Below are 269,724 nucleotides of genomic sequence, written 5' to 3' on the forward strand. Positions count from 1 at the left end.
TAATAGATTACAAACCAGCGTTCTGAGAAAACTCCGTTCATTCCCAAAATGAATAAACAGCTGTTTTAATATTTTCCCCGAGGTAAAGTCAGTGACGTGGTATTCGTTCATGTGCGGATGGAGAGATTACGTCTTTTCATAAACCGAAAGCACCAAGAAGGACCGCATCTAAATTCATTGATGTTAAGTTCGCGTGCTAGCGCTGTTGCCTTCATTCGAATAGTAATTGTACTGACACTTCTACTTGCTGCTCTCTGTTCAACAACCAACAATGAAACAGCACGCTTCACGCAGTCATATATCCCAGCATGCACCACGCGCTTCTTCTTCTACGGGGGAAAATGAAGTCGGCGGCTGCTTACCGTAGTTGCGAGACCTGTTGTGGCTCAGTATTGGTCCATATATAAGGCGCACCGGATTATAAGGCGCACTCTCGGCTTTTGAGAAAATTGAAGCGTTTTGGGTGCGCCTTATTGTGGGGAAAATACGGTAATCAGAAAACTGGCAACAAAGTAAACATTTTCAATTTAAAGAAACTTTTTTTGCTGCTAAATTATTGACTAATTTCTGGTTCTGGAGACCTTTCCTCCTCCACCAGAACCAAATCTGGGTTGAAGTCTGAAATCCTGGTTTTGCTTCAGCAGCTTCTCCATTAGTAAATGTTGCAATGCCTGTTCTGCACCAGTAGAGGGCGACGACATTAAAACCCAGCGCAGTTCTGGATCACAGATGATCTGACATCAGTTCCTGTTTCTGAGGCTAACTTCCCTCTACTGTTAGAAATATCAGCCAAACGTTATTAATGCACACAACGCATGTAAAAGCTGCATATTTAACCTTCATATTTTCTAAAAACATGCTTCTGAAAGAACAAACATTTTAACTTAATAAAGATAATTAAACTTTTTTTTTAAACTTCACCCACAAAAACAGTGAACATAAAAACCATATTGGGGATAAAATGAATTGATCATCTGAACGGTTCTTTGAGCGGATCCTGAAGATTCGGTTCCCTTTAGAGAGCCGGAAGTCCCGTCGCTGGTCAGAACCCGGGTTTACAGAAATTCCTCCATGTTTGTCCTGCTGGCTGTGGATTCAGCCTGCAGCGCCACCTGCTGGCTAAACCAGCAGAACCTGCGGTCCGTGTGTGTGAACTGGATCCCGAACTCGTATCTCTGCGCCTTTGACCGAAGGAAGCAGATCCTGTAGTAACTCATTTATTTATATGAAGCTGATTATTGATGATTAACTCGTGTATCGGACCGCGCTAGTGTTTAGGCTGTGTGACTTTAGAGCCGTGTCGATGTGAAGCACCCCTCCGCTCGGAGCCGACAGACTCATCCGGATCCTGCCTTCTTCACCCCGTGACGTCACGCCGACTCCCTGCTTCCGGACGGACTTCCCGGCCGAGTCGGCGGGACGCCCGGCTCTGTCCCACTTCCTGTATTTATTGGTGTTTCTTTCCCGTTTCTCTTATTTAACTGTTGGAAGCCTGTGTGTGTCTGTCAGCGTGTCGAGGAGCACCGGTGCTAGTCAAAAAATAAAAATAAAGTGAAAGCCGTGCAGTGACCGTCAAGTGCTGTAGGAGTCCATGTGATCTAGAACACAGAAATATCCCCATCCGCCGTCTGTCCTCCGACACTTCCTGCCTGCATCTCAGTAGATTAGAGAAGAAGAAAGTTTGGAGCAGCTGTAATCCTCCGTTTGAAGCTCGAACTTTCTGTTTTCATGCGTATATATGATGTAATGCTTACTATACACTTTTATAAACTATGTTTTGATAATTCATTTCTTAACAGAGAACTTGTCCATATACTATAACCCTTACTGCTGAGTACTGAAAATAAATAGCTGAGAAAAAATAATCAGTTTACGAGTCTGATTCCTGGAGAAACAGTCCAGCAACATCCCTGACAATTGTACAGAAGACCAGAAGTGTCACAATTCAATAAAAAAATAAAATAAAACATTTTAAATTTATTATTACATTATATGAATTCTGTCACACAAGTAATTATTTCCTTGTCCCTCATTGCAGCACATTATGGATTTCTCTGTGATGGTCATGGGGCGCAGTCAACTTCAGACGAGTAATGGATTAAACAGGATGTGCTGTCTCACTAAATCCTGTATAAAATATCAGATATTTAATAAATGATTCATACTTTATAGTTACTCCACATATTACATATTTTGTTTTTATGTGTTTTATAAACTAGAAATAGAAATGTTATGTTGGATTGTGGCACTTTTGGGTTTCCATGTTCATGTTTTTCTCAATTTTGTGTGGAGAGTGAAGAGCGCTAAATTATAATGAATACTTATGAAATAATTAAACATTCATTTTTTAAAACTGGAAATAAATGGAAATTTATTAAATCAGTGATTCTCAAGAAGAGGGACAAAACATTAAAGCACAAAATTTGAATAAAATATACACAAAATACATTTTTTTCAAATAACTTACTAAACTAACCTGGGCCATGTGAACAACAATAATGTATGTTTTTCTGGTGTTTGCTGAATATTTTTTATTTTAAACATAGTAGGTGGATGGTGTCTTTAAAATCCCTTGTCCTGGACCAGAACTCAATACATTATAATAGTTTAAAACAATTAAAGGAATAGTAAGATAATATATTATGACAATTAAGTATAAATATTCAAATAAATAACTATAAAAGTATCAATAAATTGAATTACAAATAATTTTTTATATATTTTCCAACTCAATTGTAATTTGTCCCAAGTTTTTGTCAATACCGTCAGACAAAAAGAATGTAAAAAAATCAGGCATTATTGGGGGCATCAGAACTTCTGAGGACCCCATGATCTCTTCCTTCCTCTTCCTTTGCTAACAGGGCTAGGCAGCTCTAATTAGCTTATGTTGTTCTTTAGTTTTTCTTCTGTTTTATTCCTAAGTTGTTCGTCACAATAATGATGTGTCAACACCATAACTGACAATTTACAAAACTTTGATAACATTTTGTGAAATTAATGTTTAATTTTAGTATATTGTAAAGATTTCATGGACCTGATGAGCTACAATATGGCCTCCTTCAGAATAACATCATATAAATTTAGGTAGTTCGTCATTTTGTCAACTCCATCAGAGTTTTTAACTGACATTGTGACTCTTTCAGTGTTAATGTTGACTAATCTTATTTAAATATGCAGTTAATTCATTTTAATGTATTTTACATAAATGGCATTACTTCACATGCATCAAGTTTTTCTTTTTACCCACTAGTTTGTCAAAACCTTCAGTTCTGTGTCAACTCCCTCACATGGACTTTATGTTGTTTTTTGTTTTAAATAATATTTAATATTTATTTAGAAACATTTGTCTGTAAAACTGAGTAAAAATATCACTACTAGGGTCATTAAAAAATAATTTTATTTTTGTCAGATGGTGATGACAAAGTTCTGGGTCAGGTCCATTGAAAATTTAATTTTCAAAAAAATGTTGCAATTGGTAGCCTGCACCTTAGCATTTTTACATTTCCAAAACATTATTTGTCATATTTGTATACATAAGCTTGAGGAATAATTTAAAAACAAAAAGGGAAAATTTAAACCCATTGTCCCACTTCTCAAGAATCACTGAAATATTGAATTAATTATATGTACCTCAATTAACTGTTTTTCATTTTAAGAACTATATTATTTCATCATTTCATAAATAATTCCATAATCCTTTGATGAAGCACAAAATGGTGGGCGGGACAATTGGGAACCCTGACATCTGATTGGCTGCTTCTGCAGAGACCCTGACGTCTCTTGGTTGCCTCAAACATATAGTAAATTAAAATTATTATTTCTTAAATTATTTTAAATTGGCACTCTTCACTCTCCACAGTTTTAGTTTCCACGTGTTTCCATCTCCCACATCAGCAGCTGCAGAGAGGACAATCCCAGGCCAGCCACACGGGGGCGTGCAGGAGTCGCATCAAATGTTGGTGACGTCATTTTAGAGCCGATCTGACGTTTCCAGTCATGTTGGAAAGTTTTACTGCTTTGGGCTGAAATTGGATTCCTTCGGTGTTCCTCACGGTTCTGTCCTGAGTCCGCTCATGATCTCTCTCCATCCATCCATCCATCCATCCATCCAAACACAAAGCAATAATGATCCCATGACGCCACAGAGTACACTGAACAATCCTTTTCTTTATTAATTTTTTGTTTCATTTCAATATGTCTGTCAGGGTTTGTTTTTTTTAGTTTTATTTTAAATTAAAATTTTGACACACTTATAAAAGACAGCATCTGCATAGAGTTGTCATCTTAAAGATCCATGAAGAGAGGAAGGGCGAGGCTGGGGGGGGGGGAGTCAGGGGGGGGGGAGTCAGGGGGGGGGGAAAGAAGGGGGGGGGGGGGGGGGGGGGAAGGGGGAATACTGGCACGTCACATGAACTAAACAGAACAGCCAACAGCAGTACGAGAGAGGGGGCAGGAGGGGCAGCGGGGGAGGAGGGGGGACAGATCGCTTTACATTACGCTACGCACACATACACACACAAAAAAAACGGGACACGAGTTGCATTTCCGGTCAAAGTTGCGTGCAAAGAGCGACGTCACTGTCCTCTTTCTGCGGTTTTTTACTGTGCGGACTTTTTTTTCTGATCTCCGTCTCTTCTCTGCCGTCCCCCCACCTCCTCCCCCAGCACAGCATCAGCATGCAGCCGCCTAAAACTAATAACAAAACAAAAACTGTGGCGTATTTCCCCCCGGATCATGGCGTCTGGACGGCGGGATTCCGCGTCGGGAGTTCCTGCTGGAGAGCGCGGCGCGTCGGCCGGCCTGGTCGCCTCTGCATGATAAGGTCAGCCCTTGTTTCTCTGAATATTGCACGCTTTGTTACGAAAGGCCTGTGTGAGGCTGGAGACCGGGCCTGGAATTGGGTGGCGACTCCGGCCGGACCGCAGACCTCGAAGCCGCCAAACGGCCTGACCGCATAAAGCGAAAAGAACTACAACTGGTTCACTGGGAACGTAGCTAGTTTATGCTGAGTTTAGCTAACTTTGACTAAGTTTAGCTTGCCTTTACTGAACTCAGCTAGCTTTACTTAACTTTAACTTTTGCTTAACTTAGCTAGCTTGTCCTGGACGGTGCTAGCTTGTCCTGGACGGTGCTAGCTTGTCCTGGACTTAGCTTTTGCATCCCTTTGACGACTTCAAGAAACCAGCGCTACGATCTCCTCCAGGAACTCCTCTGGGAATAAAAAATTGGGAAAGTTGGTTAGTAGGAAGACTGTGGTGGAGTTCTGAAGTATGTAACTCGGATTTAAATCTAGTTTTAGTCTACTGGTGTCAGAGGCGGTTTGGTTAGTGAGAGCATGAAGATCAGCAAGAAAGTCCCTTTGCTTTGGTGGATGTGTGCTTTTTCTCTAAAGTTGATGCGTACCACCACCACCGATTCTGTCTCAGAGTTGCTGATCCCAGTCCACCTGACCTGTAGTTTACAGAGTGTCTGGGCACTTTCATTTGGATATGGCTATGAACTGGTTGGACTGAGTCGGTTTTAGAGAACTGGGTGCAGGCTAAGTGGGAACCAGACAGGAAAAGGTCGGATGTTTGGCGGAATGAGGCGGAGAGACGACGTCCGACAGAGAGGTGGTGACCCTGAACAGGACTTCCAGAGGGACCAGGGCGTGGCTTCTAAGGCCCTGGAGGTGGAGTTTAGTTTCCTAATATGGAGGGAAGCACTTTCATCAGAGGAGCCAGTGGGCGGGGCCTCTGGATTTGGGGTTATGGACGGAGGAGCGGCTGTGAGCGGACAATCGTCCGGACTGAGCGAGGCGGAGAACGACGGCGATGGAAGCTACACGGCGCCGTCTCTCTGCCGCCGACGGAGAGCGGAGGGGCGGGGCTTAGGACACGCAACGTCCGGGAAATAAAAGCAGCGAAAAAGGACAGACATCGAAATGCTTGTCAACTTTGACGGGAATAAATATCTCAGTAGATTTATACATAGACATGCAAGTCATTTTTTCTCTCTTTGAAGTTATTTACAATAATTACAGAACACAAAGATTCCAGTTTCAGTTTGACAAAATTGTGAGCATTCAATATTCAATATTACTACTATTATTTATGATAATATAACTCCTTTTGTACTTCTTTAAATCAAGGAATCGTTGTAACCTCCCTTTTTAAAAGTTTTTCTGTTTGATCACTTTGTGTGAAGCCGTTCACTCCTCCTGGGTTTTTGCAAATGTTTTCTGCATTTTATTTGCCTTTTATGGTTAGAATTATAATAACAACAACAACTATAATAATAATAATGTTATTTAAGTGTATTTCTTAATATGGCAGGGACTATGTGGGTGTGGTCTATCTATTTGACCCCTCCCCTAACTCCTCCCACTCAGGAAATAAAAACACTGATAGAAACCAAATACTGTCTCGCTTGATGAAGAGAGCAAAGAGACGTTTGGATCAAGCATAAAAAAATCAGATCAGTTCAAAACAAGTCACAGCTTTTACTGCAACGAAAAAAATCAAAGTTTTCATGTAATCAGAGCAGGAAGCGCAGCAGGCTTTGTTTCCGAAAATCTTCCCATGAAGACAAAAATCATCGCAGAGCGGGTTCTGGTCCGACAAATGAGGAGGTAAAAAGTAGGACTGACTCATGTTTACTTCAAGCAAAATGACGATAGCGGTTTGCCGCGCGTCTGGAGAAACACGGCGGGTTGTTTGGGTAACAGAGAGTCGATCTTTGGAGCCTCTGCGCCGCGACCGAGCCCCTCAGGATGATCCACTTCCTGCTCGCTCGCTTCCTGCTCTGACAGAAAAACGGCACCACGCCCACAGAAGCAGTAATGGCACGCGGCCATGTACACAGTCATACAAATGTTGGTGTAAGATTTACATGAAAATATTCATATATTGTTGTTTATTATTAACGTCACGCCGCGGACAACGCTCGCTGGCGGTTTGTGGAGCTGGAATATCTCAATGTTTTTATTTTAAACTTTCTCCTGGAAAACATCTGAATTATGCAAACATCTGGATTCACATGCACATCTGCAACAAACCGCATGTTTGCAAACAGATTAATTTTAATTAATCCATGTTTCTCCAAGGTGGGACATCAGGTAGAGATGAGAAAGTTTTCTGCAACAATCCGAGGTCCGTTCCTGTCTACGTTCTCTTTTGGTTAAAATCATTTATAAATTCTCTCGAATCGGATCTCGGGTTATTTTTCAGCCTCAAAGCAACAGAAAACTGGCCTTTCTGGTAGATATCCTGGAATTAAGTTGAACTTTGAATTTAATTTCTATATTTTCCCACAAATTTACACATAAATATACATCAGAAATAACAATAATTTATAATTTTAACCTTTTTTTTTTGCTCCTGCCGCAGCAGCGCGTTGATCCGGAGGAGTGAAGACGACTGATTAGCTGTACAGGAAAACAAAATGACACCAAAACAACAAGAACAAGAGCAGTTATTGAATAGAAGAAGCACCACCGTTGTCTCCGGTTATGATTATGTGCCATATTTTCCACTAATCAGACCACAAACTAGCATCTACAGGAGAAGAGGAACTGGAGGCAGACATTGTTCAGATTGGTCGGATCAACTTGTGCAGGGAAAGACCATCATGCAGTGAGGGCTGGTGGTGTGTGGGGGGATCAGGGCAGGCTTTTCACTTTTAGTTTAGCTTTTTTTAAATTGCTGTATCCGTTTGAGTAACGTCTCGGTGTAAACTTCACTTGCTTTGTGCTCTTCGATTCTAGCGGCGGACATTTTGAGAACACGAGTGGGAGGGAGAAGGCTTTGGTTTGAATCAAACAAACAGTGAACATCGCGTACATTTAGGGCTCTGATCCTCTTAGTCGCAATTTTTTAACAACTTGTGAAAACAGCTGCAACCCGGCGGATTGCAGTCTTTGCACGTTGAAACGAACCCGTGCTGCCAACACACGCTCACAAACGCGCCGTCTTCACCGAAGACGCAGGGAAACATGCTGCACACGCACAACGATGGGTGGAGGAGCAACCGGAGAGCAGCCTACAGGCGATTTCTCAGCAAACAAAGGGTGGAGTAAACAAGCCCAGCAGATAAAGGCGGGGTGAAATCCAGCGAGAAGTCCAGATGGACCTGAATGACCGAAGCTGACGGGAGTTTAGCCTTTCACATTTAAATAAAACACTCAATTATGTTCCAACAAAACGCGTCTAACAGAAATACTGAAACGCAGATCAATTAGTAACAGGTAATAAGTTGTGGCTAGTAGCTAATGTGCTAATCAAACAGGCCCGATGAGTGGTAAAGTGCACGGTAAGGAGGGCGGGGTGGGGTACAAAAACACCTTCGTGCAAACTCCACAACGCTTTGCATGCCTTTTTTATTATTAACGTTATAATTATTACACACAGCAGGATGGAGGGGAAGGTCAGACTCCCAATACGCGTCGCCATCTTTTTATACAACCAAACGACTACAACACAAGACAAGAGGACCGGGAGGGCCGGACACTCGGGCAAACCAACCCTCTGAATCATTTTGGTGACGTCGTTGTGGTTCGATGTGTTTTCAGGGGCCTGATGGATGAAACAGGAACTTTACAGAAAATATAGACACAAAACACAACATCATTGTCAACAAACTGGCTGGTGCTTTGACGGCATCCTTACACCGCTGATGTTCATCCACCTCAACCACCACCAGGACAACCATCAACTGTCCAATAGACCATGGCGCTGAGGGAAGGAAAGCGCAGCTAACTTTTAAAAAAATCTGATGCATGAAGTTACAATGAGATTTTGACTCGCTAAGTCATTAAATCCACTTCGGTTTACTTTTATTTACCTGTTGGAAACCACTAAAAACCAACGACAACAGCTGAGAAAGGGTCCAATCATCCTGAATCTACAGATGGTCCGTTTGAGAGATTTGTTGGATTTTGCTGCTGGGAGAAGAGGGTGACACTTTGGTGAACACAGCAGTTTTGGTTTATTGAAGCCAAAGAATAAATTAAATAGACCCCAATCTTCTCCAAACCTGAAACTAGAACATCAAGCGCATCACAGACATCTAAAGCTAACAATGCTAACTTCTACATCTCAAGAAAAAACACGTTTTCCACTAAACAACGACTACGCCCTGGACTCTGTGTACTGAAGCTTATTGCTCTGGCAGAGAGTGCGGAGGGATCTGAAGGTGGTTTTTCCTCCAGCGTAGGCCTCAACAGAAGTACGATAACCTCCGTATCACGGAGCCTGAGCGCATTCCTCCAGAAACCTCAAACCCAACCAGCGTCCTGGCAAATCATGAACACCTCACCAAACATTTCCGAACAGAACAGCAACGTTTCAGACTGGGTATTATAAAAAGCTCAGTCTGAACAGATTCCTAGCGACTCAGTAGAAGCTTTATTAATGGAAGAATCCCTCAGAGTTCGGATAATCTGAGCAAATTTGTCAAATGTGACATTTTTAAAACATATGCAGGTAAAGATTTCCACGAGCTGCCATGAGACTGCATCACTTTGTGAAACAACAATTTGTCCGGCCATTTTCAGCTTTTCGTCCAGTACTGCTACCTTTTCAATAAACCCCAGGTTTCAAACACAGTGAAACGTTCCTACAGCATTTATGTTCTTAGTATTGTAAAACCTGGGAATTTGTCCCAGTGAGTCCAACACTGCTAACTCTAATAGCTAGCTGAAATTGGCTAGTGGTTCCTCATAGTTAGTTTGCATTCTTTGGGCAATGGGTAGGTTGCTACTGCAAACACAGCATAAAATCCTGTTTAAACTCACATTTTTACTGCAGGTATTATTTAATTATTAGCTAAAATTTCTTAACTAGAATTATCCTCCAGGTTAACAAGGATTCACTTCCAAATTAATTTGGCTCACAATTACAGACTAATAAAGTACAAAATACGACACATAAATACTTTTTGTGTGGTAAAATCAAATGTTTTTACCAATATCTTTCCTTTAAGTTAGACTTAGCCAATGATTTGGAAGAATTATCTCTTTTTTTTTAGCTAAAGTCTATGATTAGCTAAAATGATCCTCAAGTTTAACAAGGATTAGCTTCCAAATTAGCATAATGTGGTTCACAGTTGAAGGCTAACGATCAAATAAATACTTTTTATTCCGTATAATTAAATATCTTTACTTCCTCTAAAATTAGAATTAGCTTATAATTAACAATAATTAGCTTCCAGACTGGCTACTTTTGGTACAGCTAGAATTGGCTTATAAAATTTCAAGGATTAGCTTAGCTAGAAATAGTTTTCAATAATTTAAAAAGTAATTTTCTTGCTATGTTGCTACGAGCCACAAACCCTTTGTTGTATTTCTGAAATCTTTTCTGCCATACTGGGCCGGACACCACAAATGCCTTTCACAGATTTTAGAAAAAGTTTCTAGAAAACAGAAGATAAATCTTCAATAAGCTTCTACACAACCTACACAAACACAAGCTAATTCTACACCATGCAAAGCAGCTCAGACTAACTCTAACACTGGCAGTAACACAACATTCATGGGGTCTGTCTATGTCAGAAGTTAAAACATAAATGACATGTTCATGTTGTGAATGAATGTGTGTCACGTTGATCCACCTTCCAGGGAAATGCACCCATAGAGAATGTGAAATGGCCGTAGAAGCTGCCGTACTCCTAGTCCGGGCGGTTGGAGCATCCTGTCTCGGCATGCAGAGAGGAGTGATGCTCCTTTCACATTATCTACAGGAATGCCTTCATGTGTGGCAACCGAAACATCACAGCTTTTCCAACACAAACACACCGGAGACACGTCGGATCGCACAAACTCAACGTTAACACAATGTTAAGCAGATACAGCACAGGATATGTCACGCACACACCGGAACAGCAGCACGACAAAAGCAACAAACGCTCGCCATCGAAACACAAAACGGCCACAGGACCATTGCCACACCCGGGTAACTGGTTTCGCCTGCTTGTTGGTTTTGATGCGTTTCCGTTATTTTTTGTTGACTCCTCGAGAAGAGCAGCTTGAGGATGACGGCCCTGGCTTTTAACAGATTCTCATTGGCTATCTCTGTGTTGGTAGGTGGGACAAGTCGTCTTTCTTGTATCTAAACTGCATAGATTAACTGTCCATCTCCACCCAGCCCTCAGGTATCACTTTGTCGCCTACACTGGCCAATCAGAATAACCAGGACGGTCAGAGGCCCTCCCTCCCCAACTCTTTGGTTGGATTGATGCAACAGTCAGGGGAGTCTGACCTCCCCCTTGTCAACGCGGTGTTTTCCCAACCGCAGCCGGCTGTGAAAACATCTGCTAAGGGTCCAATCGGTCTCTGGTACCAGGCTGGCCGAGGCGAATGACGGGGCAAAGCAGCCAATGAGAGGCGGACTAGCTGACGGCGAGGCACAACATTATCGTCGTTCCCCAACTTCTGCAACCTTCGGGTTTTCTACATCTATGCATTAGCTGTTTGTTTTCTGAAATGAACGTGAGGAACCCGAATGACAGATTTGTCCCGCAGGACTCCCACCCAGCAGCCGTCACTGTCCTCGGAGACTCCCAAAAAAACAAACAAGGAACTTCAAAACATAGGAAAACAGCCAAACAAACAACAAAGTAAAAGTTATATTAGAGGTTATCATTTTTTACAGGTAGCTAACCCACGTGTTGCTTCATATGTTCAATACATTTACATAAATAGGTTTATTTTTCCCTCTCTTGTTGTGTGGATAAGTCACCTATAATGTGGTGTTACTGTGTTTTCTTCTTAGCTTTTTGTACCCCGCCCAAACCCGTGGTGTTTCCTCTTATTTGTGATTGGATTATCTCTTCCTAGCTGATTGGTTGTCGGTCTTGCATTTGTGTTTCAAGTTTTTTGTGTTGTCGTTGCTGTTTCTTTTCTCTGCTGGCTGTCGGTCAGTCGGTCGGCATCAGTCATCATGGCAGCAGGTGGAGGATCGTCTTAGAAGCCCAGCGTGCCGCCGATGGTCGACGCCAGGACCACGCCCAGGATGACGCAGCAGATGATGATCATGATCTTCTTCTGCAGGGTGACAGAAGGAAGCAAACGCATGAATGATGAGGGAATGACATTCAGAACCACTTTTTTATTTGGGTTTTCCTGTTTAAAACGTTTAGCGTTGTCTTTTTGTTAGAAATCTTAGGCTGCATTCCCTCCAGCTCTGTTCACTCCGATTTAACCCGACTCCAGGCCGGTTGCCTAGAAAGAGCGGTTCATTTGAGGAGGTGTGAATTCGTAATCGAACAAAAAATTTAACTGGTCTGCCCACAAACCTTGGTCTGGGTTCAGTTGAAGGGACCGGACAAAAGCAGCACAGGGCATTCTGGGTAAATGCAACTGAAACAAACACGCTAGGCTAGCGCGTTTGAAGAGCCATTCCAACGACCGTGACGTCCTTAAGATTATTGGAAAGGGAAATTTGGACAAAAATTCTATAAAAGTCTTTCTGTGAGTTTGAACCTTCGGTTTCTGTCTTCATGAAGGCGACGTGTCGATGCAGGACGGCGGGTGCTGTTGTTTTGACTGGCTGTGCAAATTTCCATTTTTTAAAATGATTTTCTCACCATATAATGAGAGAACCAGAATAGAGTCTGAAAGTATGCTAGCATAGTTAAATACTGAAATGTTAAAGATTCAAGCAAGAACTGCTAAAAACAGCATTTTAAGTTCAAACTGGAGAGTTAGTCGTCTGATAGGAATGCAATTCATCTGCAGCTAAAACCTCATTCTGGACATTAAGACACTGAAAGACCAACAGGAAGGTTTGAGTTCCTGAAGGGAGGCAGCTGTTCCACTTCCTGGAGTTTGCAGTTGGAGTCCAGTCATTTGTGGGTTGAAGAGGCATCACTGTATTTGGAAGGCAGTGGACATGAAGGAGTCTTCATAGATGTTTACGACTGTGGTCACGCTCCTTGGACATTTTTTAGATTCCGATTGGACAAATTGGTGTCTTTTAGGATTTTAGCTAAAAGACACCAAAGGAGCCGTTTGAAAAGGAGCCTCCTGGATCGACGGTGGGGTCCAGAACAGAGTTTCATCAGGAGGGAAGCCAGAGTCTTACCTTGCGAGCCTGGCTCTGGTATTTTACGGCCTTCTTGGTGTCGGAGACGGCTCGCTCCACGTAGTCGACAGAGTGTTCTACGTTGTACTCAATTCTGTCAATCATTTCTCCCTAAAACAAACATCTGAATTTAAGCGACACCAAGCAACTCCTCTATGGGATCAGGTAGCTTTCTAACACCGGTGGCCTACCTGGCTCTCGACCAGCATGGCCATGTCGACAAACATGTCGTGGAGCTCACGGATGCTGTTTTCCAGCTTGATGATCTCGGTGTGTCGGGTCTCGATCTCGTTCAGGGCCTGTTTGGTCATCTGAGAGTCCATTTTGATCTGCAGGACAAGTTTACAGAAGCATATTCTGTCTTCTCTGCTCCGTCACAGAACGTCAAATAAAAACCCCAAAGTCTACAGAAGTAACTTTAGAAAAGAGGATAAAATCTAAAATTTGGGAAATAAATAGTAAATTATTAGAACATTTTTCTGCAGTTTAAATCTGCTCGTCTCAAAGAAGAGAAAAAGCTATACAGCTACAATATTAATTGACTTAAATTTTATACCATCAACATACAGTTAAAAATGAGTTACTTACTGGCTTCTAAGTTAGCTAGTTGGATAAGTTTATCTGTATGGATAAGTTTAGCTGTACACAAAATACAAAAAAAAAAAAAAAATTTGCTAATTAGCCAAACAAACCGCAAATATAAAAATCCAGATTTGCTGGAACGATTTTGTGATTGGTGACAATAAACATATTTAATTAAATTGTGGGATTAGCTAAAACTAGTTTCTTAAAGAAGTGAAATTAGCATACGGTTAGCTACAATTAGCTTCAAAATAAGTAAATATTGTTTCATGATATAAGCTGAGAAGTCATTTATGGATGTGTTATCTTGGCTTTAGCTGTCAGTTTAGCTGAATCAACTATAATTAGCCTAAATTAGCTTAGAGCTAATTGTGCTAGCTGCAGTTAGCTTTCAGAGTAGCAAGGATTATTTCACTGTTAGCTAGAGTTAACTTCCTGATTGGCCTTGTTTGTTAATTAGCATCAGCATTTTAAATTTAGACAGAGTTAAATTAATCTTATGCTTCCACCTACATTTTTTCGGTCTTTGTGATTTTACTATTAACATAAATTTAAATGTTTATGTTTCTGTATTAATTTTCTTCTTTTTCAGCATATTGTACAACAAGTCATTTAAATGGGATTGTTTCTATTTTCTGGTCATAATATGGTTAGTTGGTAAAGAAACTTTTTGTTTTCTATCTTCACCTGTTAAATGAAAGTCACAGGTTTTAGTTGCTTTCTGAATGATTTATTGTCGGTTCGTTGGCAGTTGGACGAACTTACCTGGTCAGACTAACTCCACACCTGCTGTAAACCTGAACTTTACTGACCTGTGCTGATTGGTCACCACACTGTGACGTCACAATACAAGTGGCTTCAATCAGAGTAGCTCAGCTGTCATTTGCAGCCAGGTGTTTTGTTAAATCCCTGCAGTCACGGCCGCTTTTAATTTGAAGAAGAAAACAATATGAACTCCTTCAGAATAAAAGCAGTGGTGGCTTTTCTTCAGCTTTCCTTCCCATGTCCAGAAGCAAAGGCTGCCTTCACTTGATGTTTCAGCGCACCTTGTGGCCGTTCTGCATCCTGATCACATGATGATGCGTACAGGAAGCAGAAGGCTCCACGTTAAAGTGACCGCAGGTGCGGTGCTTACATCATCGGTGAAGATGGCCAGTTTGCCACTCTCCAACATGTCCTCCAGCTCTTCGTTGGTGGTGGTTCTTCCAGCTGCAGACAGAGCAGAAACAAAGATTATTCAGAGGAGATCGCCATAGCGACCTTCCACAACACTCAGCATCTTTTGATTTGCCGTTTTGATCCGTTAAGGTCCAACCAACAGAAGGAGGATGATTTATGAAGCAGGATTTCACCGAACAGCAAACAGCTTAGAGATGAAATGTCTGTTCTGACAGAGCCTCAGGTCACAGGAGCAAGTTCAGGAGGTGAAGTCGAAATATCACCAGAATAACTCAAAAATAATTAGAGAATAAAATCAAGATATTACCAAAAATAATAATAATATATTTTAAAGAAAAAAAATCCAAATTAAAAAAATAAAGAGATCGTTCAGCCGGATTTAAAGAGTCAGAGAGTCTTTTGAGTGGAGGATTATTCTAAATACTAGATGATTTCTGTCCATAAGGCGCATTCACAAAGCGGGCGGCTCCACTGGAGGACGGCTGCAGCTGGACCGGTACCGGTACCTGCTTTAAGTTCTGCTCAGAGCTCCAGGATGATCAGTCTGGATGAATCTAAACGATCAGAAACCAGCAGATCAATCTGATCTCTGATCAATGGCTCCATGTTCTCCATCAGAGCCAAAGCTCCTCAGGTAGCGGCTCACCTTGATGCAGCTACTGATATACCTGGGATTGTCTCCACACCTGATCACCTGATCAATAATCAAACTGTTTGATCAGCCCTGGTTTCTCTCTAGTGAGAATAAATAGATGCATTCAGACGATGAGTTTCATCTTTATGAGACACAAACTGAGCAACATGATTATTTACATTGAGGTTTTCACATCCTTTATTTCTATTTTCTTTATTCTGTGTGTGTGTGTGTGTGTGTGTGTGTGTGTGTGTGTTAGGTTATTGTCTGAGGATAAATGAGGTTCAGTTTAATCGTTTAAACAATAAAATATTAAAATCACGATAAACACTGTAGTCAGGTTTCAGTGTGTTTAGGTGAGTTTTGACTCATTGTAGTTTCTTATTGTCCACAGATAAAGTTTGTGTTTCTGCAGCACATTTTCACGCCAGAGAAAAAGTCTGTGTATATTTACCAAACTTTGACGAAAAGTAAATTTTTATACATGCCGACTTGTGCGTGAAATATGGCGCCGCACATTTCTCGTGCGTACGCCTCTTTAACGCTGCCCCTGGGTTCCTTCAGCAGCAGTGAGGCAGCGTAAATACATTCAGTTTATTTCTGTAGCGCCATTTCATATCAAGCAGCATCTCAAGGCACTTTGCAAAAAAAATAATTTAAATTCAATCGCACATCCATTCCAACTGATCCTACTTCTCACAGTACAGTTTAATTAATTATTCAGAAGTTTCTATCTCAGCAGAACATCGAGTCATTGACTTGCAGCATTCACTCCTGGACCAGCAGGGGGCGACAGTAGACAGTTGAGTCGTTTTTACAGCAATCCCTTCTACCAAGTATGAATGTAGTGACAGTGGAGAGAAAAAACATTTAAAAACAAGAAATCTCCAGCAGAACTTGTTGCTGCTGGTTTGCTGGTTTTGTTGCTGCTGGTTTGTTATGGTTTGTGTTTACCATCCGCCATGTTGCGTGTTGAACTCACTGATCTCCAGCTGCCTCTGGATGCGGTCCTTGCAGCGGTCGCGGTACTTGGACTGCGTGGTGTTGTACTCGGTCATCACCTCCACGAATTTACGCGACAGCGTCGAGTGCTGTAGAGAGACAAGGAGGAAAACTGGTTGAACGTGGATGAACTGGTTTAACTGGGAAGGACTATAAACCAGAGCTGGAACTCCATGATGTACATCCAGATGCTCAGAACTTATTTTTGTTGAACCGATCATCTGGACATTCCTCAATGGCTCTTAATAACTTTGGTTAAATATGGCAAACAACCAAATAACACAGCATATTAGAGATATTATAGATAGAAAAAAGGCAGAAAATATACTTTTAAAAACTTGAACATTTTATTAAAAACTTGAAGAAATTTCTATATTTTTTTTCTTGAAAATTTCAGAGACTAATCTCAAAGTTGTTGAAATGTATTCATTTTGTCCATCTGCAACGGCTCAACATGCTGATCCTGTTAGTGGCTGCAGGTCCCTTCTTGTCCACTAGGCGGCAGCAGACATGACGGCTGCAGCCAATCACAGACCAGAGAGCATGAGGAAGTGACGTTCAGATGGAACTTTGAGCAGGAATGAATTAAGAAGCTAAAAAACAACGTTTTAGTGATAAAGTGTGTGAGGAGTGAAAGTGTAACATGCGTGTCGGTTTGAACACGTTTGATCAGCAGCAGTCACATGATAAACACAAACTTCTGCTCAGCTCTTCAGATTAAACTTTTATCGTTTGCTGACAGACTTTGTAAGCTTGACCCGTTCTGGAGAGGTCGACCATCTGGTAACTGGTTCTGCTACATGACGGGTTTGAATGTGAGAAGGTGTCGCCACGACCGGGTCTGGACCCGACCCACCTGTGTCTTACGGATCCGGAGGTCCGCTGATGATCTGTTGAGACCTTCCTCCTGCTCGATGCTCTGCTCAATTGCTGCAGGAACACAAACAAGCAAACGATGTTGTAAAGCAAACTGTTTAATTCTGTTTTTCTGCTCCGCAGGGCGGTTCGGTTCTGACCCGTCTTCAGGTCATTTATCATCCACCATCGACCCGTCTTCATGCACGAGCTCCTCAAACCAAGACACGCCGGGTACAACCGAACCATCACAGGTTTCTCTACTACGGTGAGTGAGTTTCCAGTGATTGTAGCGTAAAGTAAAAACCTTTCAGGATAAAAATCACAAGTTGCTTCAACAAAGTAAAGCAAAACAGATTTAAAAAGATGTGCTTTTTCCTTAAACCTTTACTGCTTCATCAGTCTAAGATGACGACCCAAAGAATCCCGCTAAAGCAAAATAGAGATGGATTGAAGACAGCAAGGTGCAGGTTCTGGAGTGGCCTATTCAAAGCCCAGACCTGCTCACAGATGGAGCAGGTTAACATGAAGGCTGGAGGAAAATGCAGCATGTGTAAAAAGATTGTTCAGTTTCAACCTGAAGTGAAGGAACTGAGATGTGCTCCATCCTCAGCGCTTATTTACCCAGGAGAGCTAGCTTAATTACATCTTGTCACTGAGGATCTCTGTGATCACTGCAGCTTCTAAAAAACCATCCAGGAGGAAAAGCCTGAACCACATCTGGCCAGCGAGACTCTCAGGGAGGTTAACAAGAACAGATTTAAATCTATAACAAGGAAATTAATCTGAGCCTTTAAAAGGTTTCCTTCAATATGCTAACGAGGAGAACATTAGAGAGGAAGTTTAACAATGATTGATTATTACTTTACTCCACCAGTGGTGGGCACCGCTAACAAAAAAGTTAGCTGCGCTAGTCCTAAAGCGCTAATCATAAACAGTAGTTCTGCTAATGGCCGTAAAGTGGGCGGCCATTGGCCCTGCTGGTCCCGCCAGACATTCACCCAGGCTGCACACAACTCTGACAATCTGTGACTCACATCTCTGTGTTTGCATGCAGACAGATACAGATAAAACCTGCAGCTCTGAGACCTGGACCAAATCTAATCTAAGGCTCCAGATCAGAACAGTCAAAGATTTTCAGCAGCTTTGGGTCGGGTTGGGATCATGAACCGCTCTGACATCTGAAAAAAGGCTTGGACTCTGATCCGGTCCAGGTCTGAACCAATTCTGCCTAAAAATGAAATGAGATTTCTGTATTTGTCACCATTTATAGAACCGTGACGATGTTTTCTTTCTAATGGCGTTGGGATGAAAAACAGACATTGGGCCCATTTCCGTTACCGGTCCGGACCAAATGCTCACCACACTTTGCCCAGCCAGATCATTTTGGCTCAGGTCGAATAATAATTGTGTGAATTTTATTATTATTTTTTTTCCTCTTTGCTCTTCCAAAAGCCAGTCAGCCATCAGGAGCCATAAATATCGATGGCTGCTGATGGTTTCAGGTCTGTTGGCTGCTGAGATTCATTTCTGTCTGCTAAATAACAAACACATTAAAGTTTATTCATTTTGTTTTTTATGCAAAAATATTGACATCTCTTTCCATACAATTAGTGGAACAAGCAGCAAATATAATCTGCTGCCTTTTGGTTTCAGACCCACAGCATCCAAATAGCAGCAACAGCAGCAGCTGCTGCAGCTGCTGCTGTTGCTGCAGCTGCTGCTGAAGTTGTTGCTGCTGCTGCGCCACAACGTTATGATGCGCTGGAACCATTATATTGTCCTGCTGCTCTAAACTGATATTGCTGGAGGATATTTGACATCTATTTTATTATTTTTATTTAATGTTCCAAATATTTGACAGGTCGTGATTTTTGTCATATCTGTCCATCCTGTAGCTGTGTTGTGCGTATTTCTGTAATTGTATTAAGTAGCAGGGCGCCTGCAGCTGTAGCCACTGTGTGGACCTTCAGATTTTTCTTTAAGTAAAACAGAAAATAATCATTTTTAATATTTTTTATTATCTAACCCTCTTTACTATTAACATTTAGGAGAAAATAAAGATCTTTTGTGTCAAAATGTTTTGTACGTAGCGAGTCTGTGTGAGTCCTGCTGCTCCGCACAAAGCCTGAATCTTATTGGTTAGTTTACTTTTGGAAATTTGGCGGCTCGGCGCTTTTCCTGTAAGCTAAAAATGAACGAGAAGTTTGAATCCTCCCGTAGTTCTAAGATCGGTCGTTTGGATCCTGCCAGAGCTTTTGACCGTGTGCGGTTCTGGTGGGTCGCCGGTTTATGAGCTTTAAAATCGTCCGTCTGTATTCAGCTGTTCTCGGGTCGGCTGCATTTTTCCTCTTTGACATTTTTCCAGAAATGGAATAAAGTCCATTCCTCCATCTAAATGCTCTGAGTAAAGCTGCTTGCTGCTTGTTCCCACTGACAACATTTCCTTCTGATTATTTTCCACCAAATCTCTACCACCATTTAATAGCAAACAATCATTAGATCCAGCCAGACCGCAGCGCATGGTCGACCCGAAACATCGTCCTCCAGGGAACAGATGTTGACTGTTTACTTTGGGACAAATTGCCACAAACCCACAGAACTGATTGACAGGTTCCATATCTCCAGTTTAACTGATTATATTTAAGCAAATCTTCCTAAATAAATTTGGTCTTAACATTTCCACAAATGACCAGATCTTAGCTGGGCTGTGACATTAAATATGCATCGTCCCAATTGGAAAACTACTGTACTGTGTAGCACTACATAATGTAGTTAAGGGACTAGATGGCACAGAACACCAGAAGACTAGATTCATCTACTGGAGCTGCTGTCAGTAATCAATAAAACAATACAAAAGAATAACTGCTTTCAATATTATGTATTTTAAAGAAAAAAAGTAAGTGAACACCACAAGACACAAACATACATGGAAACCAAAAAAATAAATAAATAAATACAATATATATACACAGTACTGCAGTAGATCTTCTATATAGATGTGCACAGAGTCCTAACTTTCCCCGCTGGTCAGCACATCGTCTGACCGACACACATTTAAAAGTCCATGTTTTAATTGTCCAGTTATTTGAGATGGAAAAATGTCCAAGCGCAATTTGTTTCCACCAGAAAAGAGATGAATAATGGATTGTGTGTCTAGGTAGTGAGATGGAGGGGGAACCAGTACAGACCATCAGACTCCTACCAGACCAGTATGGAGTAAATTTCAGCTTCTCCTGGCTCCAGCCAGTTGTCAGAAGCTCGCCACCCTTTAACCCCACAAAGGATCACCTGGCCAATTCCATAAATAGTTCAGTGCATGACAACTTCATGGCTCCAAGCTCACTGGATGTTCAGATCTGTGGCTCCTTTGTCTCCAGCTCTCCCCCTCACACCTGACTGGGAAAGCTGGAGCAGGCCTGATTAACCACTCAAGATGCAGTGATTGGCTGAATGCACTGTGTGACTGACTGTCACTCTAACCAATGGAGCACCAAAGGTGGGATTAAGGGCAGTTTTTACCCTGGGTTACACCTGCATCCTTTTATCCTCAAGAAAATCACGCTATAATTCACCGTGTTATCAGCTTGGTCCAACTGATTAATATGTATATAAATATAGGTGCAGTTGTGAATTATCAGTGCCTAACAAGTGCAGATATGAAAAAAAATTCATTTAAATATCCATAAGTTTTAATTAACTCTCATTAAAATGTGACTATTGTGTTAATATACCTGGAGGGGCGCAAAGAAGTTACTGTCAACACTTTACAGAATATCTGAGTTGATAAATATCTCATAAGTTGTTAGTGTTATATATATATATATATATATATATATATTACCTGCACTATGGGGACAAACGGTGTCAGGAGTCTCCTTAATGAATATCATTACCTGTTTGCAGAAATGCTCAGTGTTCAGCAGAAGGGTTGGTGGGAGTCAATGTCATGTCCTGATATTTACCTCAAAGGATTGTTTGTGTGCGTTTTCTGGCCTGTGGCCTGGCAGCGCCCTGCTGGATCCACCATGACTCAGCAGTATCACACCACCGATGGTGTGTGGGTGTGTGTGTGTGTGTGCACTGTGTTCCTGGGTGTTGTTGTCTTTCTGTATGGCAGTGAGATGAAAACTGGGTGAGTAAGCAGCAGATTGAGTCCTGGTGTATTTTTGAGGACGTTTAGCCCATTTAGCTGAAAGAAACTGATGCATGTTAATTTGTTCTTATGTAAGAGTTTCTCCCAAATTATAAGAACTCAGCAGAGCTGCAATGAAACTATAAAAAAAAAACAACGTACAATTTAGACTGTATTTTTGTGAAGAACTGAAAAATACATCAAAATGCAACCATCACTTCAACATTAGTGATTAATGGTGAAAAAGAAAATTCAGTGTCTCCCATTTGCAGGGTAAAAATTAAATGGATCTAAAAATGTTTACATTTTGTAAGTATACAAAAAGACGACAGACTTTATATGGTCATTATTTAATTAAACAAAGATGAAGCCTAAAGTCTGTCCTTGCTGTTTTCATGGGACTCATTGTGAAAGTAGCAGCCAAGAGCTGCAGATCAAATGCGTTGAATAAGTGATCATGTTCAATGCGATCACCTCTATCAGAGGAAGAGTTCTGGCAGCAAACACAGCGCCGAACTGGGCAGACATCAGCAAGGAGCAAATGTTTCTGCTCATCAATCTGGAAGAGTTATGAGGCCATTTCCAGGCATCTGAAGTCCGTCGTCCAACACAGAAAGATTATTCACAAGCTGAAAGCATTTAAAGTATTTCTCCTCCACTTCTCTCTGACCCAAACGCTTCTTGAAGAATAAGAGACAAAGAAATGGACAAACCAGTGAACTTGCTAAGGGAAATTTTACATTGTTGTGTTAAAAAATATTTTTCTTGTCACACTTAAATATTTCAGATTATGAAGTGGCTTATTTTAATTATGAATTATAATTTTAAAAAGCTTAAGGAAACAGCCTGGCCCTCTGTGAAAAATAATTTTCCTTAAATCTAAAACTTTGTGTTAACTGGAGTCTTTTACATGCCTGAGGTTGAACTTTGACCCACTCTGGTTTACAGGATTGTTTTAATTAGAGGCGGGACTCAAAAACTTTAGTTGTTGCTAAATGTTTATAATTTATATATATTTTAATTAATAATGGACATGTTGGCTCCTTAACAAAGACAGATATTGTTTCTAACTGAACCACAGTACAAAATAAATCTGATTAGTTGAGTTAAACTTTTTAACGAGGTAACGTGTGTGTAATAAATTAATCCGAATTATGACCTTAGTTTTAATTTTGCAGCATTGCAGGTTTTCAGTGTGAAATGTTTAAACTCACAATGTTTCACCAAAATGTATAAAGTTAGACTTTGATCATGTGGTGCATAAAATCATAAATTCATGTAATGATCAAATCTGACATTTTCTAAACAATTTAATTCATGAAACCTTTATTTGCAACTTTAAAAATTAGAATTTTTAGTTTTGTTAAAATTTTCTTAAACGTGTTTGGTTTCTCTCTAATAAATGCAGTATTATAAATCAGGTGTTGCTTAATCAGGAGACTCTGATGTAAATGTGCAGATAGACATAAAAACATAGAATTATGTAATGATGAGGTTTTTCCATCAGTCAATGTTTGGCCTCCCAGTGAGGAAAGTCTCATCGGTCGCTGCAGGTCCCGTCTTTCTAAGGTGACATTATTTTGGGTTTTAGTATTGAGATATATTTTTTTATTAAAAATTATTTATCCATCACTAGTTAAGATGTTTGACCTTGTCTTGAAATCAGATATGGACCTTTGAACGTGAAGGTATAGAATCGCTAGCTTTGTTTCCATTAACCACAAATTTCCCCCAAATTAAAATTACAAAAATAATTTTTTTTAATGGAAAAATATTTTGGAAAAACGTAAGTTTTTAATAAATTTTTTGCTCTATGATGAGGCCGTATTGTAATAGACATATTTCATGAAAATAAAACAGAAATACTTTTTTTTGCATCATACGAGTAACGTGATCAACAACAGGATGTTACCACTGCCGAAAACCACAAAGAAGACGACAGGAAGTAGAAAGATGTGGATGGTTTGTTTTTGGTTTATGTTGCTCCACCAGAACTTTCACAGCATCACACAGTTCATAAAAGTTGTGTGTTATTACAACGTATCTCCTGTAAAATGGCCGACTACAATTTCCCCCAAATGCTGCATAAGTAGCTGCACCTAAGAAGGCGGGGCTTGCTGCGCCAACGCCTGCATGAGGCACCGGCGTCTCCTCTGATTGGCTGATAGATGAGCGTTGAATTATGAATATATGTCGTAACTGTTTACACCCGTTGCTGCCATGATGTTTAATGAACAAGCTTATTCACATGTGATTTTAGTTTTGTTTCTTATTTAATGCAAAACTCTCAATTGCAAAATTGTGTTTGTTCGACATTAGCGGAATATTGACAGAAATTTGCGTACATTTGTAATGGGAATGCAGCTTATGTTTAATTTGTCAGTAAAAAGTTGATTGTGTCTGTTGTAAAGAGCTTGCAGCTTCACAGACAGGCTGATGATCCCTGCAGGCGGAGCAGAGAGCGCTGCGCCGTCCTCTGGGTTCACATCTACAGTAAGAGATCCTGTCTGTGTGGGGACAATAACACTCTGCTGCCTCATGGGGGATCCAATTATAGCTTAACCGCAGCTATTCTCAGTCTGCATATGTACAGTTTGTGGGTGTGTGTGTGTGTGTGTGTGTGTGTGTGTGTGGTGGGCAGTCCATCTTCTGGCTGTGCACATTAAAGCAGGGATGTCCTTGAACCTTCAGCATGAACCGGTGCTGCAGCAGCAGCCGCTCTCTGTGTTTCTGTAGCTTTAAGCTCATTGGCTTGTCTTCCTCTCTGTGTGTTTGTGTTTCTGTCACAGTGATTATAGCTTGATAAATCGCTGCTACAGTTTCTGAATATTCTCATCTTCTGACGCAGCTGAAGGTCGACATGTGTGCTCATCCTCACAGCAGAAATTTTCTATGAACTCACACAAATAATACCTGCATGATGCAGCCGCTATAAAGCAATCATTTCTGTTTTAAAGAGACGTGAGAAATGTATTCTTATTGCAGTCTAAAACATCTTCCACTCCGGCTGCTTTTATTCTTACCAATTATTGTACAAGAAAAGACACACAGGACATGTGTATCACACACAAGGGCGTAGGAACCCTGACCCAATGGGGAAACATATCGGAAACCTGATAGATCCATAAATAGCTTTGATCAGAAATGTGTCATGGTGTTACTTAGTAACCGTTCCTCTAATATACCCCTTTTGTTTCAGTAACCAGTAATCTAACGAGTCACTATTTACAATCCAATAATCATATTAAAGTTCTGCATCCAAGTCACTGTGTGTTACTATATTTGTCGTTGTATTGAGGGAAAATTTATTGTTTTCCTCGTTTTCCTTGGGGAGTGATGTCACAAACGTAAACAATGGAGAGAAAAGAGAGATGCACATTTTCCAGCTGATAGATGAATTTTTCATTTAGTAATCAAGTTACTTTTTCAAAGTAATTATGCCATGAGAACTGATATATATAAATACACACACACACATACACACACACACACAATTGTCTTTGTCCCTCATATAAGTCCTGATCCGTTGGACCAATGGACCTTACCACAGGGCCTCTTTTCATTGGCTGATGCCCATTCTACGTGGCCGTCTCACAAACACACTTAGCTTCCCGTTAGCTAAGTACAGCATAATGGCAGAACTGATACAACTTGTACACCTTGTAGCCTGCCTGCTACACAGTCTGACGTTAGCTAAACAGATCAATATGCAATGTGTCTGTATCTGACATTCACTAAAGGTTTTATTTTAGCAGAAAAGGCTTTGGACTAAACTGTTACTCCTGTTAGCCACGTTAGCACCAAGTACAGCTAGTCAGTCAACCATCGCTGTGTTCAGGGAAGCGCTGATTAATAATCGATAAATAAATATCAAGCCTGGAAACTTGATATCGTAACGAACTGAATGTTATGTTTTTAACGTATCTTTGCTCGTCTTGCGGGGCGCAGGCGGTTGCCACGGTAACAGGTGTGCTTAAACTACAAAGGGAGAGAGAGAGTAAAAAGGTACGAGTGGATTTGAGTTGATCACCTGTTCAGGTTATTTTACCTTTGTTTCCCTTTGCTGTGGCTCATTACAGCCACTGTAGTTTCTAACCGTTGGACTAATTACCTCGTTAGTTTGTGAGTTTACGTCATTCACAACAAACATCAAATAGAACAAATATATTTCATAAAATTTTAACAAACAAATGGCTTCTACCGTGATAATTATGTGAAATTAAATGAATTATATCCCAACTTCAGAAGATTTGCCTTTACCTTTACAGAGCTCTTTGGTTCCTCCTATCAGTCTGTAGCTTCTCATTTTGAGGTCAAAGTTCAGATCTACCATAACTGACTGACACCTGCTGGCCTCAGGTTTGCAACCAGCTTGTGACTGAGAAACCAGTAACCTCCTCCCAGATGATGACATGAACTTGTTAGTTCCTCTGTCCATTTAGCAGCTGATTTATTGTGAAAATCCGGTAGAAATGATTCACTAATCAGTCATGTTTACATAGAAACAACGAGGCTTTGTTTGTGAGACTTGTGGTCACGTGGGTCGGTTGTGGGCGGAGCTTGGTAAGGTCCATGGTAGCAAAGGTACAGGCCGAACCAACAGCTACTGTCAGGTTTCTCTCACCAGAAATTGGTTATTTTGATCTTTAAAATATTTCTGCCGCGTCATTTGACTAAATGTGTTGATTTAAAACTTTTAGACCAAACATCAGCGCGCAGAAGTTTTCATCCATCTGAATGTGAAATTATCTTGGAATTGGTGAGTCTGAATTGTTGGTTTTGTAGCATTAGCCGCTAGCGGTTAGTGTAGTGGGTTGAGAAACGGTAAAAATTAAAAATTAATACCCCCCTATTTTTGAATAAGAATTGGTCTTGTTTTTTGTCTTGGTTTTTTGCTTCTGTATATAGTCGAGTTTGCTGTGTGCATGTATCTTCTCACCAGAGGGGGCGCTCTCGTGCAGCTGTGGGTCTAACAGAGAGAACGAGTTTCCTGGCTCTGCGCATCAACTCGCTTCCTCTGTGATCCACAGATCTTGGTTGCACAGGATTCAGCTGCCTGTGTACCACCTGGTACCGGCTCAGACTCCCCTGGGTCTGGTGCCGCTAACATTAGCATTAGCTGCTAGTGGTTAGCATTATTTATTAGTTTCATTTTGGATTCTTGCTTTAGGTTCACATGTTCAAGCTTCCACTCAAGTCAGTTATTAGCTTGATGCGTAGAACCTTACAAGTCCTGTTTGTTTAATACAGGCCAGGTGGACTCGGATGAACTCGGATGGACTCGGATTTCCTCAAACCAGCTGGAGGTTTGTGGATGGTGAGCTAACGAACGGCCCGGCTCAGAGCTTGTAATCCCGGCCTGCAGCTGAACCCTCCGGCGGTGTGGCAGGAGGCTGAAGCAGCCTGACCTCCATCTCATGAACATAAAACTGCCTCCAACACGCTGCAGGCTGCAGACGACGTGTCTTCATGCTTGAACTGATACAAACTCTACAAACTCTGAAATTACAAGTCGTGTTTGGGTCATTAGTCATTAGTTGCGGCTCATTTAGCGCAGCTGGTGATGGACTCACATTTGAAATAATATCAAAATGAGCTTAACAACAACTGCTGTGGCAACTTGGAAACAACTTATGGTATTTGGTTTAGCTTTATTTATTTCACACATTTTTATTATTGCCTTTGGATTATTATTATAATGCATGCTACCTGAAAAACAATCCAGTCTGTCATGAATTAGAGCTCCAGTAGACGATGGTTATCTGCAGAGGTGTGACCAAGACACTGTGTTGCAAGTCTCAAGTAAGTCTCAGGTCTTTGTCCTCAAGTCCGAGTCAAGTCTCAAGTAAAGACAGGCAAAAGTCGAGTCAAGTCTCAAGTCAGGAACCTTTAATTTCAAGTCATTTCGAGTCGTTTTTATTTTATTTTTTTTAATAATTTGCAATTATACATAAAATTCAAATAATAGGCCATATGTTCGTTTTAAAATATGTATTTATCTCAAATGATAGAACATGTGTAGCTGAACACAAAGTATAAAAAACATTTTTAAATTGGACCACTTTATTGCCCAGTTCTGTTAAACTTGATATTCAATAAGAAAGAGGAAAATGCTGACATTTCCACAGCACAATACAAAGAACCATAACAGCAGTTTTTTCCTCTTTTCTCTGACCTGTCAAAACAATATATTGTCAATATAATTTCCCAACGTAGATGTCTTCAAATACACCAACCATCCTTAGATGATACTAGACCCGGCTCATCATCATGATGGGACAGAGAGACTCTGTTCCCTGTGTTCAGGTCCAGAATCTGCTTTCTGTTCCGGCGCCCCGCTCACTATCCACCGGCTTCCTGAGCTAACACGGTGCACATTATTTGTGGAGGCATTTGAAGGACCGGATTTATGGTAAATAATCACCAATTTAACCCGGAGTACACATGCTAACACGAAGTTAGCTAAAGTCAGCTATCTTACAGCAAAAGAAAAGCGCCACCTACCGATCTTTGTGAAGCTTCAAATGCCGGACAAAGTTGGACGTCGTGGCATCTCCATCCGATATTCTCTTCTTGCATGTTTTACAAGTTGCAGTTCGTTTTTTAGTCGAAAGTTCATAACCTACGTAGCCAAAAGAAATTACTCGCGGAAGCATATTCGAGCGGTTATTTCGTATTTCGTTCCCTGAGCTCTGTAGCTTAGCCGCGTTTTTTTAAACGTCCAAATCCTGTTAATTTGATTGGTTGTGCTGCAGCTACGTACACATACATACATAAGGAGAGAGGAAAACCATAGTGACGGTCTGCGCATATTGATACGGAATGAGTGACATTAATTAATGACGCCACTTTATAAATAATGTGTTTTAAATTTTAAGACTTTGAGTAAAAAATATCAAGTCTTTTCAAGTAAACAGCTTCAAGTCGAGTCAAGTCCCAAGTCAATGGCATGAAAGTCAAAGTCAAGTCCGAGTCTTTGAGCATTTTTTCAAGTCAAGTCTCAAGTCGTGATTTTAACGACTCGAGTCTGACTCGAGTCCAAGTCATGTGACTCGAGTCCCCACCTCTGGTTATCTGTGTTTCAGTATTGCAGTGTAAAAAGCTAACTTGGTGGCACTTGCCTTTAAAGTCTGCAAATGATGCTAAAATTACAAACAGTGATTCTAATATTGGTGCTGGTGTGTTAAGTTACAACCCAACTTCCTGGACTGTAACCACTTTGAAAGAAAGAAAAGTCAGATTCAGAGGAAGATCGTTCAACCAAATTAAGATGGAAACAAACTATCCTGATGAGACGAGCGGCTGATCATTGTTCAGTTCCATCGATTATCAAATGTTTTCTGCTCGTACCTTTTAATTTTGAGCGAACTTTATTGGCTGTCTTCTTGATGTCAGCTGTGAGGTCCTCCAGCTCCTGCTTGGTCTCTGCAGGGAAAAACAGGAAAAACGAGGTGAGGACGTGGCACAAAGTTCTCCAACAATCCGTATTTCATTTGAGAAATGATTTATAGTGAGTAGCTTTTAGACCACTAGGAATCTGTCCTGGCTGATTAAATTCATTTGAAAAGATTTAAAATTGTATTTGATTTCACAGAAACCTCAGATAGTTTAGTGATTAACGAGCAGCAGCGTCTCGTTTTGTGAGCATTTCTTCTGCATTTGGACCTGCAGAATAAAAGTCAGACATGGTTTCTCCCTGAAGCTGTTTGGGGGTTAAAGGTCGAGGAGGAGGAGCGGTAACCTCCCATCGTGTCAGCCATGTTGGAAGGTGGCGCCGGCGAGCGGAGGCTGCAGCAGTGCAGTCAGATTTACGAGCGCTGCAGTGCCTTTCAGCCGCTCTACCTCTGACTCACCTGCTCCTGGGCTGCGGCTCGGAGACCCAGCGGGGCGTAGCTGCAGCGCGGACCGCAGGCTGCCGCTGCGCTCGACCCGCTGACGTCTGCCTGGATAAACGTCCTGCGAGGGCGCCCAGGAATTAATCTGGCATTAAAAATGCAGAGACTGAATCTGATGAGCTGTTTCTGTTTCCGAGCTTCAGATTAATTATTAAACCCGTCAGCATTTTGATGAACATTTCTGTCAGTGACCGTTAAAGAGAAACCAAACTCTGGCAGAAAACCAGCTTTGTAACGCCTCAAACTGCCACCAGAGCGTTTTAATTGGCTGGTCGTTAACCAATTAGCATTAATGGAGCGGATTGATGAGCAAACCTGCTGTCAGACTTTTATTTTCCCATCAATCAGCAGGTGAGTCATCAGAAACGCAGTTAACACACTCATCAATACACTAATGATCAATCAGCAGCGGCTCTCATCAGCAACACCAAACATTCTGTCTCTGCGTCTAGTTTTTATTCAACCTCCAGGTTTTTGTGTAGGGTTTTGTGCAGCGCCCCCAGAGGCCAGGAGGAGAACAGGTCGTGTTGTCTGCGGGTTAAAAATGGCCGCGTTTGCAAACGAAGCCTAAATGTGCTGCTGTTCCTTCAGTTCCAGTTTAATGACAGTTTAATGAACACCAAGTTGATCTTTATAAAATAGACCAAACCAAACAGATTTAAGGTGAGTTTTTAACGCTGATCAATGACAACCGACAGCAACTGATGAATGAAGTCAGACGAGTTTTAAAACGTCATTCAGACAAAATATGTTGCATGAATGAATGAATGAATGAATGAATGAGAACTAGTTTATACTTCAGCTGTGAACTTGGTTCAGAATGTTCAGGTGAACTATGAACATGAAGCGGAGGAAGCGGAGCCTGGGGACTCTGGGTCGAGCTCTCCAATCTCCGGGGACGAGGTCGCCGAGGTGGTTAAAAAGCTCCTCGGTGGCAAGGCCCCGGGGGTGGATGAGATCCGCCCGGAGTTCCTTAAGGCTCTGGATGTTGTAGGGTTGTGTTGGTTGACGCGACTCTGCAATATCGCATGGACATCGGGGGCAGTTCCCCTGGATTGGCAGACTGGGGTGGTGGTCCCCCTGTTCAAAAAGGGGGACCGGAGGGTGTGCTCCAATTATAGAGGGGTCACACTCTTAAGCCTCCCTGGCAAGGTCTATTCAGGGGTCCTGGAGAGGAGGGTCCGTCGGATAGTCGAACCTCGGATTCAGGAAGAGCAGTGTGGTTTCCGTCCTGGTCGTGGAACACTGGACCAGCTCTACACCCTCGGCAGGGTCCTGGAGGGTTCTGGGAGTTCGCCCAACCGGTCTACATGTGTTTTGTGGACCTGGAGAAGGCGTTCGACCGTGTCCCTCGGGGAGCCCTGTGGGGGGTTCTCCGGGAGTATGGGGTACCGGGCCCTTTGATACGGGCTGTCAGGTCCCTGTATGACCGGTGTCAGAGTCTGGTCCGCATTGCCGGCAGTAAGTTGGGCTCGTTTCCGGTGAGAGTTGGACTCCGCCAGGGCTGCCCTTTGTCACCGATTCTGTTCATCACTTTCATGGACAGAATTTCTAGACCAGCCAAGGTGTTGAGGGGATCCGATTTGGTGGCCTTAGGATCTCATCTCTGCTTTTCGCAGACGATGTGGTCCTTTTGGCTTCGTCAGGTCGTGATCTGCAGCTCTCGCTGGATCGGTTCGCAGCCGAGTGTGAAGCGGCCGGGATGGGGATCAGTGCCTCCAAATCCAAGGCCATGGTCTTGAGCCGGAAAAGGGTAGAGTGCCTTCTCCAGGTCAGGGGGGGTGTCCTGCCCCAAGTGGAGGAGTTTAAGTATCTCGGGATCTTGTTCATGAATGGGGGAAGAAGGGAGCGGGAGATCGACAGGCGGATTGGCGCAGCGTCTGCTGTCAAGCGGGCGTTGTACCGGTCCGTCGTGGTGAAGAGAGAGCTGAGCCAAAAAGCGAAGCTCTCGATTTACCGGTCGATCTACGTTCCCACCCTCATCTATGGTCATGAGCTTTGGGTCATGACCGAAAGAACGAGATCGTGGATACAAGCGGCCGAAATGGGTTTTCTCCGTAGGGTGGCTGGGCTCTCCCTTAGAGATAGGGTGAGAAGCTCAGTCATCCGGGAGGGACTCAGAGTAGAGCCGCTGCTCCTTCACATCGAGAGGAGCCAGTTGAGGTGGCTCGGGCATCTGGTCAGGATGCCTCCTGGACGCCTCCCTGGTGAGGTGTTCCGGGCACGTCCCACCGGGAGGAGGCCCCGGGGAAGACCCAGGACACGCTGGAGGGACTATGTCTCTCGGCTGGCCTGGGAACGCCTCGGGATTCCCCCGGGGGAGCTGGAAGAAGTGGCTGGGGAGAGGGAAGTCTGGGCCTCCCTTCTGAAGCTGCTACCCCCGCGACCCGACCTCGGATAAGCGGAAGAAGATGGATGGATGAACATGAATGAATCATTTTAACGCAGCTGAACTGAATTTAGAAATAGTCAAGAATGAACTGATGTTCATATATACATTAAAAATAAGATCCTAAAATTGTATATTTTATTTACACTTTGTTTTAAAATATTCATGAATGTATTCAGAATAATGTTAAAATTGTATTTTTCCATTAAATGAATATTAACATCTTGATTCATTTATTAAAATTCTAAATACAATTTTCAGAAATGTAAATATTTCAATCAGCATTTTTTTTTTTTAACTTACATTGGATTTTAGTGAATGTTTGTTTATTTAAAAAATGAACTGACTAGCTTTTAAATCCAGACTCAAATAACATGAAATAAAAATGTTTGTTTGTTTTATGAAGGTCTTATTGAGGGAGATTTTCCTCTGGACACAAACTGACTGTTTATTCTCTAAAAGGCTGAAACTGAGCCGATAAAATGTTTTAATTTTTTAACTTGAACTCAGATTTAGTTGATGTGATTAATGAGTGAAGCCAGCAGCTGTAATTAAAATGACCGAACAGATAAAGAGAACAGGATGAACTAAAATGAGTTGTTAGGATCCTGAACGGCTGCAGTTTACATCTGTAGTCCTCAGCTCTCACTACAACTCCCATCATGCAATATTCAGGCTGAAACACGACTTGTTGGCAGCTGAGAGCGAGCTGACCCAGAACTGAGCAGGAAGCAGGAGAGGAAAGAGCGAAGAGACGAGTTTTCACCGCGAGGAGGAACGTCCACTGACCTCACTTTGGGTTTTTATCACCCAGATCAAAGTCTGTGCGCCAACGTCAAGAAGCTAATAAAACGCTTCCAGGATGGGAATACCACTGAACAAAACCAGGAATGTTTTTGTTCACGTCATCAGAAATATTGGAGTTGAAATCAAACATTCTGACAAATCTCATGTTTCAGTTTTCTTAAACAGAAAAACATTTTTACAGTCGGGTTTTTCCTCGCCGAATAAATACTGTAAAATATTTCTGTCTGAGATTATTCTGCAGCAGATTTTATTATAGCCAGGCTTTTTACACATTATGGATCTGAGGGATGGTGCAGCGATTCAACTGCTGGCCAGAAAGATTTTCTGCAACTGTCACTGAACTCACCAAGGTTTTTCTAAAATACATCAGGGAAAAAAGTCTCTACATTCATTAAATATTTTTACAGTGACGTAAATTAGGCTAATAGCTGACAGAGGTCAGAGGTCATTTCATTTATACATATGAACATTAAACTGGTGCTGGAGGCTTGAAGTGCGGTTATCGCTTTAGCATTAGCTTCCCCTAAATACCATGTTGGTGCTGTGCTAATGTTTATGATTAGCGGTTTGGGGTTAGTGCAGCTAACGTTAGCTAGCGATGTCTCCTCACATCGTAATTCTTCAGTCGATAACCAAAACCTCGATACAGATTTCAAATATTTTCCAAATTAAAGTTTACAACACAAAAAAACACAAAACAAAAAAGAAAATTAATGCTTCAGAATTTATCAAGAAAAATTCATTTAGAGAAAGCTTAGTGCGCTAAATATTTTTAGGGTTAGCAAAACTGCTAACGTGCCAAGCTAAACGTTAGCTGCATTAGTGTGCCAACCACTGGTTTTGACATTCACTCATCCCACTGTGACTGGGAGACAGATCTAGATGTCATTAGCAGAATTGATTACATGTTTTTCTTTCTTTAAACCTGGTGCTTCAGATCGATGATTCAGTGGATATGAAGCCACTGATGGCCTCCTGGGTTTACAGCCTCACTGGAAACTTTGTTTTCCTCTCCCAACATGAAGGAATGCAGAGCTAATGGACTTTACTCACATGAGGCCAAGCGGGCGTCTCCTCCACCACATAATGTGACGTCATGCAGTTTAAAAGCAGGATCATGCAGACAGAAACACGGAACAGATGGAAACAAACAAAACGTCATTTATCATGCAGAAGAAAGTAAATCACATGGAGAAAACATGCAGGAGGAAAACACCAAACTCATCAGGACAGAGTTATCGGGGTTCTGGTTCTGACCGAACCAGGAAGGTCCAGAACCGGACTCGGTCTGGATATCGACCCGTCCGGTTTTAACCAGGAGGGCGATCTGCTTCCACCCGACCCGTTTGCTGTGGACCGGCTGCAGGTGTCGGTGCTGACCGAGTCAGAGCCGACCGGGTCGGACCGGGTCAGGCTGCAGCATCGGGTTCGCGCCCTCCGGTGCAAACCGCTTCCGTTTCTTCTTCTAGTGTCAGGAGGAGCGGCGGCGTGGATTGGGTCGGACGCGGCGCTGCGGAGCTCATCAGAACCGGGACGAGGTCGAGCCACTGGAGGCTCAATCAGAACCGTCCCTCTGTGTTTACGACCCGAGATGGACAAACCGCAGGGTCTCTGTCTGGTCCCAGAACCAGGCTCCAGGTGTTTAAAGCCTTCTGGAGCCGGATGCCTGTCGGAACCAGAACCAGTCCTGCTTCGGGTCTGAGGATAGCAGCACAGGATGGAGGGATGAAATGTGACAGGAAGCTCACCCAGGAGCCAATCAGGAAGCTGGAAAAGTTCTGAAATCACCAGATCGGGAATGTTTACCTGTGAACCGGACCGATGGATCGGGAAAAGGGAAAGATCGGGAATAACCAACAGGACCCTCCTGACCCGGATGGGATCATTTGGATCTTTGTCATGAAGAAGGAAGTTACCGTCTGGATAAGACGGATCCGTGGCCCAGCAGGAGGATTTACAGCGATTGGTTTCTGCTGATCGGATCGATGGACTCAGGAGAATCCGGGCCACTGAACCCAAACAACAACAGAACCAAGCAGAGATCCATCCGCTCCTCTCACTGAGGGATCGCCGCGTCGGAGCTGAAATCTGGTTCCGACACAGCTGGAGAAACGGGAACGCCGAGTGTCTACGTCTCGGACTTCCTGCTGCGGGAAACATCCAGGAATAAAATCTGCAGCATGTCGGACATTCTGGACCCGAGGCTGAGCTGCAGCCGGCAGCGAAATCGGGTCGGCTTGCTGGTCCGGACTCAAAGCCCGGTCAAACAAGGGTCATCCGGGGGCCACGTGACCCCCCTTTCACACCGTTTGAGCCCGGTTCTGCAGAACCGTCCCCAGCTGTGTTATTCCATGCCGGAGCCGGACCCGACCAGAACTCTGGACGAGCTTTGTTGGTGCAGATGTTAGCAGAGGGAAGAGGCTGAGCGGCGGCTTACTTTCGTCAGGGTTGGGCGCGGCCAGGATGGCGCTGTGCTGCTTCTTCACCTGCTCCACGTCCTCAGACAGCTTCTCTATGCAGCCGCGGATCTCCTCCACCTGGATGGACGGACAGTAACGTTTTATTTAAAAAATAAAATTAAACATGAATCACTTGAAACATAAGAGTCAATTTCTTCTGTTTTAAAGGTATTGTTGGCCTAAAATTATTCCAGCGTCAGCAAAACGTCATTCATGTGTAAAATAGTTTAACATTATTCTGTATCCTAATGTTATCCACAGTTATTGGGATCAAACCGATTTATCTGAATATCAGGATTATTTGATGTTGATGTCATTTTATCTGAAAATGATCCCATTTTTATTCAGAAGCTATGCTAATGTAGGCCTGTCGCGATAAACGATAAATCGATTAATCGTATGATAAATTAAAACTATCGACGTCATTTCAATTATCAGCATTATCGTCTCGTCTCTTCCGGCCTTTTTCTCTTTCTGTTAATGACACCGAATGAAAAAAGGCTCAACTCCGGTGCTCTCCACTGACCTCTGACCTCATTTCCTTAGTGTAAAGTCCAGCGCAGACGACCCGATCTTAGAGCTGTCGGCCGATTGTCGGCCCGTTTTGAAAACCTGACAGACCAAACATTAGCCGACAGAAATCCTAGGTATAACGGTTCGATCGGGTTCGGTCCTGCCGTGTGGTGTCCAACAATGGGCACAAAATAATGGCTACAAGTTCAGTGAACTAATTTTAAAACCAGGCATTAATCAATGCTTTACTACAATCTACCTGCAATGCATGTGGCTAGTGTCAGCGTAAAGTCCTGACTGAATGAAAATCATTAGAACCTGTTTACGTCACGTTAACGAACAGCTGAAAAGTTACCGGGTTTATCAACTGCAGTAGCAATTTAGCTCCAACTCCTCCTCTTGTCATTTCTATAATCTTTGCATGTTGAATAAACATTAATGTTGTTTCCAGTATCATCTCCAATGTCCGCTGGACTTCCGGTTGCGCCGTTTCAGCTGTTTGGGATTCCCCTCTGTAATTTACCCTCAGAAAGCAGGAGGAGAATGTGCGCTTTCTGATTGGCTACCTGTCACATTCAACAGGAAGCATTAAGATCCCAGTCGGGGAAAAAGCCTGATTTGGATCAGAGCAGCAACGACGATCTACCGAAACACACCACACAATCTTAGAAAGACCAACGTTCTAAGATTGTCATAAGGGGAAAAATAGGAGCAAAAAATCATGTAGTGTGAACTATTGCATCAGGTGGTCGATGTGCCCATTTTCTCTATTTAAATCTAATTATTACTGAAGGGCAACATAATATACAGACTTCATGATCTTTTGGTTGAATGCAGTATTTATTTACACTTTGGCTTTATGTTGTTTAGTTTTTATCAAGTACATTTTTGTTAATGGAGACTGAGAATCCATTTTATTTTTGTTTTTGGTTGTTTTGTTTATTTTGTTTATCAGCTCCAGTGTTAAATATTCTTTTGAAAATAAAGTGTATCTATCTTTGGCAGGAAATCACATCATTATTACATCATTTCCATTAAATCAGTGTAAAAAGGTCTTCAAACAATATTATCGTTTATCGCAATAATTTTTTGAGACAATTAATCGCTCAGCAAAATTTGTTATCGTGACAGGCCTATGCTAATGTTTTTGTGGTGTTAGCTTAACATTATATTAGCATTACCCAAACCTGCCCCACCATGACCTCTATATGACCCCAGTTATTGTTACCCGAACCTTTTTTCAGCGTTGGGCTCCAGATGGTTGCCTTGGTGACGCACCTGTCCGTGTTTCTGGGTCTCACCTGTTCAAAGAACTCGTCCATGAAGTGGTCCCTGTCCACCTGCACCACCTCTTCATCATCATCGCTGTCCTTAGCCTGCGGACACACAGGATGAAGATGAGGCTCTGAACAGATCTGATTGGCTCCCTGGTGAAATAAAATCTGTGACATCATGAGTTTAAGCCAATTAAAGCTGCAAACTGGATGGATGGCCAATCAGAGCTTTTCTTTCTCTGCTGCGTCTCTTTGGATCGTTTGTCCTGAACTGACCATCGGTTTAATTTCCATCAGCTGGATCTATTCCTGTCAATATGTCGGCAGCCTCCAGAGAAATCTGTCCTTAAAATCTTTTTCTCTGTCGAGCCTCAAACCTCTGAACTGGATTTAATGGATCCATATTTCAAACGATCCATGAAGTCAATAAGTGAGTCTGGGGAGAAGCTCACTGCTGGAAACGTTGAATAATTAAACATGTGAAAGGACAGAAGGTCAGAGGATCCTGGTGCTTCTAGAAAATCAGTTCAGCAAACTGGCCACTGATCTTTCAGGGTCTTGATGTTCTGGTTCTGACTCAGATTACATTTGTTGACCCGCTGCTGATTTGGAGGCTCAGTTCAAACCTGTTTTATTCTGAATTTGCTCAGAAACGAGCTGGAAACATGGCGGTGACGGGCAAACGGCCTCCGAGGATCAGGCGGCTGCTGGCCGCTGATAAAGTCCAGCCACCCAATCAGCTTCCTCCGTCAGCGACAACCAAACAAACGGTTCTGTGTGTCGGGTCGCCTGGAGATTATCAGCTTTTGTCCCAACGATCAGAAGTAAACCGGGTTGAAAGCAGATGGAGCTGAACTGGGTCAGACCGGGCCACAAGCAGAAGGTTCTGCTGAGGTTTTGGGTTTTACTGGAGCTTTTTTTAATTGGATCTTACAGAATCTAACTGGATCTATATGGTGCTCACTGGTTCTGACAAGATCTAAATGTATCTGTCCTTCAGCAAACATCATCCCCAATCCCAGCCAATCCCATTTAATCCCATTTAATCCCATTCAATCCATTTCATTCCAGCCAGTCAGCTTCAGACTCGGATCATGTCTCATTCAAGCCGTTTCCAAGGATCTCTGTAGATTTCTTCAGAGATCCTTATCTGAAACCCAGATGTTCAGAACCGACCCAAACAGCTGCTGGTGAAACCTGAACAGATTTTTGATCTAAATCTTTTTTTTTCATTGGATCTTTTAGTTTTCTGCTCCGCAACGAGGCGGGTTCAAGGTTCCTGGTTCATGTTGGTGTCCAGCGTTCACTTCAGGTAGAAACAGAAAAAGGAAACCTTCAGCTGTATCATGTTGTGCAGAGCAGAGCGCTAACATGTCCGTTCTGCAGATGGTTTGTGGTTCCTGATCGCTTGGGGCCAAAATGCAGCTCATCTGAAACTGGGTCGTTCTACTTCCTCATTTCACAGCTTTAAAAATAATGACTAACAAGCTGCAGATCCGCAGGCGGCGCCGACTCCATCATCCTGCCACAGGCAGCAGGTTTTAGCGGAAATGACTCAACATGCTGCGCTGACGTCAGACTCCTTAAAACGTCCAGCTTTCTGTCCTCGGACTGTTCAAGCCGTCGGTCCAAAACCTTCTGGGTTCGGATCTGGTTTCAGGGTTCAGTTTGGGTCGGGCTTCAGGGCCAGAAAACGCATCAGCGTGTCATCGAGTGTCTGACTCAGACAGGGTCCCTGAAGGCACCGCGGGCCCCTCCCAGTGGAAATCCTCCGCAGACGATGTGACGGCAGAGGACTCGATAACCTTCAGAGAATCAGCTGATCTGAGAGACTCCAGGAGATAGACCGAGCCCAGACCGATACCGCCTCAGATAAACAGCAGCGCCATCAGGAAAATTAGGTTAGAGGAAAAACTCTAGCCTAAGAAAATATCAGAACTAAATACGCAATAAAAATAAAACCAAAACGGTCAACCAGAAAAATATAAGAATCCCAGAAGCAGAAGGAAAAAATAAATAAACCTAAACATTTAAAATTTAACATCAACAATTTCTTACACAGAAAAAAAAGTTATTATGATAATTTTTAAAAAATACAAATATCAACTGAAATATGAGATTTATCACAAATAAATCTGGATATAAAAAATAGACTGATAAAGTAAAAAACTGTTCACCATAAAACCAATTAAAGCTAAAGCTGAGATTTATTATTAGAATTAAAACATAACTCAATGTAAAAACACTCAGTTAAATAAAAATATTCTGAGATAAAACAGCTGAGTGACATCAACCGAACCGGACCCAGAACCAGAACTGAGCCGCAGCACATAAAGCCACATGTGGCCCGGTTCTGCAGAACCTCAGGACTGTTTCTAAAAACTATGCACCGCCTGATGGGGGCGCTGCTGCAGACTCTACTGACCCTGATGGGCCCAAATCTGGTTCCTCTGGGAGCTTCCAACAACCAGAACAACACAGAGATCCAACAGATCCCGAGCAGAACCGGGGGGAGTGTCCGAGACGAAATCAGATCCAATTGATTCCAGGATTTAGACAGAATTAATATCTGGAGACGATTCCATTGCAGCAGAGAGGGAGGATGAGGATGAAGATGATGGAGGAAGCTCAGACTGGACCTGCTGGTTCTGGTTCTGTCAGTGATTTAAGGGAATAGAGTTTTTCTTCTTTTAATCACTAAATAGAGCCGAACATTAACGCCTTAATTTCAATTAATGAATTTAAAAATGAAATTAATCTCATTTTCTTTTAACACACAAAAGTTCCAGCAGGAACCTTTGTACAGCTGTGTTTCTGGTGGGACCGTAAATCTGACGCCCAAGCGATTCCTGATCAGATGAAGCCTTTTTGGTTCTGGTTCTCTGAATTAAAATGTGGAAAAATCCTCAAAGTTAAACTGGGATTATGAAAAAAACAGGAAAACGGATCAGAGTGATGACCGGGTCGGGTAAAGTCCGGCTTCCTGTGACCCAGTTCTGATGGACCGGAGAAATTATTAAAGTTGTTCTACATTTCCACTGATGTTCTGTTAAAACTTTAAACTTTTTCCACGAAGAGAGAAAATGTTTGAAAATGAATAAAGTGAATTAAAACTGCAGCTTTTCTGCCGTTTTAATAAAAGGATCTTAAATCATCTTCTGCAGCAACAAACATCATAATCAGACGATTTTAACACTTTATTGAGTTCAGATTGAATCAGGAGGAACTGAGCCGCCGTCCCGTCTCTCCTCTTCCTCCTCTTCCTCGCGTCTCGGCTCTGCTCTCACGTCACACACACTCACATCAGGAGGCTGACCTCAGGTGTCACAGCGAGCTCTGATGCCAGCAGAGTGTGTGTTTGCATGCATGGACACACACTCTGCATACGCATGTGTGTGAGCAGCAAAGCACGCCTGCAGCATTTTACCCACAATCCTCTGGGAGCGCTGGCTCTTCCCAGAGTCCATCTGTGCTTCCAGTCTCCCACTTTCACAGCCAACAGGAATCTTTCCTGTTTCCTGCTGATCCGGACGCTCAGAATTCAGAGGCTGTCAGGAGCTCCTGAATGCACCACCAGAACTGCATCAGCAGAGCGCGCGACTTAATGATCGGGTCTTCAGAACCAGAACTAGTGAAAATCCTCATGATTCTGCAGTGAGAACTGAAACCGGACCGAAGGTTTTCGCTTCAGCTGCAGAGACGATCTGAATCTCCAAACAAACTAGAAAATGACAAAGTGACTCCAAAGATGAACCAAAAGTTTCAAAAGGTGCAAAACAGAAAAACAAGGAAAAGCTTCCAGAATAAAATACAACCAAAAAATCCTGCAGAGAAAATAACAGATTGAAAAACAGTATTTTAAAAGTTGAAAAAAGAAGCAGAGCTTCCAAAAACCGTCTGAAAGTGGAAAAGCTCAAGGAGAGGCTGATGGAGTCGTTTCTCCGCTTCTTTGCTGTTTTCAGATCCTGATCCTGAATCCGTTCCAGGGTTCGACTCCTCCCACGTCCTCTGGCGCTTCATCCAGCTGCTTCTGGAAAACGAGCCGACCCCCAATCTGACCGAACCTTTCAGAGAAACTAACGATTCTGAAAACTTTAACAAATATCCATTTATTTAAACTGGGACCAGGATTTTAATGTGTAAATTTTGATTTATTAATTGCACAGAATTTGATTCGTGGAAGTTTTTTGGGTTTTTTCCCCCATATTTTCCATAGAAAAGTCCAGAACCGGAACCTTTATATATTTGCTTGTTTCTGGCGACTGTAAATCTGACGCACAAGCAGCATCCGCTGACAGTGACGGACGATGTCTTTAGTATTTGATGCTCCATAAAAACCCGAGTCCACAATCATCTGAGAAAAAACGAAAAATCATCTGGAGTTTCTGCAAAATGCAAAAACCTTTTCTCCATGTTTGAAAAGTCAGTAAATTGATCACAAATGATCTAAAACTTATTAGGAATCTTCTGAAAACATTAAGAACTTAGCTTACCTGGCGTCAGAGCTAGCCAGTTAGCTTCACTAATACTTCCAAAGCCTAGACCAATCAAAATGCTCGAAAAAAAAAAAGAAAAGTGTTGCAACAGCCAGCCAATCGGTGTCAGCCAATCTTATGTATCATTGAAAAAGTAACAAAAAATCTGCAGTTTATGGTTTTCTTTTATTTTAATGCTAATTTAGTTGTAAGAGGAAGTGCAGGTTGGTGACGATCCGACATGTTTCACCATCTGATTTCTGGTATTTAGCACATTTATTTCTCTCAGGATGAAACATCAGAATATTCTGATCAGAGGGTTTTATTCTTCCTGAAAACTGATTTTTAAAGGTGAATATTTTTTATTTATTTCTTCAGTTTTTTTGTTTGTTGAACAGAAAAAAGATTTCAAACTCCTTCTGACTGATCTGATGGTGTTTAATATTTGCTGCTTAAATCGGACGTCATGGAGGATATTAATAAAGTCTGTCCTGGAAAACAGAATATTCTCCATCAGTCCTGGAATCAACGCGGGGCTGACGGCTGTTCAGACGGGGCTGGGATTTCCTGACGCTCCTGAAGGCAGCATGTCTGGTGGTTTAGAGCAGAACCGCAGAAACCTGGTTCTGATTGTTTCTGCTGAATTATTGAAGCTGTGACCGGGCCGGAGGTTCAGCCTGAGAGTTGAGACGGAGCTGAGCGTCAGCGAGGAGGACAGAGACGCTCGGCTCGTCTTCTGGTCACTTAGAGACTCAGACCTGAAACCACGAACAGGAAGGAAAGTCTTCCTCTGAATGAAGACTTGCTGTTATGTCCTGACTCTGTGAACACTTAAAGGACGGATCCGAGACCCTCTGGATAATCAGTAATGACCTTTTAGCCAAGCGGACGGCGGCCCACAGGAAGTGAGAGTCCAGCTTCCTGTCTCCTGATTTAATAGAATCTGCAGAAATTCAAATTCCTAAAAATTGTATTTATCCCAAAGCAAAATTAACTCATCCAAGAATCTTCAGAGTCCTTGTGGATGGTGATGCTCCAGTAGCAGTCAGTCTTGCAGTGAACCTGAAGAGTCCTCTGACTGAAGCCTTGCTGTGTGACAGTCTCATGACCATCAGGACATGCTAACATGCTAACAGGTCAATATCAAGGCAAGCAGAAACCTTCCAGCTGCAAATCATCCAGAACCAGAAGCAACAAATGTCCAAACGTTCAGTCGACCGAACAAATTTACAGAACCCTTCAAAGCTTAAATGTAAGGAGTGGGCGTGTCTACCTGCACTCTGGGCTCTGATTGGACGGAAAACAGGAAGTCAGACAAACCTACAATCGGAGGAAGAAACTGGACATGAAAGATCAAGTAGGTTCCAGCAGAACCAGGTATTGGTGCTGTGACCCGGTCCATCCTGCACTGAACGGCTCAATAAGGCACTCCTTCCTGTTCTGGTGCTGAAACTTTATGGTTTCAGGATTTAAAGAAATGGTTTCCCAGATTAACTCAACACCATGTAATGTTGTAAAAGATCCAACTGAACCGACCGCAGCAGAACGCTTCGGAAACATTCCCGACCAGAACCAGGCTATTGCGCGATAAGCCAGAGGATGGAGGGTTTCTGCGGTCCGGCCCGGGTCAGACTCAGGTGAAGTCCGATAAGACGACCCCACAAAGGTTGATGCCAGACCTGAAACACCGTATTACTAACGAGGAAGTTTAGAGAGCATCCAGAAGGATTTTAGACTAACGGAGCCGATTACTGAATATTTTACAGTTTTAGCCCATCAGCCCAACTGTCTTACTGGGATTTTCTTCTCTAAATATCTTTCAACAAAAAGGATTTCTTCTTTCTAAAAACATCTGCTAGATTCCAGCAGTTGCACAGCTGAAGCAGGATCAATACCTGACACATCAGGTGTTACAGCTCACCTGAGCATCAACGCTACACCTGGGATTTATTCACAGATGCTGCATCGTTAACCGCCTCCTTAACAAGCCACCAAAGCTCAGAAAGCAACAGAAAACTTCAACAAAGTGGCTTCCTAGCAGATAATTAATTAGGTGAGGCTCTAATTGGATAATTAAGACTCTTTGTACACACACACACACACACACACACATTCTTGTCCTTCTGTCTGTCTGAGGACTTTATATCGACTACCATTTATTTTAGTAACTGCTTTTATGCCTCTAACCATCACCAGTCTAACAGAGCGAAGACTGAAAAAAATTTAAAACTGATGAGAATCACCAAGAAAGTAAATATGAATCTATTATATTTTATATATTTTTGTCTATTTTCTACTTTATTCAATGTTTATTTTTACAATATTTATTTATTACAATTGACTTCATTTTTATTTACATTTATTTGGTTTCCTTTGTTTATTTTTTTCTGTTTGAATGGATTTAATTCTGAGTGAAAAGTTGTGACATAATCACTTCCTCAGACATAAAGAACTTTAAAATAAATGAAATGCAACAGAAACATGTCAAACATTCGTCTGGAGGAAGAAATGTTTGTCCTGAACTGACCTGATGTGACCTCAGCAGGGTTCACTCACAGGTGGGAGGATGAGGCAGCTCAGATGATGAAGGTGAGTGACTCACTTCCTGTCAGTGTGAAGGTGAAGCTGAGGCTGTTTGATTCATTCACCTGCACACCCTGACTGGGTCACCTGCTTTCTGTTTGCTCATTCATTCCCTCCCTCCTTCCTGCCGTCTCTGGGTGAAACGACGATGATGATGATGATGAGGTGGTTTCATGTCCACCACCATCATCATCATCATCATTTATCACAAATTAATTTCATGAACCGTTCAATGTTGCTGACTGCTGTGAAGTTAATTAACATTAATGTGTTTAAATGTTAATTATTTAAACCTTTTCCAACATGTTAATGGTTCCTTCTGCAGGAAGTTCTCTACGACAATCCATTTCCTGTTTCTAAAGCGTCCTGATTCCACTTCCTGTTCCCCAGAGAGCCATGCCGTTAGCATTAGCATGTTACCGTTCAGGCTGCAGCTGGAAACGACCCAAACCTCATTTTTGTCTCACATGTGACACAGATTTTAGACTTTTTTCAGTTTTCTGCTAATTGAACACATTTCTGTTTAAATTAAAGCCCATTGGACTGAAACTATTACCCAGAATCCTCCTCTGGGGCACAGTGTGACCCCAGGAATCAGGGTGGGGTCAGAGGAAGAAATGGGAATTCAAACAGCGATGAATTACAGAGAATTTTTGAATATAGACAAATTTAGGTTTGGAGTTCCACATGGATGTTTCCTCGAGACACTAATAATATTTTATAGAGGTGTTCCGATCGATCGGCCACCGATCATAATCGGCCGATTTCCGTGAAAAAGCGTACGATCGGTGATCGATCAGCGTCTCTTGTTGCCGATCACAAGTATCTGACTTCTCCGCCTGCGTTGCAGCTCGTCTCCTCTTTCCTTCTCGCTGCGCAGCAACAAACGCTGAGCCACGCGGTGAGAAACCTGAACGCCGAGCGAACGGGGACGTTGAATGACCTCGATGGCGAAGCTCGTCACAACGCATCAACACAACCAAGCTAATATGATATTCTCTTTAGAAAAGCTTAAACATTTAATAGCGGTGCTAAATACACAGGTTATTATAATGTGTAGCCATGGAAACAAGGTGTAGTTTTTACAACTGGGAACAGCTGATTAGTATCTCAAAAGCTCAAATAATCCCTGAACTTTGACCCCTAATGCCAGAGGAGTTGAAACGGAGGCTTCATGGTGCACAGAGAGGAGGAGGATGTTATCCCCTACTCCAACATCTCTAACGATACAGAGGATTTAAAAAGGAGCAGCCAAAGTAAAGGATTAGCAACTGATGATGTCATCGGGATGTGGATTTTCGTCTCTGATTCCTGTGTATTGAGCTGTTAGCATGTTAGCATCACACAGCAACAGTCTTCAGTCAGAGGCCTCTTCAGATAAGACTGACTGCTACTGGAGATGATACTTCCGGCCCGCAGCATCACCATCCTGTGACCCATTGAAGGTCTTTGGATAGTTTGAGTTATGGCATGTAGTTTCCTTTTGGGATAAATAGTTACATTAAAACGATGATGAGACTTCGTACGGTGAAGAGAGACGCAGGTCCAACCAACGTCGGCATCAGAACTGTGCGGATATTTTTATGAATTTCTCTTCAAAACACAAACGGGAAGCTGAAACATGAGTTCATTTTCCTTCCAAACCACACGAACTGAAAATGGGAAAATCTAAATTTTTGGTTAAAAATACTCAGAAATTTGTGCAGAGCCACTGCAGCTTGACCAATCAGAGCAGTCCTGCTTCAGCATCACCTGGATAATAACTGAACCCTAAAAGGTGCTGATGCTGCAGTTCTGTGTAACAAACCAGAACCATAATTAGGTTTTGGCAGCTTCATTTATCGGACTGCTGACGGCATCAAAACTCTTCATCAGTCTGACCGTCACTGAAAGACTACTGGAGCTGTAAAACGATCACATCTTCTGTGACATCACCGTGACATCACTATGACATCACCGTCTCTCTGCGTGAAGCCAGAAACCAAAACCTGACAGTAACCTACGATAACGAGCTGCTCTCTGATTGGCTGAGAGAACAAACGAGCGAGCTTTAAAGGATGAGGAAGAGGAGGGTGAGAAGAAGATGCTCGCCGCGCTGCTGAGGGGGGAGGGTTGCATCTATTATGCATGACAGCACACACACACAACACACACATAAAGGAGGCCAGGGACAACAGAGGCCATTGAGCAAAGGCAGCCATGAGTCACATGACCGTCTGACGGACCAATCAGCTTCCACGCTCCAGATTGCCTTCAGTCAGCAGATGCATGGAGGAAAGTCAGAGCATCTTCACTGGCAGCTCGTTTTCAGAGAGGAAGAGGGTTTTCCGGCTCTGCTTTTTAAAAATGAGGACAAAATGTCCTGAAAACGGAAAAATCTGACATGATCTCCAAACTTCCAGATCTTTGTTTGAAAGAAACAACCTGCCAGGCAGGAGGCGGAGAAATCACTCCTAGCAACAATATTTCAATGCAAAAGAAAAATGAAAGTCATAATTTGCAATTTCAGCACTTAAAAGATTTTGAATCCAGTATTTGTGCAGATTGTGAAAAAAAACCTACATGAGACGCCGACAGACAAAATAAAACTATTTTATAGCTTAATTTTTCTGCTTTGGATCAAAAAATATTTACATATTTTTCAATATTTCATCAATCATTATTCATGAGGCGATTTGTATATTTTTACATTTATTATTCAGCGTTTTTGCTCCTTGCATCTGAAGATTTCTGGGATTTAAATCAAAGCTGTTAAAAGCAGCTCAGGAAATTTCAGGAGAAACTTTAAATGTTGTCAAAAAATCCAAAACCCATCAGACAAGATGTTTTACTGCTCTGCAGGTAAATTTAAAAAAAGTGGGAATAATAAAATACAAAAAATAATCCTGAGAGACGACATTTTCAATGAAATTACTCGGGATCATTGGGTGCAGCCATCATGGATTATGATCACAAGAACAACCTCTAACCCTTCTGTCATGTTGAAGAAGAAATGTTCTCATCTTTCCAACAAAGCTTCAGATGGTTTCGGTAACGCTGCTGTTCTTTACTGTCTCCTTCATGAAGCAGAAAATGATGAAGATGAAACTGAAACTTCTGAGCAGACGCACAAGCGCACCACATAAAATAAATCTCACAAGGAAACAGAGACACAAGACGAACAACCATGCAGACGCACCAAAGGGAAATGAGGGAGACCAAAAACCAACCAGTTTCCTAACTGGAGTACCCAGAAAGAACCCACACACTGACAAATGGAACAAAATCATATCCAATAGTTTGCTAAGCGTCTGCAGCCTGAGCGTTCATATCGCATTTCATCCGACTTTTACTTTGTTCATGTGAGACATGCATCATGATTCTGCATCAGAAGAAGACAGATGGTAAATCTGGACGTAAAAAATGTCTGAAAATGATAATAATGACCTGAAATCAGTCTGAGTCAGTGAAGGCATCGCAACCCAACCCCACCACTCCTGGTCCGACTCCACATCCAAACAGAACCGGGTCAGAAGCTGCAGTCAGTGCACCGCTAAAGGGCGCTGCCGTTAGCTTCCTATCAGCTTGGTGGCCATGCTGTCGCTCTCAACAACCTTAAGATCTATCCAGAGTGCTGCGGCGGCCATCTTTACTGCCGTAAACAGAGGGGGGATGGCTATGTTCTTCTTCTGCGCTTCTTTGGGGTCAGAAGCTGTTCACAAAAAATACATTTGGAATTGGACCTGAAGACCTGCTAAGTGAACATGACCGTTCTCCTTCAACCCATCGATGGGGTAAAGTTCCTGCTGAATTTTCCCAACCTGTCTCCTCCTCCAGCCTGAACGTTTGTGCAGCGACCTTGACGTGTCGCTCTGCATCCTTCTGATCAGCTTCCAGTCCTGCTCCCTGATTCCTGCACGCGGAGCGGTGAAAGTGACCTCTGTGCGCCTGCAGAAACGCTGAGTTCGTCCTTGATGTGGCTGCTGTTTGACCACTGAGGCAGGAACACCAACAGGGTTCAAATCCTGCAGATTTTACTGCAGCTCAACACGTCACAGTTACCGCATTGGAATATTGGCGAGTCTGCAGTTCATTTTCACCGCAGACTTTAACTTAGTTTTAGTCAATCCTCTTGTCATTTTAGGTTTAGTCTAGATTTAGTCCAATAAGCCTTCGTACAGATCAGTTGTTTTTCTGCTCTTTTGTTGCCGCAGGGAAAATCATTTCACATATTGATAAAGTGATCAGCATTTCGAAGCACACAGACTAAAAAAAGCCTTATGAAGAAAAGAAAATCTAAATAGTTTTGAAAAATGAAGTCATCAATATGACAAGCTTTATAGATTAAACCCCACTAGTCATGTTTCCGTCAACTGTTTATTTTGTACATTTTGAGGTGTCGCATTGGAAAATGTTGGAAATGGCAAAACTCTAAATAACTTCCTCAATTTTGCAAAAATGTTTTAACTTGAGGTGGCTTTTGGCTAAGAGAGCTAATGCTCTAAAGAAGTGATGGAAACACATTTACTGATGCAGCAAATGTGTTTCCATCCACTGGTGGGTCTGTGCCTTACCAGAGGCACCAAACTCAGAAAATTTCAGTCCACAGCGGCGGTTATGTTAACTGAATATTTTCCATTTTTCTTTAAACGGTGATGGGAAAATTCAACATTTCAACAGAAGACATCTGAACATCGTCTCTGACCTGCAGACTGAACTAAAAGCATCTTGCTAGGCGGGAGCTGGCGAGGCGTTGGAGGCTTTGGAGCATCTGGCAGAGGGAGTGCATCCTCTCAGAGACTCTTCCCTGCTACTCACTGCTTCAATCTGAGAAATGTCCCCTGATTTCAAAACTTTGGCTGAAGTGATGCTTGTAGTTCCAGTTGGAAGGGAGGATTTCTTTCTGAGATTTGTGGTTCATGCTAAGGTGCAACCTGCGTAGCATCAGCATCTGACAAAATCACATTCTGCTTAGCCTCATTCCAAACCAGTGACATTTTAAAAGTTCTCTTAAAATTAGCCTGACAACATAGCTTGTGGTTGTTGTTTAAATTGCTTTACTTCCACATGACTAAAATTAAATCTGACAGTCTTATTTCATCATTTGTTTCTTTTTTGTATACAAAAATGTAAGTTTTTACTTAGTTTTCATCTCAGAAACTGCAATAAACTCTTTTAATCAACCAAGCTCCGCCACGGTGACCAGCAGTTACTCTGGTGTAGATTCGGTCCTCTGGTCAGTTTGACTGGACTTTTTCTCTGGTGGTTTGAAGACGTTTGGCCCGTCGGCGCCTTTCGGCTGTAGACTTGATGGCTTCACAGCTTGGACTAAAGCTGCAGCTGTTTTATCTGCAGAAACTGAGTGAAATGTTAATGATGCATCTCTGTGTTCTGCAGCTGAGCTGAGACTAAAAACATAAACAAACATTGGGCCGGTTTGACTGCGGCCCGTTGGGTCTGAGCCCAGTCGGCCTCTTCATGACTGTTTTAAAGCAACTTCCAGACATCAAACCAACACCAACACACACGCTGAGTCATGATCATCAGAAGAAACTAGTGAGCAATGAATGGACGTCTGATTTGTTTAATATCTTCCATAAAACATAATGAATAGTCAAAAATGTAAAGTACAAACTGAACTGTTTTTAACTTGGTTTTGAATATTTAATTTGTCCTTCAAGGACCTTAAAATGTACAAATAAGCAGATCAGCAGGTAGAGTCTCTACAGCTTTATTTTGAAAGCTTCATACAACAGGAAGTGCAGCAGCTCAATTTGAAAGTCTGATCGGAGCAATCAAAGTGTCCTTGCATGCCTTACCACAGCAGGTGTGTGTGTGAGTGTGTGTGTGTTCTTTAAGTAAATAAAGTCAGACGAACCCAGCCCCACCCGCCCAGAGCCGCCAGAAGGGCAGAACAAACCAGACCACTTATCCAGGACTGAGCACACACGGCTTTGTTTGGTTTCCATCGTCTGAACCAGGAAGTCCATTTGTCTCCATAAAGCAGGAGGAAGCATTTTTATTAGTGGTGGCACTCATTTAACATTTTTAATGGAGTTAATTGCAGGATCTGTAATTAATTGTCAATAATTTTATTCAAAATCATAGACAAAATGAGCAACATTTTCAATTCAGACTCATTTCTGCTGCTGAATTATTGAATAAATAAACATTGGAGCTAAAAAACAAAGATATTTATAGTTTTTATTCTGTTCTTCAGGTTCTTCAACCATCAGATTGGAGCAAACTTTTATTCTGTCCATTCATCGTTCCAGAGTTTCAGAAAGTCCTGATCATTCAAGGAGATTCTTTAGGAAGGCAGACTATGGACGCTCACATTACTGATAGCTGCTACATTTTTAGCATTAAGATGCTATTTTAGGCCAGCAAAGCTTCACTGATAGGCTAACTCCTTTTAGCACAACTTGAACACCTGAGTCTTTTCCACCATCCAGTCAGATTGTTTAGAAGCAGAAATGAACCCCAGTGGGACCAGAGAGAAGCATCTTCGTCGTTCATCACCGTTAGCGGAAGTTGCTTGTGCGCCAGTTTTACAGGCGTACCAGAAACACATGAAGACAAATGTTCTGGCCAGAAACTTTGAATGCATTTTTTTATTTTATTTTATTAGATTTAAAATGTATGCAATTAATGAGTAATTCTATATATTTATCAAAATGTATTGATCTAATTTCTTAAGGGCTTTGTAATTCATCAGCAAGAATCTATTTTTGATCAAATACCCAATATTTGGCACAATTGTCAACATCAATTGATTGTATTTGATGAGTGAATCAATAAATGGAGAAATTTGAATCATACTAAATGATTTGCTGGATTGTTGCCTTCATGCTATGGTTCATCCTGTCGGACGGGTCTAAATGCAATTGTATTCAAAACCATCAGCTTTACTTCTGAGTCGTCCAACTACGTCAGGGAAATTCTGCAGAGGCCTTTTTGTTGAGCGTATTCATTGGATCCACTGCATTTTGATGTAAATGTGTCTTTACAAGATAGAGGAAGTAAAAACCAGAAACTAGAGAAAAACACGTTCTGGGTTGAAAACATGCTGACAGGGTGTGATCACATTTTTAGCCGTTTGTTTCCTCATGTTGTCAGGATGCCTCATGTCACCTCAGATATTCTCCAGCTTTAGGTTTTAATCGTCATCATTAAACGGTGCTGCTCTCATCGCCTCAGGCTGCTTTGCTACCGTCTGAACCCAGCAGGGATCAGGACCCTAACCGATCACTCGCTAGCTCTCCTGATATATAATCGTTCAAACTCTAATTCAGCTTTCAGATGTTTAAAATCTGCACTGTGATTAATTGAACTTTAAATAATTAAAATTATAGAAATATAATCCCTTTTTAATAAGCTCCATGAAACAAACTGAGATGATAACATTTTTAAAATTGTTATTATGGAAACAGAATATAATGGAACTGCACAACAGTAAATGATTAACTGCAAATATTATATAAGTTGGTTTTTCATGTTTTAATTAGAGTGTTTTAAACTAAACTAGAAATTTCTGAAATAATTTGAGCTATGAATGGATTGAATTGGATTGTATATAGATAAACTGAATCATTTAAGAATAGTGCAAAGAGCTAGAATAGTTCATTTTATTGGATTTTGCACTGCAACTGATTATTTTAAGAATCAATTATTCTGATTGATTAATTGGGAAAAATGTGAACATTTTGCATGTTTTTCATTTAACCACCTACATTTTTATACAATATTAGAAATACCCTAAGATAGCATCCATTTGCATTGTACCTTATTTGACCAAAAATGATTAAAATTGGATGAACTGAGTAGTTTAATTTAATTTCACAAAACTAGCTATCATGAAATAAAAGGGAATTGAAAATGAAAGCTTAAATTTTAAGGAATTATTAATTTAATTGTTTAATTTGGACTGACTGCTTCATCATGCTTGATGGTACTTGTATGGATTGGACATGAAACTGAACTGAAACTTTATGAAATATCTATTTACTATACTATGGAAACAACAGCACACATCAGTTGTATTAAACTTACACCTTTGTACTTGTTTATGTGCGGTTCAGGGCCCAGCACACACAGCTAATTTGTGGGGTCTTGTCACGTTGTGGGACCACCAGAAAACTTGTGATATTTCAGTGTGAAAACTCAGTTTATGTCAGGAAATGTCTTCAGAAATAATAATAAAGTCAGCATCCATCCATCACCAGTGAGTTATGTCCCAGCACAGACCGCCCAACCCCGTCCCAACTCCCCCGTTTTAGTCAATGAAAATGAAACAGGATATGCGATCACACACTCTGCTGCAAACAAACACAAACGATCCGTCTGTCGCTCCATGTGCACAGATATGGTTTCCAGCTCTTTAAAATACTGTCGACATGCGGCTGCAGCAACCAGCAGAACCAGCAAATCAATTATTAATAAGACGAGTGTTGATGTTTTAAGAAGCAATGTTTGATATAGCAATCAAGGAAACGTCTCTATTTTACAAACCTCTAATGCATGTTGTAGCGCTTACATTTGCCCTAGCAATCCCATAATTACATCACTTACAAAACCCTTCAACTTGGCATGACACTGTCAGACATAGCGACCAGTTAATCAACATTAATTAAAGTGACATTTTAATTATTTTATCAATATTTAATGATGTCTAACATGTTCTAAAGCCAGACTTTTGGTTTTATTTTCCATTTTTAGCCTTGCTTCTGTAAATTGAAAGTTGTGGGTTTAATTCCAGCTTCCTCCTGCTATATATCTGCCTCTGGGCAAAGAAGCTAACACAGAGTTGTGTACTGAACATATCTGGATGAATGAATGTGGCTCTATAGTAAAGAGCTGTAAACTGTCCATATGACTGGAAAGCTCTAGATATATGCAGTCCATTTAACATTTGTGATTTTATCTGTGAAAAGTGCAACAAAATGCTTCACAAAGACAGTGCATAGAAATTAAAAACACAAATTTACTTCATGAAGAGGAATGACTGGGTGTGAAATGGTGAAAAAGGAAAGAAAAGGAATGAGTAAGTTCGAAGACAAAAAGTGAGGAAGACAAATTGAGAGAATAAATGGAATAGCAGAGAGGGGAATATGTATGAAGGAATAAAAGTGAGTTATTGCAGAGAAATGATGGGATAAGAAAACCCTGAATATGAGGGAGAAACTTAACGAAGATGGAATAAAATCAGGAAAACTGGGATGAGTCGGAGAATCGGATTCACTGTTGGGTTTTGCTGGACGGGAGGAAAAACGTCAGTAAATGGAGTTTCTCTGCCAGACACCAGAAGTGATGACCAGCTCTTTACTTTAATCTGCTAAAAAAAGTTCCGTGTTTAAAATTTTAAAATGAGCTGAAACGATTAATCGATTATAAAATAATCAACTAATTTAATAATTGTTTAATCGTTAACTGGCCGATTAAGAAAGAATTTTATTTGCTGTAGGAATAACTAACTTAGAGCAGTTTACTTGGTTCAGACTCTCTGTATTAAGCTCCTTTATCTGTAAAGTTATCAATCAGTTAATCCGTAAAATAATCCCAAATAATCTCTCCACTGTTCCGATGTTCAGTGGAGGCCCGAGCTCCAGATGTGGATTCTAGGAGGATGTTTTAGTTGCAGATGGAAATCTGTTAATTTATTAATTAATCGTTGGAATTATCAACAGAATAATCTCTTGTTCTGGCAATTGATTAATTGTCATAATTAGTAGATCTAATGATGGATAATAATCAATAAAGTAATTGATGACTAAAATAATTGTCAGTTGAATCCTGGGAGCAGAACACCAAGTAAAGCTAAACTAATCATCACAATAATCAATCAGTTCATGGCCTGATCGATTAAAATGAGCTCCGTCATTTCCACGCTGATCGTCACTTTTTGACTTAAAGAGTTTATAATCTATTTTATTTATGGTTTTGGTTGTTTTTTGCATTTTGTTTCTGAATGTCGTGTTTCATGTTGGATGTTTCAAATGTTTTCCAGAGTTTCCAGAGAGTTTGCGGTGCGTTCTGTCCGTCTCTTCATGCTGCGTGGAGACGTTGCAGGAAAAGACGCTACAAGCTGCAGACTTTGGTTGAGCAGCAAAGTTTGATTGCAATACTGCAGCCTAAGTCAGCATGACCGAGTTGTGAGGAAATCTTGGCCCAATCGTAGCGAAATCCTCCTGATCTCTGTCCCTTTTCTAGGACTCTACCCGACACACATTCCCCAAAGTGAACAAATCACCACATTTTTCACGTCTCCTTTCGGTTCCTGCCGCTTGATTCTCTGCTAATACATTTGGAAACCATAGAATAGACTTATTTTTCAAGCTTAATGTCTTTTGACCCTTGACCTGATTGTTTTCCAAAATCCTCCAGAAAATGTTCCTGTGTGTCTGCAAGTTCTTTACTGAATCAAAGTTTTGTTGGTTTTTGCCAGGACATACTTGCATTTTTGTTTTTGCTATTATTATTACTTGAAAATGGTCTCAAAACAACAATAATGTTTATCGCAGTTATTGCAGTTTATTGTTCAGTAAAGTCTGCCGTGACGGACCAAACAGCCAGATTTTTATTCCCTCTCATGTCAGGCTGTGATGAGGAGGAGGATCTTTCTACTCCGGTCTGTTCAACAGCAACCTGAAGATTTCCAGAACCTGGTTCAACTTTTCCAGGTTCGGTTTGGAAATCCAATCAGGTTTTTTATATCCAGATCAAATATTTCAAGTCAAAGCCGATCATTGGAATGATGAGTAGAGGAATCCACAGAGAAAATTTCCTAACTGGACTTTTAATTTAGAGCTCAGAAAAAGAAGCAAGTCTTGGTAGATGATTACTGGAGGAGGAGAAGAAATGAAATGAAAGATGAGAGAAGCTGCTGAGGGACGGCAGTGCAGTAAACTCTGCTGAGGCCTCGGCTCCACATCCAGCTGCTGATTTACCGATCAGAGGTTATTGATCCCCCTCGCCCTAACCTCATCCCCCACCCTGACGGAGGGACAGGAGATGAAGAAGAAATGCAACAGAATAGGAATTACTGCTGAACTCAGATCATCTCAACCTGGATGAACCCACGGGGGGAGGAGGGACCCGCGTGGAGCTGCAGCAGAATGACTGCTTGACGTGATACCCTCCCACCTCCCCAAATACCCCCCCACCCCCCTCCCCATCAATCCGCCCAAACCGCCAGCATCAGCTGTTCGCTCCAGGCGATCCAGAAACGCCGCATCGCGCCGCCCGCGCGTCAAAGCGCCGCTCTCACCCGGCGCAGAGGCGCACAGTCATAAAATGGGTGAGGCTTTCCTACAAGGAAGGCCTCCCCATCGCCCCCTCCCACCTTCACCCGAGCAGGAGCACGAGGAGAGCCGCATCCATCCATCCATCCATCCATCCAACTGTTCGTCCATCCATCCATCCCTCCTCCTCCACATTCCCGCGGCTCTCCATCAGGGAGGCGGCGGGCTGCCGGATGCGGCCTCCTTCGGTGTAGAAAACAGAAAATCTGCATTTTTTCCTCCCTCGGTCAGATCTCCTCCTCACACGCATGCACGGACACGCACGGCCCGAATTAGAATTAGTTCGGATGGGTGCGTTTCAAGCCACGTTCCCGTGATGCATGCAGCTCTAAAACCCGAGTGGCGCGGCGGAGCGGCGGCGCTGGGCCTCTGCGTCTAGCCGCTCAAATCCGCCGTCAGAGGCGGAAATCCCGCAAATAATCAGAATAAAAAGAGTCTAAACTGCAGCCACGCATCATCCGCTCACACCGCACAGACTCCATTACGGGCTGCAGCACACTCTGTATTCACAGCATGAAAGGCTCCGGGCCGCAGCGCGATCCGAACCTCCACAGAGCCGCCGAGAACCCGCAGCAGCGCGGGTCCAGCGGCTTTCCCTCCCCGCATCCTCCGGCCGCCGCGCTCAGGCAGGCCGAGATGCTGCGGCGGCCCGGGAGGAGGAAGAGGAGGGGAGGGGAGGAAGATGGAGGCCAGCGGGAGGATGGGAGAGGAAAAGCAGCTTACGCTTCGCAGTTCCGCCGTGCGGTCCTTCATGGCGCCGAGCTGGCTGCTAGAGTGCGGGGAATCGGCCCTGGTCCGTGCGGGAGGGGGACTGTCCAACACCGGATCCCAGCGGGTCCCTCCGGGCGTCCTCCTCTTCTTCACGGAGCAGAGATGGAGGGAGGAAGAGCGCGGTGTGACGCGTCTCCGCCTTCTGCTGCTGCTGCTTCGGAGGGGTTTTTATCCGTGCGGTGACGGTGCGTGAATCAGCCCTCCTCCTCAGCTCGGTCTGCCTCTTCCTCAGTGGATCTCTCCCCTCTTTCACTCCGCGCCTTTCTCCTCTTCCTCCTCGGTGCGGTCGCAGTGTGGCCCCGCAGCGCGCAAAGCAGCAGCAGCCCGGCAGGAAAACGGAGCGAGAGGGAGGGGGGGGGGGGGGGGGGGCTGATGGGAAGGGGAGGGGTGATTGGGGGGGGGGGTGGTACTGATGCTGCAGAAAAGGAGAAGGGGAGGGAGGGGGAGATGCGGAGCGGATGGAGAGCAGCGCGCATGCGCTCCCTCCCTTCATCCTCCATCTCTTCCTGCCCCCCGCCCCCCCTCCCTGATGCCCCCCCCGCAACAGACTGTTTGCTTTCAGGTGAGAGAGGATCAGCATCAGAGGGAGGACAATCTGTTCACTCTGCTGCCTTATATAGGCATGTGCGTGCGCGCGTGCGTGGAAGGGGCGGGTTAAGAGTGGGTGGGGGGAACGACACATGCGCACTAGCTACAACTGGGATCACCTGTTCTGAGTCCGGTCCAGTTTATTAGGAACACCTGATCAGGTTTTAATGCAAACTCAGATAATCGATCAGTTAGAATAATGATACTCAGCTCATCATGACGTCACCAAGTGACCTTTGACCCCATCCAATCACTGAACAGATCCTGAGAACAGATCAATGTGTGGATGAGAAAAAACTTTCTCCTGAACACTGAAGTTATTAAGTAGGAATGATCTAGAGTTATAGATCTAGAGTTATACTTCTAGCATTACAGATCTAGAGTTACAGATCTAGAGTTATAGATCTAGAGTTATAGATCTAGAGTTATAGCTCTAGAGTTACAGATCTAGAGTTATAGATCTACAGTTACAGACCTAGAGTTATAGATCTAGAGTCAGCACACACAGCTTCAGGCTGACCTCTGACCTGAACCTTCAGAAACACATAAAGACGGTTACAAAGTCGGCCTTCTGTCAGCTGAAGAACATTTCCAGGATATATTAAAGATCTGCTGCTGTTGTCATAGCAACCTTCCAGACCTCAAGCTTAATGTCTGGGTCTGGTTCTGGTTCTACTCTGCAGAACCAGAACCAAACATGGAGAAGCCGCTTTCAGCTTCAATGCTCCATAAATCTGGAACAAACTTCCAGAAAACTGAAAAACATCCGAAACACCAAGTTCCTGTAAATGGAGACTTTAGCGCTGCCTTTGATAAATAATCCATTCATCCATCTTCTTCCTTCTATCCGGGGTCGGGTCGCGGGGTCAGCAGCTTCAGAAGGGAGGCCCAGTCTTCCCTCTCCAGCCTCTTGTTCCAGATCCTCCAGGGGAATCCCGAGGCGTTCCCAGGCCAGCAGAGGAACATCGTCCCTCCAGCGTGTCCTGGGTTTTCCCCTCCTCCCACTGGGACATGAACTCCTCACCAGGGAGGCGTCCAGGAGGCATCCTGACCAGATGCTCCTCAACTGGCTCCTCTCGATGTGAAGGAGCAGCGGCTCTACTCTGAGTCCCTCCAGGATGACTGAGCTTCTCTCTAAGGGAGAGCCCAGCCACCCTACGGAGAAAACCCATTTCGGCCGCTTGTATCCGCGATCTCGTTCTTTCGGTCATGACCCAAAGCTCATGACCATAGATGAGGGTGGGAACGTAGATCGACCGGTAAATCGAGAGCTTCGCTTTTTGGCTCAGCTCTCTCTTCACCACGACGGACCGGTACAGCGCCCGCTTGACAGCAGACGCTGCGCCAATCCGCCTGTCGATCTCCCGCTCCCTTCTTCCCCCATTCGTGAACAAGATCCCAAGATACTTGAACTTTTCCACTCTGATAAATAATAATCAATAAATCTGATCATTCTGGAAGATTTTGATGGGATCATTTGACAAAATGTAATGTTTATTGTTTGTTTCATAATTACTTGTTTTTGTCATGTTTAATACTTGCTGTTGTTAAAATGCGCAAAACTAACAAACTTGACAAACATTCAAAAACTTTCCAGAAGAAATAAGAGAATTTGATTTAATTTCAGTTTTTTAGCTTTACATCATCTTATCATGTTTTTATTTCCTTGCAGCTGATTTTCAGGTTTCAACATGATTTCATAATAAAAGCATAATTTTATAAATAAATCAATCTGCGGTTATTTCTGCTGTGTTTTCCAAAACAAACAGTGTGAAACATTTTTAAACATTAATATTAATGTTCTTACCTCTCAACAGTACAAATACTTCAGCATATTTGTACTCAAGTAAAAGTAAAAAGTAGCCGTCCAAAAAGTTAAAGGGTAAAAAAGTATTTGGTAAAAGTTTCCTCAACTACTGACAGATGAAATAATCAATAATTTAATATTTATAAATTACATCGATTTAAATTTAAAGTTAAGTGGAAATTTTGGTATTTTAAAGATGAAAATGACAATAATTCAAATAAGTAACCAACAAATAACAAAATCAGGCAAAATAATTTTTTTCCAAATCAGTTTCTTCCAGTGAAAAACTTTTGAACCTTTAACAGAAACTTTAACTGTAGTTGCAGAGATATGGAGAGTTTCTGGTTGAAACATGTTTGATTTTCATTCAGTGGGAAGAAAATCCAGAAATTTTACTCAAGTAAGAATAAAAGTACTTCATAATAAAATTACTCAAGTAAATGTAATGTAGTTGCTATCAACTCTGTTCTGAACCTGCTATTCTTTTACACATTGTCCAATGATTCCTCTGCACTCGACCTGGCAGCTGACCCCAGCTGACCCCAGCTGACCTCACAGCTGACCCCAGCTGACCTCACAGCTGAACCCAGCTGACCCCAGCTGACCCCAGCTGACCCCAGCTGACCCAGAGTTTCCCTGCAGGGACTCCAGGTTTCCGCTGTCCCAGGACAGACTGAGGGGAAAATGCAAACACTTTTAAAACTAAATAATTAAAATAATGCTTTTCACAAAATGAATTAACTTTGTACATCATCACATAACTAAAAAATTATTATTTCAAAAAACACATTTTCTGTATATAGTAAGTTTCACTTTTATGAACATAAAACTTAAAAAAGACCTTGAGAACAAATTAATGTTTTTATTACTCATATTTATATTTACCTGGCCTGGAGAAAATATGTTACTCTGCTCTGCATGCATGTGTGGATTTTCTCAGGGTACTAAAGCTTCTCACTCCACTGAGGCTAACGGTGTCTTTATTATGTGTGTTTTTATTGTGTGTGTGTTTATTGTGAGTGTTTTTATTGTGTGTGTTTGTGTGTGTGACTTTACTGTGAGTGTTTTTATTGTGTGTGTCTTTATTATGTGTGTTTTTATTGTGTGTGTGTTTATTGTGAGTGTTTTTATTGTGTGTGTTTGTGTGTGTGACTTTACTGTGAGTGTTTTTATTGTGTGTGTCTTTATTATGTGTGTTTTTATTGTGTGTGTGTGTGTGACTTTATTGTGAGTGTTTTTATTGTGTGTGTTTTTTATTGTGTGTGTCTTTATTATGTGTGTCTTTATTGTGAGTGTGTTTTTATTGTGTGTGTCTTTATTATGTGTGTTTTTATTGTGTGTGTCTTTATTATGTGTGTTTTTATTGTGTGTGTGTGTGTGTGTTTTTATTGTGTGTGTGTGTGTGTGTTTTTATTGTGTGTGTGTGTGTGACTTTATTGTGAGTGTTTTTATTGTGTGTGTTTTTTTATTGTGTGTGTCTTTATTATGTGTGTTTTTATTGTGTGTGTCTTTATTATGTGTGTTTTTATTGTGTGTGTGTGTGTGACTTTATTGTGAGTGTTTTTATTGTGTGTGTTTTTTTATTGTGTGTGTCTTTATTATGTGTGTCTTTATTGTGAGTGTGTTTTTATTGTGTGTGTCTTTATTATGTGTGTTTTTATTGTGTGTGTCTTTATTATGTGTGTTTTTATTGTGTGTGTGTGTGTGTGTTTTTATTGTGTGTGTGTGTGTGTGTTTTTATTGTGTGTGTGTGTGTGTTTTTATTGTGTGTGTCTTTATTATGTGTGTTTTTATTGTGTGTGTCTTTATTATGTGTGTTTTTATTGTGTGTGTCTTTATTATGTGTGTTTTTATTGTGTGTGTGTTTATTGTGAGTGTTTTTATTGTGTGTGTCTTTATTATGTGTGTTTTTATTGTGTGTGTGTGTGTTTTTATTGTGTGTGTGTGTGTGTGTGTCTTTATTATGTGTGTTTTTATTGTGTGTGTCTTTATTATGTGTGTTTTTATTGTGTGTGTTTTTATTGTGTGTGTTTTTTTATTGTGTGTGTCTTTATTATGTGTGTTTTTATTGTGTGTGTCTTTATTATGTGTGTCTTTATTGTGTGTGTGTCTTTATTGTGAGTGTGTTTTTATTGTGTGTGTTTTTTTATTGTGTGTGTCTTTATTATGTGTGTTTTTATTGTGTGTGTCTTTATTATGTGTGTCTTTATTGTGTGTGTGTCTTTATTGTGTGTGTGTGTGTGTGTGTGTGTGTCTTTATTGTGAGTGTCTTTATTGGGTGTGTCTTTATTGTGTGTGAGTGTGTCTTTATTGTGTGTGTTTTTATTGTGTGTGTGTCTTTATTGTGTGTGTGTGTGTGTGTGTGTGTGTCTTTATTGTGTGAGTGTCTTTATTGTGAGTGTGTTTTTATTGTGTGTGTGTGTTTTATTGTGTGTGTCTTTATTATGTGTGTTTTTATTGTGTGTGTGTGTGTGTGTGTCTTTATTGTGAGTGTCTTTATTGGGTGTGTTTTTATTGTGTGTGTGTTTTTATTGTGTGTGTCTTTATTATGTGTGTTTTTATTGTGTGTGTGTGTGTGTGTGTGTGTGTGTGTGTGTGTGTGTGTCTTTATTGTGAGTGTTTTTATTGTGTGTGTCTTTTTTGTGTGTGTCTTTGTTATGTGTGTGTGTCTTTATTGCGTGTGTCTTTATTGTGTGTGTGTTTTTATTGTGTGTGTTTTTATTGGGAGTGTCTTTATTGGGTGTGTCTTTATTGTGTGAGTGTCTATTGTGAGTGTTTTTATTGTGTGTGTTTTTATTGTGTGTGTGTCTTTATTGTGTGTGTGTCTTTATTGTGAGTGTGTTTTTATTGTGTGTGTCTTTATGGTGAGTGTGTTTTTATTGTGTGTGTGTCTTTATTGTGAGTGTTTTTATTGTGTGTGTGTCTTTATTGTGAGTGTCTTTATTGTGAGTGTGTGTGTGTGTTTTTATTGTGTGTGTGTGTCTTTATTGGGTGTGTTTTTATTGTGTGTGTGTTTTTTTTATTGTGTGTGTGTGTGTGTGTCTTTATTGTGTGTGTGTCTTTATTGTGTGTGTGTGTGTGTGTGTGTGTCTTTATTGTGAGTGTCTTTATTGGGTGTGTTTTTATTGTGTGTGTGTCTTTATTGTGTGTGTTTTTATTGTGTGTGTGTGTGTGTGTCTTTATTGTGAGTGTCTTTATTGGGTGTGTTTTTATTGTGTGTGTGTGTCTTTATTGTGTGTGTGTTTTTATTGTGTGTGTTTTTATTGTGTGTGTGTGTGTGTGTCTTTATTGTGAGTGTCTTTATTGGGTGTGTTTTTATTGTGTGTGTGTGTCTTTATTGTGTGTGTGTCTTTATTGTGTGTGTTTTTATTGTGTGTGTGTGTGTGTCTTTATTGTGAGTGTCTTTATTGGGTGTGTTTTTATTGTGTGTGTGTGTGTCTTTATTGTGTGTGTCTTTATTGTGTGAGTGTCTATTGTGAGTGTTTTTATTGTGTGTGTGTGTCTTTATTGTGAGTGTTTTTAATGTGTGTGTTTTTATTGTGAGTGTGTGTCTTTATTGTGTGTGTCTTTATGGTGAGTGTGTTTTTATTGTGTGTGTTTTTATTGTGTGTGTGTCTTTATTGTGAGTGTTTTTATTGTGTGTGTCTTTATGGTGAGTGTGTCTTTATTGTGTGTGTTTTTATTGTGTGTGTGTCTTTATTGTGAGTGTTTTTATTGTGTGTGTGTGTGTGTGTTTTTATTGTGTGTGTGTCTTTATTGTGTGTGTGTGTGTGTGTCTTTATTGTGAGTGTGTCTTTATTGTGTGTGTGTGTGTGTGTGTGTGTGTGTCTTTATTGTGAGTGTCTTTATTGTGTGTGTGTGTGTGTGTGTGTGTGTGTGTCTTTATTGTGTGTGTGTGTGTGTGTGTGTGTCTTTATTGTGTGTGTGTCTTTATTGTGTGTGTGTGTGTGTGTCTTTATTGTGAGTGTGTCTTTATTGTGTGTGTGTGTGTGTGTCTTTATTGTGAGTGTGTTTTGATTGTGTGTGTGTCTTTATTGTGAGTGTGTCTTTATTGTGTGTGTGTCTTTATTGTGTGTGTGTTTTTATTGTGTGTGTGTGTGTGTCTTTATTGTGTGAGTGTTTTTATTGTGTGTGTGTCTTTATTGTGTGTGTGTTTTTATTGTGTGTGTGTGTGTGTGTCTTTATTGTGTGAGTGTCTATTGTGAGTGTTTTTATTGTGTGTGTCTTTATTGTGTGTGTGTCTTTATTGTGTGTGTGTCTTTATTGTGTGTGTGTTTTTATTGTGTGTGTGTGTCTTTATTGTGTGTGTGTTTTTATTGTGTGTGTGTGTGTGTGTCTTTATTGTGTGAGTGTCTATTGTGAGTGTTTTTATTGTGTGTGTGTCTTTATTGTGTGTGTTTTTATTGTGTGTGTTTTTATTGTGTGTGTGTGTGTGTGTTTTTATTGTGAGTGTTTTTATTGTGTGTGTCTTTTTTGTGTGTGTGTCTTTATTGTGTGTGTGTCTTTATTGTGTGTGTGTTTTTATTGTGTGTGTGTGTGTCTTTATTGTGTGTGTCTTTATTGTGTGTGTTTTTATTGTGTGTGTGTGTGTCTTTATTGTGTGTGTCTTTATTGTGTGTGTTTTTATTGTGTGTGTGTGTGTGTGTCTTTATTGTGTGTGTCTTTATTGTGAGTGTTTTTATTGTGTGTGTGTCTTTATTGTGTGTGTCTTTATTGTGAGTGTTTTTATTGTGAGTGTGTTTTTATTGTGTGTGTGTTTTTATTGTGTGTGTCTTTATTGTGTGTGTGTGTGTGTCTTTATTGTGTGTGTGTCTTTATTGTGTGTGTGTGTGTGTGTGTGTCTTTATTGTGAGTGTCTTTATTGGGTGTGTCTTTATTGTGTGTGTTTTTATTGTGTGTGTGTGTCTTTATTGTGTGTGTGTCTTTATTGTGTGTGTTTTTATTGTGAGTGTGTGTCTTTATTGTGTGTGTGTCTATTGTGAGTGTTTTTATTGTGTGTGTGTCTTTATTGTGTGTGTGTCTTTATTGTGTGTGTCTTTATGGTGAGTGTTTTTATTGTGTGTGTCTTTATTGTGAGTGTGTTTTTATTGTGTGTGTGTCTTTATTGTGCGTGTGTGTGTGTCTTTATTGTGTGTGTCTTTATTGTGTGTGTGTCTTTATTGTGTTTGTCTTTATTGTGTGTGTGTCTTTATTGTGTGTGTGTCTTTATTGTGTGTGTGTCTTTATTGTGTGTGTGTCTTTATTGTGTGTGTCTTTATTGTGTGTGTGTGTGTGTCTTTATTGTGTGTGTGTCTTTATTGTGTGTGTGTGTGTGTGTGTCTTTATTGTGAGTGTCTTTATTGGGTGTGTCTTTATTGTGTGTGTTTTTATTGTGTGTGTGTGTCTTTATTGTGTGTGTGTCTTTATTGTGTGTGTTTTTATTGTGAGTGTGTGTCTTTATTGTGTGTGTGTCTATTGTGAGTGTTTTTATTGTGTGTGTGTCTTTATTGTGTGTGTGTCTTTATTGTGTGTGTCTTTATGGTGAGTGTTTTTATTGTGTGTGTCTTTATTGTGAGTGTGTTTTTATTGTGTGTGTGTCTTTATTGTGCGTGTGTGTGTGTCTTTATTGTGTGTGTCTTTATTGTGTGTGTGTCTTTATTGTGTTTGTCTTTATTGTGTGTGTGTCTTTATTGTGTGTGTGTCTTTATTGTGTGTGTGTCTTTATTGTGTGTGTGTCTTTATTGTGAGTGTGTCTTTATTGTGAGTGTGTCTTTATTCATTACACAATGAAGGATGTTTTTCAAAAAGCCTCTGAATCATTTTAACATCGAAAACTTTCCTGATAAAATGGAAAATAAAATTGTGTCAGATTTTTAAAAAGTATTCCAACAATCCAAGCAGAAACGACATTAATAGAAGAAGAATCAGTTCGGAGCTCTTCCTCCTCTGTTCTGTGACGCCCCCTGCTGGCCAAGGCTCAGACAACAGCCGCTCTAATTTCTCCTTGGACTGAGGTTGAAGGGAACCAGGAAGTGTGTGTGCAGGAAGTTGGCTCTCATCTGAGACACACTCCCTCCTCTGGGTCATCATGGATGTTGGCAGCAACACGTCTCCATGGTAACATGAGGTTGAATGATGCTGCTCCCATCACCTCTCAGGAACTCAGACTGAATGATTTCCAGGTGATTCTGTTTAATGTTTCACCTGAAATCTAGATTTTAATTGATGTTTTCAGCTCAGTTTTGGTTTCTTTGTTCAGTCTCAAAGCTCATTTCCTGTTTCAGCAAAGATAAAGATTTAGTTCATTTAGTTCAGGTAATCTGAACGCAGACTGTAGGAGCCAGTGGCTCAGCTGAAGATCACCTGAGTTGTTCCATTTCTTTGCAGCCGATCCAGCAGAACCAACCCAGTTCAGTGATCCGGAGTTGGGTCTGAACCTTGGTTGGTTAAAACGTTGGTTGGAGGTTCTTGATGTTTCCATCTGCAGGTTGAAGCTCTTCCATGCCGGTGCATCAGTGGGTCGGTTCCGTCTTTTCAAGGTTTCCATCTACATTCCTGCATCCAGAAGCAGGAAAACGAAACGTTTCTCAGTTTCAGCTGCAGCCAGACTGGACGGGTCGAGTGTTTTTAATGCGTCGCCTCATTAATAGTTCATCATCTCTCTTTAAAACAAAACAACGTTTAGGTTTATTGTTAAAATTGACAAAAAGTATTTTATTTATTTTCAGTGTAGATCTTTAAAAATGGTACAATAATTAACACCTTCATTTCCAACAAAATGAACTAATTACTAATTTAGTTAAAGTATTGCAACATATTTTATTGTTGAGTAAGTAAAAAATGTTAGTATTTTGTTTCTTTTGCCCTTTATTTTTGGCCCAAAAAGTCTGATTCAGGCTGAATCAGATGAGCGGACCTGAGCCTGTCACAATAAGCAATAAATAAATTAACTGCATGATAAATGAAAATGAACTCAATTCCTTTTTTAAAGGACAGTTTTGTTTACAGAAACTTCATAATTCATCTTATTTGTGTTTTATTTATTTTGGATGTTTAAAATGTTAAATATTAATTGGAATTTAAAGTTTATTGCCATTTGCATTATATTACATAAACATTGTTTCAAAACAACAATATTATTGTTTATCGCAATAACGTCTGGAACAATTTATCGTCCATCAAATTGTGTCATCATGACAGGCCTTAATGGACCGGTACCGGACCGGTACCGGCCTCAGCGGAGCTGGAGGCTCACCGGAGCAAAGGAAGCAGGACCGAACCTAACTGGACCCTGGATGGGTCGGACAGAACCACAATAAATCAAACATGCGATCCGTGGCTACTTTAATTCAAAGAACCAAATGAATTCACGAACATGACGACTTGATTTATTAAACTCACTGCACCGATTAAATCAGTTTATATTGAATGTTTGAAACCTGAATCTAAAGTGTTTTGGAAATAAACAGGAACTGAAGGTCCGGGGGCTAAATATATTTTAACAGGCATTGAACTGATTATTTCAGCCTCATAAACTGCTGATTTATGAAGCGAAGTCACAGAAGCTGCAGACATGGAAGGAAATGATGAAACCACTTCCCTAGAGCCGCGTTCTGCAGTCACGCAGCCCGGTTCTGCCGCGCTCGGCTCGGCTCGGCTCGGCTCGGCTTCCTCCACCGTCTCACAACAACAACAGCCGCAGACTAGCAGCGTGCAGGCTCCGCCCCCTCCTGCTCAAACTCCGTGATCCCAGCTACCGTAAAACCCAGAGCAGAGGTGCAGCTGTTTTCAGGGGGAGTGTCGCTCCGCTGCGGCATGCGCTCCACCACGGGGGAGGGCGGAGAGGCTGGGGGACGGGTGGGGGGGGTTAGTGATGTAATGCTGGATTAAAGGGCTAGTCCGCCCAAATTTAACCACATCCAGTTGTTTACAGCACATCTGATCAGCACCTAGTGGAGCCACTTTCACCCGCAGGTTGCTTCTACTGAGCCTCATGCAGAACAGACGCCTCTGGGTCCGTCCAGGTCCAGTTTACCACCACGGCCCAGTTTACCACCACGGCCCAGTTTACCACCACGGCCCAGTTTACCACCACGGCCCAGTTTACCACCACGGCCCAGTTTACCACCAAGGCCCAGTTTACCACCAAGGCCCAGTTTACCACCACGGCCCAGTTTACCACCAAAGCCCAGTTTACCACCACGGCCCAGTTTACCACCACGGCCCAGTTTACCACCAAAGCCCAGTTTACCAACCTCAGGCAGAACAAGCATCATCAATCATTTTTAAATTTATCCACAAAATTTAAAAACGCATTTTCTCCATTCAATAAACCAATGAATAAACATTTAAGGCTCATTTTGTGCAGCATGGTGCAACTAAAAGTGTTTTCAAAGATTAAAAGCTGAAAATAAGTTAGAAAAATTAACAGACTCGTTAAAAAACTCATATAGAAATTTAGTTCCATTACTATTAATTCATAAAGAAACATTAAAGAATAAAACGTAAAATTAGATGTAAAGTAAATAAGTAATACATGTTTGGGGGAAAAAAATCATAAAGGTATAAAAATAAAGTAGTAAAATAAGAACAGTAATGCTCGATCTGTACCGGCTGATGTTGGCCATTTTTTATCGCATCACTCTGATACGTAAAACTGGGTCAATATTATTAAGACTTACAGGCAAATTTATTTATCAATTAAGGTTAGTTATTAACCTTAATATGAATATTCAACATTAACAATGGCCCAAATTTTCATGTTTGTGTATTCCTAAGTAAATACGTGTAAGTAAAACCTGCATAAACAGGCAACAGTCTGCTACTTATTAAAAATAGGGGAAAATAAAGTAAATGCATAAATAATCAAATTATTTAATTTAAATGTTAGATTAAACTGTTTTCCAGGTTAAATGTAACAACATTAAACATCAGGTCATCTCTGAGTCCATTTCAGAACCGAGGGTCCAAACAGAGGCCGGGTCGACTGGAACCAGAACCATTTTTCTGGTAAATCTGCAGGAGGCCAAACCTTTAGATGGAAAATCAAATGATGGAGGAAACAGGAACATTTTGTTTGTTTCCATCAGGAAGTTAACAACTCACACTTTACTAAAAACTCATGTTAATAATAAAGCTGAGGCCCAATGTTGCTAAATTTAGCATGAAAACAAGCAAACAGAGAACTTTGGGTTTTCCTGAAGAAACAGGAGTTTCCCCAACGACTGAAGGACCTGAATCAGCAGGTTTGAGACATGAGCTCAACAAATCCAGCCACTCATGAGAGATCATTTAAACTGGTTCATTTGAAATATATATTCTATTTTTCAGAGGGTTTTTTGGGTCATTATCTTTAAGACATAATTATCAAACTGGCAAGAGATTGAGGCTTGAAATATTCCACTCTATGTGTGATAGGTTTTTATTATATCTGAGTTTAAGTGACATTATTTAGATGTTTATAGCTGAACCTGTAGTTAATGTCCGTGTGGTTGTTTTTGTGTGGCCGCTGGAGCTCATTTCCCGGGTGTTTTCTAGTAAATCAGGCAGGAAGTCTGACATTTGGGAATTACTGCTGTTATTCTCTGAAAGCCAAAATGGCGTCACGGCCCAGGCAGCACATGTGGGCGGGAAAATGTCGCTGCGCCTCTACTCGGCTCTTTTCGGCCATCGTCGGAAAACATGCGGAGCAGCAATAGCAGCGAGCGACGTGGAGCGCGCAGCCGCCGGAGGAGCACCGCGACCTGGGAAAGATTTCACCCAGTCTGCGGTCAGGGTGTCGGCGCGGGGAGCGGGCTGGAGGGTCGGAAACAGAAGAATGAGAGAGGCTTCTAAGCGGAGGGGCCGAAAACATGAACGGGGCCGTTTACATTTCGTTTTTCCAGGGCCAGCTGGAGTCCGTGCTGGAGCAGGTCGTTCAGCTCGCCGTCCAGGAAATCAGCAAGTCGGTGGGCTCCAGCCTGAACGCCCTGCTGCTGGAGACGGCCGCGAAGGAGCAGGAAAACCGCCGGCTCCGCCTGCAGCTGCAGACCCGCGAAGGCCGAGGCTCGACCTCCCCGGAGGACGGAGGCTCCGCGGCGGGCGGTAGGAGCGGTAAGGCGGGCGACGAGCGGGGGGACGGCGGCAGGACAAAGCCCGAGCCACGCGGCGCCGGAGCGCGGGGCGGAGAACCCGCAGCGCCCGTGACGGCTGTGGACACCCGCCGCCTGGAGCAGAGAGGACGGGTCGTAGGTGAGCTGCTGGAACCAACACACGCACACATACCCCCCCCCACCCACACACACACACACACACACACGTAAACAAACGGCCGTGGGGGGATCCCTCCGAGCCGGAGAGGCGTTGCGTAAGCGGGGTGAGATGTGTAAACAGGCTGCAGACTCACGGAGGCCTGCGGGGGGTGGGACCTGCATCCCCGGCCTCTCCTGACTCCCGGACCGGGGCGAAGCAGCGCGGAGGGCGGGCAGCGGAGAGCGCCCACCCGCCGCGCCGCTGCACGCAAAGCTGCTTACAGGGAGGATGTGGCCTAGTTTCTAGAAGCTGTGAATTCCCGGGGACGGAACCGGGCGGGTTAAAAATAAACCTCCGACCCCCACACCCACCCAGCCGCCTGCGTGGAGGTCATAGACATGAGCCACAGTCCGGTTTGACAGGTCTCCCTTCAAGGGTGGAGTGTGTGGGGGAGGGGGGGTCACCAGGACAAAGAGGCAACACATTGCGGTTGGGGGGGGGGATCCTACTGCGGGAGCTGCTGGTCCGGGACGGAGGGCCAGAGGTCAGAGCTGGAGGTCACTGCAGCCGGCTGCTACCTGGAGCAGAGGCACAGTGGACAGAGCAGCGGGATGGGCCTCTAGAGGAGGGACCAGCTGCAGGTAAAACAGGAAGGAGCTGCTGTAAACAAACATGGCAGAACCAATCAGATCTCTGGAAAACATAAATAACCGTTTGATGGTTTGGTTGACTTTATTTTCTTAAAACAACAAAAATGTTTGTGTTTCATTTTCACTTTGATGCTATAAATGTTGTTCATTAACAGAACTTACCCAGAACCCAGAACCCATCTTTACTGCCGTAAACGGAGCGCCACGGCGGCCATCTTTACTGCCGTAAACGGAGCGCCGCGGCGGCCATATTTACTGCCGTAAACGGAACGCCGCGGCGGCCATATTTACTGCCGTAAACGGAGCGCCGCGGCGGCCATATTTACTGCCGTAAACGGAGCGCCGCGGCGGCCATATTTACTGCCGTAAACGGAGCGCCGCGGCGGCCATATTTACTGCCGTAAACGGAACGCCGCGGCGGCCATATTTACTGCTGTAAACGGAACGCCGCGGCGGCCATATTTACTGCCGTAAACGGAACGCCGCGGCGGCCATATTTACTGCCGTAAACGGAACGCCGCGGCGGCCATATTTACTGCCGTAAACGGAACGCCGCGGCGGCCATATTTACTGCTGTAAACGGAACGCCGCGGCGGCCATATTTACTGCTGTAAACGGAACGCCGCGGCGGCCATATTTACTGCTGTAAACGGAACGCCGCGGCGGCCATATTTACTGCCGTAAACGGAGCGCTGCTCAGGAACGGCTGGGTTTAATGAATGAAGACGTAAAAAAAAAAAAAAAATTCAGCTTCTAATCGTGAGCATCATTTTATGATGCTGCTGTTTGAACGTGGCGTAGTGACCGAAGATGAAGAGTCTGTTTGAAGTCTTCTTCTTGTGTCTACTTTAGCACGGTGTCCCTCAGGGTCGTGTTCTCGGCCCGCTCTTTATTTAAAAACGATGCTCTACTTAAATCTGGTTTTGTTTCATTCTGACTGATTCCTTCAAATCAAGACGATTTCTTCATTAACCTGAACTGGAATCAGAATCATCGGTGGTGAGGATTAGAGATCTAGCGCCTCCTGCTGGTCGCGTTTGCAGCTTGTTTCCCTCTGGAATAATTCAGAGTGGAACCAGTCAGTGTAAACAGAAAAAAAGAAAGACAGAACCAGAACCGGCTTCATGTAGAATCTGTATCGCTGGTGTCTCTAGTAGGATGTGTTATTACTTTTGCATCTGCAGAGGAGGGTTAGGCCCATTATATGCCTCAGAAGACTAAATGTAAAATAAAGCTTCCTACAGTTAAAATGTTTAATTTTCAGTCTCATTTAACTTGATTTTTTTTGAATATTTAAAGGGATTTATTAGCAAATAAATTTAAGCATTTAAACATTTATGGTGTTCAAAGCTACCGGGTCGATAAGAAGAACCAGGGAAATAGGACCGAACCTCTGGACGGTTCTGGTTTTGGTTCTGTTGTCCAAGTTTCAGACTTTCCTGCTGACAGAACCGAACCCACCCGTCCTGATCAGAGATATTTTTCCAGTTAAAAATTGACCCGGTTTTGTTCAATTTACTCTGAACCGGGCCTGCATCAGAATCCTCTTGTTTTCGTCCGGCTACGGGTCGGAACCGTGTCTCTGTGATGTTTTCCAAGCAGCGACGGATTAACGGCTCAAACAGCAGAAAGCTGCTCTGGGATCAAACAGAACCTCTGGAACCGGACTGGGCCAGTCCGATTGTTTATTAGAATAGAAACAACTTTTATTGTTTCGCAGCGGGGAACCGCAGCAACGACAAAAAGTTCTTAAAACGTTAAAAACAAAATCCAAAAAACAAGATTAACGACAGCAATAATAATAATATTCTGTAGGATTATCGGGTCGTCCGGCTGCTGGGAGCGACGCTGCAGGCGGTTTAGACCCGGGCGCTGATCCCGAGTCAGCAGCTTCCCACTCCTCCCAGTGTTTCCAGAAGGAGACAAACTGGGAAAAGGAAGCCTCTGCTGGACTGGATGAGAGAGAAACCAGACCTTCAGGAAACTGGGAGAACTGGGAGGAACGAGGCTGGGATTAGGACTTTAATCTGAGGAGATGCTGCCATGAAGTTCATTAAGGAGGAAGATATGCAGAGCGTGACATCAGGGCTTTATGATGGACGGATGGATGAAGAACCCGTCTGTGCAGTTCTGTTGGGTCCAGAATCCGATCCGAGGCTCTGATCCGGTAAACTGTCCATTAACAGGTTCGATTCCAGCTTCCTACTGGGCACTGAACCAGAATGTGTGTGTGACTCCAGCGCTAAATAAATTCGGTCCATTTCCCATTTAATCAGCTTCCTGAAGAACCTTAAAGCTTCAGACTTTCAGAATAAAACTCCTGAAGAAACTTCAACCTGTCTGTGTCTCACACACACACACACACACACACACAAACACCCAGAGCGGCCCCTCCATGGAGAACCGGGCCAGCATCATGGCCGCCTCTGCCTGATTGGAGGACGAGCGGCCTCATCGGCCAATCAGGTGCAGCCGGAGGTGTGGGGAGGCGGGGCTTAATGCCAACAAACAGGGTGATGTAATGAGGTCACTGCAGTGACACACTCTGGTCAGATGACACGGTGACCTAAAATCTGTTTGTTGTCATGGAGACGGAGGGCGAAGAGGAGGAGGGGGGTCAGATTAGAAGGCTGGTTCTGGTTCTGGTTCTGAAGGCGGCCGGACTGGAACCTTTAATGTTGCTGGGAAGAAATCAGAAATAGCCTGTTTAAAGCTGCAGAACTGAACACTAACAGAACCGGAACCAGAACTCTCTGTTGGACGGATCAGAACCTGAACGCATTGCAGAACCTCCAGTGAATTCACCCGTCATAGTTCCCACAGAGAACTGGAAACGTTTATGATTCAGTTCAAAGGCCTCATCTGTGAACAGATTCCCAACTCGACTCCGGACTTTGGATCGTTTTTCTTTCCTCCGCCATGATTATTCCTCTTCCATCAGCTGGCTCTGCTTCAGGATGAGCAGCAGCGCCCTCTGCTGGATGGAGGTCAAACTAACAGAAAATCTAAATGGACTTTAATCAAAGGGAACAGATTTAATCTAACACATGGACTATCCTCACACACACACACACATCACGGACTGTTTTCTTCACACACACATACAATCTGTAAATTTTATCTGCCATTATTTATCTATAATCCATTCCCTAACATTCTTGTATATTCTGTATAATCTGTGCATATAGCTCCCATATTTATATTTATACACAATATCTATATCTCTTTGCTATAACCCCTTATAGTCCATACATACATAGTCTTGTACATCTGTAAATAAATATTTATATCTCGTAGATCACTTCTGGATAGATGCAAACTACATCTCGTTGCTTGTACTTGTGACAGTGCAATGACAATAAAGTTGAATTCTATTCTAAACTGTTTTTGACCATTAATTTGTTAGCATCGCTGTTAGCATCACTGTGCTTCAGGGATTGGTCTGAGTCCTGAGGGGCGGGGCTTGTTGCCGGGCTCTGTGTGGTGTGGGGGCTGTTGTTCTGAGGTTCTGACCCGTCTGGTCTCTGTCCTGCAGACCAGCTGAAGTCCGTCATGGAGCAGGTCCTGGCCTTCGCGCTGCGTGAGCTCACCAAGATCGTGGAGGCGTCGTTCGACGACCTGCTGCTGGAGATCACCAAGATGGAGGCGGAGCAGCAGCAGCTGGAGGACAAGCTGGGGCGGAGCTCCGAGCGAGGGGGCGGGGACAAGCCCCGAGGGGGCGGGGGCAGGAGGCGGGGCTCCGTCAACGACTCGGTGTCGCCCAGTGGCTCCGAAGACACCCGGGAGGAACCGGCCAAGGAGTCCAAAGGGACGGCGCCGGCAGACGGTGAGTGATCCGCTCCTATTGGTCCACTGGTTCTGATCTGGTCTGATCGGGTCTGTTAACCCTAACATGAATGCCCCCCACAGACCCGGAGCCCCCCCCGGTCCCTCCTCCCGCCCAGGACTGGGTTCCCATCCTGGACAAGGTGTTCGGTCAGAAGTGGTGCAGCGCCGTCTGGCCCATGAAAGCTCAAGGTGGAGACAGTCGCCGCGGTGATGGGCCGGGTCCCAGCGAGGGCGGGGGTCACCATGGCGACCTCGTCTCCTCCACATCGGTGATCCTGCAGCCCTCGCCCTCGTCCCCCCAGCAGGATCCCCGCTGGACGCCCCTGGAAGACATGGAGGTGTTTTCTCCCGACGACGACGAAGCAGCTGACGGCCAGAGCAACGCCGCCGCCACCGCCGGTGCGCCCACGCCGGGGCCCACATCCACCCCGGGGCCCCCGCTGAGCCCGTCAGGTGAACACTGGACCAACTGGTTACATATATTTCATTCATTAAATGAAAAACATTTACTTAGACTTAGCATTGCTTATTAATTGAGGTTTTCTTTAAAACATTTGGATTTTTTAAGACTTTATAGTTGGTGTTCAGCAGTGATGGTATAGTTACTTTGAAAAAGTAACTTTAATCGGATTACTGATTACTCCTTGAAAAAGTAACTTAGTTAGATTACTGACTACTTGATTTGGAATTAAAAGTAACTTTTTTTAGTTACTTTCAGCAGCTGCTAACAACAACGCTGTGAAAATGACATTGATCTTTGCCAATATTCAATTGTAAGTTATTTTATAATGTAACATCAACAATGTGTCTCCACTGATGACGTTGAACTGAAGAGGAGATTTTTTAATGGTTACAGTACAAAAAAATAAATAAATAAAATACGGTCGCATAGAAACGGCGATCACTCGACAAGACGCATAAAGGAAATCAATTTAAATTCCAAAAGAAAATAGTAACGCAAAATGATTTTGATAAGTAACTGTAGTCTGACTGCTGGATATGAAATAGGAAAACTGGTTACTGAAAAAAGTGACCCGACGTCAGTAACACGTTACTCAGTAACTATCTGGTAATTAATATCTGGTGTTCAGATATTAACACATAATTATCAAGTCATATTTTCACATTTCCTGTCAACTGTAAACATTTTTTAACTCAAAAACACGACGAGCTGCTGGATGAATAACTGCTGAGCTCCCAGCCACCTGGGTTTCCATATTTACACATTTTAAAGTTATTATTTAAATTTTAATGCCATAATTAGAAAGCCATAATTTAGAGAATACGTCATAATGTTGTTTTGTGTTTCTAAGTCATAATTGTGAGATTAAAAGTAAATTCTGAGTTTTGAAGTAAAATTTATTTTAATTGTAAATACAACTGTGCAACTCATATTTATAACTTTTTGTTTTTTTAATTTAATTTCTTTCAAAACCTCGAACAATATTTTACACTCATTAATTTATCAAATATCTAGTGACTTGGAAAATTAGACCCAAAAACTCTGAATATTCTGCTAATTCAATTCATATGTAGTAAATAAAAATGTCAAAAATTAAAATGATAAAAATAACAAAAATATGTAAAAATATTAGAGTAGTTTATAAATTTAAAATGTCATAAATAATTATTTAAATTAAAGCAATTTTGAATCCAACATTTTTCAGTTGAATAAGAAAAGATAATAAAAAAAAATACATTTATAGAAAATATTAATAATAACTTGTGGTTCAAACAGTTTTTTCTTTTTTGAATAATCTTTTAATAAATGACCATAAAAACTTCTTTAATAAAACTGTAAACAAATTAAGCAAAATACTGCAAAATGTCAGGATATTATTTGAAATAAAAACCACTTTATTGATCCAAAGGAAATGAAATGTCGTAACTCATGTTTAGTGTCTGTCGCCCTCTGGTGGCCGATGGATCTTCAACTGTGACCTCTGACCCCTCAGGCCGCTGCTCCTCTGCCTCCATGCTTCATCGCCTCCTCACGCTGCCGTCTCAGCTGCTGGACGAAGACGACGAAGACGCTGCCGCCAAGGAGACGCTCATCGCCCTGGCAACCAACGGCAGCAGCGACCAGCGGGACGACACGGAGCCGACGGTCCGGGGCGAGGAGGACGAGGAGGAGGAAGAGGAAGAGGAGGAGGGGGACAAAGGGAGGAAGGTGAGGAAGAGGAGAAGCGGCTGGTTCTGGTTCTGGTTCTGGTCAGGTGACGCTCTCTCTCTCTCTCTCTTGTTTGGCAGAAGAAGCGGCGGCGTGTTTGGTCGGAGTGCGAGGAGTGCGGCCGGCGGTTCAGCCGCATGTCGCTGCTGAAGGCGCACCGCCAGACGCACGTCGCCGGCGACTCGGCCGCCGCCGACACGTCGTCGTCGTCGTCACCGCCGGCCGGCGCCGCCTCGCCGCTGCGCTGCTCCGAATGCGGCAAGAGGTTCTCGTCCAACACCAGGCTGCACAGCCACGTCCGGACCCAGCACCCCAACCAGTCCTGAGGCTTTTACTTTGAAAGGCAGCAGGAAGTGGGATCAGAGAGGCCCGTTTACCTTGGAACCAGAGCAGAGTTCTGGTCGTGGAAACCGTGTCCGCCTGATTCTGCAGCCAGAAGGAACTTTTCATGAACCTTTTTAGGGTTTAAAGCAGAAGAATTTAACTAAGGGAACCAGAACCAGAACCAGAGGTCCAGATCCGGGGCGTCCGGTACTGAGCTGCAGCTACCGTCAGGACGACAGAACGGTTAGTCTGCGCCCGATTTTACCAGAATTTCTCTTTCTGACGAAGTAAGAAAATAAGACGAGGTTCTGAGAACTTCCCGACCAGAACCAGAGCCACTTGGACTTCGGGTTTTACAGGAAACCAGAGAGGACCTCTGATGTGCAGGACTCAGAACTTTAATTCATTTAGAGATCATCTTGTTGAATTTCTCACAATCGGAACCAACCTGACCCAGAGACCGAGGCCCTCTTCTTCTTCTTCTTCTTCTCCTCCTCGGTGTGTAAATTAGTCCTCCAGGTGGACAGGAAGTGACCTCACGCTCTGAGGCTTCCCGCCGCCTGACACTTTGTTTGGCTCCTCATGACGGATCAGAACCGGGCTTTCTAAGTGCCACCGAACTCTTCCTGGTTACTCTCCTGGCCGGCGTGGTTCCCTGACCCCCGCTCTACTTCCTGTCGGCCATGTTGCTTCAGATGTTTACAGAGAGGAGCCGGTCGGTCCGCGGCGGCATCAGATCGTCACTGCCAGCAAGATTTCAAGTCAAAACGATCTGTTTGCTTTTCCCTCCCTGCTGAGCGGAAAAATCAAACGTCAGAGTATTAAAAGAAATAAAATTATAACAGAAAACTAAACAGTAATGGAAAAATTAATTCAAAGTTTTAGCACTTAAATTAGATGGATGACCAGAAAAGCACTTAGTGTTTTATAAGATATTACTAAGAATTATGCTTAAAATTAAACATTTCATATAAAAAAAATTTATGCAAAAAACTTTTCAACCATTTTAAGATGCAATAAAATAAGAAAATGCAAATTTCATTTAAAACAATTAAATTCAATATTGAACTTTTTTTTTTTAAATACTAAAAAATATTAATGCAAAAATTATTCATTTGATAAATTATGAAAATATTCATACAATTATAGTGAAAGAAACATTTAAAAAAGATATAAAGCAAATTTTAATTATTTAAAAAATAAAGATCAGAAAGAAAAACCCTGAAATTTGCACTTTTAATTTGAAAGCGATTTGGAATAAAATGATTGATTTTAGATCTTTTAAATATTGAAATGACAGACGTTGAGCTTCATATTAATTTATTTCTTTTATTCGAGTTTTTGCTGTGGCACAAAAATCATGAATATTTTACATTTAACTATAATATTTTAAGAAATTTTGATTTTATTTGTGGATGCAGAAAATGTCCTGTTGCTATGAGCGACTCAATTATCCTGGAGTGATTTTCCTGCCTGAAATCAGATTTTTAATTGTTTTTATCTGGGAGGATCAGCTGACAGATTGATCTCACGGTTCTCGGTTCTTCTCGTAAACACCGACTCTGTTTTTATCCTTTCGTTTCTCGCCTCGTGATGAAGCTCCTGGTTTCTAATCGAAGATGAAGGTCAGGATCTGCAGAGCGTTTTCGGTTTGGTCTCCGCCAACCCACCGTGTAAAAAAATAAATAAATAAAAAACCTTGTTGGGGGTCAATTTTACCGTTTATTTTCCCGGTTTTGCTTCGTTGACATCCGAACTTCTGCGAACGCCACGTGTTCAGTTGGACCGACTCGTTTGCACTCTCAGCCTCCACCGTGTTCACATACCTCATTTTTTACAAGTGTTTCTGTGTCCAAACAGACCCGATTACCTCAGATGTACAGCGCTGATATTCGGCTACGTCGAAGTGGATTTTCTTGGAGTTTTTTAAAGCAAATCGTTTGTTGTTTCTGTTTGGGTGCGTGTCAGAAAATCACACGAGAACCTGAAGCTGTTTGGTAAAAAACAAATATTTAAATGTTAGAATATGAGGGAGTACAAATATTTATTAATTTGTTCTTGGTAGATTTATTGACAGGATTCGACCAAATAGATTTTTAAATCTGAAGGAAAATTAGTAGAAATGTACGGAAGCTTTTAACTGCCAGAACTTGGATATAAATGTTGCCGTTTTACTGTCGCAACATTTACTTAGAGGAAAATATTTTGATTTTTATCAGATATAAATCTATAACGAGGTTTTTAAATCATCTTAATGTGCGAAAGTTTTCTCCTTTCAATGTGTTTTGCATGTTGTTAAAACAAACGTTTTATTTAAAATTTATCAAACTTTTAGTCTTGAGGGAAAAAAACATTTAGATTCCAAAAAAATAATAACTATTAATCTAATCTGTATAGTAAAAAAATCTATTTCTAAGGAAAGCAAAGTTTCTGTGATTAATTGTAATTTTTAATTTATAGGCTGATTGATTTTTAAAATATTTTAAATGAAATTATTTTAGTTGCACTCACCTTCCATACTTAATATTTGGTTTATAAATAAACTTAAATATCACAAAGATTTTTCATATAATTTTGGGAATTAAAATAATGAAAGTAAAATGTTAAACACTTTAATTTGAGAAAGAAGAGAATCATGTAAAATGCCCCCAACAATATGAAATAAGTTGATAATTTTCACCATGAAAGGTTTCTTGATGCGTTTCTTTTACCGAACAGCTTCAGTTCAGCGTTCTGATCCGGTTTCAGATCAGGAGAACTGGAACCAGGTGAGCGTTACCTGGAGGTTACCTGGTGTCCTCCAACAGCCGCTGTGATCATGTGACCTCTTGAACCAATCACTGCTCCTCCTGTCATGTTTACAAAGCCATGAGAGAGAAATGCACCCGTGTGGAAATTAAAACATCGGAGCGATCTGTTATCCAGACTGTTTTACTATCAACATATTCCCAATGTAAACCAACATTTAGGAACATTTTAACAAAGTTTGATTGATCTGATGTAATATTTCAGAGATAAAGCAATAATTTAGGTATTGGAACAATTCAGTCAGATTTAAAGTTTGAGATTTCCCCAGTTGAGCTGATTTCCAGCGGGTGCGCGTCTCTCCGTCCGACGTTTCTAAAGGAGGCTGGGCGCCGTGACGTCGGGTTCACGTCGTCCTCTGAGGCGCATCCAGACGCCGTGAACGTGTACATATCAGCTGTTTTTGTTGTTTTATTTGAAGAGAAAACCATGTTACTGTTGAACCTCCGGCAGCGAGCGCCGAGGCGTCTAAAAAGGTCAGCTGAGCAGGAGCGGACAGACGGACGGACTCTGGGGTTCCTCAGGGATTGACTCTCGGTCCTCCTGATGTTCGATGTGGGGGAGAAAGGGACGTTTTTAAATATCTTTAATTTGATTTTTTTTTTTTTTTTTACAGAACTATCTGTTTTTATTAATGCAGCCAAACGTGACTGATGTTCATATTCTTATGGATTTCCTCGTTGTTTTTGTACTTCGGACATCTTGTTTCTACTTCCTGTATGATGTCGATGAACTGTGTTTGACAAAGAAAGTTCATCTCTGTGTTTGTTTGGATTTGATGCAATACTTTTATAAAATATAGCGTGTTTTTTGTAATTCTGATGAATCGATGTAAACGTTTCTTCAGTCTGAACATGAGTGATGAAGAGCATGGAGCCTTCAGCCTTCATCAGAAGAAATGCAGACCAATCATCAGTTTGTTTTAATTCATGCTCTGTGTCTGTTATTTAACTGGTGATGATGATGATGATGATGAAGGCCACGGTGGAGGTGTTTTTGTTTCGTTTCTAATATTTCTGACCTGTTTTAGTCGATGAGACCGGGTACTTTTAATGTAAAAATCTAAATAAATGTTCCCAACCACACATCGCAGCCTGCTGGCTTTTAGTTTCGTCATCAGGGTTTAGCTACTGAAATATCTTGAATATTTGAAATAGTTGGAAGAAATTTAAATATAACTAAATATGGAGCGATCAATCAAAAGAAAATGGTCTGAAATGGAACTTTGTCAAAACTGAATTTCTTCTAAGTGTTCACCAAACTGACTGCAAAATCAAGACCGGAAAGTTCAAATACTTTGACTCCCTACTCATCAATGAGCGGACTCACTCCGCTTTAGTCCAAATCCTGCCCGTTTGTCTAGTCTGCATAGTGAGGTGTGAACGCTATCTGACCTCTGACCTCTGGTTTCCAAACCTCAGTCTGGGTCCGGTTGAAGTGAACTCTTGTTTGGTTTGAAACCATATGTAAACGCCAGAAACCGCTCCAAAAGCAGGAAGTGGACTACAGCGCAGGGCATTCTGGGTAAATATAAACAAAGCTAACATGCTAGCCTAGCGCTAGCAGCAGAAATGCCTCCTGGTCTTTAGCCAAAGACTAAAGAGAAAAATCTGACGCCTCCATCTTGTTTCCATCTGGTGAAGAAGGAAGTTGCTCTCAGTGTCTTCAGAGGTTTTTGTGTCGTTTCCTTCAGTGGTTCTTGGTGCAGCGCCCCCACAGGCCAGAAGGGGAACAGGTTGGTTTGAGTCAGAACCACAGCAGCTGGAGGTGGAGCAGATGGTGGAGTTCTGTTTCCAGTAGAACCGGGTCGACCGGACCATCAGGAGGGAAACAGTCTTAGAGACCAGTGTGAGTTTATGGCCTGCTGTCCAGCAATAAAGAAAGACCAGCAGGCTGCACCATGTAACCTGCTGGATTGTTGCTCGAGCTGAACGAGGAAGAGAGACGAAGACTCTAGTTTCTCCAATCACTGTCAGGATGAGCGAAGTCCGGCTGTGTTGGCCACCATGCTCGTTATGATGAGTCTCTGGTGACAACGGCACTTCGTCTCAAACCCGGAGGAACACGATCAGGTTGGCGCCCAGAGAAACGCTGGCGATGGAGCCACCATGCCGCGGACCCGGATGAACCGGCTCTCTGAGGATCCAGACCCAGAACGAGGCGGTTTGGTGAAGAACAAACACTGAAAAGATCCAGAGTTTTTCCTCCGTGAATCATCAACAGGTTTCCAGTTAACGAACCGGCGCTGGACCTTTGTTTGGATCACTGAGCACGCTCAGGGGCCCTGGGGTCAGAGGGCAATGATGGTAATCTTAGCTTGAAAGACAGATGTAAAAAGAACTGAAACAATCAGAAACTTTTGCTCCTGTAAACCTGAGTTATTGTATAAAAACTGACAAAAGAAATGGGAATAAAGTATTAGCACATAATAATGTCATTATTTAAATTAAAGCTAAGATTGAATTAATAAAACTAATAATTCGATATTAATAAAGAAGTTAATTATTTAAACGCCAATATAACTAAAAACATTCTGAAATGTGTTTGGTTCCCTTAAGAAAACAAACATATCTTTGAGACGTAGTGACGTCAGATAATTGCCTCGCGCCCTGGCTGCCCCGGCTCAGCGGGGCGCGTGCTGCTCCTCATTCATTCACTAATTCAAATTAGCACATCGGCGCGTGCAGTCGGAACAATGAAGATCAAAAGGCAGAGCGCGAGATGACTGCGCGTACCCGCTGTGCGCGCGCCCTCACAGCTGTACCCTCCTACCTACTGGCGCCGTTGTCATGGTGACCCAGATACCCGCCTGAACGGGTATGTGTGTGCACGAGCGGGAGGAAGGAGGGAGGAAAGGAAGGTATGAAGGAAGGAGGGAGGGGAATTAGTCAGTGAAAGAGGAGGAGAAGAAGGAGGAGGAGGAGGAGAGGGTGTTCTGCCGAGGTGGACGTGGCGGGTCCGGAGGACTGAGCTACCGCAGCTGAGGGGAAGCCGAACCGAACCGAGCAGAACCAGGATAGCGGACCATGAAGCGGGCCACCCGCAGGTAAGAGCCTCCCTCTCCGGGGATTTCCCTCTCCCCAGCACCGAGCCGCGGAGTTCCGCTCGGTTCGGAGCCTGTTAACGGTCTGACGGAGGACCGGGCCGCCGCTCGTGTCGCCCCCGGTTCTGTGGCTTCGTGTCGGGGTGTCAGCCGGTCTCTGCTGCTCGCAGCCTGCCTGTGGGACGCATAAAGCGGCCAGGCAGCCTGAAGGAGGCCGCTGTGTCTCCTCCTGCGGCCGCCTCACTCTCACTTTCTGCGGGATGCTAGCTGCAGCTAGCCCCGCTGGTTCGCCGTAAACAAGATGGCCACTGGCTAGCTGCTAGCTGCTAGCGGCTAACAGCTCGGCCCTGCTGGTGCGGCTGCAGAGCGACTCCCTCCGCAAACAGCAGCAGCTTTCTACCGCTGTCTGGAGGCGGAGAAAGAGCCGCCACCGGGAGGAGGTCACGGCAGCGGTGCGTGGGCCGGTGTGCGTGAGCCTGCGTGGCTGTGTGACAGCAGACAGGTAACGGTCAGCGCCTCCGGGTCACTTCCTGATCCTGTAAAACTGGAATTTGATTAGAGTATTTCCAGGGCCGGATAAGTGAGGAAAAAAGAAAAACATTTAAATTCCCAGACGTTTGTTTCTGTTTGTTTAAACAATAAGAAAAACCTGGAGGTTCAGAAATGAGTGAAAAAGAGAAATTCCCTTCAGATTTATGTTGGAACCATCTCAGCCTTCATCAGCTGGTATCAGCTTGACCTTTGACCCTGGTACCAGTTCAGTCCTTCCATCATCACCAGGAAATCTGACCCGGGACTCGATGGACACCTGGAGCTGCTCCATCCCATTTTTTGACCCAAGTTTCCCTCAGACTGAACTGAGGGAGTAAAACAGCAACCAAACGTCCAGAAACAGCGAAGACTTTCTGGACCCACTTTGAGTTTAATATGAATATTATTTCTACCAGTCAGCTTCAGAGGGACTCCGTTGGCCTGAATGGATTTACTTGGCTTCATAATACAACGGCTCAAAATTTCATCCATGCTGTCCTTTGGTGGCCATATTAGACAAATTATTATCCAAATTATCACAGCTTTTGAAAGCACTGATGACGAGGAAAATGTCTGTAGATTGTAATTGTTCTTGATGCATTTGTGGTGAAAGAATGTGAACAGAATTTGGTTTAATTGTGACAATAATCTCTGACAGGTGAAGCCAAACCTGCCAAGATTTTGGAGTTTTCTGATTTTTCTCTTCCTTTCTTCTACATCAGCTTCGATAAGTTTGTGAGGTTTTTACTCACCGTATGGAACCGATAAATATTAGATATTTAGAAATTGCTGTTTATTTCCATCTTGATGTTGTTTGTGTTTGTGGAGGGGTTTGGTCATGTGACAGTGATGCAGCGTTGCATTGTGGGTAGTTTGGAGCAGAGATGCAATATTAGTGATGTGGTCGACTTTTCGTTTGGAAAATATATACGTTCCAGTTTATAGTAGAAATATTAACATTGGCCCAAATAAGAGCTAAATCAATAAGAGCTAAATTAATGCGGCGTAATGCAGTTATCTGTTCCTCTTCCAGATGTGGAACTAAAACTGATAGTTTCCAAAGCGCCTGCAGTCTGAACGTCGCCGTTTATCCAACTTTTACGTAGCTGACGGGAAACAGGCGTCAAAATTCTGCAGCAGAAGAAGACAGATGATAAATCTGGATGTAAACAACGTCTGAAAATGATGGAAGCAGCCTGAGTCAGTGAACGCATCTTATCCCAGCCCGAGTCAGTGAACGCATCTTATCCCAGCCCGAGTCAGTGAACGCATCTTATCCCAGCCCGAGTCAGTGAACGCATCTTATCCCAGCCCGAGTCAGTGAACGCATCTTATCCCAGCCCGAGTCAGTGAACGCATCGCTTCCCAGCCCGAGTCAGTGAACGCATCGCTTCCCAGCCCGAGTCAGTGAACGCATCGCTTCCCAGCCCGAGTCAGTGAACGCATCGCTTCCCAGCCCGAGTCAGTGAACGCATCGCTTCCCAGCCCGAGTCAGTGAACGCATCGCTTCCCAGCCCGAGTCAGTGAACGCATCGCTTCCCAGCCCGAGTCAGTGAACGCATCACATGTCACCCTTACCTCTCCTGGTCCAGTCTGAAACTGCTGGATAATAGATATCCAGATGAATATTAATATTTATCAATATTATTGATATGCATTTCCTTAACATTTTAACATTAAATAATCGACCACTTCGCTGTCATTGGATCTGTTTTCAGTTAAGACGTCACACACTCCTCTGACCAAACACACACTCCCCTCAGAAACACAAACAAGATGGAAACTTTGCATGTTTCCAGGTTTACTGATACGTTACCGATACCGATGCTGATTTATGGCTCTTATAATTAGCAAATCCTTCGCTGCTGGCAGATAAAAGAGGAAACAAAAACTAACCAAGTTAAAGATCGGAGCGGAAACCTGCTGCATTTGCTTTCCACTTTATTCCCAAACAGATGTTGGCTTTGTGTTTCTACCAACATCTGGAGACATGAAGGCCTAAAGCTGCTGGAGTTCAGAGGCAGGAAGGAACCTGACATGACGCTTCCTGCTGCAGGTTGTGCTGCGACACAGTCTGCAGCAGGAGGACTGAAAAAAAATGCAGGAAAAGGTTTGGTCTGTTTTCCTGCAGTCAGTGAACGCCTCACCTGTTAAACTATTTTTGTTGATGCCGGTAAAAGGTTTTAGATGATTAATTACAGTATAATGAATAATTAATGCAGCTAAATATAAAGTACCACTACAAGCAAAAACAATAATAAACTTCATTTGTTAAGTATTGGATACATAATTAATAAAGCTCTTAATTGTGGCTGTCAAACAGATTCAATGTTTAATCTGATTAATGACAGCGCTGTAATTAATTATGACTGGTTAATAGATGGTTTCTAAATGATTTGATTAGGCCTGTCAGTTCATTAAAATAGGATGTAGCAGATCATGGGATCATTTCTCATATTCGTGTTTTTATTTGTTCACAGCAGCTTAATGTTTCTCGCTGCTTGCAGAATGATGCCCTTTTGTTTTGTCTGCAACAGTAAAATAATTTAGCGGTTCGCAGAGCAGCGTCAAGAGGAAATGTTTTCAGAGATTATTTTATTAAAGGGCCAGTTTTATGTGAAACCAACTTTTTGATCTTTCCATCATGTTAATGTTTTTTTATTTCCTCATCAGAAACAAACCTGGAGTGTTGATTTAATTCTTTCATGCATGTTTGAGAAATCCTTTCATCTTCAGCTGCAGAGCTCCTGGGTGGAGCTAGCCCCGCCTGCGAGGCGCAGCTCCTCCTCACAGCTGCAGCTTCCAAGCTCCCATCTCTCTCAACTCCTGCAGACTAGCCAGCAGCAATTAGCAAACACCTGGAGGAACTGCATCGGGTTCTCAGAGCAGCGCTGGTAGAAACATTTCAGGGTTAATGGAGGAGCCATGTTGACATGACTTCCTGGAGGCGGAGCATCAGAAAGAGCAGGCGTTTTTAAAGAGACAGAGCCCCAATTTGTAGACGTTAAATCGGAAAGTAAAATTTCTTTAAGTTACATTTTATATATTATATAACAGCATTTTTACAACATGTGAAGGTAACATAGTTACTGGATTGTTCTATAAAATGGAACAATGTGCCTGGAAAACATACTTTAATCAGGCAGGCCCGGAGAAAACTTAATACTGCTGCTGCTTCTGCAACCACCAATAATAATAATATTACTAATAATAGTAATAATTAATATTAATTTTACCTCCTCTCTGTCTCCCCCTGCAGGCTGGTTCCAGTCAGGTGACGGCGTTGACGTCTCGGACCTTCTCCTCATCGTCTCTGGTTCCTCTCAGGTCGACCCCTCACCCCCCATCAGGGCCGCCCCCCCCCCCAGCAGCCGTGGGGCGAGGAGGAGGAGAGGAAGAGGCGTGGCTTGTTGCCTCGGCGACTCTTGGGGCGTAAATACGGAGAGCGGTGAGGAGGATTGGCTCCGCCCCTCCACATGTCGGACTTGGAGGCAGAGTGTCTGGGCCTCGGCCTGCCGCCAGACTGCGGCTCCCCCCCTCCGCCTCTGGAGGGCGCCGCCCCCTCCACGCCCACTCTGGCGCTGCTGTCGTCGGACTGCCCCACGCCCACGCTCAGCTCGCTGGCGGCGGAGATCGCCGAGCCGCTGGTGATGCTGCCGTGCGTGAAGAGCGAGCCGGAGGACTGCGACCTGGAGCCCATCCAGACCGTGGACCTGTCGGAGATCCAGCCGCTGTCCACCGCCGAGCTGGGCCACGACCAGATCAAGATGGAGATCAGCGGTCTCGACTACATCAAGTCCGAGCACCACGGTCACCATGACAACCACCAGCTGGCGTTCCACCACAGCGACGCGTCGGAGCTGGACTACAAGTCGCACTATGAGCCCTGCTCCGTGTTCGACTACATCTCCCAGGTACCAGAGGCGGTTCTGACGTGGCCCGGTCAGGTCAGAACCGGGTCAGAACCAGAGTCTTGATGGTTCTGGATTTTTTATTACAACTTAGATTTATTTTTATGAGACGTTTTGTCTAATTCAGTTCGATTTAATTAGTTTTTATGAGTTAAAAATGGTTTAGTTTTTTAGTTACATATTTTTTTGTTTTTATTAAATAGTTTAAAATTGTTTAGTTTTTATTAGTCATAATAAAACTAATAAAATAAAAATAATAAACAGTCTGGACCTGTTAACATAAACCTGTAAATCTGACTTTGTGATATTTTATTAGCAGCAACATAAAATATAAAAGAACCAAAAAAATACACAAACAGCTAGCATGCTAGCGCTGAAATGCTAACACATTAGATTCTGAAAACATGGCTGACATCATACATCACAGATTTTTGTTAATTACAACATTTAAAAAAAAAAAAAAGTATTCGCAGAAAACAGTAATAAATGTTTGTGTAAAAAGTCATTTTAATAAGAAAGTTTTTATAGTTATGTGACACGAGCTGCTCCGTCTGTTGCTCCGTCTGTTGCTCAGTTGCCACTAAGTTCTGCTGCTGATAATTTGATGCTGGTGTTTTGATGAAGTATTTTCTTATTTCTAAAAGTAAAACTTCATTAATGCTCAATATGCTGTGTTTTATATTTAAATTTTGATGGAGAAGTTATAAAGTTCTGACTTTGTTCTCCAAATGGAAATGATTTTCTCAGCCGCCCCGCAGTAGACCTGTGGTCTGCAGAACTCGTGGCGGTTCTGGTTGGTTCCAGGTCCGACTCATCGCGTGGTTTTCCTCCTGCAGGTCACCGACACCCTGGAGTACATCAAGTCGGACCACGCCGTGGACCTGCACTGCTACTACAGCGCCGAGCTGGGCGCGCTGAAGTCCGAGTACCCGGAGGCCGGCGCCGTGTCGGCCCACCTGCACCACAACGGCCTGGAGTCCATCCACATGGCCGAGCTGCGCACCGAGCTCAACAAGCTGCGGCCCGACGCCCTGCTGCTGGACGGGCTGGGCAAACCCGACCCCGACTTTGGAGAGGGCACGCTGTACGAACTGCAGCCCGCCGCGGACGGGCCGGGCCGGGCGGGCCAGGCCGGCGCCGGCCTGGGTCTGTTCATCACCACCAAGACCCAGAGTCCCACGGTGAGGAAGCCGCGAAACATGCAGGGGGAGAAACCCTTCTCCTGCACGCAGTGCGGGAAGAACTTCAGCACGCTGGGCAACCTGAAGACGCACCAGCGCATCCACACGGGCGAGCGGCCGTACACCTGCTCGCAGTGCGGCAAGAGCTTCGGCCAGGCCGGAAACCTGAAGCGCCACCAGCTGATCCACACGGGCCAGAAGCCCTACGTCTGCGCCCACTGCCCCAAGGGCTTCACCAAGGCCGACGACCTGCGCTCGCACCAGCGGCTGCACACCGGCGAGCGGCCCTTCATCTGCGCCGCCTGCGGAAAGAGCTTCGGCCAGTCCAAGGAGCTGAAGGCGCACCAGCTGAGCCACACGGGTGAGCGGCCGTTCTGCTGCCAGCACTGCGGCAAGAGCTTCACCAAGGAAACCAGCTACCGCAACCACGTCCAGATCCACACGGGCGAGAAGCCCTTCTCCTGCTCGCAGTGCGGGAAGACTTTCAGCAACTCGGGCGTTCTGAAGACCCACGAGAAGATCCACACGGGGGAGCGGCCGTTCGGCTGCACGCAGTGCGGCAAGAGCTTCGGCCGGCTGGGCCACCTGAAGGCGCACCAGCAGATCCACACGGGCGAGCGGCCGTACGCCTGCCCCCGCTGCGCCAAGACTTTCAGCCAGTCGGGCCACCTGAAGGCACACGAGCAGATCCACAAGCGGGAGCGGGCCGACACGGCCAGCACCAGCAGCGACGGCGGCAGCAGCGCCGGGAGCAGTGACAGCAGCTAAAGCCGACCTTTAACCTCCGGAGAGTCAAAGTATTATTCCTGTTTTTATACAAGCGCTATATAAAGGTTTCTTTATGACTTTTCTTACATTTTCATACCTTTGTGCTCTTTTACATTTTATCTGTGGACGGAGTGAAAGGAGCGACTTATGCAAGGCTGTGTGTGTGTGTGTGTGTGTGTGTGTGTGTGTTTGTTCACCTTATATACTGTGGGGGAAGGGGGAACTGGACCGGCTCTGCAGGACCGGTCCGTATTTTTGGAGTACTTATGAAACACAAGCACAAAAGTTTCATGTTCGTTTGTTTTTTTTTTTTGTTTTTTTAAAAAATATTTCCAGTTTTTTACTGAATCAGACCAGCAGCACCGGACCGACCGGACCGGGCCACTGTCTCATGGTTCTAAAGGAGCCGCATCCAGAGTAACTTCCTGTTTAAAAGCCGGGTCAGGGTTCTGCGGCTCCTTCCGTCCGCTCTGTGATCCGGTTCCGGTGGGTTCTGGTTCTTAACTTCAGGTGTTTTCTGGTTAACGTTGACCTCTGACCTCAGAGGGCTTCCCGCCTGCAGCAGGCGGTCCTCTGAGGCCGGCCGTCCTCGGACCGGGACGCGGCCGGCGTCTCGTTGCTGACGATAATCAGGCGGCGTTCCTTTTCGCTCCGAAGCATTCCAGATTATTTTTCCAGACGAGCTCAGCGGGAACGCCGGGCTTTCGGACCAAACATCCCGACCCCCCCCAGCTCCACGGAGATCGCTCACTGTGTACAAATCTCGAATGGATTATGTTGCTCCAACAAAGTGTAATAAAGAAAAAAGAGGAAGTGATGCAACATCCTGTAATGGAGACGTTATTAAAAACATAATGTTACATCCTGACCTTTGACTCCTTTGCTTTATCTCCACAACAGGAACCTGCAGAGTTCTGAACCCGGGCCTCCAAGAATCTTTCAAATAAAAAAAAATTAAACACATTCTCATTTTAAAAAAGAAACTGTTTTGACTAAAATGTAATAAATACATAACTTGAAAAAAAACAAATCAAACATTAAACAATGAGATGGAAATGAAAAAAAATGAAAGTGTTAATGTTATATTCATTCATTTTTATTTTGTTTTACATCATAAAATCTTTATAAAGATGGAAATCTCATCATTTAAAAACAAAAATATTTAACGGGACCGTTTTCACACGTTTTGTCTGCATGAAGCGGCACAGGGTTTAAAACTCGCCTGGCCTCTAGGGGGCAGTGCAGCGCAAAGCTCAAACTTGTCAGCCAATCAGATGGCTTCACTACAACAGGGACTTCCTGTTGGCTATTTAATGACGTCGGGAGTTTCGTTTGTGTTGAACTGCTTTAAACGGCGCAGCAGAACTTAAAGTTATTAAAACACAATAATGGGAATCGTGTCAAAGCAAATATGTGGATTTATTGGCGCTTTATTTGCGGCAGCCTGCACTGCGTGGGACTCTGCGTCCACACGGAGTTTTTATAATGAATTGTTTTTGTTTGTATTAAACAGAGTTTTTATGTTGAAAGACCAAAACGTATAAAATTGTACGTTTTCTCCCAGATATCCGGTTATGAGTACTTGATTCTGAAAGCTACTGTATTATTTACCATATTTTAAATTGAATTTAAATTATGGTAAATAAATAAATTGCTGTTACAATGCATTCGTCAATTCAGTTTAGACACAAGGCAACTTCCACGTACGATTGGCGGATGTTGCGTAGGTCTCTGATTGTTCAGTTCAACACGCTTCTTCTTCTTACAGACACTGATATGTGGTTTCGGTTTTTCTTTCAATTTAAATTGAATTTAAATTATGGGTGAAGGGGTGGAGGAAGCTCCAAAAATTAAAGCAAATATTTTTTTTTAAAAAAAGGAAACACATATATTTATTTCAGCTCGAATAATTTAAAAATGTGTTTGTTTTATCATACCATTTATTTATCTGATGAAAAACCAGGAGTATCCGTCCACCAAAATATAGATACATGTCTGTATCTCTTAACTTATTTTATAACCTTTTTAATATTCGGTAGAAATATTCCTCTACAGGAAGTGTTGTATAAACAGAGTCCAGATAAAAGATAAATAACCCGAAATGAAACCTTGAAAAGATGCTGAAACTTCATGGATTTTTTTCACCTTCCTGTTCATAAAACATCAGGGATCAGCGCCACCTGCTGCTTATCTGACTCACCTGCAGCCTATATTCAAACACCTGGTGAAGTGGATTGTTAATCTTTGTGTCCAGTCTGTCTGCTTAACTTTTCAATATTTTTTCTTCTATCAGCAGATGTCGGAAGGGGTTTAATGAAGAAAAAACCTCATAATTCGTTACAAATAGCACCACGAAATCAGTGACTTTGATTGGATAAAATGACAAAAAGAACCTTGAAATCCTGGAGAGTCTGACAAAATCTGGTACTAACGGTTTTCTTCTTCTATCTCTGAGTTTTCATTTTGAAATTCATGTTTAAGACATTTGTTCTCAGCTCTAAATAATAAATATGTTTAGATTTTAGGTATCAAGTTCAACTGTCAAGAGTTGGTGGTGTGAGAGGTGGAGGCAGACACGGAGACCAGGTGGAAGTAAAAGGAAGGTTTAATGATGTGTAACCGGTACAGATGATCCAACACAAACAGTCCTAAATCCCAGGCAGCACTGCTGAGCGGAAACCTGGGCTCATCACAGGTAGCGACAGGACAAACGAAAGGACTGAGGAACACGGACAGCTGACAAGACGACAAGGATCCGACGAGGAACAAGGAACTTCTGTGTATTTGAAAATTCTGTAATTTTCAAATACACAGAAGGTAATCAAGGAAACGAGACACCAGGGAACAATCAAGGTGAGGACAGGACAGGGACTCAAAGGACACGGAGAAATCAAAATAAACACAAAAAACTCAAATCCCGACACCAACATCATGAAGGAAACAAGGTGTAGGAAGCAGATGAGTGTTGCACTTCTGAATAGGACAGGAAGTGCTTTTATTCTCACATTTCCAACAGGATGTGTTCTTTTAACGTAGCAGCGAGAGAAGGTCAGAGGTCAGATGCCAGAGGATCAGTTTTTCCCCTACGATGAATTTGTGATTGTTCAAACTCTTCAACATTTTAGTTATTTGCTTGTTTTATTATCTGCAGTTCTTTTGTTTTTACGGTGACAAAAAAGCTAAAATGAGCAAAATCCCAATGTTATCCAGTGCTAACCTTAGCATGTTGGCTATCACTAGTAGGTGGGCTATCTTTAGCATGTTGGCTGTCACTAGCATGTTGGCTAACTTTAGCATGTTGGCTGTCACTAGCATGTTGGCTATCTTTAGCATGTTGGCTGTCACTAGTAGGTGGGCTATCTTTAGCATGTTGGCTGTCACTAGCATGTTGGCTAATTTTAGCATGTTGGCTATCTTTAGCATGTTGGCTGTCACTAGCATGTTGGCTAACTTTAGCATGTTGGATGTTGGCTATCTTTAGCATGTTGGCTAGTCATTTTTTAAATGTTTTAGTCAGAAAACTTTCCCTCTTGGTTTTAGAAACGTATTCAGTCCTTAATAGTTTATGCTTCTTTTATATTATTCATTAGCAGATGGTTTGTAGCATTTTATAATAGATTTCGTGATAAATCTCCTTCCTTTAAAGATTGCGTTACGTTTCTCTCAAGTAGGGAAGAAAGTTTCCCTCCATTCTGATTGGCTGATAGATGTGAGATCAGTTGAGTTTTTCCAAAAGTGATTTAAACATTTTAATAGAGACTAAAATAAATACCAGACCATTTCTATTGAGTTTAGCTCAGTTTATTTGTTGAAGACAGACAGAAAGTTTCCCTCACAGATTCACCATCTTTAACTGAGTCACAACAGGAAGTGAGGCGTAAAAGGAAGAAGATGAGATGGACGCTCCTCATGGCAGGAAGTGGTTCTTGTTTCATTAAGCAGGAAGGTGAAAGGTCAAGATTCGACTCCACCATCAGACAGCCGTGTGAATGCTCTTAGCTGCTGCTCTCCTCGATCACCTTGGTGATCACAGTTTTGGTAACTGTGGTTGAAGAAGAGGAGGAGGAGGAGGAAGAGGAAAGCCTGCAAAAGAAGGGAAGTGGGTGAGTCTCTGCTTTTGTGCTTTTATTTTATATATTTCAGAGTCAGAAAATAGTTTAATGAAAATAAACACAAAGAAGAAAAAAGAGGGAGAGAAATCCTCTTGGATTAAATTTGTAGGTTTCTTACCAATCCAAGATGGCTGCCTTTATAAAGACTTAATTTTTCCTGTTTGAAGTTTGTGTATCATTAAATCTTTCCCAGATTTAAATATGTGAATCTGGTGCTTTACTGTTTGAATGAAGAGGCAACCGTAGCCGTTAGCATGCAATGCTAACAGGAATTAGCTGGTCATTGAGTAGATTAAATGTTCCTCGATCCAGTTTTCAGCTTCAGGTCAGTAAAATCATCCCAGCAGCTCTACTGCTAATCTTCACCAAACAGACCTGCTGGCTGTCTGCAGACCGCCGGCCTCCATTTTAATCTGAATCTGCTCTCACCCTGCCGCGGATCCCGCTGCCTCTCCGTCCAGCAGCCGGCGGTACTCGGCGATCTCCAGCTCCAGCCGGGTCTTGATGTCCAGCAGCATCTGGTACTCCTGTCCCTGCCGCTCCAGGTCGGCCCTCAGCTGAACCAGCTGCTCCTCCAGAGACGTCACCTGCACAGGTAACCTCAGGCTGAGTGCTGCCGTTCAGATCAGCCTCAGCAGTGCACAGGTGAGCTGCAGCTTACCCTCATCTGGTAGCCGTTCAGCTGCATGGCGTAGCGGTTCTGAACGTCAGCGAGAGACGCTTCGAGAGACGCTTTCTGCAACGAGACGATTAAATCAGATGAACCACCGCAGCGCTGCTTTCCTCTGACTAATAATCCATCATTTAATGGAGAATAAAATCTTTATATTTGCAGAATAAAGATTCTGTTTTATCAGGTAAGAGTTATCAGATGAGAGAAAGTTCTGGATGTCCTGCTCTGTTGTGGTTCTTTGTTTCTGCTGTTTTTAATTTGATGATGTGTAAAAACATAAAGTATTTTTTTACTAGTAAAACTGATACTGAAGTAAAACTTCACAAGCTGCTCAACATTCCTAGTTTCATTCATGACTTTATTCTCAAAATTATTTTGACTTTATTTCCTGATGTTACTACTTCATTCTCATATTTTTATTCTTGTATTATTTTGACTTTATTCTCACATTAATATATTCCTGTGATATTCTGACTTTCATCATTTGAACTTTGTTCTTATGACATTACGATTTCAAATAGAACAGGGACAGTAATTTTCTGCTACTGGTACTTTGTTCCTTGTGTTTCAGTAAATTTCCGGTTTGCTGGGTCTCACCATGCTGAGCTGGGACTGGAGCTCGATCTCCAGCGCCTGCAGCTGACTCTTCACCTCCTTCACCTCTGTGGTCGTCGTCTGCAGAGTCATCTCTGTGGAAGCCACCTCCTTAGAGAGCGTCTCGGACTGCAGAAAGACGATGTAGCGGTTCGGTCCGGTAACAGAACCTCTGCAGGCTCATGCTGCGCGCGGTCGGGTTCCTACCTTGGCCTGGAACCAGCCTTCCAGCTCTTTGCGGTTCTTGGCGGCGACGGACTCGTAGTGTTCCCTGATCTCCTCCATGATCTTGGTGAGGTCCTCCTGGGGAGCGGCGTCCACCTCCACGTTGACCTGGCCGCCCACCTGGGTGCGCATGGCGAGGAGGTCCTGCGGCGGAGAGAAGTGGCAGCTGAAAGCGTCAACCTGTGGGAGGCGGCGTGAAAAACGAGCGGCGGCTGGCCTACCTCCTCGTGGTTCTTCTTCATGGACAGCAGCTCGTCCTTCAGGCTTTCGATCTGCATGGTCAGGTCGCTCTTGGCCACGCCTATTTCTCCCAGCAGCAGCTTCAGCCCGGCGATGTCGGCCTCCACCGACTGGCGCATGGACAGCTCGTTCTCGTACCTGCAGGCGGGAACCGCAGCGCGTCAGAACCGCCGGGAACGACCCGGCTACCGGAGGAGTCAGTGGATTTACATCACAGGGAGGCATTTCCTCCGGTAAACGTTTCAAATTTAAAAACAGTAATAACTTTCTTAAATTAAAACTTTTTAAATTTAAAATACATTGAAAAAAAAGGTCACATTTCTAAAAATTACCATTTTTAATTTTAATTAAGTTAATTATTTTTAAATTTTCAAATGTTAATGTTTGTTAAATAAATAACTAAGATTTTAAAAAATTCTAAAAATGCATTAACATTTTTAAAAAAATGTACATGTTAATGTTTTTGATTTTTGAAATTATTTTTTAAAATGTAAGAACTTGTTTAATTTTTAGACAAACTGGTAAGAAATGTAACATTAAACTCATTAATAAAGCAACTTTAGACTTATTAATGAGATACAACAACATTTAACTTCATTTTGGGATAAATAAAGTATTTTGGAATTGAATTATCTGGTCAGGTCAAAGGTCAGCTGAGCTAAAGACTTGTTACAGACAGAGCTAAGGATTATTTTAGTCATCGATCATTCAGACGATTAATCGGATTAAAAAAGGCACATTCTGCAGAGTTTTAATTTTACCATTTAATCTGCAATAAAATACATAAAAAATGCAAATAATTAAAATCCTTTTTAAAATAATGGTATTTTATTTATTCTTTCAGGAAAGCTAATTTTTATTAATGTTATAGAAATTGTGCTTAATAGGAGATTATTACAGAATCTGAACTATGTGAAGATAAAAATACCACTTCAGTTTTTCTTGATTTCTTCTGTGTTTAATCAACAAATTACATTTTTATAGTCTGTATGCTCCACCTAACAATTAATTATAAAATTACTTGAATATTTCAATAACTGATTAATCGATCCAGCCCCGCAGTTCCAGATGCTTTTTCACTGATTTTTCCATGTAATGGGGACGTTCCGCCAGGAGAGGGCGCGCCTGAGCTGCAGAGAGCGACAGACAGACAGACACTGACTTGATCCTGAAGTCATCCTGAGCCAGTCTCGCGTTGTCGATGCTCAGCATCACGGAGCCTTTAGAGATGAGGGCTGCCTCGATCTGAAAACAAATATCAGCATTTATTATCATTATAGATATGATTATTACAGATGTTATCATTATAGATATGATTATTGTTGTTCTTTTTAATGACAGATGGTTTTATGGGTGTGGCATCATCGGTTAATTTTCTCATCAGTATAAAAAGTTTCTCATCTTAAAACTTTTTGATCTTCTGGAGAATCTTTGATCAAAGGTTAAATCTTTAATAAATATATTCAGATTTCCTCATTTCTGCAGATTATTGCCGCCGTCAGCATCTTTCTGAAGTTGTGTTTTCGGGTCCTGTCGGGTGTTTTCGGGTGTTCTCGGGTCTCGGTGCAGACTCACCTTGGCCTGCAGGTCTGCGATGGTGACGTAGAAGTGGCTGTAGTCCCGTTTGGACGGGCCCACCTTGCTCTCTGCGAACTCCCGGATCTTGAGCTCCAGCTCGGTGTTGGCCTTCTCCAGCGTCGCCACCTTGGCCAGGTAGGCGGCCAGCCGGTCGTTCAGGTTCTGCATGGTGAACTTCTCGTTGCCGATGATGCCGTCTTCACCTCCTCCGAACCCGGCACCGCCACCTGCACCGAACCCCGCGCCCCCTCCGAACCCGCCACCTGCACCCCCACCGAACCCGCCGCCGAACCCGGAACCGGCTCCCCCGCCGAAGCCGAAGGCCGCGCTGCCGCCGCCCCCGCCGGCGGAGAAGCTCCGGCTGGCCCGGGAGACCCTGACGCTGCCGCCGCCGCCGGCCCCCCCGGCCACGCTGAAGGAGCTGAGGCCGCCGCCGAAGGAGGAGCGGGCCAGGCCTCCGCCCATGGAGCTCCGGGAGGAGGAGGAGGAGGAGTACATCATGGTGGCCATGATGAAGATGAGGAGTCGGTCTGTCTTCTCAGGAGAGGAGGAGAGAGAAGTGAGGAGCGGCGGACCGGGCGGCCTTTTATAGAGCCGCGGTGGGCGGGGCTTCAGGTGAGGGGGCGGAGCCAGGACCCACACCCACCGAGGCAGACACCTGCAGCAGAACCGAACCGAACCTGCCCAGACATCAGGCTCTGTTCTGACCCGTCTCAACCAGAATCAGGCCGGGGCGGTGCCACTGCTGCAGCCCTGCCGGGTCCAGAACCGAACCGGGCCCAGGTCCGAGCCGTGTCCAGAACCTCAGACTGACCTGAGCTGATCTGGTGCGGTTCTGATGGAGGTTCATGGAAACCCACAGAACCTCCCAGGATGCATGATGGGAAAAACAGAACCACCTGCTGAACAGAACCGGTCCAGTTTGGAGAATCCAGACATGCATTATTATTCAGCCTTTATGTTCTGTGGTTCTGACGGTTCTGATGGTTCTGGATCACAGAAAACCCAGAACGTCTCGGAACATCAGAATGTTCAACACATTTCTGCCCAAGTCGTCGCATATTGACGCGAAGGAGGAACGACGACTTGGTCAGAGTCCTTCAGCGTCACATGTTCACGACTTGGGCAGGTCACATGTTTTACGTGGATTATTAACGCGAAGGGTTCTAGAAACCGCTGCCAAACCTTCAAAACCCGACGATTTGGTTAAGTTTAGGGCAACAGTTACGGTAAGGCTCAGGGGAACCATGTGACGAGTTCTGGACCGTGAGAACGGGTCGGAATGTTCCAGAAAACTAATGACAAACAGAGATTTTAACAGAAATGTCTCGGTTCTGGTCTGGGCTCCAGAACCCAGAACAGGTTCTGCTGAGGTTCTGTAGGCCCAGGGCAGTCTTTATCGTTGGTTCTGGTTTCATCTTCCTCCTCGGATCGGGTCCGGTTTCTGGCCCATGAAGCCCAGAACCACCAGGGTCACTGGACCAGCTTGTGGTTCAGAACCCGTCTGGGTCGAGATGTTCAGGTTCTGGAATGGATTCTGTTTGATGATCCGCTGTTCACCCGCTGCTGCTGCTGCACTTTTTCCTTCCACTCAACTTTCTGTGGTTATTTTTCACTGCATGTTACATTTTAGTTCTGCTAACGCTAAAGCGCTAACCACCGCTCGTTTTAGAGTGAAGTTACTCATTTGACACAAAACAAACCCCAGAATGTGTCGGACATCCAGTTAGTTCTAGTCCGGTTCTGCTGGTGATCCGGTTCTGCTGGTGATCCGGTTCTGCTGGTGATCCGGTTCTGCTGGTGATTCGTTCCGCTGCGTCTCTGTTAATACCAAGTTAATATGTTTGCTGTGAACGACGTGGAGCTTCGCGTTGCGCTCCAGAAGCGCTCATGAGGTTCGGTTTGGGCCCAGCCTGAGTTCAGGTGGTCATAATGTTCTGTGGATCCAGGTGCAGGCCCGGCGGGCGGACCGGTTCTGGAGCTCCTGCAGCGTCGGGATGAGGTAACCTGGCGCTGATCTCGCTCTCAGAGCGGACCGAAACGGCCGGCGGCACCGAGCGCTTGCCTGCTGCCGGCGGCGTCTCCTCGTCAGGCGCCCGCTGTGGGAAAGCGCCCCGGGCCGCCGTCACCATGGCGACGCAGCTCGACTCGCGGCGCAGAGTGTGTTCGGGCGTGAAGCTCTGAAACAAAGTCAGCTTTGATGCAGACCCAGGGTGCTCAAGGTGTGGTCCGGGGGCCGACTGCGGCCGTCGGAGTGATTCTGTGGGTCAAAGGTCTCAGAACATTTCCTGTGATCATCAGAGTGAAGCAGAAGAGCGAAGTTCCTGCAGATAATCTGGACCTCCTGCTGCTCTACAGGGTGAGTAGAACCACCAGGTCGGTTCTGGTTCTGCTGGGGTTCGGCTCTTTCTGCAGATTCTGAACGGTGCTCCAATGGTTCTGGAGGCGATGAGTTCATTCTGGCAGTGGACCGAATGGAGTCGGCGTCGGAACAGAACCGAGTTCATGTCCTCCAGTTACACACTGCTAGTTCCGCTAACCCTAAAGCGCTAATCATAAACATTAGTCCCGCTAATGCTAAAATGCTAACGATAAACATAAACGAAACATTAACACAATGTTTAATGGAAAAGTATTTTTATTGTGATATAAAGAAATGAAACAGATTAAATGAACAGAAACTTTCCAAACGTGAAAAAGGAAAATATTTCTATTAAAAAATACATGACCTTACTTTACTGATCGTAATACAAATAATATTTATTAGCAGTTCTAACGATAAAATGAAAATATTGATGATTGATTCAGAGCAAAAGGATTAGTTTGAAAATAATTTAATGTCAGTAAAGATATGACTTTATTCAACGCTGGTATTTAATTTAAAATAACTTAAAATGTAATTCTTAACAATAATAACTTTAACACAGATGTTGAACTTTATTTGAGTAACAGTTTATGAAACATCCAAGTAACTTAGCGCTCCATAATTTCTGGTTCTGGTTCTGAAAACTTGCTGTGGATCAGAGGCATAAAAACAACTTTCTAGTTGATTGATGGAGTCAAAGTTCAGCTGCAGGTTTCTGTGTGTGGCTCTTAATCCTCCTGTTAAGTCGGCATCCGAGCTCAAGTCGGTTCTGGTTCTGGCTCCAGAGAATGCCAACCTGCTGCAGGCTGGTTCTGATCCGAGGCACTGAAGGTGAGGCTGTGACTGACAGGCAGTAATCTGCCGTCGGCCTGCAGCTCTCATCCCAGCTGCATATTTCTCTGCTTGCGTGTCAGCAGAGCTCAGCTTTATGGATCATGTTTGGGTCCAATCGCTGCGGGTCCAATCGCTGCGAATAGAACTTTAATCAAGATGTTCCTGTTAAAACTGTCAGCATTTCTGTCATCAAACTTTCCAGACCGCTTCAGATTAGACCTCCGGGTTTTTCTGTCAGATTGTAAAGAAAGTCAATAAGAGGAGTGAATAAAAGCTGCGGCACAAGAGAGGAGAAATTTATTTTCCAATTCAGGTCAAAAACACGAGACAGAACCGGTTGAAATGGTTCCTGCAGCCGGTCTCAGGTTCTGAAGGGAAATGCTTGATGTTAGCAGGTCCAGAGTGAATCCTGGACGGGTTTCCAGTCCAACACGGAGACAACCAGCCTCTCTCTGGTTCCAACAGCATCGAGAACAAAAGGCTAATCTGGAAAACAGATTTTTCATCATCAGAACAAGAAGCAAAGCTGCTCGACATGTTAGTTTATATTAGCATTTAGCTGGTTTCTGCTGCGTATTAATGAAATTTGGTGTTTGAATCGTTAAAGCAGGCAGCTTGGGCATCCGGGTCCACACACTGGTCCCAACGTCTGGACCCCACACAGGGTCGGGGTACTGGAGTCGCCCACCAGCAGGTTTTTGGGTTGAAAAAACTTACAATCATTTGGAAGCACAAGAGAGATGATGGCATGTGAGGCAATCAGTGCATCAACTTTCAACCCAGCTTAATCCGTCGCTGTTACTGGAGTATCAGATATAAACTCTTAGCCTGGTGGGAGGGCAAGTAAAGCCTGGCAGCCCGCCAGGCTGATAACACATTGGGGGATAATAATCCTGCTCTACAGAACCTCCTGCTAATAAAACTCAAACTCCTGATCCAACAACGTTTAATGAGCTGAAAGAGAAACTAAACCTCAAATCACATTTTTGCAAATAAACTGTCAAAATAAGTTAAGGATTCTATATTTATGTTTCTGTGGGAATTTCACAGAAACGGTTCACTCAGACACGCCCCCTGGTGGTGAGTCAGGACATGGACAGCTAGCGTAGTTAGCACTGATCGAACACAGAGCGGAGTGGGTCTGACTGCAGGCGGGTTGCTGCAGAACTTGTTGCTCGCTCAGCTGCTGCAGAGGGATTGGCTCTTCAAAGTAAAAGAAATGTCTCTAGATTTGGTGCTAATCGTTTTTTTGACAAGAAGTCATCAGAGGGTCTGGAAAGTCGCTAAATATAGCGACAATGCCACTAAGTTAGCAACAGTGCTTTTCTCGTCATGACCACCATAGACATAATATAAGGGTAGACGCCGCATTGGCCGCTCCGGCGCAGGAAATACGGCGGCCATCTTAGAGCGGTATACCCTCGTACTTTGCTGAACCAAAACAACAGAAGATGCCTCAGTTCTGCTCGGCTTATTCGTGTTTAAATCTACGAACTGTTGATGTCAGGGACCGGGGGATAACTTTTCACAAGTAAGAATGACATATTATTGTTAGTATGTTGTGAATGTAATATTACTGTACTGTATTTATGCCCACCAGCGAAATGACAGCAAATGTTAGCAATCGGTCTTCAGCCGGAGATTTGATGACAGGAATATGTTTCAAACAGGCCTACTCACAATTTCAGTAGCTTTGTTTAATTATCATTATCAACAAATTTTAATCAAATTTGGAGTTTTATGTTCTTTAAAATATGAAGATCAAAAATAGTGAGTGTAACGTTTTTCTGAATGCTCAGCTTAAGCAGGCAACAAGGCTCCTTAGTTTCAACCGTTGCAAATAACATGGACCTCATTCGGACAATGTTTTTGTGTACACACTCCCAGATATCACGTTTTTGTTTTAAAGGTTTCCAAAAGATAAAGAGAGGAGGAAGAGGTGGGAAATAGCTTTGAGGAGGGATGGATTCACTGCAAGTGATTCATCTGTACTATGCAGTGAGCATTTCAAAACGGAGGATTTTGACAAAACAGGTCAGATTGTCAGACTGAGAGCTGATGTGATACCATCAATTTTCAGCTTCCCAGTTCACCTTCAAAGAGTAGGTGCATTATTAAAAGTTCATTAGCATTCATAAATGTGCATAATGTTAGCCTTAAGGGATATATGTGTGTTTATGTACAGGTAGTATATACTGTGAAGTCCATATTCATAAGGTTTTTACATTTAAGGTTGAAAACTACAGAACTACAATAACCTCCACAAAAGCCCAAAGTAGTGAGTATGTGGCCTCTCAAGATGACCCAGAAACTTGTAGTTCAGACCTGCAACCTCAGTCTAATGATGTGAGTATTTTTTCTATTGTAAATATCATATCATAATGGTCAAGATCATATTAAAATCTAAATTATTTTCTAACCCTCATGTTGAATGTTGTCACAAATAAAACAAATAAAACCAACATAGTTGAAGACACACACAGTGCTGCTGTCGTCTGAAAGAAAGTGTGCCATAGTGATGTCTAAGTGATGGGTGATGTCCATCTCTCTGTCTTTAGGAACATTGCTATGCTTTGCCAGCTTCTCTTACCGCTGTCACTGCAAAACCTAAGATAGCGTTGGCAAGAGTGGAATATCTGGAGCGGGACAAGAAAAACACCATGGCCAGAGAGAAGAGGGCAAAGACCACAGCAAAGTCACTTTTGGGGGAATTGAGTGAAAAAAATCTCATTACTGAAGAACTCAAAGAACGGCTTGAATTCTACTCTGGTAATTCAAAATTAATTCCTCAAAATTTGTGTACATTTTCTTGTATGTTTATTTTTCCTCCTGAGCTACATCAGAAGAAGAGTTTATATTTTTTCCTCTTAAATTGTCAGATCTACAACTAGAGTTTATGGAGAAAAAGGGCCATGAATACTCCAACGAATATAGAGAGTTTGCCCTCACACTTCATCTCCATGGCCCAAAGGCATACAAATACCTTAGAGAGAAGCGAAGATTTCCCCTCCCACATCCGCACACATTACAAAGGTAGCCTTAATATTCCCCAAATTACATACCGCTGCTCCAAGTGCAGCGGTATGTCCTCACATACAGGTTCAGCCAAGATCACTTGGAGCTCCTGTTTAATTCCATCAGAGCGTCAGGTACTGTTGATGTCCTTTCAGTTAGAATAACTTCATAAAATATACTTCATGAATGTGTTCATATGTTATGTCGTATGATTAACACATGTATTGTATCCCTGTATTCCATTCAAGGTGGCTGGAATAACAACCCATCAGCATGCCAGTTCCAGGCCATCTTCCGCCGGCTGATGGTTCGGTGTGGGGTTACACCCAGTGAGACTGGCAATGTGGCAGCACAAGACAACACCGTGTCCCTGTCTGCTGTTGAAATGTCCTCTCCTGAATCTAATGAAGAGCATCCCTGTCCTTTTGCTAGGATTTCAGCCATTCTGGACGACCACAGCTATCTTCCGACCAAGTTTGGTGGTCTGGTAGAAAATGCCTTGGTTTACATATCTGGATTTGTTGTGAGGCAGATTCTGCGTAAACTAACCTGTGACCCATGTCGAGTCAGTTTGATTCAAGATGCCACACCGTCTTCATTTGATGAGAACTACCATCTTCTGACTTTGAAAAATAATGGCGGGTTAGTGATTCCCTCACAAGGCGTAGTGAAGGTGGTGAGAGCTGCAGAGAGGGTGATTCGTGGTGCTTCACCAAACCATCCTCCTAAGCTGTCCGCCGTCACATACATAGTCCGTGAAGACATTGGAACAGAAGATGTTTTCCAGCTTGGGGAACACACTCAGGAGACACAATTTGGCATTGACAATCACCATTCTGACTTGCTGTCATTGGTTGTGTCTGTGTTTCTGAAGATAAGGATGCACCACATTGCAAAAGTCACATGTCTTGGTTTGCAGAAAGGCAACACCAGAAAAAAGCTCTGCAAAACTGTCCTATTTCAAGGCTATTAGATTGTGTAAAAATGTAATGAATATGTAAATACTGTCACAACAGATAAGTATGCATGTGTGTATGTGTGTATATATGAGATTATCGGAATATATACATAATGTGTGTGAATAAATTGCATCTTTGGTTGTATCTTGCAAAACATGTCATACTTTAAAACATTGTATTCCACCAAAATTATTTAAATATGCTAAACTATACGTTCCTATACATGCAATTTTAATAGCTGTATGCCTAAAATTTAATTATGTGACAATGTGATTACTGTTCAGCGTGTTATGATCTATTAAATGCGCTGATCCTTTATTGTGCCTGCCAAATATATAAGGCTGAGTGGAGTGGTATACCGCTCCAAGATGGCCGCCCTAAATCTCGTCAGCTCCAATAGGCGAGAGCGGCCCATGAGGCGTCTATCCATATATTATGTCTATGATGACCACGCCCCGCATAGCCCCTCCCCTAACCCCCACAGTAGACCACGCCCCTCAGCGCTTAGTGGCTCCGCCCACTCTGGTGGAATCTCGACATTTCTCTGGGGACGGCTCCAGCTCATGTTCAAGCTTCCAGCTTCAACATTTCTGCGATAATGGAGCAAAATCCACCAGAGGCTCTCGGGTTAAAGCCCATCATCAGTTTAAATCGGTCATTTCTGCAGAAACAAGCTGAGATCTAGAAGGCGGGTTCAGTTTGTGAGCTGCAGAAGCAAACGGGTTTATCTCCAGACTGACGGTTCCAAGAGTTCAGAGATTATTTCTCACTGAAATTATTATTTAACCAACAACTAGGATCGTGTCCAAGTGAGTGATTAAGACCTCGGACTGGAAGTCTGATGGATCTGATCACTGCCGTGTGGAACACCAGGAAATCAGCTGGAGTACCCAGAGAGAACCCACGAAGCACCGGGAGAACAGCAGACCACCGACAGAAAGGCAGTGGAACCAGGACTTTTACTTTAAAGTTCTACCAACGTCTCTGTTTCAAATCCAGACGGTCTGAAACTGAAGGCTTTAAGGGAACGGGATCTGAAGAGCAGGTTCTGGACGTCCGTTCCTCTGAAGAGTCCAGCAGAGACCGTAAGATCCAGAGAGCTCTAAAACCAGACGGACCGGTCCAGAACATTTTGGTTTTCCTGTAGTTTGATCTTGGAGGACCGTCTGTGTTTGACAGGTGTTGGAGTTGCTCCGCCTTCCCGCTCATTCCTGCAGAATTCCCCTAAAACTCCTGCATCCGTAACCCGAGTTCTGGTCCAGAACCATACATGTTCTGGTTTTGTTCATTGGAACGACTCATAATATTCCAGAAACTGAACCTGTTTTCTAGATACTCACACCAGACCAGAACCTGGAGTCTGAGCCGGTTCTGGTCCAGAAAACGGCGTCACTTCGTATCTATGAACATCGACTGACATGGTTTTACAAAATATGACCTTAATTTGTGATGAAGTGGCGACCGGTCCGATAAGGACGGGATTGTTCAACTGTCCTGTGATTCGATTCAGATTTTTGGAGTCACAGTTTCATGAAAATTGATGATTGATCATAATTTGTGCTTCAATCTGTAGGAGACTAAAGGATCCAACTGATCCAGTCTGGAAGACAAACGGAGACACTGAAGTCGTTTCCACTTCCTCTCTGCTTCACCGAAGAGAAAAGAGGAAAACAATAAATCATCTAAACGGAAATTATAGTTTGTTTTCATTTATCAGGTGATTAATTGGTTCATTGCTGGCCTGTTTGTCACTAATCCTTTATTATTATTGTGCATGTTGATGGACGTTTATCGCTGCGTTTGCTCGGCGTCGTTCACAGCAAATATTACCTGGAAGTCAACAAAGAGCCCTGCTGGATGATTGGAAATCTGCTTCTGTTTAGAGGTTAAAGGTCAAATCCAGCAGCTTTTCTGATCACAGTGAGTCGGAGCGCCGAGGCTTCGTTCAGCGCCTGGCCAAAGGGCACGCAGGCAGAGGGCGGGATGAACGCCAGCTCTCTGTCTGCTGGCTTTCCAACCATTCAGTCAAGGATCCGGGTTCTGGTTCAGGTCTCAACAGAACCTCCTGGAACGGGCTCGGATCAGGTTGTGGAGCCCCGGGTGTTGTCGGAGCGCCGGAGCGATGAGATCATTCCAGGATCTGGATGAGAGTTCCCCTCCAGCGCTGCGCATCAACAGATTTATGAGCACTCTGCAGATCTGGGAAGGTGGAGTGCGCCCCGGGCCGGGGAGGGGTCCGATTAACGAAACCCAAGAGAGGTCACAGATCCGCTGCAGGCGGAACCGAGCCGTCCGTCAGGAACAGCACCTCACAGGGCAGAGGAAACGGGGGTTCGGATGTTTCTGGGAGACCACACACAGTGGCTTCAGTCATCATTCTGTCCTCTCTGCTAACTGGTCCAGACTTGAACTAGGCCATTCCAGGATCATAATGTTACCCTGCCTTTTCCAGTCCAGAACCAGGGTAGATGTGGGTTTGGGATCATTGTTTGAGGTAAAGTCGAGGAATCTGTGAACTTTGTGCTTTGTGCCCCTGCAGTGGCTGCAGGCCCTGAGCATGACGGTCCCACCACCGTGCAGTGTTGTTAGGTTTCTAAAGGTTTCTCATGGTGTCCAAAGAGTTGAATCTCTGCTGGGTCCGACCAGCTTCTGTCCAGGAGACGAGTTGATTGGGAGCAGCAGCTTCTGTCTTGGTCTCGGACCAAGTGGACCGTCACCCTGATGCTCCGGCAGTCTGCGAGAGGCGGGCTGGTTCCTGAACGTCTGAATCATTCTGCTTTTATCTGAAACAGTTTGTGTTCTTCTCCACAGCTGGATAACTTGTTAACAACTGGTTAACTAGTTGGAGGTTTATCTCCAGTGGTCACTGGTTGCCGGTTCATCACAGAGCAACATGTGGCTCGTTTCCCCTGAGCAGCACTGATCCGGGGCGGTTCGTCACGCTGTTGTCTGCTTTCGATTGTAAAGGCGGCGCAAACAACCAACCCGACCCGTTCCAGGTCCTCCAGCTGTAGGTCAATAGGATGATGGTGCGGTCCGGTTAGGGCGGAGATTTTTCTATCCATTGATTGGAAAACAGAAAAATGTCACAAGACAGACCAGTGTGTGATACTGGTCTGTCTTGTGACTGGTCATCGTACCAGTACTAGCTAGGCGTTTGGTTTTACTCTGGCCAGCGACAGTCTGGCTGGCGGCGGAAACTCTCCTGAACGTTTCAAAATGGCGTCCTGAGCCGCTCCGACCCGTGGCGTACCGCTCGGTGGAAACATCTCATTCAGATTCAGCTGAATTTGCTGATGCTGTTCCTGAATTACTCTCATCGCAGAACCAGCATCGCATGAGCTGCTCCAGACACCCGCAGTGGCATTGCAGTTGTCATGACGACACAAATGAGGACAGGAGAAATTCAGCAAGCAGGACTTCTGGGTTTTTCCAGGTCTGCGCCCCGCCCCGCCTGGTTTCTGATGACGGGAGCCGAGATCGTGGCTTTGTGTAGAAACTACAGTCTGCTGGCAGAAACCTGAATGCAAATAAACGCCAAAAGAAAAAATAACGTCTCCTTTTGGCCCGGACCACACAGTCGGGCCAAAGAACTTTCCTGGTGTGGATTCGCCCTAAAAGACAAAACGACCAAACGGTTCCCACAGGCGGACAAGAGTCCTGTGACTGAAACTCGACCTCGGACTCCCAGGAACCAGCGTTCACATCGACCTGCTTGCTAAGCAACACCAAGCGGAGGCCGAGAATCAGAGGTTCTGATTCTGTTTCCGGCCTCAGACTGGAGGAGTTCTGGTGGTTCTGATCATTGTGTCATCAGGGAGACAGAAGTTCAACTGTGTTCAGGTTTTTTTTGGAAATGTTTCGCTCAGTTAAGATCCGTTCTGCTGATCTTCACTTTGACTTGTAATAAAGTCTTTTATTTTCAGAACAATGTCCATTGTCTTGTCATTTCCATTGATCCACATGAATCCAAACCAAGCACAAGAAACTGTTTGCCTCTTAGCAACACCTGAACAGAATCACACCTGATTAGTTATCACGTTAGCATGATTAGCTGTTGGGCTAGGGGGACGACATTTTCTGCTCTGCAGCTGCAGGTGAGGAGAGGAACTGGATCAGTTCTGATGCCGTCAGGCATGACGAGACGTTCAGAACCGCTGACAGAACCAAACCGACACAGAGACACCATGAGGAGCAGCGAAGGTCCAGAGGTTGGGTTCTGTTTGGTACCTGATGTTTATTTAAAGTTTACTGCTCTACTCACCCTAAGTTAATTTTTTTTATAAGTTCTAAAGCGCTAATTTACACGGCTGTTTTATAAACTTCCACTTGACTAAAGTTTGACAAAAGTGATGAAGTTTTGGTTATCGACCGTCTGCACTGTTGGTTCTGGAACCTCCGTTGGGTTTGGGTAGGCCTGGACCGGTACCGATTCAGCCTCTAAGCGCTCTAAAATGTCCTGGTAACAGGCTGCACTTTGTCCTTCCACTCAACTTTCCAGTGATGAAGCTCTGTGAACAAGAAGCGTCTTTAGAAATGATCTTTTCTGGCTTTTTCTGCTTGGAGAGCGAGTCTGCTGGACATCTGGGTCAGCATCTTTATTATGATTGGGTCGGATCAGAACCAACCAGAACATAATCAGAACCAACCAGAACCAACCAGAACATTTCTATAGTAAAAATAATTTTTCGGATGTAATTCTCTAACTTTGTGACGAAGCAACGTTTGAGTTTTTATTTGTTGTGAACCAGAACCATCAAACTCTGTTGACTCTCTCAGGGTTTTGGGTTTAACCTGCTGGTTCTGAAAGGCCCGTGTGAAGACGGGTCCATCATTTTAACACATGTTGAACACATAAGAACAGATGAGTAGATAAATCTCAACAGTTTGGGCTCTTAGCGTCATGCCTGTCACTGGACCATCAGAACTTTTAACTGACCGCTGGTTCTGTTGGACCTGGTGGGTTCTGGTTCTGCTGATTAAACCTTTAACTCTAGAGCCTGGAGAAACATGTGGCGCTTAGTTGAGAAGAAATTAAAAGCTAAACAGAAATAAAGTCGTGGTTCTTTCAGAATAAAAGCCGGCTAGCAGCTCCAGTTTGAATCGGTGGATTGAAGTAAAACTGGCCGCTGCTGCCCCCTGGTGGCCATGACGGATAATTATAAATCTGAATTCCCTCCATTTCCTCCTTCTGGACCAGAACCAATCCCAGCCTCCTCTGCTTGCGACAGTTCAGAGTTTAGTTAATTTAAACTGAACTGGAACCAAATCCTGGCCCAGTTCTGAGTTCTGACCAGGTGTTTATCCTCCAGGTCTGCCCAGATAAGCTGCTGGAATCTTTTCTTAATTCTTATTTCCATATTTCTATTAGAATTTATTTGAGTCTATATTTTTCTTGTATCTGTTTGGGTTTTGCAGAACCTGTGACCTGTGAATGGATCAGGTTCTGCTAAAGAACTCAGATCGGTTCTGAAACTGTTTTGTGCAAAACTTTTACTCAAATGTTTTGTTTTCTCCATATTTATTGAAAGTTTGTGAAATAAAACACAGTTCTCCTCCCAGTGCTGCTGTGGTCACCTGAAATAATAATAATAATAATAATAATAATAATAATAACAATAATAATAATAATAACAATAATAATAATAATAATAATAATTGATAAGTTACAATGCATCAAACCTGGTCAATCAGAGCCGGGAGGAGGGTCTTAGTGTTGTCAATCATCACCATGTACGCACAGCTAAATGTGCCAACGGTAAAGAAACAGCTTAATGTTCCAGGAAAACCGTCTATATGCCTTCATCGGTGGCTATGCTAACTAGCATTAGCATTTTTTGCAGGCTATGTTGTGGTGAAGAGCAGAGAGCAAGGAGGACTGAGCATGAGCTTGATTGACAGCGCTTAGACCCGCCCGCTGGCTCTGATTGGTTGCATCAGCACTGGGAGGAAACTTTTTTCCCACATTATTTCTCTGATATCTCACTGTCAGCTGATATGAAAAATAAAAATAAAATGTTAAATAAGTTTCTTCCTGGAGTTTTAATGTTATTATCTGGTAACTTTTTCCTGTAATCAGAACCTCCATTTAGTTTACATCTGCAGCCAGAACCAGAACTTTTTTTACTGGTTTTTAAAAATATTTTAACTGGTTCTGGTTCTGAAGACCAGCAGCCTGCAGGCCCGGTTCTGACCGGACCCGAACTCGGTGAGGTTTTGGAGGAGAAATGAAGACGGACACGCGGCGCTGAGGCGGACTCTGGTTTATTCTCAGGTGAGTGATCAGGAAGGAAGCTGATTGGCTGCTTCAGTGAGTCACTGAGGAAGAGGTGGATGAAGATGAGGAGGAAACCAGCTTCCCGTCCACGGTCTCCTCCACCATGGTCACCACGCGCCGCGTGGAGGAGGAGGAGCTGCGGACCAATCAGAGCACAGATCAGGTGGAGCCGACCACCTGTGGGCTGAGGATCGTTCTCCAGGTGAACATGTCTCACCTGCCGCCTCCCTCTCCGTCCAGCAGGCGGCGGTATTCTGCGATCTCCATCTCCAGCCGGGTCTTCAGGTCCAGCAGCATCTGGTACTCCTGACCCTGCCGCTCCATGTCGGCCCTCAGCTGAACCAGCTGCTCCTCCAGGGACGATACCTGCACAGGCACAGGTGAGGCTGTAGCTCCTCCCACTTTCACCGCATCACAGGTCAACCAGAACCGAACCGGTCTCACCTGCATCTGGTAGCCGGACAGCTGCAGCGAGTATCGGCTCTGGGTCTCAGCCATGGTCGCCTCCAGAGACGCTTTCTGCGCACAAACCACAGAAGAAGAACTTCATTATTTCACTCCGTTCATTTAAAAACCAAATAGTTAAAAGTTGCTGTTTAGACGCTGGATGAAGTTAATCAGATTAATTGAATCGATTAATCGTTAAGTGGAGCATAAAACAATTTGCTAAAGAACAACACAGTCAGAGCTACAAAAATAATCATTTTGCATTTAAGATAAAATCCTATAAATCAGTTTATTCAGAACTCTAGTTCAGTTTTAACCTGCTTTATTTTCTGTAATAAAATCAATTAATCACTTTTACATCCAGTTGTTAATCAATAATTAATCAGCAGATCAGCTCTACGCTGTATTGATGATCAGAAAGGCTTTTCTCATGTTGATGTCCACTAATTTAATGTTTAGTGACTTTTAGGCAATAAAATGTTATGAATTATTAATTTATTCATAAAAAAAGGTTTTGAGTAATAAACAATAATCAATTACTAAAATAATCATTAGCTGCAGCGATAGCAGCAGCTGTGTGTTAATGTTTGTCAGAGTGTGTGTGTCCTCACCATGCCCAGCATTGTCTGCAGCTCGATCTCCAGAGACTGTAGCGACCTTTTGACCTCTGTCACTTCGCCCCTGGACTCCTGCAGCGTCACCGACTGAGAGACCACCTCCTTGTTCAGAGTCTCTGTCTGCACACACACACACACACACACACACACACACACACACACACACACACACACACACACACACAGCTTTTATTCTTAACCAGAACCAGAACCAGAACCTAATCCACACCAAACCTCTAAACTTGACTGGAGATACAGAAAACATGAGGACTGGAAAACAGTCGTCCCTTTGTGTCCTGCACAAAGTACAGGTAGAGTTTGAAGAAGAGGACAGGAAGTGAGGTCATGTGGCTCACCTTGGTCTGGAACCAGGCCTCCAGGTCTCTCTGGTTCTTGGCGGCGACCGACTCGTAATGCTCCCGGATCTCCTCCATCACCTTGGTGAGGTCCTGAGCCGGCGCGGCGTCCACCTCCACGTGGACCTGGCCGCTCATCTGGGAGCGCGTGGACACCAGCTCCTGCACACACGCACACACACACACACACCCACACACACACACACACACACACACACGATGACATCATCACGAAACTCTCCCGCGGCGACCCGGATGCCGTCTTGCTCACCTCCTCGTGGTTCTTCTTCAGGTAGATCAGCTCCTCCCTCAGTCCCTCAATCTGCATCTCCAGGTCCGACTTGGACAGCGTCAGCTCGTCCAGGAGCCGCCGCAGCCCGGCGATGTCGGCCTCCACCGACTGCCGCATGGCCAGCTCGTTCTCGTACCTGAGGAGACACAGGAGGACAGGTGAGGCGCTGCGCACGGCCCACACCTGGGCGGGGGGACGGAGGACTCACTTGGTCCTTAAGTCGTCTGCGGCCAGGCGGGCGTTGTCCAGGCTCAGGTGGACGGCTCCGTTCACTCGGAGGGCCTCCTGGATCTGCACACAGGAAGTCTGAGGTGAACAGCGGAGGCAGCAGGTGAGCTCTGATGGAGACAGACTGGAGCTTCACTGCCAGGAAGGAGGAGTTTTATCATAAAACTAAGGCTGGAAGGAAACCGAGGAATCTGGATTCACTGAGACACCGAAGCTGATTTATAAACTGGAACCTGAACAAGCCGATTCTACTGACCCAAACGAGGTTTTGCTGACCTTTCCAAGATGACCAGAACAATTTGGAAGGCCTTAATGACCTGACCTTCACAAGGTGGAAGACTTACAACAAGGTGTTGGTGAACCGGCTGTTAAGGAACCAGTTGAGCTTAACAAGCCTCCCTACCTTAACAAGGTTTTACTGATCTCAACATGCTGCTGACCTTAATCAGCTCAACTGGTTGACCTTAGCGAGGTGTTGCTGGTAACCGACTGATATCTGGAACTATGACAGAATCCTAAAAGTCCTTAAAGAAGGAAAACCTGGAGAAAACTGCTAGTAACTTCTAGTCAGGCTTCCAGGTTCAGAAATCATAACTTCAGGAAAGAGAACCAGAAGAAGAAATCCGAAGAAAACCAAATTAAAATCCTGGAAGATCTGAGTCTGGAGAAGAGCTGGAGGAGGAAAGACTCCAGAGAAGAAGAGATGAAGCATCAGGATGAGTCCTAGGAGAACCTGGAGCTCCAGATCTCCACCAGGAGACGCTTCATGTTCTCCTCACCTTCTCTGTGATCTCGGTGATGGAGGTGAAGAAGCCGCTGTTGTCCCGGGTGGAGGGCCCCACCTTGCTGTCCACGAAGCCGCGGATCTTCTGCTCCAGCTCGGCGTTGGCCGCCTCCAGCTTGCGGACCTTCTCCAGGTAGGAGGCCAGCCGGTCATTCAGGTTCTGCATGGTGAACTTCTCGTTGCCCACCAGGCTGTCCTCCATGCTGGAGGCGCTGAAGGAGAAACCTCCACCTCCTCCACCTCCTCCCAGGGAGAAACCTCCACCTCCTCCACCTCCTCCCAGGGAGAAACCTCCACCTCCTCCACCTCCACCCAGGGACGAGGAGATGCGGACCCCAGAGCCTCCTGCTCCTCCATACACGCTGCCGGCCCTCAAGGAGGAGAACCCTCCTCCTCCTCCAAAGCCCCTCACAGAGCCGCCGGAGCCGGCGGAGGAGCGCATGGAGCGAGAGATGAAGGTGGTGGACATGATGGATGCTGCGTCTCTGAGAGGAGAGTGAGGAGCGGAGGAGGCGGCACGGCTTTTAAAGCTCCTGCGGGAGGCGAGGCTGCAGGAATGCGAGGCGCTGGGCGTGGAGCTGACCTTTACCCAGACCTGTTCCGACAAAATCCCCACCTGCAGGCGCTTCGCTGAGGTGCAAATTAGACGCTTCAGCGTCGGTAATGTCAGGCGGTTCTGAGGAATGACAGCGTTTAGCCTGGAGGTCCGGGTGGAGGCGCGGCGGAGTTCCTCCGTCTCTGGAGAACCTTGGTCCAGGTCCGTTACAGACGATGGATCAGGATGCAGGTCCTGAGGACCAGTAAAGTCAGAGTTTCCTTCCCTCTGCTGAGCAGAACCAGGCAGGAAGTCTGCAGGAATGGACCTGGAGGTTCTGGGTTCTGGAGCCTGAGGTCAAACAAACACCAACACACTTTAGGTTGGATCCACAGGCAGAGATGGAGGAGCTGATCTCCAGGATCAAGATCCTCACTGATCGTCTCTCGCACATCCGGACCTCCTGGTTTGGAACAGGAAGAACCCGGTCTGGTGAGGTGACCTCTGACCTCCTGATGCTGTCTGCTTATCAGAGGACCGGTCCAGGAAGGAAACTCCACATTCAGTCAGGAGTTCATGGAAGGAGCTGAGGAGAACCGGGCCGACTGGCGCCAGTTCTGTTTTCCTCTGATGGACTGACTGATTGCGTCTCCTAACTGGGGAACCAAGGCAACGTTTGGACCTTGGGTTCTGTTGGACCCACTTCAAAACAGATGAAGTTCTTCAGGACTGATCTGAGGATTCTGGCGAGTTGAAGGTGTTGACTCTCGGTTCCCCAGTTGTTCCTTCCCACTGTGGCCACATGCTTGCTCCTCAGGAGGATGGACAGGGTAGCATTAGCTTTGACTTGATGTTCAGTGTTGGTTCCGGATAACAGGGGTTCTTTTCTCCTTGAACTCCTTCACCAGCAGGTCCATCATACCTGCTGCGGCAGGTGGAAACATTCCTGCTTCAATCCGTCGTTCACGGATCGTCGGATGAAGGATTAACTTTTCTTACTGGAGTTGATTTTCCGTCTAAAGCATGAAAAGGTTTGGCCTCTAACCAGAGCGGTAAACTAATAGCTTGTGTAAAGAAAACACAGAGACATCAGGTGGAGAGTGAGAAGACATGTTTCATGTCAGAGCGACTCGGAGCAAGGTGCAGCATGTTTTATCATTTTATTTATCTTTGGATCAGACGCTCAGCGTCCACAGAGACCCTGATGGTCCAATCGGACCTTGGGTCATCACCTGAGGCGTTTCTACCTGCAGCTTTTCCAGCCATTTCATTCAGACGTATTTCCTGAGGAGATCCGGAGATTAATTTAAGTTTCCAACAAAAGCAGGGAGATCCGTAAAATGCCCAGGAAGGACCGGTCATGTTATTGGACCTGGAGCAATGGTCGGTACCGCTACCTAAAAAGTTAGCAGTGCTGACAGTGAAGCACTAATCATACACATTAGTTCCACTAATGCTAAAGCACTAAATCAACATTTAGCAGAAGCTAATGCTAAATGTTGGACCACTGTAGTATTTAGCAGAAGCTAATGTTAAAGCGCTAATTTCAGCCACCATGTGTCAATGACAGCATGTGCTATAACAGGCTAAGCTAATCATGAAACAGAGAGCATGATGGTCCAGTGTGATGTTTCTACCTGCTGTGGTTCCTCTGACTCCGCCCACTGAGGGTTTATGACCACTGCTACCCATCCTGAATGAAAACTAACATCTGGTGAGGCAGAGACTTTCATCACTGGAGACGTTCACGTTCTCTTTGACAAACCGATTGAATCTCGTCGATTAGAGCCACAGACCCGTTCAGGACCTGACCTTTGACCCCCGCCTGCAGGATTTCATTCCTGATCCTACCAGCCGCGGCACGCCGACCCGTCACCCACCTGGCGGTCTGATCTCAGATCTATATGTTTCCCTGCAGTCAGCACAGCCGTCAGAGCGTTGATTGATGCCAACCTTCAGGGCGGCAGGTGCACCGGCATCGCCCCCCGCTGAAACGGCAGGAATCCCTGCATGGAGACGTTTCCATGGTGACAGTAATCCATCACCGCAGCGACAGAATCGCTGATTGTTCGACTTTATGGCCTTTAGTGGAAGTTTAATCAGGACCAAAGTTCAGCTTCTCCCCCGTCCTAAATGTTGGTGGGATTCGGCTCTGCAGACCTTCATGACCCTTTGGACCGTCGGGTTCTGCTTGTTTTAAATTATAACAGGTTCTGGTTCATCGGGGTTCTCCAGTCGGCCCCTCCCACTGCAGCTACTGTTACTACTCAGACAACTGGAGAGGCTGAGAAAACACCGGCGGAAACTCTGTGATTAAGAGAAAAACACTTCCGAGGAGCCGGAGGGCGATGAAGAGCAACGGGGCCCCAAATCAACATTCTTCTGTGGATAAGCCGTCTAAATTGCTCCTTCAGGGCCCTGACTTGTTTTTGTGCTAAATGTGACACTTTATAGATTTAATCCTGCAATACTTTCCCTAAAACCGTCTCAGTGCCGCCCTCTTTGGGTTGAATGGTGGTACTGTAGTTTTCCTATTGGCTGCAACGGTCCAGCTGTTATTCAGCCCCGGTTCTGGACTAAAACCGTCTCACTCAGACACGCCCCCTGGTGGTGAGTCACTGTGACTAACGTTGATCGATTCATGTCTCAGTTTTGCTCATGTGATTCATCAGCGATGTGAACGTGGACCGGGACGGTTCCTCCGCTCGCCTGCAGGCTGAGGAGGAGGAGGAGCTGACAGCAGACCTTCAGGTCCAATGAAAGTCGAAGCTTTGGGTTTTCGCTGCAACAGAACCGAACCGGCTTCCTTCGGACCTTTGGACTCAAATCGGTTCTTCTTCCTTTTCTCAGTCCGTCGCGTTCTGCTGGATTTCTGCTCCATTTTTGTCTCCAACCTTGTTTGTCTTCATTGAGGTTTCTGAGGTATTTCCATCATATAAGTATGGCCTTTGACTAGGCCATAGCACTACCTTGGTTCTTCAGATGAAGCCGTTTGGATCAAGTCTTGGTGCTGCACCCTGGACCTGCCTGAAGTAGAACCGCAGATCCGAACCAAGAACCAAGCTGCCGCTTCATCAGAGTGAAAGAGAGAATCCTGCAGTAACGCCGCCCTCAGCTGGCCGTCGGCAGGTACTGCATGTTGGAGGCGAGGGCAGTTTGAAGCTGCAGAGCCTCGAAACAGGGCAAAACTTTTTAAGAGATATTAAAATAGATGTTTTGAAAAAGTTTTTTATTAGAGAATTTGGTTTTAATAATTTCTAAAAACCCAATTTAGTTGTTTTTATATTGCTTCATTATAGAGCTGCTCGGATATTATTCATAGTAATAATTAAGTTTATTAAAATCATAAATAATCAGCTGTTTTTATTTAGAAGAATGCCAGAGAAAATAGCTTCAGATTTGTGATTTAAGCCCAGCTGTTCTCCGCCTCCGGACCTCAGATTTACAGGAAAATACAGAACTGAGGCTGAAATCACTTCATCTGGTCAAATGTATAAAAAACAAACCATTCAGATCCAGAACCTGATGGAATATCAAAGAACCTTCTCAGATTTTCTGAGTATTTTAAGGAAATCCGGGTTTTCTTCGCGGATCTGAAGGCTGACTTCCTCTAACTGTCTTTACAAGAACCGACCGCTAGAGGGCGACACCGCTAACAACTGAAGGGTCTGAAGTTTGTTTCACATCAGTGAGTCATCATGACCTCATAAATCAGGCTCATAAAAAGTCTCTACAGGTTTAGGTCCATTCCTGCAGACTTTATAAAAATGTGTGAATCATTTAATACAAAAAGCTCCAGAAATAGATTCATTTCCTCCAGTCTCCCCTGTGACATTATAGCAAAGCGTTATTTTCCATTTCAGTACAGAAGCGGCAAAATACTGATTTGAAGAAATAAAACCTATGACAAATACAAAATAAAAGCATGAGGAAAAATCCCATGTTCAGCCTAATACCACCTGTAAAGCTTCAGGAAGCAGAGTTCAGGTCTGCTAATCAAAAATAATATTTAACTTAAAAACCACAAAGCATTTGTGCTCACGGCACCAAAATGGCCGACAGCGGTTCTGGGTCCTCCAGAGGAAAACATCCCAGGAGCAGATTCAGCCCAACGTCAGAGGAACGACCAGGGATGACCCCATCTCAGGCTCTGCAGGCCTCAGGTAAAGGTTAAAGGTCATGCCCATGGACCAGTGTGAATGAAAGCCTCTTCTCTCCAGAAACAAGATGGTCTGTTTAATCAGAGTGTATATATTTTGAAGGCCGGCTTTTCTCAACCTCTGGAAGATTCCCATGAAAGGAAGAAAACTTTCTTCAGCTCAATCAGGACTGAAATCTGGACCTTGAGCTCCAGAAAGTGGAGAACCTGCAGGGAAACTCTGGGAAGGAAGCCTTCAGGTCCAAGTAGAGATGGTGAAGATCAAGCTCTTATATTGAATCAGGAGTCTGTACTTCCAGTCCTGCAACGTTTAGGCTGTTTCACATCAAATAGTTTGGTGGATTCAGTTTGATTACAGTTCTCTTCCTCTCTGCTCTGAGTCAAACCAACCTGTTCCCCTCCTGGCCTGTGGGGGCGCTGCACCAAGAACCACTGGAGGAAATGACACAAAAACCTCTGAAGACACTGAGAGCAACTTCCTTCTTCACCAGATGGAAACAAGATGGAGGCGTCAGATTTTAGTGTTGGAGGATTTCTCTTTAGTGTTTGGCTGAAGACCAGGAGCCATTTCTGCTGCTAGCGCTAGGCTAGCACGTTAGCTTTGCTTGTATTTACCCAGAATGCCCTGCGCTGTAGTCCACTTCCTGCCTTTGGAGTGGTCTCTGGTCCGCTTGGCGTTCACATTCAAGCTGAACCAGAGTTCACTTCAACTGAACCCAGACCGAGGTCTGGAGGACCAGAGGTCAGAGGTCCATTAGGATACACACCTCACCAACCGAACCGGACTTTGACTAGACAAATGGACTGCAGTTGGATTAAAGCGGACTGAACAGGACTGCTGGGTGGCGCTCCAACAGGTTAATGATCGGAGTGACTCCAGGAAGTCTCTCTGCTCCGCCTCCTGAACACTTCGGTCCGTTTTACTGTAGAACCCGTCCAGAACCCTCAGCTCTTGTAGTCAAACCATTTAATTTGATTTTAAGTCATTTATCATATTTGTTTGCTCGTTAACATTTATTACAGATATTTGAATGAAATGTAGAGTTTTGATCAGTTCTTTTCATCTTGTGTTGGAACCCAGGTTGGTTTTTGGTTTTAGTTTGTCTGTGGGTTCATTTAAAAAAAATCTTTTTTTGTTATTTGTTTTTGGGTCAGTCTTTCTCAGATGTTTAGTTACTTGTTTAGATTTGACTGTTCTCTGGTTCCTCTGTTTTTCCACCACCGTCGATTCGCTGCTAGTTTACCTGAACTTTGCGTAACTTTTCCTTTTTGTTACTTTTTTAGGAGTTTATCTTTTCTCTGGTCACCTGATTTTGGATCTCACTTTTTAAAACCCACCATCACAGTTTGTTTATTGTTTACTCCTCATTTTGTTCTTTTTGATCTCAGTTTTTACACCTGGATCCGTTGTGTCCTGTTCTAACCGGACCTTTACCTGGTGCCTTCATGTTTGGCTCATCGAAGTTCATTAGTTCATTACCTCCTGCTGTGAAGCACGGCAGTGGAGGGTTGATGATATGGGCTTGTTTTACAGCCATTGAATAGACCTTCTGTCTTTAGAGCTGAAGCTTGGCCCAAACATTGGTCTAGTCAAAGTCCAGACCTCAGCCTGACTGAAAAGCGGACTTTCAGGTTGGGTTCATCTCGTTTTCAGGATCACTTTCTGTTATTCTAGATCTGAACTGATGTTGGAACATTGATACAAACCCAAACCAGCCGGTTCTGGACTTCAGCAGAACCAACAGAACCAGAGGAGCCACAGAGATGTTGATCAGTAGAGTTTTATTGGAGAGAACAGCGGCTGTTCAACGTCTCACGAGTATTCCTGGGATTCGGTGATGACCTCTCCGTTCTCTGACGTCTCCTTGGTGACGATCATCACCTTCCTGGTCGTCATCGTCTTTGTAGACGAGGAGGAAGAGGAGCTGAGGAAGAGGAGGAAGAGTTAGACTAACCTGGACTGTCTGCTGTTGGAAGAGTTCACTGCAAAAAGTCCTACCAAGTATTTTTCTAGTTTCTAATGCAAATGTCTTAGTAAACTCAAAATAAGAAAACTAACTTACAAGTAACTTGTCAGCAAGATTCAGGAGTAAATAATTCCTTAATAGTGATGAAAAAGGTTTAGATCCATTGGCTGATTATTTCACTTATAACATGGAAAAATGTCTTGTTACAAGTGACATAATCAGCCAATGGGTCTAAAAATTTAAGAATTTACTCCTGTATTTTGCTGAAAAGTTACTTGTAAATTAGTTTTATCTTATTTCATGAGTACAAAGATATTTGCACAAGAAACTGGACCAAAAACACTTGGTAAGATTTCTGCAGTTGGTGTCTCACCTGCCACCTCCCTCTCCGTCCAGCAGGCGGCGGTATTCTGCGATCTCCATCTCCAGTCGGGTCTTCATGTCCAGCAGCATCTGGTACTCCTGTCTCTGCCGCTCCAGGTCGGCCTTCAGCTGCATCAGCTGCTCCTCCAGGCGCGTCACCTGCATCTGGTAGCCGCCCAGCATGCTGCTGTACCTGCTCTGTGTTTCCGCCAGCGTTGCCTCCAGAGATGCTTTCTGCAGGAGTGAGGGCAACGTTAGAGGAAGCACGGCAGCAGAAGAAGAGCTGAGGAGCTTTCAGAGACTCACCATGCTGAGTTGCGACTGGAGCTCGATCTCCAGATTTTGCAGCGTCCGTTTGACGTCTGAGATCTCAGAGCGAGACGTTTGGAGCGTTTCTGTGCTGACAGCGGTTTCTTTCTGAAGCTCCTCAGACTGAAAAACAGAAAACAAACAGAAAAATCAGCATCTATGCAGACGACACTCTGCTGTCATCACTAATGTTTTTCTCTCTGGTATGGAAAAAATGTTTTTTGTTCATTTTAGGAGTTTAAACTTCAAGCATTTAAACGCAGTTCCATTTGCCGCCTCTAGATGGTGGCATTAACGTCCCAAAAGTATAGAAGGCCAAAGGTATCACAACCTAATACATTAATTAAATGCATCTATTTTTTAAGATGTCTTAAAATGGGTTAAGTGTAGTAAAGATTTTGTATTTAAATATTATACATTTTAAAAAGTAATAATATGATTGCATTGTGAGCCAAGCCTGTGGGCGGGGCTAAAACTCAGGCCAAGTTAATTGGTGTGAAGTGAACAGCCTGATTATTATTCAATATAATTAGACATTTATTATATTCATTAATTTCATTTAGTTATTTTATTATTTATATCATTATCATATTATTATTGAAATCAGTAATATGATTATTTAATAATTATATTATATAATTATACAATGAATATAATTATATAATGGCAGTAAAGAAATAATTACAATGATATAATAAATATGAATAATATAATTGTTATGTGATTAATCAATTAAATTAATTACTAATATAATTATTATATTTATTATTGATTACATTTATGATAATTTTATTAATTATTCAATGTATTGGTTAAATAATACAATGTGTTATTATTTCCTTAATTTCACTCTTGATAACTTCAGATATTTATGTATTTTATCTAAGTTCTGATTGTTATAAAGAATTTGACTTTCGTATTGTTCATTGTGGCCCTTATGGATCTCCGTAGGGGACCTGTTTCCTGGACTTCCTGTGTTTTTAGCAGAACCGATGCTCCAGCCTCACCTTGGCCTGGAACCAGTTGTCCAGGTCTTTGCGGTTCTTGCTGGCGACGCCCTCGTAGTGTTCTCTGATTTCGGCCATCATGGCGGTCAGATCCGGCTGCTGCGCGGCTTCCACCTCCACGTTGACCTGCCCGCCCACCTGTGACCTCATGCTCAGCAGATCCTGCAGGAATGACATGATTTAGCCTGAAGCTTCGCTCCGCCTCGCCACCGGACCGTTGGCTCGGCTCGGCTCACCTCCTCGTGGTTCTTCTTCAGGTAGATCAGCTCCTCCCTCAGAGACTCGATCTGCATCTCCAGGTCGGACCTGGCCAGCGTCAGCTCGTCCAGGAGCCTCTTCAGCCCGGCGATGTCGGCCTCCACCGACTGCCGCATGGCCAGCTCGTTCTCGTACCTGCAGCAGAAACAGAGTTAGGAGCTAATCAGAGGTGAATAACCGTCAGGCTGCTGTTTGTTGACTCACTTAATCCTGAAGTCATCGGTGGCCAGCTTGGCGTTGTCGATGGAAAGGTGCAGAGAGCCGTTCACCCGGGTGGCATCGATGATCTGAGAGGAGGACAGACGTGATTTAAAACATCTTTTCTGAGTCTGATTACTGGTGGAAACATGGAAATGAGTCCGATGATGCAGGTTAAGGTGAGGAGCGAAGCCTCGCGGGTTCTGGTGGTTCTGGGTGTGGTCGCTCCAGTTTCCTCCAGCAGGAAGAGGATCCTGCAGCGGGCGGGGCCCAGGCAGGCAGGATTTCAGGCTTTGTCTTCTTACAATGGAGCATCATCAGTTTCTCTGCCCTGACCTAAAACCAGAACCAGAACCTGGACTCACCTGGTTCTGCAGGTCGCTGATGATGGTGTAGAACCTGGAGTAGTCCTGGCTCGCAGGTTGGGTCTTCTTGTCCAGGAACTCCCGGATCTTCTTCTCCAGGTCGGCGTTGGCCGCCTCCAGGCTGCGGACCTTCTCCAGGTAGGAGGCCAGCCGGTCGTTCAGGTTCTGCATGGCCGCCTTCTTGTTGTCGGAGATGTCCAGGGCGTCGGACAGGTTGAAGCCCCCGCCTGCAGCGAAGCCCGCACCTCCACCGGAGGCGAAGCCTGCGCCGCCTCCACCTGCAGCGAAACCTGCACCTCCACCAGAGGAGAAGTTTCTGGACGCGGTGCTGCTGGAGATCCGGACCCCGGAGCCGCCGGCGCCGCCGTAGACGCTGCCGCTCCTCATGGAGCCCAGGCGGCCCCCGCTGGAGTAGGAGGAGGATCGGGTGGAGAAGAAGGAGGCCATGCTGGAGGAGTTCTGCTGCTCTGGGTGGAGGAGAGGAGAATGCAGCGGCGCTCGGGCCGAGCCGCCTTTATGCTGCTGCAGTGGGTGGGGAGGGGTTCTGGTCACACCCCCACCCACTGCAGCCGCAGGACGGTGACAAACGGCAGCAGGAATGTCAGGCACTTTATTCTGTTGCTCCATGAAATCAGCTGCAGGGGATGAGGGACGTCTTCCAGAACCAGAACCGGTTCTTATCAGACCCGGATCCCCCCATCCTGATCCAGTATCATGTCCCGACCCGCCTGCTCTGCTGCTTTGGGCCCTGCAGGTCTGCACACATCCTCCCACCCACCTCTGTTCTCTTATTGTGCAACCAGACAATGAAACTCTGTTTGTTCGCTCTGATGAAACTGAGCCTCTGGAACCGCCGCAGATTAGAACCAGAACCAGAACCTGAACCTGAACCAGAACCTGAACTCTCCAGAGAGGCAGAAGGCTTGATGGTCCGTCTGGAGTTGCCTCCATATTTCCTGATCAGAAAGGTTCCTTTGTCCCTGAGTAAAATCGCCTCATTTCCATGTGAGTCACATGTTTCCCAGTCAAATATTTGGCTCCTTTCTTTGAAATGCAAATATTTGCAGGTTTCATCTCATCCTCAACTGTCATCAGAGGAATCAGTTGTGAAAAATTTCCTCTGGCTGTGAAACAGTAAAGTTCCATGTCATCATCATGCCCCCTCCATTGCTGTGCTTTTCAGCTCAGATTCCCACCAGAACCTCCGGCCTCTGAGTCTGGGTCACAGAAATCACGAGTAAACTTTAAATTCTCTCCTGAGCAGAACAAAATTACATTTCAAGAGTTTTTCTGGTTTATTAAACTCCTGGGAAACAGAAAACAGGAACTTGCAACTAAACCCTGATTTATTCAGACTCTGGGAGATTTCTGCCTCCGGTGGTGGGACCCGGCACAATAACATGTAGCCCATGTTAAAATCTGACATAAATAGGAATAAATAGTTGGTTAAAAGTCTGTAGACAGAAAATAACGTCGCTGTTCCTTTAAGGAACCAACGTTACAGACGCGGCGCCTGGATGACGCTGCAGTGCGCAGAGCTGAGGGAGAGAGCGGTGATTAATTAACAGGAAAAGTTAATATTATAGAAAAAGAAAAACATAATTTACCTGGTCGGGAACTGACGGGGGTTTTATGAGAACCAAGTTATATCGGTTTTGGTGAGTTTTGTGTTTATTTTTCTGCATTTTCATCGTGTTGTACTTTTTCTTTTAGAGCTAACGCTAAAAACGTAGCTGATTACAAAGAAATGCTCCGTCATAAACTGCTATCCGGTTAATATATTGGGTTTATGAAGAAGAATTTATTTGTATAATTTGAGGATTTAAAAAGAGTTTTATTGTGTTTGTGGCCTGTTACACAGGTCAGGTTTTTTGTCCGGTTGGAAGCTCGGTCGGAGCGAGGATTGGTCTGCGACGTTCACATTCACAGACGGGATTCAAGATGGCGAGCCAACCTAGACCTTCAGTTCATCTTCTCCATGGCATCAGGGAGGGACTCTCCCGCGTGTGGTAATCCGCTGCTGGAGCGGTAGGAATATCAGGAACTAGTTCGAACTGAACTGAACAGAACTGAGAACCGATTGAATTATTATCTTTTTGGACTGAATCAAACTGAGACTTTTCATTGAACTGAGTACCTGGATTTACATTTAGACCTGAACTTGAATTTAAAGTGCCATACTTTGATTTTCATATGTTATGTCTCTGAATGTGATTTGAGTAATTGTGGTTCACTTTGATTTAATTGTGTTTGAAGGTATTTCCCTACCTGTAAAAGAAAGAAAAATTAGTTAACTCAGGAGAAAAATAGAAATCTTAAAATAGGTGCAACCTAGGAAAAAGAGACCGGTCTAATTAACTCAAATTAGTCTGATTAAAATAACCTAACTAAAGAGCAAAAAGAAGAGTGATATACTTTTTTTTAAAATTTATTTTATTTTTTCCCTTTTCCTCCCCATTTATATTTACATCATTATTAAGAATCTGCAGGGTATTTTTGGTTTCATGTATTGTATTTTATATGTGTTTTGCATTCATAAATTGCCGGCCTTTTTCACTTAAAGCAGCAGTCTCTGGTGTTATTATTCTTGCTCCCCACTCCGTAGAGCCTAAAACTGGTCCAGTGGCGCAGTTAGTGGCGTGATACCGGTGCTACAAACGCATAAATAAAATTGGTTGATTTTTGCAGGTTAGCTAACCCACATGCAGAACAACACCAGAGGCCGAGATTGATTTAAGAGATTTATTACAACAAGGGGGGGAAAAAACAGGTAAACAATCCGGGAGCGTTTGGGACAGGATCTCAGGTCAGCTATGGAAGAAACAGACGGTAAGTTTGGGGTCGAGGAAATTTGGAGATGGCGCTGGCTGAGAGCTTACCTCCGATCGGGAGGAGAAAGGACTGGGGGGGAAAACCTGGGAAATCCAGAGTCTGTTTGAGGCGCGGAGGACTGCGGGCTGCGGCGGCGTTGGAGGACGGACAGGTAAGTCTGAACTGTTCTGCCAGAAGCAAGGCTGCCGATCTGTAGGTCCGGAAGGGTCCTGGGCAGGATCTATTTTCAGCACGTCACAGGACAATCAGCTGAAAAAGGTCAGAGACACAAGTGGATCAGAATTTTGGAAGCAAACAGGAAGAGTTGAGCTGAAGTGAGCCGGTACCATAACTGGCTAACAATCTGGCAGGGAAGTGTCAGCAGCCTCCTCCAGTTATACAGCTCCTGATGGCAGAACGGTTTCAGGTGCGTGGGTCAGGAGACGCCCTCAGATGGAACAAAGCCTCCAGCGCCCTTTGGTGGATGAACAGCTCCAGATCCCAACACCAAATCACATTTAGCATGTTAGTATTCTCTGCATCAACACCAAAACCAACAGCAGGCCGAAAATTAGTCTTTTCTTCTGGGTCAGCATCACAGTGGTTAGGAAGTTAGACCTCAACATGACAGAACAATCTGGCCAACAACCTAGCCCTGCAGAAACACTCCGGAGAACCTTGGAACAACAGCACACTCTCATTCAGAACCATGACGCCGCGTTGCGAGAGTTAAACAATCGTCAAGCGGAAACAAACCGCCGATTAGAGGAGATTGCAAGTTATTTGCAAGGATCTAGCTCACAGGCTTCTGCGGTCGCCCCAGCACCCGCTCCAGTTCTGGCTCCACAATCCACTTCCAGGTCTGTAGATTCGGTTCACTCTGCAGTTTCAGATTTCCGTCCGTCCCTGCCTGAAAGATTTTCAGGAGAAGTAAGCAAGTGTAGAGGATTTTTGTTTCAGTGTACCATAATCTTCAATCATTCCCCTCAGAGTTTCCTCCATGATGGCAGAAAGATTTCTTTCATTTTGTCACATCTATCAGGAAAAGCGCTAGAATGGGCCGAGGCTAGATTTCCCAACTCCGCAGATTACGGTTACTCGTTTGATGACTTTTTGGAGGAGTTTAAGCAGGCATTTAACCAGGATACAGATAAAACATCGGATTCCCGAAGTCTGCTAGAACTGAAACAGGGCAGAAGATCGGTGGCTGAGTTTGCTATTGACTTCAGGATTAAGGCAGCAGCTTCAGGTTGGGGACAGACGGCTCTCAAGAGCGCATATTTCCATGCATTAAACGACTCGATAAAAGATGAGTTAGCGACTTTAGATGATCCTAAGACCCTGGAGGAACTGATAAACCTCACCATCCGGTTGGATAATAGGCTACGCTCCAGAAATAGGGAAAGAACCAAGAGTTGCCACCCGTTTGTGAGATCATGTTCTGACAAAACCAGTAATTCTGCTTTTCCATCTTCAGAACCAGCCGAAACGGAGCCGATGCAGATCAGGAGTACTCGGCTTTCCCCGGAAGAAAGATTAAGAAGGTTCAAATAGAACCTCTGTCTGTACTGCGGTGAATCTGGACATCTCATCTCCACCTGCCCCTCCAAGGCAAAAGCCGTGGTCCGCCAGAGGAAATGAGGAGACTGGCGGACCATCTACAATCTGGAAATTCTCCTCGTCTTCTGCTACCAGCTACACTGTTCACTGATGATTAATCATTGACGTTTTCTGCCATGATAGATTCTGGTTGTGAGAGAAATTTAATCGATTCAAACTTAGTCCAGCAACTAGACATAGAAACCTATTCGTTAGCCACACCCCTCAGAGTTTCAGCGTTAGACGGCAAGGAACTACCTGACATTACACACCAAACTAAGCCGTTGGATTTCCTGGTTTCAGGTAACCATCGTGAAATATTATCACTTTTTGTCTTCCCGGCTGCCAACTCACCTGTTGTCCTGGGCTTCGATTGGCTTCTTCTTCATAACCCCAGAATCAATTGGTCTAAGAGGCATATTGAATCCTGGTCTATTTCCTGTCACTCCACCTGTCTCCGTTCTGCCGTGCCGACGGGTCAGTCACCGGCAAACCGGCAGGAGGCGGACCCACCCGATCTCGCTACTATCCCTCCAGACTACCATGACTTAGCCCCCGTGTTCAGTAAAGCTAGCGCTCTCTCTCTACCTCCGCATCGCCCATATGACTGCGCCATTGATCTCCTACCTGGAGCGCCTCTGCCCAACAGTCGGCTGTATAATATTTCCAAACCAGAAAGGGAAAGTATGGAGAAATACATAAATGAGTCACTGGCCGCAGGAATAATTCGCCACTCGTCTTCTCCGCTCGGGGCGGGGTTTTTCTTCGTGGGCAAAAAAGATGGTTCCCTTCGACCCTGTATAGATTACCGGGGGTTAAATCAGATCACCATCAAGAATAAGTACCCGTTACCTCTCCTAGCTTCAGCGTTTGAACCGGTTCAGGGAGCAACTGTCTTCACTAAATTAGATCTAAGAAACGCTTATCACCTTCTCAGGATCCGGGAGGGTGATGAGTGGAAAACCGCCTTTAAGACACCTCTGGGCCATTTCGAATATTTAGTGATGCCTTTCGGCCTGTCAAACGCACCTGCCTGTTTCCAAGCCTTAGTGAATGACGTTTTGAGAGATTTTTTGAACATCTTCGTTTTTGTCTATCTTGACGACATATTGATCTATTCCAGGACTCTGTCAGAACATAAGAGACATGTAAGATTTGTTCTCCAGCGGCTGCTGGAGAATAAATTGTTTGTAAAGGCTGAGAAGTGCGAATTTCACCGCCCATCAGTCACCTTCCTGGGATTCGTGCTCGAGGGCGGACAGGTAAGACCACCGGAGGAGAAGATCAAAGCTGTTCTAGACTGGCCTACTCCAGAGAATAGAAAACAACTTCAACGATTTCTGGGGTTTGCTAATTTCTATCGGAGGTTTATCAGGAACTATAGTCAGACGGCCCAACCCTTGACTGCTTTAACCTCAGTTAAGAGATCCTTCCACTGGTCCCCCGAAGCAGAAACGGCTTTTAAAAAGCTGAAGACTCGGTTTGCTAATGCTCCTATCCTCATTCAGCCGGACATTACGAAACAGTTCATCCTAGAGGTTGACGCTTCAGACTCTGGAGTCGGAGCTGTGCTTTCTCAGCGTTCCGAATCTGACCAAAAGACTCACCCCTGTGCCTTTTTCTCTCGTAGACTCTCCCCTGCTGAAAGGAACTACGATGTTGGAGACAGAGAACTTCTCGCCATCAAATTAGCCTTGGAGGAATGGAGACATTGGCTGGAGGGCGCAGAGCATCCCATTTTGGTCTGGACAGACCATAAGAATCTTTCATACCTTCAATCCGCCAAAAGACATAATCCCCGTCAGTCCCGCTGGTCTCTTTTCTTTTCCCGTTTCAACCTGTCCATCACGTACCGACCTGGGTCCAAAAACATTAAACCAGACGCTCTGTCCTGACTACTCTACTGAAGAGTCTGAGACACCAGCCAATGTTCTGCCCCCCAGTTGTACAGTTGCGTCAGTTTCCTGGGAGGTTTCCGACATCATAGAACAAGCACTGTTGTCCGAGCCGGAACCTGGTACAGGGCCGCCCAACCGTACGTATGTACCATCTTCAGTCAGAGCTAGGTCAATTAATTGGATGCATACAACAAAATTCTCAGCCCATCCTGGAACCAGTAGAACCATAGCCTTAATTTCCCGTCGTTTTTGGTGGCCATCACTACACAAAGATGTTAAAGAGTTTGTCTTGGCCTGCTCAGTTTGTGCCCGAAACAAATCATCTCATCAGCCCCCCTCTGGTCTGCTTCAACCTCTGCCCATCCCCAAACGACCCTGGTCGCACATAGCAATTGATTTTGTTACTGGGTTACCTGTATCCAAAGGAATGACCACCATTTTCACTGTGGTTGATCGTTTTTCCAAAGCCTGCCACCTTATTCCGCTAAGGAAACTGCCCACATCTCTGCAGACCGCTCAGCTCTTGGTTAAACACATTTTCAAACTGCATGGCATCCCGCAGGAGATCCTATCAGACAGAGGACCTCAATTCACCGCTCAGGTATGGAAACACTTTTGTGCTGCCTTGGAAGCTAAAGTCTGTCTATCTTCTGGTTATCACCCTCAGTCGAACGGACAAACCGAGCGCATGAATCAAGAGCTCGAGTCTACACTCAGATGTCTCACCTCCACCAACCCCACTGACTGGAGCCAGTTTCTGCATTGGGTTGAGTATGCACACAACTCTCACGTCTCATCAGCTACCGGTCTTTTTCCTTTTGAGGTCTCCTTAGGGTACCAGCCTCCATTGTTTCCTGCGGATGAGAAAGAGATTGCCGTTACATCGGTCCAGCACCACATTCGCCGCTGTCGTTCCATTTGGCGGAACACTGTCACAGCACTAAATCGTTCTTCTGAACAGAACCGCCGTTTCGCTGATCGGAGGAGACGTCCTGCTCCTGACTACACACCTGGTCAACGGGTTTGGTTATCCACCAGGAACATCCCACTAAAATCCATGACCAAAAAGTTATCTCCTCGTTTCATTGGCCCATACAAGATCGAGTCCATCATCAGTCCTACTGCTGTCCGGTTACGTCTGCCTTCTTCCCTCCGTATCCACCCCAGGTTCCACGTCTCGCAGATCAAGCCTGTTCTGACCAGCTCGCTGTGCCCTCCGTCCGAGCCCCCTCCACCCCCCCGGGAAATTGATGGGCATCCTGCTTACACCGTCCGGCGGATCGTGGACTCCCGTCGACAGGGCCGAGGTTGGCGGTACCTGGTCGACTGGGAGGGCCACGGTCCGGAGGATCGGATGTGGGTTCCTGGTTCTTTTATTTTAGATCCTTCTTTGATTTCTGATTATCGTTCCTCCCTGCCTTCCTCGGTTGGACCGCCAGGTGGTGGTCGTTGAGGGGGGGGTACTGTTGGGATCTGGAGCTGTTCATCCACCAGAGGGCGCTGGAGGCTTTGTTCCATCTGAGGGCGTCTCCTGACCCACGCACCTGAAACCGTTCTGCCATCAGGAGCTGTATAACTGGAGGAGGCTGCTGACACTTCCCTGCCAGATTGTTAGCCAGTTATGGTACCGGCTCACTTCAGCTCAACTCTTCCTGTTTGCTTCCAAAATTCTGATCCACTTGTGTCTCTGACCTTTTTCAGCTGATTGTCCTGTGACGTGCTGAAAATAGATCCTGCCCAGGACCCTTCCGGACCTACAGATCGGCAGCCTTGCTTCTGGCAGAACAGTTCAGACTTACCTGTCCGTCCTCCAACGCCGCCGCAGCCCGCAGTCCTCCGCGCCTCAAACAGACTCTGGATTTCCCAGGTTTTCCCCCCCAGTCCTTTCTCCTCCCGATCGGAGGTAAGCTCTCAGCCAGCGCCATCTCCAAATTTCCTCGACCCCAAACTTACCGTCTGTTTCTTCCATAGCTGACCTGAGATCCTGTCCCAAACGCTCCCGGATTGTTTACCTGTTTTTTCCCGCCCTTGTTGTAATAAATCTCTTAAATCAATCTCGGCCTCTGGTGTTGTTCTGCATGTGGGTTAGGAAGTTAGACCTCAACATGACATTTGGTGTTTTTGCTTCAGTTCCAGGATGGAGACGGACTGAGATGATGAACAGGAAGAACCAGGTTTGTTTATTCTGCAGGCGTCTGTGTTGCTGTGTAAATATTTTGGCCTAAATCTGATGATGACAGAAACTCCTGCATGTGTCGGGTACTGATGCAGAAGCTAACTTAACATTTCTGATGTGTAGAAACAGACGGCCGGATCATCCCGTCTTTGTTTTCAGGACACAAAAGTCTCTCCTGAGGGACAGGAAACCAGTTTTTACGGAGTCCTGTCGACCAGAGCAGGTCTGGTGAGCTGCTGCCAATCTGAACAAGGTACTGTCATTTTAACCCAACCCAGCCTATGTACAATTTGGAGGTGAACATCCTCCTCCTGTCTTTGGCAGGAAGTACAAACTAAGTTAAACACAGCAGGAGGTCTGTTCATGGAATGGTGTCTCCTGTTGGTGGCGCCGCCACCCAGGGCAGCCAGGTGGATGTTTCTTATTGGCTGTATGTAAACTTCTGGCTTCTTTGCTTTGGAGTCGAGGCTTTGGCACCAACATGAGGTCAGTCCTGGTTTAGAAACAGATGCTGCCACCATGATGAATAAAGCCCATCTGAAGTTTGGATGTTTTCTGCTGCTAACCTTGACAGACGGAGCAGATCAGCAGGTCTCTCTGCAGGTCCCTCTGCAGGTCCCTCTGCAGGTCCCTCTGCAGGTCCCTCTGCAGGTCTCTCTGCAGGTCTCTCTGCAGGTCTCTCTGCAGGTCCCTCTGCAGGTCTCTCTGCAGGTCTCTCTGCAGGTCCCTCTGCAGGTCCCTCTGCAGGTCTCTCTGCAGGTCCCTCTGCAGGTCCCTCTGCAGGTCCCTCTGCAGGTCTCTCTGCAGGTCCCTCTGCAGGTCCCTCTGCAGGTCTCTCTGCAGGTCCCTCTGCAGGTCCCTCTGCAGGTCCCTCTGCAGGTCCCTCTGCAGGTCCCTCTGCAGGTCTCTCTGCAGGTCCCTCTGCAGGTCCCTCTGCAGGTCTCTCTGCAGGTCTCTCTGCAGGTCTCTCTGCAGGTCCCTCTGCAGGTCCCTCTGCAGGTCCCTCTGCAGGTCTCTCTGCAGGTCCCTCTGCAGGTCCCTCTGCAGGTCCCTCTGCAGGTCTCTCTGCAGGTCCCTCTGCAGGTCCCTCTGCAGGTCCCTCTGCAGGTCTCTCTGCAGGTCCCTCTGCAGGTCCCTCGGAGTCACTCAGCCTTGAATTTCGCCTCATTTGGCCTCTTTGTGTGTCGCTTTGTTGCCTCAGGCAGTGAAAACTCAAACTGCCTAAACAAAGGATCCTGCCACACCCCTGCTGACCTCATTAAACTGGTTCCCAGCTCCTTCCAGTAGCTAAAGGGTTTCTTCCACCTCTAGAGTTTAGGAAATTTTCCTCCAGCCAAACGTCTTCAACCCAATCAACATTTCCGGACCGCGGCTCAGAATCGGGTCTGTTAGAATCTGTGGTGCAGCAACATCTGCTTTAGAGCAAAAGTCTAATAACAGAAGAACCTGAGAGTCACCTGGGTGGGTCAGTGTTAGTTAAACCTTAGAACTGGGCTGTGAGCAGCAGGTTCTGGATCAACTGTCTGATGGATTTGATCCGTGAGACTAAAGATAAACACACATATGAGTTTCTCTAGATCTTTCTGGGACTTTAGTCCTTTAAGCCTGGAAATGTTCTTCAGGTGATAGAATGACGACTTTGTTACTGTCTTTATGTGGCTCTGGAGGTTCAGGTCAGAGGTCATCACAACACAGATTTTGGGCCTAAACACTATGCTCTATCTGCAATAACTGAAGCTGTGCATTGACTCTAGAAACTCACTTTTGTTTTGGGCCAAATTAAGAACCTGAAGCTCTTAAAGGGCCAGAATCTGTTGCTAAAACCTGTTAATGAACTGTTAAAATATAAATTCTTAAGATTAAATAATGTTGAACATTTCTTTGCAATAAAAATTAAAGTGTTTGTGGTACTAATTTAGAAATATTTGCACTTATGTATGACGGTATATGCGACTTTTATTACTCGTTATTACGGATTATAAACTTGACATTATGTTATGCTGAGGCAGCTCTTTTACAGAAGTAAAAATAAAAAACACATCCAACTGCAAGACGGAGTAAAAAGTCTTTAAAAAGTACCAAAAATCTGCGATAAACTTACAAATATGCTTTAGTGCAGCGATTTGATTCTTGTGTGAATTTCCACAATAATCTGCAGAAAAGTGGAGGGACTGATTGATATAATTTGGTAATAAACAGATAAAAAACTACTTTTTTTAAATCAGTTTTTTATTTGATTTGATTGATAAAATAATATTTAATCACACTTGATGGTTCTATTATGTGTCTCTTTAGAGTCTAGAGGTTAAAGGTTATGGTGGATCGGATTTGGCCTCAGGGCCTTGAGTTTGACATGCGCTCTAGATCAGGGGTCTCCAACCCCCGGGCCGCGGACCGGTACCGGTCCAAGGTACTGAAAAGGTTGGGACTACTGCTCTAGATCATTCCTGTTGAGGAGCTAAAACAATAAGTTCAGTTTTGTTTCTGTGCAGCTGGAGGAAGTTTTTTCACCCTCTGCATTGAGAGACATCTGCAGGTTTCAGGACACCGTTCTGGACTGAATGATGGACCAGTTCACTTCCTCCACTGGTGCAAAGAAATATTCAGTAACTTACTGTCTTCATGTGAAGCAATTCTTCAGAGTTCTGACCCAGTCCATAAGTCCAGCAGTCCAGGTTCACTCAGCTCTGGAGGTTCTGGTACCTCAACCGGTTCCAGTTTGGATGTTTGACGGCTGGCTGGGTGAAGACCGCATGTCTCCAGGTGTAACGACTGTCCTATCAATTAAATCGACGTTATTTTCATTTGACACACCAGAGTTTAGAACAATGGACCAAAGGAAACACCCAGAGGAACCAGAATGGAAAATTCTGCAGCCGGTTCATGGTTCTGACATCTAAGAACAGATCACGTTTCTCACCTCTGGTCCAATAATGCAGGAGGATTTACTTATTTTACTCATTTATTTGGAAATCTGTTGGTCATTTTGCTGCTTCATCTTTAGCAATTTTAGTTTTATTCATGACTCTCAGGTTGAAAACGGGTCGTCTGAGCCAGAACCAACACCTGCATAATCCAGGGAGGAAGGTGGAGTACCTGGAGAGAAGCCACACATGCACAGGGAGAAATCCTGCCAGCTGAGACCTTCTTGTTTCAAGGTAGCAGTGCTGCTAATGTCAGCCTAGAAATACATGGAACTGCATGACAATGTGAGAGGAAATTGATCATTTTCACAACTATTTATCACCACAAGCCTGGAAAACTTTCACCTGAGAACAGAAACAAACAGTTTCAGTGAACAGGTAGAAAACGGCTGGTTATTTTGGGTTTTTATGAACTTTAGCTTCTCAGCTCTGCTGCCAGTTTCAGCCGAGTTTGATGAACTCTTGGTTCATCCAAGATAAAGTGATTGTTCTAAAAACAAGACGCTTTTCCATCCAATAGAGTTCCTGTTCTTGTGTTGTTGGGTTTGGATGAAAGCTGCAGGCCTCGACCTTTAGACGTGTCTCTGCTTCAACACACCTGAGTCAAATAATGAGATCATCTGGAGAACTTGGCTGCAGCGAGGAGGTGATTCAACAGAGTTGCAGTTCGGCGGCCCTGGAGGACCCGGACCCGGACCCGGATCCTGCCCCGCTTTAAACTAACATGCCACTTTTGTTGCCTGAACTTGTTACTGTGGCTCAATTTTCTTTACTGGATCAACATCCCAGTTCAGTCTAAAGTGAAGAACTTTGGGCTGGACCAGAACCAGAAAGGGAAAATGGCTGCTCTGACTGAAGATGTCCTTCATGGACCAGCAGAAGAAGATCTGGAGAGACGGTGGAGATAGGAGGTCCATATCTGAGGGACAGGAGTTGGACCCAGTTGTCCTGAGTGGATCCTGATGGGAATTCTGGGAGATTCTCTTACTTCCCATTCAGAACTTATCTGGTAGATCAAAATGGATCTTCGATCTCCTCCTGACACCTGGGAGTCAAACAGACTCATTTTAGATCTAATTAAATCTTATAGAAAATGATTTTTAGATGAATCATCCCTAATAAACAAAGTTTGACTGAAAGATGTTCTGGACGTTCTGGATGTTCTGGACGTTCTGGATGTTCTGGACATGTTCTGGACCCAGCAGGGTGACTGTTGCTGCACCGTCACCCTGCTGGTTTCCTGCTGCTTGACGTTTTCATTTTCAGCTGAATTAAAGCTGAACTTCAGGTTTTCACCAGGTGGAGTCAGGATTGCTCTGCTTCCTGGACTGACTTCAGATCCGACTGAAGCCGGTCCGTTTTACGAGCTGCTGGGGCGCGGCCTTCGTTAAAGCGAAGACATGTCAGAGCGACTGCGGTTTCCTGTGACTGAGAGCCGCCTTACCGACCGCGGCCGCTCTGCTTCAGGACTTCTGCCTGTTTGGAGAACAAACCGCAGGCTGGCAGACAGAACCGGCCCGGCTCGGCGTCGCTGGGCGGACTGACACTTCACAAATTCACTCCTTGCTGTGAATAAATGCTGATCTTCCATCTTTAACTGGAGTTCTGGGTCCGGTTCTGACCCAACATCCAGCAGGTCAGAAACCCAGCAGCTCCATCTTAAATTCCACATGCCTCAGTTATGAGGTTAAAGGTCAAAGGTCAGGCTGATTAGAAAAACACCGAACAGAGAGGGATGTTTTCTGGCCGAAGGACCTGGATCCAAACTGGGCCACCAGCAGAACCATGAACCCAAACAGCAGCAGATGTGCCACAGAGCGGCTGAAAAAGAACAGAACCAAGGTGCTGAAAGGGTCTAGTAAAAGTCCAGACCTCAGGCTGATTGCTGTAGTGGGACCTTCGGAGAACTGAGCAGAACCTCAATGACCCAAAGCCATGAAAGAGGTTCTAGATCAGGGGTCTGAAACTCCAGGCCTGTAGGGGCGCTGTCCTGCAGGTTTTAGATGAGCCTCAGGTACAAAACCCTGGAATGAAACAGCTTCATCGCCTCCTCCTGGTGTGGATCGGTTCTCCAGAACCTTAATGACCTGATTATTCTGTTCAGGTGCTGCAGAGGCTCATCTAAAGGTTGCAGGACTGCGAACCTCCAGGACTGCAGTTTGAGAGCCCGAGTCTAGAGGTTCTGATGGAGCTGATTGTGGAACCAGGTGTGTTTTCTACTGGATGTTCATTTAAATCCCATTAAGCCCTAAACTCCATATTGTAGTTATTTTAATCCTGTCAGTCTGACCCATTTGCCCTGCAGGACCAAAAATACGAAGATTTGAAAACTTCCTGTGGTCGACAGACGGGAATCGGTCAGTGTGGATCCTGCTCTGATCTTCTGGCTCATTTATCTAAAAGAGCAAAGAAAATTTCTCCCTGTGTGAAGCTGAGGCGGAAGACGCCTCATTGTTCCTCATTTGATCGCTGTTCTTGTTTCTTTTTGACATAAAACTCACCATGATGATGAATTATTACGTGATAAAGTTGGATGTTCTGATATATTTCTGGAGTCGCCAGTCGTGATTTTTGCTCATGTTTGAAATAAAAGTTTCTCCACTTTTTCTCAACAAGCAGGAAGAGAAACAACACAAGAACCTGAGAACAAAGACGGACAACAGACTGCAGGAAACCATTAAACACAGATTTCACTGGTTTCACTTTAATCTGTAAAATCTGACACGAAGCGCTTTGGATATTAATGTTTTTGTTGCTGTTTATTTAAAAAACCAGATGATTTTTGGTGATTTTTTATTTGACTTCAGGATATTTGATCTTGTTGATCTTCATGGATTTTTGCAGGAATCTATTGTTTCTTCATTTCTGGATATTGTTGTTTTTACCTGATATTTCTGGAATATCTGTCAGTTTGGCTGAATCCTGGTAAAACAGCTTTAGACATTAATCTGTTTTTATATTTTTATATAAAACCTGTTGGTCTCCTTTTGGAAGCTGGTGATGATTTAAATTGTTGACAATAAAAAGATAAAAACTGAATTATTCTAGCTTTATTTTACTTAATATTAAAACATTTTTATCTTAGAAATTATTCAGACTGACCCAGAAACAAACAATAATTGTTTGATTTGTTACTTTTAAAACTGAAGTTGAATTTGTTTTTCTAAATTACATGTTTTATGGATTTGTTGTCAACTACAGGCAGGTTTGATCTGAACTCAGATTAATATGAGTTTTTATATTTCAGGTTTTCTAGTAATAAACACTTAGAGATCTTAAATCATTTAATACAAACACAGTTATTCCATAATTTCTGCATGTGTGATTTTATTTTAATTAAAGTTAAACATAATCAAACTCAAAGGGAAAAATAGGAAAAAATTTCCCATTTTTATTAAGGAAACTGTTTCGCTCCTTTAAAAAATATTTGATCATTAATAAAATCTCACGTTTATTTTTCTTACAATCAAAATGATCCTGATTCGATTCTTCACCTGGTGGTGATCAGAGGAATTACAGACACAACAAGCTGGATTTTTTAAATCTGATTTTATTTTAAAGCAGATTTTAGTTGTTGTTTCCATTTCTGCAGCAGGGGGCGCTGTCTCCGGCTCCCTAGGCATCCTGTGTGGAGGTGCTCACCACCTTTCCGTCCACCAACACCTCCTCTACAACGACGTACCTGGTGGTGGTGGTGGTGGTGGAGGAGGAGCCGGAGGTGGAGGCCGAGGTGGAGGCCGAGGTGGAGGAGGCCTTGGAGGACGAGATGCTGTAAATGAAACAAAAAAAAAAACAAAACTGGTTTTATTGATGCAAACATTAAGCACAGAGAATTATATTTAATGTTTAAATTAATTTTTAAATTAATATTAGATAAATGTGGAGTTTTCAAATATTCAATCCAAAAACTTCAAAACAAAATGTTGAGAAATTTATATTTCGAATTATGAAAAAAAAAAAAAAACTGAAAGGAGGTAAATATTTTTTTGACATTTAGAGAAAAAAAATGAACATTTAAAATAAACAATAATATATATTATTGGAGATTCTTGACTGGGTTTGCTGGACTATTTTCATATAATTTTGAAAAGAAATTCTAATTTTTTTTCTAAATGTTTGTATTGCCAGGCTTCTTATTTCACTCAAGTTTCATGTGAGAAATGTAATGATTTTTACTTAAACACAACAAAAATAAAACAACAAAAGATATAAATTTATCAAAAGTTTTTACTAAGAATTTTGAGACATTCTTCAAAACAATGTAGAAATGTATGGTTTAATGTAGGAAGAGAGTTCAGATTGTGTTTGAGGAGAAAATACTGGTTCTAATAGTGATTCCAGTCCAGTTCAGTCCAGTCCAGTCCAGTCCAGTCCAGTCCAGTCCAGTCCAGTTCAGATGACATGCTGGTGTCTCTGTGTTCTTCAGGAATGAAGAACACAGAGAATGACATTATGAAGTAAATGTCAGTTTATTTTGTGAGGTTTCCTCCTGATTCTCCAGAATCTTCTGGAAAGAATCTGCATTTATCTGGTTTTCAGAACTGATCAGATTTTACTGATATTTTCCTGACACTAATTGGAGGATCGTTCTCCAGGTGAACATGTCTCACCTGCCGCCTCCCTCTCCGTCCAGCAGGCGGCGGTATTCTGCGATCTCCATCTCCAGTCGGGTCTTCATGTCCAGCAGCACCTGGTACTCCTGTCGCTGCCGCTCCAGGTCGGCCCTCAGCTGCATCAGCTGCTCCTCCAGAGACGACACCTGGTTCTGGAAGCCCGCCAGTCGCATGGCGTAGCCGTTCTGGGTTTCCGCCAGCGTGCCTTCCAGACCGGCTTTCTGTTGGGGACAGGAGGGAGACGGTTGAGTTGACGTTTGTCTTGGTTTGATCATACATGCCGGTTGCTGCACCCACCATGCTGAGTTGTGACTGCAGCTCGATCTCCAGGGCCTGCAGGGTCCGTTTGAGCTCTGTGAGCTCTGACTTGGATACCTGCATCGTTTCTGTGTTGGCAGCGACTTCTTTGTTCAGCCCTTCTGTCTGTATGGAGGAAAAACATCAGGAACAGCGCAGAATCAGCCTCATGGTGGCGCTACTTGCAGAGTCAGAGAATCTCAGAAGAAGAGGAATGCATGTTGAGATGAGCACCAGACTCCTCACCTTGTTCTGGAACCAGGCCTCCAGGTCTTTGCGGTTCTTGGCGGCGACGGACTCGTAGTGCTCCCTCATTTCCTCCATGATCTTGTTCAGGTCTTGTCCTGGAGCTGCGTCCACCTCCACGTTCACCTGGCCGCTCATCTGCGTTCTGGTGGCCAGCAGCTCCTGCAGACACCATTTACAGCTGCATGAAACCGTCCAGTCACTCAGACTCCGCTCCATCAACGCTCCCTCACCTCCTCATGGTTCTTCTTCAGGAAGATCAGCTCCTCCCTTAGGCCTTCGATCTGCATCTCCAGGTCAGACCTGGCCAGAGTCAGGTCGTCCAGGAGCCTCTTCAGCCCAGCGATGTCGGCCTCCACCGACTGACGCATGGACATCTCGTTCTCATACCTGGACGGATGTTAACAGAGTGTTTCTGGACCGGTTTGTAGTCAAATGAAGCAGGAACAGATGTGATGCCAGAGGTCTGGTTAGAGCAGTTTTAGCCTGAACTTGGAGGACTTACTTCATCCTGAAGTCATCAGAGGCCAGCTTGGCGTTGTCGATGGCGAGGTAGATCCCACCGTTGTCTACAGTGGCTCTCTGGATCTGAGGGACAGGAAGGTTCAGTTACACAAGGTTTTAACCCAAAATCAGATGAAGATCTTTATCTGAACTTCTTCACCTGGAGTCAGTTGGTTAGTTGCAGCATCACTCATCCTACCTTTCCCTGCAGATCTACGATGGTGGCATAGTAGGCGCTGTAGTCTCTGGCGGACGGTGAGGTCTTCTTGTCCAGGAACTCCCTGATCTTCTTCTCCAGCTCGGCGTTGGCTGCCTCCAGGCTGCGGACCTTCTCCAGGTAGGTGGCCAGACGGTCGTTCAGGTTCTGCATGGTGGCCTTCTCGTTGGCAGGGATGTTCATGCTATCACCACCGCCTGCTCCACCACCGGCGCCGCCACCGAAGCTAAAACCGTAGCTGGAGGCTCCGCCACCACCGCCTGCTCCACCGAAGCTAAAACCGTAGCTGGAGGCTCCACCACCACCGGCTCCGCCGCGGCCGCCGCTGTACATGGACATGGCAGAGGAGCCGGAGGACATCCTGAGGCCGCCGCCGGACATGAAACCACCCAGGGATCTGGAGGAAAAGCTATTCATGGTGATGGATGTTCAGGAGGTGCTGGAGCATCAGCTGCAGAGGAGAGAGTGGAGACGAGAGGAGCAGCAGGGTTTTATATTCTCCATGCCTTCCAGAGGAGGAGGAGGATGGAGAGCTGGAGACAAACAGGGAGGAGACACCTGTCCTTTAGGTGTGTCTGAGGCATGCAGGAGCCAACAATTATCAGAATCAGAACATGCCAACTTTCATTTCACATGAAAGGCAAGAGCCAGTTCAGACACGGAAAACATTAACCTCAAACCAATCCAGGAATGACGAGGCGCAGTTCGAAAGAAAGGAGTGACCTGTGTGCCAGAGTGATTTAAAGATGAACCCTCCGGTTGGGCCACTTCTGTCAGCATTAATCCTCCGTAAACGCCAGAGGAGCAGCTGGATGTTCTCCTGTCAGCTACAAACAAAAGACCAGAATGTCAGAGATTATTCTGCTCCACAGAGCCGCTCAGGTTCTGTAAGCGAAGTGGTTTGGTGTTGGTCCAGGTGGAACAGGTGCAGCTTTAAAACATCTCTGAAGATGTTAGCTCTGTTGGTTCTGCTGCTTTAGCCTACGACTTCATAAAGCGCCGTTTGAAAAGTTACAGTCAAAAATGGACTAAAGCAGACTAAATTGTTATTTAGTCTGTCGAAGGAGAAAAAAATGGGGGTTTAGTATTCATTGTTGTGTTTTGACCCGGGGAAAAATAAATACTAACAAAATGCAGATAAACATTTGTAGTGAATTTGAGCAACTCAGTATGAGCAGAAAATAAAACTTCAGTTTATCCTTCTGTCCAGGAGAGGACTGAGCGTCTAGACCATAGGTGTCAAACTCTGGCCTGCGGGCCAAATTTGGCCCGCAGTGTAATTATATTTGGCCCAATTTCAAATTAATATTAGAGCCGGCCCGCCGGTATTATACGGTGGCAACACTGTGACGCCGCATTCACCACTTATACTACAAATCCCATAATGCTCTGCTGTTTTTTGGCGCGTCAATCAGGACAGAGGCAGACACGCCTCCTCCTCTGTGTCAGTAGCACTTATGGTAGCGGACATGGATGTATTAGGAAGGTGGTGATCCGTCTTTCACTCCTTGGGTGAAAGCCCCGGCGCACCCCGCATCCCCGGGCCTCTCCCCCAAACCACACTGTGACCTCAAACTACAGCTGTCACTGTGTTACCCTACCAAAAAATGGCAAAAAGAAAGACAGAAAATAGAACTTTTCTGGACAGGTGGGAGACAGAATATCTGTTTACATATGTATGTGAGCAACTTTTCTCCTCAGTGAAGATGATGAAAACGTCTCACAGGAGACGTCTGACTGACGAACACCTTTGTTCGATAATGAAGGTTTCCTCAGCTCAAACTCTGAGCCCCAACATTGATGAACTGGCATCCAAGAAAAGATGCCAGGTATCTGGCTTGGCTGCATCAGAGTAGATCAGTGTGTCGCAAAATGAGCAATAAATACGTTTTCTATGCACCTTTTCTTGTTACTCCAAGGCCTGAATGGTTTATTCATAGTTTATTTAATGATTTATTCATAGTTGTTATTTTATTTTATTTTCTAATTTATTAGTTTGTCTACGAAGCTAATTTTGACATTTACCTCAGAAAGGAGGCTTTCAATTTTTATTTAAATTTTATTTAATATTCCATTTATATGTTTTATTATTATTATTAGCAACTCAATTTTGCACGCCTGCACTTTTAAGTTATAAAAGCCTTGCTTGTTGAATATTTATTGTTAAATCAAAACTTGTTTGGGTCCATATTAAAAGATTCATTTGTTCAACCTTGGCCCGCGGCTTTGTTCAGTTTAAAATTTTGGCCCCCTGTGGATTTGAGGTTGACACCCCTGGTCTAGACCGACACATGCAGACGGGACAGCTAATTAACTAAAACATGAATAACCATGATGGCCCATTGGTTGATTTTAGTGACAGTCTTTGGGCTTATCCAATGAAATCCTTCAGTCCTCTTTGGCCTAATGGAGTCAGAGAGAAGAGATCTGCTGCTGGACGGCGGCTCAGAAAAGCTGCAAAGCTTCTAAATCCTCCCAGGAAAATGTGTCAAACTGAGACATTTTAATTTCCACCTGTTTTCACCACTTTATTCATTCATTCAATCATAAATGTCAGAGTTTCAACCAAAATATTTAGGTTGCTAAAATATTTAGCTTAGAGTTAAATAATTAGCTCTGAGCTAAATATTTAGTTAGCAAGCTAAACTATTTAGCTCTAAGCTAAATTCTTAGCATCAAACTAAATAATTTGGAGCTAAATATGTAGTTTGCTGAGCAAATATTAAATAGCTCAGAGCTAAATATTTTAGCAAACTTTAACTAAATATTGTGTTTGAAACTGACATTTATAAATAAATGAATAACATGGTGAAAATATGAACCATTTATTGCTAATCAGGTCCCATCTTTAACGATTTACCTTTATCGTCTCTTTGCTCCCAGCAGCTGCAGGCTGCAGATTTAAAGCTTTATGTTAGTTTAAACTGTGAACCACTTTAACTTGGCTTCAGTCGAGGTTTAATCGGCTTTAATCTACGTGGATTAAATGAGATCCATGCAGAGAAAACACAGAGTTCAGTTTAAATCCTCTAATCCAGAATAATCCATGAAACATCAGCCACATCCAGAACGCCTTCCTGGTTGTGGGCGTCACTCTGGCTTCCTGTTGCAGTCCACAGGTGAGAGAAACAGCAACAAACTGGAAGGTCATAAGGTCATCTCCAAACCATCTGGAGTCCATCATTCTGCTGTCAGCATGGTGGTGGAGGGGTGATGATGTGGGCTGTAGAAGCTGCTGCATCACTCTTTCATGAAGTTGAATGACAGATCGTTTTTCTGTCTGAATGCTTTCCAGGCTGTAATTTAAAATGTTCTTCCTTCAGGATAAATGTAATCGTCAGTAATTAGTCGGATCATCCAAACAGCCTGTAGAAGAAGATTTCACTGCTCAGTGGAGCTTTAATGGACATGGATCTGTTAATGATCCAATAATCAGGTAATGATCCACAGCTCCTCCAGTTTCAGGCCTAAAACATTAAAACCCTCCAGATTTAATGAAGTTTGGCAGCAGTCCGAGGTTTCTGCCAGAACTCGTTCCCACACAGATCAAACCAGCCGCCGCTCTCCCTGCTCTTTTAATGATTTCTTCATAAATGTTTTTCAGCGGTTTGGGTGTAACTGAATATGTTCCCATCATCTGAAGTGCTGCTCCCAGCCTGCAGGGAAAACTGCTGGGAACATGGAAAACACCTGGATTTGGACCCGGAGCGCCGCGGTTCACCCTGAACATTCAGGAGGATCTTCAGGGAGACGAAGGCAGGATGGACACACAAGGTTTTCTGCTTCCTTTGAGGTTTTTAATCAAATTTAGAGATAAAACATGAAGTAGTTCCACGTGTCAGTAAACTGAAAACAGCTGCTTAGGTCAACATTTAGAGGGATTGTTTCCAGAGTGGGAGAAGCATTGATATAAGCTGTTTACCTCCTGATGGAGCAGATGGTGTAGTTCTGGTCCGGTAGAGTCTACCGGACCAGAACTACAACTAAATGGAGGTGTCAGATTTTAGTGTTGGAGGATTTCTATTTAGTCTTTGGCTAAAGACCACGAGCCATTTCTCCTGCTAGCACAAGGCTAGCACGTTAGCTTAGGTTGTATTTACCCAGAATGCCCTGCGCTGTAGCCCACTTCCTGCTTTTGGAGCGGTCTCCGGTCCGCTTGGCGGATTTGTTGGGTTTGGATGAAAACAGACCTCAGCTGGACTCCAGTCTGGTGAATTTTTTCCTTTAAATTAAAATCCCCATAAAACCTTTATCATTATGAAAAAGAGCAAGGTTTAAACATCCGCAGCTTGGTGAGGATATAAATCACATCTGTGACATCACACAGGAAGAACTTTTCAGTTTGGCTAATATTAGTCTGAAAAAATTCAGATTTTATTTGTTGTTTTCTTGTTGACCGAGAAAGCCAAAAAACACAAAATAAAAAGTTCTCCTGGCTCCAAGTCGAGGGTTTCTGCAGAAACATTTGGATATTCTGCTTCAGAGTCGGGTCTTCTGTCTGCATATCAGGGCCGGCCCAAGGCATAAGCAAACTAAGCAGCCATTTAGGGCTCCAAGGCCACTAAGAGGCCCCCTCAGTGGAGCTGATTTTTTTGTTTGTTTTTGTTAGTAATTATTTCTATGTCGTTATAATATCAAAAACACACAATTTCACTATGAACTGATTTGTTTTTACAGTAATATATATTGGATAATGTATGTAGAAATTATTATTTTATGGATAAAAAGAAACAAAATGCTCTTGGGCCCCTGGTGACCGCGGTAGGTACTGCATGCTTTCCCGGTAACATGAGCTGCCGAGCAGAGCTTGAATACAAACGGAGAACTTTGTGCTGAGCTTCATTCATTTTAGTAACTGTATTTATGCCTGATCCAGACATTTTGGCTAACCAGAACCAGAACTTGACTCACACCACACTTCTAAACTTCACTAATAGAACTGCAAAAAAAGTGACGGCCAGGAGAAAAGTCCCCTTTCCACAAGTGGCCGCCCTTTGTTAGTGCATATGGTGAAAACGGTCCTCCATATGCAGTATAAGCAACAACACACACACACACACACACGCATCACAGGAGTCATAGTTAATGTTTTGCCTTGTGGGGAAAATCATTTGTCATTGTAAAATAAATATCAGTTTAAAAATATCTGTTTTTTTCTGTTTGCTGAGCTGCAGGTCTGAGAGTACGGAAGGCCTCTGTGCCATCACCATAGTTTCTATGGAAATTATGTTTAGCCTCCATACAAGTTAAACAATAGGTTAGCTTAGCTTAGCTTAGCTATAGCTTAGCTTCCTCCATGGTTTCTTTAGCAGAGGTTGTGGGTCTGCGCTGCAGAAAGATCTGAATTAAATGGGTTTAAAAGTGTGAAGGTGTTTGTTGTTGCCGGACTCTGGTTCCTGATTGGCTGATGAGCTTGGATCCAGCAGAACCGGTTTCTGTGAAAGAGATCGGTTTTATCTTTCCTGCCTGGTTCAGAGTCCTGACAGCAGCTCATTAAACCCAAACCGTGTTCAGATCACGTTTCTCTCAAACTTTCGACTCTTTACTGATTTATTTTGCTGCTTCTTGGATCCAAGTTTCTGCAGCAGAAAATTCACCAGAAGGAAAAATCAGCTTTTTTTCTTCATGAATTTCATTTGCTTTACAAAAATCTCTGATTGGTTTCAACCTGAATAACCTGGAGGATTCAGGTGAACAGGCAGGCAGGCAGGCAAGACGGAGCATGTAGATTTACACAAAGTTCAACTTAAAAACAAGAAGATTAAAATAAGAAGTTGGCAGATTAACAGCACCAGAAAATACTTATGCAGTTATTAAAAATACTCAGATTAAAACATGACATGCAATCCGAACTGCAGACAAGTTAAGATTTTCTTTAAAGTAAACTGAAATTAAAACAAAAAAAATATTTTAATATTAATTAATATTTTCTTAACAACAAAACATTGATAATTATTTTTGGGATTTGATTAAAACGTAACATTTTTATTTCCTATGTGATCATATCAGGTTTTTTATGAAGTTTAGGGTTAGGGTATGGTGAATCGAACGCAGATTAAACTGAAATAAAAATCATAAAATCAGAACGAGACGGAGTCAGCGCTCGCTCCTGTTTTATGATTTCTCGTTTGCATGCAGGAGTTTTACATTCTGAACAAGTCTGAACAGACGCAGCGGTGCAGCTGTGACCGGACGGGAGCCTGCAGGCGGCGGGGAGGAGCCACCTTTCCTCAGGTGGGTCGTCTTGGCAACGTTTCACTCAGCTTTTAGACAAACCAAACATGAAGCAACAGCAGCAATAAGCTGCAGAAACCAGATGACTCCAGTCTACTGACTGAATGAAATGGTTTTCATGAACATATCACGGAAACATTTAGGAGTTTTTAACTTTTTAACATTTTATTCAACATGCAGGAAACCTGATATGTTTTATTCACCGCAGAAATACAAATATGCATTTCTGTTCAAATCAAAGCTGTTGAAGCTGAATGTCAGAATAAATCATCATGATTTTATCTTTTCTCTGTAACTGCTGAGGCTTCAGTCATTCAGTTCATCCTGCAGCGTTGGAGGGAAAAACAGTTTAATCTGCATTTAAACCTGGAAACAGAAACAATGAGCAGATTAAATCTGTAAGTCATGAACAAGAACACTTTTATTTTTATGTCTTGGAATAAACTTAAAATATTTATAGCCTTTGAAAAAAGTAAAAAAAAATAAGCCCAAAATGTTAAACAATGTTAGACATTAAAACAAACATAAAAGATACAGTTCAAAATTCTGAACCGATTATATTGGACACCAGTTACATTATTTAGAGCTAGAATAAATAACTCTGATATTTGTTCAGTCTGGGAGACATGCTTCACATGTTCCTCATGTGTCCAAACCTAATTTCTTATTGGCAGAAGGTTATGGGAACAATTAACAGCACATTTACCTCCAACTTACTCTTGACGGTTACATTGGGACTTAGATTAGATTATAAGGTCAAAATAGGAACAAAAAAAGCAGAATGGTTAAAAATAGCCCTCACCACAGCATTATATTATTTATGTTATATTAAGACACTGGAGGGGACAAAATGTTCCTACCTATTCAGAACGGCATGCGGCAGGTTTAGAGAGCTCCTCTTACAACGACTCATCCTCAAGATCAACGGTCAGATTGATGCCAGGGAACCAGAGGAAAGACTCAAACACTATTGGTCCAGAATAAAAGATACAGTGTGTGTGAACTTTTTATTTACTTTATTTTATTTTTATTTTATTCTATTCTCTTTTGCTTTAGCTCCTTCTGCTGGCTGGGGTGGGGGGAGTACAGGAGGATCGGGACGGGATCAGGGGGGATGTTAAAAACTCAAGTCCTTCTCTGTACAACTACTTAATGTTGTAAACTTACAGCAGGGGCCTAAAGTGGGCCTAAAGTGGGCCCAAAGTGGGTCTTGGAGGCCCGGCATCCTGCATGTTCTAGTCTCTCCCTGGTTTAACGGACCTGGATCCAATGATGTTTCGTTAGACGTTGTTACCAGGGAGGGAACTAAAGCTTGCAGGATGCCGGGCCTCCAGGACCCACTTTGGGCCCCCTGCTTTACAGCACTGATGTTGTCAACATCGGTTTCACTGTCTCTTTAACTGTTGAAGGATTTAATAAACATTGAAAATTGAAAAAAAAAAAAACAAAACATAAAAGATTACATTTTATTTATTTTTGTGCAGGTACAAGAAAGAAGAAAATGATATTTTTGTATCTTTATTCCAGGGGAAAAAGACAATTTTGTCTCCTGAATACTTTCAACTTTGGGATTTTGGCCCTTGGTGCAAAACGTTTGGAGGGAAGTGGTCATGCAGATCCTTTCACAGTAAAAGCTGAACATTGGGACTGAAATAACGGAGCTAATGTGATAGGAGTTCAACTCATCAGCTGACTGAATCCAAAGTTAACAGAATATAAGTTTAGTTACAGAACAACTCCAATATTTGTTTTTGCGACTTGAATCTCCATTTTTTTCAGAAACAACAAATCCTGAAAAGTCAGAGGAATCAGGTTTTCTGTCTGAGCAAACACAGAAGTTTGACTTTTTAGATCAGCTCTGAGGTAAAACCTGCAAATCAAACACAAAACCAACCATCCGTGTGACGGATGGTTGGTTTTGTGTTTTCATCGTTTTGTATTTCGTCAGTTGGATGAAGACAGCTTCCCCTCCTCCTCCTCTTCAGGGTGCAGCTCCTGAATTCCTCAGAACTTCACGTTTCATAACTCAGCCTCATAAACTGGATTGTCACTCAGCTGTCGCTTCTTACTTTGACGAGCAAACTGATTTATAAGCTCGTTTTACTTTCTGTAAAGCAGAAAATCTGAGCTGCAGTTCAGGGAAACATGGAAATATTTTTGATGGTTTATTTAGTTTAAAGGTTTTTGTTTCAGGGATCAGGAAAGGCGGCGAGGTGATGAGGAATGAGAGTCAAACTGTATGCAGACGATGCAGGTTATTATTTCACTGTTGAACATGTAAAACTGTGTTATGTCTCAACTCTGAAGGTTGCCATGTTGGATGTGTGAGCGATTAATGGTGGGAATGCTACCTGGCACGCTACTGGCTGGCGATTAAAAGCAGCTGAACCCCCAAAAGCAGAAATAATGATGACTGTAGCTGTTAGCTTCTGCTGCAGTGCTAACATCCTGTCCACTGTATGTTAAGGTTTATTTGGTATTTGAACTATTCGGTAGTTAGAAGTGTTTTTTGAGGACATCTCCTGTATTTACAGATTTCTGTATTTTATTGGTGGCTGTAATCTCTGAATCCTTTAATCCTGGATCCACTGAATCATGATACTTCTGCTAATGTGCTAATAGTGGAGCTCATTTTCTGCCTAACATGTTTAGCGCACTTATCGTCTCTTAAATAAATTTTTCATATAAATTGTAAAGTTCTAATTTGATAAACTTTCGGTTGAATAAAGTTCAACATCTGCGCTGTAGTTTTGGTTGTTGACTGTAGTTAGTTTATATTCATGCTCTTATCAGGTTTACACCTGGCTTTAGCACTGTAGCATTAGCTCCTGCTAAATACCATGTTGATGTAGCGTGTTAGCAGGAATAAGATCATTGTTAGCGCTGTCGGCCTCTGATGGTAACCATGGGAACGCTGTGGAAGTAAACAGAAGAAGAAGGATTTCTCCTCCTGCACCACAAACGTCTGAAACGTTGATTTTAAAGGAAGAAGAGATTTATAACACAGCAGGGAGTCGACAGCCAGACCACCAAGGTGATCGGTTGGTTGTTTGTTTGTGAGCATAAAGTGAATCAGGTGTGCTGTCTGTGTCAGTGATCGCTCCTTCTGCTTCAGCAGAATGTTTTTTCCTTTGTGTCTGAGCTAAATGAAGGAGTGTTTGACTGCAAAGCTCTTCAGATGCTTCAACATCAGTCGCACAGAAGATTTCATTTCTCTTCATGAACATCATAAAAGCTAATTTAACAGATTTAAATGCTGTTCATATGACTCACCTCAGCTCTTAGCCTGAGCAGCAGAGAGAAGAGAAGCCAGCTGTGGGAACGGCCGAGACACGGAGGACAAGAACAAGACATGCAATGGTTTCATAGTCGTGTGTTAGAACGGCCTAGTCCAAGCCTAAGCTTAAATCCAATGAAAATCAAACTTTTTGTTGATTTTCTCTGATAAAGAACAGAGACAAAGTTCAGCCTGTGGACAAAACTGATAGAGACAAAAACCTGCATCTGGACCCAGCCAGAGGTTGTTCTGGCGCAGTGGAGCCCAAAGTCGGTTCTGGAGGCCCGGCATCCTGCCTGTTCTGGTCTCTCCCTGGTTTAACGCACCTGGATCCAATGATGGATCGTTAGAGGCCTGAGAAGAACTTGGACCTGCTGGACAGAAAATAAAACATGCTGCCGTCCCTCCAGGACCGACTCTGGACACCGCTGTTCTACAGAATAAAAACGCATGCCACACTTTTCAGATTTTTATTTTTAAAAATGTTGAATTGTTTTCTTCCAACGTCATAAAGATGTTCTACTTTCTGTTGGTTCCTGGAAACCCTCCCCTCTGTGGCTCGGAGCCGGGTCCAGCCGCAGAGGTTCTGGAAGGATGTCGTCCTTCCAGGAGATTTTCCTGTTTGACACAAAGTGAGAAACAAGCAGGCTGTTAAACTCTGCAGCAGTTAATGTAATTACTCTGGCTGATCGTCGCCATGGAGACAAATCTGCAGCAGGTCAAAGGTCAGATGAATGCAGGACTGGAATCGGTTCCTTCTGTCAGATCACAACAAAAAAATAATTATTACTAATTATTATTATTATTATTATTATTATTATTATTCCAGTCAGATCGTCCTGCAAACAAACAGGATCTGAGTTCAGAGGAGAGAAATTCAACCAGGAATCAGGAGATCAAACTGAAGCCGTCTGTCAGAACCTTCAGAACCATCAGAACCATCAGAACCAGGGCGGCTCCATGTTTGGGTGAGAACCAGATTATGTTCAGTTTCTCTGGTTCTACCTGCAGCTTGTTCCTCCTCCTCCTCTTCCTGCATCTCCCTGTTTTTACCTTATAAGGAAATGTTTACCTGCCGCTCAGTTTTCCCGTCTTCCTGTAAAATCGTCTCCAGCACCTGAAGCCTCAGGCTGTAAAGTCAGCAGCTCCGTTCTGAGCAGAGCGGAGGGAGAGCCAGTCGGGTCAGAACCTGAAGAGGCTTCAGTCGGTTTCTAACTGGACTTTAGTTCCTCAGTCCAGGTTTTGTGTCTGAACCTGGAGCAGCTTTGAAGCTTCTCAGTGGTTCCTATAATCTGACTAAAACCTGATGAAGAACCAAGTCAAGTTATTAAATATAGAGAAAATAATAAATCCAGGTTCTGGACCTTCATGTTGCTTCTGGTCAAGAATCTCATCAGATCTTCACCCTCTGAGAAGATGAGGTCAGAAATGACCCAACTCCAGTCCACTTGTCTAGTCAAAGTCCGGTTCGGTTGGTGAGGTGTGTATCCTAATCGACCTCTGACCTCTGGTCCTCAACTGGGTTCAGTTGAAGTGAACTCTGGTTCGGTTTGAATCTGAAAGCCAAGCAGACCAGAGACCGCTCCAAAAGCAGGAAGTGGACTACAGCACAGGGCATTCTGGGTAAATACAAACAAAGCTAACGTGCTAGCCTAGCGCTAGCAGCAGAAATGGCTCCTGGTCTTTAGCCAAAGACTAAAGATTAAAATCTGACGCCTCCATCTTGTTTCCATCTGGTGAAACAGGAAGTTGCTCTCAGTGTCTTCAGAGGTTTTTATGTTGTTTCCTTCAGTGGTTCATGGTGCAGCGCCCCCACAGGCCAGGAGGGGAACAGGTTGGTTTGGTTCAGAACCACAGCAGCTGGAGGTGGAGCAGATGGTGGAGTTCTGGTTGAACTGAATCCACCGGACCATCAGGAGAGAAACCAGCTAAAAGCAGGTGGAGAAGCAAATGATTAAGGCGTAGAATGACAGTTCCAGATCTGCCATCCTGCAGGTCTCTGGAGAGCACAAAGAAATAACCTGAAACATGATGAGACCTGAAGATCTGCTGCTGGGTGGAGATCTGCTGTTACGGTTTCCACCAGAGGAATGTTGGTTGGTTTCCTCTGAAGCTCCAGATACCTGAAGAGATTTGATCTCAGTTTAACCACAACGGGGTGAGAGAGAGAGAGAGAGAGAGAGAGAGAGAGAGAGAGAGATAGATAGATAGATAGATAGAACTGGAGTTTGTTTTGGTTCAGATCCAGACGAACCAGCAGGGATCATGGATTCCTCCCAGTATGAGTAACCAGTAACCAGTAAGTTTCCTCACTGGGAGCAGAATCCCAGGATTTGTTCTTCTGTTTGCTTTAAAGCTCCAGAAGGTGGCGCTGCTTTGAACTTCAGTTTGCTGGGATTTTCTGGGATTTAACTTCACGCCTGATGTTTTCCTTCCTGGTCCCGGTTCCCCCTGAAGCCTCTGAACCGGGACTGAGAGGTCAGGCCCGCCGTCGCCATGGCAACCAGCTGGTTGGTGAAACGGCATCAGGGACACGCCTCCTGTCCGGGTGGAGACGCAGGTTTCTGCACGCTCACCTGCAGGCGATGGGTTGGATGCTCCATGTCGCTGCTTGCTCCTGATGAACGGATGAAACGGTTCTTCTCTCCGACTCGTAGTTCTGGAAACAGTTTTTCTGTTCCTGCAGACAAACAGGGCTGACGACATGCTAACAGCTGGACCGGAGCCAGACAGAACCACAGGAACTGAACGAGTCTCAGTTCACCACGGTTCAGTCTCTGAAACCACCTGAGTCCCAAACTCGGTTCTGATACCTGCAGGACTCGGGTCGGATCCCAGCAGCTGGGCTGGCGGTTCACCTTTAGTTCTAGAGCAAAAACGAAGAAAGGCAGCAGAGTCATGCAGATGATCCAGGTTTATGTCATGAAGTTATGATTTGGTTCTGTTTTCATTCTGAATCCTGACCTTTAAAATCCAACATGGATTTATGGTTTATATCTCAATAAATCATTTTTATTGACTTCAAATCTTTCAGAGACAGAAAATAAAACAATCACAACTAAAGGAAACCATGTTAAGACTGGTTAATTAGTTTAAATGTGTCTCTGCATTTCATACGTTAGCATTTAAAACTAAAAGCACAAAAAGTATCTAAAACTAACAGCAAACTAAATCTTCAATAAACAAAATATTAATGCACCAGAAATGTTGCTGTTCAAGTTTCAGTTCACATATTTTTCTGTACTTGCAGGAATCAGGAAAACAGAATAAAACAAACTGCTTTTTATCATAGAAATGTCCTGCAGTGCCTCACGTCCTCCACTTGGTGGCGCTGCTGGTTAGCTTGTTGTGAATATTGGCCCTTTGTGAATAGAGTGAGGCCTCATCTGTTTCCTGTTGAGGTTAACAGAGAGTCCAAGCATGGTGCAGAATATTTTTCTGACTCCAGATCTGGAATCCTCAGAGTTTCTCATAACAAAGTTACATAAACTGTTACAAACTGAGCCACATGAAGCAGCTCCGTTTGGAGACTTTTCTTTTCTAAATCATCAGTTTTCGAAATCTTTAGATTTTTTTGGTTTATTTATTGAATTAAAAAAACATTTCTGGTAACCATAGAAACGCAGTCTACACCACCTACTCATAATAACTTAACATGTCTGCATAAACTAATGTTTTCATAAGCTGTCATAATAAAATCAGATGAAAGCGTTTTTTCATTCTGTGAAGTGAAGGAGTCTGACTGGTCGGACCCGGTTCTGGTCGGACCCGGTTTCGCCGCTCCTGCTCCCAAACTGCATTAATCCTGCAGGAACAGATGATTCCAGATTCTTCAGGTCCAGAATCATCTGTGAAGGTTTTTTCAAAAGTATTTGTTCCTTGTAACTGAAAACAATCTATAATTGTAAGAAGATGAGTGAAGAACAGAGGCAGTTTGCTAGGAAGCATAGAGATTAAACTCTGGAGCAATGGAAGTCCAGATTTACCCAGAGTTCCAGAGTGATGGGCGCATCAGGTAAGAAGAGAGGCAGGTGAAGTGATTACCCATCATGCCTAGTGCCGACTGTAGCAGGCTGTGGGGCAGTGCTATGATCTGGTGTTGCTGCAGGAGGTCGGGTCAAAGTTCAAAAACAGTATGCGCTCAAAACCGAAGTCAGCTGACTACCTGACGGCACGGGCATAGTCCAAGATTCCAATGCCAGGATTCATCTGGCCTAGATTATGAAAGGTTTCACTGAACATGGATCAGCTACCAGAGAGTCCAGACCTGAACCCAACGAGAGTCTTTGGGATGAGCTGGAGAAGGCTCTGTGCAGCGGTCAGACTCTGCCGTCATCAACGCAGTGGGGAAAAAGTAACGCAACACTGGATGGAAATAAATGTTCTGACATTGCAGAAGCTTATTGGAACAACGACAGCAAATGCATGTCGTGATCAAAGCCAAAGGCGGTCCAAAAAATATTAAGAGTGTGTGATCTTTTCGTTTGGTGGCATATTTGTTTTGGCTAGAGGGAGTAATAGCAATAACAGATCATATCTAACTGGAGGGCAGGAAGGCAAAGTAGAAGAGCAGAAAAAAGGATCCAGTTACGTCATCCTGAGACGAGACGTCTGGATTCATTCAGGCAAGTTTCTTTACAGTAGAGATCCGTCCAGGGGCCTGACGTAGTTTAGGTCTCAGTAAGGTAGAGCAACTGCAACTTTAAAAAGATGGATAAAATATATCATTTTATTTAGAAAATATATCTGTTATTTTTTACATGTTAGATAAAAAATTAATACAGGTATTGACAAAGTATGTAAAGTGAAAAAGACATGAAGCATTCAGAGGGAGTGGCCCAGCTTCCTATGATGTGTGATGTCCTGCTGAGCTGAGACAACATTGACTCTCCACAACTCGGAGGAGCAGCTTTGAGGCTCTGGCCTCTCAGATGTTGAGGGTCAATTTCTTCCTGCAAAAACAAACTCTGGACACCTTGTTGGACCACAAGCCAGCTCTACGGTCAGCTGACGCAGTAAGCTTTTCCAAAACGTCTACTTTTACCTAACATTAAAACCACATGCTGCATGAGGCTAAAATTATTCAGCTAGAGTGGATAGAGGAGCCTTTTTGCGGCGTTAGTTCGGTATTTGTATGGCCCATACGGCCCGGCTTCCTCTATTTTGCTATGTGGGGTTTTTATTCTCGCTTTGTTTGGGAAAGTGGGATGGGGGGAGGGGGGTAACTTTTTTGTTTGTTTTTCTTGTTCAAAAAGTATTTTACATGTTGCAATACATTGTCAGGCTAACACATGAGTGCTTTGAGGCCATTCTGTTGAACATTTTCTGTGTACCATAACAAGTCATTACAGGGCGGTGGCATAAACAGAGGCACAAACGGGTGTGGCATAAACAGGGCAGAGGCCATATTATTTCTTTCGAAAAGTTTCTGAAAAACAAAAGGCGAGAACGTCTCGCAGGAATTGAGACTGAATTGGCACGCTTAGAATTTAACTACAAGTCCTCTAATGACCCTTTGACTTTACAAAACATTTTTGCTCTAAAATATGAATATAACACCATCGTGTCCAGACAGGTGCTTGATCAGTTGTTCAAAATTAAGCAGAAACACTTTGAGCTGAGTGATAAGCCCCACAGATTATTGGCTCGTCAACTGCAGGGTTTGCAGGCCAACAGGGCAATACATAAAATTAAGTCCAGGACAGGAAAAATTATAACTGATCCAAAAGGTATAAATGACTCCTTTATAGAATATTATGAACGACTGTACATGTCTAAGGCAAAAGGAAATATCTCAAACTGGCTCAAAGATCTAAAGATGAGTGAAGCCGCTGGTGAGGCTCTTAATGCAGACATCACTGTGGAAGAGATCCTGGATGTAATTAAAGCATTCCCCAAGGCCAAAGCCCCAGGGCCTGATGGTTTTGGAACTGAACTTTATAAACGATATGCCGAGAGGATCGCTCCTCTCCTTCGGAGGATGTTTACTCATTCTCTTGATTCAGGTAAATTCTGACATTAAAATCTTCGCTAAAGTACTGGCAAATAGACTAAATAAACATATTTCCTCTATTATACACCCGGACCAAACGGGCTTTGTTCCTAATAGGTTCTCATTTTTTAATATCAGACGGTTAATGAACATTATGTATCATAAATATGACAGTAGGTTTCAGGGAGCGGCTCTTTGCCTTGATGCTGAAAAGGCATTTGACCAACTGGAGTGGCCCTACATCCTGACTGTACTTGAGGAGTTTGGGTTTGGTGATAAATTTGTGTCTTGAATTAAAACAATGTATGGTCATCTATCTGCCTCTGTCCTTACAAACCAGGACAAGTCAGAGCCCTTTCTACTGCACCGGGGGACCCATCAGGGTTGCCCCCTTAGCCCCTTGCTTTTCGCGGTCGCTATGGAGCCCCTCGCCATTAGTATTAGAAAACACCCCTTAATCAAACCGATTCAATTGGGAAACATTGACTATCACATTTCATTGTATGCTGATGATGTTGTGGTCTTCGTGTCACATCCTGAGCAGTCAGTGCCAGTTCTCCTAGACCTTATTCAGTCATTCGGTGAGATTTCAGGTCATACTATTAACTGGCAGAAGAGTGAATTTATGTCACTGGGTGTAAGCCTCACTTCCGACTTCTTAGATAACCTATTATTTAAAATAACGGACAAACTGAAATATCTTGGGGTATTCTGCCAAAGGACCCTAAACAAATTTTCAAATTGAATTTTTTGGAAAAAGTGGAGAATCTTTGGAAAGACACTGATAAATGGAGAACATTTCCTCTGTCGATGATGGGCCATATAAATGCTATTAAAATGGTGTCCTTACCTGCATTTTTATATCTTTTTCAGGGTCTGCCTATTTTTTTAACAAAGGCTTTTTAAAAATCATTAGACTCAATAATCCTGCCTTTTGTTTGGGGCTTTAAAGCCCATAGAATATCAAAAACTCACTTACATAAACCAACAGAGATGGGAGGATTGGGATTACCCTGTTTTCAGCATTATTACTGGGCAGCGAATGCAAGAGCCCTGGTATACTGGCAGGAAGGTGATGCTCAAGAATTGTCTGCAAATTCCCCCCCATGGGTGGCTATTGAAAGAAGTGGTGTTACTGACAGCTCTCTTCTCTTCGCAGCACCGATATCTCCCGCCATTAGTGGGGTAAATAATTTGATCGTTTTAAATTCTGTGAAAATATGGAAACAAATTAAGTTGCACTGTAAGTTACCGGAGACCTCAGTTCACGCCCCAGTTTACTGTAACCATGCTTTTCCCCCATCACTATCGGATACGTCCTTTAAAAACTGGAGACTGAAAGGCCTTAATACTCTGAAAAACTTGTACATTAACAAAAAGTTTGCTTCATTTGCTGAAGAGCTATTTTTCCCTTCTGGATACGGATTTCTTCAGATATTTGCAAGTTAGAAACTATGTTCGAACTAATATTCCGAATTTCATATCTCTCCCGGAAGAAAATAAATTCTGCAAAATTCTGCTGGGCTCTCCAGGATCGAACAAGTTAATCACGAGTTTTGTTGACGTCTTTGCAGAGCGAATTAACTTTACCACAGACTCCTTGAGGGCTGCATGGGAGGAGGAGCTGGGTTTGTGGATCGGGAGTGAGGTCTGGGAGTGAGGTCTGGGAGTGAGGTCTGGGAGGATTCGGATCCTCTATCAATGTAAGACACCAGTTAATTCAGTTCAAGGTGTTTCATAGACTTCACTATTCTAAAGTTGAACTGCACAGAATATTTCCTTCAACATCTTCAAAGTGTGATAAATGTAAGTCTGCGGATGGCTCCCTGTCTCATTTGTCCTGGACATGCCCCAAGCTCTTTCATTATTGGTGTGAGGTTTTCAACTTGTTTTCTAAGGTTTATGGATGCGCGTTGGTTCCTGACCCCCAGGTTGCATTGTTTGGACGCTCTCCTTCTTTGAGGAACTGCAGCATTTCTATGCAAACGACGGTGGTGTATGGAATGGTAATAGCCAAAAAAGTAATATTGAGACTTTGGAAAACTGACAAAGTTCCTCAGTTTAAAATGTGGTTGAGCGACTTTACTGAGATTCTCCATGTGGAGAAGCTACGATATGATGTTGTAGGTTTCTCTAATAAGTTCTGTAGTATCTGGCAGCCGGTTTTGGACCATCTTTCTCGATCCAAGGTCGACCCCGACACTCGCTCAGTTTCATAGTATGCCACCTTACGGACAGATAATAACGTCCTTAAGCAGAAATTGTACTCAATGCAGTGTAATCAACTCTTTGGATAATTTTCCTGACTTGCTGTTATTAATTTTTGTTTCTTTTTTTTGGTTATTGTACGTCTTTATTTTTATTACTGGATTGATAAGAGTATACTGCTTTCATACAGGATTTTGTTGCATACATGCGTGTGTATGTAAGTCTGCGTGAATATGTGTATATGTATATATATATGCTTCATACTCTCATGTATGATTTATGTATGTTATATTCTGAAAACCTAATAAATATATATATATTTAAAAAATTATTCAGCTTAGAATGTCATATCTGAGTGCATGATTATTCATATGATTAAATACCAACAACCAGAACTTTACCTCTCTGGGTTCTTCTTATCGCTCATTCTGGGCTCAAACATCAGGTGATGTGTTTCCTGCTTTAAATGAAGCTTTCCATAATCTGTGTTTTATACAACGGTGCTGATTGACTGTTTCTTGTTTATGTGTTGCAGCCATGGCTCTAAAGAGGTCAGCTTTGTTGCTGTTGGCTTCAATGATCGTCCTTCACTGTGTGCGGTCAGATCCTTTGACCTCAGCTGTCGGCTTGCAGCTGCCGTCTGGAAGTAAAGAGAAAACAGACAAGATCCTAAATTTTGGGAAAGAGTCCCTCTTTCTTCTCAAAGACAACATGGAAAGCATCGACTCTACGAAGCTGACAGCAGTCATGAAGGGCATTTCCAGCTTTGCTGCTTTTGCACCTGTAGTCTCCTCAGTCATCAACATGATCCTGGTCTTTATGCCTGAGGAAAACCCGGTGCTGAATGAGGTGAAGAAAGGCTTTGCTGAGGTGAACCAGAAACTAGACTCTCTCTACATTAAGATCTCCAACCTGGCAACAGATGTAAAATGGCACAACTATGCCAGCGTCTACTCCCAAGACGAACGTATCATCCTCAATACCTGGAAGAAGTTTAGTGAGTTTATGGATAGAAGGGAATCACCGAGTCCTGAGGAAACAAACCAACACATTAAAGCCTTCACCAGCTTCTATGAAAGACAAGGAACTGAGTCCAGTGTGTTGAATTTTTACCACTACCTAACAGTGGAGGGCATGTCTCTGAGCGAAAACATCAACGATCTGCTGAAGGAGAAGTTTAAATGTGACGTTTCTGTGGTTGGCAGATATAACTTGTACTTGAGCAGCTTGTTTTGGAAGGGAATGGTTCTCACCCAGTTCTACTGGAAACTCACTGATGTCAACACTAAAAGCAAAGAAGCTGAACATGTACAGATGTTCAAAAAGGTTTCTGAGGCTCAGCTATCAGCTGTGGAGTTCTGCCTCAACAACCACAAACAATACTTGGAGAAAGACGTGGATGAAATCATCAAAGATCACAGTTCTGACGAAGCGTCCCTCGCTGCTAAGGTGAAACGAGCTTTGGACGACAAGTACAGCTGGTACAGCTGGGTGGTGGTGGTGTTTGACAGCAGCCAGTCCACAAATCACAAGCTTTACACTGAGTTTACCTTCACAACTGATAAGTTTGTAGTGGGCATAAGCTCCACTGTGAAGGCAGATATGATGGATGTTGATCAAGTGAAGGATATAGCCAGAGAGTGTTTTGAAGATAAGAAATGTGAAATCAAAGTGACAGCACAGAGATGCAGCCATATATGGCATTCAAAGGATCTTGATTATGGAATTTTTATTCCTTTGAAAAAATATGTTGAAGTTACACAAGTTGCATATAGAAATCAGTTTGTAGAGGTTCCAGAGCCGTTTCACAGAGTGAAGTGTTACTGGGATGGATATGAAAGTTGGATTTCTTTTCATTACTCCAGACACTCGTCTGTCTGTGTCACCAATCAATGTCAGAATAACGGAAAATGCAAGAGGCTGGTCAGATCCAACGAGTGGTTCTGTGAGTGTCAGGACGGTTACTATGGAGACACATGTGATAAAATAATCAACATGACAATGTTGATTATGCTGGTTGGGCCTCAGTTAGGCCCAACCAGCATAATCGAGTATAAACAGTTACTCATGATCGGCGGCAGTATTTCTATTTTGATTTTTTTGTTTGTTTTGGTGCTGATATTAGTTCTGAAACGTAAAAAGTGTTTGTCATGCTGTCGACTCAACAGTTCAAGCCTGGAGTCAGAAAAAGTGGTGGAAAACAAGGTTCAGAGGATGGTCCAATTTCATGAAATGAGCCAAAGTGTTCATTTCAAAGAGATAAGCACTGGGAGAATATGAGTAGCTGTTCATTAATATCAACTGATTCTTTCACAGAAACAGTAAGTCCAGCTCCTGTAAGCCACTTGGTTCTTTTCTGTTTGTATTTTGATGCAAACAGAAAATACACAAACTGTTCCATGTTCATTTACCTCTTGGCATATATATGGTTCACTGCCTTGTATTCATTATTGTTCAAAAGGTCTTGCCATATAATGTCATTGTTTGATATCTGATCAGGTTGATCAACCAGCCGTCAGTAATTAGGCTCCTTGGTTTCCTTGGTTTGTTCATTCCTGTCGTTGCTCCTCCTGGATATTAAATGTGTTTATTTCTCCACCACAGTTTTGCTCTGCGTTCAACGTAAAATTACCTTAATGTAAGTCTGGATGTATTCAGTTTTTTATGTGTGTTGATGTCTTATGAAGATGTTCAGTTTTGTGACAAAAACAGGACATGAAAATATTTTAAATAAAAGCACCCTATTATTCACAGAACACATAGAAAGCTTTGGCGTCTAATTGCTGAATTTGGTCTCTTAACGGTTAAATAATTATGGCAGTTTAGAAAAGGCAGGAAGAAAAACAAAACAAACTGTTGTTTAGATAAGTTATATAACAGTCATATCAGACTAATTTTATCAGGAGGGGAAGGAAAACTGGGCTGGGTTTTCATAAACAAACCACTTCTAGTCAGAAACCAGGAAAATGGAGACAATAGTCAAATCACCGGCTGTAAAATGTTGCTTCCTCCAAACCAGCTGATGATGAGGACATGAAGCCACTTGACTGCTGTTTCAAACATCCACATCAAACCAGTGCTCAACTGGTTTGTGGGGAACCCCAAGGTTCAATCCTAGGACTCTGCTTATTCAATATCTATAAGCTCCCACTGGCTCAGGTTATAACAGGAAATAATATCAGCTACCATAACTACACTGATGATACAGCGCTGCACAACGATGTCACCAGGTGACCTTTGACCCCATCCAATCACTGAACAGATGCTTAGAACAGATCAATGTGTGGATGAGACAAAACTTTATCCAGCTGAACAGAAACAAAACTGAAGTTATTTTCTTTGGACCTAAAGAGGAACAATCTAGAGTTATAGATGTAGAGTTATAGATCTAGTTTTAGATTTAGAGTCAATGCACAGCTTCAATTATAACTATAACCTAGCAATCAGCCTGAAACCTGGGAGTAGTGATGACCTCTGACCTGTACCTTCAGAGGAGGGGCGCAACTACATACTTTCTGACGAACATGTCGTCGTCGCCCCGACATAAACTTGTACAACTCATTTTTAATTAAAGTATCAATAATAATAAATGTACATATATGTGAATAAATTGCTGCCTACAGGGCAATTAAAAAAGAATGAAACAAAAAACAGGGAAATATTTCATAATTTCATATATTTGAGCCAAAGAGCCTCGTCTGTTATCCTGTGTCTGCAGGTCTGAGGCTCTTTGTTAGCATGTTTTCTATCATTCTTAAAGGAAACCTGGTCCAAACTGGCAACCCACATTAATAAAACGGTGAAATAATATTGACCACAAAACACTGTATTTATAAAAGATATCAACGTTTTTCCTACACAATCCTTTAATGATCTCTTCACAATATTTATTTATTTACTATTAATCTATTTGTATGATTTGTTCTATAAATTGCCATTTATATTATTTTTCGGTCTCAGGAAATGATTGATGGATGAAGAGACTGATGTCTGGTTCTTTGGGTTCTTTAGGTTCTTTGGGTTCTTTAGGTTCTGACGGGTCTGCGGTTCCTCTCCTGATCCATTCTGTCTGATATCAAACCCACTGAATATCGATACACATTTATTTTATTGCTCCTATTAAACTTCACTGATCGTTTAGCCTGTTTCTTCCCCGTCTGTGTGTTTTCCAGAGGTTTTACTTTAAGGACGGTGTTTTATCGGAGGACATTTTAAAAAGACTCGGGTTGATAGCAGCTCACCGCGGCTGCGTAGCAACCGTCTCTAAGCAACCGTGACAACAGCGGCAGTTCGTGGGGCAGAGGGAGGGAGGGGTCCTATGTAGGTCCCGAAACGACCCTATAACCCTATATGACCTTAATATTTCCGTGTTTTGTTTTGGTCATTATTATTACACTTATTGTTGAGGTGTGTGTGATAGGTGCGTCTATCAGACATTATAGCAATACGGAATAAATCGCGTCCCATTTTGGTTCAATACAGCAACCGCCTGTCATTGTAGCCTAGCTTAAGCTAACCTGAATATTTAACTCTCTAGTTGATACTCTGACATTTCTTACCTTCTGTCTTTCAGCCACTTTGAAAAGCTTTTCTTTGTCTCTCCAACATCTTTATCCTTCCCCCTCTTCAGTTTTCTGTTTTGTGGCCCCCAGTTTTTTCTGCGCCATCTTTAGCTCCCTGTTGTCGAGGCTTTACTACAAATTTAAAAGAAAAAACGGGCCTCAGCGCTTTGAAGGGCCGCTGGCCAGGCTGCCTGTATGGGAGAGACGCCTAGTCAGTGCTGTTCCTCTGTTATTGATCATTTCATACACAAACAGCTGTTAAGTACATAAAATGCTGGCTAGAAAAAATAATTTCCCACTCTAGTGCAGCGCCCCTATGCGTTGCATACACTGCATAGCCACTTTTTGCGCCACTGCTCCAGAGCCACATAAAGACGGTCACAAAGTCGGCCTTCTGTCACCTGAAGAACATCTAGAGGACCGATGTCTCAGTGAGATCTAGAGAAACTCATCCAGGAAGAAAAACTAAACAAACTGTTGTTTCGATAAATCATATCTAACTTATATAACCTGTAAGTTATATAAGCTGTAACTTATATAACGCCTATATAAGCTGTTTATCTTCAGTCGCATTGATTCCTGCAGCAGCTTCTGTCCAACAAATCAATCCTCCAGCTGCAGCTGATCCAGAACGTTGCTGCTGGAGTTCTGACCAGAACCAGAACCAGGAGGATAGAGACATAAACCCAGTTCTCCAGAACCTCCACTGGCTCCCTGGAGCTCAGAGAATAAACTTTAAATCCTGTTAGTTTATAAATCACTGAATCACTGAACGGATCAGAACCACAACACATTAAAGATCTGCTGCTGGATCAACCTTCCAGACCCCTCAAGTTCTGGTTCAGGTTCTGGTTCTGGTTCTGCTCTGCATCCCCAGAACCAGAACCAAACGAGGAGAAGCAGCGTTCAGCTTCTATGCACCACAAATCTGGAACCAACTTCCAGAAAACTGTAAAACAGCTGAAACACTGAGATCCTTTAAATCTCAACTAAAAACCAACCAGTTTAGATTTGAAACGTAATAAATTCTGAATTTAACAATTTAATGTCATGTTTGATTGTTGATTCTATGTTGCATGTGTTGGGTTCTGGGGGTCTTGGTCCTTTTTTTCCTTTTGTTTTTCTTTTCCCCTCTTCCTGGTGTCAGTCTGTAGCATCACTGGCCCACTAGATGGAGCCAGAGGCTGTCTACCTGGGAGGCGCGCCCATGGGTTTTACGCACCTGGCGGTCATCATCTCATCATCCTCTGGGGGTTAAAGAAGCTGACTGCCAGTGTTAGAGATTTTTTGGTATTATCATTTTATTCTTACTCTAGTTCACATTAAGTCTATAGATCTTTGTGATTTTCTGTTTAAAGTGTTCTCTTCTTTAAATGACCTGGAGGTCACTACTGTCTGTTCAACTTTACGAGAAATAGATAACACTGAGTTTCTCAGACTTTAAACCCTTTTACAAGAACACCTCCTAATTTAGTAACCACCTGTGAACAGTCGTATTTTGTTTTCTTGACAGTATTGACCGAGATTTGAACCGGGCTCAGACCTTTGATCAGATATCACATCTGGAACTGGGTTGTTAGATGTTTGGGTTAGAAGCTTTACGACCTCTGTTGTTTTTCCTGACTGCCCCCTTGCCTGTCCTTCTTAGACAATAAAAACAGGAGCCGTTGTAAGGAAGCCCAGAATGCTCTGTGGATTCCTCGGAGAAAAGGTTCTCAGAGCCTTCTCCTTTTGCAAAAGCTCTACATAAAATTCATATACGTTGTCTGTGGTTCTTTCTTTTATTTAGGTTCGAAAGGAAAATACCTATCAGCCAGCACTTCGACGCCGGAGTGTTTTACCTGCTTGGTACACTAAGCCCCTCGGAGTTAGTCCTCTGAGCTTTTTTCCTCTAAGTAACTCTTCGTTGTCCTCTGTGGTCTTCAGGAATCGTTTACTCCTCGAGACGATTTGGATTCTCCAGAGTGGCTTCTGTTAGAATAATTATCTAAGTTTATTTACTTGTGAGTTTATTTGAAAGGTTATGTTTTCATATTATTATTTGATGTTACTTGACTTCTTTTCTTCTGTGAAATACTATTAACCATTTGTAGGATGTTTGCCTGGAGGCTAGAGACTTTGCACATTCCTGTGGTATCAGCTTCCATCTGTAACTGATTAGTTGTGGTCAGCCATGCCCTTTTAAGGGCATGCCCACAGAAGGTTTGAGAGCACCCTGTAGAAAAAGGTCATTGGTCAAATTCTTTGTGTGACTATGTGAAAAAGCCCAACCTCCTTCCTTGTATTTTCTAATAAAGCCAAATGCAGAGAAAGATCTGGCAGAGTTGATCCCAGACAGTGTTTTACAGCGATTTGTCGCGTCTTGGATCTTCCCTCGTTTCTGCAGAAAAGACAATGGCCTTGGTCTGAATCTTTGCTAGATAGGAATGAAAATAAACCTATCAGCTTCCATCCTGGCTTTTTGGTTAAAGCCCTCCTCGTGACGCCGTGGATGGTACCCACTGGTTGCCCGAGTCCCGTCTTCACCTCTCCCGTCAGATCTCAAGATTCTCAGTTGTCATCAGCTGGCAGTCGGACCTCACCTCCACCTCCGTCAAGTCATCGCTTACCTGCCCGCCCTCCACCGCAGCCTCCTTGCCTAGGATCCCGCTCGTTTATGGAAGCTGGATCCATTGACTTCAGCCTGGAACCCACAGACTACCTCCCTGATTGTGATCATTCTTTCCCAAGTAAGAACCGGTCTGTTCCCATTGTAACTCCCGTTTCCCAGTTGACCCGAACTCACCATCTCCTCCTGTTCTGCAGTTTTCCGCTGTCTTCCCGACTCCACCCCAGGATCCCCATCACATTACTTTGCTTCAATAAAAAAATCTTTAACTGATTTCTGTTCCCTGTGGTGTTCTGCATGTGGGCAAAAGCTTTTACGCCAACATGACAGCATGACTTTGTGTTTTTATGATGTAAAGCTGTTAGGTGAAATGTATTTTGTAATTTCCTAAATAAAGGAGCCATAAGCTTGACACTCTCCGTCTTTCCCATTCAGTCCACTTGATGACGAAAAAACGACAACCAAAAAAGAAAAAGGACTGGATCCTCTTAATATGGTTTACTTCAGAAATAATAATAAAAACGGTACAAAGGTTATCTTTCCATGAAAAATAAAAAATAAAGAAACGACAATTTAAAAGGAAAGAGAGTGAGGTCAAAAAACTGTGTGGCTCCACTCCAACTGCCCAACAGACTCTGGTTAGCCACACCCTAAAAATCCTTAATTCCAATTAGATATGCAAATTTGCAAGACATTAGTGTATCCAAATATGGTAAATTACTATGCAATAGATCCAACTAGTTAACATCTTTATCCAAATACACAAATTATAATAAGAAATATGAACATAACTTATCCTAAAGTCTGAATGAACAAAAACTGAATTTAGGCTTCTACATATTTGTTGTTTCCTTTATAACAATAGTGTTTCATATTTGATGTTCCTTGATTGTTTTCTTTTCCCTAAACATAAAGACTGTTTCTGTATGTTTTGATCTACTTTATCTCCATCTTCACAAGAGGGCCTCCCTGAAGAGAAGCAGTGATAACCGAGCTCACGGGGTTCATTACTCACCAGGACTTCTTCTTCCTTTGAACTATTAGATAGCTGAAGAACCGTCGCCTTGAAGATATACGACCTGTTCTGTTTTTACTCTGTGTTTAATGCAAGATAACATGTGTTTAGTTAGTGATTGTCATTAGCACTGCAACTAAAATGCTTTGTCCCCACCCTTTAGAGCTGCAGTGCTCTCTGTGATAGGGACTCTGAAAGTAATAAAAAGAGAGGAGCGGACAAATGTGTTTCAGAGCGGTTGGAGATTTGTAACTGTAAACACATCTCTGTCCGTTCTCCTCGCGAGAAACAAAGAATCTAACTCTCATCTTTTCTGTGTTGTTCAACTTGTCTTCAATAGGTGTCAAACCTGACAAAAGCTCTTTGAAATGCCTTCCTGCTGAAATGGGCTGTACAAATAAAATTTGATTAAAAGAAATTAACCCCTTGACTCTCGCCCCCTATATCACCAAAAACGGCTGAAAAGTTAAACCCAGATTAAATCAGCTGCTGCTCTTGAACAATTTGGAGTCCATGCAAAGCTTGGCCTCTTTCTGAATAAAGACATCTGGACAACATCTGATATACAAACTTCAACATACATGAGGCATCAATGAGGCTCTAATGAAAGATAATGACCAGAGGAATCCTCAGATAGACACATTATTACTGAGAGTGGATTTTATGTATAATTATGTAAATAAAATATCATATCTGTGGGCAGCAGGGGGGGTTAGTGTACAGTCAGACCTCCTCCACCCTCTTGCAATACTCTGTCCGTCCGTCCATCCATCCCCATCACTCAACGGTACGCTACGCTGATATGTTGTCATCCTGTTATCTGGGGAATCATTTCCCATCATTTGTTTTATAAAATATTCCTCTGATCCTGGTGGAGCTGAAGGCGGCAGAGAATTTATGAAAATCCTGGATAATCTGCAAACGCTGAAACACAGAAGATAAACTTTCTGTTACAGTCAAAGCAGACCAGCTTCCATAAATTCAGAAAGCTTCATCAGACCCTCTGCTTTGTAAGCTAATGAAACATCGGAGTTTCTCAGGTCGTTTAACAGCCTGGAAAGTCAGACATCTTAATTTTGATCTGAAAACTAAAAACCACAAAGAAAATATGCACAGATGGAAAATTCACTTGTGTGAAAATCAGTTTGATAAAAGTACATATTAAAATAATTCATTTATAGGCACCATTTGACATTTATTCCCATGCATTCAACACCAGCAACACTTCAGACTCACTTATAATGCTTAGTGTGTCTGAGCATTATTACAACCCTTTGTGATGTTTGTCCAGAAATATGCCATATAAATAAACTTTTACTTTTTTTATTAGTGGTTTCAGTCTTTCTCCCTCATATTCTCTTCCATTTCTGGAGCAATCAAGGCTTACACTGCCCCCTGCTGGCAAGAGAAAACCCAAAGGAACAGGATCCTGCACTTACTGAGCTTTACAGAAACATTGTTCTAAACTAATCATTTTTTCCAGAGTGAGACAGGCTGACATGGACGCAGCTGGAGGTTAACCTCTTCATTCCTGGTGCAGAGAGGAGCAATGCAGCTTTTGTTGACATGCAGGGAGAGAGATTTCTGTTTCAGGGTTTCAAATGAAATATTTAGTTATGAAGCTAAATAGTTAGTTCCCAATGACCTGTTTAAGTCGGAGCTAAAAAGAAAAAGAAATAATATATCCATTATAGTAGAAATAATGAGCAGAACATTGGCACAACATTCAGAGGTTTTTATTGGTGATAATTTTCCAGATATTATCTGAAATCTGTTTGAATCTATAACTTCATTTTCCTTCGGGACAAAGTTCTGGTACCAAACGACCAAAACCAGCTGAGGACCAGAAACTCTTTAGATGTGGTTTCATGTTTACTATGGCGCCACCTGCTGGTGGTTTGTTGAGTTTCATGTGTTAATGAAGGACTATCAGCTCTTGCTTTTTGCCATCAGAGATGCTTTCAGGTGTTTTTCAGGTACCAGTTTCAGGTTGAATCATCAATAATCTGCAGAATCTGACATTTCTTCATGACTTCTTCCAGTTTGGACTCCAGGGTTCTCAGCCCGTCCTCTACGGTTCTGATGGGGGTCGAGCTCACGTCCTCCTAGTATCTGTTCCTACACCTGCAGATCCTGGTTGGAGTCCAGAATCCTCTCACATGCGCCGCCGTTCTGACATTCATCTTCAGAGCAGACAGGAATCTTTCTGGAGTAACGCACCGAAGCCTTCCCGAGAGAACGGCCCCAGTGACAGTGGGCCCGGTGCGGAGCGGCTGGGTCCTCCACCACATCTTCACCAGAGGAGCCATGAGTTACTCTGGCCTACTGATAGAGAATCACAGTAGAAGAACCAGAACTAAGACCGCTGATATGTTCACGCTCATGTTTGTACTCACACTTGTCTGGCTGAAGATCAGAACAATATTTTGCTCCAAATCATTCTTCTGCTGTTTCCGTTACATAATCAGGGATCTCCATGTAACCGTGATCCTGAGTGAAGCTCACAAGAACAATGATTTCTCCTGCATCGATCTCAGTGGCGTCAAACACGATGCAATGGGCTTTGTCTGCCTTCCTGTACACCACCACCACCCTGTACACCACCACCACCACCCTGTACACCACCACCACCACCCTGTACACCACCACCACCCTGTACACCACCACCACCACCCTGTACACCACCACCACCACCCTGTACACCACCACCACCCTGTACACCACCACCACCACCCTGTACACCACCACCACCACCACCCTGTACACCACCACCACCACCACCCTGTACACCACCACCACCACCCTGTACACCACCACCACCCTGTACACCACCACCACCAGCCTGTACACCACCACCACCACCACCCTGTACACCACCACCACCAGCCTGTACACCACCACCAGCCTGTACACCACCACCACCACCACCCTGTACACCACCACCACCCTGTACACCACCACCACCACCCTGTACACCACCACCACCCTGTACACCACCACCACCAGCCTGTACACCACCACCACCACCACCCTGTACACCACCACCACCAGCCTGTACACCACCACCACCCTGTACACCACCACCACCACCACCCTGTACACCACCACCACCACCACCCTGTACACCACCACCACCACCCTGTACACCACCACCACCACCACCCTGTACACCACCACCACCACCCTGTACACCACCACCACCACCCTGTACACCACCACCACCAGCCTGTACACCACCACCACCACCACCCTGTACACCACCACCACCAGCCTGTACACCACCACCACCCTGTACACCACCACCACCAGCCTGTACACCACCACCACCCTGTACACCACCACCACCACCCTGTACACCACCACCACCAGCCTGTACACCACCACCACCCTGTACACCACCACCACCACCCTGTACACCACCACCACCCTGTACACCACCACCACCACCCTGTACACCACCACCACCACCCTGTACACCACCACCACCACCACCACCCTGTACACCACCACCACCCTGTACACCACCACCACCACCCTGTACACCACCACCACCCTGTACACCACCACCACCACCACCCTGTACACCACCACCACCCTGTACACCACCACCAGCCTGTACACCACCACCACCACCCTGTACACCACCACCACCCTGTACACCACCACCACCAGCCTGTACACCACCACCACCACCCTGTACACCACCACCACCCTGTACACCACCACCACCACCACCCTGTACACCACCACCACCCTGTACACCACCACCACCAGCCTGTACACCACCACCACCAGCCTGTACACCACCACCACCCTGTACACCACCACCACCACCACCCTGTACACCACCACCACCACCACCCTGTACACCACCACCACCACCCTGTACACCACCACCACCACCACCCTGTACACCACCACCACCACCCTGTACACCACCACCACCCTGTACACCACCACCACCAGCCTGTACACCACCACCACCACCACCCTGTACACCACCACCACCCTGTACACCACCACCAGCCTGTACACCACCACCACCACCCTGTACACCACCACCACCACCCTGTACACCACCACCACCCTGTACACCACCACCACCAGCCTGTACACCACCACCACCACCACCCTGTACACCACCACCACCACCCTGTACACCACCACCACCAGCCTGTACACCACCACCACCACCACCCTGTACACCACCACCACCACCCTGTACACCACCACCACCAGCCTGTACACCACCACCACCACCACCCTGTACACCACCACCACCACCCTGTACACCACCACCACCCTGTACACCACCACCACCAGCCTGTACACCACCACCACCACCACCCTGTACACCACCACCACCCTGTACACCACCACCACCACCCTGTACACCACCACCCTGTACACCACCACCACCACCCTGTACACCACCACCACCAGCCTGTACACCACCACCACCACCACCACCCTGTACACCACCACCACCACCCTGTACACCACCACCACCCTGTACACCACCACCACCCAGCTGTACCAACAGTTGTACTTTTTATCCAGGATTCCTTTCACATTAAAGGAAACGGCCGTTTGGTTATAAGGACCGAGTCCTTTGCCGATCTACGGAAGGTGCCGTAAAGCGATTGGCGCAAACAGTCCAGCAGGTAAAGACAAAAAGAGAATATAGTTAGTTTGTGGCTCAAAGCACCTGGTTGATGAGGGAACAAGGTTGGAGTGAATGTTTTAGTTTATAAATGAATATTTAGTTATTTTTCCACGGAACATACAGGTTGCTATTATGTTTCCATCCACTAGAGGGTGCTAATGTTCTTTGGGAAGTTAGTTATATTTAGTCTAACTTAAATATAGCACAAAGGTTAATTAGTTTTAATATTATATTCTATGTAAAGCCACACATAGTTGAAATATGATGTATTTCATTTTATTTCATGATACAGGAAACTATATGTAGCAGCATAAATGGTACGCTGCCACTTCAAGGACAATTTCAGCTGCTGCATATAAGCAGGTCTCTACCTGCCACAAGACTACTTGCGTCATGACGTCATCAACTCATTCTGCTTCCTGTGTTTGCTGAGCTGTGCTGGGTAAGCGTGGCTGTTTCTTTGTTTGTCAGCTTTTATCGTAGCAATTAATGCAAGTTGGTCTGATCTGTTAAGCCTCCCTTGCTGCTCCTCCAACTCCTGGACCAATCTGGTTGTTTGCTGCCGGGAAGGTAAGCGCTAGCGTTGCTAGGTAACATCCATCTCATGTAAACGAAGCCTTTATGTAGTATTCTGTTACAGCTGCGCTCCATAGGCGAACTTGTGGATCTGTTAATCTGGCCGTGTGGTAATTTACAGGTAAGCAGCTACCGTAAGTTATAGTTTTAATCAGCAGTGGTATTAATAATCTACTTTATTTTTTAGCCTCCTGCTGAATCCTTGACGACTATTAAATTTGGATGTACACTCGCTGCTGTTTTGCCTACGATGAATTGTTTTATATGAACTTTCCCCCGCTGCAGGGAGCAGCGACCGGGATAAAAAGCAATATTTTAGTGCTATTATATCACTGTTTTACTCATATTGTTTCATTTTTGTCTTTCTTTTAGGGACTGAGGCTTCTGTGGTGGCGGTGGTGACCCCTGGTGGCGATGTCTTGTCTTGTGTGTTTTGTTGGAGCACCTTTTTTGTGTGTGTGTGTGTGTGTGTGTGTGTGTGTGTGTGTGTGTGTGTGTGTGTGTGTGTGTGTGTGTTTGTAGTGTCCAGGGTGATCCCTTTTCTTCACTGGATGTTGCCCATTTCCTCACTACTCTCCCCCCACCGGTAAGCCTCAGTTTCCATTGAAATTTAAACATTTTATAATCAATTTCATTAAAATGCATTCACTGTTTTAACTATTCAATTTCAGGTTGTTGTTAATTTAAACAACCTATTGAAGTTTAATAAATTTTGGTAGAACTGTCTGAATCTTGTCTCATTTCCAGTAGAACGTACCTGTGTCATTATTGTTATTCTATTTTCCTGGAGTTATTCCAGGTGGCGCTGTCGGTTTCCCCTTTCTAAACTTTAACATCTTACATTTGGGTTTCATAATAAAGAAAATCCACCCCAGGTTGCCACAAATAGAAGGGAAAGTCAAAAGATTTCATAAATATACACTGTAAAACATAATGACAGCACTAAAGGTAAAGATTGTCAAGGATAAAAGTTGTAAAAATTCATTTAAGGTAAATTAATAAGTCAAACAGATGAAGGCAACATAATGTTTGAGTTACTAATGGTATTTTTATTTAGTATATTTTGCAGCTATTATTGGGTGTTCAGGCTGTTGAATAAAACGATTATGAACCATCAATCTGATACGGAGTTCTCTTCAGGGTTTACACATCATGACTTCCTTCTGAAAACATTATTAGTGTTGATTTGAAGACTCAGAACCGGAAAATCTCTTATTATTGAAATTTAGATGACATAAGCAGCCAAAGAAAAAAAACATCAAACAGTGACGCTGAAACGGAGCAGAGACGGAGAGACGGGAGGATCTGATCAAAGTCTGGAGGGAGTCCAGGAAACATTTCAGAAAGATACACAAAACAACAAGGAAGAACACTGCACTAGCAATAAAATTACATGATTTTAATAATGGTTAACAGTTAATAACAATTAATAGTGGTTTCCCCTGGCTGATAGAGACACAGGTAGAGATTATTCTGTCTAATTAATTTTTTTAGTCTCACTGGAAACTTTTCATTAAAATGACAGAAGCCTTACCTGAAGCTGGGCTGGTTCACATCGAGACTGAAGACAATAAATCTGGTTTTAAAGTTTTTATTTTGGAGGAAAAGTTGTAGAATAATAATAATGAAAAAAACAAATGTGTAACAACTCTTAAATTTGGAGTTTTATTAGTTTTTTCCTTTAAAGTTGCAACAGAAGCTCAAACCAAAAGAAGGAAATGATCATTTTAAAGAAACGTGATGAGATCATTTCACAGAAAGTTTGAACAGCAGATCACACATGATGTTTGATTACAGCTGGTCAGAAACTGAGTCACTTTCAGAAGTTCTGGGTTCAGAAACCTGAAATCATTTCAACATGAAACCAGTTTTTCATCAACAGCCACGTTTCCCTGAAACGTCTCAACAGCTAAAAGATGAAACGTTTTCATGTGAAGAGCAAAAGAAAATGGAAGCAAGAAAAAAACACAGAATCTGATTTCTTCTGTCATATTTTGTGGCTAAAATGAAAATTTGTCATAATTATGGAGTTTTCACAAAGCAACTCTGTCAAAATCAGTGAAACATGAAACAGTTCAGGTTCAAACATGTGAGCTGCAGGTTATGAGCAGAAAGATGGAATATGAGAGCAGAAACGTTCTGGGTTCTTTCAGTCCAGGCTCCCTTGGTGGATTTTTTTAAACACTTTTTTCTTGAACTCCTCCATGGTTTTCTCACAGTTCTCTCCATAGTATTTCTTCTCACACTCACACAGGCCAATGTGGGCGTTCTTCACCTCCACACATTTTCCTCTTTCTTTACCTCCACAGTTGATTCCTTGACATGGATTCTTATTCATCCACACTTCATCACTTTCAATCAGAACCCTGAAGTGTTTAAGAGGGACAACTTTGCCAAACATGGTGCATTTCCCAGAGTAAATGTACGGGATGGACTGCTTTTCCTCAGGATCAAACAATTCTGCAGTTGGAGCAGTTTCTGCCTCTAAAGCATGAACGCTGCCATGCTCTTTATGAATGTAAGCATGAATGGCTGAATACTTGCCCTTCAGATCAGCACAGCTCTCTAACTTTGCTTTGACTTGTTTGCAGGGCACAGGTTTGCTGTAGCACTTCTTAATGGCCTGTACCACCTGAGCTGTTTTCTTGTGGTTTCCTTTTGCCTGTTTGGTGAAAGCCACACTAATTTTCCCTTTGTCTACTGTAGTAAATCCGGTCAAAATGTGACTCTTCAGCCATTTAGTAAAAACACTTTTACGGTTTGAACTTTCAGTTTTAAAAGCAACCACCATCCAGTTATAGTGGTAAAATGTTTTATCTAAATACTCCCTGATGCTTTTTGCCAGATCCGTTCGCTTCCCTGACTCTGTGATCTGGTCCAGAATGTCCAGTTTAACATACTCATCAGGTTCTGAAGTGCAGTTCTTGTGGATCTGAAACATAGCTGCAGAAATGTCGCGTGCTTTATTAGCCAGAGCGTCTTCATCTGTTTTAATATTACTGAAGAGGTTGTAGAAATTGGTCATGGTGATGGCTCTGTGAGCCAGCAGCGCGTTAACGGCTGAGAATATTTTAAGTCGACGTTCATCACATCTCACATGGTCTTTCAGTAGCTGCATATAGTCAGCATTGTAAACACCTTTACCTGCTATATTGTAATGCAGATCATCCACATACTTTACAGCCTTTTTAAAGTATTGGTTTATTATTTTGTCTTTGCCATCTTTCCTCAGATTTTCAAAGCAAGGCTCTTTACAATCCTTCAGCAGTTCCCCGAGTTTGTTCCATGCTATAGTTATTTTCTTCTCCAACTTTGCATAATTACCACTTTTCCAAATGTTAAATATTATTTCCTTCTGGTTTTTATCAATCTTTATATTTAAATCATCAAATTTTAACTTGAGATAATCTAGAAGCTGTTGTTCTGGATTTTTACCAGCAATGACATTTAGAAAATCTAAGATAGCAGTTAAATACGACCCAGCCTTTGGAATGAGACCAATAAAAGGTTTAGGTGCATTTAGAATGTTCAGAAGATCTTCAGCTCCAGCCTTTATTTTGTCTGCTGTCTTTCCTCTCTTCTGCAGAGCGCGGTTTTCCTGCAGGTCGGAGCGTGGCGAGCTGCTCAGGCTGCAGGTCAGGAATGAAGACAGCAGCAGCAGCAGCAGCAGAACCGGGCCAGACGGCACCATGACTGAGGACAAACACAGGAACAGTCAGGATTCACTTCATAAAGTCTTTCTGCTAAACTATAAAACCTGCTCTGACCTGGAAAGTTTAAGTGAAATTAATTAAAATAACAATATGCTTCAAGCTTCCTTTTTTATTTTAGCAAAAGATTAAATGACCAATTCTGGCCAAAATAATCCTGAACAAAAAAAAGCAAATCAGGAGAGATTTTGTGCAAATGCTGCAGAAAAACAAAAACATGAGACACTTTTCATTTTCTTTTGAAGTTATTGCTCTTAATTTAAATCAGGCTTGAAAACTGCATGTAACCATTTCATTTCATTTCATTCACAGTCAGAGAACCGATGATGAGAAACCAAACGTACCGTGATCCTCAGTTCTGGGTGATGCTTTTTCTGGAAAGTTGTTTTAATAGAAGTGAGATCTGAACTGACCGTGGAGGTTTGGAGATCTGGACCAGTTTCTGCAGAGCAACTGGGAATCCACCTGCAGACTGGTGACGCTCAGCCCCAGTCCTGGTTTTATAGGAAGTGGCTCTGCAGCGAAATGCTCCTTTTTCATGTGCAGCTTGATAAATTCATGTGGGAGTCTGTTAACATCTGGACCTGATAGCGCCTCCACCGTCTCCCAATATGATCTCATTTGAATGAAAAGTGTTTGGACAAAAGAAGGCTTTCTGCCAACGAGAGCTTTTCCAGGATAAAGGACGTGTTCAGTTAGTGGATCTTGTATAAGCAGGTAAAACCGTTGGAAACGTGAATAATAATCTAGAACAGCAGAGTTTCAGTCCAGAGCAGAAGAGCTTCAGCCTTTCTTCAACACACAAATCAAACGGACTGATTTCCTCTTCAGCACTGAAGTGATGGATGAAGGATTAGCATCAGCTGCTACATGTTTAGCATTGAGATGCTATTTTAGGCTAGCATGGCTTCACTGATAGGCTAACTCCTTTTAGCACATTTTGATACAACAGTCTTTTCCAGCATTCAAACAGACAGAAGCAGAAATTAACCGAGAAGCAGCTTCCACCGTTTGTGCATCAGATTTACAGGCGTACCAGAAACATGTGAATGCAAAGGTTCCAGCCAGAACAGTTTAAACATTAAAGGGATCTACGATTAGTTGTAACAATCGACTTTGAGAGATATTTATTTTAGATGTAAAAACAATACAGCAATAATACTGTAGATTGTTTAGTTTTTCTAAATTTAAATAAAATATTGTCACACCAACGTCGACATGTTGTTCATGCTGCAATGTATTCTGGGTAAATGATGTACGCTAGGTCTGATTGCGCTTGCTCCATCCAGCCCAAACCGTGAGGAGTAACGTCTCTAAGCCTTTTCAAATTGAACTGGAGCGTTGAAATCGATGGGACTGTAAAAATCACAAGAGGTGATGAAGATGAGGAGAACCAAACGGAGGAAGAGGACAGAGCTGGAGCTGGTGTTTGCTGCTGCTGCTGCCTTCAGCTTCATAAATGAAACAATGAATGACATGTACCTCAGGTCGAACTGTGTGATCCGGTAAGTAGTTCTGTGGCTCTGTGTCCAGTTCTGCAACAGCTGGTTACGGCCTGGTGGGATTGGTGGTTTCATATTTAGTACCATTAGCATTAGCTCCATTAGCCTTTCAGTTGCTCTCTCACAGCAGTGAGGTTTAGGTTCTTTGTGGATGAAACCGTGGCTCAGCATTTGATTTTAGTTTGTTACAGCTCTACACCCTCAGCAGGGTCCTGGAGGGTTCTGGGAGTTCGCCCAACCGGTCTACATGTGTTTTGTGGACTTGGAGAAGGCGTTCGACCGCGTCCCTCGGGGAGCCCTGTGGGGGGTTCTCCGGGAGTATGGGGTACCGGGCCCTTTGATACGGGCTGTCAGGTCCCTGTATGACCGGTGTCAGAGTCTGGTCCGCATTGCCGGCAGTAAGTCGGGCTCGTTTCCGGTGAGAGTTGGACTCCGCCAGGGCTGCCCTTTGTCACCGATTCTGTTCATCACTTTTATGGACAGAATTTCTAGACCAGCCAAGGTGATGAGGGGATCCGATTTGGTGGCCTTAGGATCTCGTCTCTGCTTTTTGCAGACGATGTGGTCCTTTTGGCTTCATCAGATCGTGATCTGCAGCTCTCGCTGGAGCGGTTCGCAGCCGAGTGTGAAGCGGCCGGGATGGGGATCAGTGCCTCCAAATCCGAGGCCATGGTCTTGAGCCGGAAAAGGGTAGAGTGCCTTCTCCGGGTCAGGGGGGGTGTCCTGCCCCAAGTGGAGGAGTTCAAGTATCTCGGGATCTTGTTCACGAATGGGGGAAGAAGGGAGCGGGAGATCGACAGGCGGATTGGCGCAGCGTCTGCTGTCAAGCGGGCGCTGTACCGGTCCGTCGTGGTGAAGAGAGAGCTGAGCCAAAAAGCGAAGCTCTCGATTTACCGGTCAATCTACGTTCCCACCCTCATCTATGGTCATGAGCTTTGGGTCATGACTGAAAGAACGAGATCGCGGATACAAGCGGCCGAAATGGGTTTTCTCCGTAGGGTGGCTGGGCTCTCCCTTAGAGATAGGGTGAGAAGCTCAGTCATCCGGGAGGGACTCAGAGTAGAGCCGCTGCTCCTTCACATCGAGAGGAGCCAGTTGAGGAGCATCTGGTCAGGATGCCTCCTGGACGCCTCCCTGGTGAGGTGTTCCGGGCACGTCCCACCGGGAGGAGGCCCCGGGGAAGACCCAGGACACGCTGGAGAGACTATGTCTCTCGGCTGGCCTGGGAACGCCTCGGGATTCCCCCGGAAGAGCTGGAAGAAGTGGCCGGGGAGAGGGAAGTCTGGGCCTCCCTTCTGAAGTTGCTACCCCCGCGACCCGACCTCGGATAAGCGGAAGAAGATGGATGGATGGATGGATGGTAACAATCACCTGTTAGAGCTTTTGTCAGTTTCACTCCTACAAATGACTCAAAGTCTTCTGGAGAGAAATGTTGAGGCCAAAAATGTAGGTCATTTGAAAGTAGAATAAAAAGCGAATAAAAAGGTTCTGACTCGGGACGTTAGTAATTATCAACAATTAAAATCTAGGTGACTAATTTACCAAAATTAGCAAGTTAAATATTAATCCTCTCAATGTGACATCATCACCAGAACCCTGAGAAATGGATTATTGACCCTCTACATCTTAATGCTTCAATCCAGACATTTTGCGCATGTTGGAGAGCAAAATGACTTTTCCTTTACATCCGGTCCAAAGTGGCGCTGCTGCAGTACTTAAACTGTAACCTGGAGATGTGGGTATTATTGATTTAGTGCAGCTCACAACAGCAAAGGGCAAAATAACGTCAAAACCGCTTTTTTCTTGCTTTCTGTATCTGCTATGCTATGCAGACTAGTTGCCATAGCAACTGACAACAACGTCACTACGCATCAGGATTCAACACCAAAAAACACTCAACATTTCCCAAAACATTCAGTCAGTTACAGGTTTGTTTTTAGATATGATTATTAATAAGTGATTTCAGTGGTAATTACTGCTGTTAGCTAAGCTAACACAGCTAATTTAAACACCTGCTCTACTGATAATCTGTCAGTTTAAGTCACCTTCTTTATTTTGTAATTTAACGGTTTAAATTGTCAAAGTCAAGCTAGAAAAACTGAATCTTTTCTCTGAACTGTTTTTCTTTATCCAAACTTTTTATGATTTTGTTATCTAGATGTCATGTTGCAAAGCACTGCGTTCATTTTCCTTACACTTAAAATTTAGTGTTATGTTGACAACTTAGCAGCTAAAACCACTGCTAGTCATCGTCGGCCCTCCAGCAGTGAGAGGGGGGCGGGGTCTAGCATGGTGACGTCACTCTGCAGACGGTCCATAGAGGATCTGTCAGTTTTAATCAAAATAACTAAAAACATGTTAGGATGGCAGATGGAGCGAATCCTGTGTTCTGCAGCACGAAGCTCAGACTGGAAGCTGCTGGTTTATGATCAACCCGGTAGCTGAAGGTGAAACCAGGAGCAGGAGCAGGAACGCGGAGCCGACCAGAGTTTATCGGATCACCTGACGTCCTGAAGACAAACGCTGCTCCTGTGTTCAGGTCAGACGTTTGTGGCGGGACGTCCTGTGGTCGGAGACGGACTGTGATGGAAGAACCGGCGGAGGAGGAGGAGGATTTGAATAGAGGAGCAACTGAACATTTGAATGCTGAGCTGGACCTTCATGTTATCTGGGTCAGAGGTCAAACAAGAGCCTCTCTGACTCATTTCCATTTAAACTGTTCCTCACTGGGCTGACCGCCACATTTTATATCCCTGGAATTATACACAAAAATTAATCGCTGTGTCATCCAGAAGCTTGTTACAGCTTTCACATTAAGAATCACTTCATCAAAAATACATAATTAAAAGAAAATAATTTAAAAGTTAAGTTGTTGAAGAAACCAGCTTTTCCCAAAGAAAAGCTGGTTTGGAAAATTGAGTGGAAGGAAGATAAATGACAACCACAGCCTTGAAAAGATTGTGACACAAAGTCCATTCAAAATGGCCGCCAACGGTGCAGGTGACCTGGAGGTCACAGAGCTTCCTGACCCTCAGGCTCGTCTCCTGCATCCAGCGCCGCATTGCTTCTCTACAGTCAGTCAAAAATATTTACACTGCCTGACCAAAAAAAAGTCGCCACCAAAAAATGGTCACACTTTCTAATATTTTGTTGGACCACCTTTAGCTTTGATTACAGCCCGCATTCGCTGTGGCATTGTTTCAATAAGCTTCTGCAGTGTCACAAGATTTATTTCCATCCAGTGTTGCATTAATCTTTCACCAAGATCTTGTATTGATGATGGGAGAGTCTGACCACTGCACCAAGCCTTCTCCAGCACATCCCAAAGATTCTCAATGGGGTTAAGGTTTGGACTCTGTGGTGATCAATCTATGTGTGAAAAAGATGTCTCATGCTCCCTGAACCACTCTTTCACAATGTGAGCCCGATGAATCCTGGCATTGTCATCTTGGAATATGCCCGTTCCATTTGGGAAGACAAAATCCATTGATGGAATAACCTGGTCATTCAGTATATTCAGGTAGTCAGCTGACCTCATTCTTTGGGCCACAATGTTGCTGAACCTTGACCTGACCAACTGCAGCAACCCCAGATCATAGCACTGCCCCCACAGGCTTGTACAGTAGGCACTAGGCATGATGGGTGCATCACTTCACCTGCCTCTCTTCTTACCCTGATGCGCCCATCACTCTGGAACAGGGTAAATCTGGACTCATCAGACCACATGACCCTCTTCCATTCCTCCAGAGTCCAATCTTTATGCTCCCTAGCAAACTGAAGCCTTTTTTTCTGGTTAGCCTTACTGATTAGAGGTTTTCTTACGGCTACACAGCTGTTCAATCCCAACCCCTTGAGTTCCCTTCGCATTGTGCGTGTGGAAATGCTTTTGCGTTCACAATTAAACATACTCCTGAGTTCTGCTGTTGTTTTTCTTCGGTTTGATTTGACCAAACGTTTAAGTAATCGCCGATCACGATCATTCAGGATTTTTTTCCGACCACATTTCTTCCAGGAAGACGATGGTTCCCCACCATCCTTCCAGTTTTTAATGATGCGTTGGACAGTTCTTAACCCAATTCTAGTAGTTTCTGCAATCTCCTTAGATGTTTTCTCTGCTTGATGCATGCCAATGATTTGACCCTTCTTAAACAGACTAACGTCTTTTCCACGACCACAGGATGTGTCTTTTGCCATGGTTGTTTAAGAAATGAGGAGTTACTCATTGCATCAGCTGGGGTTAAATAACTTGTTGCCAGCTGAAAGATAATCGCCTATGCAGAACTTATCCAATAGGAGGCTTGTACCTATTTGCTTAGTTAAATCCAGGTGGTGATTTTTTTTTGGCCAGGCAGTGTATATTTTATATTCATTTACCTGCATGTAACAGTTGAAACTTCACATTTACTGACAGTTCAGTTCAAATCCCCAAATTATTTTAATTTGTCTGAACTTTATTCTTTATGGATCAACTCGTGAGAATATCGACCCATTTCTGTAAAAAAAAAAAAAACAAGACAAAATAAAAAAACATGATTAAATTAATTTGCCCAACTTGTCTTTATTGAAATTTAATGGGAATTTAATTGTTTCTTTGTAGAGATGGAGGCTGATCTGGTCAACGAAACAAACGCCTCATTAATTCTCTTCATCTGAAATGAGAACAAAAACAAATATTAATAACTAAAACTTGTATACATTTACTCAAAACAAACACTTAAATATGAAAATAAACATTAATTAACAAAAAAGTGAATTAAAGTCAGCAGGTAAACAAAACAGTAAGATTAGAATCTGATCAGCATAAAAGTCTAAAATTTTAATCTAGAGTAACTAAAACTTAAATCAATTTTGTTTTGCAGATAAATTGTCTAAATTTGTCCTTCAGGTTTCCATCTTTAGGTTTCTGTGAAAAAATTAACATTTTCATGTAAATTTGCTTAAAATTCTGTAAAATCTGGCCAAAAACCGTCTCAGTGCTGCCCCCTCTGTGTTGAACAGTGGAACTGCAGCTGACTTTTCCTGGTTCCAGTGTTGTAGTCAAGACGACCGAACCCAAGTCAAGACGACCGAACCCGAGTCAAGACCACCGAGACCGAGTCAAGAAAATTTACAAGAAACAGAAACATAAAATATAGGGGACCTAATTCAAACATCAGACTGTTCCCTTGCCTAAAAGAACGTCAGACTGAAGATTTCTTGGCCTCCAAGTCACTTAAACTAGCTCTTTTAAATACAAGATCTCTCTGTGCTAAAGCTCTATTAATTAATGATTTCATCACTGAGCATAATATCGATGTTATGTTTCTGACAGAAACATGGTTGAATGATAATAATGAATCGATCGTACTAATTGAATCTGCGCCTCCTAACTACAATTTCTTCAGTGAGAATAGAAAACATAAAAAAGGAGGAGGCGTGGCTTCAATATTTAAGAATACCATAAATTGTAGTAAAATTTCTTTGGGTCATTTCACCTCTTTTGAGTATCTTGGAATTGAGGTTAAAGGCCACAAACGAACTTTGACTGTAACTCTATACAAAACTCCAACTTTTGTGGAAAATTTCTTCACTGACTTGAATGAGCTTCTATCTCTTATATGTATTGATTATGATTGTTTAATAATTGTTGGTGATTTCAACATTCATGTTGACAACCCCCAAGACAGAGGGGCAAAAAAGCTCGCTAATATTTTAGAGACTTTTGGTCTAACACAACATGTCAAACATGCAACACACACTCAAGGACACACACTGGACCTGTTTATCAGTAAGGGTGTGAATATTTCCTGTAACTGATGTTGCATCACTTCCTGTTATCTTTGAAAGTTCTTTATCTTTTAACCCACTTATACAAACAGCAACCATCACAAAACGTTCTCTCACTGAAAACACAGCAGAAACTTTTAATCAAATCTACTCTTCTTCCTCACCCTTAAGCTGTAATGATGTAGATAAGTTGGTAAAAGATTTTCAGTCTAAAGTCTCAGATATTATTGATTCCATTAAAATGAAGGTTGCGTCTGGTAAAAAGAAATCTCCATGGAGAAATGCACAAACAGTTAGATCTGTAAGACAACTCTGCCGTAGGGCAGAACGAAAATGGGGTAAAACTCAACTCCACGTTCATTGTGACATCTATAAAGAAAGTCTACGTAACTATCATTTAACACTAAAACATGCAAGAGAGGCTTTCTTTGCAGATGTCATAAACAAAAACATTAACAATGCTCCAGCTTTATTTGCAACAGTTGACAGAATCACAAACCCTCCTGTGATTTTACCGCCTGAATTCCAATGAATTGCCGCCTGCAACCAGTTTTCCAGCTTCTTTTCAGAGAAAATTCATAAAATCAGAGGATTAATCTGAACATCCACTATAAAGTCAGAACCAATGCTGAGCCCAAACAAAACAAATACAGGAAAAATTACCCAATATCAACTACTTAATTATAAAACCCTACAGGAAATTATAAGTCAATAAGCTCCAGTTCCTGCTGTCTGGATGTCCTAGATCTATAACTCTAGAACATTTCTTTAAGAAAGTCCTGCCTGTTATTGCTGCTGATCTGATCCAAATAGTAACTCATCGCTCTCATCAGGCGTTTTCCCCCAGGCTCTGAAAACAGCAGTAATCAAACCACTTATAAAAAAGAACAATCTGGACAAATCACTAATGCAGAATTACAGGCCGACCTCTGACCTCTGACCTCCCATTCATCAGCAAAGTTATTGAAAAAGCTGTGTAAACAATTAACTAGCTTCCTAACTATAACCAACCTCTTTGACTCCTTCCAGTCTGGTTTTCATGCTCACCACAGCACGGAGACTGGCCTAGTCAAAGTGTTCAATGACATCCATATAAATACGGACTGTGGCAGAACCACAGTGCTGGTTCTGTTGGACCTCAGTGTTGACCATGACATATTACTGAATCGACTGGAGAGTTGGGTCGGAGTCTCCGGTCCAGTACTTAACTGGTTTGAATCCTACATAAAGAACAGGGATTTCTTTGTTTCAATTGGAAACTTTTCATCAAAGAGGTCAAAGGTCACATGTGGGGTACCCCAAGGTTCCATCCTAGGACCCCTTTTATTCAATATTTATATGCTCCCACTAGCTCAGGTTATAACAGGAAATAATATTAGCTACCATAACTATGCAGATGACACACAGCTCTACATTACGATGTCACCAGGTGACCTTTGACCCCATCCAATCACTGAACAGATGCTTAGAACAGATAAATGTGTGGATGTGCCAAAACTTTCTCCAGCTGAACAGAAACAAAACTGAAGTTATTATTTTTGGACCTAAAGAGGAACGATCTAGAGTTATAGATCTAGAGTTATAGATCTAGAGTTATAGATCTAGAGTTACAGATCTAGAGTTACAGATCTAGAGTTATAGATCTAGAGTCAACGCACAGCTTCAGTTATTACAACTAAAAACCAGCGATCAGGCCCGAAACCTGGGAGTAGTGATGGACTCTGACCTGAACCTCCAGAGCCACATAAAGACAGTTACAAAGTCGGCCTTCTATCACCTGAAGAACATTTCCAGGATTAAAGGACTAATGTCTCAGCCAGATCTATAGAAACTCATCCATGCCTTCATCTTCAGTCGTATTGATTATTGCAACGGCGTCTTCACAGGTCTGTCCAACAAATCAATCAAACAGCTGCAGCTGATCCAGATGCTGCTGCTGGCGTTCTGACTAGAACCAGGAAGATAGAGCACATAACACCAGTTTTAAAGTCCCTCCACTGGCTCCCTGTAGCTCAAAGAATAGACTTTAAAATACTGTTGTTAGTTTATAAATCACTGAACGGCTTAGCACCACAATACATTAAAGATCTGCTGTTGTTGTATCAACCTTCCAGACCTCTCAGGTTCTGGTTCTGGTTCTGCTCTGCATCCCCAGAACCAGAACCAAACGAGGAGAAGCAGCTTTCAGCATCTATGCACCACAAATTTGGAACAAACTTCCAGAAAACTGTAAAACAGCTGAAACACTGACTTCTTTTAAATCTCAACTAAAAACCCACCTGTTTAGGATTGTATTTGAAATGTAATCAATTACAAATTTATTGATGGAACTTGACTTAATGCTGTGTTTTGATTATTGATTCTATATTGCTTTGTGTTTCTGTGTTTGTAATGATGTAAAGCACTTTGAAATGTCTTTGTAACCCACATAAAATGGGGATGCCTCTTTAAGAAACGGAGGTTAGGGAAGCTAGGTGGTCTACCTAGCCAATAGGAAGTTTAGCTTCCAGTGAGTTTAAACCAATCAGAATTCGGACTGCCGCTGCAGGACCCGCCCTTCCGCAGCATTGAGTGTGTAAGCGAGAGAGATCCGGAAACGATTAAGCTGGGCAGCGTGAGAGTCTCTGTTTTAAAACAGTTATACAACTCTAAACAAACGCTTTCCCAGATCATCCGACTTCTAAGCTGGACGCGTGAAGTGAAAAAAAAGAAAAGGAAAGACAAGTTCACTTTTTCTGCTGAACACCGTTAGAGCTGACTCGTTAGCTCTAACGGCCAACGGCTACTGGTTTAGCTCCAACGGCTACTAGGCTAACGTTTTAAGTTCATCTTGTTCTCCGTTCAGTTGAAGGTAAAACCTAATTTACGTTATATTCTTACTTTGTTCACAATGATAGCTCATATTATCAAGGCTAAAGCATGGAAAATATGCCTTATTACACTATCTAGTGCCTCACGGGTCCGGACTGAGAGCCACCATATTGTTGTCCCTAACGTGTCGCATTGAGATCGGTGAGCATATTCTGTGCCTTTCATTTGGGTTTTTGTTCTGTTTATCACATTTTTGTTGAATAATATTGTTTATCTGAACTATTTGATTATTAAAATGTAAGCTTTTACTGATTTTGGATAAAATGTAATGTTTAATATTGTTTGAAGAAATGCTTTTGTAATTTACAGTAATTGATGTCAAATATACAGAAACATGATTTAAAGATTAAAGCTAGAACAGCTTAATAAAATCCTATGATTCTGCTGGTCCTGTCTGTTGACAGGTCAGGTTTTTTTGTTTATGCTGGATTGTTCCTGAGGTGGATTCCTCCTGTGACTTTGATGGCGAGCCTTCCCACCTGGACTTAGAAAGAACTGGATTCCTGGATTCCTTCTTTTCCGTTTGGAGTCCTGCTGCACCCCGCGGTGTGGTAGGCTGGTACCACTCACATCTTCACACACAGTTGGTTAGGAGTGAGACCACTGACTGACATTTTTTCTTTTTATTGTTTAATCCTGGAATTTCTGATCTCACCTTTTGGACTGGTTTTTATTTGGTACTTTGTAACAAACTGCTGTGTAGAAAATTCTCCTCATGTGAATGGTGTTGAGCTGAACCTAATTGGAACTGGAATTGATTGATCTGTTGCCTATTACGATTTAGAATTCAGATTACCAGGGTGCACCCAAAAGATTCAAAACTGAGAACTAGCACTTGGCCAAGTATTTGTATTATTTTTTTGTATTTTATTGAGTGTAATTTTATTTTCATAATTGTGTGTCTTGTATAACTGTTTGTTAATTTCATGGTTTATGTCACTAAAGCCAGTTGTTTTTTTAAATTCATTTAACTGCCTTTGTGTGTCATTTAAACACCCCACTATGCTCCGATAGTCGAACCTATTGGCCCATTCATCTAATATATAAAATACCCTTCTCATCTGTGTTACATCTTGCTGCTGAAATGTGCTATACAAATAAAATTTGATTGATTGATTGATTGAAGACCACCGAGTCAAGACGACCGAACCCGAGTCAAGACCACCGAGTCAAGACGACCGAACCCGAGTCAAGACCACCGAGTCAAGACGACCGAACCCGAGTCAAGACCACCGAGTCAAGACGACCGAACCCGAGTCAAGACCACCGAGACCGAGTCAAGACCACGGAACCCGAGTCAAGACCACCGAGACCGAGTCAAGACCACGGAACCCGAGTCAAGACCACAGAGACCGAGTCAAGACCACAGAGACCGAGTCAAGACCACGGAACCCGAGTCAAGACCACAGAGACCGAGTCAAGACGACCGAGTCAAGACCACCGAGTCAAGACGACCGAACCCGAGTCAAGGCCACAGAGACCGAGTCAAGACCACAGAGACCGAGTCAAGACCACAGAGACCGAGTCAAGACCACCGAGACCGAGTCAAGACGACCGAGTCAAGACCACCGAGTCAAGACGACCGAACCCGAGTCAAGGCCACAGAGACCGAGTCAAGACCACAGAGACCGAGTCAAGACCACAGAGACCGAGTCAAGACCACAGAGACCGAGTCAAGGCCACAGAGACCGAGTCAAGACGACCGAGTCAAGACCACCGAGTCAAGACGACCGAACCCGAGTCAAGGCCACAGAGACCGAGTCAAGACCACAGAGACCGAGTCAAGGCCACAGAGACCGAGTCAAGGCCACAGAGACCGAGTCAAGACGGTCTCAGGAGTTCCAACGGTCCAGAAACAAATAGAAAACAGCGTCGTTGTCATAGCAACACGTGTGAATGATAAATTGTCACAGAAATGATAATGTTGTTGTTTTGGAGCCATTTCCAAGTAAAATGGTAATAATGGCATAATAATGCAAGAACACATTAGTGGATTTATTGTGAAAGGTCTAATGACAGGAAGTGGTTGCAGCGCCTTGTTACCGTGTGAACAAACTTATTTACATGTGATTTTAATCAAATTTTTTATTCAAAGTAAAATCAGAATTTCATAACTGTGTTTTTTCAACAGGCAAAATATCAACACATTTTTCAGAACATTATTAATGTAAAGCAGCTTCTGTTGCTCCCAGTAAACAAACTGAAGCAACAGAGGAAGGAAATAAAAAACCAGGAGCTCACCTTCCTCCTCCTCGTCCTCTTCATCCTCCTCTTCCTCCTCCTCTTCGTCGGAGCTGAAGGTTCCCTCAGGCAGGCTGTAGACCCGGATCACTTGCTGTAGGAGACAAAGAGAGGCGATCAGCGGCCGACGGGCCGGAGCGGCTGATTGGCCGGAGCGGCTGATTGGCCGGAGCGGCTGATTGGCCGGGGGTCCTCACCTTGTTGGGGTCCTTCAGGATCAGGTACTTGCCCTCGTCCAGCTTGCGGCAGATGTCGATGACGCAGCGCAGGATGCCCCAGGCGTTCTCCATGCTCAGGTTGATCTGGCTGGCGAACTCGTTGGGTTTGAACTGCTGGGTTCCCAGGATGACGTGGCGGGACGAGTCCTTCACGTGGTAGCGGGAGACGTACCTGCGGGGCGGGACGGTCTGGTTACGCGCCGACCTTTGACCCGGGAGCTAAAGCGGAGCGATCCTCACCCCAGCTTCAGGTACTCGGAGCCGGCCAGCATGGCGCAGCAGGTCCAGCGGGCCAGCTTGTAGCTGTTGTTCTTCAGCTCGGTGGCCAGGACGGCGCCTCTCTGGGAGTCCAGCTTCTGGCGCCAGTCCACCCCGTTACAGTACTGGGAACAAACCACAGGTCCAGTTCAGCTCCAACTCAACTCCATCAGGGAGAAAAATAAAAACTCTCTGGTTGTTTAAATATGGACGAAAAGGCTGGACCTTCAGGATTTCACCTTTTTTTCTCATTTTGTGCTGGAAGTACAAACAACATTTTAACCAAAGTTTAGAAATCGAGGAACAGGAGGAAACCCCCCAGCATGCTGCCTGGTCATAACATTGTTCTGACTCATTTAGTTACTCTTTGCATACAATTGAAAACGTCTCCACCTGGTGGTCAGGGTGTGAACTGCTGCAAGCCACAATGACAGACGGCCTTCAGATTTTTCAGTCATTTAAAAAATCCAATCAGACAGAAAATATTCTGTTAACCCCTCAGTGGTAGTTAGAGACACTGCCACCTGCAGGCGAGAATAAGAATCACTTAAACCAAAAGTTTTGAGTATTTTTGATAAAAATTTGCAATAAACTCACAATTATCCACTAGCATAAAATAATGTGGAGAGCTGATGATTTTGCATTAATATCTGCGACCAACTGGAGTTTTATGAACAGGAAACTTTGTGTGAATGTTTCTGACAGGAAGTGTCCAGCAGGCCGGCGGCGCGGCCTCTTACCCTGGAGTCCCACTCGTTCAGCGTCTTCACGTTGATGAACGACACTTCTCCACCGGCGCCGGTCATCACGCCGTCGTGCTCACAGCGCACGATCAGGTCGATGTCTTCCCCCAGCTTCCAGTGGCGGTACCTGGATCATATAGTGGATCAGAACCGCTTCGGTACCACACAGTGGATCAGAACCGCTTCGGTCGCTACCTGTACGCCACAGACGCCACCTCGCTCTTGTCCATGTCCTCCTCCACAAAGGGGTTGGAGTTGGGGAACTTGTGTCTCTCTCCGCCCTGAACGCAAAGGATGAAACGTGATTGGTTGTCAGCGTGAAGCCGTGGGCCAGGTGGGCCCGGGGGGCGGGGCTTACCATGCGTAAACACTGCTGGCTGAAGTTGTGGTTGATGTAGGTGGCCTCCATGGCCAGGTTACGGGGGGAGTTGAAGGAGTTCCCTTCGTCCTGCGGAGGCTCGTTGGCCGTTTCGCTCACAGTCAGCAGATCTGGAGAAAAGGACGAACAAACACCTGAACGGGACTCCCACCTGAACGGTAACCTGGACAGGTCCAACAGGGTCGTTTAGTTTCAAATGGTTTTCAGGAGGGAACTTGGAATCCCACAGATTCAAACTCAGTATTTGGTCCTGAAGCCGCGGCGCTAACAGCTGCTTCAAAAACTCCAAAGAAACACAAGTAACCAGAGTTGTTGCTTTTGTAAAAAAGTCACTAATAGCTTTAAAAGTTGCTAAGTTGGTACCAGAACTTCCCTCAACCCGACCCTAATGACTCCCTACACTCAGCTACATGCTTGGCCACGCCCCATCTCTTGGCTCCGCCCACATTTGGTGGGATTTTTGGTGTCTGCAGACCAAGTAGGCGTTTCCAAAAAAAAAAAGGCGTCTCAAGAACCACACCTGATTGGATGAAATTAATGACCGTCTTTGGAGTTTTTCTTCTTTAAAAATATGGCTAGCTTAATTATTGTTAGCATCAGACTTTCATTTATTTATTTAGTTTTCTGTTGTAACTTATTAAGCAGTTAGATATAATAACAGCAGATAGATTTTATCAGCTGGACCAATTTTAGCAACGTCTTCATAACTTCTCACAGAACTTCAGCTTGCATTTCAAAATAAGAGCATCAACTTATACACTGTTTTCACAACTAACTGAATCGACTTCTCTAAGATATTTACTAGTAAGGAGGCTAAAAGTTGATTCAAAAAATAAATCGATTTTGTTTCCTGAAATAATGTGAATCTAAAAACAAAATGATCATTCAAAAAATAATATTACTTAAACTGAAACATCACTGCAGAGAATCACCTGCTGAATTGCTCTAAATTTACCTGGGGGCGGAGCTAAGTGTTTTGGGGCGGGGCTAGCTCCGGTTTAAAGTTGCACTAACAGCGTTCAGCTCCAGAAAGAAAGAAGCTCTGAATCGGAAAAGCGGACATTCAACTGAACATTTAAACTGGAAGTCTGACCGAAGTCGGAGTTGTCCCTCTTGTCGAAGAATAGCTTGTTGCCGACTCTCTGGACGATGATGTCCCAGGAGTTGACTGAGCGTGTGCAGCACATCAGTGTGGCCAGGATGGCGTCGGTGGCGAACACGTTGCCCTGCGTCTTGGCCAGCTGGAGACGAGAGACGGACAGGGTTGACCCGTTGACCTCTGCGGAGCAGCACGGCGCAGCCGTGAGGGGCGGGGTTTACCTTTCTGATGACCGGGTCGTCGGTGGTGGTGACGGTGTGGAAGATCCTCTTGATGCTCTTCAGCTGCTTCTCGTTGCGGGTGGTGATGCGGTCGAAGGCCTTGTCGTAGTATTCCAGCGCGCCGCAGCACTCTCTGCAGGAAACACAGCGCCGCTTCAAGGCTCTGCCCCCAAACCACAGGGGGTCACCCTCAGGCTCCGCCTCCAAACACACAAACCACTGTGGGTCACCCTGAGACTCCGCCCCCAAACATCCAAACCACTGTGGGTCACCCCCACCTCTGCTTCACATGTAACAAAATTGGTGTCAAACGTACAGTACAGACTAAAAGTTTGGACCCACCTTCTAATTCAATGGGTTTTCTTTATTTTCATGACTATTTATAAGGCAATAAATCCCACTTATTAACCTGACAGGGCAGGTTGACCTATGAAGTGAAAACCATTTCAGGTGACGACCTCTTGAAGCTCATCAAGAAAATGCAGAGTGTGTGCAAAGCAGTAATCACAGCAAAAGGTTGCTACTCTGAAGAAACTAGAATATAAGGGCTATTTTCAGTTGTTTTACACTTTTTTGTTTAGTGCATATTTCCACATGTTATTCATAGTTTTGATGCCTTCAGTGTGAATCTACAATGTCAATAGTCATGAAAATAAAGGAAACTCATTGAATTAAAAGGTGTGTCCAAACCTTTGGTCTGTACTGTACATTAATGCTTTCAGAGGTCATCAGAGGTCATCATCAATATCTTCGAAGCAAAAGCAGCAAACGTTTTCATTATTAGATTTGAGTAATGTGGGGGGGCTGGTTGACCTTTCATGACCTCTGGAAACATTAATATCCTTAAAATGACAGCGGCACAAACCATTTTTGTTGCATAAATGTAGTCGGATTAATTTTGTCTGATTTAGCGATGATGAGCGGATCGGCGCCACCTACATGTCGACCGGGTCGGACACCTCCATGTATCTCATCTTCATCAGTCGGGGGAAGTCCATCTCCTCCTTCACCTCCCAGTCACTCCGGACCTCCACTGACGAGTCTCTGGGCTTCAGCTGGGCCTGCAGCACAAACACACCCAGAATTATTCAATAATCGATTGATCAAAATTAATCATTTCAGCCCTAAAACATTTAAACTATTTCTTTTACATGTGTCTATTTGTTCTGTGTAACTTCATTTATTTCTTCTGAGTCATTTCAGATTTTATTGTTTTAAGATTTTTCTTTAGTTACATTTCAGCGACTTTTAAAACTAAATAAGCTGCTAAAAATATTACTAAATGTTAGAAAAAAGATTTTGATTATTTCAATAATCGATTCATCATGAATGCATGAATATATGAAAGTTTTAAGATGAAAGCTGTGATGATAATAGTGATGTTTAATCAGGTTTCTGCTACTGATATGAAGGAATAATGATTTTCCTGATGAACTTTGATCAGATTTTCAGCAGTTAGCTCACATTCATTTTATCTACTACTTTTCTTCAGCGTCAGTAAAACTACCTGAGACTTCTGGTCCCACTTCTGTCGGACTCCAAACTGCTTCTGGAACTTCTTCTGCAGACGCATCCGATCCCTGAACACAAACCGACGTTAACCCGTTAGTCCCCACCGACTGTCCGCCCGGCGCCATCAGGCAGGTCTCACCTCTCCTTCTGCTTGGCGCTCTTCGGGAGCGTCTGCATGTTGAACTGGGTCAGATTCCTGCGGTCTTTGTCTCTGCGCAGGTTCCTCTGTGGAAATAGTTACAAAACCTTTAATCCGACTAGTTCTGCTGATCCTGCTGGTTCTGCTGAGGTTCTGCGTTACCTGAGCAAAGCGCATGCGGTTCCTCTGGTACGCCGTCTTCTGCGTCTTGGCCGTGTCCACCAGCTGGAAGCTCGTCTCGTCTTCCTCGTGAAAGTAAGCGTACTGACTGCCGCCGCCAAACTGAGACGAATATTTATCTGAAAATAATAATAATAAGAGAAACCAGACTGATAACTGAAACACACGACTGTAGGACCAAAACGATCCACAGAATGATCCTCGGTTATTAAAGTTCCTCCAGACGTCGTTAAACTGCGTTTTACCCTTCAGAGTTTTGTGCATCCGCCAGCTAGCTGTTAGCAAATGCTAAGCGCTGCTAGTAGCTGCAGAAGGAGGCTGACAGAACGAAGGGATCAATGAACTAAACAGAAAGATCCCACAGCTCAGCTGGTCCTCAAACGCCTCATCAGGAAACGTCCTGTCTCTGCTTGGAGCTAACGGCTAACGGGAAACGCTTTGCTCCATTTGGAAAACTCTTAACTTTAAGACATGAACTAAAATTAATTACAAATATCTGTTTTAGAAAAAATGTATTTCATACTTCAAACTTCAGACTGAAAGTGATGTCTGAATTGTTTTTAATTTAAAGCAATAAAATGTTTTATTACTTAAAAAAGGATTAATTGTTCATTAACAGCATTTTCTCTTTCTTCTAGCTTAAGAAGCTACAACTGAACAAGTTTTCGATTGATTACTTGGTTAATAATCAAAATAATCAATAGATTACTAATATTTAACCTTAAAATAATCATTTCTAAAATATAAACTAGAGCTGCACCAATTGCAGTTTTCTGGCCGATCTCTAGAAAGCCTGACCTGATTCTGGTTTTCTGTCTAAAAGTTGCTCTTCATATAAAACTGTTTATCACATGTTTATCACATGTTCATGTTCATCTCCACGTTCATCTCAAGCCGCAGTTTCACTCACTCGTGTATCTCTTGTCTTGGTAAGTTGCTCCGGTCCAGTCAGCGACCTGCCAGAACCAGAACACACAAACAGAGTGAGGAACCGACTGGAGATCAGAGCGGCTCAGACAGAACAAACCGATCACCGATCGTCAGACAGAACAAACCTTCCCCAGTCGGTCTCCTTTGCTGAACGGTTGGTACGGCATGTCCTTGAACTTCTCTGGGACGGCGCAGGGGCCCCATCCGGACGGGTTGTCCTGGATGACAGGGGCGTGAAACTTCGCCATGACCTGACATCAAAACAAACAGATGGTTTATCAGTTTTGCACTTTAATAATCAGCAGATTGATCTGCGTATGGCCAGGGTCTCAGATCGGAGCAGCACTCATTTCTCCAGCAATGAACTCAAACACAGAGCATTGATCGGATTGCGCAGTGGGCTAATCATCACCGACCCGTGAAGGAGTGAAAGAAGTCTGCTGTGATTTAAGCTGGAAATATTTTCTACTAATGGATTAAATTAATTTATTCTTCACACTGAATCATTTCTGTACAGTTACATCAGTGAACCTGCAGAAAAACAGAAAAGTTTTACTAAACTGGTTTCCTTGGTGACTATGTGGTTATAAGGAGAAAATATTAATTTAAACAAAAAAGACATTATAAAGATAGGTGTCAGTAAAATGTATTTAAAACATTTTAATTTCCATTTGTGATTGTTATGCTTTTTAAAGAATTGTAGCTGCACATTCAGAAGAGAATTAAACAATGTAAGCAGACATTTCCAATCTAATAGCAAATAAAATAAGATCAGCATAACTTTTATAAATTTCTATGAATAAATAAATCAGCTCAGAGTAATTGACAAGCATGTATAATAAAAAAAAAAAAACATTCAACATTTAGACCGGGAATAAACATATCACTTTTAATCAACTCACAGTCCAGCTGATTACTTTCACAGTCCAGAAAAATCTAAATATTTAAATATCAATATGAAATTTTTCAGAATCAGATTTTACGTTTGAATAACGAAAATAATTTTTACGTTATTCAAACATCAATGTCACAGAAAAATACGCACACATGACGGCAGATCCAAAACTATTTTGGTTTATTTGTATATTGAGCAGCAATTATTATCGAACCTGTTTAAATAATATTTAAACAGGTTTTCACAGTAATTCTTAACCTGGACTGAACCTGTTCACTAACTTTACCTGAACGTTCTGTTGTTTCTCATTACACAAGGAAATGAGTTTACATGAAAGTTTCCGTCTCTCCAGATGGAAATAGTTTTAAATTTCGCATTTTTAACATTTTGGCCTCAACTAGGCGGCTCTCCTTGCCAGGTGGCTCCGGCTGACGATGCTAAGCTAACTAGCTAACTAACTAACTACGGAAACCTTCCGGGGATGATCGACTTCATCTCAAAACATCAACAGAAGCGGAAGCAGATTTCACATCCTTCTGTGTTTCATTCAACTCTCACCTTTACCTGCAAACCTTTCCGTGAGAAATTCAACCCAAAAGCCTTTACAACGATGTAAAAACCGACGGAGCGCCGGCGTGAAAGGAAGTGATGAAACACGACGAGGCACAAGGCCCTTCCTGCCGAAACTGAAGAGCAGTTGGCGTAAAATATAAAAATGGCGGTTTAACGCTTGTTATTAAGTTTTCGCAATGTTTATTGTAGGTTTGATAAGCTAAATATAAACTAATCTGAATAATTCAGATTAAAGTACTTGTTCGCTATAAAAAATAACAAAACTACGGTAATCCCTTTCCACTTTGCAGTTTTTGTCCGTGACCACTAGATGGCACTAACGAGATATTTATGAACCACTTTAATTTGGCTCCACTTTGTTGCAGCAGAAAAAGTGTTTCGTAGTAATTAATAGGTTCCTGCCATGCAAAGCAATGGCAGGAACCTATTACTATTCTCGGAAGAAAGCGTTTCTTTACTCTTCTTTATTTTTCATCCGTAACCGTTAATGCGGCTCATACCGCTGCGTGCACACCTACAAATGAGGTATCAAAACGTGCAGAAAATTCACGCCATTGTTGCTATTATTTTTGGTGGGATTCGGGCTTAACGTGGCGACATAATTCGCAAAAAACTACGGAAAAAACCCCATTATAAGTCAATGGGAAAAATCCTAGAAATACCCTATTTTTGAGGATTTTCTGTGTCGTCACGAATTCACGTAGAAATGCCATTCAAATTTCATTTTGTAGATACGTCTGTGATCTCTTCGAAAGTGAAGACGGCTCGTCGATACCAGTTACGGTTTGTCCACAATTTGTCTCTAAGCGACCCAAAGTTTTTCATTTTTCCTAAAATTAGAGTGTCTCTGACTGAGTGCCCCTCTGCTAGAGTGAGAAATGAAGAGAATTTTTGACCCCAAAATAATTTTGAAATCGCCATCACGCCCACAAATATCGCACGATTGGTATCAAAGTCGGTCCTGACATTGATACGCCTGTCTGCTCCGGTAAAATGTTTTCGAAATTTATCTAGACCGTACGGTTTTCTGTCACGGTGCTTCAGAGCAAAGTCATGCGACAGGATTTTCTGAGGCTGCCTCAGGCTTTCTCCCATGTATTTGAATAGAATTTCAGATCTGGGCACAACATTTCTTTCTCTCATCGCTGTAAATGCTCTGAGTGAGGTACAGATATGAATCTCGGGACTATCGCAGAAGACACATTGCCCTCTCATACGCTTCAAACGCTTTTCGAATATGTATTACGGTTCCCGAACAGGAAGGATTTGTTTCCAATGCTTTTTTTCAGTAAAACTTGTTGGCTCAAAGAGAGTGTCTGTCTCAGCCTCTGTCAGCAGTTCACACCCTGCTGAGACCATTATTTACCATAGCAACGGAACTCAAGAGGCTATTGGCTGCTGATTAGGACTACAAATACGCATCACTGTAGTTCTATCTATCCTCAGTTGAAACAGATCAGGACTGAACTGGCCTTTAGAACTACTTGCTGCTATGGGCTGTATATACCTGATTTAACTCAGTAACTGTTACACATGGGATTAGCTTGGAACTTTAAGATTAAGCATAATAATAATTTCAAAATAAAAGCCTTGAATATTTTTAAATCAGGTAATTGCTCTGTTGAGCATTATATAACTGATTTAACCCAATGACTGTTATACATGGGATTAGTTTGGAACTTTAAAATTAAGCTTAACTAAAATTTCTAAATAAAAGCCTTGACAATTTTTACATGACATTATTGCTCTTTTCAGCATTATATAACTGATTTTATCCAATGACTGTTATACATGGATTTAGTTTGGCCCTTTGAAATGAAGTTTTACAAAAATTTCAAAATAAAAGCCTTGACAAAATTTTAAATCATACTGAATGGTGCACGGCCACCTTACTTAACGTTCTTGTGATTCTCAGCCTGCTATTGATTACATTGCAGCGTTCTTTTCTAGCATGACAACGCCGGGCCCAAACCAACGGGCACACTTTGGCAGGCCCCGGCTAAATTGTTCAGAAATTTTCTAGTTTAACAGTTGCAATGGTAACATAATAAACCCTCCGCTTTTAACAACGCTGTAGACAGCAGAGATTACCACTAGGGGGCAGAAAATCCATGAATAATAGAAATTTGACTTCAGTTTTAAAGTACCAAGAGTGCTGACATAAAGTATGACATAAGGATTAAGGAACAATATGATCATGTATTTGGAATCAACTTGTTTTTTTTGTTTTCTTATATAAAGAAAAATAGAGGGATTGTTGTGGTAGAGAAATATTTGTTTCAGTGTTTAGTAGTAAGAGATTCAGGCTGTTCATTAGCCTGCAGCCTGCAGGGAAACCAAAACAGATTGTTTCCAGGGTGTTTGAGCTCTGCAGCGACGTTAGCTGGCTTTTCCCTGACCTTTGACCTGTAAAAGTCCTGGATGGAGCCCTAATGATCCTCTCTGCAGGTTGGTTGCAGTCTGGTTCTGTCATGTTCTTCAGATGAGCCAAACCACAGAGTAATGGACGAACACTTAATACTTAATTTATTTGTATTTTTCTTTAATCAGAATAAAATCACATTGAGATTAAAAATCTCTTTTTAAGGAGTTCATTGGAAGCAACTAATAAAACAAAGAAGTTACACAGTTAAAATCTTTTAATGTTTTACGGTTCTGAGAAAGGCAGAAGTTGTTTAAGAAAAGAAGAAACAAATATGAATATTAGTTTTTATAGCATCTTTTTGGAAGCAGATATTGTAAACATTTTGAAAAGTTGCTCTGTTATTTTCCTTCTGTTTGTTCTCAACAGGAGCTGCAGCATTTACAAAATAAAAGTCTGTCTAAGTGGAACGTTGCTCATGTGTCTGAAAGGTCAAAGTCTGACATGAAGCGTCTGGGTTTGTCGTGCGTCTTAGCGGCTTCCTGTTGGATGCTGTGGCGGCGCTCAGGTGATTAATGATGCTGCCATGTTTGCACATCTGCTGAGTCTTTGCTTAAACGTCAAAGAATCTCTGTGACTGTAAGGTTTAATCCTAGAGCAGCTCTAGGATTAAACCTGATTTCTCATCAGACATGTCGCTGGGCGTCCCTCAGGGATCTGACAGCAGACGCTCAGCTTGGTGTGTCTGTAGATATGTGGCTGTTATTTTTACCGTCTCACTGAGTTACATGGAAACGTCTGGAAAATAAAAACAGAAGAACTCAATAAGAGCAGGCTGACCTTTTCCTTTTCACAGAGCTGCAGCAGGAAAAGCTGCAGCAGGAAAAGCTGCAGCAGGAAAAGCTGCAGCAGGAAAAGCTGCAGCAGGAAAAGCTGCAGCAGGAAAAGCTGCAGCAGGAAAAGCTGCAGCAGGAAAAGCTGCTCTCTGTTTTCAGAACAGCAGCGTTTAAAGAAACCTTCCAGTTTCTTTAGATGGAAAAAATAGTTATTTTAAATTATTTATAATTCAGTATTTATTCAGTATTTGCAACGTTTCAGTTTCTCCACATTTTGATATCTTACAGACTTTCTCCAAATTCTTTTAAATTATCTTAAAATTTCTACACACCAATTATGACATTTGAATGTTTTTGCAAATTTATTCAAAATAAAAACCAGCCGTCTTTAGGCAGTTTGTCCTGTTCTTTGTAATTCTGCTTAAGCTATCGATAACTATGATAATTATAAGCCTGTCGCAATAATCAATAATCAATGAATTTCATGATAAAACAACCTTAATAATTTCCATAAACATGATTTATCGTTTTGCTGTGGATGGTAAAAGTTTCCATCTGGAGTTTTAGTTTCAACTGAATGTTTTTTAAAGGATTGTTTTGTTTAATTTATAATTCATTTTATTTGTTTTAATTTTTTGGGAATATTTAAAATGTCTTCCACTTCCAGAGTTAAATGTTCTTACAGTTTGAAGTTTGGGAATCTGTTCTTGTATTATTATGAATTATTATATATTATTACTTGAAAATGGTGTCAAAACAGCAATATTATCATTTATCAGAATAACTTCTGGGATAATTTATCACCAGTAAAATTAGTTTCTAGCCTCTTATTCTTTATTCAATCTGTTTAAACTGAGTTTTCTCATTTTGACTCATTAATCCTCCATCACAACATTTCATAAACTATTTTCTAATATTAGATATATAATATAGCCATACATTCCCGCAGGCAGATTGTTTTTGTCAGATATTGATCTGACTGAATGTGAAAGAACAAACAGTAAAACTGAATATTAGATTAAGCAGAAAAACCTGCATAAATTAACATTTGATCTGCTGAGTAATTCTGATGGTTTTTAATGCTTGGTTGACTCATCATATCACAAACATTCATATTTTCTGCCATCCTGCTTGTTGTTCAGAGAAACAGCTCAGATTTAAACGTCCAGCTCTCTTCATATTGACCTTTGACCCGAAGCATGCTGCAGACTGAAACCTAAAATATGACCAGTTTCTGACTTTGTTAGATGTTTCAACTTAATGTCTGTTAAAACATGAAATGTCAAAGTCTTTACTTGTCTTCTTGTATCTAACACTTATTATTATTATTATATTTAATTGGCTAAAACATAAAAGCTGTATGAGGAATGAGAGCGTTCTCATTCTCACTGTTTGTGTTGGTCAGGTTTCATCTGGACTTTAGTCTCTTATTCATCATTTACATTTTGATCAGATTTGCATGATTATTTTTCCTCCTGCCTCTCTTTTGTTTTTGTTGTCTCAGCTGGTTTATCCTCCTAATTATATTTTATATTTGATTATTTTTCTGCGTCTCTTCCAGAGAGCAGTAATCTCTCCTCCGGCTGAAAACAGCAGATTCACAAAAACATTTGATTCCATGAATCCTGAATGGAAAAACTGCAGCAGAAACGGAACGAAAACAAAACAGTTCGGAATTAAAGTCAGTCAGGCTGCAGAAACCGTCCTACTGGGAATCTCTTCCGTCCTACTGGGAATCTTTTCCGTCTTACTGGGAATCTCTTCCATCGACGCTTCAGAGGAGGTGCAGGTTTATTTCTCAACTCTCAAAGCAATAAAAACTTCCACCCTGTTTGCATTAGTGGACCAGGGATTTTAAAAGCCTCTGTAATTTGTGAAAACACCGCGGTAAACCAGTAGGGAGCCAAACAGAACTGTTTTTTTTACTGGTTTCCATTAGAGACAAGCTGATGTGTTCCAGTCATGCTTGTGCTAAAAACAAAACTAAAAATTGAGCAACATCCCGTTAAGTGAAGTTGATTCTGGCTGTGTGTCGCATGTGGCTGAAGCTGGTAGGCAGACGGAGTCACAGCAGCAAAGTCTAATAAAGAACTACAGTATTTATAGCTGAACACACTCAGTAGTAAACAGCCCACACACACACACACACACACACACACGCACACACACACACACACACACACGCACACACACACACACACACACACACACACCTTTCTGCAGAGATCAACTGAAAAGCATAAAACCATCATTCCAGGCACATTAAACGCCGTTGACTGACTGGGAAGTTTGTAGAGATCTGTGTGTGTGTGTGTGTGTGTGTGTGTGTGTGTTGCACACTTAGCTTCAGCTCCGTTTTCTTGTTGAAGTCATGAATGAAAGGCCGGACAGTGAGACTGTGACAGATGATTTTTGTCATATTCTTTGATAAAAACAGAGTTAGTCTTTTCTTCATCCTTTTCACACATTTCCTCTTCCAAATACGTTTCTAAACTCAGAAAATAAAACTTGTTGCATAAATTAAAAGATTTCTGAAGGACTGAAAACTTTCATCTTGAAATGATAATAATAAAAATCCACCATGTCAAGTAAAGCACAAGTAACTTTAATGATAATATTTCGATTAATTAATCACACAGAATGTAACGCATTAACATTTTTTAACACAACTAATCACAAATGTTATTTTACATACAAAAATCCCGAGCAGGAACCTTTGTATTGTGTTTCTGGTACGTCCGTAAACCTGACGCACAGCTACGTTCGCTAACAGCGATGGAGGATGAAGCCGCTTCTCTCTGGTCCATTAGGGGTTAATTTCTGTTTCTAAACCATCTGATTGGACGCTGGAAAAGATTGTTGTTGGTTCAAGTTGTAATAAAAGTAGTTAGCCTAGCAGGGAATCCATTCAAGGCTAAAATAGCATCGGAATGCTAACATTAGCTAATGCTAATGTTAGCGTCTAAAGAAGCTCCAGGAATGATCAGGACTTCCTGAAACTCTTTGCTCCAATCTGGAGATCAGACTAAAAACTATAAATATCTTTGTGTTTGAGCTCATATGTCTGTTTATTTAATCATTTTGCAGCAAAAATGTGTTTTTATTTTGAAATATTGCTCATTTTGACAATATATTATGGTTGTATGTTTTTGACTATAATGCAATTAATTAATTGCAGACCCTGTAATTAACTACATTTTTGTTTTAATTGAGTCACACCAATAAATATAACATCTCATATTTATATCATATCATTGTTAGATAATAATGATTACGAGATTAAAATGTGATTTTTTATTTAATAAATTTGACAGCTCTGACTTTGCGTCTCATGAACATTAAATCTCATAACTTAAAATATGATCATCATATGTTATGGACTAATACTTTATAAATATCCTAACTCACTTTTCACTGGAGAAACTCAAACTAGTTGCTGCTAATTTTTGCCATAATAAATAATGTGACTGGCTGAAAACTCAGAATCTTTATGCTGATATTCTGTCACCAATAGTTATTCCTGCTTATTCCTGCATGTTTTGACATTTCTGTGGTTTGGGAATCAAACTTTCTCGGCCTTTTTTTCTTCAGCTTGAGGCGCTGAATGTTTTCATGCTGCTGCTGTTTCATTCTAGTTCAGTGTCTGACGCAGCGACTGGACCGGACCGGACCGGACCGGATGAGCCGTGACGCTGCCAGGCTCATCTGCTGAACAATAACATGTGAATCACACCTAAAGCTGCTGATTGAGACGCTCTGATTACACCGTAATCATAATGTGTCTCAATGTGAACCAACTGAATAACATGCAGCAGCTCGTCAGCGACTGTCTGACCTGAAGAGGAAAAACATCCAAATTACAGCTTCGCTTTCAAGAAACGAACCTACCGAACTCACAAACATGAACAACACAACAAAAAGCCACATAGATTCATTTTAAACAGCAGTAATCTAAGCTGAAATATCTGTGATTATCTAATGAACATTCAGTTCTTAAAAATAAGAGTTGATGGAAAATTAATGTAGCCTGATGAGTTCAAAGGTTAAAAAAGCTAAAAGGACAGAAAACTGGAAAACATAGTTACAATGATATCAACAGCAGATAATATATAATGTCTGTAGATTGTTTGGTACTAAGAAAAAGTTTGTTTTTTTTTTTTACACCTTTTGATGCATAAATGAACTTTTGGTGAAACAGGAAGTCCTTAAAACTTTCTGGTCTAAATTAAACATTTCATCGTTCTGCTATAAAATCTTCCAGACATCTCAGAAGTTAATCTGCAGAGAACATGCGAGTTTGCAGAGCATGCAGCTGGACTGCGCAGTCAAGGGGGCGTGGCCTGCAACCAACGGGCGTGGTCTGCACGGCCAAGGGGGCGTGGTCTGCCAGCCAAGTTTTTATAAGTAGAAAGATGTTTTGAATTCTCTCTGGATTTTCTTTTCTAACTGGAATGTGAAATTTGTTCTGAATGAGAATCATAAAAGCGTCGCTCTCTAAAGAAAAACAAGAAATTCCTCTAATTTGACTGTTGACTCAGGGACTCTGTTTCTACCTGTTATTTATGAAAGAAATATTTCTCCAAATGTGCTAAAGTGCCACCGTGATGTAAAATTGCTTCCTGAAGCCTTTTAAAGGCTGACCTTCAGAACGTTAGCTGCAACAACTGAACTGTGAAGGACTTTCGTTAACGTCAGACGCTCTGACAGGCGTTTCAGAAATCGATCTGAAAACAGAAACAAAACGAGAGAAATCCATGAAAATATTACAACAAACATCAGAAGAGTCTAGGAATTAAATTACATATGAAGAAGCTTCACTGTTAAAGTTTTAATCTGTTTGCTAACTTTACTTTCTGATGATCTTTCTACAACACTTTAAAAAAAGAAAATAACAACTTTTCACCCTGACAAAGATTTAACAAAACAAAGCAGTTCAAAAATGAACAAGAGGAAAATTCACAAAGCAACGACATATTTTTATTGTTTCTGCAGGTTTTGCTCCCATTATTGTTCTAAATAAAGAAACAAACGTTTCCATCAGTTCAGCAGGTTGCAGCCAATCACATCTAGATCTGCAGATCTGAGGAATCTGGTTTTTATCGATCGAAATACCAATACTATCAATACCAAGGTGAGTATTGGTGTCAGATTGATACTAGCTTGATGAAATCAATATTTTTATTTCCAGTTTCTCTCACAGGACATTTCTGGAATTTGCTGACAGAGTTCATACCAGCGCATTAAAATCCCAATATGAAAATATGAAAAATTCACTTTTTCAATTTCAGATCAGGATTTCATACTTTTTAAATGTTTACAGATATATATATCTATATATATAGATATATATAGATATATAGATATAAAGATATAGATATGATACCACTATTGAAGATATTCAGTGATAATGATGACATCTCAAGAGAAAAGTATCGGCGATACGAGCCCAGTATCGGTATCGATCCTTTCCCTTAGTTCAGACGGTTTAGTGAATTTTCCTCATATTTTCTGTTCAAACCAACATTTAACACTAAAGAGCGATAAAGGCACAGTTATACATCTAGATATGCAAACATCTACAGATTATAGTCATACAGACTGTACGAACTGAATGAATATTAAGTTATTTTTTTTATTTCTTACTTTACACTATAAATAACTTATCTCCAGTGAGGCGCTCTGGTCCGTGTTTTCCTCCGGCAGAGTTTTCACGCTTCCGTTTTTGGCTCCGTTCAGCAGCAGCGGGACTGTCGGAACCGACCCGGTAAGGACCGAACCGGTCAGAACCGACCCAGTGAGGGCCGGCCCATTAGCCGGTTCCTTCCCTCTGGGCTCCCCGCCGCCGTCGCCCCGGTCCGAGATCGGACTCTCCGCCGCTCTCTCCGCGGCCTGAGGCGGGAAGCCGCTGTTCTCGTTGTGGGTGATCTGGTAGATCTCAGTCATTTCAGACGCATCTTCCTCGTCGTCATCGTCCTGGCGGACGGCCCGCCGCAGGCTCTCCCTGGGCAGCAGCGCCCGCCGCCCCTCGTCCTGCTGCCGCGGACTTTCTGCCGGTTCGTGACTCTCCACCTTCCTGGTGGAGCGGCACAGAGCCTTCCGGAAACCTCTCTTGAAGTTGTCGGACAGGAAGCCGTAGACGATGGGGTTGGCGCAGCTGTTGGCGTATCCGAGCACAACCACGAAGTAGTAAAGGCCCTGGTAGTCCGACGGCAGAGACACCAGCAAGTTGATGATGTTTAGTGCGTAGAAAGGCAACCAGCAGAAGACGAAGACCGCCACCACTATCACCACCATTCGCGTCACTTTCCGCTCCGACTTCCGCCTCTTGGTTGAGGTGGCGTGGACCTTTCTACCCGAACTGCGGATCTTGAAGACGATGAGCAGGTAGCAGAGGCAGATGATGAGCAGCGGGCAGAAGAAGCCCACAGTGGAGGTGTAGATGATGAAGGCGGCCCTCCAGATGTTGGCCGGTTGCGGCCAGCTGATGTTGCAGGTTCCTCCCGCCTTCTGGATGTTGGCGAAGATCACCACTGGCAGAACCACCAGGAAGGACAGAGCCCACACGGTGCCGTTCACCACTTTGGCCACCGGAGGGCGCCGCCACTTGGAGGAGCGGATGGGGTGAACTACGGCCAGGTAGCGGTCGACGCTCATGACGGTGAGGCAGAAGATGCTGGTGAACTGGTTGATGGAGTCGACGGTCATGACGAGTCGGCACATGAAGGGTCCGAAGGGCCAGGCCTGCAGCGAGTTCTGGACGGCTAGGAAGGGCAGGCCCAGCATGAACAGCTCGTCTGCGATGGCCAGGTTCAGGATGTAGATGTTGGTGACCGACTCGGTCTTGGAGTAGTGCAGCACGATGTGGATGACCAGCGTGTTGCCGCCCAGGCCGATGACGCAGACGACCACGTAGATCAGCGGGATGAGGACGGCGGCGGCGCTGGGTCCGGCGCCATCCAGGGCGGTGGAGTTGGTGGCGTTGAGCAGCGAGTTCTGGTCGCTGTCGTTGAACAGGAACAGCGGGACGCTGGGCGCGGCCCCGCCCGGCGAGGCGCCCCCCATGTTGAGACGCGGCTGTCGCTCCGCTGGACGGAAAACCAGAGGCGGATTTTCTCCAGGTCTGATTCACATCAGCTTTGTTCTCCAAGGTCAGCAGATCCAGATCCAGATCCAGATCCAGATCCAGGTCCAGATCCAGATCCGGTCTAAAGAAAAGCAGACGAATAATTAAACTTCAGCTTTATCCAGTTCAAAGATGAATAACATGAATAAAATGACATCAAGAGCTTTCAGTTATTGAGAAATATGGCAAGATTAAACATTCAGAAGAAAATCTCTGATAATTTCATTTTTAAAAGATTTCAACTCATTTATTCCCAGCAGAGATTCGATCGACATGATGCCAATATTTCATCATGTTTTGTGTTTCCATGATTTTTATGATGAAACTCAACAAAAAATGTTTGTTAGTTTCTCTGTTAGCGACGGTTTGATGTTTTTATGATATTTTCAACTTGTTGCTGAAATGTTATGAAACAAACAATAATCTGATCATATGAACATTTCTTTCTTTTTTCTGCCATAAAGCGTAAAGGGTTTAGATCTTGTTAAAGCTGTGATGACGGCAGCATTTCTCCCAGATTTTAATATCTCGTCTCTCAGCATCAAGTCAAGAAGCAATTTTAATTTAGCAGCCAAAAAACCCAAACTATAAACATGTGAGCCTGCTGGTGGGAGCAGACAGGAAGGATGATCACTGCTGATTAGATAAACGTGGAGCAATTAAAGCCCGACAGTTTGGAGAAGCTGCAGAAAAGCAGCAGAAACACCAGATTAATAAATAGATGCAGATATGGAAAATATGAGGAGGCAGAAAATTTATGGTTCACTTTGTTCATCACAAAACCTGATTTTAGTTTTGATCAGAAACATCAACATGAAATCTGCAGAAATAAAAGAGAAAACTGAAGTCAGAGAGACGAGCCTGGAGGAGTCCAGAACCGGAACCAGAACCAGAACCAGAACCAGAACCAGAACCAGAAGCTCTTTATTAAGTTTTCATTTAGTGGAGTTAATGTTGGGGAGTCGGGCTCAAACCACTGCTCTAGTTTTCCAGGCAGCCTGTTTATGCTCTGCTCACCGTCTCATCTCAGTCTGTTGCGTTTCGTCAGCCTCACCCCCCCAAACCCCCCCAAACCCTCCCAACCCTATCACCAACCCAAATCCTATCACCAACCCAAACCCTATCACCAACCCAAACCCTATCACCAACCCAAACCCTATCACCAACCCTAATCCTAACACCAACCCTAATCCTAACACCAACCCTAATCCTAACACCAACCCCCATGTCACCTCCCTCTCATTTCTTCCTCCAACATGTTTTATGATTCATTTTAAAATTATTCTATAGAAACTGATTTTATGATTAAATATTTCAGAGCTTTAGATTTGAAATCATTTCTTTAAACTGTTGATTTAAATTTAAACCCATTTTATCCGTTTTCTCTGCATGGCTGCTTGTTGGTGTTTTTAAGAATTTAATATTCCATTTCTGTGTGAAATTATTTATTTTTATTCTCTCTTCTCTGTAAAGATGTGAAGATTCATAAATTCATCTTCCTCCCTCCTCCTCTTCCTCTCTCAGCTATCATAACATTCATTAAACAATTTGCCAGCAGCAGTTGAGCGTTTCGTTTAGAATCAGTTTATAACTTCGATTCAGAGAACCAGACGAGAAACAAACTCATTACATTAAAGCTCTGTAACAGATCCAGCATAATTATATTATTTGCAGTTGCAAAAACGACTCAGTGTCAACAAGAAACCCAGAGTAGAAAGAAGAAAAGATAAGAAATGTCAGTAAATGTTCAAACCTGCCGTCTAACGTCTCGGAGGTTTACAGTAAATGTATATTTTTAATAAAAATTGAGTTTCTCCAGGCTGGAAACAAATCAACAGTTAATGATTTCCAATCTGTCTGCTGGTGAAAACTTCCTATTCAACTCACAGAAAATCATTAATCTACTCAGATTAAAGCAGATGAACATAAATAAAACATTAAACTCTTTGTTTCCTGCTGCCATGAATCAACGTTTCAGAAACAAATCAGGTTTTCATCAAACCGTTTCCTCCTCAACTCAAACGCTCTCTCTGATTTCTCTACCATTTTCAATAATCTCCAGTTTCTTGTGATCACACTAAATGTGCCAAATCTGGGCGCCATGGAAACCAAGAGGAGAGAAAGCGGAGGATCATAAATCAGACAAAACCAAATTAATTCAGATGGATTTTTCCCCGGTGGAAACGGTTGAGAGAGGAGAACAAAAAGTCGCCTCTCAGACTAAAGAGAAGAAGAAGGATGAAATCCAAAAGGTTGAATTTACTTATTATTATCTAAAATCATCCTGTAGTTAAAATGACGGGATTTTTTTCAGTGCTGCTCCTCACATGTTGGAGACCCAATCAGAGGAAATAATATCTCAGACTAAATTTAGCTGATTTTATTACATTTAGTTTGTCAAAACAAATTGACAACCGCCTGTCACCACCCGTCTCCATGGTTACCGTCATCCCACTGCTGTCCGGTGAAGATGAAGCGTTTCAACATGGCTGCCCTGGCCGTTGCTCCGCTCTGATCTCAGTTCATACAGCCAAAACAATAACTGATGTTTCTGTAAAATCAATTCAGCAAAAACAAAATGAACAACTTTCAGCTCAAAAAGCAGCAAAACAGCCCAGAGCACCACACTGCCACCGCCGTGCTTCACTGTTTTCATAAAAGACGTTTCTGGGAACATCGAGACGATATTTAATATTCTTCGTTTTGTACAGGAATGAAAAGCGATTTTATCGTCCGTCACAGTTTGAGAAAACGTCTGTAACTTGTTTTTATGTCTTTATGATGTAAAAATGTTTGGATGCTATAAAGTAGTGAAATGTGAAAGGACGGCTGAGCATGAGCATCAGGTCAGAGGTCAGAGGTCAGAGGCTGTTTGAAGAGTTTCATCAGTTCACTCTGGGTCAGATCTGCTTTCTGCTCATGTTTTCAGATGGATTCATCCAGACTGCACTGTAAAAAATCTAATATTACCAAGTATTTCTGCTCTAGTTTTAGTGTAAATTTATCATTTGAAATAAGACAAAACTAACAAATAACATTTCAGAATAATGAAGGAGCTTTTTTTCAGTCAATAAGAAACAAATAAAAATAAAACTGCCAGTTCGTTTGGCAGATAATTCCACTTATATGAAAATGTTTCGTTTCTCAGTGAAATAATAACAAACGTTTCCGCTGAAAATGTTTCAAACACGATTTTCTCTGTTTCTGTTTGAATGATGAATGATTTGAACAAAATCTGCATATTTTACTCAGATAAAAGTTACTTTTATTGATAGATGAATAACATTTTGTGGCGCATTAAGCAGAACCTGCCTGGCAGCATGAAGTAGGCACCGCAGTTTAAACTGTTTTAACTCCAGAAGAGTCTGAACCAAAATCACAAATAAATCATAAGATAAGGCAGAATCTAAAATCTGTTTGTATTTCCTCAGGTTTTCTGTTTCTCTTTGATGATGTGAAACGTTTAATAAAAACTTCAGAAAGTTAATATTTATGAAACTTCCAGCATCAGAAATGTTTTGTTTCTGTTTCCAGGCGCCTGCTGGTGAAACAACGAGACATCGACCTCAATAAAACGTTGAAGTTATTTCCAGAAGAAGCAAAAAGTATCAAAAGATTTTGTGTCTGAAATTTGTTCCAATCAGATGAGATTGTTTTTTATTTCTGGCCGTTTTCTGCTGGTTCTGCTGGATCTGGTTCATTTGGATAAATCTGATGTCAACATCAAACAAACAAACAAAAATCTGAGATAAAAATAAATCTGAGAAATGCAGAAATGCTGGAAAACTCCCAGACTAGAAGCAGAAGAAGAACATGAAGCGTCCTGATTGGTGGAGACGCTGCTCATTAGAGCTGCAACGATTATTTCAATAATCAATGATTCTATCGATCGTTCTGACCATTAATCACATAAAAACATACAAATTAATAACTTTAAGATTCTGGATTGTAAAGAAAATAATTTGTCAGCTGAGATTAAAAGTCGTACCTGAGAAATTAACAGTTTAGATGAACTAATAATAATTCAGACCAAAGTTAATGACTGCAGAGTCTCAACCTGAGGAAAAACTAAACATTATGAAATATTAACAGGGGGTGTATGTAAAAATATGAGCCTGATTTTGAAACTTGTTTTCATCTAAAAATAAAAAACCTAAATGAATATTTATTGCAGTTATGAATCTTTAAACTCTGACAACAAATAATAATAATTCATTTTAAAAATATTGGACATTTATCAGATTTGATCAACTTTAGGTTTTTCAGTTTATTTCCTAAAAAGCCATGAGCTCATATTCATTTCTTAATGTAAGAAAAAATTCTTTGCACTTTTCACAGATCAAACCACAAAGTGCTTCATAAAACCGTCAGATTCAGCTAAAGCCCGTCTGCACAAATAATCTGCATTTTGAAACAATAAATGGAATCAACGCGACGTAAAAACGACCAGGCTGAACCGACGATCCTGACGGGATTTAAACCGACGACCGGATATCCGGTGAGCTGAGACGCTGGAGGCTGAGGAAGATTTCTGAGCCGCTTCGCGTCTTCAACGCTCCTCGCTGCGTCGCCATGTGTGAACAGACTTCATGTGGGAGGAACTTCGTCTGTCGCCATGGAAACCTGAACCAGTTCCAGATGCTGAGCCGATTCACCGGGTCTCAAAGCAAACGGGTCAGACTCAACCAGAGAGGCGCCGGTTCCCCTCCTCCTTCATGACCTTCCAGTTTCAGCCAGAAGCTCAAGCTGCTGAGAAACAAATTCACTTTTTCCAGAAAGAATCCTGGACGGAAATGATCTAAATCCTGGAAAACGGGCGCTGCTTCACAGCTGCATCTCTGCATCGTTTTCCTCTCTTTTCAAACAGATAAATCATAAATGGTGGAATCTGAACTCACACTCCTCTGACAAGCTGCAGAATAAAATCCAAACCTGAAAAACTGAATTCATGAACTGAAACATGTTGAAGAAACTCAGCAGCAGAAAGTTGAAACAGTTCCTCTGAACCCTGGTGTGGATTTACCCAGATTATCTGACAGATTAAAGATGATCCAGAGATTCTCCTTTTCAACACTAGATGCCAAATTAAGTTGTAAAATAGATCAATAATAAAGTAAAATGAAGTACGTACAGTAGATACTTGAGTAAAAAATAGAAATTGTACAGGAATAAACTAGATGTTGGTGCAGATAAAGACTTAAAATGATTTCACAGATTATGCAGATAATCCCAGAACCAGGTTCAGCTGTAAACAGATTAACAGCAAACTGAGACTTTCTCTGAAAAATCTTTTATCTGCATCTTCTAACAGTTCAGCCTCTAAAGCTGTTTTCCCTCCTGATGGTCCGGTCGACCCGGTTCTACTGGAACCAGAACTCCATCACCTGCTGCACCTCCTGCTGTGGTTCCGACCCAAACCAACCTGTTCCCCTCCTGGCCTGTGGGGGCGCTGCACCAAGAACCACTGAAGGAAACGACATAAAAACCTCTGAAGACACTGAGAGCAACTTCCTGTTTCAACAGATGGAAACAAGATGGAGGCGTCAGATTTTTCTCTTTAGTCTTTGGCTGAAGACCAGGAGCCATTTCTGCTGCTAGCGCTAGGCTAACATGTTAGCTTTGTTTATATTTACCCAGAATGCTCTGAGCTGTAGTTCACTTCCTGCTTTAGGAGCGGTCTCCGGTCTGCTTGGTGTTCACATTCAAACTGAACCAGAGTTCACTTCAACTGAACCCAGACCGAGTTTTGGAGGACCAGAGGTCAGAGGTCGACTAGCGTTCACACCTCACCAAGCGGTCCGGACTTTGACTAGACAACCAGACTGAAGTCAAACTGTACATTTCAAACATACTTGTATAGAAATTTGACTTCATTTGGAGCCGAATCTGATGCCTAGAATTTGGGTCTCTGTCTCTTTAAGAAGCTCCTGCTCAAAGCAACATCAGGAAAATGTTTGAATCTCACTGAAATTGGTTTTATGCCGTCTGTCCGTCTCTCTGCGTCCAAATCATGTTTTGCTTTGTTGTTTAACTTAAAGATCTGATTATTAAACGTTTTTCACATCTGAGGAGAAAACGGCGCCACCTGGTGAAATCAGTTCGTTCATCACAGCAGAAGAACCACATTTACTCTGAAAACACAACTCTGCGTGGGCGTGTGTGTGTGTGTGTGTGTGTGCGTGCGTGTGCGTGCGTGTGTGCGTGTGTGTGTGTGCGTGTGTGTGTGTGCGTGTGTGTGTGTGTGAGAAACAGCATCATTCCCCATTAAAGAGCAAATCCATCCCAGTAACATCCAGGATCTGAATCTGATCAGTTTCTTATTGTCAAAATAATCGACTGAGTGGATCTGATGTGATTCGTCAGAACCGACCCGTTAAATCAGCTGATCCTCACCGACCAATCAGAGCAGGAAGCTGTTTGGTTCTGCAGAGGAGCTGCACAGAGCAGTTTGCTTGATTTTTCCTATTTTCTCCATTTTTCTTCCGGTTGGCTCTTATTAAACATTTTGATTTTTCCACAGAACAGTTTCATCGTTCTGAGTTCCTGTAAATGTTTGCAGCCGATGATGAATAAACTCTGGATCATTTCAAAGCTTTCAATGACTTCAGCTGCAAACCTTGAAATAAATTAACTTCACAATCTTCTGAAAGCTGCAGAACCTCAGCTTCCCCGTCAATCACACTTTTTCCTTCCACTGAACCTTCAGTTAATCTGCTTGGAAACAGCTCTTTCTGTCAGACGTCAGTCACCATCTGCTGCTCAGTAACAATCTGTTGAAATCATTTTAATGTTTCATGTTTGTGTTGTTCGTTATCCTGCAATAGCTAGCCCCGCCCACTTCATCACAACCCTCCGGGGCTGACTACTGACCAGTTCTCTGTCTAACAGGTCCGGAAAATCTCTAAGACCTGGGTATTACCCTAAATGAGATCTATAAGAGATAATCTATTCAAACTGGTGTCGAAAGCGATTCGTCTAGCTCTAACTACCTCCAATCCAGAAGTTACGACCCTTTTCAGTTAAGTAACAGTCAGCTGAGTAGCCCTCACAGCTGCATAATTCCAATAACCACTCCTGTTAACGGTAGCTCGCTTTCTAAAATATAACTTGCTCTTGGAACCGGCTAGATTAAATTTAGTGACTTGGATGTAAGTCCCTGGGTCATTATTTTACTCTCGCCAAAGGAAATTATGAAGCCTCCTTTTCACTAGAACCATGTACCTTAGTTTTACCTTTATTAAAAGAACTGAAAAATGATTAAATGACTCAATTAATTCCAATGTCCACCAACCTCATTAGAATTTTAGAGTAAGAATTTATTAAGCAAGCTTAAGCAGGGATATGTGACATACAAATCAATAATCAATTGTATATAAGTCAAGAGCAGTGTAATAAGATCAACATGTACAATCATACCCTCCTGTCTCTTTCCCTAACCTATGTCGCAGATTCTGAGATAGCTTTTTAGGAAGCGAGTTCAACTCATACCCAGTTGGTGGAGGATCTTTAGCAACAGGATCGTCCGAAAACCTTGGTCTGAATCTTTGTCCTTTGTGTGGAAAAATCCTCTTTAGAATAGAAGCAAAGTAGAGAGGGCTCAATTGCTTTTGAAAACCCAACTCTTTTATCCCTCCGGGACCTTTGTCCTTTCTCCAAGTCTGTTGCAATGTTTGGGTTGAGGTAAGACCGACGATCGAATCAGGAACCCGGGTTGGACGATTGGAACTTGTCTCCCTTTGGTGGCACGAAGCTTCAGCTTTCCCCGTGGCTCCAGGGTGTGGTCTGCTGTTGTTTCCTCGATCTGCTTCTTCGTGTTAGCTCTACTTCTGTGCCGCAGACAAAGAACAAGAACTTCTCCTTTTCCGTCTGCTTATATACAGTTCTCTGCCATGTATGTGTATGGGGAGTGTTAGTTTACGTGGTTTCCTGAACATCTGCTGATTTCACGGAAACCCCCGTCGGCCCCTCCTGTCTGCTGGCTGGGATGGAAAGTACCGTCCTTTCCTCAGCGTGTTGTTCTTAGCCAACCATACTGCCCCACCCATCCTGTGCGTCTGGCCATCTGTTCAGAACTGCTTGCGACAGCAGGAACTCACAAGTTCCCCTTCTCCTTTTTCCCCTTTTCCTTTTTAAAAACTATGTGCTTTTCTCTGATTAACTTTTAAACACAGTCAAATTAAAAACTATGTGCTGATTTCCATTAAGCATTAATCATAAGCATTAATCACCTCTTTCACTTATTATAAATCATCAAACCTTAATCATTTCATTGTTGTCATGTTGTTACAGATCATGATTCGTACACTTCAGAATCATTCAGTTATTACTTACATACAGTCATTTTACCTATTGTATTCATACATGTTCAACTTAATCATTATCCAAACACTCAATCATTATAAATCAAAACACAAGATTGCTTTATTTCCTTCAGGCCTTCATGCACCTTTTTCTGCGTGTACCTGGATAGATCTCAAACCCCCTACCAGTTTTCTTGACACCCCCTCCTTGAGATCGGACGGTGCTTCGCAGAAAACACAAAGTCCTAAGTCAAAAGAGGTCAAGTCCATCACCGCAATCAGCAGTCAAGATGTCCTGTTCGTAGCAGACAACCGGAGATGATGATGGTGTCCAGGTATCCACAACCTCATACTCCGTCAGATTGGACGGCGGAGAAATCCAGCACTCGGCGTCCAACTGTGGAGGAAGTAGAGATCCTGCTGATCCGGGAGGGCTAATGTCCTCCAGGGAAGACTGCAGAAGCGAAGACAGATCCATCTCAGAGTCTGGCAGTGTCGGTGGGTTGTTACAGTATCCCTCCAACTCAGCCAGTAGATCCTGAAAATCCATATTGGTCGACGGCGGATCAGGTGACGGAGATGACGCAAAGAGGGTGTCTTCTGTCTGGCACGCTTGGTGAGATGAACTGAGAATCTCAGTTTGGGTACCTTTTCTGTTAGTCGCACTGCTGGTTTGGCATCCGACATCGATAAACATATCCGGAGACATGGGACACGTGGGTGGAAGGTACTCGCCTACTGCCACAACTCGTCCATCGAGAAGGTGTAGAGTTGGCAGGCATCGTCGAGTAAGCTGGTGTTCCCATAACTTCTGAATCACGGGCAGCAGAAGTCCCGTGTGCATTGGAGATGTTGTAAGGTCGTCGCCTTCTTGGCCAAAGGCAGAGGTCCACACTATTTTGTGCACCCGTTCCAGGGATAGAGATGTGGAGGCCGCTATGTAAGGCAAATCTCCTTGCCCTGTGGCGCAGAGAATTGCCGTTACATCGGTGATACGGCTGCTCACGCAACGGTGACACCAGCGGGAAGACGATGCAACCCATATGAATCCATAGGATTCTGCGGCGATCCCACATCCCACACAGCAAGTTGGTGCCTGAGAAGAAACAGCAACCTAGGTAACTTCACGATTAGGGGTTTCGGATTAATAATAATAACACAACGAATATGCAAATGCGAAAGCGGAGAGAGTAGCTAGTTTAAGCTCGTGTGCCTGCTTGGGCCGCCAGCCAGGGAGAATTAATCACAGGAACCGGAATGTCATGATCTGGAGCTGGTTCGCCCCGATCATAGACATGAGCTGAATCATGGAATATTGCAGCATAGGTCATCATCCATACAACGATGGCTAGGTCTGAGGTTTCCTGAAGCCAGTAGAGGACCACCAAGATCCCCCAAACCGTTGCCCAAAGAGCCAGAACTATCCACTTTTGTAGCCATATGCGCCTGCCCCGACCTTTGATGGACAAGGCTTGGCGCGCTAAGTAGACGAGGATAGATACTGCGAAGAGCCCCTCTAGAATGGCTGTGAGGATCTTGAGTGGGGCGGTTCGAGTGGCTTGACGGCCCCCAAAGACCAACTCCAGTATCAGGGCTGTGGTATCGGTAACAAGCCATAGGCAAACCACAACGCCCCTGCGCCAGTTGATGCGGGTGCGGCCCATCAGGTAACAAGCGAAAAGGGATGAAGCTAACCCCCATTTCTGGAGGATGATGGGTCGTAGGATAAGCTTGACATATCCTTGTAGCGCAACGAAGATCCTCATAGGATGTCCCCTGGGCCAGGAACCAGTGTGGCAGTAGAGCACCCAGGCTAGGGTAACCCCTAAGTGCTCAAGGGTACTCACTTGAATTGGTGCAAAAAGTGAGTTGGGGTTCGATGTGTTGGTGGAAAAGTTAGATGCCATGATGTCCGATGATGGTTCCTTTGGTTCCGGTCTTGTTGGCAGCGGCGGAGAAGGTTGAATGGCTCGTAGGCACACGAGAGCTCTCTTTTATGCAGAAGCAGGCTCCTCCTTCGGGGGGAGGGGCTGGTACTCCCTCTTTTTGCAACGACAAAGTGCTTTCAGCCACACCTCCAGGACAACTTTGCCGACGATTAAAGCCACGGCCACTCCCAGTAGGCCCAAGATGTATGGCCACAGCATACTCAGCGCACTCAGCAGCCATTGCTCAACAATGTGGAGGCCTCCTTCCACCACACTAGCAGCCTCTTCGACAACCTCGGTGATTGCGGTCACGATGGTCGCTCCCATAGTTTCATACCAGAAACAGTCGTGTTGGTCCGCTCCTTCGCCACATTTCTGCCATATCTCCTTAGAGATTGTGCAGGTGAGATTGGAATACAAAAGATTAGGTCCAATCCAGTCAAACCCGGGGTCTACTGTCCCATCACATATACTCTTTCGGAAAGCATGTCCTTCGGCGATGGCTATAAGGGGGTTTGGGATAAAGGGAACTGGCAGACCCAGAATACTCTTGCGCTTCTGGAGGTGGTAACCTAGGATTGTGTCGGTACAGGTCTTTCCGCTCACTATAGCCCTCCGCCATGTACCATTGATTTTGCGCCAAGTAACTTCTGAAGAGTGAGTGTTATACTCATCCGCATAATGCTGTGTGCAGTAGCGTTCCCAACCTCGGACCTCGTGGCAGGGTCTTCTGGCCAAACTTATGACACACTCAAGGACTTGTCGTGTGTTATTTTTACAAGTCATGCGCCAGGGTCTCGGGTTGATGTAGTTTTCAGGTCTCCAAAAAACCCCAGGCCAAATCATACGGTCCTTAGAATAAACTGTGGCGAGGTATTGGTACTTGATCCAATAATTGGTAGACTCACTGAGACAGGGTATAACCCAGGCTAGAAGTTCTTCTTGTTGGAGTCCCCACCATTCCCAGTCCCAATTCCGAGTATAATCCTCATACCAGGCCCGTAAAGCCCATTTAGCGGTCGGAAGGACGTGAGGATTAGGGCAGTGATACCTCCAGGTGGAATAGAAGGTCTTGCTAGTTTGTACGAGGTCACATCGTGGTGACGAGTGGGTTTTCACCCAGCAAGTGTTATTAAGGCTGTCAAAGATACTGCGCGCAACACATTTGTCAATCTTTGCAAAGTCGCCTTTAGGAGCGCTCAGAAGGTCATCAGGAGTTGGAAGGGGTTGTGTACGTAAATTGGCAATGTGAAAGTCCTCTAACCCAGCAAGAGAGCGAATCGCTCCCTCTGGGAAGTCTCCCTCAAAGAACGTTTGGTCTTTGGCTATGTACGTCCATGGGAATGTGTTATTTAGCCAGGTTTCAATTTCTGTCCGTATTGATCGTACAGAGTGCCAGAAATCCGACCGGTATTCTTCTACAGCTGTAACAATGTAATTTTGGCCCTTGCATTTGACGAACTTATTCCAGAGGCAGGCATTTAACCACCTAAAGTGGTTCCTATAACAATATTGCTGGTCAGATTGGTACATAAACCGTGTTGGACCTTGTCGAATCAGGAAGGCCGTAATGTTAGTCAAACTGTCGTTGGGGGGCGGCCTCGTTGCCCAATCGAGAAAGTCGTTCCGGGAGGTGTTGTTAACCTGCGGTCGCTCTGTAATGTTGGCATCCTCTCTGCAATTTAGGTGATAGTCACCCCAAAACTCCCCTCGTGGGAGCCAGGTTCGACAACCTGAGGACCTGTGCGGGGCCGGGTATACCACTTCGGTATCCCAGTACCCTTGGTGCGGCAACAGTAGTAGCGACCGACAAGCCATGTTGTAATGCCATTCTGGAAATCCTCGATCCGGATGAATCCAGTTGCACCTGACGGTCCGTCGTTCTTTGCGCTGTAGGACCCGTATCCAGCAGAGCGCTCCGGTGTCGAGGAAGTCATAGGCGTAGATTTCCCAGGTCCGATTCAGGAGGTCGTCTAGGGAGGAGTCGTTCAGTTTGTAGGCTCGGCTTTCCACATACTTTTTGCCGTTTTCTTTGGCGAATAATCCGGTTCGATTCTGGGCAGAAGTTTCGTTGTCCCATGGCACAAAAATAGCCGTGGTGCTCGTATTCCAGCAGTTGAAGGTGGCATACTTGGAATGTCCATAAGTGACCTTTGTATGCGTAAGGTACCACGGTCCAACTCCGATGAAGTAGAAGATCGTAGCGAGAACAGCAGCAGCAAATAGCAAAGCAAGAAGCGTCAGCAGCCCTTTCAGGCAAAGGGATTTTCCTGTTATCGTAGTCGTTTTCCGTAGCAAAGGTTCGTTAGAGGTGTCCGAGTCGTCGTCAGCGTCGGTAGAGCTGTCCGAATCCGATGTTGAGTCCAGCCAACCCTGGTCTGTAGGCTTGCGCCTCATGCCGATAGCATCCATCCTGGCCAGATTAGTGATTCTCTGGGATCCGGTGCATCAGGCTTTGTACAAATTTTTCTTAAAGCCTTGATACAGCCTTGGTGAGCAGGGTTCTTCGCAACCCGTCTGGTGGCTCTTCTCTGTTGCAAGGCTGTAAATATAGGAGAGGGGTAGGGTAAGTCGGGCTCCAACCCCCTCCACACCCACTTCCAGTGGAACACTCTCCAATAGTGCGGCCGAGGAAACGGGCCTTGGGCGGTGCCGTTTTTCAACGCCTGGTCATACCAAGATTCGTGATTGTACCCTATTGGGGCGGGTACTGAGATGTAGGTGTACAAAGGTTGCCCATGCAAAGTTAGTCTGGTGCGGTACCCCCAGGTTGACGGGGTAAAAATCCTCTGGTGTGGTGGATTGGGGTAGACCCTGTCTATTTCCAATTTCAATGGAAGCCTGGTGTTATTAAATATATAACATTCTGGATTCATTTCCCTCTTTACTATGGTTTTTGCCATACTTGGTGATGTGGTCCAAATAATCATGTCATTAAGTGAAATCTCACAATACAGTCCTTGCAGTGGTTCAAGGTAATGGGGACCCCACCGTATCCGTAGTTCGATCCCCTGTACCCTGAGATACACTGTATTAAAGGTCCATGGCAGAGATCTTGGGCACATAGGTGAAATTGATGCATAATGGACCGTGTTATTGGACCCTCGTCCTTGCCAAGCAGGCGGTGCGGTAGGGATGAATAAATGTGGCTTCATTGGAGGGGGTGGCGTGTACTCTTCACTTTCCCCCACCTGTTTTGTATACTGGAAATTAGTGGGTCGAAGATATATGAGATACTTGAGAAAATATGCTTCGGTGAGCGGATTGGAAGGAGTGAAATCTTCTCTCGGCATATCAAGTAGTATAGAGGTAGTAGGGAGTCTTAGAAACGGACCTTTATCTGATAGTCCCGACGAGACTCCAGCTCCTACTTTGAACATTTTAGTTACAAAAACCCTTGTACCTTTCCGTCTTGTGGGCTTTGACTGACGTTGAGACTTGGCGACTCGTTTTCCCCCTTCCGGTGTGTTCGTTAGTCTTGGTTCTTCTTCCTCCATGGAAATGCTGAAGCGAGCTTCTGCCAGGCGTGAGTTTTGGGTTTCTTCTTAGGAGGCTCTGGTTCGGTGTAGGACACGGTGGCGTAATTTTGCTCGTCTGGCACCACTTTGATGGCTGCTCCGACGGAGTAGATTCCTTTAAAGGGGACGGTGATCATGCGCACTGACAGCTGAATCTGGCAGGAGGTGCTAGGATCGGAGGGCGTACCCGCTCTGTGAGCCACGCCTCCCGGGTGTTGCAATACTCCATCCCGAAACTGAGACTCCGCTGTTATCCAGTACAGGCAAGACTTTTCCTTAGGTCTTACCGCATTGCTGCCCCACCCGTCCACCTCAGTGGTGTAGTAATACATATCTGAGCAGCGTACTCCATCTTCCCTTGGCACGTCCGGTAAATCCACCACAGGAATTGTGCAGTCATTGATGACTTCCAAAATCAGATGTGCCCATGTGGTCAGCTCCCAGGGGCCTGTCCAACCCCCATTAACGGCTTGGCCTCTGGTGTCATCTGGGAGTGCACTTAGCCCCTCAGCTGATGGTTGGTACGCGTGAGGCCGATGTACCCGGAAGATCACAGGGGAGTGGCTGGTGTTCAATGGTGGAAATGACAGGGATGTTCCGGCAGCTTCATACGGCCAGGCAGCATGAACAGAATCCCACAGGACATCATGGGGCCCTTCTTCCCTCCTCCACACCCATGGATCCGCTTCTTCTGGGGTGTTTGGGGGAGCTGAAGGTCCCGGTAATATTATCGGTATGGGGCTCCCGTGATTTGGTTGTACTTGTCCATATGTTCTGTAATATCGCAGCGAGCTGTAAAACCTCGTCACCTGCCATCCCTCAGCCTGACCTGTCAAAGTCAGTTCTCCTCTCCCCAGCTGGTCTTCGCAAGTAGAACAGTGATGGAGATCGTCCCCATCCCAGACGCAATAACAGCTTTTTGGTTCTTCATTCTGCCAGCTCCATTGGGTCTCCAACTGAAGTCGGGGCAGGTAACCTACCCGGCAGTTCCCACAGATGGTGTTGTTCAAAACCGTAACTGGAGAGACGCGGAGATGTTGTAGCATCTCTGCGGTGGCTCCTTGTTGCCTGGGTTTCTCACGGCCCGGTCCCTCCCAGGTGATGGGGAGTGGGTTGTTTACTAAACAAACCGGACAGCGACTTTTAGCTCTTGCCCACAACAGCATCTCTCGCTCCTCTGACAGGACTCCCTTTTTAGCCCAATCCAATTTCTTCAGGGCTCGTCCTGCCCAAATCCCTGAAGGTGTTCTTCTAATTATAACCACCCCTTTCACGGTGGCCAGTCCGATATAGGGTGGAATGGTACATGATTCACTGGCCATTTCACCGGCTTCTGTTTCACTTTAGTCAGGAACTGGCTTGAGCTGCTCAACTCCTTGAATCCCTTTTCTTTTCAGCAATACTGTGTTCCTATCCAGTACTTGCTTGACGATGTCAGTGGTCTCAAACTTGGGTTTTACTGCTGCATTTACAGGTTGCTCTCTTGCTTTGACCCACACGCGCTGTCCCTCTCGGAATGGCACTCTGGGCGTCAGCTTCTCCTTTTTGTCGCTGGAGCTCCGCCCCACTTCCTTCGTGGTGAACGGCCGTTGGTTGAGCTCCATTGCAGGGGCGGGCCTCTCGGCTCTGCTTCTGTCGTTCAGTGCCTGCCCTATTTCCACCGCCTGCGTGCTCCAACTGTTGGTGTTAGCATTTTTAGCTATCCAGCTTTTCACTAACCCTATGGCTCGTTCCACCACTCCGTTAGCTTGAGGGGTATAGGGTGGAGAGTAAACTCGCATTACTCCAAACTTCTGACACCATTGGTCAACCTGTGAATTACGGAAATGAGTCCCATTATCCGTGCGCAGCTCTTTCGGGATTCCCAGGGCACTGCATACTTGTTCCAGCATGCCGACAACACTATTGCCGTTTGCTTTCCTGGCTGCTTTTGTAGTTACAAACCCCGACATAGAATCCACCAGCACTAAGAGGTACTTCTCACCTCTTCTTCCTGTTATCCCCATGGGGCCTGCAACATCCATGCAGACTGAACCCCAGGGGACCGTGCTTTTGATGGATAGCCCCTCCATCCGCTGCCCTCGGCGACCTGCGTTGTATTGTCCACATACTTCACAGTCCCTTAGCACGCGTTGGACTTGTTTCACTGGGATCCAAAGATCCTGCTCCTCCAGCTCCTTACGGGTAGGTCGTACGCCTGCATGTCCAAGGGCCTCATGCACGCTCCGCACGACCTCGACCACGTACTCTTCTGGGACCTCCCGTCCTCTGGGAGTGCTGTCCCACTTCTCGGTACCGACAAAGACGATCTTTCTTTGCTGGACATAACAGTCCACTTCATCATTCCCACGCCAATGAGCTCCCTCATGCGTGTGTGCTTTTTGATGCTCAACATCTATTTCCAATTGTAGTTTTAGCTCAGCAATCTTTTTCCACAAGTCTCTGTGTGCCACTGGCTTGCCCTTCGCTGTCTCGAAACCATTTTCTTCCCAAATGGCCAAGTCTTCTCTAAGGGCTTGAGCGCAGTAGTAACTGTCGGTTACTAACCTGGCATTCTTGATTTTCCTTTTCACCAGCTCCAGCAATCCTTCCAGTACGGCCGTTACTTCTCCGGCTTGAGCACTACCGGGAGCTTTTCCTTTCTGACGGCATTTTTCCTTGCCGTCTTGCTTCAGAATAAATCCCCAGTATGCCGACTGGTCGGACCCCTTTCTGGATCCATCGGTGTAGATTGTCCATTCCGGTTGTTTTGGCTTCTCAGATGTCTCTGGCGGTTTCTTCTTACTGGTGGGTTGTGCTGGCCCAATCTCAAGCTCCGGGTCCAGCAGGATGTCTTCCCATCTTCCCCACCGTGTGTTAGTTGCTTTAGTACTTTCCACGGTACCTTTTCTTAGATACTTATGAACTTGGCTCTGTGTGATGACTTTAACTGGTTGTCCTTGTGCTAGATCCTTCAGCACACCCCAGTAACGAGCTAACACCGCTAGCTCTTTCTCCTCCTGCGGATATTTCTTCTCAACAGAAGTCAGGGTGTAACTCCACAGGGTAACTAAGCCTCCATTTTCGTTACTCACTTTGATCATGGCATCGTCATTCTCACAGCTGATCTCTGCCACCAGTCGTTCTGACAAACTCCTTGGCTCCAGTCTCACAGCTGCTTGAATGGCTTTTCTCAATTCTTCCAAGTTCTGTTGATTCGCTGCTGTCCAAACCCAGGGTCTTTTTCCGTCCTTTTCGTCCTCCTCACTCTTTCTCAGGCATTTGTACAAAGGTTTGGCATACTTCTGATAATTGGGTACGTGGTCCCGGACATAGTTGCATAGTCCTAATATTTTCTGTAAGTCATTCTCTGACTGAGGTGGTTGAATGTTCGTCAGCTTTTCTCTGTACCCATCTGAGAGTCCCAAATCTGACGTAACTTGGAAACCCAGATAATTCACTTGGAATTGTCCAAATTGACATTTCTTGAGGTTTAGCCTCAAACCTGCCTCGGTGAGGTTTTCTACCACTTTTTGTAGTCTTTCTAGGTGTTCTTCTTCTGTATCATCAGCAATAAAGACATCATCAATGTACACAGTTGCACCTACGTCCCCCAGTATTTCCATCACTGCTGACTGGAACACGTTTGGGGAGTTCTTGTATCCCTGGGGTAACCTTTGCCACACATAGCTCTTGCCTTTGTGGGTGAACGCAGTTTTACCTTGCGATTGTCTGGCGAGGCGTAGAGAGAAAAATCCATTGGCTAGGTCGATGCATGACTTGAACTTCTTGACTCGAAGAGTTTTTAGCGCTCCTTGGGGATTGATTAAACTGGCTCGGTTCGCTATTGTTCTCCGATTCAGGGCTTTGAAGTTGATAACTGGTCTCCAACCCCCTCCAGCCGATTCAGGTTTCTTCACCGCCTGGATGGGGCTGTTGGTGATCGGGTTGAGCTCCTCTCTGATGATTTCCAGGGCGCTCAGCTCCTTCACGATCTTGTCCATCTCCTCGACTGCTCCCGGGTTCAGCGGGTACTGCCGGACAGGTGGATGAACCCCACCTTCGATGTGATGAACAAACTTTGGACCCAAATCCCCACAATCGTTCTTGAACCGTGCCACTTGCGCTGTAACGATGATCTCACGCAGCTTCTCTTTCCCAGCCGGGGAGAAGTCACTCTCTGCGAGCTTCTGTTCTGTCACCGTTGGTATGTCAATCGGTTTGTACCAGTCCTGCTGCCCGGATCCGGTTTGGGTCGGGCCGACTTTCACCAACCTTGCTTTCAAGCTCGTCAGCCTTCGCTCTAGTCGGCGATGTGTGCCTTTCTTTTTACTGAGTTCATCTAAGTCTTTTACTGTGAGTAGATTGTAAGGACCTTTCACCCACACTACTCCTTTCCATGTCCCGTATGGCATTTCTTCTATTTTTCCATTAGCAAACTGAACCTTCAGGTGTCCTGCTGTTTCTAGGTCTTTGCGGGTCATAGACACCTCCGCTCCGGTGTCCACCAGGTAGGGTACTCCCTCCACTTTGGCGTAGATTTCGTCCCCTTCCCAGTAGGCATTTTCTAAAATGACCCGCGACCTGGACGCCATTACTTTGGTGACCCTCCGGCCCCGGCTTTACGGGACTCACGGAGGGCCGTCCTTTGTTCTGGGCTCAATTTCCTATATTCCTCATCCGTCAGGAACTGACCTTTCCCTGGCTGATTTTGTGAAGCCGGCGGGTTGGTCGGTCTTCCTTTTGGTCCTGGTGGTTTCTGCTGGAACGGCCGGTTTTGGAAATTGGATGGTGGTGCTCCCTGTTGAAACGGCCGGCCCTGGAAGTTGGATGGCTGTGTGCCTTGCGGGAACGGCCTGTTCTGGAAGTTGGATGGCTGTCTGATGTTGACCCTTCCAGGTGGCTTGGCTGGTTGGCTAGCCTCCTTCTTCCTTTTGTCCTCGTAGTACTGCTGCTCCAGGTCGAATCCCTGCACTGCCACATCCATCTGGGCCACGGTTGTGCTTCTCACTGGTAGTTTCACAAACACAATCTCTCCTCTTCGTCCCTTTGTCACCTCACGCAGTACCTTCACATACCTCGCGGGAGAAACGGTTTGCTTTAGTGTGTGCCAAAGCGGTTCCAACCGGCTTCCTTTGTCCAGCCGTCCTCTAGCCCTCTTCACCTGGGATTCTTCGTCGTCCATGTCCTCCAACACTAATCTCTCATAGTTGCTCTGTGCTGACTCTGTTCCAACCATCGGGTCCGCAGTCACGCTGGTCAGCCACAACTTTTTGGCCCCTTCGTGGTTGGTGGTAGATAGCACAGTTGGCCAGACATCTTTCAAATACTCCTCATTATTTTCGTCTGCGTTTTTACTCCGAATCACCAGCCTTAGATTCTTTAGTTCTGCGTATGCATCTTGTCCGGTAGTAGTGGCCGGTGGCTGGGCTGACACTCCTTGTGGTCCCCGCGGGATCTGTGGTCCTGGCTCTGAAGACGTCGCCTGCGGCTCCTCTTCATCAGCCGACACCTCGTCCAGCTTCTGTCGAGTCTCCTTGGAGTACTTGTAGGCCGCTTTCTTCAGTCGTCGCAGCATCACATCATACATAATTCCCATGTATGCGTTCCTGAAGTTGGTGGTCAGGGAATAGTGTGCTGTCAGGGTAGAGCAGGATGGTGTCATCAGGATGTTAGCCCACTCCCCGACTGTCGCTTCTACCTCGAGCAGCACCTTGTCTCCCAGCCTGCTGGCCCATCCTGCTGGAATTTGGTACTCGGTCTGACCGACCTCTGGTACATACGTACGCCGTCCGTCTTTAGCCTGTACGGGGCCCCAGGTCACGTCTCTCGCCAGTCTCTCAGAAGAACCCTCGATGTCAAAGGTTTCTATTTCTTTCTTCTTTCCTCGGTGCTGTCCTGTTCGGAGTGTCTTATGCCCTGTCGGTGGTTGCTTTGGGTCGGAGAAGATGCTGCCGTGATCACTCTCTTCTTCTTCTTCTTCAGAATGTTCGATCTCCTGTTGCTCTTCTCCTTCCTCCGAGTCGCTGATGTCCTCATACTGTTGTTGTCGAAGAGGTTCCCTCCTGGGGGAGTTCAGCGGTTGAATCTTGGCTGGTTTCATCGGTCCTACTTCTCTCTGGACCGTCAGCTGCTCATCCTTGACTCTGTCCGCGTTGGGTTGCCTCAGTTCACTGCCGCTTCCCTCGAATGAGAATTCTTTGACGTATCTTGCTGCGTGGGACTCTGGTCCGACTGGTGCTTCCCTTAACTTTATCCTGAGTGGCTCCATAACCTTGGCCTTGCCGGTCTGGGTGGTGTTTGAAACTCCACTCTGGGGTATTTTTAAGGGATATTTCTTGATCTCCTTTGCTGGGTGGCTGATGCGGCATTGTTCCTCCATTTCAGTTGCCATTCGTACACCTTGCTCCGTACGGAGTCGATGCATACGGGGGTCAACCACCACCACTACCTCTTTGAACACAAAGAAATGACTGTTGGTCTTGGCTATGTTCACCACTCCATTCTCTGTGACCGATCTGGCGGTGTCCTTTGGCAAATCTGCCGATCTTAGTCCCTGCACGCTCACCATCACCCTTCTCATGCTTTCGTTGCTGGCAGTCACCAGGCCCCTTTCGAGTCCGTGCCACATCTTCTTCCGATACTCCTCCAGACTCTCTCCTTTCTTGTAAACATCAATTGGGACCAGGATTATGGCACCATAAGGAAGACTGTAGCCCTTCATCATCACTACGTCTCCTCTAGTTTTTTCACTACAGGAAGCCTCCAACACCTTTGAATCTTTTTGGTAATATTTCCCAGCTTGGTTTTCAAGGCTGTGTCGAAACTTTCGATTGTGGATCTTGTATTTATCATTGGTGAACACAATCAGCCCGTCACCTTCAAGGTCCCATATTCCTCCAATAAACTGGTAAATCATGAGCCCGGATTGCAGCCTTAAGCTGATGGTCTCTGATGGTATTTTGGCCAACTCTCGGGTGCTCCTCCAAACATCCGACTTTTGGGTCTTCTTTTTAGGGCGGCCGGGGTCCCATAGCTCCTCATCCGATTCCTCCTCGTCCTCGTCGGAGCTGCTGCCCGCTGGAGTCTCCGTAGGTGGCAGTGGCTGCCTCCTTTCCGTGCTGTGGACTCGGGGATGAAACCCGAACTCCTGACCCCGTCGAGGGGACCAATCCCTGGCCGCTTGCTCCAACTGTTCCTCAGTGAAACCGTCGATGAGCGATCCCTCGTGATTTTCCTCTTCTGACTGCTCAGAGGGGATCTCGTCGTTCCGCGATGCTCCCGGTCGAACTGGGATGTCGTCATCGCCGTCCGTCAGGTCTATCAGGTCCTGCTGATCTTGCTTCGGCTGGTTAGTCGGTGTTGTGGCTCTGCTGGGCAGTCGAGAGGGGGCCTCAGCCACCTCCGATTCCGCCTTCTCCGGGGCTCGCTCCTTTCTTTTGATGCCTTTGTAGGTTGACAGTCTCTGCAGGGCTTCTTTACACTCTTTGTACTGGCTTACCCCTCTAGCTAGCTGTTCTGTCAGGATCCCGTCGATGCCCGCTGCCTTTGTGGCTGTCTTCACTACTCCGTCATACTTTCCAGAGGGGCTGTAGACAATCCGCAGCTCACCAGCGGTCCATCCCTCAAGGAGCTCGGCGAACCATTCTAGCCACTCTTTAATCTCCAACTTCTTAGCAACTTTCACTGGGCATTTGACGACCCCCAGTCGGTGGCCATCGTTAAGTCGGGAGCAGTAGTATATCTGGGTCCGTATCATGTAGTTCATTATATCCCGAACCTTGTTCTCTTGGGTACTATAATGAGATTCGAAAAAAGTCCTTTTCAGTGGTCCAGTCCAGGAATCCAATCCATCACCGAGTAATATCAACATTACAGGAAGTTGTGATATAGCAGTTTGGGAAAGACGGGTTTGATGATCTTCCCCGTCTTGGCTGATGTTGCTTGCCCCTTGTCCCTTTGCTGGCTCTGGCAGGGGATCCAGTTCTCCCCTTTCTTCGTCATCCATAGTTGTCTTTGTCTTCGAGTTGCCTATCCCCCAAAGCCTCTCTTTGCGCTCTTGAGTAGGGATGGGTCCAGGCTGTGTTGGCTACTGGCTTCACTGTCTGGATACTATCACTTATCCTCAGTAGAAGCTTTCCCTCACCTGCATGCTATACAGTTACTGCAAGGGTTGTGACTGACGGCCTTATCAGTCACCGTTAACTCTATTCCCTCAGAGTTAACCATCCAAGTGAGCTATTCAGAATCACACTTCTGTTTTTACTGACTTGGTTTATTAGGGCCCGCCTACTTGGCTCTGCCCCACGTTGGGCGCCATGTCCGTTATCCTGCAATAGCTAGCCCCGCCCACTTCATCACAACCCTCCGGGGCTGACTACTGACCAGTTCTCTGTCTAACAGGTCCGGAAAATCTCTAAGACCTGGGTATTACCCTAAATGAGATCTATAAGAGATAATCTATTCAAACTGGTATCGAAAGCGATTCGTCTAGCTCTAACTACCTCCAATCCAGAAGTTACGACCCTTTTCAGTTAAGAAACAGTCAGCTGAGTAGCCCTCACAGCTGCATAATTCCAATAACCACTCCTGTTAACGGTAGCTCGCTTTCTAAAATATAACTTGCTCTTGGAACCGGCTAGATTAAATTCAGTGACTTGGATGTAAGTCCCTGGGTCATTATTTTACTCTCGCCAAAGGAAATTATGAAGCCTCCTTTTCACTAGAACCATGTACCTTAGTTTTACCTTTATTAAAAGAACTGAAAAATGATTAAATGACTCAATTAATTCCAATGTCCACCAACCTCATTAGAATTTTAGAGTAAGAATTTATTAAGCAAGCTTAAGCAGGGATATGTGACATACAAATTAATAATCAATTGTATATAAGTCAAGAGCAGTGTAATAAGATCAACATGTACAATCATACCCTCCTGTCTCTTTCCCTAACCTATGTCACAGATTCTGAGATAGCTTTTTAGGAAGCAAGTTCAACTCATACCCAGTTGGTGGAGGATCTTTAGCAACAGGAACGTCCGAAAACCTTGGTCTGAATCTTTGTCCTTTGTGTGGAAAAATCCTCTTTAGAATAGAAGCAAAGTAGAGAGGGTTCAATTGCTTTTGAAAACCCAACTCTTTTATCCCTCCGGGACCTTTGTCCTTTCTCCAAGTCTGTTGCAATGTTTGGGTTGAGGTAAGACCGACGATCGAATCAGGAACCCGGGTTGGACGATTGGAACTTGTCTCCCTTTGGTGGCACGAAGCTTCAGCTTTTCCCGTGGCTTCAGGGTGTGGTCTGCTGTTGTTTCCTTGATCTGCTTCTTCGTGTTAGCTCTACTTCGGTGCCGCAGACAAAGAACAAGAACTTCTCCTTTTCCGTCTGCTTATATACAGTTCTCTGCCATGTATGTGTATGGCTGAGTGTTAGTTTACGTGGTTTCCTGAACATCTGCTGATTTCACGGAAACCCCCGTCGGCCCCTCCTGTCTGCTGGCTGGGATGGAAAGTACCGTCCTTTCCTCAACGTGTTGATCTTAGCCAACCATACCGCCCCACCCATCCTGTGCGTCTGGCCATCTGTTCAGAACTGCTTGCGACAGCAGGAACTCACAAGTTCCCCTTCTCCTTTTTCCCCTTTTCCTTTTTAAAAACTATGTGCTTTTCTCTGATTAACTTTCAAACACAGTCAAATATTAAAAACTATGTGCTGATTTCCATTAAGCATTAATCATAAGCATTAATCACCTCTTTCACTTATTATAAATCATCAAACCTTAATCATTTCATTGTTGTCATGTTATTACAGATCATGATTCGTACACTTCAGAATCATTCAGTGATTACTTACATACAGTCATTTTACCTATTGTATTCATACATGTTCAACTTAATCATTATCCAAACACTCAATCATTATAAATCAAAACACAAGATTGCTTTATTTCCTTCAGGCCTTCATGCACCTTTTTCTGCGTGTACCTGGATAGATCTCAAACCTCATACCAGTTTTCTTGACAGTGTTCAGCCAGAAACATCAAAATATTTAGAAATAGATTTTATAGATTTAGATTTTATTATATTTTATACTATATGATTCATGAGAGAGTTAGGTTTTATATATTTACACAGATTTTATTTTAAAACTCATAATAATAATAATAATAATAATAATAATAGTGTTTTATTATTACAGTAATGTTTATGCATCATGTCAGGTTTATTTGATAAGTTTGTGTTAAAATTATCTAAGGAAATTTATCATGTAATAAAATGACAAATATTAAAAGTTAAATATTTCCTTGTGAGCATTGAGATGCTAAAAACAACATGGCAGCAAAGAGGAACAAAAATCATGCCAATAAAATAACTCAAAACATGATAAATGAACATATAAAAATGTAAACATGACGGAGGAAATGAGAGCAAAACATTGATCATTTTGTCTCTGCGCATCTTCCAGCTAATTTAACTCATTTATATTCATTTTTAATAATTATTTTCAGTCTCATAAACTTTGATGCCTGCGCTGCCTGAATGAAGCTGTGATGAAATGAGTCTCAGCAGAAATCCTCCCTGAACTCCGGCTCACCTCCAGGCGCTGCCGCTCCGCCGCTCCGAGGCTTTCAGCGGGGAGACCGGAGAGACCTCCAGGCGCGTCCCGGTCCCATCGCGCTCCGCCACGCCGCGCTCGGCGCTCCGCAGCCGGACTCGGTGCTGCTGCTCCGCCCGCTGGTGGCTCCGGCTCCGGCTGGTTTCTAGGTAACAGCGCTGCTGCTGCAGGCGGTGGGAGGAGTTCAGCTGCATGTCTGCCTCTCAGGTGCTGCAGCATTCCCTCACACACACACACGCACACACACACACGCGCACACACACACACACACACACACACACACACACACACACACACACACACACACACACACACCACCATTACCCCTCTAATTTTGTTTCTGCCCCGTTTATTTTTGGTCTCTGCGTGGGGAAACGGTAAATCCTCTCTGGTTGGATGTAGAAACTATTTTCCTGTTTAGAAATCAGAAATCTTTGGCTCTTTGGCTCCAATCTGACGGATCTTAAAATCAAACTGCTTGGTGTTTGGGAGTCAAACTCTCAGAGCTGGAATTGGGAGTCGAAATGATTTCATCTCCAAACCATCAGCTCAGTTTTATGGGACAGAATTACAGAAAAAGAACAGCAATGGGAAAGGTTGATGATAAATGATCTACAACATTTTCACTGACAGAAATCTGAAAAGTGTGGTGTGAATTTGTGTTTTGATAATGTGTCTTTTCAGTCTTTGCCTGTTTCTGGCAGCAGCTGAAGTTCAGTCGACTGGTGGAGAAAATCTGAAGGTAAATATTTTAGTCTCATTCTCAGATTAATTTCAGTCTAGACTTTGAATGATTTTCAGCTTCCAGATTAAAATCTTTTCCAGGATTATTAACTTTTACCACAGAAACGCAGGCCCACAGCATTATTCTGCCACCACCGTAGTTTGCTGTGGGTGAGATTTATGAACAGCTTTAAACTTCTCCACTGTTTTCTCTGCTCTCCAGTTGCTCTTTGTGTCTTTTTACTGGGAAATCTTTTATGTTTTAAAATCCTTTAAGCTCCACACATTAAATCAGAGACGTGGTTCTGTTGGTATAAAACCCAAATAATCCATCAAACTTCTCTTTCCTGATCTCCATCAGTTCCTCTCTGGTTATTTCCACTCTCTGGAGCGTCAGATGTTTTCTGTACCTTCATGTCGACCTTGCAGGAATAATGCGCCATGATTCAAGAAAAATAATTATTATCGTTGCTTGAATGAATTGTCTCGCCCTTGAAGGAAACGAATTCAGTGAAACTTATTTCTGAGCATAAATGATCATTTTCCACCCTGAACCTGAAGCAGCAGCAGCTGCTGCGTTTCATTCAAAAGATAAAGAATCAGCTCCAGTTCTTCATTTTGTAAAAATCAAAGTTTTCTGTAATAATGATAACAATAAAACTATTTTGTTGCTTAATTAACATTTTTTAATTACAGACTTAGTAATGCTCCTGGTGTGTGGGAGTGAGATGTCTTCATGAATAGAAGATCTCTGAAGCAGGTTGCACACCTGTCTGCTTTCACCTGATCCTGGATTATGAAGGTTTTCATTAATCTGTGATGCTGCATGTTTTCATATCGATCCGATATGAAGTAAATAAAGGACCATTATCGATATTAATCCGATATATCATCAAACTTCTGACCTTCTGGCTTTTATTGTTTTTCTTTTGAATGATTTTGTTTAAACCAAAAACAGACCATAGATAAAGTTTTTATGATTTTACAAAATATAAATAATGATATTTATATTTACATGATAAACAGTAAAATAAAACACATTTGTGTTTATTGTTTTGTAAATATAGTGAAAAAATGTATCATTTGAAAAATCAAAGCAAAATCTTTGTAGTTGAGAAACTACAAAAAGAAAAGAAAATTTACAGTGAATCTGACACTAATGTATCGATCTTATCATCAGACTGAGACCAACTTGGTATCGATATTATCGATATTTTGAATCGATTCTCCGATTACGATCTGCTCCTCTTCCTCTCCAGATGTTGCTGAAACCACAAACTGAAGTTTAATCGTTAGAAAACAAACTTTACTTCTGGTTCTGCATCTGTATCTCTGGTCCGCTTCAGACCGCTCCAAAAGCAGGAAGTGGACTCCAGCGCAGGGCATTCTGGGTAAATACAAGCAAAGCTAACGTGCTAGTCTAGCGCTAGCAGCAGAAATGGCTCCTGGTCTTTAGTCAGAGACTAAAGAGAAATCCTCCAACACTAAAATCTGACGCCTCCATTTAGTTTCCACCTGGTGAAGAAGGAAGTTGCTCTCAGTGTCTTCAGAGGTTTTTGGTGCAGCGCCCCCACAGGCCAGGAGGGGAACCAGTTGCTACTGGACTTTAATCAGGTTTTTGTGTTGTTTCCTCCAACAGAACAATCTCTCCTCTCTCTCTCTTTACCTTTTTGATTGTTGGGGTATTTTTTGTTCTTTAAATCTGCTTCCACTTTAGTTGTTCTGCATTTTCCTGGTTTGTTTGTGCAGGATGAACTCTGCAGACATTTCTAATGAGGTCTGATCAGGTTGGAGCCTTTTAACAGATATTGCTCTGACTTTGTAAGAGCATCTAATAAAAACGTCTCTGCCAGGCATAATCAATACACAAAGGCACTTTGTGTTGAACGCTGCTCCCAAAGCAATTTTAGTCTGATTATTGCTTTTAATTGAATCTCTGTGCAAACATGTCAACAGCCTCATATTTTCCTGGATATTAGGTTTTTATTAATTCATCCACAGGAGACATAATTAGGATGCCGCTTTCAGGGACTCGACAAAAACAACCCGATGTTTTTATTAAAGCGTGAGACCATCCATCATCAAAACGTGTTCCTGCTTCTGCATTCATAATCCTTCAGTTTATTTATGATTCTCTGAGTTTCAGCTCAGACCTGCTGGGTTTGGACTGTAATCACATCCAACCCAACCAATCCAGTCCAGTGAGATCAGCAGCCTTTAAACCGCATTTCTGTCAAATCACAAGATCCGAAAATGTTCATGGATTTGATCAAGTTGGGAAAACTGGAGAAATGTTGCTTCAGTCAAATGAAACTAAAGCTGAAGTTTTGGGAAACTTTTCCTGGAAGGTGAAATTCTGCTTCCTGTAACAGGTGAGGCTGAGTCTCTGGTCTACACAAAACATGTTTCTACACGAAACCATAATGAGATTTCAGTCAGAATGTTTTAGGGCGTCTGTCACTTTAAATCAAGCTGCTGCTGGCCACGCCCCCAACTCAACTCAAAATGGCTGCAAACTGGCGGAGTGTCAGCGCCAGAAAAGATTTTTAAAAAGGAGCAGAAATTTTTTTGCTAAAAAATGCAGAAATTATTAAATTAATCTCAGACATTTTCTAGAAAACTTTGAAACTTTGAGTTTCAAAGTTTAAAAATTTTGACTTTTGAAATTTTCTTGTTTTTTTTCTAAAAACTTCAGAGTTCTTTGGCAGTAATTTACTCTTTTTTCTGTACAGTGGCCCTCATAGGGCCTACCTGATTAAGAATCCTAACAAATGCTTAATTATACAACCATACATCTTTGAAAAGCAGAAGTGGAGCCTCCTGCACAAACAACAAGAATCCATGCAAATGGTTTCTGGATGATGAGTCAACAACAAAAGTCTTGTGTTTTCCAGCAGCCATTGTACAGCCACACAGCAGGAAAACCAGCTGACCAAACGTACTGGAGCGTTGCTCTGGTTGCTAGGTAACGGAGAGTTGTGACTGGATTATTGGGAGGATTTTGAAAAGACTCATTTTCCGCCAAATATCATTAACTTATTGCCAGAGAAACATTTGGGTTGTTTCTAGGAGCAGAAGATCCAGATGGAAATAGAAAAAGATGAAAAAAGTCCATTTTGAATTTTAGATCCCAGTTAAAAACGATACTGAACAAAAACATACCTACAGTAAAACACGGCAGTGGCAGCATGATTCTCTGGGGTTACTTTCCTTCAGATGCAACTGGAGTTTATTCATTTATATTTATTTATTTAATCAATGTGGAGAAAATCTGGAAAACTACAAGATAATGTTTGACCCAAAACACTGAGCTGAAGATGAAGAGGATTTTATTTTGGAATCCAAACATCAAAGATCACCTGAGCAAAGATTTAATGAGGAGGAAAATGTAAGTTTGGAGATTAGAACCAAATTCAAGATGGCTGAAAACACGTTATGACCTGCATTAGAGGACAGCTGCAAAGCAGCGTGGGTAAATTTACAGAGATCCAATCATCTGCTCCCACAGCATGATGCTGCCATGTCAGCAATTACCAAAATCTATGAGGCTCAAATCCAACATCTCGTTAAAAAAGTAAAGCTTCAAAATAAAACCTTCTTCTGAATGATGAAGCTGTAAACTGGTCTGTTAATCTCAAGTAACAGAGTAAAATCCTCAGATTTAGTTTTCTGAGTCCAGTTTTCCGTTTATCAGCCTCAGCGCAGCGGGGAAAGACCTCCGACCGCGACCCGAAGGTCAGACACAGCCCACCACTTCCCAGCATGCATCTCTGCTGCGTGTGGCTTTTATTGGACGAAGCGCGGCCCACACAGTCATTCAACACCATGGCTTAAAGTTTCCCTCCTAACATCTAACGCTCGTTCATGGAGACGCTGCTGCAGCTGAAACAGTGAAACAGAAACCTGCTGCAGCTGCTGCAGCTGCTGCCTCTACCAGCAGACTGTCCTGCTCCAAACTGGGAGACGATTCTGGTTTCTGAACTGGCTGTGGAAGCAGTGGACGAGTCAGAGGTGAAGGATGACAGGAGGGTCACATAAAACTTCGTCTTAACGAGTCTCCATGGCAACCTTCAGCTGTTTAATGGCTTCAAGGAACAAAGTTGAGAAAAAACAAAAACATTTAGAGTTTAAACCGATTAGAGAAAATATGAAGAGAAGAGCTGGAAGAGCTGCGGTGAGGATTACAACGGATCTCATCTCTGTTCAGCTGTGGAAAGATTCTTAGTTTCTTCCCTAGTTTTTAGTTTCCTGGTTTGTTAAATTTAGAAAAATCTCAGCTAAAATTTAATCTCATGAGTCTGAAGTTACCCTGATGCGTCCAAACCAGGAAGAAAATGGAGATATCCGCTAACATCAGCTAGCATCCGCTGGCATCCGCTAACATCAGCTAGCATCCGCTGGCATCAGCTAGCATCTGCTGGCATCAGCTAACATCAGCTAGCATCCGCTAACATCTGCTAGCATCCGGTGGCATCAGTTAGCCTCCGCTAACATCAGCTAGCATCCGCTAACATCTGCTAGCCTCTGCTAACATCTGCTAACAGCAGGAGCTGCTGCTCTCGGCCCACTCTGGATTCATTTCTACTTCAAATGGTGCAAACTGTAAAAAACAAACTTCAGTTTGTTCTCCCAGCTTTTATCATTTGGATTCATTTTGTTTAGTAAAATTTTCTGTTTGTTTTGTGTAAAAAAGGAAAACTGTAAAAAATGTTGGATTTATTTTGTCCCTACATATAAAACATTTGATTTTATCAACTGTGCTTTATTAAACTCAGGCAGTCAGAAATAATTATCTGAAGTTTCTTTGATGTAATCTTTAAATATTAAATGATCATTTGATCAGTAAACTTTTTACCAAATACTTTTTTACTTTTACTGGTTTTATTCTGTGAACAGTTTTAATCTTCAAATGGTCGATCAATATTTGAATGTGAGTTACAACTTGTTAAATAAATCTTCTGCCTGTAAAAGCTTTTTATTGCATGTTTTTTATGTAATTTATCTTCATACAGCTTCATAACTTTGGCAAAATAATCTATTCCTCATAAAGTTTTTCTTTTACTTCAGATTTTCCTGAGAAACTGAAGAAACTAAAACAGAAGCAACAATAAATGAACTATTTGAACAGTTCTTTAAGAGATTAGGATCCAGATTCAAACCATTTCAGATTAATTTAAATTATTCTGGAACAAAACTGCTGCTTCTTAAAATGAATTAGCAGAAAATGATGGAGCGTATTGTTTAAAAAGCATCAGCCGTTTCTTCTTTTGGAAAATTAGCTTCCAGTGAAAGATGGAAAACTTGAAATGAATTTTAAATTTTCAACAAACTCCTGCAAACATCTGAACAAGACGAAGCAACAGATATTTGACGAAACAACTTTGAGTTCATGTTTCACTGTTTTCATTTAACTTCTTCAGTATTTTTGGCACTAAGATTTTACAATAAGCAGTTTTAACTGATTTCTGGATGAATTTGCCAACATGTTTCCATCCCATCACACAACAGAAACATAAAGATTTATTGGACTTTGACAAACAAACAGGAGAAGAACAAGTTACACAGAGAGAAGCTGATTGGGGAGAGTTGGGTTTTTATAAGTTGCTGATAAGGAGCTGATCAGCGAACAATGAACAGGTGAGGCTGATTAAGGACCTGAGTAACAGCTGCGGCGAGCAGCAGCTGGAAATGATCCAGAAACCATGAAACACGACGGAGGAGAAATTAGCAGAAGATTATCGTCAAAATGAAGCAGCAAAACAAAACAGCACAATTCAGTTCAGTTTGTTTAGCACCAATTCAGAACGCACTTCAAAAAACAGAAATCATTTCAACACAATTCTACACGTTTCAGTTAATAATAGTGATCAATTAGTGTACTAATCTTAGTTTATAATCCTAATTAGTTTAAAACATTTTTCTGTACGGAAATCCAGCAGAGCGTTGAGTCGTTGACCCACAGCATCACTCTTCCTGACCAGCAGGGGGCGACGGGGGAAAGAAGCACTCCCCTCTAACAGGAAGAAAGTTAGTTTGAAGAAGTGATGATCTGGTATCGTTTTAGATTTTATAGAGATCGTACACTGGACTCTTCAGGCTCCCTGGAGGCTGGATGATGTTTCAACTTCCTGTTTGAGAGGCTGATCATGTTTCTACTTCCTGTTTTAGGAACTGTGACATCACGAAGCCGCTCTGCAGACAGAGGCAGTTAGAATCTGAGCGAAACACTTAGTGTCACTTTGATTGAGATAAAACATGCGGAGCAGAGCGCCGACCTCGCTAAGGTCACAGGAAGCTAATTCCCCCCTGCATGGCTAATCACGTCAGCGCAGCAGGAGCAGAACGGAGACGGTGACCCCGTGACTCTGAGGTCAACATGGCCGCTGCCTTCTGGGTCTGCTTGAGCAAAAACACATTTATTAATGTTAGCATGCGGCGCAGAGCTCCAATTATTCCTAAATGAACAAACCAGGCAGCAAACATGTCTGCTCTGCTGGATGGCAGAAAATCAGCTAAATAAAAACACACCGATTCAATAAGTTGGAATATTATTGGAAACTTGATCAGTTAATGAAATGAAAGACATTAATTAGATCAATTCCACCCAGACTGATGTTTTCAGGCATTTATTTCTGTTCATTTCGACAGTAAATTAAAACATTTTAATATACGGTAATCACCTTCCTAAAATATTGTGTTTTTTGCAAAAAGTAATTAATATATAATTTATTATTTAACTGAGATTAATGCTGTTAATCACAGAAACTGTGAGAGCTGCAGCATCTTGCATAGTTTCATTACAAACTTCGATGTGAGTTTTGGTGACGGATCAAAGCAGGAAATTCTTCTGAAGGAAACTCTGAACATCTGAAGGCATTTAGATCCAGATTTCCTCCAGTTTTACTCTATTATAAATTTGGATAATCAACTTTAATATTTTTGTGTTGTTTGGTCAAATACTTAGAGAAACATCTGGATAAACTGCAGGTGGCCCAAATTAAAGCTGCATGTATTTCAGAACAAATGTTAATTTTATGCATCAGTTCCTGTTTTCATCACGTTTCCGTTTCCTTCCATCAGCAGATATGATTCAATACTAGGAGGACATGTTTTATCACTTTTACATATTTTATTCCTGGAGCCAACAGCAGATCAGAACTTTTTCCTTCTGCATCCACACTGATGGCTGATCATTTAAAAAGAGATTTAAAAATCTAAAACGGAGAATGAATTACAGATACATTTATATTTATAGTTTATCATTGTTTGTTTTCTATATATCTTTGTTTTTAGTCTAGTTTTGATATTTCTTAAATTGTTTGATGTATTTTGTGATTGTGTTTTTTCCTCCACCTTCTTCAAATCTGACAAAATCATCGTCAAACGTTTGTGTAGCAAAAATTTTCATTGTAAAGATATGAAAGAAGTTTCTGGAGGTCATCAGAGGTCACCATCTTTAAAGAAAAAGCAGCACAAACACATTTTTTGCTGCTCAAACGTAGCTGAGTTGATTAACACAAATGTAGTTTAATTTGAAGAAGGCGGCTGGTTGACCTTTCATGACCTCTGGACACATTTATTAATATCTTTAACATTTTTGGCAGAGATGAAAATTTTTGCAGCACAAACGTTTGACACCATTTTTGTTAGATTTGAAGGAGGTGGAGCCAACTTCAGTCAGGTCTGATGAGACTTTCAGGTTTTGATAAAACCTCCCAGAGTTAAAGCAGAACTGACTGAGAGATGAACTTTGACCTCTACATTTCTGCCGCAGAGTTCCTGGAAACTGGAAGTCGATTTTCAGGGAAAAACCTTCAGAGTTTCTGTTCGATGTAAAACCTGTTGAATGACAGATGGAGACGCTGCGAAACGTTTCATTAACTGCTTTATCCTGCCAGCCTTGACTGAGGAAAAACTATGAACAAAAGTAAAAGTCATTTTCCCATCACTGAGTTCTCGCTGAACGCTTTAGCTGAAAGAAATCAAGACAAGGAGGTTTATTTCTGATAGAGGAGAAATGAAACCAGATTATTTTCCACCTGGAGGGTTTATAATTTATTTTATTAAGCTAAAAGCTCCAGATTCATTGTGAATCCATTCATGTTAAAAATAATAAACTTACAGTTAATGAAATCATCTTTATGACTCATGTTAAAGTTCGCTGCCCACCTTCTGCTGTAAATAGATCTGTGATCCTAACGCGCTCTGATCTCAAGGAAACAGCAACATGGATGCCAGGTTACCGTGGCAACACGACGACACGGGGCCTTGAATGAGTTTTGTGATGTAAAGTCAACTTTTCACCAGAGGAAGCTTTGTGCTGCAGCCAGAGGCGGATCGCTCCGTCATCACGAAGGAGATGACCAGATTTATTTTTATTTTCAAAGCTTTTAAAACAATAAAACAAATTCAGCCTCTAACGATTAAAACATATCAATAAAAACAGGAGAGTAAGTTCAACAGATTAGTAAAATTGGTAGTGTTTCCATTACTAAGAAATATGACTTAAAGTTACACATCTCTGTCACAATTACTTATTAAAGGGTGAAATAAACAAAGTGGTGACAATATAACAATATTTCTGCTCAATAACAATAAAACGTCAGAATGAAAAGAGCAGCAGAGAAAGCTGAACATTTTTACTGACGCACAGAAAGATGGTTTTGTTGCTGTAAATAATAAGTGACATTGAAAAAGTAAAACATTTCAGTAACATCATTTCTTCGTTCTGAGAGTTTTTCTGTTTTCTGGTTCTTTCTGATCTTCCTGGCCGTTTCTGAACTTCCGGTTTGATGTGTGAACTCGGAGCTTCAGAGCCGTTCAGAGCCGCCGGACTCGGTAACCGATCCCGCTTTAACGAGCCTGCTGCTGGGCGTGGCGCCGCGGGAGGAGCGCGTCCCTCATTACGGACACAAGACAACAGACGGACCGGTACCGGAACCGAGCAGCTGCAGCTGGTAACGAGCCTCATGGCGGCCATGAAGGTCAACTCTACAATTAGAGACGCTGGCAGCCATGTTGGCGGCAGCCGGTTTGAAATGACGCGTCTCTACAGCTTCATAGCAAAAATAGAAATAAAATACTGCTTCATATTAATACCCAGAATCCTCCGCTTTACGAAACATTTCGGGTGATTTCCAGTTTTGTTGTTTTGAACTCTGACCTACTTTTCTTCTCATTGTTACCATGGTTACTAGTTTAGCTCAAACCAGCCTGGCAAATAGACAAAGTCTGAGACACGAAAACCAACAAATTCAGCTGCAGCTTTTAGTGAAGCTAAAACATTTATTTATGGCTTTCTTTTCTCATTGCATCTTTATCTAGTTTGATTCCTTTAAACAATAAAATCAGTTTAATCGTTTGTAGCGCTTTGCAAACTGCCAGAAAACCAAACCAGGACCAAAATTCATCAGATTTACTGCTGTGAACTGGAACTGTTCTGATTTTTTATATATTTCTGAGAACCAGTGATTTGCAGTCAAGCTAAATCAAAAGTGAATAAGAAATAAAGTGAAAATTAAACTTATTGAACTTTATCTTCTAAATTATGAGCGCCCTCTCCTGGTGCTGCCCTGGGTAGCTGCCTTATGACCCATATTAATGTGTGTGTGATTTATTTTACAGAAAACAATTGTAGATATTTACAGACTCACTAATGCTGCCTCAGCATGGCGGTTAATCACATCACACAGGAATCAAAGTCAGGCTTTAAAAATATTTTCAAAAAAATCATGAAGTTAAAAGTAGCTCTGACCTTTAACCTCACACTCCCTCACCACCCAAAATCTATTTAAGGTTTTTATTACTGTTCCTCCCCAACTGGCTTTATCTATAGAGGAGAATCATTTACAGGAAGTGATGTCATTACTCATATTTTGATGAGCGAATCTGTTGGAGCGGAGGTCAACGCCGCCGTGCTGACCTCCGCTTCCTCTGAATCCTAAATTAGAGATGAGGTTTGAGCGACGTGACAGGAAATGAGATGCAGTGACTGAAAACCACTTGTGTTTCTAAAGAGTCACTAATAACATGATTCACACAAATCCTGAGCAAAACTCTGGATTATTCATGAGATTAAACCGCAAAGATTGGAAAAAGAAGATTCACTTTGATCCAAAATAAAAGTCAGAGAATTGGCACACGAGCAGTTCTTTTTATTTCATAATCTGGATTAAATATGAAGTAGAACAGAATAAACACACAATCATAAAGGAGCTATATCGGTATGTTCCTTTAAGAAGCGACCAGAAGCTGGAATCTGTTTGTTTTGAAGAGCGAAGCCTCGACTGGATGGAAATGAAAGTAACTCGTCTTCCTTCCTGCAGAGAGAAAAATGACAACAAACAGAAAACAAGATGGCGTCCGCCCGTCAGCAGCAGAAACACGTTCTGCCCTTCAGTGGCTTGATCAGACGTGCAAAATGGGCAAATTCAATGAAACATTAAACATCATCCAGTTATGAAACAAATGATTCAGATTTAGTTATTCAGTAAAACGTTTTGCAGTAAAATCAGGAAAATTGATGTTTGGTTGATAATCTGGTGAGTGAATGTGAAGCACGGTGGTGGCAGCATCATGCTGCAGTGATGCTTCTCTTTAGCAGTGAAAAGATGTGATGCCTCCAAACACTCACTGATCAAACTCCAGCTTTTATTGTGAAAATTAATCAGAATAATGTTTCACCATAATGATTGGAGGAAATCTTCCATAAACCAAAGCAGGACATTTTAAAGCTGCTGAAACTTTGGCTTTTATTTGGGAATTCTTGGATGTTGGCAGTCGTGTGAGGAATAGCAGCACTGTGTTGAATACAGACCCACAATGGAAGCATGTTCATGCGTTCAAATGGCCCAGTCAAAGTTTAAGCTACAATCCAAACAGGAATTTCTGGCAAGACTAGAAAATGGAGGATTGAGACGAAACGATCAGGATGTGTGAAACCAGAGACGCTGCTGGAGAACGGACTTCTATTCTTCTTCATCTTCTTTATGGTGGTTAGATGTGAGTTAGCGCCACCTACTGGAATGGAGATGAGGAAAGTATTTTACACAGATTTTAAAACTAAAGATAAATAACTAACAATAATAAAACTACATTCTTTGTTAATTTCATAATCAAACATAGCAACAAACATCTGACCAATCACAACCCGGCTCATTGGCTTGGCTCTACGTATTTCCGGTGAACTTTGACCCCGGTGAAGCTCGTGTTCAGCTCGGTTTTCTTCCTGTTAACTCAGTAAAAAACTAAAATGAGTTCAAATCTTTTCCAGTTGAATCTGTTTTCATTGTTGTGCTTTCCGTTTTGTTTTGGTGCTTTCGCGTACATGTCCAGTACCGTCTCCATGGCAACATCAGAACATCCTGTAGCTACAAAATGGAGGCCGACAGACAGCAGATTAGTTTTATTTTTATTTTGAATTGTAGTAAATAATAATGGCGATTCTCAATAGAAATGATTTTTTTTACTCATTTCTACTATATACAGTTATTCAGGGATGTATCTGACAAAAAGGTAAAGATCTGACTGACCTTTAACCTCTGAGAGGAGGCAGAGTGAATACAGAGCAGCTGGATGAAAAAAACAAACATTTAAATAAACAAAGATATGAAGGAAAGGATGAAAGAGTGAACCAGGTATGGAAGTATATTAGTGGCAAACAGAAAAACAACCAAAACGATCCAAATACAAAACCAAGAGCCAAAAATATTAAATTCTCCTTTTTAATTCTGGTCTGTTGTGAATCTTTTTCAACTTCCTGATAATAAATATTGACAGCTGGTTTAAAATGAAGTTTCTGATGTGATGATGAAAATATTTCTACAGTATGATTTCTTTTCTTTGCGTCATCAGAGTGTGGGTTTCTCAGCAGCAGCAGCAGCGCCGGCCCTTTTTTCCGCTCTGACTCGTCGCTGGGCTTCCTGTGCCTCCGCCAGTCGCTCTGCACTCCAACATGGCCATCAGCAGAAAAGACAGCTTCCTCTGGGGCAAAGGTACGCAGCATCCAGCTTTTAACCTCAACATTGCTAAAAACGCCTTTAATTCAGGTGTTTCCACGGTTTGTCAGCTTCCAGCTGACGATGATGATGATGATTTTTACAGATTTCAGGTGTAGTTATGGAAACTTCTCTCATTTGAATGTTTCTGTTATAATTGTGACTTTTGGATCTCATTAATGGTTCAGTTCCTCCAGGCTGAGGGCGAAACTCGGGTTTCTGGTCTGACTGCTGGGGATGAGGCTGAGGGGCCGCTGGTCGCTGCAGACCAGCGGTGTGTGTTTGTGTGTGTGTGTGTGTGTGTGTGTGAAGGTCATCCAGCTCTGAATCATTTTTGCCCCCCCACAGCACCACCGAGGCTCCGACTGGCTGAGAGGAGGCAGAACGACCGCAGCGGCCAACCTGAGCTGCTGGACGACCTGCAGGTACCGGACCTGTCATTAAAACACCTGTTCACACACACACACACACCCACACACACACACACACACACACACACACACACACACACACACACACACCGCCTCGCCAGGAACAAATCATTTTATTTTTTCTGACAGAATCTGAAGCAGCTGCAGGTTTTCACATCGTTTCCATTTTTCCCTCAGAAGCTGAAACTGGAGCTGAATGATGCAGCGACCGGATCCAGCAACCCGGACCTGAAGCGCCACAGGTGAGGCTCTGCCCAGGTGGATCCAGGTCCAACCGGGTCCAACCGGGTCTGACCAGCTCCTTTCTTGAGCTGAACTCTGCTTACTGTGTCAACTTGAACTATTTTTAGTCAGAAACTATTTTCAGCTTTTCTTCACTTCCTTTGCTAGTTGCAGTTTTTCTTCCTAAAGAAACGAGCGCTTACTGACACTTTGTAAAGATTTTAGATCATAAAATAGTTTCAGGTTCAGTTTTAATTCTCTAAGCCTCTCCGACCTGTTGTGGTTTGTCAGTCGGTCTGAGGCATCAGTTTCACAACCAGAGAAAAGAAAAATAAATTAAAACTTATTTTCAGATGACTGGTGACCCCGTTTCTTTACTTCCTCTTGCTTTTGTTGCTGCGTCCAGCGGCTGACGGTAAACGCTGCGTTCACTGCCGTGTTGCATTCAGCTGTGGGACGCCCACCAAAACCAAACACTTTACTGCAAACTGAACCTCAGACTGCAGAGAAAATGAAAGATCAGCTGAAGAATGAGATTAATTCAAACCTACAGAATGAAGCTGGATTAAAATAAATATTTTAAACACATTCAATGAACAACATGCATGAATCTGTTGTTTTACTTTATTTAGCTTAGAGCCTGTGGTTCATGTTTTCTCATTTTATTCAACTTTATTTAAAATAAAAATGCAAATTTAACTTGTTTTTTAGGTTAACATGAAGCAAATAATAAAAAAATTCATTTCTTGACTTTTATTTTCTTGTTTTAGTAAAAGTGTCGTGAGGAACAGGAAGTTTCTACGAGGGAAAAAGAAATTCAACATGGACCCAAAAGTGGTGAGTTTTTATTTTTCTGCACATCCAGTGACTGTGGGGCTCCCAACATCTCCAGAGGTCAGAGGTCACTGACTCCAGAGGATTTTACATTAATCACATTAATGGGATGTTTCTGCTCCGTTCGTCTGGGTTCAGTTCAAATCAAACCTGATGGTTTTCTGCTTCCATTCAACTGGTTTTAATGGTTTTAATGGTTTACATCAAGCTGCAGCTACACTGCAAAAACACTAAATCTCACCAAGTATTTATGTGTAGTTTCTGCTGCAAACGTCTCGTTACACTACAAATAAAATGATAATTATAGGATAAACAAATAAGACAACACTGACTTAGAAGATTGTTTAGTCAATAATTATTGATTAAAAAGTCAGCAGGTTATTTCACTTATAAAATAGAAAAAAATTTATTCCAAGTAAAATAATCTGAATATTGAAGAATCTTTTCACCAATATTAAGGAATTATTGATCTAAACCAGCTTCTATTTCTGCTGAAAAGTTACTTCTGAGTTACTTTTGTCTAGTTTCTACTTTACTGAAACATTTCCACTAGTAACTAAACCAGACGTCTTGGTAAGATTGAGTTTTTTCAGTGCAGCAGCTGGGTGTGTGATGCAGTAAAGGAGCTGCCTACAGAAAAGCCACATCCTGTTCCTCAAAGAGAGGCAGAGGCGTCTGGCGAGTCAAACCGAGCCGCGCTCGGCGCTCTGAGTTTTACTGACATGATCCAAAATGGAGAAGTGATCAGTTCGCACTCTGCTTCTCTACTGAAGCAACACGCCTGACAGCCGTGACTCAAAACGTTATAGAAGGAAACCTTTAAATGTGCGATATGATGCTTCTGGTTGATAAGAGCAAAGCAGCAGATGAGGCGACTCTCATGCGACGGTATGAGGTCATTTCCTGTGAAACGTTGTCTTCCTGCAGGGCGTCCGCTACCTGGTGGAACATGGCATCCTGGAGTGGCGAGCCGAGCCGGTGGCGGAGTTCCTCTACAAGGAGGAGGGGCTTAACAAGACCGCCATCGGCAACTTCCTGGGAGAACGGTACGGCAGGCCAGAGGTCAAAACGAAGGTCAAACAGCTGCATGAACCAATCCAGCTTTATTTATTAAAACCTTCAAAACCAAAGTGCTGCACAGTCAAAGTAAAAACATAAAAAAGGTTTTATTGAGCAAAAAACAAATATTTGACTGTAGAGATTATCGCGACTTAGGAAGTAAAATAGAAATTTAAACGGGAAAAGCTGAGTCAGCAATCCAAAAGAAAAGAAACCTAATTAAAATAATAAAAAATGTCTTTTAATAAAATACAATGATGAATAAAAATCAATTAATTGATACATATTGAAATAAGTTCAAATATGTAAAATAATAAAGTAGAGAAAATTAATTATAATTTTAATATAAAGTTAGCCAAGATATTTATAAGTAAATTTAAAGGAAAAAAAATAAAAGGAAAATATTCAGAAATTCAAATGAAACAATATAATAAAATCTGAAAAGCATAATTTAACTGCCTGTTGAATCTTTTTGATTTTGATATTTTCCATCAGAAACTCCAGTTTGTATAATATTATGGTTAATATATCTACAATCTTATTTATACTTTGCTGTTAAAAATAAATACTTACATTTTGTATGAATTTTTTCTGGACAAATCAGGCAAAAACGCTCAGTCTGAAACTGTTTAATGTTTACTAATATTATTTATTCTTATGTTGTTATTATTCTGATTTCCAATTTGTCCTGAAGGCATCGTCAGCATAGCATCAATATTCCATCGTTACATTTTCTATTTTTTACAAACTTTAAAGCACCAATGAGAGGACAGGAAACTTTTGGGGGCAGGACCAAAAATGGGTGGAGTTACAGCAGCAGCATTCAGCCACACCCCCTGGCCCGCCCACAAGTTGTTCCTTTCAGTTTGAAATACTGTAGTCTGAATTTTATTCCTCTAATTTGTTTAGTTTTTCTGAAATCATAAATGAAATGAATCGGTTTGGTAGTTTGTTGTTCCTGTTCTGTTTCCTGAAGTCGATCTGATCTGCTGTAAATGTCACTTAGGGAGGAAATGCACCTGAAAGTCCTGAAGGCGTTCGTGGCTCTGCATGAGTTCTCCGACCTGAATCTGGTCCAGGCGCTGAGGTTTGTATAAAATATTCATTTTATTTAACTTTATTCTGTTTTTCTCAGTATAAATAATTCTAATTTTTTTTACCAGCGTTGGCTTCTTTTGATGTGTGTTTGAATAAATCTGTTGTCAGGCAGTTTCTGTGGAGCTTCCGGCTCCCAGGTGAAGCCCAGAAGATCGACCGGATGATGGAGGCGTTCGCGGCGCGTTACTGCGACTGTAACCCCGGAGTGTTCCAGTCCACAGGTACGACTCAACGTCCAATAGAAACGCTCTGCTGCTTCTCCGTCCAATAGAAACACAGAGCCTGAAACCTCTGAGCTCATTGATTCCTCACTGCCTTCTGCACACAGCCTTTACTTTGAATAGACCATAGCGGCTGTGCAGCGATAACAAAGCAGCGCTGCGGTTTCTCTTACAGACACCTGCTACATCCTGTCGTTTGCCATCATCATGCTCAACACCAGTCTGCACAACCCCAACGTGAAAGACAAGCCCAACCTGCAGCGCTTCGTCTGCATGAACCGAGGAATCAACAACGGCGCCGACCTTCCCGTCGACCTGCTCACGGTCCGTTCACTTCCAGCGTCAGAGCTCAGAGCAAAGCCTTCCTGCTGGTCCCTCCTGCCTTCAGGGGGCGCTGCAGGAACGTTTAGCCCAAACAAACATCCTCCTTCTCTACTGTGTCGTCTGCAAACAGTCTCAGTTTTACCTTGACTGACCCATTCCCTTCAGCTTCATGAAATAAGCACCTTGAATTCCCTTGTTGCTGAAAATGTGCCCTATAAATAAATGACCAACTATGACTGTGCAAGTTAGAATTATGAAAATAAATTTGCTAAAAGGAAACTAATTTTGGACATTTTTGACAAAACGTTGAGGTGTTTTTTGGTTGTACTGAATTTAGTGAATTTTATAAAACAATAAAACTCTTTTTTGACTTAGCCTCTGTTTTTTCTTCCAGAAACTTTACGCCAGCATCCGCAGCGAACCCTTCAAGATCCCCGAGGACGATGGCAACGACCTTACTCTGACCTTCTTCAACCCGGACCGCGAGGGCTGGCTGCTGAAGATGGGTGAGTCTGATGCAGCAGCAACGGCAAAGCGCCTCTCTGTGCCGCTGCGGCGCGTTTCTGAACGTGTTTGTTGTCGCTCCAGGCGGCCGCGTCAAGACGTGGAAACGCCGCTGGTTCATCCTGACCGAGAGCTGCCTCTACTACTTCCAGTACACAACGGTGAGTTTCTGCTTCCTGCTGGTCAGAGTGCAGCAGCAGTGTGTGTGTGTGTGTGTGTGACGTTCGGTTTGCCCTGCAGGATAAAGACCCGATCGGGATCATCCCTCTGGAGAATCTCTGTGTCAGAAAGCTGCAGGATTCCAGCAAACCGGTAGAGAAACAAACTTCCAACATCATCTGCAAACTGAACCAGAAAATATCGTTTAAACATTATTTACCTCTGATTACGGCTCCTGTGTTTCCACCAGTTCTGTCTGGAGCTGTACAGCCCCAAAGGTCAGAAGGTCAAAGCCTGTAAGACGGAGAACAAAGGCCGAGTGGTGGAGGGGAAACACCAGTTCTACCGGCTGAACGCCGCCAGTGAGGAGGAGAGAGACGACTGGATCAGCGCCATCAGGTGAGCCACAGGTCTCTCACACACACACACACACACACACACACACACAGACAGATCACAGGTCACACACACACACAGAGTCCTACAATCCTCCTCTGACTGAAACTGATCAATTAATTATTATTAATAATAATGGCTCATTATTATTATATATTTTCAGACTCTAATATATCAGACAGAAAATATGTGATTAAATAAAACAGTTTCTCTGATTATGAATTCACTCAAACGATGGAGTATTAGATTCATGCTGATTTGTTTTAAATATGAGGAAAAAATCTAAATAATCAGAATAAAGTCAGAATAATTTTGTCATAATATTACAAGATTAAAGTTGCAATAAAATAAATTGCAACAAAAAAGTCAGGACTTTTTTCTCTTTCAGAATTTCACTTTAATTTGAGTTAAATGTAACAAGTTATAATTGTTTTACTATTATTGGATAAAAAATTAATGTGGGTATTTAAAAAAAGAAAATTGAGTTCAGTAAAAACAGGAAACGTCGAGTTTTGTAGGAAGTTTGGAGAAAATTAGATCAAAACTTTAGTTCAGATTAAAAGTCCAGTTTGTTTCCAAAATGGCCGAATTTAAACAAACCTGCAAGATTTGACTTTTAGATAATTATCACAAACATTTGATATTTATAAAACTTATTAGGTAATCATCTTCAGCTTTTTCTCTTTAACAGGTCAAATAATTACTTTTTGTATTTCCTCAGGTGATTTTATCTTAAAATGAGTTTCATGACCTTAAATAATAAAGTGGAGCAACAGAAGAAGCGTGCAGATCAGTGATGATGCGAAGATAGAAAATGTTGATAATCATGTTGATAAAATCTGTTTTCTCCAGGGCGAGCATCACCAAGGACCCGTTTTACGATTTGGTGTCGATGAGGAAGAGGAAGGTGATCAGGAATGCTTCGTCATCGGAGTGAAGCGTCCTGAACAAAGCTTCATGAACGTTTCACAGAAACAAGCTGAACTGGAGAGACAAAGAGGAACCGGGAAATGACGAGTCCAAGTCACTTCTGCAAACTGCAGACGGTTCCTGGAAGAAGGCGTTAGCATCAGCAGCTTTAGCATTAGCAGCTTTAGCGTTAGCAGCATCACATTAAACTGACTTCATTCCCTCCATGTGAAGGAAGTGAACTAAAGTTCACAAAGAAGCTTAAAAATGAAGCAGAAAGACCAACAGCTGGAAGCTAAAAGAGACGAAACGAAACTGAAGCTGGAAAAGAAGCTAAAGGACAAAAACACAGAAAAGATGCTGAATGTTCACTTTAAAACAGAAAAATCACCGAGATGCAAAACATGGATGTTCAATATTTCCACAAAAAACAGAAAAGTAACAAAAATAGATAGAAAATGATGCAGTTTAAAAACCAATGAAAGAACTGAACAGTGATTACAGAGAATGAAGCTACATGTAGAGTCCAGGGAAAAACAGTCTGAACACAGAAACTACCACAATACAAACAATAAAACATTTTTAAAATAACCAGCTGTAAAATATTAAACACATCTGGCTGATTATTTATTCAGCCTGGAGAAATGATGTAGCATTTCTTTATAAGTCTAATAGATCTAAAATCTTCTCAACTTGTTTAATTTATGAATCGTTGAATATGTACAGTTTGTTATATTTTATGTTTAATATGTAATTTAATGATCACATAATCAAACTTGTAGAATAAAGTTTATTTTTCCTCAAAGCTTGTCGCCTTTTCTCCACCAGATGGCGCCGCAGCACCGCCATGTTGAACTGAACTCAAACGTAAATTTATGCTGAAAGTTTTATTTTCTATTTTAACCGGAGAGAAGATGAAGAGAAATTATGAGAATCTTCAACACAGCAGATCGAGTTTCCAGGTCACCTCCAGTGAGTCGCACTGGTTGAACTGGGAGAAGAAAACTCCAGTAATTAGAAGTGAATAATTCGGGTTTGTAAGTTTCCCATGGATCTCTTTGCAGACTCATTGCTCCACTGATTTCGTTTTTGTGCTGGTTTCCTCCTGGATCCTGAGTTCATCTCTCTTTCCTCCTGATGTACTTACACAAAAAATTAAATTAAAACAATATCATCTTATATACGTCTTTAAATTCAGATAAAACCTCATTGTTTTGTACGGCTGCCACTCCTGGGCAGACTGATCCATGTTTTGTTTGTATTGTATCAAATCCTTCAAAATGATTCATAAAAGGAAAGTGAAGCTCATATGATCTTGAGTTTCTAATATCAGGCTTTCTGAGATCCTTAGCCTGCTTCGTGTCGTCAGTCAGACAGTTTCTAATGAAACTGATCCCAGAAAATGTGGTAACAACAGAACATTTAAATTTGACAGGGTAATTAATCGCTCTTTCCTTTAAAGCAACAGTATCATGGCTTTTCCAGCCACATGGAGACATTTTATACCACAATCTAGTAACAGTATTACCTTTTATATAAAATGCTATTTATAATTTGACTTCCTGATTAAACACTTTGAAATTGGGCCTCTGTCTCTTTAAAAACTCCAGCTCTTTCTGAAGCTCCGCCCCCAGGAGGTCATACCAACATGGCTCCTCTATTAACCCTCTAACGTTTTCACCAGCGTCGCTCTGAGCAGCAGTAATGAGCTCAGCAGCTGTTTGCTAATTGCTGCTGGCTAGTCTGAAGGAGCTGAGAGGGAGGAGCTGCGCCTGGAAGGCGGGGCTACGTCCACCCAGGCGTTCTGCACAGCTGACTGGTTGCCATGGAGATTAAAGGATTAAAGGAAACGCTCCAGGTTTGTTTCTGATGAAGAAAAAACATGATGGGAAAATATAAAAAATGATTTTACATAAAACTGTCTAATAAATGAAATCATTTGAAAACAAGTTATTCATAATTTACTTCAGTTATCTTTGATATTAAACAAAATAATTTAAATCATGTGTTTATAACTTTTTATTCTTTTTAAATATGTAACCTGATATGTTTTTTATTCATTATTCTCTTTTTTGGACCGTAGTTTATCTGTATTTAAACTGATTTCACCTGAGCGACTGCAGGAAAAACGAGTTTTATGGAAAACTGCACAAAGCTCGATATGCCGTTTTCTTTGTAATATTCTTTGTTCCTTTTGAAATAAATATACTGAGGAAAAGTAAAACCCACAGGAGTAAAAAAATCATTTGGAAGAGAAATAAATCTGATTATTTTCAGATTCTTGACACTTTAATTTATTGAAGTTTTAGTCAAAGTTTTTGTCTTTTATTTATTTTCTGTAACAAAGTTGTGATCATTTAAACTCCATCTGCTGCCACAGACTCTCATATCACTCAGTGTGTTCAACAGACCGACTGTGTTACCAAGACTACACACACTGATCACCTTTCCAGTCTCCATAGCAACCAGGTGTAGCATAACACACCATGTGAAGTTTAAGCTCCACAGGAAATAATGGAAAACACTGACCAGTGGAATAATTTAAAATAAACTAGAAAAATGTAAAAGTGTCGACTGAATCCGTCCAGCAGAGTTTTGGCTCCGGAGGTTTTCCGTTTCAGTGAAACGTTTCAGTAAAACGTTTCAGTGAATGTTTCAGTAAACGTTTCAGTGAATGTTTCAGTAAATGTTTCAGTGAATGTTTCAGTAAAACGTTTCAGTGAATGTTTCAGTAAACGTTTCAGTGAATGTTTCAGTAAAACGTTTCAGTAAAACGTTTCAGTGAATGTTTCAGTAAACGTTTCAGTAAACGTTTCAGTGAATGTTTCAGTAAAACATTTCAGTGAATGTTTCAGTAAACGTTTCAGTGAATGTTTCAGTAAATGTTTCAGTAAACGTTTCAGTGAATGTTTCAGTAAAACGTTTCAGTAAAACGTTTCAGTGAATGTTTCAGTAAACGTTTCAGTGAATGTTTCAGTAAACGTTTCAGTAAACGTTTCAGTGAATGTTTCAGTAAACGTTTCAGTGAACGTTTCAGTAAAACGTTTCAGTAAACGTTTCAGTAAACGTTTCAGTGAATGTTTCAGTAAACGTTTCAGTGAATGTTTCAGTAAACGTTTCAGTGAATGTTTCAGTAAACGTTTCAGTAAAACGTTTCAGTGAATGTTTCAGTAAAACGTTTCAGTGAATGTTTCAGTAAATGTTTCAGTGAAACGTTTCAGTAAAACGTTTCAGTGAATGTTTCAGTAAACGTTTCAGTGAATGTTTCAGTAAACGTTTCAGTAAATGTTTCAGTGAATGTTTCAGTAAATGTTTCAGTAAACGTTTCAGTGAATGTTTCAGTAAACGTTTCAGTAAACGTTTCAGTGAATGTTTCAGTAAACGTTTCAGTGAATGTTTCAGTAAACGTTTCAGTGAATGTTTCAGTAAACGTTTCAGTAAACGTTTCAGTGAATGTTTCAGTAAACATTTCAGTGAATGTTTCAGTAAACGTTTCAGTAAACGTTTCAGTGAATGTTTCAGTAAACGTTTCAGTAAAACGTTTCAGTGAATGTTTCAGTAAACGTTTCAGTGAAAGTTTCAGTAAACGTTTCAGTAAACGTTTCAGTGAATGTTTCAGTAAACGTTTCAGTAAAACGTTTCAGTGAATGTTTCAGTAAATGTTTCAGTAAACGTTTCAGTGAATGTTTCAGTAAATGTTTCAGTAAACGTTTCAGTGAATGTTTCAGTAAACGTTTCAGTGAATGTTTCAGTAAAACGTTTCAGTGAATGTTTCAGTAAATGTTTCAGTAAACGTTTCAGTGAATGTTTCAGTAAACGTTTCAGTGAATGTTTCAGTAAAACGTTTCAGTGAATGTTTCAGTAAAACGTTTCAGTGAATGTTTCAGTAAATGTTTCAGTAAATGTTTCAGTAAATGTTTCAGTGAATGTTTCAGTAAAACGTTTCAGTGAATGTTTCAGTGAATGTTTCAGTGAATCGGTAACGTTGCAGTGAGGCGGTTCCTCGCCGCTCCTCCTCTCAGGACTGGATGCAGTTCCTTCTCTGAAGCCGCCGGCGGCTTTTCAATCCTGGAGAAACAAAAAGAGAAACTTTACTTGAAGGTGGAATCAGTTTTCTTGTCTTTACTGGTGAAAATGTCGAAGCTCCACTTTCATTGACCTTTAACCTCTGATGTGCTGCTCAACTTCACTGAAAGTAACATTTAGAAAAAGTCATTTCTAAATCTGAAGCTGATGACAGTTTATTGATGTTGTTTTACTTTTAGGAATTTAATCTTTTCTATATTAGATTCATATCTTTATTTTTAGAGCTTTTACTGTTGGAGAAATTTAGGAGCAAAATCTCATTTTAACAAAAAAACTTTCATGTTTTAATTATATAAAACTCGTTAAAACGAGTTTGTTTCTTTTTTAACAAAATGAGTTTCATATTTAGTTAAAATCCTGTTTACTCCAGATAACCAGTTAGTTTTCCAACAGGTGAGTAAATGTTTTCGTACCGTCTCGCTCCGCCGTGTCGATGCTCTGCAGAGAAACGCTCCTCTGGATGTTCTTCTGCGACTTCTTGGGTTTGAACTTCAGCGGTTTCTCCTGAACCTCAAACGAATCCTCCGGTCCGTTTCCTGCGACGCCATTGGCCTCTGGTGCCGTAGCCACGGGGGCGGGGCTCGGAGAAGTGACCACGCCCTCTTGTATAGTCTCTGCGCTGTGATTGGCTGCTCTGTTTTTCAGGAAGTTCCTGAAGGAACTGCGCGGCTTCTTCACGGCGGCCGCCTCGCTCTTCCTCACACCGCCGCACCCGTCCTTCTCCTCTTCCTCGGCGGTGGCGCTCGGACTCGGTGAGGACGCTCGGTCCGCCGCGTCCCCGTGTCCCTCCGTGTCCCTCTGGCTGGTGCCACCGAGCAGCGAGTGTTTCTGGGTGGACAGGTCCTGCAGCGAGCCCGTCAGGCCCAACCTGTTCCCGAACACCAGCGAGTATTTGGGGTTGTGGTATTTGTGCGCCGGCACTTTGAGGTCCACCTGTCTGGAGTCGCCAACGGACACCTGGAAGCGGGACGTGGAGACGGGTGCGGGGCGGAGGTGCTCCACCCGGGGCTTCAGGACGGGAGTGGGCAGCGGCGGCTTGCTGATGTTGAACTCTTTGTGGAGGTCGACCGGTTCCGACACGGCGTACATCTCCCTGAAGTCGCTGTCGAAGAAGTCGACGATCTGACCCGTCATCACCGTAACGGCGCTCCGGTCCAAACGAGACGAACTCCAGGTGAAGCTGGAGGTTAAAACCGGAAATGAAACCAAAAATCACAAACATACCAACATTCAGCGCAGGAACAGCGACACGCTAAAAAACTTTACTGGATGATAAATTATCCCAGAAATTATCACTATAAATGATAATATTATTGTATTGAGACAATTTTCCAGGAATGTAACGGTAATAAAATAATAATGAAAGATCAATAAACTTTAAATTATAGAACATTTAGCACTGGAACTGGAAGACATTTTAAATATACAAAATAAATAAACTAAACTAATAAAATCCATTATGAAGTGAGTAAAATAGCCCGACTAAAATGTTAGCATGATTAACGTTAGCATGAGAACATTAGCATGAATCACATTAGCATGAGGATATTAGCATTAATAACGTTAGCATGAGGCGCTAACCTGTAGGAGCCGAACATGACCTTCTCTCCGTCCACCAGCATGTATTTGGAGCAGAGCGAGCCGGGCAGCTTCCCGAAGGACAGGGCCAGCCCCGCGCCTCTCACCATCCGCACACGCAGGTTCTGCACACACACACACACACACACACACACACACACCTGATTACACAACGCTCTGAGTCAACACACACACACACCCGCGGACCAAGTGGGAGGCGGCCGGGCCGTGGAGCCTCCAGTTTCTGGGATCCGTTCTCAGGAACAAAGACAGTTCCTCTGAGAGGAACGGAGCCCTGAAAACTGAGCCGAACCGGGCCGCTGCGCCACGATCCGGCCCCACAGCGCTGGGGAAACGGTGCAGGCTGCAGATAAGGCCGGTTTGGTTTCAGATCAGATGTCAGAGGACCAGAGAAACGCTCTTCTTCCTCCAGAGGAAACAAACATCCTCTAAGCTTTTCACCAACACATATCGAGGAGAATTCAGCTGGTCGAGGCGACTTAATACAAAAAGTGAAATATTAAATTAGATCATCAAAGGAAGGTTTAACTGCAGCAGAGGAAGAGGAGCCGGTGGTTTGAGTCCTGCTCTGTGTGTGCAGCTTGGCGTCTCACCCTCAGGTGCATGGCGCTGATCTGCAGCCGGGAGCTCATGTCCAGGAAGTGGGGAACGCCGCGGGCCTCCAGCACCGCGTACACCGCCACGCCGCGCCGCGCCGCCGCGTCCAGCAGGTCCTGGAGGATCTGCAGATCCGTTAGGAGATCCATGACGATGGCCAGCACCTGGGGCAAACAGAGAGCGGGGCATTTTTACTGCCCTGCACTCATTATGACCCTAACCCTAGCCTGAAACACACAGCTAGCATGAGCTAACCTCTGAAATATAATAACACAGCTAGCATGAGCTAACCTCTGAAATATAATAACACAGCTAGCATGAGCTAACCTCTGAAATATAATAACACAGCTAGTATGAGCTAACCTCTGAAATATAATAACACAGCTAGCATGAGCTAACCTCTGAAATATAATAACACAGCTAGCATGAGCTAACCACTGGAATATAATAACACAGCTAGTATGAGCTAACCTCTGAAATATAATAACACAGCTAGCATGAGCTAACCACTGGAATATAATAACACAGCTAGCATGAGCTAATCGCTGGAATATAATAACACAGCTAGCATGAGCTAACCGCTGGAATATAATAACACAGCTAGCATGAGCTAACCTCTGAAATATAATAACACAGCTAGCATGAGCTAATTGCTGGAATATAATAACACAGCTAGCATGAGCTAACCGCTGGAATATAATAACACAGCTAGCATGAGCTAATCGCTGGAATATAATAACACAGCTAGCATGAGCTAATCGCTGGAATATAATAACACAGCTAGCATGAGCTAACCGCTGCAATATAATAACACAGCTAGCATGAGCTAACCGCTGCAATATAATAACACAGCTAGCATGAGCTAATCGCTGGAATATAATAACACAGCTAGCATGAGCTAACCGCTGCAATATAATAACACAGCTAGCATGAGCTAACCTCTGAAATATAATAACACAGCTAGCATGAGCTAACCTCTGAAATATAATAACACAGCTAGCATGAGCTAATTGCTGGAATATAATAACACAGCTAGCATGAGCTAATCGCTGGAATATAATAACACAGCTAGCATGAGCTAATCGCTGGAATATAATAACACAGCTAGCATGAGCTAATCGCTGGAATATAATAACACAGCTAGCATGAGCTAATTGCTGGAATATAATAACACAGCTAGCATGAGCTAATTGCTGGAATATAATAACACAGCTAGCATGAGCTAACCGCTGCAATATAATAACACAGCTAGCATGAGCTAACCGCTGCAATATAATAACACAGCTAGCATGAGCTAACCGCTGCAATATAATAACACAGCTAGCATGAGCTAACCGCTGCAATATAATAACACAGCTAGCATGAGCTAACCGCTGCAATATAATAACACAGCTAGCATGAGCTAATCGCTGGAATATAATAACACAGCTAGCATGAGCTAACCGCTGCAATATAATAACACAGCTAGCATGAGCTAACCGCTGCAATATAATAACACAGCTAGCATGAGCTAACCGCTGCAATATAATAACACAGCTAGCATGAGCTAATCGCTGGAATATAATAACACAGCTAGCATGAGCTAACCGCTGCAATATAATAACACAGCTAGCATGAGCTAACCGCTGCAATATAATAACACAGCTAGCATGAGCTAACCGCTGCAATATAATAACACAGCTAGCATGAGAAATAAATTTAAATAAAACAAGAAAATAACATGAGAAAAAATTGGTAATAATAAGAGAAAAGTCTTTATAATACAAAAATAAACTCAGAATTACCAGAATAAAGTTGTAATATTAGTACAATAAAGTAGCAAAATACAGGAAAAATAATTTAAGAAAAACTTAAAATAAGGAATATTGAACATCTTGTGAAGTTCGACTTTGGTATCAGTTTAACAAATAAGAAAAAATTAAACTGTATTAAACACATGAAAATCAAATTACTATCATCAGCAGAACTCTGAAACGACCAGAACCAGAACCAGACTGAGCTGCTGACATCAGATCCTTTCCTGCAGTAATTTTATGACTTTCCAACGGTAATATTGCATATTTATTCTTGTAATTAAGAAAAACATTTTTGTTTCTGTCAGAGAGATTACCCTGAAAGGACGCAGATTTTGTTTGTTTTTTTCAATTTAATCAAATGTTTTGGATCATTTCAAAATAAAACACATTCTCAGTTTCCTGCAGAGGCGGCCATCTAAATAACAATCATCTATGATGTCATCCATGCTAAACATCTGGAGGAGAATCAGGCCCGCAGCATCACTGATCCTCCTCAGCTGATGAATTCTGAGTAAAGTCAAAGTTTATCCAAGAATCAGAAACATCAGAGTTTTATCCTGATCACAATGAAAATTAAATTTTATCAGAATGAAATACCAGTTAAAAAATATGGAAACACTTTAGTATCAAAAATAGTCTACCGTAAGAAAAAAAAACAAAACAGGCATTTCTGCAACTGGAAAAAGATTTGGATTCATAATGCAGGATCTTGCAGATCTGATCAGGTTTCCGCTGAACTCAGCAGTTTGGTGGATCTTCATGTGATTCCCCAGCAGACTTCCTGCAGCGAGCGGCCCATTCTTTGGAAAAACCCGTTTCTCTGGAAACAGTCTGGACCAAATCCAGAGTCGGTTATGAAATAATTTATAAACCAATCTAAGGTCACATGTTTCCCCATGATGGTTCTTTAATAAAATGTTTTTTCCTCTGTCAGATAAACTGGGTCCAGTTAAAGATTCTCTGATTCTGAGGCTTCAGTTTCGTTTCCTGGTCGCCTGTTTGACCCGATCCGCTCAGCAAAAAGCTTTTTATGCAAAGCAGAAATTTAAATGTCACAAACAAAAACGGATGAGATGACATCCGGCCGCTTTCAGCCAAAAACGGATCCACACTCAGTTATTACAAAGGAAGATGAGACAAAAGGTTCATAATGTTACAGTAAAATAATGTCACTAAAAACGTTCAAAACGTAAGAGGAAATATTTCTGTGTGAAACTAAACAGGCTGGAAACAGGAAGTTTGCTGAACTACTAGGAAATCAAACAGACTGGATGTTCACTGATTCGCTGTTCGGCACGGCGGAGGCCCCGTGGTGCTGTGGGCCGGAATCAGCTCAAAAACTGTTTTCTGCTAAATTATTGAATAAACAGAAACATGAGCTCAATATAAAGATATTTATTGTTCTTAATGTTATTCATGTCTGTCTGAACTTCAATAATTTAGTTTTTTTTAACTCGGTGAAACGTTGCTGGATAAAAACGATGAAAACGATGAAAGGTCTGTTTACAAAAATCTCCTGGTTTAAAATTTCAAAACATTTTTATATTTGCTTTTTTAAATAATTGTCAGAAAATCTGAAGATCTTAATGAGTACAGATGGTATTAAAAGTTAGATTTCTCCTGTAACTGATGATGTTTTACTGGTTGGTAAAACGACTGCAGTTAATCCTTACTGGATCCTGACGGTCGGCCATCTTGGATGTTGGTCCTGTTTGGGTTTTTGTCAGGGTTGGTTCTGGTTTGCTTTCTGAGCTAACAGAGCGACTGAGAAGCAGAAACGTAGCAGAAACAGCTCAGATCCTGTAGACGATGTCTGGTTTTTACGGCTCTCTGCCCTGAAGCTTTATTGTTTAATGAAAACCGAGCGGCGGGGCTGATTGGGGCAGGTAGAAACTGGATCACCGATCAGCTGCCCTCTGGCTGGGAGGCGTTTTTTGTCTCTCCAGGTGAAACTCTGAACCTGAATGACGTTTCCTGCAGCTCAGAAACTCATTTTGCTCCAGCAGACTCTGACAGACGACTCCGGTAAAATGTGCGTGTCTTTCTGCAGGTTCAGAGACGCTGGCGTTCGAAGGCTGACAGGTTGATTTACTGAACCTGCAGGGCAGAAACGGCAGCCTCTGATTGGCCGATTCATTTCAGAGACCAACTGTCCTTTTAGAGGCGTTTCCAGCTTTTTAATCTGCAGCTCCAGTTTTTGGAGGTTTCCATGGAAACGGCAGGTTAACATGAACACCTGAACTGTCTGAAGGGGGAGGGTAACCATGGCGACCGGCGCTCACCTGAGCTGACGGATCATGAGATTAATCCCGCTGCTTGTCCTGACCTGTTGGTGACTGATTGTTAATAACGATTTTCTGTTTCTGGAAACAGGAAGTGAATCCAGAACATCCAGGAATATTTCCGACGTTTATGAGTTTATTCATCAGGGTGGAGATGAAATGTTCGTGTTCCTCCTTTAAATCAGGACTGAAAAATGTTTCCAGCAAATTTTTATGAAAGAATCTGAATAACAAACTACATTGTCAATGTGATGTTTTACTATTTTAAGCTAATTAAATTATTAAAATACATTTGCATTACAAATAATTTAATGAAAATAAAAACGAGAAGTATAAAAAAACAGGTTTACTGCTACATATTTATATAAATATTCATAACCAAGAGCTGGTGATTAATATTCTAACAGACGAACATTTATGTTTAGTTTATTTTTCTTTTGTTCCTGAAAAATGAAGGATTTGAATCAGAAATGACTAAACGTCAGATTATCATGTGATTAACACACATTTTAATAACCCACATTTTAATAACCAGCAGCTTAAAGGCAACAATAAACAGCTGGATTCTGGTGTAAACTGGGAAAACATTCAAACAGAAGTGAGTCATCACGGTGACGTCACCGAGTCACATGATCCCCTCCGGCCAATCAGAGGAGTCGGTTCTGTTATCGCAGCTCAGTTTTGAACCTCAGACAGAAAAGAATAAAAGTTACAACTTTTACAAAAACAACGATTTGTAAAGTTAAAATCAGGAATCAGATGAATTATAATGAATATTTGTTGTTTTATGGATAAATCTCATTATGTGTCATTATTATTAGTTATCATGTTAAAAATAATGTTTTTATTGCTGGTTTCTATGGAGAAACAACAACAAACTGTTTCTAGTTAAGTTTCAGGTTTTAAGTCATTTAATCCTTTTATTGTTATGACCTTCATTATCATAATAGTATTAAATTCCAGTCTTAATAATAAAAATGCTCCAACAGTTTAATGTTATAGAAGATTAACATTTTTAAATGATAAAACATGAACAAACGTTTATTTCCTTATTTGCAGAGGTTCAGAAAAAAATCAATTCTAAAGAGACTGAATTCAGAATAAACTCAAAAATCTATTTTACTATGAATAATTCTTCAATATTTGGTTAATTAATAAGCTAACGTAATACTGACTAATTAATGGGCAGAATTTTATACAGAAACTTATTTTTGTTTAAATAAAAACCAGTATGAAACATTTGATCCGTTTGCTGCCAGTCGCATCATTTAAACTGAATATTTCAATAGAAAAATTGGTTCTGAATCAAAAACCCTAAAACCTGAATTGTTTGATTAAGTATAAAGTTATTTTTTGTTCTTTTAGTTGAAAGTTGTTTTTATGTGGCCATCTTCCTAAAATAATGGATTAAATTGTTTTTAGTTAAAACTTCTGACAACATTTTAGTTATTATTTTATGAAGGTGATGATATAAACTAACCAGATTAGTAACTAGTTACATCTGAGTACTTTTACTACGCTGCACTTTTTACTTTAACTTGAAATACGTTGAAGTAGTTTTGCTCTTAGTTAGTTCAGTTAGTTCTGATGGTTAATCCAACCCGGCTCTCCGGCCGGTTACCTTCTGGGCGCCTTGGATCAGCCTCCTCACCACCTCCTTGATGTGCGGCCCCGGCTCTTTGGGCGGGTGTGTGTACGCGGACACCCGGGTCACCCCCTTGTACACGCCGCTGCAGGCCGGCCAGCCGATGTCCAGCGCCGGCACCTCGGTGTCGGACATCTGCGGCCAGTAGGTGGAGTGGACCCCGGAGTCGGCGCTGGTGGCCTCCTTGGGCTTGTCCGGCTCGCCGGGCTCCGGCTCGCTGTCCGGGTCGTACTCCTGGAAGCTGTCCCGGATGGCCCGGACCTCCCTGGCGCACAGGAAGTCCCGGATGTTGTCCTCCTGCAGGCGCATCTTGAAGGCTCCGTCCCCGTGGCGCAGCAGCTGCTCCAGCGCGGCCCGCTGCTCCTCGCTGTAGTAGAACTCCGGCCGGGACTCCGGGACCTTCTCGTTGACGTGCTGGTTGTCCAGACACAGCAGCTGGGACTCCGCCATGGCCGCGACGCGCTGCCTCTGCAACGGCTGCGCTTACCTGGGCCGACAGGTGAGGAGGGAGCGCAGGTAGGAGCAGGGGGCGGGGCTAGGGGACCGACACGAGGCGCCCCGCGTTCCTGAAGGCTTCCTGCTGGAAAACCTTCAGAATAAAGTCAATAGATGAATAAATATCGGTCAGTTTCATTTATAAAGCATCATTCTACAAGCAGCTCAAAGTGCTGCTGCCTGATGACAAACAAAGAAATGATCAAAACATTCCTGATGGTCCGGTAGATTCAGTTCTACTGGAACCAGAACCCCACCATCTGCTCCACCTCCAGCTGCTGTGGTTCTGACCCAAACCAACCTGTTCCCCTCCTGGCCTGTGGGGGCGCTGCACCAAGAACCACTGAAGGAAACGACACAAAAACCTCTGAAGACACTGAGAGCAGCTTCCTTCTTCACCAGATGGAAACAAGATGGAGGCGTCAGATTTTTCTCTTTAGTCTTTGGCTGAAGACCAGGAGCCATTTCTGCTGCTAGTGCTAGGCTAGCATGTTAGCTTTGTTTGTATTTACCCAGAATGCCCTGCGCTGTAGTCCACTTCCTGCTTTTGGAGCGGGCTTTGCTCCACTTGGCATTCAGATTCAAACAGAACCAGAGTTCAGTTCAACTGAACCCAGACCGAGTTTTGGAGGACCAGAGGTCAGAGGTCAGTTAGCGTTCACACCTCACCAATCTGGCCGGACTTTGACTAGACAAACACCTGGAATTAGGTTGAATTACATCAGAACATTTTTTAAATGTCTGTGTTTTGTTTTCAGACCATAATCTGGTTTAAAACTGTGCAGATTGAAAGTTTTTACAAAGTTATCAGGATTTTTCTCTCCTGGATTCTTTATGTACAATAAATCCAAATTAGTCTGAACCATCTCAGACTTTTACTGTCTTAAAATAACTGAGGTCGAACATTTACTGAAATCATTTAAAAACTTGATTTTGAAATTTCGTTATAATTTAAAAACAGATGAAAACAGAAGGAAGGAAAATACTTTTAGTTCTGATTTGTTCTTTTTCGATATTTTTGATGGTGTTTTCTCTGGTTGAAGAATAACTTTTTTCAGATAATTACTCCATTTTATTGTTATTATATTGAATTTTATTTGATTTATTTTGGTTCAAATGAAATATATAACAGTCATAGAAACAAACAACAAAAGTGGAATAAGAAAAAAATGTTTTATTAATAGAGAAGCTATAAATGAATCCACTGCAGGTGAAATGAGGCGTTCTTATTTATAAATTTCTCACAATGTAAATAATTCAATAAAACTCTGGAAAACTTTTATTTATGAGGAAAAACTGAAAACATGAAGTCATGAAGCAGCAAAATGTTTTTTTCTGTATTTCTTTACTGAAATGTGGAAAATGTAAACGTGAAACAAAAACAAAACTATTCAAGCTGTGCAGCTTTTATTTTGAAAACCACCCATTCCTTTTTACCTTATTCAGGTTTTGCTGTATTTATGCAGCTCAATGAGGCTGAAGAATAATAAACGGTAAAACCGAAGTTCAGAAGGAAACATCAGATGAATAGTAACAAAGTTTCTCTTCAGTGACTTTTAATGACCAAATGAAACGTGAATTTACTGTAAAACGTGAGCAGAAAGATTTGACTGATCAGGCCAACAAGCATCCATCAATAAATACCTGCAGCTGCGTTATAATACAAACGGTAAAAAACATGGCTTCTGCAGCACTTCCTGTTTAGAAACTTCCTGCAGGCCAGAAGGAAATGTTCAACCTGCAGCAAACTCAGCCGCTGCAGCCTGGCCTGCAGGTGGCGCTTCGGCTCCTCATATCAGAGTTGTGTGGTTAGCAGGAAACAAGCCACTCTGACCCCGCAGCCGACCTCTCCACCACGCCTGGTCCGAGCGATCCAAAACCTCGATGATGTCACCGGCACAGAACCCCAGCTCGTCGTCTTCCTCCGCCGTGAAGTCATACAGCGCCTTCACCTGGACGCCGCCGGCCCTCTGCAGGAAGGAGGACAGACGTTTGTTACTGTGCAGCTGCAGAACGACCGGCTAACGTTAATGATACGCCACCATGAGTCAACCTGAAAGAACAAATTTTAACTTTATCAGGAACAAACATCCAGTTATGCCTCAAATCAACCCAGTAAAAATAAATAAAAACTAACTTGATGCTCTGAGATCACACACACACACACACACACAAATATCTCTGCCACATTATTTAAAAATATAACAATAATCGTTTAAAAGACGGGATCGGTTTCAGAAACGTTTTCATCCACCTGTCACTTGGTCTGTCACATGTCAAGTGATTACGATTAATTGATTAATTGCAAAAGGCTCACATGAAGCGGCACCAATACGCCTCTGAGCGTCGTTTTAAACATGCCAAACCAACAGGGGGCAGCGTAGCGCTAGTCAGATTGTATCAGGACAAGCAGGACTTGATTTGTGTTGCGTGTTAAAATGAATAAACAGTAAAATGAATAAACAGTTAGTAAAATACAAACAGAGTTTTCTCAAATCTCCACTTCGGGTATTAATGATAATATCATGTCGGCTGTTTAGCAGAAAATGGTTTGGTCACTATACACAGAACGACTCTCATGAAGTGATTTCTGCCGCCCTGGGTGGAGAGCCAGCGTTCTGTGTGAAATGCTAACAGCTAGTAGAAGTAGCGGCGGCTAACCGTAGGCAGCGGCATGGTCTCGGAGGTGCGGCGAGGCGGGCAGGCGGAGCTGATGGGGCTGCTGCGGCCTGTGTGTCCGATGGTGTGCGCTCGCTCCTCGAAGCCGGAACGTTTAGCCTGAAACAGGAACACAAATCAACAGATTGATGTCGAGCAGTTTGGAGAAACTTAGGCTCCATGTGGTGTTTTGGGTCTGTAAACTTCAGTTAACGATTAATTGATGATTTTTCAACAACCGATTGATCTGATGAATCGTTTCACCCCAGTTTTAATCAAAGAGTCTGACTGAAGAACTTGGTATGAAACTGTTAACCAGATTCAGACAGAATATGAATTCAAAATTAAATCTGAAGTTTTCATATATTGTAACATGCTTCTTTTATGAAGCCGTTTTCTTTTGCCTTTGATTTCCAGCAGATCCTTCAGTCTGGATGCTGCAATAAATACTGTAACAATATGATAAAAGGTTTGTTACCAGCTGGCTGAACGGCTGGTCGGAGGCGCGGCGCGGCGCGCTGGCGACGGCTGCAGCAGAGTTTCGATGCTCAGGCAAACTTCCTCTCTTCACCTGCAGGAAGGAAGCAGCAGAGCTCAGATAAAACAACCTCGGCTACTCAGACGCTCACAAATCCAAAACCTTCTCAAGCTTTTGGCTCAATCTGGACGAGGAAACTGTTACAGCTGCAAATAAAGTTAGACTTTATTCTTCTGAACGACGTTTTACTGACAATGATTCTCAGAAGTGCAGATGAAATGATGGCGGTTCTGATCCGATCAGTTTAACAACAATCAGTCCGATTTCAGCAGAAACTGATCAAATCCAGTTACTAATAAAAACTGCAGCAGATTCAGAGAAACGTTTTCACACCAATAAAGAGAAACAGGTTATTAACAGATGTATTAATTTATTAACAAACATTTATTAAATCTTTTTGTTTTTTTAATCTGCAGCACAAAAACAACAAATCCACAAAAAAAGAAATAAGAAGTTTCCTGTTTAAAAACTAAAATTATGAAATTATAACATTTAATTTTGTGTTTGAGAAAATAAACAGAATAAACTTAAATTTAAGTCGAGAGGAAGAAGGGACTAAATATGCAATTAAAAGTGATTTATGTGAGATCTGTAAAAACTACTGATATAAAATTAATTACACGTTCTTTGAGTTTCGCTGCACTGAAAAAAACCCAGACGATTCTTTGAATTAAAATAGACGAATTACTAATAAAAGGATCAAATTATTATAAGATTCAAAGAATCGATGATGTGATTCCAGGAAGCGCTTATCAAAAACAATTTCCTTATTTCTCAGAAAAGCAACTCAGAACTGTTTTCATCATCCTAAAAAAACTACAAATGTTTCACAGAAAATTATTAATCTGAATAAAACAACAATTTATAAACCAGGATTTAAAGTAAAGAAAAAAATTAGACGTTATGTTTTTGTTGATGGTTTAAACATTGACACATCGTCAGATTAAAATGATTTTTTTTTTTTTTTAAAGGTTTTATTGGCATTTATTTGATAGTTAATTGACAGGAAAGTGGGTAATGAGAGAAAGGGGAAGACATGCGGCAAAGGTTGCCAAGGCGGGAATCGAACCTGCAACAGCCACGTCCAGGACTAAAGCCTCCTTATGTGGGTTGTGCTTAACCCCTGCACCACCACAGCACATCCTAAAACGATTTCTAATCCTTTTTATTAAGCTCATATTTCTGTATTTAAATATTTTTATTGCTTTGATGTAATGTTAGGATTTTAATATTACATCAAATATTTAAATCTTGCTGTTAACAGAAAATCATAATTAATAGAAATAAAAGCTTTACAACTGTCTTTGTAGTAATTAATCTAAATAATGTCTGACTTCATAAAATAAATCAACAGGTTGGAAATATTTTCATTTCTTGAAAATTAAAATGAATATTATGTGAGTGAATGTATATGTTGGTGTTTTCTTCCATAAATTAAAAAATAAACACCTCAAATTATTCCTGATTTTAATGAATAATATTCACTAAAATGTTTGTGATTTCAACTCAACGATTTTAGCAGAAACTTATTAAAATCATCAAGAATTTTTACACGAATATATAACAACAGGAAGTTCCTCTCAGTGAGTCAGATCCTAATAATAACTTTATATAATTATTTAGCATTCATTCAGTGGCATTAATATAAAAAGTGCCCATGTTTGAGCGTCGCCATGGAGAGAAACGGCCTGTTAAAGTAAAGGGGCGTGTCCAGGTGTGTGTCTACCTGGGGGGCCGGGGGGCTCCTGCCCTCCTGGCAGCCATCTTGGAGGCAGATCTGTTTGGTTTTGGAGATGGATGTGGTTTTATAAAACTCCACCAGCTTGTTGAGAGACGTGAACTTCTCGGACCACAGGAAGTACTGGCCCTTATTGTCCCGCATCACCTTGAAGTGCTGAACGTCGTTCTCATGTCTGAAGCACAACATTTATCAAAGTTTAGGTCAGTTTCAGTTTTTAAACACATAAGTTAAAATTCTCTTTTCATTCAGACCCACATTTTAATTTTATTTTTTTAGCAAAAATCTCATTAACTGAACGTCATCACTGTAAAAGATTTTCTCTAGTTTTAGTGCAAATATCTCAGTGAACTTGGAAAAAGACAAAACTAACTCACAGGTAATTTTTCAACAATATATGGGAGATTATTTAAAGTCAATAATTTCTTAATGTTGATGAAAGTTTTGGTAAAAGTTCCCTGTCGGTTCGTTTTGTCTGTTTTCAAGTTTACTGAGATATTTGCACTAGAAGCTAAATAAAAGTACTTGACAATATTTTGTGCTTTTGCAGTGAATGTTTTCCTATAATCATAATTCAGCGTGAAATCGTCTCATTGCTGCAGATTAAACGTGTTTTTGAAACTAACGACGTTTTCATCTACAGGTCAGAGTTTTGCATCCAGAAACAGTTTGTATTAAAATATTTAACATATAAAATCAGATTGTGTCGGTGAACTGAATCTAGATGCTTTAGATCTTCGCCTGGTTTGTTTTGGTGCAGAAACAGGAAGCTGCAGAAGAAGACTCCCAGTTCCTGAGGATCAGCTGCACTGCCCCCTGCTGGTCAGCCTGCAGAACTGCAGCTTCAACTAAAAAATAACGATTCTCAGAAATAAACCACCACGGGTGGAAACATATAAAATATTATTTTACTCATTTTTAAGTCTGGATGGAAAATAGAAGATGGGGAAAAACTTTTCAAACTTTATCTGCAGTAATTTTTGCAGATTCCATCCAAATATTTTTACCTTTTCACCAAATCAACATTAAATGAAGTTTGGCAGTAACTACTTACATTTACTTACGTATCGTTTTTGGAAACATGTGTACTACGCTGCACTTTCACTATTTTATCGTTTCTCTCCTGTAGTAAAATTTCTGGATTTTCTTCCCAGTGAAGGAAAAACACAGGAAGTCGCCAGACAGACTCACAGCTGCAGCTTTTTACTGACAGAAACTGATTTGGAAACATTTTATGTTCCCTGATTTTGTTATTTTTTGTTACTTATATCAATTATTTTCATTCTGGTTTTCAAAATACCCAAATTTCCACTTAACTTTATATTTTGATTCATCTGATTATGTAATTTTAAAATATTAAATTATGGATAATTTGATTAGATACTTTTCCAGTAAAATGTTTTACTTTTTAAAAAACTCCTGACATTTAAATCTGGATGTTTCAGACATTTTGACATGAAAAAAAATCCTCTTTATTCCCTTGGATGAAAACCATCCAACCTCTGAAGATAAACATTTTAAACCTGAATAAACTCTGAGTCGAACTGGTTCTGCTTTTATTTGTTGCAGATGAACTGAAATCCGTCGTGTCAGTAAACGTCTGGATTTACTGTTTCTGTTTCTGTTTATCGTTCCGACCATAAATGGTCACATGGAAACATAAATACTTCTGCTGGTAAATCTCAACATTTTCTACTGAAATAACAACTAATAACATCTTAAATTAGCTTTGGGAGTTGAAACCTCTCCACAGTTTTTGCATAATTATTTAAATAGTTTTATTCATGATCATCTCTGCATTCTGGAAATATAATAACTTTACAGCAGCTGTGAATATTTTCAGGTTTTATTTTTGTCAGAATCTGGATTTTTTCCTTTTTAGTTACAAATTTAAATCTGTTTAAATGAAACTTTGTTGCTTTTGTTTGGTTTGGGGAAATTTGAGCCGGTTATGAGTTTAGTTTCATGTTTTAAGTTTCGAAGCTTTAAATGAATTTTCTGTCATTTAGAAACTTCAGATCTTCAACATTCAACAAATGTTAAAATCATAAATAATTCTCCAAACTTTTCACAAATTATTTTAAATACCAGAATATGAAAACATATTGTTCATTAAAAACAAGGGCAGGATGTTTTAGATCCTATAATCTGAATATAATAAAAATAAATCAGATCATTGATTTTCATTGCTCCGATGTTTTCAGCGATAATTCACTTTAATCCAGAGTCTGAAGATTTTTAAATTTTGTTACGAGTAGAAAAACCTTAAAGTTTGGAGGATCAGATCTGATTTAAGTGGCTCATTAAATAAAAACATTTTTCTGATAATTAATGTAACAAGCCGTTTGTGTCCAAAATAAACGTAAAAAAATGCAGAAAAAAAAGTAAAACTGGAAGGAAACAGATCAGAGTTACATTCTGGAATAAATCAACACTAAAATGAAAGTTTCTGTGTTTTTAAAAATACAGAATCACCTGAGAAATACGAGAATTAAAACTAACAATCAGTAAAGTTTGATAAAAAACTAAAACTGCTACTCAGTGTCAGGGTGTAAATACTTTGTCAGGGTGTGAATACTTTATGTCAGGGTGTGAATACTTTATGTTTGGCTCCACCTACTTGACGGAGATGGAGAAGTCTCCCGGCGAACTCTGACATCCTCGGATCACGAAGTCTCCGACCGTTTTGTGCCTCAGCAGCTCCTCCGCCTGGCTGCGGCTGGCGTCTTCCTTGAACCAGCTGGAAAGCAAAAAGTTTTCAACCCCCAACAGATTCAGGTGGCGACACGGCGGCGGCCTCATGGTGCTGCGGGCCTTACTCTGGAGTCTGCAGGTCGATGTAATTTTTGGGGATGAATCCTTCCTGTCCGTTCATCTCAGCCTTGCACCAATCGTCCTCCATGTTTATGATCTGACCAGAAACAGGTGGGGGAGGGTCAGGCAGGCATTACTCAGCAGAAACAGGTGGGGGAGGGTCAGGCCTCACCTTCAGGATGTCGTTCTTCCTGAAGCTGAGCTCGTCGTCCGCCGTGGCGGTGAAGTCGTACTTCCCTCTGGCCTCCATGTTTCTGCTCCAAAAAGTCGGACGAAGGTCAGAAAGTCGAGGATGAAGATTCTCTGCAGGGAGGAAGAGGAGGATTTACAGCTCTGCTTCTGGGCAGCAGGACGTTTATCGGGACGCGCAGCTCTGGAAATCACTTCATAGCTTCGTAAATAAACTTTTAGGAATATAAACAGCTAAAAAAGGAAATGTAATAAAGTATCTGCAGACCAAAGCAAAAGACGTTAAAATACAAGCATGAGCAAAACAACGATTCAGCAGAAAACGCTGCAGTGGGATTTAATTTTCTTAAAGATAAATGTTAAAAATGTCTTTTTCTGCACTCAGAACTATCTTTATGTGACATTTCATGTGAATTTGTTTAATTCTATAATATTTGGTCTAAAACCAAAGAGTGCAGTGCTGCCCTCTTTGGGCTCAACGCGGTACTGCAGGCGGATTTTCCTATTGGTTCCCGTTTGCTAGATGTCACTGTGCTCTGGTTTAGAACCGCCTCCGACACGCCCCCTGGTGGAGAACAGCCAGCGCTGTTAGCATTTCTCATTATATTTTGGCTGCAGGACGGCTAACGGCTAACGGCTAACGGCAGTTGCTGCTTCATGTTGCCATAAACAGCTCCAATAACAGAAAAATGTTGCTAAATGTGTTGCTAGTCACTTAAAAAAGTCTCTTTATTGCTTAACAATAAAGTTGATATTAGCAACACTTCATTTATTTGTCCTGACCACGCCCCTTTTACGCATCCCACGCGTGGCCACGCCCCCTTGTATATTGGCTCCGCCCACTTTGTTGGGATCTTTAAAATGTTTGTCAGGAGGCGGAGCTCAGCCATTTTATTAAAGAATAAAGTAGAAATGTTCCAGAACATTGATTGGACTCTAACTGTTGATAATTAAAGTTTTGTTTGCATATTTTATGTCTTTATGATGGAAGTAAAAGCAAAGAGAAGCAACATAAATCATTAAACCATAACAGAGTCAAGTTATGGTTTTTATGGCTCCAAGCACCAGGAAATGCAAATAATACCTGCAGCAACCTTAGATAAACAGTTCTTACTATGATCAGACTGAATGTTCAAGAGAAAAACTTTCCTCTAAAATGATCCAATAAATCATGAAGTTAATAAAGGATGAATTTATTTATTAACTAAATATAATAACTGGTTATGTTTCTCTGTGGAGGAATCTGATTCGCTCGTTTTACAGAAGAATCACCACATTTAGATTTAACTCCACACTTTGACTAGGCCACTCTAAAATCCTTTAGTCTTATTTTTTAGCCAATCAGAGGAGAGCAGCAATAAGAAGTCAATGCTAAATTAAAATGAGCTCAATAATTTACATTCTGATGATTTTAGATTTTTGAAGGAATATTTTGCTTACAGAAACAAAATCATCCATATTTTATGCTGTCGGTTTTATTTGTTGTTTTTGGTTGTTATGTTTTATTTTAGAAATCTAAAATATCTTCCAGTTTTAGTGTTACATGTTCTTTTATGAATTAAAGTTCATCAGTCTGCAAAACTGGATCATTTTGCCATTATGGATATGAAAAAAGCAGGAAATATTATCGTCTATTGCAATAATTATCGCCTAGAAAGATTAGTTATGGTGATAGATCGATGTGATTTGATTATTGTTAAATTCAGGATTTGATAAACTAATAAACAATATTTACTGATATTATTTTTATTTACCAACATCGTAAAAAAAAAACAACACCGCCACTTTACTGCTTCAGTTAAACTTCCCATAATCCTTTGCTTCATCACTAACAGCCACACGGCCAACAGCAGCCGTTAATAATCTGTTTTATTTATCAAACTGATTTATTAAAAATGAAATTGGCTGACATTGATGTTAATGATGATATTTCATTCATCCCTAAAGAAAATGTATAGAAATTAATGAGTTCATAACAAAGTTTTCTGCTTTTTTAATGTAAATAAAAATCAGTAATCTGTTTTCAGGAAACGTTAACAGCAGAAGGCGACAGGAATTAAATTTGTTTGGTTGAATTTATGCAGAAATTTCTTCTGAAAGGAAACAGAATCTGAAAATATGAAACGCTGTGAAGTTAAAAAAAGAAAAAACGACGTTAAAGATCAAAGTTACGAGAAGAAGAATCAGATTCCTGCTCAGAGAAACAGCTGCTGTTAACTTTGAAATGTTAACAAATATTACTTTGGAAAGTTTCTTTTTCTATCTGTGAACCTAGAAATAAATGCAAATATGCAAATATTTTTAGTTTATTCAGGGATTATGCTGGTAAAGTACAAATTTCATTTAATTCAATAAAAAAAAAACTTTATTTGTTCTAAAGGAAGATGAAAGACAGCAGAACTCGGAGTAGTGATGCTGAGGGCCAGAAGGATCTCCAGTAGCAGTCAGTCCTCCAGCAAATCTAGAAGCTTCTGACTGAAGAGTGCTGCTGTATGACATGCTAACATGCTAGCAGGCAGCAGAGATGTACTGATGACATCATCAGCTGCTAATCCAGCTCCTTTGCTTTTGCTTCTTCTCTTTAAATCAGCCTCCAATAAAGTTTAATTAATGATAATTAATCATGAATAACATCTTCATTAACATTCAGCCATTCTGGCGGCAGATCGGATCTGAACAGCAGATTTCTGCTGACACAAAATTAACTCAAAGTATTTAGTGACATTACGGCCACAAGGGTCAAAGGTCAACGTGTTTCATCTGGAGACCAACATGAAGTCGTCAATATGAAGCACTTTGCAGTTTGACTTCATCAGATCTGAACATCCAGAGGGAGATCAGTGGCCTTTGACTAGGCCACATGACTAAAGAGCAGAACAGCTGCTGGACTTTGTTTTATTTGGGGAATCAGATTAAATGGGGTTGAAAACATAGAACAAATAAAAACTCAATAAAGATTTGTGGTGAAAATGATATTAATAATTTTCTAATAATATCCAACTTCCTGGCAGCAGCTCCTTATCTGGTCGAGAAAACAGAAAACGAAAGATTAAATAAAACGATAAGATGAATAAAGATGCTAGAAAATATCAGGTAAAACAGTCAGGGGTAAAACCACCAGGGGTAAAACAGTCAGGGGTAAAACCACCAGGGGTCAGACTATCAGGGGTAAAACCACCAGGGGTAAAACAGTCAGGGGTAAAACCACCAGGGGTCAGACTATCAGGGGTAAAACCACCAGGGGTCAAACTATCAGGGGTAAAACCACCAGGGGTCAGACTATCAGGGGTAAAACCACCAGGGGTCAGACTATCAGGGGTAAAACCACCAGGGGTAAAACAGTCAGGGGTAAAACCACCAGGGGTAAAACAGTCAGGGGTAAAACCACCAGGGGTCAAACTATCAGGGGTAAAACCACCAGGGGTAAAACAGTCAGGGGTAAAACCACCAGGGGTCAGACTATCAGGGGTAAAACCACCAGGGGTCAAACTATCAGGGGTAAAACCACCAGGGGTCAGACTATCAGGGGTAAAACCACCAGGGGTCAGACTATCAGGGGTAAAACCACCAGGGGTCAAACTATCAGGGGTAAAACCACCAGGGGTAAAACAGTCAGGGGTAAAACCACCAGG

The 269,724-nt window shown here is 42.9% G+C and overlaps 14 protein-coding genes and 5 long non-coding RNA genes across 35 annotated transcripts in view; 7 read left to right on the forward strand and 12 right to left on the reverse strand.

Moving 5' to 3' along the window:
- Positions 1-4,147: 4,147 nt before the first annotated feature.
- Positions 4,148-56,241, reverse strand: stx1b (syntaxin 1B). 3 transcript variants are annotated; one of them, XM_028041756.1, is made up of 10 exons: positions 55,843-56,241; positions 36,810-36,884; positions 34,974-35,073; positions 28,796-28,870; positions 17,312-17,385; positions 16,436-16,544; positions 14,776-14,849; positions 13,250-13,387; positions 13,059-13,169; positions 4,148-12,019 (listed from the first exon to the last, which is right to left on the reverse strand). In XM_028041756.1, exons 1-10 carry the CDS (start codon positions 55,870-55,872, stop codon positions 11,939-11,941), a joined length of 867 nt encoding a protein of 288 aa, XP_027897557.1. In that variant the 5' UTR covers positions 55,873-56,241; the 3' UTR covers positions 4,148-11,938. The 3 variants fall into 3 exon arrangements, 2 of the variants coding, with proteins under 2 accessions (XP_027897557.1, XP_027897556.1); XR_003598639.1 differs by lacking the exons at positions 4,148-12,019; positions 13,059-13,169; positions 13,250-13,387; ... (3 more) ...; positions 36,810-36,884; positions 55,843-56,241 and adding an exon at positions 33,590-34,967 and having other exon boundaries at positions 17,358-17,385; XM_028041755.1 differs by lacking the exons at positions 4,148-12,019; positions 13,059-13,169; positions 13,250-13,387; ... (5 more) ...; positions 36,810-36,884; positions 55,843-56,241 and adding exons at positions 15,675-15,997; positions 33,894-34,967.
- Positions 56,242-63,948: 7,707 nt separating this feature from the next.
- On the reverse strand, positions 63,949-67,172 carry LOC114159690 (uncharacterized). The gene is made up of 3 exons (XR_003598645.1): positions 65,858-67,172; positions 64,628-64,811; positions 63,949-64,539 (listed from the first exon to the last, which is right to left on the reverse strand). It is a non-coding gene; the product is annotated as an uncharacterized LOC114159690 (long non-coding RNA).
- Positions 67,173-67,969: 797 nt separating this feature from the next.
- Positions 67,970-76,437, forward strand: LOC114159675 (zinc finger protein 837). Its single transcript, XM_028041739.1, has 5 exons — positions 67,970-68,494; positions 72,680-72,970; positions 73,054-73,425; positions 74,928-75,142; positions 75,223-76,437. Exons 1-5 carry the CDS (start codon positions 68,116-68,118, stop codon positions 75,466-75,468), a joined length of 1,503 nt encoding a protein of 500 aa, XP_027897540.1. The 5' UTR covers positions 67,970-68,115; the 3' UTR covers positions 75,469-76,437.
- Positions 76,438-80,964: 4,527 nt separating this feature from the next.
- LOC114159674 (zinc finger protein 696) lies at positions 80,965-88,573 on the forward strand. The gene is made up of 3 exons (XM_028041738.1): positions 80,965-81,317; positions 85,105-85,759; positions 86,593-88,573. Exons 2-3 carry the CDS (start codon positions 85,322-85,324, stop codon positions 87,703-87,705), a joined length of 1,551 nt encoding a protein of 516 aa, XP_027897539.1. The 5' UTR covers positions 80,965-81,317; positions 85,105-85,321; the 3' UTR covers positions 87,706-88,573.
- A 2,915-nt stretch (positions 88,574-91,488) lies between these two features.
- LOC114159679 (keratin, type I cytoskeletal 13-like) lies at positions 91,489-95,686 on the reverse strand. The gene is made up of 8 exons (XM_028041747.1): positions 95,125-95,686; positions 94,712-94,794; positions 93,531-93,687; positions 93,292-93,453; positions 93,088-93,213; positions 92,479-92,553; positions 92,247-92,404; positions 91,489-91,788 (listed from the first exon to the last, which is right to left on the reverse strand). The coding sequence occupies exons 1-8, from the start codon at positions 95,635-95,637 to the stop codon at positions 91,701-91,703; spliced, it is 1,362 nt and encodes a 453-aa protein (XP_027897548.1). The 5' UTR covers positions 95,638-95,686; the 3' UTR covers positions 91,489-91,700.
- A 5,683-nt stretch (positions 95,687-101,369) lies between these two features.
- On the forward strand, positions 101,370-102,616 carry LOC114159687 (uncharacterized). Its single transcript, XM_028041760.1, has 2 exons — positions 101,370-101,475; positions 101,590-102,616. The coding sequence occupies exon 2, from the start codon at positions 101,646-101,648 to the stop codon at positions 102,312-102,314; it is 669 nt and encodes a 222-aa protein (XP_027897561.1). The 5' UTR covers positions 101,370-101,475; positions 101,590-101,645; the 3' UTR covers positions 102,315-102,616.
- Positions 102,617-103,387: 771 nt separating this feature from the next.
- LOC114159664 (keratin, type I cytoskeletal 13-like) lies at positions 103,388-121,104 on the reverse strand. Of its 6 annotated transcripts, XM_028041713.1 has the most exons (14): positions 120,463-121,104; positions 120,104-120,186; positions 119,878-120,034; positions 119,642-119,803; positions 118,632-118,757; positions 118,336-118,559; positions 111,297-111,513; positions 110,498-110,580; positions 110,269-110,425; positions 109,998-110,159; positions 109,636-109,761; positions 109,022-109,096; positions 108,795-108,943; positions 108,548-108,713 (listed from the first exon to the last, which is right to left on the reverse strand). In XM_028041713.1, exons 1-14 carry the CDS (start codon positions 121,087-121,089, stop codon positions 108,608-108,610), a joined length of 2,454 nt encoding a protein of 817 aa, XP_027897514.1. In that variant the 5' UTR covers positions 121,090-121,104; the 3' UTR covers positions 108,548-108,607. The 6 variants fall into 6 exon arrangements, with proteins under 6 accessions (XP_027897519.1, XP_027897520.1, XP_027897514.1 ...); XM_028041718.1 differs by lacking the exons at positions 108,548-108,713; positions 108,795-108,943; positions 109,022-109,096; ... (3 more) ...; positions 110,498-110,580; positions 111,297-111,513 and adding exons at positions 103,388-103,466; positions 112,639-112,641; XM_028041719.1 differs by lacking the exons at positions 108,548-108,713; positions 108,795-108,943; positions 109,022-109,096; ... (3 more) ...; positions 110,498-110,580; positions 111,297-111,513 and adding exons at positions 107,976-108,009; positions 112,639-112,641.
- On the reverse strand, positions 118,317-138,220 carry LOC114159680 (keratin, type I cytoskeletal 13-like). 2 transcript variants are annotated; one of them, XM_028041749.1, is made up of 7 exons: positions 137,730-138,220; positions 137,532-137,614; positions 137,260-137,416; positions 137,027-137,188; positions 136,781-136,906; positions 136,481-136,704; positions 118,317-118,335 (listed from the first exon to the last, which is right to left on the reverse strand). In XM_028041749.1, the coding sequence occupies exons 1-7, from the start codon at positions 138,162-138,164 to the stop codon at positions 118,332-118,334; spliced, it is 1,191 nt and encodes a 396-aa protein (XP_027897550.1). In that variant the 5' UTR covers positions 138,165-138,220; the 3' UTR covers positions 118,317-118,331. The 2 variants fall into 2 exon arrangements, with proteins under 2 accessions (XP_027897550.1, XP_027897549.1); XM_028041748.1 differs by lacking the exon at positions 118,317-118,335 and adding an exon at positions 135,401-135,639.
- Positions 138,221-147,714: 9,494 nt separating this feature from the next.
- On the reverse strand, positions 147,715-150,079 carry LOC114159693 (uncharacterized). Its single transcript, XR_003598647.1, has 2 exons — positions 149,835-150,079; positions 147,715-147,876 (listed from the first exon to the last, which is right to left on the reverse strand). It is a non-coding gene; the product is annotated as an uncharacterized LOC114159693 (long non-coding RNA).
- Positions 150,080-151,454: 1,375 nt separating this feature from the next.
- Positions 151,455-158,216, forward strand: LOC114159666 (uncharacterized). Of its 3 annotated transcripts, XM_028041724.1 has the most exons (3): positions 152,156-152,273; positions 154,825-154,953; positions 155,994-158,216. In XM_028041724.1, exon 3 carries the CDS (start codon positions 155,996-155,998, stop codon positions 157,736-157,738), a length of 1,743 nt encoding a protein of 580 aa, XP_027897525.1. In that variant the 5' UTR covers positions 152,156-152,273; positions 154,825-154,953; positions 155,994-155,995; the 3' UTR covers positions 157,739-158,216. The 3 variants fall into 3 exon arrangements, with proteins under 3 accessions (XP_027897523.1, XP_027897524.1, XP_027897525.1); XM_028041722.1 differs by lacking the exons at positions 152,156-152,273; positions 154,825-154,953 and adding an exon at positions 151,455-151,612; XM_028041723.1 differs by lacking the exon at positions 154,825-154,953 and having other exon boundaries at positions 152,137-152,273.
- A 7,141-nt stretch (positions 158,217-165,357) lies between these two features.
- LOC114159691 (uncharacterized) lies at positions 165,358-166,286 on the reverse strand. The gene is made up of 2 exons (XR_003598646.1): positions 166,040-166,286; positions 165,358-165,968 (listed from the first exon to the last, which is right to left on the reverse strand). It is a non-coding gene; the product is annotated as an uncharacterized LOC114159691 (long non-coding RNA).
- Positions 166,287-168,689: 2,403 nt separating this feature from the next.
- On the forward strand, positions 168,690-172,977 carry LOC114159688 (uncharacterized). Of its 3 annotated transcripts, XR_003598641.1 has the most exons (6): positions 168,690-168,751; positions 168,824-168,879; positions 168,950-169,006; positions 169,258-169,471; positions 172,472-172,599; positions 172,908-172,977. It is a non-coding gene; the product is annotated as an uncharacterized LOC114159688 (long non-coding RNA). The 3 variants fall into 3 exon arrangements; XR_003598643.1 differs by lacking the exon at positions 168,950-169,006 and having other exon boundaries at positions 168,691-168,751; XR_003598642.1 differs by lacking the exons at positions 168,690-168,751; positions 168,950-169,006 and having other exon boundaries at positions 168,753-168,879.
- LOC114159667 (uncharacterized) lies at positions 170,537-173,252 on the reverse strand. The gene is made up of 3 exons (XM_028041726.1): positions 173,009-173,252; positions 172,940-172,969; positions 170,537-172,578 (listed from the first exon to the last, which is right to left on the reverse strand). The coding sequence occupies exons 1-3, from the start codon at positions 173,214-173,216 to the stop codon at positions 171,035-171,037; spliced, it is 1,782 nt and encodes a 593-aa protein (XP_027897527.1). The 5' UTR covers positions 173,217-173,252; the 3' UTR covers positions 170,537-171,034.
- Positions 173,253-178,630: 5,378 nt separating this feature from the next.
- On the reverse strand, positions 178,631-192,254 carry eif3d (eukaryotic translation initiation factor 3, subunit D). 2 transcript variants are annotated; one of them, XM_028041733.1, is made up of 16 exons: positions 192,114-192,254; positions 190,780-190,905; positions 190,635-190,680; positions 189,707-189,843; positions 189,545-189,630; positions 189,401-189,473; positions 188,833-188,954; positions 187,894-188,026; positions 187,667-187,814; positions 186,553-186,683; positions 186,390-186,475; positions 186,192-186,321; positions 185,434-185,576; positions 185,173-185,365; positions 184,976-185,069; positions 178,631-178,746 (listed from the first exon to the last, which is right to left on the reverse strand). In XM_028041733.1, exons 2-16 carry the CDS (start codon positions 190,900-190,902, stop codon positions 178,733-178,735), a joined length of 1,659 nt encoding a protein of 552 aa, XP_027897534.1. In that variant the 5' UTR covers positions 190,903-190,905; positions 192,114-192,254; the 3' UTR covers positions 178,631-178,732. The 2 variants fall into 2 exon arrangements, with proteins under 2 accessions (XP_027897534.1, XP_027897535.1); XM_028041734.1 differs by having other exon boundaries at positions 192,108-192,243.
- Positions 182,286-183,700, forward strand: LOC114159689 (uncharacterized). The gene is made up of 3 exons (XR_003598644.1): positions 182,286-182,714; positions 182,813-182,875; positions 183,139-183,700. It is a non-coding gene; the product is annotated as an uncharacterized LOC114159689 (long non-coding RNA).
- A 2,489-nt stretch (positions 192,255-194,743) lies between the features above and the next one.
- Positions 194,744-226,994, reverse strand: LOC114159677 (somatostatin receptor 3). 2 transcript variants are annotated; one of them, XR_003598638.1, is made up of 3 exons: positions 226,759-226,994; positions 198,516-202,525; positions 194,744-195,243 (listed from the first exon to the last, which is right to left on the reverse strand). XR_003598638.1 is itself a non-coding variant. In XM_028041746.1 (2 exons), the coding sequence occupies exon 2, from the start codon at positions 202,380-202,382 to the stop codon at positions 200,970-200,972; it is 1,413 nt and encodes a 470-aa protein (XP_027897547.1). In that variant the 5' UTR covers positions 202,383-202,525; positions 226,759-226,994; the 3' UTR covers positions 197,910-200,969. The 2 variants fall into 2 exon arrangements, 1 of the variants encoding a protein (XP_027897547.1); XM_028041746.1 differs by lacking the exon at positions 194,744-195,243 and having other exon boundaries at positions 197,910-202,525.
- A 9,179-nt stretch (positions 226,995-236,173) lies between these two features.
- Positions 236,174-246,460, forward strand: LOC114159681 (cytohesin-2-like). Its single transcript, XM_028041751.1, has 14 exons — positions 236,174-236,459; positions 239,356-239,495; positions 239,847-239,923; positions 240,107-240,171; positions 240,922-240,988; positions 241,913-242,031; positions 243,051-243,131; positions 243,251-243,363; positions 243,539-243,687; positions 244,082-244,193; positions 244,276-244,352; positions 244,432-244,503; positions 244,601-244,749; positions 245,599-246,460. The coding sequence occupies exons 2-14, from the start codon at positions 239,456-239,458 to the stop codon at positions 245,681-245,683; spliced, it is 1,206 nt and encodes a 401-aa protein (XP_027897552.1). The 5' UTR covers positions 236,174-236,459; positions 239,356-239,455; the 3' UTR covers positions 245,684-246,460.
- Positions 246,461-249,543: 3,083 nt separating this feature from the next.
- fam83fa (family with sequence similarity 83 member Fa) lies at positions 249,544-258,340 on the reverse strand. Its single transcript, XM_028041736.1, has 5 exons — positions 257,637-258,340; positions 251,934-252,101; positions 251,323-251,444; positions 250,155-250,921; positions 249,544-249,723 (listed from the first exon to the last, which is right to left on the reverse strand). Exons 1-5 carry the CDS (start codon positions 258,108-258,110, stop codon positions 249,674-249,676), a joined length of 1,581 nt encoding a protein of 526 aa, XP_027897537.1. The 5' UTR covers positions 258,111-258,340; the 3' UTR covers positions 249,544-249,673.
- A 969-nt stretch (positions 258,341-259,309) lies between these two features.
- The window catches only part of grap2a (GRB2 related adaptor protein 2a), a 17,876-nt gene continuing 7,461 nt past the window's right edge, over positions 259,310-269,724 (reverse strand). For all 3 annotated transcript variants that reach the window (XM_028041757.1, XM_028041759.1, XM_028041758.1), the window contains exons 2-8: positions 266,076-266,206; positions 265,909-266,000; positions 265,710-265,829; positions 263,078-263,264; positions 261,292-261,384; positions 260,817-260,933; positions 259,310-260,125 (exon numbers count right to left, since the gene is read on the reverse strand). In XM_028041757.1, the coding sequence (XP_027897558.1) occupies positions 259,946-260,125; positions 260,817-260,933; positions 261,292-261,384; positions 263,078-263,264; positions 265,710-265,829; positions 265,909-266,000; positions 266,076-266,153 (867 nt within the window). In that variant the 5' untranslated portion in view covers positions 266,154-266,206 and the 3' untranslated portion in view covers positions 259,310-259,945. The remainder of the gene's footprint in view (positions 260,126-260,816; positions 260,934-261,291; positions 261,385-263,077; positions 263,265-265,709; positions 265,830-265,908; positions 266,001-266,075; positions 266,207-269,724) is intronic.

The sequence above is a fragment of the Xiphophorus couchianus genome, chromosome 16 (genome assembly GCF_001444195.1).
Source record: "Xiphophorus couchianus chromosome 16, X_couchianus-1.0, whole genome shotgun sequence".
NCBI classification, from domain to species: domain Eukaryota; kingdom Metazoa; phylum Chordata; class Actinopteri; order Cyprinodontiformes; family Poeciliidae; genus Xiphophorus; species Xiphophorus couchianus.

Coding starts and splice junctions, on each gene's coding strand:
- LOC114159675 (XM_028041739.1), top strand. CDS start 68,116: ATGAACGGGGCCGTTTACATTTCGTTTTTCCAGGGCCAGCTGGAGTCC. Junction 68,495..72,679: donor GCAGAGAGGACGGGTCGTAG/GTGAGCTGCTGG, acceptor TCTGTCCTGCAG/ACCAGCTGAAGTCCGTCATG. Junction 73,426..74,927: donor GCCCCCGCTGAGCCCGTCAG/GTGAACACTGGA, acceptor CTGACCCCTCAG/GCCGCTGCTCCTCTGCCTCC.
- fam83fa (XM_028041736.1), bottom strand. CDS start 258,110: ATGGCGGAGTCCCAGCTGCTGTGTCTGGACAACCAGCACGTCAACGAG. Junction 252,102..257,636: donor TGATCCAAGGCGCCCAGAAG/GTAACCGGCCGG, acceptor TGTTTGCCCCAG/GTGCTGGCCATCGTCATGGA. Junction 249,724..250,154: donor CGACACGGCGGAGCGAGACG/GTACGAAAACAT, acceptor TTGTTTCTCCAG/GATTGAAAAGCCGCCGGCGG.
- LOC114159680 (XM_028041748.1), bottom strand. CDS start 138,164: ATGAATAGCTTTTCCTCCAGATCCCTGGGTGGTTTCATGTCCGGCGGC. Junction 137,417..137,531: donor TCTGATGACTTCAGGATGAA/GTAAGTCCTCCA, acceptor ACATCCGTCCAG/GTATGAGAACGAGATGTCCA. Junction 136,907..137,026: donor AGGCCTGGTTCCAGAACAAG/GTGAGGAGTCTG, acceptor TCCTCCATACAG/ACAGAAGGGCTGAACAAAGA.
- LOC114159679 (XM_028041747.1), bottom strand. CDS start 95,637: ATGGCCACCATGATGTACTCCTCCTCCTCCTCCTCCCGGAGCTCCATG. Junction 93,688..94,711: donor CAGGATGACTTCAGGATCAA/GTCAGTGTCTGT, acceptor TCCCGCCTGCAG/GTACGAGAACGAGCTGTCCA. Junction 92,405..92,478: donor TGAACGGCTACCAGATGAGG/GTAAGCTGCAGC, acceptor TTACCTGTGCAG/GTGACGTCTCTGGAGGAGCA.
- eif3d (XM_028041733.1), bottom strand. CDS start 190,902: ATGGCGAAGTTTCACGCCCCTGTCATCCAGGACAACCCGTCCGGATGG. Junction 190,681..190,779: donor AAGGAGACCGACTGGGGAAG/GTTTGTTCTGTC, acceptor TGGTTCTGGCAG/GTCGCTGACTGGACCGGAGC. Junction 187,815..187,893: donor ACGACCCGGTCATCAGAAAG/GTAAACCCCGCC, acceptor TCTCGTCTCCAG/CTGGCCAAGACGCAGGGCAA.
- LOC114159666 (XM_028041722.1), top strand. CDS start 151,480: ATGAAAGGTTTCACTGAACATGGATCAGCTACCAGAGAGTCCAGACCT. Junction 151,613..155,993: donor ATCAACGCAGTGGGGAAAAA/GTAACGCAACAC, acceptor TATGTGTTGCAG/CCATGGCTCTAAAGAGGTCA.
- LOC114159681 (XM_028041751.1), top strand. CDS start 239,456: ATGGCCATCAGCAGAAAAGACAGCTTCCTCTGGGGCAAAG. Junction 244,353..244,431: donor ACTACTTCCAGTACACAACG/GTGAGTTTCTGC, acceptor TTTGCCCTGCAG/GATAAAGACCCGATCGGGAT. Junction 244,750..245,598: donor GACTGGATCAGCGCCATCAG/GTGAGCCACAGG, acceptor TGTTTTCTCCAG/GGCGAGCATCACCAAGGACC.
- LOC114159664 (XM_028041713.1), bottom strand. CDS start 121,089: ATGGAGCAACAGAATAAAGTGCCTGACATTCCTGCTGCCGTTTGTCAC. Junction 118,560..118,631: donor TCCAGTCGCAACTCAGCATG/GTGAGTCTCTGA, acceptor TCACTCCTGCAG/AAAGCATCTCTGGAGGCAAC. Junction 109,762..109,997: donor AGGCCTGGTTCCAGACCAAG/GTGAGCCACATG, acceptor GTGTGTGTGCAG/ACAGAGACTCTGAACAAGGA.
- LOC114159674 (XM_028041738.1), top strand. CDS start 85,322: ATGTCGGACTTGGAGGCAGAGTGTCTGGGCCTCGGCCTGCCGCCAGAC. Junction 85,760..86,592: donor TGTTCGACTACATCTCCCAG/GTACCAGAGGCG, acceptor TTCCTCCTGCAG/GTCACCGACACCCTGGAGTA.
- stx1b (XM_028041755.1), bottom strand. CDS start 34,696: ATGTTTCCCGCAGCAGGAAGTCCGAGACGTAGACACTCGGCGTTCCCG. Junction 15,998..33,893: donor AGCACCGACACCTGCAGCCG/GTCCACAGCAAA, acceptor ACCCAGGGGCAG/CGTTAAAGAGGCGTACGCAC.
- LOC114159687 (XM_028041760.1), top strand. CDS start 101,646: ATGGTTCGGTGTGGGGTTACACCCAGTGAGACTGGCAATGTGGCAGCA.
- LOC114159667 (XM_028041726.1), bottom strand. CDS start 173,216: ATGAGATCATATTGGGAGACGGTGGAGGCGCTATCAGGTCCAGATGTT. Junction 172,970..173,008: donor CAGATCTCCAAACCTCCACG/GTCAGTTCAGAT, acceptor ACAACTTTCCAG/AAAAAGCATCACCCAGAACT. Junction 172,579..172,939: donor ACCCAGAACTGAGGATCACG/GTACGTTTGGTT, acceptor GTTTGTCCTCAG/TCATGGTGCCGTCTGGCCCG.
- LOC114159677 (XM_028041746.1), bottom strand. CDS start 202,382: ATGGGGGGCGCCTCGCCGGGCGGGGCCGCGCCCAGCGTCCCGCTGTTC.